General features: G+C 45.2%; 31 protein-coding genes across 46 annotated transcripts; 15 read left to right on the top strand and 16 right to left on the bottom strand.

Annotated features, from left to right (window-relative positions):
* Nucleotides 1-431: 431 nt before the first annotated feature.
* On the bottom strand, nt 432-9,783 carry ppef2a (protein phosphatase with EF-hand domain 2a). 2 transcript variants are annotated; one of them, XM_062451144.1, is made up of 17 exons: nt 9,517-9,783; nt 7,744-8,161; nt 7,362-7,489; nt 7,182-7,236; nt 6,889-7,064; nt 6,531-6,645; nt 6,292-6,338; nt 5,944-6,110; nt 5,789-5,825; nt 4,594-4,743; nt 4,115-4,459; nt 3,201-3,386; nt 2,847-2,989; nt 2,653-2,759; nt 2,168-2,334; nt 1,803-1,890; nt 432-1,339 (listed from the first exon to the last, which is right to left on the bottom strand). In XM_062451144.1, exons 2-17 carry the CDS (start codon nt 7,787-7,789, stop codon nt 1,086-1,088), a joined length of 2,211 nt encoding a protein of 736 aa, XP_062307128.1. In that variant the 5' UTR covers nt 7,790-8,161; nt 9,517-9,783; the 3' UTR covers nt 432-1,085. The 2 variants fall into 2 exon arrangements, with proteins under 2 accessions (XP_062307128.1, XP_062307129.1); XM_062451145.1 differs by lacking the exons at nt 7,744-8,161; nt 9,517-9,783 and having other exon boundaries at nt 7,362-7,719.
* A 545-nt stretch (nt 9,784-10,328) lies between these two features.
* On the top strand, nt 10,329-14,446 carry LOC134011732 (flavin reductase (NADPH)-like). Its single transcript, XM_062451148.1, has 5 exons — nt 10,329-10,477; nt 11,271-11,414; nt 11,638-11,839; nt 11,978-12,142; nt 12,484-14,446. The coding sequence occupies exons 1-5, from the start codon at nt 10,475-10,477 to the stop codon at nt 12,639-12,641; spliced, it is 672 nt and encodes a 223-aa protein (XP_062307132.1). The 5' UTR covers nt 10,329-10,474; the 3' UTR covers nt 12,642-14,446.
* LOC134011731 (long-chain-fatty-acid--CoA ligase ACSBG2-like) lies at nt 14,208-23,195 on the bottom strand. Of its 2 annotated transcripts, XM_062451146.1 has the most exons (15): nt 23,039-23,195; nt 21,049-21,126; nt 20,768-20,883; nt 19,723-19,997; nt 18,943-19,031; nt 18,407-18,527; nt 18,161-18,241; nt 17,869-18,018; nt 17,292-17,459; nt 16,931-17,112; nt 16,447-16,680; nt 15,795-16,012; nt 15,462-15,601; nt 15,080-15,323; nt 14,208-14,640 (listed from the first exon to the last, which is right to left on the bottom strand). In XM_062451146.1, exons 2-15 carry the CDS (start codon nt 21,114-21,116, stop codon nt 14,555-14,557), a joined length of 2,172 nt encoding a protein of 723 aa, XP_062307130.1. In that variant the 5' UTR covers nt 21,117-21,126; nt 23,039-23,195; the 3' UTR covers nt 14,208-14,554. The 2 variants fall into 2 exon arrangements, with proteins under 2 accessions (XP_062307130.1, XP_062307131.1); XM_062451147.1 differs by lacking the exons at nt 20,768-20,883; nt 21,049-21,126; nt 23,039-23,195 and adding an exon at nt 20,549-20,743.
* A 1,203-nt stretch (nt 23,196-24,398) lies between these two features.
* hint2 (histidine triad nucleotide binding protein 2) lies at nt 24,399-25,973 on the bottom strand. The gene is made up of 5 exons (XM_062451622.1): nt 25,629-25,973; nt 25,303-25,443; nt 24,980-25,084; nt 24,729-24,801; nt 24,399-24,646 (listed from the first exon to the last, which is right to left on the bottom strand). Exons 1-5 carry the CDS (start codon nt 25,713-25,715, stop codon nt 24,555-24,557), a joined length of 498 nt encoding a protein of 165 aa, XP_062307606.1. The 5' UTR covers nt 25,716-25,973; the 3' UTR covers nt 24,399-24,554.
* Nucleotides 25,859-29,965, top strand: mrps30 (mitochondrial ribosomal protein S30). Its single transcript, XM_062451620.1, has 5 exons — nt 25,859-26,684; nt 26,806-26,951; nt 27,296-27,401; nt 27,528-27,704; nt 28,080-29,965. The coding sequence occupies exons 1-5, from the start codon at nt 26,069-26,071 to the stop codon at nt 28,337-28,339; spliced, it is 1,305 nt and encodes a 434-aa protein (XP_062307604.1). The 5' UTR covers nt 25,859-26,068; the 3' UTR covers nt 28,340-29,965.
* Nucleotides 28,580-33,254, bottom strand: emb (embigin). Its single transcript, XM_062451621.1, has 8 exons — nt 33,110-33,254; nt 32,397-32,465; nt 31,889-32,066; nt 31,516-31,604; nt 30,950-31,077; nt 30,571-30,856; nt 30,381-30,414; nt 28,580-30,233 (listed from the first exon to the last, which is right to left on the bottom strand). Exons 1-8 carry the CDS (start codon nt 33,174-33,176, stop codon nt 30,176-30,178), a joined length of 909 nt encoding a protein of 302 aa, XP_062307605.1. The 5' UTR covers nt 33,177-33,254; the 3' UTR covers nt 28,580-30,175.
* Nucleotides 33,255-34,622: 1,368 nt separating this feature from the next.
* Nucleotides 34,623-36,883, top strand: cplx4b (complexin 4b). Its single transcript, XM_062451624.1, has 3 exons — nt 34,623-34,862; nt 35,377-35,464; nt 36,070-36,883. Exons 1-3 carry the CDS (start codon nt 34,798-34,800, stop codon nt 36,295-36,297), a joined length of 381 nt encoding a protein of 126 aa, XP_062307608.1. The 5' UTR covers nt 34,623-34,797; the 3' UTR covers nt 36,298-36,883.
* A 145-nt stretch (nt 36,884-37,028) lies between these two features.
* Nucleotides 37,029-43,985, bottom strand: malt1 (MALT paracaspase 1). Of its 2 annotated transcripts, XM_062451614.1 has the most exons (17): nt 43,506-43,985; nt 43,077-43,243; nt 42,727-42,848; nt 42,462-42,609; nt 42,007-42,185; nt 41,659-41,755; nt 41,506-41,553; nt 40,910-40,933; nt 40,711-40,758; nt 40,090-40,293; nt 39,741-39,918; nt 39,520-39,591; nt 39,306-39,433; nt 39,077-39,226; nt 38,611-38,768; nt 38,192-38,317; nt 37,029-37,702 (listed from the first exon to the last, which is right to left on the bottom strand). In XM_062451614.1, exons 1-17 carry the CDS (start codon nt 43,649-43,651, stop codon nt 37,205-37,207), a joined length of 2,493 nt encoding a protein of 830 aa, XP_062307598.1. In that variant the 5' UTR covers nt 43,652-43,985; the 3' UTR covers nt 37,029-37,204. The 2 variants fall into 2 exon arrangements, with proteins under 2 accessions (XP_062307598.1, XP_062307599.1); XM_062451615.1 differs by lacking the exon at nt 41,506-41,553 and having other exon boundaries at nt 43,506-43,984.
* prlrb (prolactin receptor b) lies at nt 43,919-52,158 on the top strand. Of its 2 annotated transcripts, none has more exons than XM_062451618.1 (9): nt 43,919-44,262; nt 47,538-47,636; nt 47,723-47,885; nt 48,457-48,626; nt 49,412-49,584; nt 49,707-49,848; nt 49,957-50,053; nt 50,155-50,224; nt 50,356-52,158. In XM_062451618.1, the coding sequence occupies exons 2-9, from the start codon at nt 47,573-47,575 to the stop codon at nt 51,115-51,117; spliced, it is 1,641 nt and encodes a 546-aa protein (XP_062307602.1). In that variant the 5' UTR covers nt 43,919-44,262; nt 47,538-47,572; the 3' UTR covers nt 51,118-52,158. The 2 variants fall into 2 exon arrangements, with proteins under 2 accessions (XP_062307602.1, XP_062307603.1); XM_062451619.1 differs by having other exon boundaries at nt 43,920-44,262; nt 47,753-47,885.
* LOC134012015 (selenocysteine insertion sequence-binding protein 2-like) lies at nt 51,471-58,490 on the bottom strand. 2 transcript variants are annotated; one of them, XM_062451617.1, is made up of 17 exons: nt 58,314-58,490; nt 57,660-57,796; nt 57,324-57,459; nt 57,145-57,187; nt 56,719-56,936; nt 56,386-56,604; nt 56,056-56,202; nt 55,743-55,832; nt 55,470-55,562; nt 55,043-55,163; nt 54,766-54,932; nt 54,507-54,657; nt 54,216-54,408; nt 53,881-54,101; nt 52,980-53,134; nt 52,562-52,733; nt 51,471-52,411 (listed from the first exon to the last, which is right to left on the bottom strand). In XM_062451617.1, exons 1-17 carry the CDS (start codon nt 58,320-58,322, stop codon nt 52,284-52,286), a joined length of 2,400 nt encoding a protein of 799 aa, XP_062307601.1. In that variant the 5' UTR covers nt 58,323-58,490; the 3' UTR covers nt 51,471-52,283. The 2 variants fall into 2 exon arrangements, with proteins under 2 accessions (XP_062307601.1, XP_062307600.1); XM_062451616.1 differs by having other exon boundaries at nt 57,324-57,483; nt 58,314-58,489.
* A 128-nt stretch (nt 58,491-58,618) lies between these two features.
* On the bottom strand, nt 58,619-62,900 carry mfsd10 (major facilitator superfamily domain containing 10). 2 transcript variants are annotated; one of them, XM_062451999.1, is made up of 13 exons: nt 62,747-62,900; nt 62,068-62,254; nt 61,698-61,794; nt 61,465-61,568; nt 61,129-61,287; nt 60,623-60,811; nt 60,427-60,535; nt 60,191-60,302; nt 59,902-60,010; nt 59,685-59,775; nt 59,518-59,565; nt 59,341-59,430; nt 58,619-59,236 (listed from the first exon to the last, which is right to left on the bottom strand). In XM_062451999.1, exons 2-13 carry the CDS (start codon nt 62,230-62,232, stop codon nt 59,133-59,135), a joined length of 1,377 nt encoding a protein of 458 aa, XP_062307983.1. In that variant the 5' UTR covers nt 62,233-62,254; nt 62,747-62,900; the 3' UTR covers nt 58,619-59,132. The 2 variants fall into 2 exon arrangements, with proteins under 2 accessions (XP_062307983.1, XP_062307984.1); XM_062452000.1 differs by having other exon boundaries at nt 62,068-62,247; nt 62,743-62,889.
* A 208-nt stretch (nt 62,901-63,108) lies between these two features.
* On the bottom strand, nt 63,109-71,870 carry LOC134011874 (zinc finger protein 462-like). 2 transcript variants are annotated; one of them, XM_062451382.1, is made up of 12 exons: nt 71,717-71,870; nt 71,140-71,188; nt 66,719-71,055; nt 66,326-66,603; nt 66,083-66,201; nt 65,783-65,929; nt 65,448-65,694; nt 65,132-65,271; nt 64,785-65,008; nt 63,716-64,679; nt 63,491-63,622; nt 63,109-63,448 (listed from the first exon to the last, which is right to left on the bottom strand). In XM_062451382.1, the coding sequence occupies exons 2-11, from the start codon at nt 71,147-71,149 to the stop codon at nt 63,495-63,497; spliced, it is 6,594 nt and encodes a 2,197-aa protein (XP_062307366.1). In that variant the 5' UTR covers nt 71,150-71,188; nt 71,717-71,870; the 3' UTR covers nt 63,109-63,448; nt 63,491-63,494. The 2 variants fall into 2 exon arrangements, with proteins under 2 accessions (XP_062307366.1, XP_062307365.1); XM_062451381.1 differs by having other exon boundaries at nt 63,109-63,622.
* A 274-nt stretch (nt 71,871-72,144) lies between these two features.
* On the top strand, nt 72,145-75,064 carry coq2 (coenzyme Q2 4-hydroxybenzoate polyprenyltransferase). Its single transcript, XM_062451383.1, has 8 exons — nt 72,145-72,323; nt 72,540-72,890; nt 73,117-73,283; nt 73,481-73,602; nt 73,891-73,976; nt 74,086-74,219; nt 74,450-74,638; nt 74,786-75,064. The coding sequence occupies exons 2-8, from the start codon at nt 72,569-72,571 to the stop codon at nt 74,927-74,929; spliced, it is 1,164 nt and encodes a 387-aa protein (XP_062307367.1). The 5' UTR covers nt 72,145-72,323; nt 72,540-72,568; the 3' UTR covers nt 74,930-75,064.
* Nucleotides 75,065-75,116: 52 nt separating this feature from the next.
* Nucleotides 75,117-76,771, bottom strand: mboat4 (membrane bound O-acyltransferase domain containing 4). The gene is made up of 3 exons (XM_062452140.1): nt 76,650-76,771; nt 76,338-76,562; nt 75,117-76,131 (listed from the first exon to the last, which is right to left on the bottom strand). Exons 1-3 carry the CDS (start codon nt 76,769-76,771, stop codon nt 75,117-75,119), a joined length of 1,362 nt encoding a protein of 453 aa, XP_062308124.1.
* Nucleotides 76,772-77,807: 1,036 nt separating this feature from the next.
* Nucleotides 77,808-211,631, top strand: gldc (glycine dehydrogenase (decarboxylating)). 2 transcript variants are annotated; one of them, XM_062451647.1, is made up of 26 exons: nt 77,808-78,188; nt 78,375-78,453; nt 80,793-80,928; nt 81,545-81,709; nt 82,067-82,144; nt 82,295-82,442; nt 82,628-82,824; nt 83,002-83,098; nt 83,231-83,336; nt 83,554-83,693; nt 84,024-84,104; nt 84,399-84,496; nt 84,901-84,985; nt 85,148-85,189; nt 85,405-85,547; nt 86,134-86,209; nt 86,988-87,113; nt 87,300-87,449; nt 88,268-88,380; nt 88,649-88,790; nt 88,987-89,098; nt 89,220-89,315; nt 89,508-89,680; nt 89,850-89,930; nt 90,166-90,312; nt 211,622-211,631. In XM_062451647.1, the coding sequence occupies exons 1-25, from the start codon at nt 77,901-77,903 to the stop codon at nt 90,304-90,306; spliced, it is 3,093 nt and encodes a 1,030-aa protein (XP_062307631.1). In that variant the 5' UTR covers nt 77,808-77,900; the 3' UTR covers nt 90,307-90,312; nt 211,622-211,631. The 2 variants fall into 2 exon arrangements, with proteins under 2 accessions (XP_062307631.1, XP_062307630.1); XM_062451646.1 differs by lacking the exon at nt 211,622-211,631 and having other exon boundaries at nt 90,166-90,718.
* zgc:114041 (uncharacterized protein LOC574425 homolog) lies at nt 92,447-96,494 on the bottom strand. 2 transcript variants are annotated; one of them, XR_009928547.1, is made up of 6 exons: nt 96,180-96,494; nt 95,658-95,878; nt 95,024-95,167; nt 93,831-94,619; nt 93,330-93,646; nt 92,447-92,906 (listed from the first exon to the last, which is right to left on the bottom strand). XR_009928547.1 is itself a non-coding variant. In XM_062452048.1 (5 exons), exons 2-5 carry the CDS (start codon nt 95,866-95,868, stop codon nt 93,417-93,419), a joined length of 1,374 nt encoding a protein of 457 aa, XP_062308032.1. In that variant the 5' UTR covers nt 95,869-95,878; nt 96,180-96,494; the 3' UTR covers nt 92,447-93,416. The 2 variants fall into 2 exon arrangements, 1 of the variants encoding a protein (XP_062308032.1); XM_062452048.1 differs by having other exon boundaries at nt 92,447-93,646.
* On the bottom strand, nt 96,980-112,408 carry jak2b (Janus kinase 2b). Its single transcript, XM_062451355.1, has 24 exons — nt 112,067-112,408; nt 110,427-110,663; nt 109,392-109,515; nt 109,079-109,196; nt 107,640-107,785; nt 107,100-107,394; nt 106,673-106,789; nt 106,253-106,410; nt 105,976-106,087; nt 105,671-105,857; nt 105,196-105,320; nt 104,734-104,868; nt 104,370-104,457; nt 104,091-104,218; nt 102,796-102,934; nt 102,328-102,479; nt 102,034-102,184; nt 101,482-101,618; nt 101,014-101,203; nt 100,082-100,206; nt 99,566-99,738; nt 99,250-99,367; nt 98,755-98,868; nt 96,980-98,070 (listed from the first exon to the last, which is right to left on the bottom strand). Exons 2-24 carry the CDS (start codon nt 110,647-110,649, stop codon nt 97,963-97,965), a joined length of 3,363 nt encoding a protein of 1,120 aa, XP_062307339.1. The 5' UTR covers nt 110,650-110,663; nt 112,067-112,408; the 3' UTR covers nt 96,980-97,962.
* slc2a8 (solute carrier family 2 member 8) lies at nt 113,782-120,153 on the bottom strand. Its single transcript, XM_062451700.1, has 10 exons — nt 119,744-120,153; nt 119,365-119,527; nt 119,063-119,269; nt 118,737-118,836; nt 117,907-118,118; nt 117,457-117,606; nt 117,223-117,331; nt 115,084-115,266; nt 114,616-114,761; nt 113,782-114,401 (listed from the first exon to the last, which is right to left on the bottom strand). Exons 1-10 carry the CDS (start codon nt 119,839-119,841, stop codon nt 114,258-114,260), a joined length of 1,512 nt encoding a protein of 503 aa, XP_062307684.1. The 5' UTR covers nt 119,842-120,153; the 3' UTR covers nt 113,782-114,257.
* LOC134012010 (tetratricopeptide repeat protein 16) lies at nt 120,487-125,862 on the top strand. Its single transcript, XM_062451608.1, has 13 exons — nt 120,487-120,648; nt 120,951-121,129; nt 121,238-121,328; nt 121,464-121,607; nt 121,702-121,802; nt 122,027-122,156; nt 122,297-122,511; nt 122,671-122,951; nt 123,290-123,431; nt 123,761-123,926; nt 124,547-124,683; nt 124,863-125,016; nt 125,263-125,862. Exons 1-13 carry the CDS (start codon nt 120,604-120,606, stop codon nt 125,413-125,415), a joined length of 1,938 nt encoding a protein of 645 aa, XP_062307592.1. The 5' UTR covers nt 120,487-120,603; the 3' UTR covers nt 125,416-125,862.
* On the bottom strand, nt 128,097-129,752 carry mymk (myomaker, myoblast fusion factor). Its single transcript, XM_062451593.1, has 5 exons — nt 129,603-129,752; nt 129,230-129,344; nt 128,872-129,020; nt 128,524-128,640; nt 128,097-128,316 (listed from the first exon to the last, which is right to left on the bottom strand). Exons 1-5 carry the CDS (start codon nt 129,735-129,737, stop codon nt 128,170-128,172), a joined length of 663 nt encoding a protein of 220 aa, XP_062307577.1. The 5' UTR covers nt 129,738-129,752; the 3' UTR covers nt 128,097-128,169.
* Nucleotides 136,290-145,377, top strand: adamtsl2 (ADAMTS-like 2). The gene is made up of 18 exons (XM_062451481.1): nt 136,290-136,391; nt 136,827-136,969; nt 137,168-137,243; nt 137,510-137,612; nt 137,718-137,863; nt 138,042-138,165; nt 138,360-138,440; nt 138,851-139,026; nt 139,291-139,606; nt 140,730-141,075; nt 142,416-142,519; nt 142,829-142,955; nt 143,307-143,520; nt 143,606-143,761; nt 144,017-144,187; nt 144,471-144,647; nt 144,890-145,034; nt 145,208-145,377. Exons 1-18 carry the CDS (start codon nt 136,290-136,292, stop codon nt 145,327-145,329), a joined length of 2,829 nt encoding a protein of 942 aa, XP_062307465.1. The 3' UTR covers nt 145,330-145,377.
* On the bottom strand, nt 146,653-151,484 carry LOC134011927 (protein FAM163B). 4 transcript variants are annotated; one of them, XM_062451473.1, is made up of 5 exons: nt 151,346-151,484; nt 151,016-151,183; nt 150,732-150,842; nt 148,372-148,487; nt 146,653-148,160 (listed from the first exon to the last, which is right to left on the bottom strand). In XM_062451473.1, the coding sequence occupies exons 4-5, from the start codon at nt 148,462-148,464 to the stop codon at nt 147,744-147,746; spliced, it is 510 nt and encodes a 169-aa protein (XP_062307457.1). In that variant the 5' UTR covers nt 148,465-148,487; nt 150,732-150,842; nt 151,016-151,183; nt 151,346-151,484; the 3' UTR covers nt 146,653-147,743. The 4 variants fall into 4 exon arrangements, with proteins under 4 accessions (XP_062307457.1, XP_062307459.1, XP_062307458.1 ...); XM_062451475.1 differs by having other exon boundaries at nt 151,016-151,179; XM_062451474.1 differs by having other exon boundaries at nt 151,016-151,484.
* LOC134011915 (natterin-3-like) lies at nt 159,424-161,710 on the top strand. Its single transcript, XM_062451459.1, has 3 exons — nt 159,424-159,554; nt 159,991-160,108; nt 160,434-161,710. The coding sequence occupies exons 2-3, from the start codon at nt 159,991-159,993 to the stop codon at nt 161,519-161,521; spliced, it is 1,206 nt and encodes a 401-aa protein (XP_062307443.1). The 5' UTR covers nt 159,424-159,554; the 3' UTR covers nt 161,522-161,710.
* On the top strand, nt 163,206-164,333 carry LOC134012348 (natterin-3-like). Its single transcript, XM_062452139.1, has 2 exons — nt 163,206-163,223; nt 163,622-164,333. The coding sequence occupies exons 1-2, from the start codon at nt 163,206-163,208 to the stop codon at nt 164,300-164,302; spliced, it is 699 nt and encodes a 232-aa protein (XP_062308123.1). The 3' UTR covers nt 164,303-164,333.
* LOC134012280 (natterin-3-like) lies at nt 165,873-168,045 on the top strand. Its single transcript, XM_062452049.1, has 3 exons — nt 165,873-165,888; nt 166,323-166,437; nt 166,764-168,045. Exons 2-3 carry the CDS (start codon nt 166,323-166,325, stop codon nt 167,855-167,857), a joined length of 1,209 nt encoding a protein of 402 aa, XP_062308033.1. The 5' UTR covers nt 165,873-165,888; the 3' UTR covers nt 167,858-168,045.
* Nucleotides 168,294-170,847, top strand: ptrh1 (peptidyl-tRNA hydrolase 1 homolog). The gene is made up of 5 exons (XM_062452026.1): nt 168,294-168,761; nt 169,411-169,630; nt 169,759-169,858; nt 170,061-170,106; nt 170,240-170,847. Exons 1-5 carry the CDS (start codon nt 168,579-168,581, stop codon nt 170,504-170,506), a joined length of 816 nt encoding a protein of 271 aa, XP_062308010.1. The 5' UTR covers nt 168,294-168,578; the 3' UTR covers nt 170,507-170,847.
* tor2a (torsin family 2, member A) lies at nt 182,783-187,965 on the bottom strand. The gene is made up of 5 exons (XM_062451660.1): nt 187,783-187,965; nt 187,017-187,282; nt 186,569-186,744; nt 186,248-186,375; nt 182,783-185,914 (listed from the first exon to the last, which is right to left on the bottom strand). The coding sequence occupies exons 1-5, from the start codon at nt 187,901-187,903 to the stop codon at nt 185,670-185,672; spliced, it is 936 nt and encodes a 311-aa protein (XP_062307644.1). The 5' UTR covers nt 187,904-187,965; the 3' UTR covers nt 182,783-185,669.
* sh2d3cb (SH2 domain containing 3Cb) lies at nt 188,288-202,420 on the bottom strand. Of its 2 annotated transcripts, XM_062451648.1 has the most exons (12): nt 202,122-202,420; nt 200,388-201,132; nt 198,043-198,079; nt 196,254-196,382; nt 195,492-195,910; nt 195,234-195,349; nt 190,790-191,244; nt 190,531-190,646; nt 190,139-190,310; nt 189,802-189,913; nt 189,488-189,694; nt 188,288-189,243 (listed from the first exon to the last, which is right to left on the bottom strand). In XM_062451648.1, the coding sequence occupies exons 1-12, from the start codon at nt 202,138-202,140 to the stop codon at nt 189,074-189,076; spliced, it is 2,697 nt and encodes an 898-aa protein (XP_062307632.1). In that variant the 5' UTR covers nt 202,141-202,420; the 3' UTR covers nt 188,288-189,073. The 2 variants fall into 2 exon arrangements, with proteins under 2 accessions (XP_062307632.1, XP_062307633.1); XM_062451649.1 differs by lacking the exons at nt 200,388-201,132; nt 202,122-202,420 and adding an exon at nt 200,025-200,199.
* Nucleotides 192,330-195,021, top strand: LOC134012041 (UDP-glucuronosyltransferase 2A1-like). The gene is made up of 2 exons (XM_062451654.1): nt 192,330-192,439; nt 193,240-195,021. The coding sequence occupies exon 2, from the start codon at nt 193,259-193,261 to the stop codon at nt 194,837-194,839; it is 1,581 nt and encodes a 526-aa protein (XP_062307638.1). The 5' UTR covers nt 192,330-192,439; nt 193,240-193,258; the 3' UTR covers nt 194,840-195,021.
* Nucleotides 203,074-207,754, top strand: cfap157 (cilia and flagella associated protein 157). The gene is made up of 9 exons (XM_062451653.1): nt 203,074-203,403; nt 203,774-204,045; nt 204,137-204,290; nt 204,501-204,768; nt 205,124-205,254; nt 205,492-205,642; nt 205,825-206,003; nt 206,136-206,288; nt 206,745-207,754. Exons 1-9 carry the CDS (start codon nt 203,243-203,245, stop codon nt 206,911-206,913), a joined length of 1,638 nt encoding a protein of 545 aa, XP_062307637.1. The 5' UTR covers nt 203,074-203,242; the 3' UTR covers nt 206,914-207,754.
* Nucleotides 211,632-212,507: 876 nt separating the features above from the next.
* Nucleotides 212,508-231,894, top strand: LOC134012038 (spermatid perinuclear RNA-binding protein-like). 3 transcript variants are annotated; one of them, XM_062451650.1, is made up of 19 exons: nt 212,508-212,699; nt 217,425-217,539; nt 218,755-219,000; nt 219,279-219,444; nt 220,218-220,362; nt 221,633-221,721; nt 224,095-224,234; nt 224,450-224,545; nt 224,823-224,934; nt 225,057-225,154; nt 226,056-226,149; nt 226,366-226,434; nt 227,766-227,974; nt 228,142-228,291; nt 228,557-228,691; nt 228,881-229,021; nt 229,192-229,315; nt 229,397-229,447; nt 230,219-231,894. In XM_062451650.1, exons 2-19 carry the CDS (start codon nt 217,537-217,539, stop codon nt 230,305-230,307), a joined length of 2,157 nt encoding a protein of 718 aa, XP_062307634.1. In that variant the 5' UTR covers nt 212,508-212,699; nt 217,425-217,536; the 3' UTR covers nt 230,308-231,894. The 3 variants fall into 3 exon arrangements, with proteins under 3 accessions (XP_062307634.1, XP_062307635.1, XP_062307636.1); XM_062451651.1 differs by lacking the exons at nt 212,508-212,699; nt 217,425-217,539; nt 221,633-221,721 and adding an exon at nt 223,329-223,412 and having other exon boundaries at nt 218,819-219,000; XM_062451652.1 differs by lacking the exons at nt 212,508-212,699; nt 217,425-217,539; nt 221,633-221,721 and having other exon boundaries at nt 218,819-219,000.
* Nucleotides 231,895-235,598: the final 3,704 nt, after the last annotated feature.

The following is a 235,598-nucleotide window of genomic DNA, read 5'->3' as shown; positions in this document are numbered from 1 at the left end:
TGCGCCATCTAGTGGCTGATGTGGTATGTGCGTTGTCGCCATCTCATCAGCTTCACACTGTCCAAAGCGGCAGAAATAACTCGGCCATTGGGTATAAATAAACATAAAGCAGACCTCTCCCTTAATGTGTTTTTTTTTTTATCATGGGAAAAACATAAATTTCAAGCAAAATAAAACCCGTTACACGAACTGTAATACAAATTCAGATAAATTCTACATTACATATTGAGTCATTCATTACTCAAAAAACACATGCTTAGCATGTTTAGTTAAAATATAAATACATATATATACTGTATATATATTATTTACATAAATATTCAACAAATGTTCCATTCTGATGTATTGAATAATATTACAGACAAGTTATCGTCAAAATATTTATTGTAAACCAAAGGTTATTCAAAACTCTAATGGTGTTCTTATGGTTGACAAACCCAAAAATTCGGATAAATAATCAAGCAGTTGGTACGGGCCAGAGGAACAGGGTTCAGAGAGGCAGGCAGGAGCAGTCTGACTTGTGGAAGATGACTCATCCCTACGCTCTCGTTTAAAAACAGGCCGATGTTCCCACACAGAGTTCATCTGAGAACAAGATCCTACTGCATCGTCCACTGTCGGGTTGGCAATGACGCAAAGTATTCACTCTCTAAAGAATCCTGAATATCCTATAACTAAGGCACCAATAACATTTAGACCAGATCTACAGTGTGAGTCCCAAAAAAGTCACGGCTGCGCAAATCTTCTCACAAGCGTGTACTCATTAAAGTACTAATGTGTTACGAGTGACATATGTCTCCAACACACCGTCCAAATCCTTCCTGGGATATCCCGCCAAAAACATAATGTTGTCAGTGACATCCTGAACAGCCCAAAGCCGTCTCTTTAAACTTTGACCTCCTTACCACCGTCCCAGTGGAGTTAGAATGAGGCAGCCCTACGCTTAATCGTGGCTAATCGCCACTGCTGGCGCTGTTTACGGGTCCAGCTCCTAATGTACGTCAGCAAAGCAGCTTTCAGTCACTCTCCAGCCTCCAACTACTCTCTCTCTCACACACGCACGCACGCACACACACACACACACGTCATATGTTTGGATCCCCCTCCAGCTTGGTGAGGTCAGTGGCGGTTCCCATGAACATGCTGCGTCCTCTCTCCAGACGGCTCTTCTTGTCCGTCACGCGGAAAGCCTCCATGAACTCGTCGATGTCGATGTTCCCGTCTTGGTTCACGTCGATGGTGATGGCCAGGTCCGTGATGGCGTCGTCGGTGATCTCCATCTTGAGGTAGACGCTCAGCAGCTTCCACGTTTGTCGGAAGTCCTCCATGGTGATGAAGCCTGGGGGAGGATGAGGGGAGGAGGGGTGGATGACGGGTGTGGGGGGGACATCCAGCAGATCAGTTGGTTAATGATCCTCTTAGCTCGGAGGAGTCGTCCACCACCTGCCACTGACGTCGGAACTGACCAGCCACAGGTCGGCTTCTGCAGGGTCATGAGGTGGCCTTCGATATAACACAACGTAAGAAATCTCCAAATCTACACACCATACACAGATCCGATACACTGGCCCCAGGCCTGGGAACACCAACATGAAGACATCAAACAAACGAAAACTATTGTTTTGACGCAAGAAAGTGGATTGTGTTATTGTTGGAAATCCAGAATGTGGACAAAGTATGAAGTGCTTCATGCGCTTGACCATGAAGTTACTCTGGAGCCACTCTACCTCTCTAGCTTCCTTACAGGAGGTTTTATGGGACATCTGTAAACAAAGGGAATCCGTTTAGACATTAGTGCTTACCAGAATTGTCTGTGTCCACAATCCTGAAGATGGTTTCAAGGGTGGAGCGATGTCGGTATAGGGTTTGCAGCAGACCCTGCTCAATGTGCTGTAAGAGGAACATTTTTGTCTTAGTTTGGAAATAGCATAATGGTCGAATCTAGACTTCTGTCAGACAGTTTCAATTCAAGAAGCGCCAACGAAAGCGTCATGTCTGAGTAGACCACTGAGCTGGGGCTTTGTCCGAATGCTATTACATGGCCTCCACTGCTTGAGCATTTTCCCAACAAAGTTTTCCCGTGGTACAAAATATGGGTGGGCACTGTGATACACTGCGACATTGTCACGTTACGTTCGCAAAAGCGTTACACCGGCACAGCCAGTACCTCCATGCTCGGCTCGATAATGGCGAGTTCTTGGAACCATTCGTGGTAGTCCAGCATGTTGTTGGCCGTTTTGCAGGTAACCAGCTGAGAGCGTAGCATTCGCCAGGGCAGGCCCAGACGCATCACACTCTCCACGGCATTGGCCCAGTCGTTAAGAGATACCAGGCCTGGATTAGAGGGCGAGACGGGAGCAGGGAGAGAAAGGGAGAGAGACAAGGAAGAGGAGGGGGGGGGTGAAATAGTGTTGATTATTCAGGATTAGGCGAGTCACAACAACTGAAATGTCAGGTTCCCATGAAACCAGCGAGAACAAGAATTGGAAGTAGTTTGGCTCAATGCGATTACAAGGCACAATGGGCAACACAATGAGGCGAGCTAGAATTACTTCACTTGGAGATACTCGATGTTAAGAACGACACAATGGAGACAATGAAGGGCTTTTGAGTGAATAAAACAAAGACTTATTCACCCGTTTGATAGCTCACCTGTGTTTTCAGTGTCATACTCTTGGAAGGCACAGATTAGGTCAGATTTGTGTGAAAACAACTGCTCCCGTAGAACCTTGAGGGCTGAATGCTCCGTGCGGCCCACACTTTAGAAAGGGGAAAAATAAGTTTTACCCACTCTTTCATCCGCTGTATATATCACCTGATCTTCCAAGAAGGAGAATAGCGCGTACCATTGCCTCACGGACAGTTCCCGTGTCAGGATGCTGGCCTGATACTGGATCAGATAAGGTACCAGGTCTGGTCCCAGTTTCACGTAAGCCCCCCTGTTACTCCCCACCTCATAGTAGTTAGAGGCCGAAAACAAAGTCAGCACCTGGAATGAAGAAACAGCAGGTTGATTCATGTAAATAGAAAAACATGGTGGTTTACGCTTTACATCAAGATCAGTTGCCTAGATTTACACGAGGAATTCTCGAAAATCAGCTAACTAGAATCCCAGTAACAATAGGCCGTAACCGTATAGCCACAGCACAGCCTCATCTCTGCCTTCCCACGCAGGGAGAGAATACCCTGAGACACCTCACCTTGCGGTTGTGGCAGAACTCGTAGCCCTCCTGCTTGCACTCGTGTGAGCGGATGATGAGCTGCAGGTTGTGTTTAGCGAGGAAGTCCTCCGTCACGTCTGGCCCCCAGTAGCAGCCCCCTCCCCTCACCTCGTTGGGCATGCAGCCGTTCTGGGGCATAGGGTCGCTCCACAGCAGGTCTAGGATCTGTGGGGGGGGGGGGGGGGGGAGAAAGAAAGAAAGACAAAAGTTATTGCTGATGTGTGCTGTGTCTGTTTAAAACATCTGGGGACCGAAGTGAGAAAATACACCAGGGTTCCAGGATTTTTCCATGAGATTACAGTAAACAGTGTCAGGAAGAGAAAAGCCTTCCGAAAAGTACCGTATTCAATCAAATGACAAATTGAACTAACACTGAATCAACCGTCTGAGGTAATCCACTTTAGGCCTGATTGTCTGTTACAGGGCATTACATGAAGTACTCCTAACGTTGGTATCTCTATTATGCTGTTAGTCAGAGCCTTGTACTAGAATGGATGTGTTTACAATGTAAATTGAAAACAGGATTGCTTCCAAGGCTGCTGGATTAAGACGCAGAATTAACTTTGATTTCAGACTTACACAAAAAGAGGCACCTAAAATCAATCCCCTGTCCTGACATTTTTGCTGTGCTGACCAAGTAGTTCACCGTCATCATGACTCAGAACTGAAGCCTTGGCAGGAGCTCAAGGGGGGAGTATAGTTACAAAACTCTTCAGAGGCAGGTAACTATAATCTCCCTCCATCCATCCATTCATCCCTCAAACCATCCCTCCATCAACCTCTGCAGCTATCCCACTCTATTCATCGCTCCATCCAACCATTTTCCCATCCCTCCAAACATCCATCCTTTCATTCATCCCTCTATCCATCCCCTCATTAGTGCCTCCAACCACCTGTCTCCACTCCGAATCTCCTTCCTGGTGGTCGGTGGAGTCCGTGGAGGCATCCGACGACACCATGTTCAGCGGCGTCTGACTCAACCCGGAGTTTACCAACTCGGCCCGGCGCCGTAGCAGCTCCGCCTCCTCCGGCGCCGTCCGGTCGATCCGGTCGGAGAAATCCTGGAGCGACCGGCGCTGGAAGCTGTCGCGCTCGGGGAAGGGCTTGGGGTCGGCGAGGGAGACGCGTCGCAGGTTGCTCTTGGGAATCGCCGAGTCCTCGTCGATGTCAGAGTCCACAGACAACTGGGCCGCTGCGCTCGGGAAACTCTTTTTGGGAGGCTTCAGAGCTGACACGTACTAGAAGAGCAAGAACCAGAGTGTTGAGGCACAGATCACCAAAAAAATGCATTATTAACAACCTGAAAAGGCTCCCAAAGAAAAGAAAAAGGGAGTTTGACCCGTTTTCAAGAGGGATAGCGGGTTTTCCTCACCTTGTGCCTGTCCACCCTGGCTAACACGCAGAGATCTGTGGTGTCAGAGATCCCTCCGTGTAAGATCAACACCTTCTGGTCGATCACTGTTGCCAGGGGCAACCAGCTGAAGATCTTCTGGAGAAGCTTCAGAATCCGTTTGCCGTGCATCTGGGCAGATATATCACACAACATTGCTCGATAATAAAGATGAAGCTTATCATTCAATACATTCACCTCAATGCTGACATAACAAAAATGTCTAAAGTTTAACTGTATGAAGACAAGGGATGGAATTCGATGCCTGAGAGATTGTCAAAAAATAAGCAGGGAATCCATTTTCAACATTGCTTGTGTTTATCAGGGGAATGGACCACATATAAATAAAATGTATACTTTTGTGTCACCCACATTTGAAGAAACCCCAAGTTTTATCTAGCGATAATCAGAGAGGATTCTAGCATTCCTTCAGGGGCCAGACCTAGTATCATCATCACCTCATTACCTCCAAGACATAGAGGAACACATGACCTAAAGACAAGCGGAGTCAACACCTTAAAATCCACTTAGTTACATAGACGAGTCACTCAGACGTGCATGAAAATAGTCCCTTCCAGCAACCAGGGATTCCTCCCCCTAGAGCTTACTGCCAACCCCAGCCAGCTGGACGTTTTGGATGTGATTCCTCCTGGGCTATTAAAGAAGCACACAGGATCAAGCCTGGTGGGTTTTTAACTCTTGTGTTATCTTCGGGTCATTCTGACCCATCAGTCATTGTGACCCACCGTCGTATTGCGACAACTTTACCGAATACAAAAACAAAGTGAGGAATTTTCTTTTAACCGTCGGGCTGTCTCAGACCCCCCACATTGCGACGGTTAAAAGAAAATGCTATTTATTTGTTTTTGTATTGGGTAAAATTGGGTAAACACAACGATGGTTCGTTGTGAACCTTTGGGTCATGTGACCCGAAGGCAGCACAAGGGTTAAGAAGGATTAGGAACTAACACCATATGGTAAACAAACTACAGAGAGCCCATTCACTTAGGCATGTTCATGAACGTTCATTGAACTGGGCGGGTATAGCTCAGTGATAGAGCATTCAACTGTATATCAAAAGGTTGTCGGTTTGAAACCCCAACTGTACATCGTCTTGGATAGAAGCGTCTACCCAAATAGGCACAGTGTTATTATTAATGACGGACATCCGTCTTACCTTGTATTTCCCCAGGACCTCCTTAGTGAAGCCATACCTAAACAAGTCACAGAGACATTGGTCAGGTATTTGGCGTAATAGTTATAGGTTTCCACTGTGTGTGCCTTGAAATGAACTCTTTCATCGAAGCGCTCTGATTGGCTCTGGGACTGCACCTCAAGTTGACGATGTGGTCTTCGTGGTTTCCCCTGTTGAGATGGACGTCGCTGGGGTACAGCAGCAGGAAGGAGAAAAGGATGAGGAGAATCTCGATGGAGTCTTTGCCTCGGTCGACAAAGTCTCCATTAAACACGTATGGTCTCTCCAGGGACGGCATTCCGTTCTAGAAGACACAAAACAATAACGTTCCATTCTTAAGGACAAACAACAACAATCGCATTCCATTCTAGAGGACAATAACAACAATAAAAGTCCATTTACATGTTTGGCACACAGAAAATTTATTATTCTCTCTGTGCAATTACACATGGCTGCCAGTGATGAGCTATGGTACGATGGCTTACCTTGTAGAAGATCAACAGCAGATCCTCCAGTTGACCATGTAGATCACCTTAGATTCAATAACCCAGTGTCAAAACACTCATGTGAATGCATTGCTAATCCCTAAACACATCCACACCCTGTGAAGTCGAATTTGCGACTTGATACGATGTCTTCATACAGTGTGAAACGTTTCGCGAGCATGCACCTCAGTTACATTTAGTCATACACTCTAAAACTGTGATAACTGCTGCTTTCTCACCACAGATGGTGATTTCCTTGCTGTTGCAGGTGGAGATGCGGCTGATGTTTGGCAGACTTCGGAGCAGCTTCCAAGTTTCCAGGAGGAGTTGGAGAACATACCGAGAGTGGAGCTGCTACTGGGAGGAATACATGTGGAGTCAGGCAGATACAGGACCACCAGGTCCCATCCCCTCATAGTCGTTTGTAGAGAGAAATGAAACGTCACGATTTCCTTCATCCAGCTTTACGACTATCCATCTGTCCATTCGTCCATCCATGCATCTACCCTCCATCCATCCATCCATCAAGTTATTGCAAGGTGCAGCACTTAACAGTACAGTATCACACCACCTCTGTGTCTCTCCAGAGGCACCTACTCTCTTGTTCCTGAAGGCATCGACAAGGACAGCTGCCTGGTTGACGTCCAAAGGGAAGGTGAGGTGAGGTCCTGAGTAGATATCGGGGATATCGATGTTCTTGTAGCAGAAATGCCGCTCCCACTCCACATCCCGACACACTTCGTTCTCCCGGAAGATGCGGGAGATCAGTTTTCCTGTCAGGATGGGACTACAGTAAGAGTATTTCTAACGGGAAGTCTAAGTCTGTGTTTGTTTAAGAAGGGTTGTTTATATGACTGTATTGTAACCTACAAACAAGGGAATAGTCTTACGCTCAGAACTAGAGGGTGTGAAATTGTCCATGAGGTATCCAAGGAAATTGTAAAGCTGCATAGAAGAAAAAATAGATTTCATTTAAACACACACTGGATACTAAATATCCAGTGAACTGTATTTATCGCTATTTTTCTGCATCTAGTAAAATATTATTGTAAAAAAAAAGTCTCTTTCACCTTAATCTGGGCCTGTTCCCCAGAATATTCAATAGACTGGAAGATGTTCCAGGTGTATCTGCGCCTCATCTCCATACGAGCCACATACTGTCGGTACCAGCGCTGGATCAACACAGCCGCCTTCATCGCTACCGTGCAAAAGAAGAGAGACGTTTGATCCAAACAGATATGAAAGTGTGTGTTTATCTGTATACATGGATATGGGACTTGGTTGATGGGAGTCTGATTATACAGTGGTAAAGAGTGTTTTTTATCTAGCGTTAGACGTGATCAAACTGCCTTTTTTTCTATTCGGTGTGACTAGAACTATCATCTATCTCATGTACAGTATTTAGCTCGTCCACAAGGACTAGTACAACACTGAAAGGAAGCACTGACTTACATATGGCGGCTGCAAGTAGTTTTGCACAGAGGAGAAAAAAAAACATTAAGATCAGCTGAGGTTTTGAGGACAGTATAGTATAACTATACCATGGTTAATCTCAGCACTAGTTAATTGTGTTTGACACTCTTTCGTTAGAATGTAATACACATACATCAGTATCTCAGCTTTACAGAAGGCATTGAATTTATTTCAGAGCTGATTTACCTGGTACAAGGGCTCCTTCAAGTGGCAATTCCAAATAAAGTTAATTAATAATTAGTTCAGATCAACAATAATGTAAATACAAGTTCAAAACGAGGACGATAATGCGTCTCATGAACCAACAACAACCCTTGATATTCCTTGTTACCTTTGTCTGACTTGTTCTGGTGGAGAAACTGGTGGTTTTTTGTGACGCCACATCCCATGGCTGTTCCTGCATCAGATCATTCGGTTACCCATTGTCACATAGTGTAAGATCATTTCACAACTGCATTTTATTCGATTAGTCTGCACTTTTCCCCCAAAGTGTCTTACAGACAGGTATATCGAGAGTGCAGCTGATAATCAAGGACCAGGAGTTCTAACAGTATTTCAGTGATTAGTGACATTGAATTGTCTATATTTACCAGGGCAACAATAACATCTCCACTACAACATTACAGAATTCCTATGATAGGACAGTGCAACAATAACAACATCACATCTCAAATGCACCACAGTGAATACGTTTGAGGGTACAGTCTGTGTTTTCAAGACAGTGCTGCCACAAACTGTCTAAGGACTGTTTCATCATACTGATAGTGGGAGATGAAATCAAACCCAAATTGAAACCCAAACTCCTCACACAAGAGCAAAACTCTCCTCCTTCCCCTTGTGACGCTAACAGAAGCATAATGACGTCTTCCTCAACAGCCTTGTAATCCCTCTTGCCATCTTCTGACCCCCCTGATTGCCCTTAATCCTAGAGGAGCTACCATGTATATGGGGAGTCAGGTGGCTGAGCGGTGAGGGAATTGGGCTAGTAATCCGAAGGTTGCCAGTTCGATTCCCGGTCATGCCAACTGACGTTGTGTCCTTGGGCAAGGCACTTCACCCTACTTGCCTCGGGGGAATGTCCCTGTACTTACTGTAAGTCGCTCTGGATAAGAGCGTCTGCTAAATGACTAAATGTAAATGTAATGTAATGTATATCTGTGTTTCTATCAAAGCTTTAAACCATGGAACCTATAAATATATAGGTATAGCTATAATCTAAAAACATTTCGATATCAGGCAGCCTCTTTGGTGCAAGAAGGGATGCTTGTCTTTGCGTTGAATGCCGTTCCACACATATTTCATTGTGTTTGAGACCAAAATTTTAGGATATTTGCTGTATGTTATGTTTTTTTTATATCAATGTTATTCTCAAAAGGATTTAAGGGCTGAAAGGGCTTGAAACAAAACTGTAGATCACCAAGTGCACAACATTATATTTACTTACCTGGTGTTATTTGACAACAACATCCCTTCTTTCTACCAATGTACCATGATAAATCAATATTAAACACTGATAATTAAACCATCTACCAATAACAAAGATCTTCATGGCAACCCTGGATTTGACAAGCAAAATACAGGACTGCTTATGCACAATGTATTGATACTGTACTCTGTCCATCATTGGTTTAATAGATATCCTTGGTCAGATGGTTTTCATCTGTGTTAGCATATTCTAAACTATCTACTGTAACACTATACAGGAAATATGGAAACAATGGCTGTGATATTCTATAAGAGTTAACAACTTACCTGGTCACCTGATCTATCCTGTCAACACGATTCCAAGTCCTATGGTTAGAAATGACTGCTCTCAGATTGTGTTCCACAGGCATTTGCTCGTTGGCATTTCATACAGAGCAATATTAAACATATATCATGTCAAGGTTTGGAAACGATGGTCCAGATCAGACATTCTAGAATCTAGGTGGTTGCTGGTAGCACAATTACTCCGTGTATCTGCTATTCCATATGGCAGCTTTGCTCTTGGGTGCTTTTTTGAGACTAGTTTAGTCTTCTGACAGACTTGAATTGCACAAGCAAGACAGCAAGCCTCAAGTGGATTAGCTTGGCTAATGACTTGATGCGGCTAGACCCTTCTTTATATAGGAGGAAGCACTCTAATGGACTACATTCCATGGCTTAAACAATGAGTACATTAATAAAAACAACACTTGTTATATTGAAGCGTTTGAAAAAATTGAGAAATTATATATATATATATATAAAATCCCATACAAAAGCCGAAATAGGACAAGTAAAAGGTAGTTCATAAAAGGTGCAACGTGGGAACCCTAAATGTTCTTTATCTCTCATTACTTCTCTGAGTCCTCTACCGTTGTGATAAATCATTCTGTATCATTGTGTTTAGTGTGAGTGTGTTTGTGTATGTGTATTATATCTTAATGAAATACTGTACATTTCAGAATTGGATGGCGGGAGTACAGTATACGAAGTTTATCAAGGTAATCGTCTTTCATACTACAGCATTTCGGATGAATACCAATGAAGACGTAACTGTATAAAACGTTGCGAAACATTGCTAATCTTGAATGCATCGCAAGGGGTACGTACAAGGAAACACTAGTCGAGAGACGCTGCTAAATCAAAGCGTGCTAATGCCCTTTATTCCGTAACAGTAAGGTTTCATAAACTTAATGGGTTGTACCTGTCGCTTGGAACGAAGTGTCGTTCCTTAACTCAACTACACATGGTGAGCAAGACATGGCTTTACGTAGGACTGTTCTCTTGGTTTTAATTTACCAGTTGCCTTGGAAATGTAACTAACGCTAGCTAACTGTCAAGTAAAATTACCTAGCCAGCAGTACCTGTACACAGGTTGCACAACACCTGCAACATATGTATTAGTAAATTGTTTACAATACAACGTATTCAACGTAATTCTAAGAACTTTATCATGCAAGTGACACGTTTCCGTTTTTTATTGGAAGTCTGACTTCCCTGACTGAACTAGTCACAGTTGCGCTGAAAATTATTGGCACACAGGCAGTGATAGAGCCACTAACAGGCTGTGCATCACAATCTCACATCATCATCAATAGGTGTTTGTTGGCGCATCCTGTTTGCCTTTGGGCAGTCATGAGAACCAGCCATGATAAAACCAATTACAGCGCATTTCAGTATGACATGCTGTACTAATTAATAAGAAAAAAAAATTGACAATAGAAAATGATCCTGATTGTGTTGCTCCAACCTGCATTGATGTAATATGTATAATACATCCTCTGTTTAGGTACTAGTTTGTAGATATAACTTCTTCACGTGGTACTGTGGTGTACACTGCCACCTACTGTGTAGAAAGACACACCATAAATGCTCATAAGTCAAATCCTCAGTTGTCCTTTGATAACACTGTATGCATGCTTACATAAAATCAGGAAGAGATTCAATAAATGATGTAACATGGGCGTGTTCTCGAGTCCACCAGCTGTGTCACAGGGCTTGTGAAGTGTCTTTGCTGCTGTAAACGGGAAGTGTTTTCTCAGACTCTGAGGATGAAGATAGCTGTGCTGGGGGCCACTGGCCAGACGGGCCACTACTTGGTGACTGAGGCCCTGCAGCAAGGGCACACCGTCACAGCCATAGTCAGAAACCCAGGGAAACTCACAGTTCGTCATGAGCAGTTAAAGGTATGTCTCCGGAATGCTGTTCTTCTAATGTCAGTTCACTGAGATGCTAATTCTGTTTCCTATCGACCTACATCTGTGTTTTTTCCTTGCACACACGCACAAAATTCAAATCTTGTCTTTGTTTATCAACTGTTTTTAAGCTAATGCACTGTTCTGGAGGCCTTGTACGGTGTTTGAACCTTAACCCTCACATGCCAAGAAAGTTACTAATCCTCTCTGTCAGGTTGTTGAGGGGGACATTTTCTCAGAGGACAGCCTTAAGCAGCACTTTCAAGGACACGATGCTGTTATCTCATGCCTGGGCTTTCCTCCGTCGGTCCTCTACGGTGTCACTGGCTACACCCTCTCCATGAGGGCGATGGTTAACGCCATGCGCGAGGCCAAAGTCAACCGCATCATAACCATGACCTCGTGGTACACTGAGCGTAAGTAATTAGCCAACGTAGGTTTCAATCATAATGGACCGTGTTTTCAGCCTTGGTTAGATTGTTTGTACTGCCTCAACAAGCACATTACTGTATTTGATATTTGATTCATATTTATACCTCCCTCTCCCCCTCCAGCCGAATCAGGCTCGCAGGCATCTTACCTCATCCGCTTCCTCCTGCTGCCAATGATCCGGAGTGTTCTCAGTAACATGTTTGAGATGGAGCACTACCTGAAGAAGACCGAGGAGGTCAACTGGACTGTGGTTCGACCCCCTGGTCTCAAGAATGTACCTGCCACAGGTAAGACACACAAACAGATTCTGAATGAACTAGCCTACATTATTTGTTGAGGTGTGTTTTCAAATGTTTGGAACATGAAGACTGTTCCACGTGTTCAGCTAAGCTCCAGAGCTTGATTTGGCACACAGTGTATGCTCCAGTTTCCTATACATGACTTTATTTACTTTTTTATTGTTAACTGTGATTGTCTTAGATGATTTATGAGAACAATTAACAGTCTTGCTTTAGGGATGATTGTCTGAATTCAGCTCTTTATCACACTAGTCTTGGCATCTTGCAGCACCACCTTTGTTTTTGAAGGCTTGGCAAAATTGACCTTTTGACCCTTGAACTTTCCTCAGCCAAAGAGTTCCTAACCCACGAGGGGTACTTTGTCCCTGACGCCAATGGACTACCCGTAGGATCTTCTGTTGCCAGGGGTGATGTTGCTCGCTTTATGCTCTCACTGCTCAACAGTAATGCCTGGTTCAAGAAGGGCGTCGCCGTAACAACTAAATAAGCCATCTTGTTCTGCCTTAAGAAGTGAATTCACTAAATTGTGTTCAAATATAGATATATCAGATATAACTTAAATGTGCTTTTGGTTTAGCCTTTGCCTTGTTTACTGTGTTCTTAACATTTTGTGCTATCCACATGTAATTATTTGTGTTTATTCCCATTTTAATAAAAATAAACATTTATATTTTGTATTTGCAGAACTAGCTCTACAACCCATGTGTTTGTTTGATTTATTCACATGCAGGTTTATACAGTTACAGGATGTTTGTGTCAGTTCACAAAATTCACTTCAGGTACAACTGCTTGGTAAACACAATTGTCATAGTATATTTTTACCACAAGGGGCAAACATTCATAGGATTTTCTCTTACAAATTTGGAGGGGTAACTGCAGAGTAGGTCATGACTTATCCTGCGAGGCTGTTGCAGAGATTTATGCCCTGACTGCCAACCTTTGCTTTACTCTTCCCCTGCAATACATTGAGAAATTAGTTGTAGCTGTCTGACCTTTTGGTTGGTTTTAGTATAACATTTACTCAATGTTGCTTTCAAGGATTCCCAATGTAACTTTTGAGCTCCTAGCATTTTTTAATGGCATGGCCTTCAGCTCCAGTATGGAATGACAACCGGTTTGAGTTTCCCAACCCAAGTCTGTCTGTCAAAGATAGCATGTTCTTTTAGCTTTCTCCGTAGCTACTGTACAGTGTTCCTGTTTTGTCATTTTCAGTTATTCACACGATACTTTGCATGCTTCACTATGCAACTATACTGTATGCTTGCTTGGTGCTTGGTTTCAGTGTCACCTAATACAAACCTATGTATTAAGAATGTATGTAGTCAAGCTTCTATTACAGACTATTACAAGACCACATACACCAGGGATATATCCATCTCCTTAATTGAGTCTTCCCTAATTCACCATGATGGTGATAAAGATTTAAATAATTCAAATGTTTGTATGTGGAACAGAGGCGGATTTAACAACGTTACTGAGGGTTCACACTGAAGTGTGTTTGCAGTGAAAAATATACGATAGTCTTGAATAGTTTTGAACATGAACATTGGAGTAGCAATTCCATTGGCCAGTGTGGAGGTAACCCTAAACATCCATATAATATCGTCAGTTTGATGACAGCAAAGCTGTCTCTATAAACCCATTAAAGCATTATAAAATACTAGTGCAGAGTTCATTGTCAGTCATGGGAGGGGAGCTGCCACCCAGACATAAAAAGTCATAGTTGACATACCACACAGTATCAGTATCAGAAACCAATCAAATGTCTTTTATTGGTTGTAAAATTCATATGTGTTTATTGATTCAATTCATTACATGTCAGAAAATAAACACTTCAATATTCCTGGTACTGTACATGGAGAGGCACTGAGTAAACTATGAACATCTGATTTCCCCCCATGCTGTTAGTCTTATGTAATTGCTCTACAAACTTACAATTCATCAAGATTTCTCAACCCAGTATCCAAAAAAGTTAATGGTTATTGAACACATTTCTAAACTCTAGAGGCATATCTTTTGACCATTTTGCATGCTGGGTGATGATATTTTGATAACGGTGAAGCTGGAATCCGATGATACTCACTTCCAAAGTTCAGCTTTGCAGACTTTCGGAAAGTGCAAAGTAGTCTCTTAAGAGAGTACAGTAGATTTGGCAATGATTAAACCGTTTATTTACAAAAAGTGCAAATATCATTGCTGCGAAGTCTTATGTACATAACTGCTTAAATAGTTATTTGGAGTAGGAACCAATGGGAGGATCATAGTCATGCTGAGTTGCTAGACGCAGAACAATCTCTACAAAAACATGAAATAAAATGCAATATATTTAAGGCCTTTTCTAGTCATGTGATCTGCCCTAGTTTTAGGTCTTCAATGTTCTTCTGTCTTTGTGTTCCACTGTTATTCCTGTGTCACTGCATAGATCTGGTCTATTGTGTCCTTGTAGATTTTCACCACAACAGGTCTTCTTAGCTTCATGGTAGGGCCTGAAAAGAATACCAAGAAAAAGAAAGACAAATATAAAAAACAGACCAAAAAAATCTGGTATCTCTTTCTTTCCTTGGTAATTACCTGCAATGTGGTGAATATAGTTAACCCGACTGTCTAATCTCACAAGGGAAGCATGAAGGAATGTTTGAACTATGCAAGAGGCTAGAATGTTGCTTGGCACAAGAATGCAGAAGAAGAATTACGATAAAATCATTATCATAAGTCCTCTAATGCTTGACGGCTTTCTTGTTCCTTAACTGTCTAGTCTGACATACAACTGCAAACTTATCACCCTTAGACCTTTATGTAACCAACAACCTAGCAAACAATGAATGGATGAAACAAGGGAATGACGAATCAAAAAGATTCATAGACGTGTAACTATCGATCACAGGCTCGTACTGCAAGAAGAAAAAACGTTTAAAAAAAACGTACCCAGCTCTCCTCCGGAAATGGAGAAGTCTTTTTCAAGAAGGACCCATTTCTGCACCTTCTGAGCGTTGGAGTTGGCCCTGGCATTGACTCGCTCCACTCCCTCCTGGATGGCCTGGTAGATGGCTGGCTCCTTATTGGCTATGATCTCCGAGACCTTGGTTGCCGTGACGCGGTGCCTCTGACAGAACTCCACAGCCTCAGGGCTTAGCTCATCTGTGGGTTCGCCGTTGTCGTCCACAACGCACTGCAGAGACAGAATAAGGACATTGACAAAAATGCATCGACTAATCTGCCCGTGTCTTTCTTCACACATTTTACATGATTTTATTTGAGAGAAAAAAATACATGGGATAACCCTCCCCCAAAAACACGCGAGATTTACTTTGAGAGTGAGCATCATGGAGAGGAACTTAAGCTTGTCTCCCAACAGCATGGCGTTGCTGATGATGGCTGTTTCAGCTTTCACCGCGTCCTCAATGGGCACAGGAGGAATGTTCTCACCACCGGCCGTGATGATCAGCTCTGTCCGGAGGAAGTGACACCACACCTTAGCAAGACACATCATTCATGTTGCTGATGCACATCTGCCTCAGTTGTAAGGACATAAGCCAAATCCATGACTGCTCGTCTGTCCTGTCATCAGCATTTCCCCTGCCCTTGCTCTACCTCTTCGTTGACGCTCCAACGAACCGACAGTTGTTCCCGAGCGGCCTACCTTTGATCCTTCCTGTGATGAACAGGAAGTCCTTCTTGTCGTGTTTGCCCAGGTCTCCTGAGTGCAGCCAGCCCTCGTGGTCCAGTGCTTCCTCCGTCTTGTCCGGCATGTTCAGGTAGCCCATGAAGACATGACGGCCCCAGAAGCAGATCTCTCCATTCCCGTCCTCGTCCGGCTTGTCCAGCTTAGTCTTACAGCCTATCACCACCTTCCCACAGCTGTGGCAAAACAAAGACTTCAGGACCAACATAGAAATATACAGGAATGCCATATGCCGTATATATTTTGTATACTAATACATACTCCATAAATACTTTCTTAGAAGAAAGATGGCTTAAAGTGGAGCGTAAATGTCTGATATTTTACTTATAAGATCCTTTAACAACAATCTCCTGTCCTAACCGCCCCCCCCCCCCCCCGCCTCCTCCCACTGAGTCCATCCATCATTGCCAGTCAGTACAGACAGTGATCCACTTCACACCCCGACAAGCCCTTATCTCCGTGGGCCTCTGACCTCACCCTGTTCCCAGTCCCCATCATGATGGACATACATGTTTGTTTAGCTGTTGACAAATCAACCTCTCGACCTGTCACGTCGGACAGCGATCTACCTCACACCCCGACACGCCCCTTATCTGTGTGGGCTGCTGACCTCATGATGTGGTACGCGTCCATCCAGGAGATGGTGTGTGGTCCAGTGCTCTCGCTCATGCCATACAGCTCAAACAGGGGGAGGTTGAGGCTCATGAAGTACTCCAGCGTCTCCTTGGTGATGGGGGCGGCGCCGGTGAAGCAGGCCCGGCAGCGGTCGAAGCCCAGGGCGGCGCGGACCTTCTTGAAGACCAGGTTGTTGGCCAGCATGAAGCCCCAGGGCACCGCGTTCTCCCTGCGTTCCACAGCAAAACCAACAGGAAGTCACATGACACAGCTGGTTTGTGACTGGTTTGATATGACGAGGGGAGGCGTTTCGTTCAGTGGTGGAGTTTAAAAAAAAATCATTAACCAGCATGGCACACAATTTACATTTTACATTATTACTAATCATTGAATGCTAAACTATATTATTCTTTTAAAATTAAGTATTAACTATATTTATTCTTTGGACAGCAGTTTTTGCCTAACACTCGAAACCTTACCCGTTCATGGCACTGTAGCTGTACTGGAGTCCTACAGACTTGGCCCAGTCTCCTATTCTCTTCCTGAATGGAGATGACTTAGCACCAATGGCTTTCATCTTTTCCTGCATCTTCTCCCAGACACGAGGGACACCCAGGAAGCTGGTGGGGCGCACCTCCTTTAGGGTATTACCCAACGAGCCCTGAGACACAAATAATGTCAAAATCAGAGTTTCATCCCAATTTAAATATACATTATATGAATTCCTGTATTTTGATTAATCATCTGTCCATTTGTTTCATGCATCTGTATCTGACATTGGATCATACAATTTTCCAGTGATTCCTCCAGTAAGAGTTTTGACATGTCATGGATTTGGACCTTGAGGGCGTCAGGGTCAGCAAAGTAAGTCGTTCCGGCGACTCTCATGCAGATCCACATGTCGTTGACCTGGGCGGCCACATGGCTGAGGGGCAGGTAGCTGACCACCACTTCCTCAGCAACCTTCAGTTCTGTCATGGTACCCGCAGCGTTGGCTATCCAGGTGATCTGATGGTGGGTCAGATGGCTGAGCGGTTAGGGAATCGGGCTGTTAATCAGAAGGTTGCCGGTTCGATTCCCGACCGTGCTAAATGACGATGTGTCCTCGGGCAAGGCACTTCACAGTATTTCACAGGAATGTCCCTGTACTTACTGTAAGTCGCTCTGGATAAGAGCGTCTGCTAAATGACTGTATGTACGGTATGTGCTGAATGTAAATGTATGATCTGGGTCACGAGCAGGTCAGAGATGTAGAATGTTAGCGTTAGCTCCTGGGCTCCTTGTTTAGTTTAGAGTGTTTTTCAAACCTGAAGATAAGTCATGGAGCCTTAGTAATACTGTGTGCAAAGATATGATCCTGATTCCCCAGTACAGTACGTTAGGAGTAATACTGAGCAGAACGCAATTACATACTCACGTTGTCGTGACTCAACATGACCCCTTTGGGATTGCCTGTGGTGCCTGAGGTGTAGATGAGCGTGCAACACTCATTGGCTCTCTGGCTGTCAATCACAGCATTCAGCTCCTCATCTGACACCGCCTCCCCCAGCGTCATGAACTCTGCCCACTGTGGAGGAAGGCAGTGAGGTCAGATGGGGCATGTTCTGTGTATGGCGTGTCAAGTATGCTGATGTAATGCTGATATGCTGGTGTTCTTCTGCATGGTTAGAAATGATGTTGTTGGTCGATCAGCATTTTTGTAAATGTACCGTGTAGAGGTTTGGTAGTTTCTGTTGTAGCTCATCCTTGTACTGAACAATGGCTTTCAGATGAGGTAGCTGGTCTTTAACCTAAGAGGGAAAATATTTTAGGACTATTAGGTTTATCATTTGACAGGGATTCACCAAACTAGGAGGCATTGACTAAGAGGGTCTACAGCTTCAATGGTTCTTGGAAGAACTCAGAACCACGGAACAAGGATCCGAAGGCGTCTAGAACTGAGGCTGGTTCCTGACCTGTAAGATCTTCAGCAGCTGTTTATGATTCTCCACCACTAGAACGTTGGCCTCGCAGTTTTCCGCCACGTACTGACACGCCTCGGGTGAATTGGTGGTGTAAATACCTGCAGCCAGGCCCCTGAGGAGACACACACAGCACATCTGAGTAAGATGAGTGGATGGAATGAATGAAATGCTATTGTGTTCGGAATAGGGCTTGTTAAATGGGATGAAAAGGCACTATGGAGCTGTATAAGAAGATGGTTGTCCTGGTGTCATTGACCTTATGATGACATGTTTGCTGAGTCAACATGTCCACTGGGCCAGTCTGACTAGATCAATTCTCCGAAGTGCCACACAGGAATTTCATGCTAAGCAAACACATGATTCTTCCATTTTATTGACCCATGTCGTGCATGTTAATTAAACTACATTTCCTTGAAATTGAATTTTTCCCAATTCTTCAAATTCATATCCGAGAAACATATTATAACAAGTATTTTCTCTTTACGTTGATGGGGGACAATCATAGGCTAATTACAGAGCAACATTACCCAGCCAAGATACAGCCGATGTCTGCGATGAACCACTCCGGAGAGTTAAATCCCAGAATACCAACACCATGGAAACGCTCCAGCCCCAACTACAGGGAAAATGTAGATAGTAAAAGATTAAATGAATAAGGTGTGAGACACTGGCACACATGCAGTCATATTTACTTTTGACCTACTTGATGCTTTGATACTTATTCCCGCGTCCTTTATATGACCGTGAAACAGGAGAAGTAACATGACCTTTGATTCCAACACACCCAAGTGTTAGCTTTCAGCAGCCCATTTTTACACTGAGACCAAAATTACAATGGGAGAACTTGCTAAGTAAACATTAAAAAAATATATATATATTTAGTTAATAAGAACACAAGTGATCAATACCGAAGGAATTTCCAGTCAGATTTGAACCTGCAGTATTTTCAGGAAGTGATTGTGATTCCACCACATGAATAGAAAACTACTATTTTACATGAACATTAATACATTTTTCTTAATTTAGCAGTCACTTTTATCCAAAGAAACATCTAAATAATACACATTGAGTACATCAGAGGATTGTAGGAGGACCAGGGGAGCACAGTTCTAAAAGTATTTTTCCGTGGTAAGTGCCAAGGGACTGTCTGTATTTATACCAGACGCAACAACAATCCAACGACAATGCCACCTACAAACCCTAAAGCGCCACCGGCCTACAAGCATTCTCATAGGTCACACCAACGTGGTGCTATGAGCGGATGAACCTGTTTTCTACCTACGCAATAGTTCCATAAACAAACAGACCTTGAGGAAGCTTTTGGCAGCAGCTCTGCACTGGTTGTAGTACTCCCTCCATGTGAGGGTGACCCACTCCCCCTCGATCTTGGAGCTCAGTGCCGGGTGATCTTCGTGGCTCTGTACCGTCTCCAGGAACATCTGGTGGACCGTCATGGGGGCTTCCGAGCCGGGCCCGGACTCCTCCATCCTCAGCCTGACCGCCTGGTCCCTGACCGTGCTCCATAGTCTGTCAGCCGGGGCCAGAGACACCGAAGCCGCGTTGAGACGAATCGGCTTGGTTTCTGTTACGGAAGGACAACAGGGACACAGTTTGGCTGACATCGGTGGCAGTTTCAGAGAGCAGGATGCAGAGCTTTCCCCACAAAAAGAGCTCAGCTCGGAACGAGTGATCTGGCAGAGAGGTAGGGGAAGGAGGAAGGTAAAGGAGGAGGGAGAGAGCCAGGGAGGGAGGGATGTAATTGGGGGGGTGTGTTTCTGTCTGAGAAAAGTGAATAGACTCTCACGCTTCATTGTCATATCTTCTTTTTTTTGTGGTCGTGTAATGGGACCTCAGTGGAAAAAGAAAGCTTTGGAATGCAGCTCGACATCAGTCAATCAGGTTTGGTCAGATTTTGTGATTAAGATAGATGTGGTGATCTTGATGTGATTTGCATAAATAGAGCACACGCTTCACAGAAAAAAAGAATTGATAAATGTCAAATGTCGAAGGTTAAAGATTCGGTGACGTACGACCAGAGCATTTTCTCCATTTGAATCATTAACTGAACACAAAAATCCAGACTTTTCTCACATGATATCAGCCATGTCCCTATGGGTTGGTGAGGGGCCCTACCTGCAAAAACTCCCTCAGCGGGTCCCTCTCGTCCTGGGGACCGGGGTGGCTTGGCCGGGGCCTCAGCTGGGCTGGGTGGGTCTAATGCTGCCACTTCACCTGTCTCCTGGCTAGTATCACCTTGGTCATCAGACTCTGAGTCCGGCTGCAGGCTAGACTGTATGTCTGGCATGCGTGTTTCTTGTGCAGAGTCACCGCTCCCAGTGTCTGGAGCCTCACCTTCGTCAGACTCGGGGTCCGCTTCCTCCACTACTCCGTTGGCCAGCGGACTGGAGAGGCTGCCGATGTGTTGGAGTTTGGAGTCTAGTGGTGACTGGGCCTTTGGTGTGTGGATGCTGCTCCAAAGGGACAACAGGATTAGAATACACCTCATGACAATGACGATGCATGAATTGTTAAAGCCATGACATTCTCTCATCTGTTGATTGTTGAGTACACACAGTATTTCTGTGATAACTCAAGCGTATTGTCTTTGCGTTGGAGAAATATTAGTCGGTTACCTTTCAGAATCATCCTCCACAACAGGAAGCCCATTGGCTGCAATACAATTGCTCTCTTCAGACATCATGTTGAATCAACTGAAAACAAAAAAACTAAGAACTCAGAAAAATCCCTTTGAACTTCAATTGGACACAATGTTCGCACACGCAGAACACTACTAGTACTACTACTATTCCACAAATGTCCCCAAGAAATGGTCCCACCAGATCTTTATATGAGCCATAAATAGTGAGCATTGCAACACGACAGACAGTTCTAATGATGTGTGTTCAGTGGTCACTTTCTTAAATGAACAGAGAGCAGTGTGTTGAAACCTGTCAGTTTGTGCCAAATAGTTTAGACTGTATCTGTAGCCTAAATTGAACCTTTTCCCTACACGCCAAGAACACTGACTTTTGACCAAGTAAATTACATTGAGAAATAACAAAATAACCTTGGTTAAGACTGCTAACAGTTCTTGTACTCTTATCTTATCTTTGAAGTGAATCCTGTTAAGTGTACCTTTACAGAGGTAGGCTACACAGCAGTTCTAGTTATTTAATGCCTGTAAAAACAGTTGGGGGATCCACTGGATATTAAATAACGTAGAAAATACAGAAACATAATCAAATATCTGCAAAGTTTTTTCTCCGACAATGAAAATGCTGTGATGTTATATTTAGGGATACCTCAACGCACTTTATTACAAGTCAGGTTGTGAAGTGAGGCCATCTAGTGGGGTTAAGCTGTAGTACAGCTCTGGAAGTTGAGCCCTTGCCAGCACAACTCTTCAGTGGAGATAAACAGGGAATTACCCTGGTCTTATTTTAGAACCAGGACACAATAATTCACATGATCACTATCATGATCCTATCTTAAATGACTATGTCTGCATATTATATGTATCCACATAAATCCCATTTCAGACATAAATCAATATTACAAGAAATGTATATGTGTGTGTCTATGTCAATATGCACTCAACAATACTTCATATTATATTAGTGGCTAATAATTCAATCAAATCATCAGTCAAGCCACTCACACACATTAGTATAAAATATAAATCAATGGGACTAACTTCTGGCATATGAAATAACTTCATAATCTCTAAAGGGGCAAAGTTCATAATAATTGCAAAATGATAGCCTTTGAGCAATGGAAAAGTAACCACACAACCTTTTAACTAAATTATGCAAACACGTTTCCACTTCTGTTCGTGGATGGACATATCAGTGAGAATAGTATTTCCTACATGACTGTGTCAGACTCAGTGGCATCTTAAACAGTCATCCCTTTAACAGGAAGCCACATGAGCCATCCAAATGATGAAGTGTCAAAAGTATACAAAGCTAATCTGTTTCAACAGACACGGTTGTTTCTGTCATTAAAACATGCTCACACTCAGCATACTAACAGGAAGCAAAAAAAACTTGGAGATCCAACCAGAAGTGTTAGTTTCGTCTTGAAAAAGTTCCCCTCTCAGAACGAAACCATAAAGAAGCCAGACTGTTGACCAAACAATAAAACATTAAGAACGTGCCCTGCACATGTGCCTTAACATGTAGGTCACTGGTGCTAAGTTCAAACACACAGGCATATATATAGATGTATATTTCAGGCAACATTTGCTGCATGTAACCTGTGATTATATTGGAAATTCAAACAGTATAGTTGGAGTGTAGGTCTATAACGTCTACCGGTTAGCAGTGAATCAAAGCACTGCAATACCAGATACCTGAGCAAATATATCTGACATGATTACATTTCAAAGGAGGACATATACATGACTGTGAGTCTACTATGACATATGAGAACATTCATAGTTTGCAATCTGAAACGTTAGCTTGTCATACTTGTCTTTACACACATAAACAACACTTAAATAGAGTTCCGAGTCCAAAATGACACACCAAAAAAGTTTCAAAGTAATAATATGAGAATCACCAACCCAACCACAAATTGTATTTCAAATGTCACAAAACAAAAGGGTTTCATGTAGCTGCCTACCTTTCTGACTGGCACAGCGACAGTGTCACTTGCAAAATGACATCAAGTAGACAAGAGGAGTCAGGTGTAGGAAAAAAAACGCTCTGGGTGTAGCGCTGCCCGACTGACTATGTGACTGGCCCCTTGGACACTGATAAGACTCTGAAGGTCCTGTTGTATGACTGGTCTGACCCACTCAGGTCCCAACTTGCACAATCAATCTTTCTTACACCTACTAAGGTTCACATTACAAGTTAACTATCCACAGAAACCCTCGAACAAAGGTCAACTATGGCAGCAGACTTGGACTGACATTGGATAGTGTAAAGAACACAATGATCGGATGTTTCTTGCAATCGACATTGGAAGAGATCCCTAGTGATAAGGGTTAGTGGTGGGTGGTGGGCCATGTCATTTATAGATTTTTTAAGTGATGTACTTCAACATATAATACATTCGCCATTTCATGTAGTTGCAAAAGGTCATTTGAAGGTTAAATGCCTCCCACTGGGTCAGTACACTGTTCACTAGATTTGAGTGAAGCACCACATGATCAAACTATCTGATATTGAGATCACAAGGGATATCACTGAATTGATAAGGGGAATCACTTACTCAAATTTATGGGGAAAGATGAGACTTTGACCCACCTGTTTTTATTCTGTGAAGACATTATGTAACTGTTTCAGGTCAGACTGAAACACATTTGAAGTGAAGGTTTCTATCCTTATCCATTCTATCTTTATCTTAGTGGTGTTTCAGTAAATGTATTTGAATGCATTCATTTAATATCTTAATATATTAGACGCTCTGGATAAGAGCGTCTGCTAAATGACTAAACATAAACGTAATATTATTCATATACTCACTTAGCTAAATAAACTAATGCTAAATGTCATTTTGTTTCCTTTCCACATTATTTACTATATCAACCACATCATGTTGTGGTCGTTGGCTGCCTTCTAACATTGTGTTGTCCTCAATCAAGAAACCTGTCATGGGCGACTGGACAAGCGCCGTTGCAAAGTTGCTTTTGTAAATATAGGTGAGAGTTTAAACCAGCTCTCAGGTGATACAGCGTAACCTACAGTTAATTTTGGCCATCAAGGTCATTCAGTGCAACCACCCGTACCACCAGTATACTGACACTCATTCCTGTTTTAGCTGCTAGACTGGACATCTGCCAAAACAGTTTGGGTCATTTGAGCCACAGCATTAAAATGGTAATAGCAAGCATGGGATAGCAGTAAAAAAGGATTTGACAGAATTCAACAAAACTATTCTATTACATACATATTAGGCTACATATTTCAACTTTTTTTTATAAAGGTAGCCTACTTCAGACTTGACATGAGACATGACGAAATTGATAATTTAGACATTTCTTTTCAACTGTACATTTATTTACATTCTTCTGAATACATAATAAATCATTTGTCCACATCGGTTCAAATAATTGTTTTTTTTTTCAAGCAGATCATGAGGTTGTCTCTAAGGCCAAGGTCAACAAGTAATCCTGGACAAAAACAGACATCTTCTAGCCTGGAGGCCATCTCATCTGTCTCCCTCCCAGAACGTGGATGTGAAGGTGGTACACGGACTGGGCCCCATGCTTCCCATCATTGATCACTGTAGACAACAGAAACATGTTGGAAAACAGTAATGCAACTAATAAAAGAAACGTACAGGATTTGTATTTGACCACACTTACCCACTCTGTAACCTTCCTCTAAGGACTCTTTCTTTGCCACATTCTTTGCAACCACCAGGAGGTGCCCTAAAAGCTGATGATTGAGAGAAAATATTACAGGGATAAGAAACAGGTTCTGTGCCATTTGTTTTTATTTCAAAGGTGTACTGACAAAACATCTACAGTATGTGGTACATTAGGGACAAAGGTCTAAAAACAATGGCTCACTGACAATCGGAACATTTTATACATTGAAAAATGTAAATCAGTACCTCAGCTTCATCATCTTTGGCCTCACTTATTCTTGGAATAGGGACTCTGGGAATGACCAGAAAGTGCACAGGGGCTTGAGGGCCGATATCTCTGAAGGCAACACACTGCAAAAACAAAAACAACATCAAATGATCTTTGAAAGTCTTATCTATTGTGTATTGACATACTTCATAACTTCTGTCCAAGCACCATATTACATGCAATAATATGGTCAATAAATGTCTGCGTGCAAAACCATTTGAGATGACAGATTCGGGGAGGCCATAGGTCATCATTCGTGGCAGCTGAAAGAGAGTGCGTGTAACTCAATAAATCTGTGTACCTTTTCATCCTCATAAATTATATCTGCAGGAATACTCTTGTCAATCACTTTGGAAAAAATGGTTGGAGTTGGAGACCCATATTTCCGGCTCGCCTCTTCTGCCAGACGTACCTCGTCGTTTTTTGATGTGCAGAGGTGTCTCTATGACAAATGTAAAGCGTGTAAATTAACGACACTTTGTTTGAAGGACAGCTGTAGTTGTCCTCGAAACATTGCAATCTACATGTGGTTTACAACTGGAAGGAACATTTGTATCATCAAGTCCATGACAAGAACGTGCTGATCTTTAAGATTAAAGCGATTATGTTCCTTCTCAAAATAGGTACCTCTGATGCTCGACACGCAGGACGTAAAGGCTTGACATAGCACAGACTTCTCCGGACGTGGGACCGAATGCCTTTACAAAAATTCATGGTTTGATTTGCAGCTTGCCCCCAAGCTTTGTCGCTACCCGGAAGTTAGGTTCTGCCCCCTTTGGTGCGTTCAACATTCGAAACGTTTCCGAGTGTTCAATTTATTTATTTTCGGTTGAAATAAAATCTATCAAAAAGCGATCTACAATTGAGAACGTCACACGTTGTACGTGTCTTGATTTTGGGTAACTTTGTAGCTACCCCATGTAGCATCTCATGCATAGGCTGTATGATCTCATGTAGTTCCTGAACCGGGCGTTACGTGATAGCATAGTGGCAATGTCGGACGGTTGCGGCGGATGCACCAGGAAACAGAAGAAAGGTTTGCGGAAGTGTCAACGACACGCTAAAACATGGCGACCCGCACGCGATTGCCCTTGCAGTCAGTATTTTATAAAAATGGATTATTGTTCAGAAGCGGACGACTTGTTCATACTAAGACAGACATACAGCAGCCAGCATACCCTCCCATAGTACCTTCTCTTACTGCTAAAAGCAAGTCTGCGAAGAAGCGCCAGTTAGAAGAGCACGTCAACAAAGTTTGTACTGCCAGTGATGTACAGGAGAAATTGACACTACTTACTAAAATACAGCGAAAGAAGTACGTGTTGCATCCGCAGACATTCGCTTTGAATTCCGATAAGTGGTACCAGCATTTCACTAAGACCGCATACCTACCTGGCTTACCGGATACATTCTCAATCGTTACCGAGAGCAAAGATGAATCGGCCCCTGACGCTCTGCCGAGTGTTCCATCACCATCAGCCACCATTGATGAGAATGCATATGCAGACATACGATTGCATTTTATCAATGCTATTTTGCAAGAGAACTGGTACATGAAGAAACCCAGGCATTTCACGTATAGAGAACAAGAGCATAACGTGGCCCCTTTCCTGAGGAACCTGATGTCTGGACTCACCTACGCACTGGCAAAGCACAACCCTGTGCTTCAGTGTTCAAGCCTAGGTAAATGAGTGGGATTGTGTATGGCTTTATCTCAGTATCCCACAAATCGTCTGTATGAGTAGTGAGGTCTTCATAACGCATTGTTTTGTGGTGATGTTTGTGTTGATGTTGTGCCCTGCAGACCTGGACCCTCAGGTCAACTTCTACTGGCTAAGAGGGCAGAGGACCATCCCTAGGGGACACCGGAGAGGCAGAGTGGAGCCCATCAGATTTCAGATTGATGACAAACCACATAGTCAAATTAGGGTACATCAACAGCTTCCAGAGGTATGAGTTTGACTAATTACACATCTCAAATGAATGACAACTCAGGGATCGTTATTAGATGTAGCTCTAACAAGTCATCAAGCTTGATTTACATTTTAGTCATTTAGCTGACGCTCTTCTCCAGAGCAACTTACAGTAAGTACAGGGACATTCTCCCCGAGGCAAGTAGTGTGAAGTGCCTTGCCCAAGGACACAATGTAATTTTGCACAGCCGGGAATCAAACCGACAACCTTCTGATTAATAGCCCGACTCCCTAACCGCTCAGCCATCTGACCCACCATCTGATTTAGACCCGTCGGATGTCAGAGGCAGTATCTATATCGGCTTCATCCCTGTGTTTCAGTTCATCCCACTTGAGGCATCAAACACAGCAGATGTCCCAGAAGTCAAGTTTGCTCCTGACCTGCTGCCCATGTTCAGACGGCAGTACGACAACAACATCTTCACAGGTAAGACACGAACGTTGACACCGAAGACACTGTAAATGACAAGGCTGTAAACAATAACTATCGTTGGTCAGTGACACTGTTGGGTACATGGGAAGTATAAGTATCTTAACATCCTCGTCGATCCAGGTGCCAAGGTCCCTGACCCGGCCTGCTATGGACACACCCAGTTCCACCTGGTCCCGGACCGGTACCGGCGAGACAACATGATCAAACGTAACTTGGAGGACCAAATCGAGGTCTTCCTGAGGGCCAATGCCATTGCCAGTCTCTTTGCATGGACTGGGGCCCAGGCCATGTATCAAGGTAGGGTGTCATTGCTGAAATATCAGATAACCTTCCCATTTACATTTTACATTTAGTCATTTAGCAGACGCTCTTATCCAGAGCGACTTACAGTAAGTACAGGGACATTCCCCCGAGGCAAGTAGGGTGAAGTGCCTTGCCCAAGGACACAACGTCATTTGGCATGACCGGGAATCGAACTGGTAACCTTCGGATTACTAGCCCGACTCCCTCACCACTCAGCCACCTGACTCCCATCCCATGACTTCCCATGTGCAGAGTCACCATACACCGACACAGCATCCAGCATTCCTAAACTTGTATGCCTTTCCATAGTGGTGGAAGCAAATTCATGAAATGTAATTGTGATAACGCCTGCCGTCTCTATATCCGTAGGTTTCTGGAGCTACCAGGATGTGACCAGGCCCTTTGTGTCCCAGGCTGTGATCACAGACGGACAATACTTTTCGTTCTTCTGCTACCAGTTGAACACACTGGCCTTGTCCGCGGAGACTGACTCAGGGAACCCCAGGAAGAACGTTCTCTGGGGGACAACGAGCATGCGTCTGTATGAATCTGTCCAAGATGGGGCTGTGGTCGGCCTGGACGACTCTGTGCTGAAACTGCTGGTTCAGTTTTTGATGAACAAGCCGTGAATAGGACGAATCAGGAATGAGACTGCACCTGGGAGTCTTTGAAGTATGTTGATTACGTTGTAACTTATGGTCATACATGACAAATGTGTATGGTAAATATGTAGTGTATATTCATGTTGGAAAATACTTGGGTGAAATGGTTAATTGGTTGTAAGAATGGATAGTTTCACTTGAACTCAAATACAAATACATTTAATGGGTCAAGTTTAGCCTCAAGTGTTTGTGAATTTGGTTTATTTATTTTTGCCACTAGATGGTGCAAAACAGTTTATTACGTGAGAACCATACACAGATTGAGATAAGTGAACACATCAAAAATGGACACAGGTTATATCTAATGTATATTACCATATGCATACATTATAATGTATTTAGTTCAAGTAAAGTATAGGTAGCTAAACATTTTTGTATGGATTTTGTATAGGCACACTGCTTTTTGGATACAAACAACCAAGACACCAGAAGTTAACAGAATCCCAGAACAGTGTAGAGTGGTACCTTATGTAATATTCATTTAGCAAATGCTTTAAAGTTGCTGAGTTAAGGCACTGCACACATAAATCAGACTTGACTAAAATAATAAGTGCAGTAGTACAAGTAAAACTAGCAGCATACTTCTGTTTGAAGGTTGAAGCTAGGCGGAGGCTGAAGTCCTTTCTGTTTGGAACAGGCACAATATGCTCTTCAATATGCCTTACCAAACGACACAAACCTTTACATCATAGTGATTGTGCAAACTAGGGTGGGCGATACTGCAAAATTTGGTATCGATCCGATACCAAGTAAATACAGGGCCAGTATTGCGGATACCGATACTTTTTACTTTGAAAAGCAGCTGATCTACTTTTGTGTAGGGGAAAGCAATGCCTCATAATTGATGAAGTGAATGCATCATCAATATGCTAATTTGAATGAAAATAAAAAATGATTATGTAATTACTCCCTGTAACTCCCTTTACATTATAGTGGTTGTGCAAACACCGCTCCTCTTACTTCGCTCAAGCTCACTTTGCCCCTCCCCTGCCTCCCCTGCTATGCTGTGAGTTGTTGCCGGCGTGCACATGCAGCACATGACTCAGTCAGCAGCACACTGATGGCTGCATAATGGCAGAGAGAAAGAGAAGCGCCGTCTGGAGTTACTTTACAGCTGAGGACACAAACACTGCAAGCTGTGATGAACATACGGTACTGTGGCAACACCACAAATTTAAATAATTACATGAAAACTCACGCAAAAGAGAAATCCGAGCTGCAAAGTAAACGGATGGAGGAGGAGGGGAACCCCCCCCCCCCCCAAACCAGAACCCTGGCACCGAGACAGAGCTCACTGGCAGAGGCCTTTCAGCATGGTCAGAAATATCCAGGTAGCTGTATCGGTATCGGCAAAACTGGCCCTGTATTTACTTGGTATTGGATCGATACCAAATTTTGCAGTATCGCCCACCCCTCGTGCTAATATGTTTTCAAGCAGGATATGGAAGAACAGGAGCATACAGGAATAATACAAGCGTACAGAAAGATATGGAACTCCTCATTCAGTAAGGCTGACTCACTTTTCTTTGGGTTACAAAATACATTGCAACTATTCATTTGTGACAGACTGTGGCCATAGTTTTGCAACAATAATCATCCAAAATACCTCAACCCCTGAAAACAAATGCACTAGGAACATTTCATGAATATATTAACCAGTGACTGAATCCAGTCTGGTTTAATTCAAGAAGCAGTTTTGAATTTAAACGCTAAAACATTCTTTCCTGAATGTGAATGAATTTTATATTCTGATGAAAATTTGTTGAAACAGACCAAACCTGATATGACTTTGACCTCTGATGTTTACATCTTTCTTTGTCTTATTGTGGAACTTTCTTCCATCCCATTTTCTCCTTGTGCCCTGAAATTATAAAATAGATTAATATATAATTTCTTGGCACTATCCGCTGTGAGACTGTGAGAAATATTATTATACACCATTTTTATGTTGCTTTGGATAAAATCATCTGCTAAATGAACACATTTTGACAGATTGAAAAATACTTACAGCTTACTGGTTTGGGCACTCTGATTTTCATTTCCTGAGAAGAATGACAGTTTACTCTTGTGTTTATCAACACAATGTCACACCCCCGTGATGTCGAGGAGGTTATGTTGATAAGCCACATTTCTAATGATAAGATTTATAACCTGCCCACATGAAATGAAACAAGCTCTGTCTGTTCCTCTGGTTTTACCTGAGTGGTTTTGCTTCCGCGAGTTGCGTTTCTCACACAGTAGAATGAGGAAGACCAAGACGACAACCTCCACCAGGATGGCCAGGAAGGGCTTGAGGGGCTCTATGAAGGTGATCACTCTTAGCTCCACGTGGCCTTCGCTGGCGCCGATGTGGAAGACCGCGCTGCATGAGTAGATCCCGGCATCAGACTCGTTCACCAGCAGCACCGTCAGTTTGGAATGATACCCCTCGGCGTTGACATGCATCCCGTGGCGCGACGCGTTAGCTCCCGTGTCAATAAGCTCCTGAAAGATCCAAACACCAGAAGATACACTTTCAAGTCATATTCCTTTACTGTGCCCAAGAGTACCATCAAGGCTATGTGGTGTGTTACTCACTTTCTCGGTCCCATTGACTTTATACCAGAGCCAATAGACCGGAGGTTTCTTTGATTTACAATCAATCACCACAGAGTCACCAACATAGCTCACAACTGGCTTGTCTCTCATGTCACTCATCTTTGGTGCTGGGAAACAGAAGTAATCATGAAAAAGTAATTTAACCAGTGCTTTTATCCAAAGCAATGTACTTCACAGGGAAATATCGAAACCTGATCTGCAGTCAAATCCTCTAACCACTGAGCTATAACCCTCCAACATTACCTTCTCAATACTTCAACACATACATATATTTTGCCTACTTGAAAAGCCTCTGAACCCACTTTCCTGTATGTTCTAGATGTTTCCCTTTGCTCCAACACACCTGATTCAAATACATGGGTTTGTTGACAAATATTCATTTGAATCAGGTGAGTTGGAGCGGGGAAACATCTAGAAACATACCGGACAGTGGGCCATGAGGACCAGGGTTGAAGACCACTGGTACACATGACCGTGAACGAGACACACTGTGAAACGTGATATTGTGACACGTTTAAAAGTGGCATGAGAGAACATTGGCCTACCTGCCAAATGGAAGTCTATTTTCGCCACATCTTGTGAACCGACAAAGACACAGGAGTAATCCCCCAGGTTATCTTTATTAATGCTGAACCTGTGAAAGAAAAGATTGTCACAACTATAGGATAACAACCACAACTCTGACAAACTAAAACAAATTATGTTTCCTATCGCTGAGTTAACACACTTGTAGAACGTAATGTGCATTTCTGTATAGCCAATATAATGTTAAAGCACTGTCATGTTCTCTCCTTGACAACACCTTTATAATACTGTGACACTTAACTTACACATTTATTTGAATGTATGCAAGTCATAAGATTCCAGACGCAAATGTCAGTTCCCTAAATCTGACTGAACAATCAAACACATACTTACACTTTTTTGAGATTATACTGCTCATTTTCCAATTGGACTTGAGTGTTAGCAATTTCAATCCCATCTTTTTTCCAATACCCAGTAATGTTGGGCAATTTGGTTTTGTTACCCATCCAGGTACAGTCTAATTTTACCTTGGTGGGTTCCAAAAGTTCAACATTTTCAACATGACTGTCACCTGTATGTTCGAAGTTTGGATGAGAATTTAAGCACAGAACAAACAGGCCGGAATGAGACAGCTATTTTTAAACATCTTGTAAAAGTGAAGGAACCTAATCAGTATGTTAGTACTTCATGGCTACTTAATTCAACCCTCTCAATTACCATTGTTATCTTGTCCATGTTTATAACTACCTGAGGCGTTGTATTTGTAAAATAGCAGAGATAGCAATTAAATATCTTACAGTTTATGGATCTAACAACATAGTAATCCTCTAGGAGAACCTTCACCCCACTGTCTATCACATTGTTAAATGACAAAAACGTCTGTTGCTAAATGTATAGTCACCCTTAAGGACCACACTCTTTTCAAGCAGTGCCGGTGGGTCATCTGGGACCAACGGAGGTGGTGTTTCAGCTGTTAGGGAAATGTGTTTCATTGTCAGTGTTTTATCATGAGCATTGTTGGTACTACATAAACCCAGATGAATTTAACTAATTTTCAAATGCTTGTTCCTGTTTATATAGTCGCCTCCCCTTACGCCCGTGCCATTGTTTTGGCTGTGCATAATTCAGTGGAAGATTATTTAAAAAGTACAGAGCACTGTCTACTATAATTGAACATGTTATGTGACATACTCATGATGTCATGGCTAAAATGGAGAACACAACAACCTATGAAGTGCCAGTGGCACATGTGCATTCTGGAGTAAACCTGACTTCACCAGTGCATCCCCTCAACAAGCTCAGTAAAGAAAATAAAAGAAACGTTGCCTTGCAAAGGAAATTACATCAACACAACCATGATACTAGTGTAAACTGCGGCCCATGTACAACCCAAAAGACCTCACATCCATTAAAAAGTGGGAATATAACAGTATAACATAACGGTATGTCTATTCTGCAACATGCAGTACTGCTGTAACACAGACACACTGTCACGTTCAGTTATCGGTCTCCAAGGTCACATGAACAGCGAGCTAGTCAAAGAGAACAGGTTGAAAATGAAAAGAATCCCAGCACATTTACACCCCCAAAGGATAAAAAAAAACGGTTATTTACTTGTGTCGATGCCTCTGGAGAGGAGGATCAGAAGGATCCGGAGGGAGTGGATCCAGGTAGATGACATGTTTGCCTCAGTCAGTTCTTGTTCTCTCTTCTGCTGTCTTCGGCACACCACTCTCTCACTCTCTCACATCCCCTCTCACTCTCTCACAACCCCCTCCCTCTCTCTCTCTACTGATGCTAGCTGCGTTTTGGCTTGGAGTCCCCTTCCCCCCGCTTCCTCCTCAGCATCCGTGACGTACCACAAATATCAGCCTACTGCCTCCTGGTGTTCATCCATTATTCACACAGACTCACAGGGAGAGGGTGAGTCGGATCCCACACCGCAGGACAGCAGAACGGTGTAACTCGATGCATTTTTTTGCTGTCTTTTCCACCGTATCTCTGTGTTTATGCAGACCTGGCCCACACGGTGTGTATGGCGCAGTACGAGTCCTTGCTAATGTGTATGTGAATTACACTTGCGGGGCTTTACTGCTCTGGAATAACTGAGGGGTGTAACATGAACCCACCTAGTGGTAGGTCATATGTTGCTGCCATTTTGGATTTAACACCTTCAAATCAAATCAAATCAAATTTATTTGAATAGCCCTTTTTACACGCAAGCATGTCACAGAGGGCTTCACATATGCCCATAGAACTGCCCCTCAACCAACCTAAACCCTCAAGGAAGACAAGGAAAAACTCCCAAAAAACTCAACAGGAGAAAAAAAAATGGAAGAAACCTTGGGAGGAGCAATTCAGAGAGGGATCCCCTCCTCCAGAGACGGTTGGCATCACCTTACTCCCTAAACCATGGGGTAGGTCACATGCCACTAAATTCATGCCCCCCATAATCCCTACCATGATCCTTAGTATGTCATTATTCCTTGTATCCAAAACATATGTGAACTAGGTATTACTCATGTTAACATGTTTTTTTTTTTCAGAAGAGTCCTCTATTTACCATACTTTTGAATACATTATTTCGCAGAAAGTGGGGTAGTTGAGAGATACCGATGCAAATGGTTTTGCATGCATGGAGGAGATTCTTCAAGCACATTGTTTGAACAGAAGAGGGAGATTACCTGTGATTTTCTCTTTTACTCAGCGATGTATCAATCCGGCTATCTCGGTCTGTCTGTCTGGGACATCTTTTGGCACACAGGCTTTGGTTCTTTATGTAAGGGGATTAATGCCAAACAGGCATGTGCAGTTTGGGACAGAGCATGACCCTGTGCTAGTAAAATCAACTTGTTCACCATGCCAATCCACTGCATTGCCACGTCTGAAAGTCGATAGTGTGAGCTTTCAGTTTCATTAGGAATATTGCATTTTCTTCTAATTGAAATAACATGCTTCCAAGAGGCTTAAACCAGATTATGGCGTCTGCACAATTCTCTCCTTTCTGGCTCATGCAGTCAGTTGTCAGGGTGCCCTTGACTACGCTGTCCCTCAGACCGAGCGTCGGTTCCCATTGGTCCGGCCCACAGGCAGGCCAATCCAGGGGCAGCGTCCGAAACCTGCAGCCTGACTGGAGAAAAAAAAAGGAAAAGTGCAACAAATCTCCTGGGTGGACAGTTGTCTCTCTCTGGAGCTCCCAGCGAGGAGTTCAGAAGTTACTCAGTCCAGTGAGGAGCGTTGAGAGGAGCCAGCTGTAGACGATCCTGAGGGAGGAAAAGGACCCAGACAGACAGAGAGACACCATGTCGACTGAGGGGATGTCACGAGAGGAGGCTGAGGAGTACCAGAAACAGCTGGTGGACGAAAAGTAAGTCTGGACAGACAAAACTTGTAGAACTGCATTATGTAAAGTTCCGAAAGAGTGAAGATGGAAAAAATCTAAGTAATACTAAGCCACTGATACATTTTGTGCAGTGTGAATGGTAAAACATTTTCTTTTCTGAAGAACAGTTTTATTTAATTAAAATTGTAAAAAAAAAAAAAAAAAGGCTTTGCAGGCTTAGATTATTATTTGTGACTTAATCTCTATTTGTTGAGAATAATGCGATTGACTAAATCGTAATTTCTAATACACGACAGAAGCCATGTTTGATTTGAACAATTTATTGTTGACAAACCTCTTATACTACCCTTTGTAATGCTTGCAATATTTAAACATAAATCACAAAAAAATCTGCAATCAGTTTTGTGCTAATCCATTTTTAAATGTTTATGTTATGTCTGTAAATATGTTATGTAAGTATGAAATTGTCATTTAATAAAAAATAAAAAGTGTGACATTACCTGACTGATTGGATGTCATGTTTCTATCCAAAAAAAAGGATGGAGAGAGATGCTGAGTTCCTGGTAAAGAAGGCTGAGAGGGCAACCTTGCGGACCTGCCTCAGAGATAAATACAGACTGCCAAAGGTGAGACTCTCCACCCCTTTTCCACCTGTAAATGCCTGTAAACTGTAAGCTCTTTATAAATCCTGGAACCAGAGCCATCGCAAGAAATGAGACACGAGGTGAGAAACTTACGCTATTTCTCTCGTAATCACAATTACTACCTCAACGGATTTAGGTGATGCAACAGTTTTTGCCTGTGTGCCGGTCTGTCTGTCTCTCCAGTGCGTGACTAAGCACTTAACTAGGAGCCCACAGCCTGCCACAAAGAGCGTGTCTGTATAAAGCGAAGGGATTACAGCATCAGAAAAAGACTTAGTGAACTTGGATGTCCCCTGTGTGTTTCCTGGGCTCTGGAAGGCCCTGTGTGTCAGAGCCATCTGTCTCCCAGGCCTGGTATAGCAGGGCTGCTCACCCAGCACAGATAACCTCTTGGCATTCTGAACTAAGCTTGATGTCTTATTTGTTTGTTGCTGAGCCAATCAGGGTTGTTCTGTTCAGTGCCAGAACAAGGAAGAGATGACGTTAGAAAACTAGAATCACTCTTTAACAAGTGAAAGAGAAATGTTCTTAAACAGCAATCTTTGTCAGTGCTGGTCTGACCTCGACACCCGTGTTCATACCCTCAGAGTGAACAAGACGACAATATGATCCAGTTGGCGGGAGATGACATCGACGTCCCCGATGAGCTCCTCAAGATGGTGGAAGATGATGTGGCGGAGGAAGAGCAAAACGACTCCCTCCTGGGGCAGATGCAGAACCTGCAGAACATGGACATGGACCAGATCAAGGAGAAGGCCTCCGCCATGGCCACGGAGATGAAGACCAAGGCGGAGGAGAAGTGCTCTGTCATGTGAGGACCAGAGACTATCGAAGCACGATTTGCACTTCAAATGGGTCAAATTAGTATTCGGAAAATCCTTTCATTTGAGCTTGGGTGGGGTTTACCAACGTGCTGTGTTTTAAAGGGTTTCAAATACTTTTTGACCCATGTATGACCTGTTCCAGATTAGTTCCCTACTCCAAGTATCACTTTTACTTCCCTGACACATTCCAGCTTTGATTAATTCTTCAGGCTACTTTAGCTTGGTTAATCTGTCAACAGGCAGTCTCCTGGACAAGTGAAGCACAACCAGCCCTCAACTGTGGGGGGTAGTGAGGAAAACTTGACAGGGTAATGAATTAACTTTCCCTGTTAAGGCATGTATGGTTTCCTTGTTATTTGTTGTGCACAGTGAGCCTTGTGCCAAGCAGGTTCAATCAGACAAAAGAGAATGTTGTTAGTTGTTTGACTTTGACAGTAAATGTAATATTGTCCATTTACATTTTTATTTCTTTGAATTTCTCAAATGAAAAACCTTTATTGACAGACTGTATACAACTGGATTTTGTACTTTTGCCTGCCTGTTTGTAATAAATACCTAGATGTTTCATAAGAACCGCTTACAAACTGAAGTCTTTTTCATACATTAGGTTAACATATTGAATATGCCCGCTAGTGGATAAAAAACTGGAAGGTTTATGAAAGAACTATCTGCAAATGGTTTACAAAATCACAATATGAAGACAGTTTGGTCAAACACCTATATGGTCATGCATGTCAGTGTAAAAGTCAAAATATTTGATTCCAAAATAGAGGTAGGGTCCAAAAAAGCTGAGGTATACTATTATGTAGGTCATGATGATCTCTTAGCAACAAAAAAAAACCCCAGAAGCCTCAGAACAGAGCTTCTTATGCTCCTGAGTTTAATACACAAGGCCTTCTTACTCGTGAAGATGCAGACTGTTAATAAAGACTGTCTGCAGCTCGTTTATGTCATCTGTGGTTTCTATGGGAATGCTGACCCTGCCCAGTGAGCTTGGGGACAAGGCTGATGGGACACTGGTGACTCCATACTGGTACTGGCTGACATTGTCATATGGGGTGGAGCTGCAGTAGCTTCCCACGGCGCCTTGCGAGGCTTCACACACATCCAGGTACGGGCTGTGGCAGGGTGGGGTTAGTGACAGGTTAGTGGGGCTGGGGCCCTGGGCGTGGAGCTGAGGGGGGTGGAGGTGCTCTGGCCCAGGGCTGTGGCAGGGGCTGTGGCAGGGGCTGTGGGGCATCAGGCAGGTCTGTAGACAGCTGTTCCTGCGCATGGCCCGGTGCAGGTCCAGCCTAGCGATGAGTGGCTTGCCGATGTTCACGTGGGTTTTCCAGTCCACCACCTGGTCCAGGGCAGTGAAGGTCCCCTGGAGGCAGACAGTGAAGACCAGCTCCTCCTACAGAACCATCAGAAGAGACACACCATAGATGGGAGTTTAGAAGACTTAGGAAAAAAAACATCTGGAGGATAATAATGTGATCAATAAGCAGATGCTTTTTTCCTAAGCGACAATAACAGTGGATAGGGGAGATTGGAACCTGCAATCTCTTAATTCACAGTCAAATGCTTTACCACTGAGCTATTCCCATCACCATTTCAGTCAGAGATACTCATACTTTCTGAACCCTATGACCAACAATAGATTGACAGTGTCAAGTTAACAGTCTACAGTAAAATAACAAAACAATAAAATCAGGCAAGCTACAAGCTGCATAAACAGGAACAGCTCTCCCAGGTCTCTACCGTACTGGGCACAGGTCGTATCTCAAGTCGTAGAGCATTCGGCCATATGTCGCTTAGGATAAAGGCGCCTGCCAAATGAACACATGACATTTCTCGACACACAAACAGAACTGTTCCATAGGAACAGAAGGCATCATCTTACCCTGAGCTTCTGCAGAGAGCTGAGTCTGGTGTAGAGGCAGTGCTGGGGCAGACTGCTGGAGAGGAAGTAGATGCCCGTGTCTTCTGGAGTTTCTCTGTTCATCACCTTAGGGTCCACATCCAGGTCCTGGTGAGACCATAAGGACAGTTAGACTTCTCTGTGGAGCTAGCGTATAATCATAAACAAGTAGAATCCTATTTTACTGGTGCACGTGGAATACAGGTTCAAACAAACCACAATGCCATGCAATGCAGATTTAACCCTTGTGCTGCCTTCGGGTCATTGTGACCCACTTCTTGCTCCACAAGGGTGAGTCACAATGACCCGAAGGCAGCACAAGGGTTTAATTAGTATTACTATTCCCTACTCCTTCGACACAAAAGGAGATTTTTATGATTATAATCTTTTATCTTTCTCACCGGGGAGAAGTTGGTGACATGAGCCTGGCATAGGGACATGTCAGCAGGCTTTTTTACGATGTGGGTGTAGATAACCAGCACGTTGGAGAACTCGGCTGCAAAGCCCATCTTGATCTTTGCCCCACACTCAAAGTCAAGGCACATGCTCTCTGGAAGTTCTAGAAAGATCAACAAAATGGCTTTAGGAAGTACAGTACAGTCGTATTTACTTCTAAAAAAAGGTTTTATGTTGTAGATAAAAAAACATAAAATAAGTAGTCCATATGATGAAAGAGTCAAAAGATAACCTATTTAAACCTACAATCACTATCATTCGTTAACCTACTTTAAGCAACCTACTACTGATAAACTGCGTGAAGTAACCAACTATCCGTAATGAGCTTTAAGTTGCTTGGTGAAAAGTGTTCCTCTCAAACTATAAACAGGAAAACATAGTTTGGTCTAAGAGTTGAGGGCGTGGCCTTACCATGAGCTTTGGCCCACTGACGGTTGTGTGCCAGGGCCATATCAGAGCTGTCACCGGGCAGAATAGGGTCGGTCAGAGCCTTTCTTTCTGATAGGCTACTTCGGATCTCAAGGGCCTGCTTCCCCTTAGTAGCATCAAACTGACCCATGTCTAGACAGAATGATCTCATTAGCTGAGTAGCAGGTTTATGGAGGTGTGTAGCAAATGACTGCAACGTTTACCATCTTACCCTCAGCTACTCTGTCCAGTAAAACTGTGATTTTCTCATCGTTCAGTAGACGTTTCTTCAGAAACTTGACGAAAACACCGTTAGTCAATCCGTTTGAGCTCAACTCAAATGCTTCAGCGTCTTGGCAACTTAATAAAAAAAACATCACATTAGTTGAGGACATACTTTATGAGGATGTATTTGGTCAAAATATTCAGATTGTAGATAAACTCACGTTGCATATCCAAAAACAATGTTAGCCGTGACCCTCAATACAATATTTGGTGTAATATCATCGTGAATATTTCTGAGAAAAGAAATCGGTGATAGACATTATCATTCTGCATAGCCAAACGCAACAACTAAAACTGACGTTTTCCAAACAACCATGTCTGAAAGCAAACTGATGAATATCAGTACAACGAATACACAACTTCGTCTCAAACATCCGCTCACCTCTTCCTGCACATGTCCAGCAGGAAGACATTGAGGCCAGTCTCCTTGTCCTGCATCAGTTTCAGGACGCTCTGCACACACAGACAGTTGGCTGAGCGGTATGGGTTGGGAGCGTCTACCGGGACCATGAAACTTTTGCCGTAGTTTTCATAACCATGCCCTGCGTAGTACAGTAGACCTGAGGAAAAGAAATGGTGTGATGGGGGACGACTCTTTAAAACATGAATTAGACATACTATAGTATAATTATTTTATGTATTCGTTGATTGACGTTATTAGATCTATTTATTCTACATAAAACATTAACATATGACCTTTTAAAATAGTATTGTAGGTAGGTATAGCCTACCGTACACTCCCTTGTGCAGCAGGAGCAGAAACTCGTCTACGGCGTTTCGCATCTCAGACTCTGTGAGGTCCAACAGCGACACCACCTTGAAGTTCAGCTGGCGGAGGAGGTTGGTGAGGTCGTACACGTCCACCATGGGTGCCTTCAACTGAGGGTGGTTGTGGTAGGACAAGTTGCCTATCAGCAACGCCACTTTATCAGTTGCTAGGACGGGGAGACAAGCAAGTCAGGACCATAATGATATGGTATAGCATAGTTACATTAAAAATGACACCTTGCCAATAATTTACAAGCAATTACTTCCCGAAAGTATAGTACTATAAGTACAACATAGTACAATGTTATACTTTTATTGGTTTATAACTACTGTATCCAGTAACCACACCAAGCAGATTTTCCTGTAGAGAGACTTTATTTTATTAAGGAAGTGAGAAGGTTGTTATATAATGTCCTATGACTGTACTGTTGGTCACCAAATCATGTCCTGCAGCAACACAGATATCAAATCTCCCTTTTAAGGAACTAGAACAAGTTAATATTAACCACAGATCATTTAGAAATGTCATACTGCTTACAGCTTCAAGGAAGAGAGGCTTGATTCGTTATTCTAGTCTTACTTACCATAAGGCTGTTCTTGAATGTTATTGAGCATAAATTCACTGGCACCAACTGTCAAGGCAAAAGGTTATTATTAACATAGTGCAGTGTGTAGATATAGTCATTATCTAAGTTACGTAACTCCAGATGATTATTAATCAAATAATGATAAAAGCTAATGGTCAAACATACAGTAAAACATTAGAAGGAGAATATGACCTACTTGGTCCAAGTTCATAGAAATCCTCTGTGGTAAAACAGAAGCAGATAAAATAATGTCAGTTGTCACAACGACAGAGTTGTATGTCATTGCAGTTTACAGAGTTAGATCATGAAATGAGTTTCAACATGCATGCCATTCCAAGTTGAGTTAAACCAATTAGTTCCCAATCATCCTATTTATGAAATGTTCTTGATTGGGATTACATGCAACACTATTAAGCAATGTTGGTCAGGAGTTCTACAGAATGAAACAAGTTTTAGAACAGAAAACACTGGCGAGATTAGTATGATTTTGCTTGGTGAAGATAAATCATCAAATCGGACGATTGAATGAACACCTGTGTCATGCAACACCTGAGATTAAATGGGTAGAAGAAACACCAGAACATGACAAGATTTGTTACTGCAAATGATGTGGATGGGTTAGTTACAGCAATGCATGTTCTGGTTCTAACCACAGTTTCTATCTCGTTAGTATGAGCCTTTACATGCCATGGTAGGGATGAAACGATCCATAATGTCAAATCATACAGGATTTTGGCAATGCCTTTATAACCCCAAGCCCACACTAGTCAGACTCAGGTCCACACACTCTACCTTCAGAGCATTCCATTGCCCCTGACACCTGGACAGAAATCCTTGGTCCTTTTTTGTTATAAAGAACAAGGACACATCAGCACAGCGGTGAAAATAAATTTGGGCCAACAACATACCTGTAATGATACAGGTACAAGAAGTCATGTGACATACCTACAACAACCTCCACTTCATTCGTCCACGTGCTTTCATTGTTACTGCTAATCTCACAGCGATACTTTCCTTGATGCTCCATCGACAAATACTGAATCTGTTGACATACATACAGCGAAGGCACTTTCTCAAATCAACATAAACATCACCATCAACCTCCAACAAACATGAATTTCTCAATGTAGTTATTTTGGCAACTGTACAGGTATTACGTACGGTTTACATACGGTATAATTATTTCAGGATTATGGACTTGTACATTTATTTGTCCACACGTTTGTACCGTTACGTAATAAAACATCTGTTATTCCTTCTATGTGTTGGGAGTTATAGTTTACGTCCTCTCACCGTTAACTTTCTCTTGATGGCGTTTGGTAAGGGAACCCCGTTCCTGTGCCACAGGTATCGAGGAATGGGCCTCCCCGCGGCGCCACACTCCAGCTGCAGACAGTCCCCCAGGAAGAGCTTCTGAGCCTGGGGCTGTATCGCTACCTTCAGCCTACCCTGCAGGGAGTGGGAGACCAACCCTGGGGAGTGGGTGGGGGACAGGAGGCCTCTTCAGAACTCTCCTAAGACTATTGCTGCTAAGTGCTTCTCTGTGACAATACAATAGACAGGCAACACGGTTTGAAATGATGACATTGATTGCATAGAGGGCGACGACGGTTCCACGGCTGCCACTGAGCAAGAGGAACTGAAAGACACGTTGTGTTTTTAAAGTGAAACGGGTACTGCGTCAGCGCGAGTGAGTCAGCGCGAGTGAGTCAGCGCGAGTGAGTCAGCGCGAGAACGGTTTTGCTCACCATACGACAGAGCTACGTCCAGCACGTCCACCTGAGCCCACTGGCTGAACTCGTAGGACTCTCCACAGTTGACCCTACATATATAGAAACCTGCGTCTACGGGTCGCACAGGACTGACCCCGAGATCAGGCGAAGAGCAGTTGGGCACCTGATGAAACAAGAGATAACAGCTGTTAATCTGTATTCCAAAAAAAGAGAAACGTTGATATACAATGTATAATAAGTGTATATTTTCAGGGGATAGGTACTGCAGCCACATGTATACCTCTTCTTTGGTTTTGAACCACTGGTAATGAACATCTGTTTTCCCTACTGCATAGCAGCTTAGGCGCAGGTTATGTCCGGAAAGTATAGACACAGACTGGGGTTGGATGAGGATTTGAATACCTGGGTTCACATAATGAAATACTGTATGTTGAGACCATAGGAAGTAGATACACTACAGTGGTTCTTTCCGATAGGATATTTAATATTGGTTAGCCTACGTCTGTAATCATTAATTTTGTCGTTGTGAGTATGCCATATAACTTAAATGAATTTATTAAATACAATTTAATTAATTCTGATGTGAAAAATGTATGTTGGTTACATGACATGACTGTAAATAATACGTACTCGGTGGTTTAACACACTTTAGGGCCTCTGTCTGGCCCATGGTTTGAAGGATATCGACCAGCTGGCCTAAAGTACATCCTCGTTCTCCAATGAGTCTGAGCAGCATACGACTGGGGCTGCCCTCAAGCTGCAACACTTTCAGAGAGCACATCTCCATCTCCTCTGAACTACACACAGGAGAGGGAAACGGCACTGTTTTCATTTGAACCTGGAGCAATATTAATTTTTCAGATAAAAGGAATGGTTGGTGTTGATGTGACCTCTGCCAAAAAGACAGGTTCTGGGAAATTCCGGAGATAAAAGACAAACGTATTGGCATGATATAGCCTACCTGCTACACTCGAATAAAAACAGGTGTGACATTCACAACCCTCAGCAGAGATCACAGTAAACAGTGCCTTGGTAAGTTAATGGTTAAACAGCCATTACCTAACTTTCAATCGCCTGTCACTGCCGACCATCTCCCCAAGTTTTCTCCATCCTTTAATGTTGTTTTTATCCAACTCATCGCACAACTTCCTGAAAACAGCCTCCTTCAAAAGATTGATGTTCATGGACCGGTCGCAGTCCGACATCTCCAACACTCCAAACTGTTCTCAATATTCTCAACACAGATTTCGGCTACGTTTGCTACTTCCTGAAAGAACTGCAGGTGGTGATGCTAGACTTGTCTACGTGTTTCTTTCGGTTTATTGTAGTGCAGTTTGTAGCACTAAGGTAAAGCTTACAAACAGTGGGCGTTTTCGTTTCTAGCGAGCTTTGAATGCCTCCTTTCCTCTCTTTATAAACAACGAGACATAATCTAAATTAACTGGGCGTTCTTTAGTATTGGAAAACACCCTAGACAGACTGCAGTGCAACCATTGCTCTGTAGAGTTCGGTTGCTTCCGTCCTATCGTAGTCACCCCGGCCGTTTTCAACGTCACATAAGGCCACACCTAGTGAACTGAACAATCTTTATACCTGGAAAGATTTCCACTACAATGTAGAGTACAGGTAGTGAGTACGTGCGAAATGCGCATAGCGATATCTTAACTTTAAATAGCCTACGCTTTGAAGAAATGCTCGATTGGAAATTTGAGTGCCAACAAAAGTTATTTTATTACCTCCACGGAATTAATTATGTTAATTTTAAAGTAAGAATTCCAGTCGGGCTATTGACAAGGAGGGATATAGTGACATCTAGGTAAGTGCAAGTATGAAGGAAAAGCTTTCTGTGCGCACTTTAATTGTAGTCTATGATTTTTATCATAAGGTTGAATGTTGAAAGTATTTGGCTTGATTTGCTGTAGGCTATAACCTTCAAGCAAGATATGAAACCCAAACTTGACTGAACATAAACTAGATAAACTATATGTTTAAGACAGACATTAGTCTATTGTTTGGCAATATGGTTTAGTGTACTTTATAGATAACCTTAAGTTCAGGAACGCTTTATTTGGCATTTCACATGCAGTAACAATACAGACATTTCGTGAACGCCATATCGTGCCTCACAGGCCCACAACAGTGCTATCTAAACGACTTCAGAATAACAAACAAAAAACTGTCTAAACATCGAACATACATACATTCAATTGTGTAAGGTGCTACAGTCCATGACGTATAGGATGGTCGAGCACCACATTATCTGTTTATTGATCATAGCGGACCTCATTAGTCCCTATTACAAGGTTGACCTTGACACTGCAAATAACATCTGTAACAACTTTTGGAACCGCATGTCGTATAGGGTATGAGTGGTGGTGTACCTTCACTTAGATCATCATTTAGATCCCATTTGAACAGCTGACTGTCACCATACCTGACATGGGGCGACGTAGCAGTTACATATTTGAAGCTCTCTGGTAAATGTAGCCTATGCTCGCCAACATCAGGTTCCTAGTCCTACATTTCACCATAACGCAGTATTTCCCATTTCTTCACGTGAAATTTGGGAACAGGTTATTTACATGTCAAGCGGGTTTTATGAGAGGTGGCCGTTACGTGTGTGAGTCGGAGCCTACCGGGAGTTGAACCCCGGTGTGGGCAAGAGAGCGATAGTGTACTGACGAGTGATGACTGACCTGTGACACGACCTCTATTTACAGTTTTTCTCAATTGTTTACACACAAATACTGGTACTTGAGACACAATGACCACAACATGTAACTCATGCACCAACCCCATGAACCAATTGTGCTAAACTAAAAGCACAATTCCTGCTTTACACTCAAATTGCAGTTCTAACACACACTTTTTTCAAAACACTACACACAATTCTCTGCATTTGGCACAATTTTCATGAAGAAAATCTTTTGTTTTCACAAAGAACACACTGCCATTCAAATACGCACACTGACTCATCGCATGGACAAACACCTGTCACACAGTTTTACAATTAGCAATCAGAGCTTTAGAATAAAAGGGCAACAGGTGACCTTTTCTGTTTTTGAGCAATGGATGCCAACATTGGAAACAGAGGCAGAGGAGTGAGAGTAAGAGGAGGAGGACAGGGAGGACGAGGATGAGGAAGGCCAAGGACCATAATCTCTGATGAGATCCGAGCCGCTTTGGTTGACCATGTAGTCAACCATGGTCTAACAATGAGGGAGGCTGGGCAAAGAGTACAGCCAAATTTGAGCAGGTACACTGTAGCATCCATCATCGGGACTTTCCGAAATGAGAATAGGTAAGAAATCTACTCTCACTACAAAATTGCAGTAGGCCTACTGCATATCAATACAGTACTCAATGAGTACAGTAGTAAAGTATTGCCTGTGGAATGTTCTGTAGGACTGTAAAAATAAAGTATGTTTCAAGTATTTGGAAAATGTATTCCTACTTTGTATTCCTACACAGTATTTTACTATATGTTTGGCAGAACTGAAAGATTACCAACACAAGGTGATAGGCAACGTCTTCTGTCTCCTGAACAGGAAACTGAAATCATGAACATGGTCCTAGAAAATAACGACATAACATTACGGCAAATACAAAGAAAAATAATAATAATGTAACTGTATACACTATACAGTAAATTATTCTGTTGTTTTGTATGTAAACCGCTGTATGTGTAACTTTGTGTTGGTTGGGATGTACACTGTGTACATATATGTAAAATATATTTGTTACCGTGTATTTCTGTGTTCTGAGTATAAAAACAATATTCTCAAATATTTTACAACACACTTATGTATGTACTGTCTGTAGTAAATGTAACACTGAACAAAAAAAGGCCTAACTCACTATGATGAATGAAGAAGAAGTGTTTTCCATTCATCATAGTGTTTTACATTGAGCACATCAGTGTTCAAATGGTTCTTATAAATGTCTATTCATATGATGGTTTGTGTTTGTCATTTGAAAACAAAATACCATTTTGAGATTAAATAACATTGTTTTGAATGTTAAGTTTAATTTTGCAGGAGAAGTGAGGGGTTTTGCCCATTGTGTGTGTGTTTTTTTGATTTGTGTGTAGAGTTCTGAGAGTATGAGGTATGCATTCAGAAAATGTGTGTAACCAATCGAGAAAAACTGTAATTGAATTCATGATAGCAAAGCTGTTGTGATTATAAGCCTAATATTTGTTATGCCTACTTTCCAAAGAGTTTTGGCCATTTAAGAGTGAATGAGGGACCTAATCTGCTATCACTAGCATATCAGAATGACCATTATCAATCGGGCTCTAACTGCCCTGTTCTTAACCATCTCCTGAAGCTATTATGTTCAAACATTGCTATGACCTTCAGGAGAAAAACTGTGCCTGTATGTCCTTTAACATTGTCAATGACAGATAATGTATCTGTTTTTACTAGACCTTTACAAAATGTTCTGGTTAATTCTGGACTGAAGGGCAGTAGGCTACATGCAAGGGTAGGTTAAGGTAGAACTGGAATTCTGATATTAAACTTTCCAAAAATAGTTAACATTTGTTTAGGTAATTATAACTTTCTCACTGAATCAACTAAGTGGAAAACTAAATTGAATGATTTCTGCCTGATAGAATATACTGTATGCACAATAATCTTCTTTTTAAACTGATCTATGTTTTAGAGAGGTTGAGTGATTTCCCTGTAGGTTACCCACCCTTCTCCCTCCCAACCATCACGTGTCCCTCTGAGCAACTTATTACTTAATGTGTAAGGGATTTCAAGGGGATGTTTACTGGTGCCGGGGCTCATTAGAGTAACAAACAGTCATAACAACACTAATGTGTGTGTTTGTGTGTGTGTGTTTAGGATAAATCTACTTAATTTCTGGGTCTGAGGGTCTGAATACTTACTGTAAATAGCCACTTAGTGTCCTTGGAGGCAGTGTCTTATCAGATGCCACTCAGACTAGTCTCAAAGTCCATTACCAGATGTCTTGCCTGTGTTCAGTTAGTTGTTTCCCCTCCATGTCTGTTGTTGTAAGTAAAAACAAGTCTGGCTGCCCTGTAAACATGTGTAGCATCTTAATAATTTGTGATGTCATATTCAGGGTTTCCTGTTTCCTGCCAGAGGACTTGGGGAAAGATGTGGGAAAAGTTTCTGGTCACCCTAATGCCCCTGCTTCTTTTACCATTCCCTATATGCACTGGTAAGTCCCTGCAACACAGGCATCAGTACATTTCTAAGAACATATTTACAGTGCTATGTTAGTTTGGGATTATGATGCGTTTATAGTTGGTGGTTGGTTTTCTGCTCTACCACCAGGTGTGTCTCCACCAGGGAAACCTGTTCACCTTAACTGTAGATCTCCTGAGAAAGAGACCTTCACATGCCGATGGGAGCCTGGTTCAGATGGCGGACTGACAACCATGTACCACCTTTTCTACCAGAGAGAAAAGTAAGCACTTACAATATAATGGCTCTTAGTCTCACTAAGAAGTAGTTTACTGTGTGTCAGAAGTCTGTATTTACACCCCAATGAATCCACTACACTGTCAGTTATATTAGAGGAAATTTAAGCCGATTTTGTGTTTCCTTCTCGGCCTTGTGAGTAAGGACGTTGTTAAAGGTTCTGGACAAAGATCGAAAAGTACTAGCCAGTCCTTCTGTGTGTACTGGACACATGAACGCACAGCTAACCACACATAATTATTGATGCACTGCACTGCCCTGAAGTCACGTCTCAGTTCACTGAACATGCTGTGGTTGTATAATACGTGCTGTGTATTCTCCCCGTAGGTAATTACGTTGCATATCGGTGATAAGTAAATATAAGTCCATGGGACATAACATTCAACATTTTATTCATTTAGCAGACATTTTAATCGAAAGGATTGTACAAATAGTGCTTGTAGAAAAGGACATTAGAAGATCTAGGGTCGGAGTTCTGAAAGTATGTCAGCGGTATGGGTCACGGCCTGAATTTCCTAACCTCCTGTCGTCATTGTTCATGTTTTGTTTCTGTGCAGTTCGGATGAAACCTTTGAGTGTCCAGATTACCAGTCTGCAGGGGACCACTCCTGCTTCTTTGACAGGACGCACACATTTATCTGGGTCACCTACAACATTACAATAGTGGCTTCCAACTCCATGGGCAGAACCAGATCTGACCCCTTAGAAGTGGATGTAATGGATATAGGTAAGTACAGTCGTGTCCATAAGTTTTGGCAATGACAAATGTTGTGTTTTGCAAAGTTTGCTGGTTCAGTATTTGAGGAAACTGTTTTCACGTGCCTCACATGTTTCTATAGAATCCAATAAGGCACATTTCATATTTTTCATTGTATTTTCATATATATAAAGCTTTTTTGGGGGCGAACATTTTCTATATATGCAAATAGTTCCCTCTTTTACAGCATTCAGTCTGCTCTTAAAATCCAATCAGAATGATAGAGTGATTTCACCTGGCTAGAACTAGTTCACACTTTTCCCTGTGCTGATGATATGACTTACTGAAATTATATTAGCGATCATTTTATGCCAAGGTCCAGCAAGCTTTGCAAATACAAAATGTATGTCGCTCTCAATACTTTTGGCCACGGCTGTAAGTACATATAATAGTCTCACAGAGATTGTGTACTGTGTGTACAGAAGTGTGGAAATGTCCTGGCTGGTATGAGAGCCGTGTACACGCTAACCTGGGTAGAATGAGGATGAACAGGTTTTTTCAGTTGCAGTAACTAGGGACTTTCAGCTCCTCCTGTAGTTACTACCACAAGTGTTTTTCACCATAACATTAATGCTGCGTTGAGTTTGTCGTATTACCATGAGGCAATTCAAAGTTTTATTCTACCTAAATAAAATGGTTTTAGTAACAGAAAAGTCATAGAATGTTTACAATGTGGAATGCTGATTGTCTGGCAGTTACAGAGTTGTAAGACTCACTCTGGATCCTTTCTTGGTTCGCTTCACATGTGTTCACAGTGTATCCCAATGCCCCGGAAAATTTGACAGCATCAGTTGTATTCTTATCAAGTGAGGAAAGCCCTTACCTGCTAATGACATGGGAACCACCTCATGGACTGGATGTTCACTCAGGATGGATCACACCCACCTATCAACTCCGCATTAAACAAAAGAAAGAGAACGAGTGGGAGGTCAAGACCATTCATTTTTGTCTATTTACTAATTAGGAGTTTATTATTAAGTTTTACTGTCTTCTCTGTGTCACACGGTCAACCTTTCACACCAGTTTGTTTTCTTCTGTTTGCCTTTAAAGGAGTATATCTCAGGCAAACAGACACAGTTTGAAATATACAGTCTCCCCCCTGAGGCTCTGTTCATGGTCCAAGTGCAGTGCAAGATAGACCATGGCCTGTGGAGTGAATGGAGCCCCATGGTCTACGCTGAAGTCCCTAACTGTAAGCTTCAACCTTTTATATATTTCCCTTTGAATGAAAAGTCTGTATTTGCCAAATGTCACTTATTGGTCACGCGCAAGTAATACCTTGTTGTTGTTTGTTTTCTAGATACCAGACCAGATAAATCAGACTGGATCGTGGTTGGCGTCTTTCTGTCTTTTATTGTTCTTGTGGGCACGTTTATCCTGACTGTGAAGAGAAAATTGTGTGTATTCTGTCAACAGACATTCATTGAGCTTAATTTACCACGACACATAGTTGTGTGTACCATAGGGAAAGTTACATTTGAATCCTCTTTTTTTCCAGTATAAAGCATTGTGTTTTGCCACCTGTTCCTGTTCCAAAGATAAGAGGATTTGACGTACAACTCCTCAAGGTAATGAGTTCATCTGTGAAATGAAACTTCCTGAGAGTGCAAAGGGCAAATCCCCCTTAAATGTTTTTGGGAGAGAAAAGAAAAACATGGCTGCTCATGTAGTACTGATGATATGCTCTCTACCTCACCAGAGTGGGCGGCCAGAGGACATTCTCAGTGCTGTGTTCCAGCAGGGATTTCCTCCTACAGTGTCCTGCAAAGACCAATCTGAATATCTAGTTGTGTCTGACAGTAAGGAGTCAATGATGAATTCTCCAACAGAACAAAGAAGGACTGCAAACTTATTGGATTATAAATGGCAGAGTATCCTTCACCTGTCCGAAGAGGCCAACTGGGAGGTTGGCGGAGAACAGAATCTAGAGAGGTGTGAAGACCAAGATTATACCCCAGAAAGCCACAGGCCTACTTCCACAGAGAACACCTCCATGTTTAATCCACCTTCTTTCTATGCGGATTTACAATCCATCCAAAACTTTAGCGACCAACAACAGATAGACGCCTCAGAAAACCCTGTTGCCAAACACATAAACGATATCAAAATTCGGGTCAACAGCCAAAACAACAGGGATGAAGAACTTCATATGGACAGAACCGCTGTGAATATGTTCTGTACCTCCACTGCGGTTGGCTACGTGGATATATCCAACGTCACCGAAGAGGAGTTAGGTGAGAATCAGTTTAACTACAGTAAAGTCAGTGGGGTGGACACAAACAATGTACTCTTACTGCAGAGAGAAATTGTACAACCTAAAAGCCCTCCATTTGGGGAGAAAGAGAATCTAGAAGAGTTCACCAGTCAGAGGTCATGTTATCTTGACAAGACAGGACCCACACCAGGGGAGGTGAACACAGGATTGAAAGACAATGGGTATGTGGACACTATGCCTATGTAACCCATGCTGTAATGTTTTTTATATCCACAATGATGGTTGGATGGTTGCACTGAAATTAGAGTACACACATCAATAAAGATTAATACAAAGGACTTCTCAGGGGGAAACTACAGACTTTTAAAGACTATGACAATCCCAGTGTTTATATCAACATGGCATTCTTCATTCTCTGTTGATACACAATATGTATCAAGTTTATTGTGAATATTCATCATATTCATTTATGATCATCTTTGGGTTCAAATGTAGGGGTGCATGCTGACTTGACTCTTTCCAAGAATCTCAAGTAACCAAGCATTAGCGGTGATATACTACATTGTAGTCATATTACTAAAATAACATCTGCAACCATGTTGAAGTAGACTTTAGTTACACTCAAGCCACCTTGATGCTTGTATTATATATGCAAAGTAATTTATTGTTTGGAGAAGAATTTACCTCAGAACTAACAATGTATACACATTTTTATAATGCTCTTTGTTATAATTATCACAGACTAGTAAACTATAATTTCTTTGTATTTTGCAAATAAATCAACACATAATTACAATCCAAAGAAAATCATTTTACAATAGCTACCACAAAGTAAATCTGAAGATAAATGTACGTTTTATATGCACCCTTGACAGGCAGTCCAAAATAAACAAGGATAAATAGTTATTGGCTCTACTTCGCAATACAATCATAATATAACCATTCCAGTGGATGCAGTTTATTTCGGCTATGTCCAAGACAGAAAAAGCTACAGGGAAGCATGATTTTCAGAATGATACATCAAAACATGAATACAAGTTTACTAGGAACACTGGCAGAAAAGACAGATGTTTTAGTGCTATTGCAATGTTGTCCAAAAGTGTAAGCCTCCGCAACAATCTTAGAAAGCAACAATAAGGCCACATTGTCTTCCTTACATTAGTTATACTTGTCAATGATTGTTATTCATTCCAGGCACATTCGGTATATCACCTCTAAATCTTCCCAGGATAGTCACATAGTATTTTTATTATTATTAAACAGTGTAATAAATTCCTGTTGAGTGGTCTCAGTGTGATTAGTTTGGTCCCTGGACAAGGGTCTAAGACCTCTGGTATCCATAAGCTGTTTCTAATCTTATTAGGTCAAGTGTTTCCTTCATGGCTCAATGTTAGTGCTGGTACAGCCTGTTGTCAGCTCGCCTCCTCTTCCGTCATCTGTGCTTTAGAGTCACTGGCTGCGGAGGAAGACCTGTATTTCTCCTCAAAGTTCAAGAGCTTGTGGTTGCATTCATTCTTCAGCATTTTCTTCCACAATTTGACTGGAGGTAGAGAACACAAAACACAACAGGGTTCTTCATCCACACATGGTCAGGTAAACATCATGACGTAAAAAAGACTATGAAAATACCCTTGGGGACATGAGTGTACAGTAACTGGGTTGCCAGTTTGCCTTGGTGCCTTCCGCTTACTGTATTCGGGTTCCTCAAGTTCCTCAGAGCAGGGAGGGGGCTGGGGCTCTGTACTGGGATGGGCCTCCAAATCTTCCTGCTCTGCCTGTGAGGTCATCTCCAGGTTCTCAATCATCACCTCGTAGGCCCTCCTCGCCTCGGACGACAGCTCGATCATCTTGTGATAATGGTCCTAGAAGCACAAACAAGGCGATGTTATTGTTTAGATGTTATCACTAGTGTTAACCATGTCTGGTAGCTGAGATGTGGTAAATGTGTGCACAATGACTGGTAATTACAGATTGTTATTATACGATAATATAATTGTTCCTATAACAAGTCTTTGTATTCTTATTATATTATTGTTATAATTACACAATTACATACACAAAAGCATCAGTGACAGTTGGCTTGTTGTGCTCCACTGTGCGTGCCATACCTGTGCCCCGTCATAATTAAAGACGCCCACCAGACTGACAGGCACGGCCTTGTTGACGCATCTGCCCAGAGCCTTCCTGGAGAGGGCAAAGACAAAGGGAACGGCCTGCTCTCGACACGTGTCGATGATGTTGTGTAGAGCCTCATCCAGACCACCTGATTGGACACAGAATGGGGAAAAGAAGGTTGATCATTGGTTTTAGTCTCATTGAATTGCTGCCTACTTGAGCTCATTGGACGAGGGACACCAGGAGAGGTGGAGAGGGGGGACACTGAATTATTGTCTCCTTTAACTCACCTGAAGCACACCCTAACTTTTCAATCCTAATGACATGTTGACACCTGCTAAGCCTCAGGCTGATTTAGGGAATATGTGGAAATGATGTATGATGTTTACATTCTCCATCTCAAGAACATACCGATCTCTGGGTTTACATTAACATTTAGTCATTTAGCAGACACTCTTATCCAGAGCGACTTACAGTAAGTACAGGGACATTCTCCCCGAGGCAAGTAGGGTGAAGTGCCTTGCCCAAGGACACAACGTCATTTCACACGGCTGGGAATCAAACCAACAACCTTCTGATTAATAGCCCGACTCCGTCACCGCTCAGCCATCTGACCCCTTATTTTTCTGATGGTTCATAAGATCCTATTTGAAAAGGCTCTCTGAAGTAATGTTGTCTAGGACTGACAAAAACCTGTTCAGTTATTTCTCAATCCCCATTCTATAACTAGATGAAACTTGAGATCCTTGAGATTAAACTGTGGTTGGAAAAAGTGCATGTACGGTTCAAAAGGAGTCCTTGAGTTAGACAGACTATTATATACTTCTCGAAATTCCCTGTGCTGTCGCGTCGGATGAAAGCGAAATAAACCAGCTACACTGCATCATGGGTTACCTTTATACTGACTGCGTTCACAGTTGGGGGAGATGATAACACATTTGATCTTTCGGAGTTTGAGGTGCTTGAGGACCTCTCTCAGGCCCATGACCAGACGCCTCTTCATCCGCGCCTTCATGGGGTCCTTCTGGTACAGGCGGTCCTGGAAGCGAACCAGCTCCTTCAGCAGGTTGGTCACACACTCGTCCACGTCTTTACTCAGCACCTGGCTGCAGTAACTGACACACACAGGGTACGGATAGATAGCACGCGTCAGCCTTTTTTGGGGCGGTTCCCATCCGTGAATATTGAACCGTACATGGCCAGGGTGTCTTATCTAGTGCGATCCTTACTCTCGAAATTTCCGGCTGTGGATTTTTGGCCGACGGGGAGGGCAGGGCAGCGTCGGAGCGGTTTGATCGTCTGATTCCGCCTCTTTCTTTTCAGAGGTTTCCTCCCTCTCCTCCTCGGCCTCTTTGGTCACCTCGTCCTCCTCCTCGGCCTCCTCCTCGGCCTCCGCGAGGCCCGGGGGACTGCTCTCGTCATCTTATCAAACAAGCACAACCTCGAATCAAATGGAAGCTATCCCTCTGACAGCCTTACGGTTTCATACAGCATGCTGACTGGCTGAATGGGACTCTGACCTGCAGAGTCCTCTAGTTGCTCCTGAGTCGTGTCTGCTGTTTCACAAGGCTCCTCTGTAGCCATGACGGGTGAGGACTCACTCGAGGGCACCAACCCTCTCTCCTCCAGCAGGCGGTTCTGCTTCCTCTCCTCCCTTTCCTTCAGAATAATCTTCGCAGAAGCAAAACGCACGCGCAAAATACAGTATATTTAACGTAAGCCTTTGAACCCCTGTAGCATCTCTATGCATGTTTGACCTCTGAACTCGGTGAGACTGACCTTTTTCAGGGGGGTGGGCTTCTTGGCTTTGGGGACTTCCCTCTGCTTGCCCTTCTTAATCAGTGGACTGGTAGAGTCCAGGGGATTGTGGGCCACCTTGTCCTGCTGCCACGGAAGCTTCTTTTGGACAGGTGGGTTCTTGTGGCCAACAGGTAGGGCTCCACCAACTAAAGGATGACAAGAGGTTAGAACGGCGTTGTGGTGAGATGCGAGTTCTCCCGATACTCTCAGGTCTTAGAACAGAGAGTAAGGAGGTAGTTGGCGTCCACCGGCTCACCTGAGAGGATGACTGGCTTGGCGTCCTGCATGGATTTATTGGTTTGCTGTTTCTTCTCCAGGACCGCCAGCATGTTTCCGATGTCGAGCTGAACAGGGACCTTGCTCTTCTTCCCTCCAGTCTTCTCCCGTTTCACAGAGTGAAAAGCGTCAATTCATAATTATTTCCATAACTGTAGTTACATGAAGTATCAAAGATGATATGGTGGATATAAGAATAGCATATTCATTTACGCTCATCCCAAATGATGTACAGTTGGGGGGGGGAGGATTTAAACCTGCAATCACTTGATCTGCAGTCAAATGCTTTAACCACAGAGTTATACCCTCCCCTTAGATTCATTCATATCAGGTGATGTCATTAACACTAGCACTGCATCTTGATCATTTTGATGATGTAAACGCTAATAATGACATAAATGGCCGACCTGTCCCTTTTTACTCTCTGAGGGGAGAGGTTTCCCTGCACTGGCTTTGTTTTGATCACTTGACTGAAGACCAGTCCGTTCCTTCTGAATTTCCTGCAGGTAGAGTGAAATAAAAATAATTACAAAAGAAAGCCGTAATCAAATCAATTAGGAAGTCACATAGCAAATGCATGTCTAGGATTGTTTTAAAGTAATAAAACATAGCTGTATGTAAAACATGAGTGCCTCGTGAAAGCCTGGGTTGAGGGCCTTAATCACCTCAGGATTTCTTACCTCGTTGTTTGTTTTTGCCATGACAGTAGAGTTCTGTACTTTAGGGGTGCTGGCAAACGCAAAAGCCAGATCTGGAAACTCCTCTTCATCCTGAGAAGAGACTTTCTCTTAATATAATTTCAAATAATGTATGAAAAATATCTGATACAATTTTTGTTCCGGTGATTTCCGTGTTGGAACCTTTGGACACACACACATACACACACACACAGTGTGATAACGGCCACTGACACAGTGGTAAAATGACTGCTGTGGGTGGATGAAACATTACAATGTATAATAACTTAAAGAAATGATAGAAGAACTAACTTACCTCCAACTTGGGTGGCTCCTGATGAACCAACACATCCTCAGATTCCTCCACTTCCTGTTCCCCTGCTGCCTTAGACTTCTTCTTCTTCTTCCTTTTCTTCTTCTTCTCAGACGCTTCCTCTTCCTGTTGCACAGGCGTTCCCTCCCTCTAAATTGATAAGCAATCAGTGACTACGTGAATTGACCTTCTCTGGGCACATTCAGATGAAGACTCGATGGCTGAAATGACAGTTGCTGCTGCGATAGTACAGCGGAAGAGAGGGAGACGCCTTGTCAGGTGGGTGACAGCTACGCATTAGCATCTGTATGCATGTAAGCATTCATACTGTACCTGGGAGATAGTGCTGGTACTGGTCCTCTCCTTCAGGACCAGTTTCTTTGGAGGCTGAGAGGCGATGTTAGCCCAGGAGGTCACTGATGGAGCAGAGCTACTGATCTGGGACCCGGCCTCAGACAGGCGACCTGGTGCCACGGTTGACGAAGCGGGTCCAGTTTCAGAGAAAGCGACCCCCCGATTGGAGTCGGGTCTTTGCCCTTTTCTTAATGCCGCCTACAAATGGAAACATTGGTACACGATTTAGCATTGGTGACATCAGCTACATTACTACTACATTGGCTAGTTTCATTAGCATTCATTACTTCACAGTGAATTGATTAGACCTGCCTTTGCCATAGGTGCTGGTGACTGAGGTTGGGGCATGGATGATTGAGGGACAGACCTCCAACCTCCGGGTTTCTCATGGGAGGGAAGTGTCGGACTTCCAGGTGCCACAATTCCCAACTCAGGGAAATCTGCCATTTTCACCTGGAAGGTGATTTTGTCGGGTTGTGCTGTTTTCAATCTCTCGGCTGATATCGGGGCAGATCTAGTCCCTCCAAAACCTGAAGGAGAAACACATAAATGAAGTTATCTAAAATCCTTGTATGCCTGGTCTTCTCAAAAGGCACAGTACTACTAGAAAATTATACATATAGTAATAAATATTGTATTCACATTTATACAAATGGTCACTCACTGTGCAGAACTAATCAAACAAGATATTGGACAGTCTGAATCAACTACTTATGAAGAAAAAGTGCACATTTTCACCTTTTCTCTGAGTCTCCAGCGATCTCCTGTTAGTGTTTTTGTCCTGAAGGGTAAGAATTAAAGTCAGACCTTTTTGAAGCCTTTGAATTATGTATATATATATTTTTTTTTAATGTAAACCCAATATTGCAGGGTTACACATTTGTGGATCAACAGGGCACAGTTAAACTGGAATTGACCTTCATCTGCTGATCACATAAGGATCTTTCTCTGAGTGTGTTGGGTTCCGTAGTCCCTCTGGAATGACGGCTGTTGCCGTAGTCATGCTGGTTTTCTGCGTCACCCCGTAATCCCTCCGTGGTAGACGGCCTCTGCCTGGAGGAAGCACCTGACACGCTTCTGGATAGGGTCACAGACACGGTTCCATAACCAAAGGAATGGTCACATGACAAATGCTCCACGATGCGTTTTCCTGTGTGAGCCAGCCAGATACCTGATATGTATGATTCAATGGATATGTTTATGTGCTTGTACTGGAAGCACTGTGTGTAATGTCTTTGGATTTGACATCCTACCTTCTTGAACTTTGCTCTGACTGATGGGGGTTTTGTTTGTTCAGGGGATTTGAGGAAGGTGTTCCAGGCTGATGGGGTTCGAAGGCCCTCTGGGTTTTCGGTACAAAGGGCTGAACAGCTGGGGACAATTTACTTTCCTGACAGTAAAGGAAAAGTAACACACCTGAGAGCTGACAAGCCGAGTTCTGCTGGTCGCTGACTCACAAGTAGTTAAACGATTCTGGTTATGATTGCTATGTCCTAAAACAATGGCCATGCAAATGTAGGTGCATGCAACATAATTTAATTAAGCAGTTAGCTATCTACCTCAGTCAGCCTTGGACTAATTCAGCCAATGCTTGTACTAGTCTTGCTAGCTAGTGCTAGCTAGCTATTGCAGTTTAATTAAACGTTAGCTAGCATGAGTAGGCGAGTTAGCAAGCTTAAGTTATTCAACATTGCCTGTCAAAACGAACGGCCCAAACTACAACACATTGAATGGCATTCGGTCTTCAAGCGCAAATGCTGAGCTTTGTTTAAATAGTTGCAGAACATAGCCTACAAGTAAACCAGAGCTACCCAAGTTAGACTTAAGCATGACCGCACTATAACGTTATCTAGTTAGCTAGTTCTAAACGCATTTGCACATTAGTGTAAATTCACAAATGTCCTTACCTTGTCCATCTTGTCCTTATGTTTGCTTGTGTGGCTTGTCAAATATTCATGGTTAAGACTCTGATGTACCAGACCAACTAGCAATGCACAACTGACATGTGATCAGCAACTGCTACTTTGACATGATAGCTAACCTTGCTAGCTAGCGATTGGGTCTAGTGGTGCCTGTACATTTTGCCAAATGAGACTTTTTGAAGTCCGGTCCGTAGGAGAGCAACAGTGTCCTCGTGTGGTGAGGTATTGTTCATGGCAGAGATTTGTAACCACATTAATGAAAACTCCTGCAATCCAAAGATGAACCAACATTACTTATATTTGCATGTTTATTTACATGGGTAAAATATAAAATAGATTATAAACAAACAGTGCCATAAATCAGTGCCAACAAACATACTAGGTGATATACAACATATTAAGAAAAGTATCTGATCAGACAAAATACCTTTTATAAATCCACTATTACTCAACCCTTTATGATCTGGGCACGTGATACACAGGTAAGTACCTTGCCCTGTCATTAAATCCCTCCTCCCTATAACAGGGTTTCCCCTATTGCTAATCAATAGGAGATCAATTGCATTCAATATTTGTGTCACATTTTGAGGCTTTGGGGCAAAGAACATCAAAATGCAGCACAATAAAAAGCTACACCTTACACATAATTTGTCTGACAAATGTATCACCGTTCCATAGCTTGCATTCCAAGCAAATGTAAAAACGTACAGTAGCCCAAAATAATCGAAACGTTGTAATAACATTTGTTGTCTATGCTATCAGTGTTTTGAACGGAATATCTCTCTCAAGTAATCTTCATCTCCATCAGTCCTCTTTGAGGTTTCTTAATGCTCTCAGTAAAGCCAGAGGTATGATGAAGGCAGCAGAGCTGATTATGAAGCAGGTCTCTGCTCCAGCTATCCAATACACTGCAAAACAGAGATAAACTTTTGAATACACTGAAATTGTTTACACTTTTGAATACAGTTGTATCAAACCTGCGACCGAGGAAGGAAAGGGTGACATCACAAACCTGAGGATGCTACGATTGGTCCAAAAGCTCGAGCTAGGGCCCCTAAACTCCGTAAGATTCCCATGACTGTGCCTTTCTGATGGACTGAACCTGGAGGAAAACAACGACTATTTTACAATATGATACAATGTGTGCTTGTGTGTGTCTGGAGAGACATTAAATACAGATATAACCTACCATGGTCAGAAACAAGTGTGGAAAGACAAGGGACAACAATGGCTGCAGCTATAGTAAGAGACAAAGGGACAAAGTTTCATGAATTATCTCAGTAACACACGCAATTGACTATGACATCAATGCTTTTCTTTTTGAAATGTATTATTTAAAAGAGGAAAGACACTTACCAAAGGAGTACAAAACCAACCCGGAGTAAAGCATTGTCAAATTCCATGCCAGTCCAACGAGGAGAAATGCAGGAATAAGTAATATAACTGCCTAAAATTAAAACCGTGTTAGGAAGGGAGCAACTTTTTGAAACATGATTTCTAACGTTACATGATATTTTACAAGTACTAGTCTTGTCTGGTAAAGCATTCTCTACAATGAGAAGACAGTGTTTACCAAACGGACACTCTTGATATGATTCCCAGGTTTGATCCTTCTGGCATAGCCTCCTTGAATCATTGCCATGGTGATACCAATGAAAAAGAACATCTTTCCCTGCTGCATGCTTTTGAATAGAAAATCACATGTAGTTCCAAATTACTGTGAATCAATTTGGAGTTGAATCAGTTGAAAGTTTTTGGAGTCATGTGTATTGAGTGTACACATTACAGTATAAGAACCCAAACAACTACAGCTAATCAGCTGTGGGGTTCTGATACACACCTCCTCGCCCCCAAGCCTGTACCTTGTAAACTGGAACCGTTGATGAGTGAGGAAACTTAAGGTGAACTCAAGACCGGAGAAGAGGAACAGGTAGGTGAAATATACCAAACCCAACACTTTAAGGTTCTGCATCTCTGTCATCCGACACAAAAACGGGGAAAAGAGAAACAATTCAGATTGTAAGGTAATCAATGTATCAGTGCAATGTGAGGGGCTCATCTCTTGCAATGTATAACTATGACATCACCCTGTACCCACTGTCTTTGGAGGGTGGGCTCTCCGTCCTGGTGACAGCAGAGAAATGAAACAGGGCCACTGGACTGAGGAGATCCCCAGATTCCTGGGTCCATGAGCTCACTGCCGAACACTAGGATAGACCAGTTGTCCTTGAGCCATCACTCACACAGGGGTTTTGCTGTTATTGACAAAAAAAAGTCCCAATGAGATACCTTACCTTGCTGTCTTTGGTCAGAGTCTCTGGCAGCTTCACACAGATGAAAACCAAGTCAGCAGCACTGAAAGCCAGAGCCAGCAGAGCCGGAGCCTGGTAGAACACTTCCTCCTTACTGGAGCTGAGGGCGAAGTAGGCCCCCATCAATGGGCCCACGGTGAAGCCCAGGGAGAACGCGATCCCAATCATCGCCTAGCAACAGGGAGGTACACAGCAAAGTTCCAAAGGGTTAATTTAAGGGCAGAATAGCTTATACAAGGTCCATCTCATAACAGTGACCAAAATAAACACTCAAGTCAAATGAACACTCCTGATGTAAAATGAACACTTTGAATTTAGCTGTGTACGATTATTATTATTTTTAAATAGATTGACTTTGGGGTGAAATGGTTGGGTTAATTTTCTCAAACAAATTGTAAAGGTGCAATAGTACTGGTAGTTAACAGGACATTCATTTTGTGCATACAGTACATTTTATAGAATGTTCGTGTATGGGCTTTAGAACCTACCATTCCTCTGTTCCGTGCTTTGGGACAGGGCAGATCAGCCACAATAGCAGTACACAGGCTTACATTTCCCTTACAAACACCCCCAATCACCCTGGACAGGAGGAACATTCCAAAACTCTGAGAGACTGCCCAGACCGCATAGGAGGACATCAACCCCAACTACAACACAAGATAAGTGAAATTAGTTGACAACACTCCAAAAAAGACCCCTCAAATAAATCTGAATGTCATAAATCAGTGACGAAAAAGAGGTGTTGCAAGATGCACAAGAATATTTAATTAATTATTGTGAGTGAACATCTGTGAGTTGAGTTCAGTTGATGATATTGCACCCACTGTGGTGAGAATGAGCAGAGGCTTCCTGCCATGATGGTCAGACAGAGCCCCAGTTAAAGGGGATGACAGGAACTGCAGCAAGGAGAACAGGGATCCGATTAGACCTGAAAGTATGTGATCAAAGCAAATGGTTGTAGTTTTAGTAGTTTTGTCAAAAAATATTATACACAATTGTCAAGCAGTTACAAATATATTTGTATAAGTAGAGCAATAAAAATACACTTTTAACTTACCTCCAAATAGGACAGTATTATATTTTGTCTCCATAGGAACTCCAACAGCTTCCCTAAACCAGTCTACGATGCTTTGTAGTGAGAGATAAACAGTATCCTGTCAAATAATGAAAATACAAATTTGTTGAGTGGATCAACACATTTGCTAAACACTCACATGCAGCTGATTTCACATTCCATTATGGAGCATCACAAAATGGACAAACAAAGTATTCCTTGTTCTGTACCAGTGCATTCCTAACCTAACCAAGTATTTTATCAGACGTCTGATTAGACAACAGTTGTCAGTGTGCCTGGCATAAACTTCAACTTCTCCAAATACAAGGAGTTCTGTCACTTGGGTACATTGTAAATAATACAGTAGTCCTACTTCTGTTTGTCCATAGTGGTCGAGTATGGAGGGGAAGAGAGGTAAAATCAGGGTGAAACCCAACAGGTCCAAGAGAAGGGCAAGGAAAACAATGCTGATGACTCTTGAAGAGTAGGAACTTTCATCCTCTTGAGATTTCTCTTGGCTTTTGTTTTCACTGGACATTTCTTCGATGATGACCTTCCAACTAAAACAAAGCAGTATGTTATATCATTAACGATCAAGACGTTGTATTCTGTAGGCTAAAAGAAAAGAAAATTAGTTGCGTCTCTTAGCACACGCGGAGTTCCGCACTAGGGTTGTGATGCAAGGATTACTCTCAAGGAAGTTGCTACATAAAACGAGTAGTTTGCCCCTTGATAAACTTTATAGGCTATATTTCAAAAGTGTGTGCGGGAAGCCATTGCATTCCAAATAAACTGTAGAAGGTGTGACGAGCAGAGGTCAAGGAAGAAGGAAACAGTAATTCCCAGCAGACTTAATGCCGATAGTAGAAACGGTTGAAAAATACTTTTGAGTTTGAGAATGACAAATTGCTTGACATCAACTGGGATACTGAAATTACGGTTCTCACTTCTGTACTTTAGCTTATAAAAGAACAACAATTGAGCAACCGCTATTGCTAAGAGAGCAGTGAAAGGGATGACACCAACAGACATTAAAAAAAATATTTACTTACTCTAAATCCAGAAGCAAGTGAATTCAGTGAGATGATTCCGTGAGTACGAGGATGTTAACCCATCTGCGTTTAAGTCTAACCATTCGGTGATCTGGACCAGGAAGCGGTGTCCCGTTTCATCTGCAGTGACCAAAATGTGACGTTTTACAAATAGAAAAAACACACCCTCCTCTGATACCCTGGAACACGCCAATATTCCGTGGATGAGACTCAAACACAATCGATGCGAATATCTTTAAACATGTCGTTTTTGAACATGCGCAGATACGACACATCATTTTCCATCTTGTAATCAAAACATTTGCATTAGTTCTCCTTAGGGAGTTACTTACAGAAGTTATGTCAAAGAAAGAAAACAGGTGTAGTATAAAATAATTTATTACAAAACACATTAAAAGACAACCAGTTTAAACGTACGTACAAGCTTTAAAAAACTGCTAAATAACTTTAAACAGACATCATTTACACGTGTGCAGTAAAATTAAACACATTAGTCCTTTGCAATATACTTGTGCGTTTACAAACATATTGTAAGCAGTGGATACAGTATTAAACAAATGTAAATGACACCATTCACCCACAATGTCAAAAAATGACAATGTATCACACTATCAAAACAACATCTGTATGTTCAGACATTCCCTTCAGTCGCAGTAACAGGCTGTTACATTCCATGGCGCATCACTGTAGTCGCAGTAACAGGCTGTTACATTCCATGCCGTTTCACTGTAGTAGCAGTAACAGGCTGTTACATTCCATGGCGCATGACGTGGCGCTCAAACTCAGTGCTGTTGGAGAGGGTGCGGCCACAGAGCTTGCAGGAAAACGACTTGACATTGCTGGTCAATTGGCTGCTCTTTAGGAATGTGCAGGAATCTACACAACACAGACAAATGGCGAGAAGATTAGTGACAAAAAGAAACTGCAGTAAAGGAAATTGTTGATTGTTTCCAGAGTTAACAAACTTACCTTGAGGTGCAGATAAAACATCATTTTCCTTTTGGAGTCCCTCCTTTGAATGTTCCAGATTCTCAGCCCTCTCATCTTGTTCTTTCCGAAAGGTCCCCTCTTCGCACCCCTGTTCCTCTGTTTTATTGCACTTAACAGATTTATCCTGTTTCACCACTACGTCCTCCAGGCTCTCATCTTGACTGCTGTATTCTTCTTGTTTGATGTAGACATTCTCCAGGATTGGCATCTCACCATATTGATCGGCTAGTTCTCTCTTGTTCTTCTCTTTATACACCTCTTTACAGTCCATAAATGAATCCTCTAATAAATCTTTGTTCTCTGTGACTTCTATATGTTGTATTTTACCAATCTCTTCAGTCAATCCTTGACACTGATGTATAAGCCCGCCTTCAGACTTTCTGTCCATTGTCAACCCATGGAACTGTCCTGCGTTTTGACAGTTTGCCCTAAACTGGCCTTCCTGCCCTTGCATCTCATAAGATTCAGTGTTTTTTTCCATGTCAGTTCTTTCATGCTTCTCGTGCTGTACTATGTTTGGGCCCGCAGTGTTCTCTGGCTTTTTGTCTGCTTCTGCTACGACACCGTGTTCCATATCTGTGCCTGGTTTCTGATCCAGCCGTTCCTCGTTAGCGTTCGTCGCATCCTCTGCTTTCACCTGCCATGGTGTCCCATGTAATCTAGTAGGTTCCGGGACTTTATCCTCCATTTCACCTCGTTCCTCCATATCCTCGTCCTCCTCCTTTGTGTGTTTCGCTAGATTCTCTACCTCCATGGCAGACGGTTGCTCAAGGTTTGAATCATCACTTTCTTCGCCTTGTTTCTCATGCTTGAGGGTTGTCCCATGGTCTTCTTCCTCTTTATCCCCCGGCTCCATGTTGGATTTTCCTTTCTCTTTCCCATTCAGCTTGGTCTCTAGTTGCTCCAGACTGACCTGTCCCACCAACTCATGGTTCCTTACGACCTATGAGAGCGAACAAAAGAATGTGATGAGTCATTACACTCGGGGGACAATCACTTCATTTGAAATCTGGCCATCCAAAATGGACAGAAACGGCCTGATCCTGACCTGATGCTTGTCACAAAGGTGGGCCTCCAGCCCACTCAGCTGGGAACAGTCGAAGAAGCACAAACGGCACTTGTAAGGTTTGATGTCGTCATGCTTGAGCATGTGCTCACGCAGATTCTCGTCGCTGGCGCTCGAGAATGTGCACTTGTGACAGCGAAAAACAACGTCCTTAAGGTACTGGGACAACTGTGGCCTACGCACCTCTATGGGAACCATACGCTCCTCTGTGATTGGACAAAGAAAATAAGAGAACGCTCTTCGGTTAGGGTGTGACAGAAAGACCACAAGTCAGTAGGTCCTTAACTGCCATGATTATTTACCACAGAACATTATACAAAAGAACCCACCTCGATGCAATATAATGTGGTCAATCATGTTGTTTTTGTTTTTGGTGTGGTAGAGGCAGAAAGGGCAACGCAGGTCCGTCAACCCAGCTTCTGCCAAGCAGTTAGCACCGCCTGCATCTATGTGCATGTCAAACCTCTTCCTAAAGACAGCAAACAAAAACGAAGCATTACATTACAGCCATTCAAACATACCCTCATGAGTACCCATTTCACTTTAGGCTCTATTCAATTCAAATGATACACTTTAGACAGACAATGTCATTTCACATATTCACGTTGATCTTGGAGGGTGGGGAATGGAAAAACGAACCCTTACCGGAAACCTGTGAAAAAGGAGCAGTCCTTGCATTTGAGGAGCCGTTTGCCATTGTGTCGATTTAGGTAGTGTCGACGTACACTTGATATGTGCTCCGAGGTGAAGTTGCAGAACTCGCAGTGATATAAGCCATCGTAAAAGGCCCTCGAAGCTTGTGGGATGTCAGCAGCAGGGTGTTTTCTCTTGGCTATATGCTTGTAGTGATTCAACTGGCGCTGTACATGTGGGGGCTCCGAGTATCCACGTTCTATGGAAGAAAAGTATTACACGGTTCAGAGGGGAGAGCATTTTTTTGTTGTTGGCAAGTATCAAACTCATGAAATAGGATCACTTACTCTGTGTGGAGGAATGTTCCTGTATGATGTCACCCTTCTGAGGTCCTGTGGGGTCTAAGGCTTCTTCCCTCAGGTTGTTCTCTGCATCCTTTTCGCAAGTTGTTGGGATGTCAGGGTCCTTAACTGGGTACTCAATCATATCAGCAGCTGGAAAACAAGAAAATATTTAACTTGACATAAGGCAATAGTTTCGTACTTTTCAACTGTCAAATGTATATCAACACCGAATTCGAAACAAGTTGAGTTTCAAGGCAGATGACAAAGCATGTTCATGTTATTGTGTTGCTACGAGGTTCTCACCTTCATGTTTCTTAGACAGGTGGTTCCTCAAGAGGATGACCAAGTTGGTTTTATACCCACACAGCCCACAGTGAAACTGCTTGATGGTCCCGGGTCGATAAATTATATTCTCTTCAATTCTGGACAAGATGGTCAAACATGTCACCAGTGAGTTATGTGAACAATGTTTTAAGTGCTGAAAAGCTACATTTATGTGATACACAGAATATGATACAGTACAGTTAATATTGTCTGTCCTCTTACATGTGCTTAGGCATCGTGCCCGTTCGCTTGAGCGAAGCTATGGCAGCATGGCTTCGCTCATGTGATCGCAAACCTTTCAGAGACATGAAAGATCGACCACACTGGATGCAGGGGAAACCCTCTGCTCCGTCAGTTCCCTTGTTAAGGTCCACCGAATCCGGAGTTCCAGAAAGGGAGGTCTCAGGACTCATCTTTAACGTGATCGTTCCCACCTGCGTCACGTTCCAGCGAGACAACTCCTGTATGGTCAAGAGCTCAGGCAGTTCTGGGCTTTCAGGCTGAGGGATTTAAAAAAAAGAAACATACAATGGTTATAATAGGACAGACGGTTGTAATTCTAAGGTACTGACAAGCAAACAGTCATATACACAAAATCTTAGCAACATCCCTTACCTCTGCAGGCTTCAGCTTTGGTTGTTGCGCTTCAACCACTGGTTTCAACTTTGTCCGTGCCAAAACCACAGCATGACGGTCAAGATGTAGAGAGAGCTTTCGATTGCCCTGGATTTTCACGTTACAGTGTCCACAACGGTATAACTGTAGATCCGTTTCTGCAGTGTTTGACAGAATGGTGAAGTCCTGCTTGAAGGCGGTGGAGTGAAAATTGGTGTAATGGATGCTGAGCAACAACGCTGAGTGAAAGTACTTGGTGCACTTCTTGCATTTGATTGGACCTTTCCCGGATGATTTCGTAAATAATTTGCTGATGCTTTTCTTTGTTCGATTCTTCGTCATGGTCTTCGTGGAGCGCTCCTGTGCACTGTTAGCCGCAGGTCGTCTCGACGTACAATGGAGATCCAGGTCATCGTCACTATACGATTTTGCGAGAGGGTTTGCGGATGCTTTCCCCAAAGACGCCTGGCCTTCTGGTGTAGGTGATGGGCAAACGTCTGAACTCTGCTTTTGCATCAAGCTTGTGTGTGTTGCCGCAAAGTAGGTCCTGTACGCGTCTGGACCGTGCATCCTTCTGTAGTGGTTTGCGAGGTATACAGGCACCACAGATGAATACGAGCACACACAGCATGTGTATGTATGCTCTGCCGTGCAACTGTGGCTACTGTTAATGTGGCTGGCGAGGTGCTTCATTGTAGTGCAGGTAAACGCGCAGCGGTGACACCTCCTTTTCGAGCCCCTGGAAGTGCCAATCGAGCCCTGGGTGCTTCTGTATTTGGAGAGCAATTGTTTTTTGATGACATGGGCCGTTTTGAGCTTTGTCGAGGCAGTACTGTGGCGATGGGTTTCATTGTGAACTTTCAACTTCTTCAAAGATGCATGGGTGACCGGACACAACTTGCACGAGTAGCCCTGTAATGTTACCCTTCCTGATCTTTTCCTTACACATTGTTGCACGTTGGGAAACTGAACTATTTTAGTTTGAAGTCTCTCCGCCCTGGCTTTGAAGGAAGGGTGCTTCATCTGACAGTGAGTGAGAACACCGTGACAACGTGTATTCACATACGAACACACCTCACACCTGTACACAGAGGTTCGCACGCTTACTCCAAGTTCTTTTTCCGTTTCCTTTTCAGGTTTGTAGTCGGGATGTTTTTTCCCACAATGAGTCATCAGACCGTGATGCGTGTTGAAATACGTGGAACAGACGGCACACTTGAACATTCTTATAGACGCCGACGTATCATGAGATGAGTCCCCAGAAATATCTTCTGCCAGTTCTTCACAGTCTTCAACTGGCTTCTGGTAACTCTCAAAGGAACCAGGCATCTCGTTGTGCACATCTCCGAGGTGGTGCTTCAGTTCACCCGGCTGCCGACTAGTGATGACATCGAGGACGGAGCCGTCTTCTTTTACAGACCATGGGTGGACGGCACGGTAATGCCGCTTGACACTTGCAATAGAAGAACCTTTAAAGGGGCAAGCACGACAGGGATAGACTTTTGCCGTTTTTCCGCCAGGTTTCGGAGAGGGCGCCGTCTTGGTTCCTCCCCGGGTGGCCTTCTGAGGTGTGTGCTGGTCTTCCATGATGTTTTCTGAGTCAGGTGACACATTTGTAGATGGAGAAGCCTGAGGACCAGCATATAAATCTAAAGTTATGTGGTCAAGACTAAAGCCACCACAAAGAGGGTGACACTTCTGGTAATGCTGTTGCACTTTTTTGGCATCAGGGTTTGAATAAACACACCACTGACAGTGATAACCTGGCTCCAACAGGCCATCTAGATAAGCTGAACGTACAACCTCTGCTATTGTGGTTTTTATCCGGTGTTTGTTCATCATGTGCCTCTTCAAAAGATACAGGTGTGGTGTAGTGTAAAGGCATGTGCCGCACTTTAAGGACCTAAGATCTGACAGTTTTTTGACAGAGGGTTTAGACAAGTCTGTATTTTCCAGCTGTGTCTTCTCCAGTTTTTCATAAACCATAGCAGTATATCTGTTTATTTCCTGAGCTGATGGCTTAGGTATAGAGTGTTTCCTAAATTGATGGTTAGCAATGATTTTCACTTTTAAGTGAGAAAAGTTGCAAAACTGGCAGAACATCATTTTATCTGTCCCTTTCTGCACAATGGGAAGAGGCAAAGCGAAAGACTTTGATGAACTTTCTCCATCAGATGTTTGTGGTTTTTCACGAAGCATTATAGTATGCCTGAGAACCTTTTCAGTATTTACTACGATATCTTTGTGCCTCATCCTTTGATGGTTAAGAACCCCCCTGACAGCACAATGTCCATAGTTGCACAGCTGGCAGAAATACATGTCTTCCAACCCGCTGTGAATTTTAGAGTCAGGGGATGTGGAGCCTTTTTGTGGGGAGAATTTTGCTAAAAGCTGTGACTTCTTTGAATGACTTTGGACCTCGGCAGAATAAATGTGGATTTGTAAAGCAGTTGCCCTAAGTTCATGATGTTTTTTCTTTTGATGAACAAAAACCCCCTTCACCGTTGGGTGGTTGTAGTTGCACACCTGACAGAAATACATCTTCTGGAGGTCCTTTGGTACATCATCAGATGTGTTCAGAGATGGGTTTGGAGATTTAAGAGGCGATACGTGAGGTGATTTTTCAGGTGTTGAAGGAGTAGACGCAGCTGCTTGCTGTTTGATTTGTTCGATTGTTGCTCCTGAATTTGGATGTTTTTTCTGGTAGTGGACAACCATAGCAACAACAGACGTATTACTGTAAGAACAATACTTGCAGTGGTGTATTTCCTTGTCCGCTCCCTTTGAGGCGGGACTTTTGAGGGGTGAGGTTCTGCTTGTTTCAATGTGCTGTGCCTGCACTCTCTCACGGGATATTGCACTGTTTGGGCTATATGTTCCTGTGGATATTGGGGATTGAGAAGGCTTCGTTTGTGGATTATTGGCAGTGTAACTATAGAACATCAAGGGATTGTTTGTTTCCTCCATTACATGCTCTCTTCTGTAATGGATTTTCAAGAACGAACTTTTGGGAGAGGTATAGGTGCAAAGGAAGCACTTGAACACCAGATCGAGCTGATCTGATCTCTGCATGAATACATCAGGAGCTTCTGGGTGTTGAGCACCGTAGTGTTCCTTGAGGTCATCCACAGTTGTGAAATCAATAGGACACTCCAAGCACCTATAGGTAGCACTACTGTCATTTGGATCAAGTATATACTTAAAGGTAAACCTGATGAATGGGTGCATTCTCTGATAATGGCAGCTAATACCACGGGAGAACTTGTGACTGTAATCGCAGTGTTTGCAACAGTAAAGTCTCTTTGATTTGTCAGAACTCTCACCATTTGCAGAGTCAGGATGGTCGACCATTTTTGATCCTACATTTGCCTCTTCATCCTCACCGACTTCACCGTTAAAATCAGAGCCCCTTGACACCTTCGTCTTGATAACTGTACTTTCATGGTTTCTCGTATCAAGCTTGCACTTCTTCTTGGCCGGAAATAAAGAACTGCCATCATGAGGTCTCTTAGCAGTGGTCTTAGTGGCTGACCCTACCGAACCATCACCCATTTCAGGTTTACAATTCTGTAGATTAGTCGGCGAGGAGCCGAGACTGGGCCACAGTGTGGTTGTTTTACCGTGTTTCTGTTGTTGATGATTACGAAGGTCTGTAAATGAAGATGAAGTGAAGCTGCAGGACAGGCAGCAGTGCCTGGCCTTAGAGTCACTCTCCATTAGGGCTTGTACATCACTATCCCGGTTAGGCAACTTCAATTTACTTTGTGATGACTTCGGTGTGGATTGACTTGGACTGATTGAAAAGGTAGTTCCTGAGGAACCTTTGTGTTGTTCCGGATCCTTCAACGATGAATGGGAGCGGTTGTTTTTTGAGGTAAACATTGAATATGACGAATTCAGCCTTCCCTTTTCTCCAAGTTTGGGCGGGGATACTCCAAGTGTGTTAAATGCATTCTTCCTGACAGTGACCTTTGCTTGGGTTTTGACAAGGCTTTTTTGACCTGATTTGTGATAGTTTTTTTCATGGTTGACTAGTTCAGTCCACCTGTAAGATGTGAACACACAGTATCTGCAAGAAAAATGGTCCTCTGAATAGTCTGATGGGGAGGGGCTGGAGGATGATTTGGTGCCAGTCTTGAGGGGGGTGGAGTCACCATCACCCCGGGGTACATCCACGTTAAAGCCATGCACCTTACTTACATGTTCGTGAAGGAACTGCTTAGATTTGAAGATGAGGATGCAGTAATTGCACTGGAATGACTGAATTTGAGATTTGAGTTGCTGAGAGTCACGTTGATTGGCAGTCATTTGGTCAAACTTGTGAGCATGTCTGGATTCTGAGGGACAAAACAGTGAATCAGTCAATTAATCGAAATTACTGTATGACAAGTAATGTAAAGGCAACATACAATTTGTTATACCTTTTTCCATTGCAAAAAGCCCAAAGGTATGCAATCACACAGGAAACACCTAGAACATATACAGTAATTAATACATTGTAGAATACAACCATGGTGTAACTGTAACAAGCCTGAAAGTAATACAGCTGCATATAAATATATGCACAATATACCCAAGATAAACCTCAACATGTCTTACGCTCTTAAATTGTTAAATGCAGGATGACTGACCGTTAGTGTCTTTGACTTGGAATGTTTGCTGTTAATACTAGATCCAGATCTAAACATAATCACTCTCTGCAAGATGTCGATGATTTAGTTAGCTCCATACAGGACTCATTCCAAGATACAAAAGGAGTGCTTATGGGTTTAGAAATTTGTGCTTTACAATTGTCCGTCATGTTAGCGAGCTACTCCTTCTGAGAAAATCTAGGGGACACTGGAAAGGCATCCGAACCTCGTTTTCTAGTGACCCACCTCGAAACCTATTCTACAGAAGTAGGCTAACATGTAGCTAGTTTGCTCATGAGCTCGTTTGCCCGAGACATATAATGTGATATGCAATATGCATGTAACCTTACTAAAAGTGTATACTCACACAATTTCGACCATCAATAAGCCTCAGACAATGTTATGAGAAGCCTTTTTGCAGAGGACAGCTTTGTAAATGTTCGCCATCTTTCCCGCGACTACCATGCAAGCTCGTGTGTCTTCCGCTTGCATTCAGTTCAAGCAAAGCCGGGGACAAGGTAGGGGGATGCACAAAGAAATTCCTCAAACAAGCGCCGAGTGACTACATGAATGTGTTTATTACGTTTGACCGTATCACAAAGATCTGCTTGCATTTTTGTTGTTGTTTTATTGCAAATCCTTTTTCAAGTGTCAAATAGATTTCCCATGTATAAAATCCAAATCATGACGACTGTTATGATAAACTACACGTGGGACGGCAGTGGCAGAACACCAAATTGTATTAAGGTTCCCGACGGAACATTTTACCTCACGTACCCACTGTCATTGTAACAGGAAATGATCGCGTCTAAGGTATGCCTTTCTGAACGTTTTTGCTTCTGTCACTAATGACAATCCAATTATTCACACTGACCGTAGCCTCCACAAACTCCCTGTGTCTAGGCAGTCTTTATTTCACAAGCTTAAGTTTGTGTTTTTTGATACTGGCTCAGACAAGCTGCTATTCCTACAATGTAAGTGACACAGGCTAGCCTTGTAATACTCTTCTTGTGTCGGCACGATGTGCCAGTGAGTGCCACACGTTCGTTCATTTCATTGTTCACGTGAAGCACCAAAAGAAATGTCCTGAGCATGCAACCCTTTCCTTTTGTTTGTGAGTCCTTCATGACAAAGCACATTATTTGTTAACCAATAAGCGAACACCATGTTTCAAATGCCTTGTGTTTCAGGGCATGACTGACCGTGGAGCGAGAGAGAGATGAACCCTTTTCGGTTTGCCACTCGGCTCACATTAAACACCTTGAGAAGGATACACCATGAAAGCTGCCAGTCCTATCTACCTGCCCTGTCTTCCAGTTTCCTTAAGAAAGATAACAAGACTGACTTGTCTTCACACTTGGATACAAGCGTTTTGAAACGTGTCTTTCACAGCCAACGGCCGTGGTTACATCCCTTGACCAGATGGGACACTGCACCATGTGGGAAAAGACAGTTCAGCTTTTCAGCTGCTGGGATTGTAAACTCGGCTCCAGCAGCCGTGCAGCCATACCTCAGATTAATGCGCCTTGATAAGCCAATTGGTCAGTAAACCAAGTAGTAAGTCTGAACAGTGTATACATAATGTGGCATTGACTTCTGTGAAGTACTAGGCTTAAAGAAAACGATTGGGTGGAATATCTTGGAAGTCTATTCATATCTTGGAAGTCTATTCATATCATGACTTATTCTTGTATAAATATATGCTTAAGCTGTGCTTGAACTAACATTCAGTGTCTGTGAAATGGCTGTCTATGTTGTGTACTGTAGGAACATGGCTGTTGTACCTGCCTTGTACATGGAGCATTGGTCTGGCCGCGGACCCAGGGTGCCTCCCTCACCTGGGCCTGCTCACCTTGTTCGGCACAGGCGCTCTGCTAATGAGAGGAGCTGGCTGCACCATTAACGACATGTGGGACAAGGATTTTGACAAAAAGGTTACATATACACAGCAAATCACACACTGTATTTGTTACACTAACAGTATACAAAAACAGTACCTACTATATCTCACCCCTCTGGTTGTTATACTGTTGTTATCAGACTTGCAACTTCACACAATACACAATTCATATGGAAAAATGATTGTATTTATAAACCCATTTTATGTGGTCCATGTTTTTGGTCCATACAGGTGTCCAGGACAGCTACTCGACCCATCGCCTCTGGTCAGGTCTCTCAGTTTCAGGCTCTGGTCTTCCTGGGAGGGCAGCTCTCTTTGGCACTAGGAGTCCTGCTCTGCCTCAATTACTACAGGTACTCCAGTCCCACTAACAAGTGCACTTGGCCTTGTTGCGAGTTGTTTTGCAAGGGTATAGCACTTGACTGCAGTTCAAGAGGTTGAAGGTTTAAATCCCCCCTGTACCAGAGGATGCTTTGGATCAAAGCATCGGATAAATGAATACAATAGTTTTTCCTTCACATTTACAGTACAGTGCAATGTGAAACAGACAGTTTTGCAGCCTAAGTGGTTTCAGCAGATACATTGGAACCTCCTTGTTCATGGATTGCCACCTATTACTGTCCTTATTCTGTCATTTGCAGCATAGCCCTTGGGGTAGCTTCCCTTTCTCTGGTCCTAACCTATCCACTGATGAAGAGGATCACCTACTGGCCACAGCTGGTACTGGGTATGTCTCTGCCTGCATTGTTTGCTATTGTTATTAAGTAACGGTGCTCCCCTTTACATAGGGACTTTGGTGCTTTGTCCCTATTGTGTTCTGTTTTCTTTTGTACCAGGACTGACGTTCAACTGGGGAGCACTCCTTGGTTGGTCAGCTGTGACCGGCGCCTGTGATTGGTCAGTGTGTTTGCCCCTGTACTTCTCAGGAGTGATGTGGACGCTGATTTACGACACCATCTATGCCCATCAGGTGACTGCAGCAGTCAGCCTGTTAGCATGCTGTTAGCCTGTTAGCATGCTGTTAGCCTGTTAGCATGATGTTAGCCTGTTAGCATGTAGCTACTTTGGAACGTTAACATTCCAAGCTGTGCTATGCAGGAAAGGTTTCATTCTTGACACTAATAGGACACTAATTGCTAACAATACACAGTTACCATGAGGCTACCCGTTTTGAGTCGTTCTATTTTCTCTTGTAACCAGGACAAAGATGATGACATCAAAATAGGGGTGAAGTCCACTGCGTTGAGGTTTCAGGAACAAACCAAGCCATGGTTGAGTGGCTTCATGGTGGCCATGATGTCAGGGCTGGTAATGGCTGGACTCAATGCTGACCAGACTCTACCTTACTACGCTGTGCTCTCCACAGTGGCCATTCACCTCACGCACCAGGTAGGAGACATGATGTTATATGCAGTACGTCAAAGTAATTGAGTTTCCTTTAAAATATGTTAAGGACTTCACTGTATGTACAAGGAAGGCTAAATGTATAAAAACTTTCAAATTATGGTTTTGTGCATTTTTCTCTTTTTCATACAGATTTACACACTGGACATCAACAAACCGGAGGACTGCTGGAAGAAATTTGTGTCAAACAGAAACCTGGGACTGCTGCTGTTTCTGGGAATAGTTGCTGGCAATTTGTGGAAAGAAAGAAGAGAGACATTATTGCAAAATGAGTAACTACAATGAAAACAGCCAATTGTGCAGAAGGCTCTACAGTTATTTATTTCTGGTGCATTACCTATTTATGTTATACATGACAACAAGGTGTATAGCCACTGAATAAAGCTCAATCAGAGCAAGAGTTTTTAATTTACAAATTCAAAGTTTTTTTTCCTCAATATTTACTGTCGATAGTCGTCCTAAATTACGTCATGTTAGGCGTACATCTAAGTGGTCGTGAATCAAGTAGCTGCCCATGAAATCCTAAAAGTGATTCAACGGCATTTCCCCCGATGCAGAGCAATGTGAAAAGAAAGGGGAAAACACCAATGTATGTCACATAGAGGAATCTCAAAGACGAAAAGCTTCGAAGCTCAACAGCAATAACGACACATGTAATCACAATCTGAGTGTGCATCCAACCCAGCCCGGCGTACCACAATTTTCTCCAAGTGGATGTAAGTCTAGTCTTTAAGTGCGGGTGTATCAGGTGATCTGCTTTCACTGCAGAAGCCCAGATCAGAAATCCAACAAACTGGCCTGGGTGCAGACCATGCCACAGTATTGAAAAGCCAAAAGTCATCATTATAGGGGAAGTCCTGCATCGGTCGAAAACTTGCCGACGTAGCCAGGCAGCGGTGGTGGCATTCCACCGCCGTGCAAACACGGACACCCTACAAGACATCTCTGTGGTCAAGAGGTCTCCGTCTGACAGCCCGCTCCACGAAGTTAGGGAGTTTTCAGTGCCGGTTCCCCTGAAGCCAAATCCGGCTGCGTTATTAAGGCACTCGCTGACCTTCCAGTGTGAATAGTACCTGGTCCTCAGTGCTAATGCCAGTCCCCAGGCCCACACAACGCCACCCAGAACACTGCAGCGTGGTAGCTCTCCAGCACTGGCTCTGAGGAGACGAGTTAGAAAGCTTCTGAGGCATTCCAGTGAGAAGACCTGGCCCCCCTTCAGGGAGACCACTCGCAGAGGATGTGGAGGTGGGCTGCGGTCAATCTGTTCCACACAACACACAAACTGATGGTAGGATTGTAAGGGTCCACCAAGCAGGGTTGTGAAGCTAAACATGTAGCTGAGGAGGGAGAGGAGAGCCCAGGCTCTGCCCAGGGGTGCTGGCCTAGATGGCATCCTGACTCTGCCTTCCTGAATGTCCATAGACACTGAGCTCATTCTCTGAGTTATTAACATCAAAGAGGACACCGATAAGAGAAACCTGAGAGGGCAAACAATTGTGCAGATTCATAACAGATTTAGTTGCACGATCCAGTCATTTGTAACTTCAATAATGCTTTTGTATTGCCCAATTGGACGAATACAAGTGGTATTACAATGTACGATGGGAAACTTATCAAGTACAATCCAAAATATATATATTTCCAAGTGAACATAGCATTGTCGATATGACATGAAAAATAGTACCTGATATTAGTGGTCTCGTTGAGATAGTATTCTCGGTACTGCATGTAAAGGTGCCAGACGGTTTGCCAGGACATCTGCACTCCAAACACCCATGGATGGACGTGTGCAGGGCTGAGTGAGCACACCTGAAGCAGGAATACCCCGGTGGAAGCAAACAGGAGCAGGCTGTACACTCCCATGCTGACGACAGCCAGGGCACATCCACCCAGCGCCAGAAACACATGCCTGCCAATGTCATCCACATTCAGCTTCATTGTGTCCGTTTGATAGCATGTTACATTAGATCAAGGATAGATAGGGAAGCATACAGACCTGTTTGCCAAGGACAGATATCCCTCTCGGGACAAACCGTAGAATAGAAATGCAAAGGGAACTGAAAAGACTTGATACATCAGAAATGGATGCTGCTCAAACAGCCAGTGGATGGGTTCCATATTAGAGATGTGTGTGAAGAATGCGTGGACTTGAGGGAGCACATAGGTTTATATAGATTCAGACCAGTATTTATTTTTCCTATACTCGGACAGTAACTATTATCAGACATTCCACGTGTGACTAGCATGAAAATAATTCCTGTTGGTTGCTGATAAAATAGCAAAGCATTGCAGGCATTTACAGATTGAATCAATATGTACTTGTATAGCAACAATACAATCTACCTATTAGTATACCCCAATGTGTGTATCATGATCATGTTAAGTGACTTTAAGGCGTTTGTACACTTGTGAGCATGCAAGATAGGACTTCACCTAGGTATGTATGTTTAGTTCAGTAGGAGCCTTCAACACCCACTCTTAAACATTTCAAAGGAGCACATTTCCGAAGTACTATCTAAATTCCTAGTATATGTGTGAATTCTAGTCCGGGATTATTATGCAATATTGTTTGATGACCAATCAAAAAGTTTGTATCCTATTCATTTATTTCAGTGAATGGATGACTGCCTCGGTAAAACAAAGTGTTTAGAGGGCTACTGTAGGTGGAGCCATATAACCCTGTAACTTGCTACAAGAGACATTACTTTGATAAGTCGATGTGAAAGGGATGAACATGAATCAAAGCTCTTGTTAAAAGACTTTCACTCCTTTTGGTTTCAACTTCTCTAGTTATCTTGATAATCGAGGATCTTAGTCTTTTTGATACCCAGTCTTCTTTGCTTTTTCGTCCAATTACTAGTGGCTTATCATATCATTTGGCAGAGCTATCAATCATATTGCTTCTATAATGATACATTTACATATATGCATTTAGCAGATACGTTTAATTGTCCTTTCACATTAGTTTAATACACTCGATCCTTATATTCTCTAACAGTGTTGTTCCTTGGTTTTACACATAGAGGCCACGTGAGAAAGTTATGCAGCTGTTTGAGTGGGGCTCGTCAGAGCGTCAGCGACATCTCACTTATCGATTGGTCAATTCTTATGCAACTGGGCGGTGAATAAACTCAGCGGTTTAAGTAGTTGTCAGAGTCTTGTGGAGAATTCACATCAGTCTCGGGGTGATTCATTTGAGAGCAGAGGGAAAGATTCCTTTCTAAACAGATCATTTAGGGGTCTCAAGATGCAAAGCTGTGCAAAGTCTTGGGGAATCATCTTCGCCAAGTCGGTTAATCCCCATGCACATTGCAGACATTTAAGTGGTAAAAGCCACGCATTTGGAAAACTTCTGCTGTGTAGAAGCCAAAATCATGCTGCCTCCGCAACAGTTCGGGGTCTACGGACATCTGCAGCGTTCACTTCTTCCCGACAGATTGAAAGACTTCTGCCAAGACATGATGATTTTGCGGAGAGACATATTGGTCCAGGTGACAAAGAGAAAAGAGAGATGCTGGATACCCTCGGACTTGAGGTAATGTGCCCAAACATTTTCATAATGTATAGTAAATAGCTGTTCTTTGTTTATAACCCATGTGTCATCAGAATCAGAATTGTTTTTTTATTGTTAATATAAGATGTGCAAAGTATGGTATGACAGAAAGGGGGAAACTTTAAATATTTTCGTCATTTTAATAACTACCCTATTCTCTCTTTCCAGTCCATCGCTCAGTTGATAGAAAATACAGTTCCGGCGTCCATCCGTATTCAGAAAAGTATGAAAATGGATGATCCACTTTGTAAGTTTCTTTATCACAAGGTCCTTATTAAAAAAATCTGTCCTCGGGACAAATGTGTTTGAAAGGTTTAAATACCCATTTATCTATGTAGCCTAGTCCATAACATTGATTTCTTAAATGTATCAGCATCTATTTTGTGTAAAATAATGTATCTTATTCTGTGCATTGGTCGGTTTTTGCCATGATACGGTCGTAAATCAAGCCACACCGTGGTTGCAATGTAGGTTGCTCTTCCATTGTGTGCCATACTGAAGCGCTCCTCGTTAAGTCTTCCTTTGAACATATTTGGAGTTGTTTTTGCGAAACTCAACGAGCAGCACCAATCTCCTGTTGGGAAGCCGATGCTAATAGGATGGCAATTGGAGTGTAAAGTTCAGCCTTGAGCTCCTGTCTCAAGTCCAGTTCAATCTGGTTATAGCGTTAACATTACATCACAGTCGAATGAAGTGTTCAAACGTGCCACACGATATTCGTAAAATGTGCAATTTTGCTGATATATGGGCTTTCATATTAAAAATGTTGATATGGTTACGTTTTACATTGAATAGTAGCCAAATGTGTTTTTAAGCACTTTAAGCAAAGTGAAGGACCGTTTGAAACGTTTTACAATCACTGATGGTTTTATTGTCCACAAAACACTTACGAAGCGTAGTTCTGACATAACGCTGAACAATCTAGACCAGACATGCACGAGAAGAGCAAGACATAGGCTAATGTGTAATAAAACATGTTCTGTTAGAGGGAGGGGAAAAACTATAGAAATAACAACAACAAAATTATTAAACAACATGGGAGTTTTTGGGCTGTAAAGCAATAGGAAATCATGTACTTAAGGAAGATAAATACGTTTTTAGTGTAGGTTACTCAAATTGAATTAGCCTACCTATTGAAGTTCGTTTTTGTATAGCGTACAGACATGACATGGTTTGAGAATTAGTTAATCAATTACAACATAATAATTAGTTTGCTAACAACAATGCACCATATTTGTAATGTACACACATACTCCCACTCATACATTCTCCTATTCACATTTACCCATGTTCTGTAAACGGTTGTACAGATTTGATCATGTATCTTGCAGCAAGTTTAATCATGCCCAACTCATCATATTCATCATGTAAACAATATTTGTATACCTTTATGATTAGCACACTGGCCCTCACTGCCCTGACTGAACAGGAATTAAGTGAATCACCTTAGTGGTTACACCGCTTACTTACTCTACTGTCCTATTGGGCAGGTGTAATATAAAATAAAATACCTCAGGAACCACAGCACACACAAGTATATTTTTGAGATGTTGTTTTTCAAAACAGTTTCTTGATCCAAGAAGCTTAAAAGGCGATTCAGTTACTTTGAAAGTTGAATGGATCCCAGAGGCCTGGTTTTCTTTCAATACCAACTTCAGTTCATCTGCCTCTGTGACAAAAGTTATTTTATTTGACCAAGCAGGCCAATTAAGTAAATTTTCTTGTTTATAACTGTGGCCTGGCAGGAGACAGAGCGCCTCCTGTGGACACTGAGATCAGAGATCAAGCTCCATCATGTATAACAAGCTCTGGACTGGACTGGAGAGGTCACACTGGTTTTTGCTTGTTCAGCTCTGGAGGGTTTGGTTAGCTAAGCCAGTGAGGGATTCTCCATTCAACAATAGATGTGCTGGATGGCTCTGAATCAGGCTTTTCTTTTGCTCCGAGGAACTCTGGGACCCTGGGAAAACTGTCTCCACCAGTGAAGCATGTTCCAGCTCTGTTTCTGTGTGGACTCAGATTAGCATCAGTTCACCTGTTTATGATTGAAAGTTACATTTTTCAGATATGCCTAGTGTTACTCCCTGGGTCTAAATCGGCAAGTTTGTTTTGAAACATAAAGGAACATTTTCCACAAGATGTGCCGTCAGTCATTTTAAGCACTGCAAAAGGGGTTCATTGTCTACTATCTACCATAACTGACGTGAAGACCTCCCGTGTTGAACATAGACCCTTGTTTCCAACTAGTTGTATTGTCCATTCCTTGCCGAGTGAGTTGCTAAGCAGCGAAGGAACGCCTGAGGAATCTCAGTGCCTCAGTTTGCATTGGCAGAACTCTCTTCCAGCAGAGGGAAATTGAGCTAAATAACCATTTATCAGAAACAAGTCCATAAAAATGAGTTAATATTTATAATTTCACAAACTGCATTTGAGAAATGGATAGACAATGTACATTCTTCCTCGCCACAATAATACACAGCAGACAGAATTTGCCTCGACTAGACACTGAAAGCCTTGCAGAATTTAGAAGAACTAAGTTTTGCACACATGCTTTTTATGTTTTGTGTAAATGTATTGTTTTTGTAGGTGAAAATGAAGTTCTGGAGTCGCTTCAGAAGATTGCGTCTAAGAACGCAGTGTGGAGGTCCTACATTGGGATGGGCTACTACAACTGCTCTGTACCGCCCCCTATACAAAGAAACCTGCTGGAGAACTCAGGATGGTGAGTATACTTGCTAGAACAGGGGATACAATAGGTATAGCTCAGTGGTTAAAGCATTTAACTGCAGGTCAATGGATTTCAGGTTCACATCCCCCTTGAACTATATTAGATCAAAGCATATGCTTTAAGTACATTATTATTTGTACAGAATAGATCATCTCGCACACTCACAGCAAGGAGAACTTCACCATTGCCGAGACGGATACAAAGTCTCCCAGAAGACGTTCACGTGAATAGTCAGCAGTTTTTAGTCACTTCTGCAGTTGCATTGTCGGCCAATTGAAAGGGTTCTGCTGGTCATTTAAGCAATTTCTGTACTGCAGAATAGCTTGCTGTTAATTGTCAAACTTGTGACTGAATCTCAAGTGCCTGGTTTAGATTTGTCCTGAATTGATTAACCTCCTCACATGCAGGATCTTGTGATTTCATTTTTATCCAGTTCCAGCCAAGCGGAGAATTAAGACGTATCTCAAGTAAAATAATGAACTTCTTTGAGCGTATTAGGGCTTGTATTATCCCCAAAACTCGCCATACCTCAAGTCTCATGATTCGTCAATGACCTGCACGGTTCATTTCTTATGTTTAAGTGTGTCTGTCTGTGTCCTTGTCTGACCAGGGTGACCCAGTACACTCCCTATCAGCCTGAGGTCGCTCAGGGTCGCCTGGAGTCTCTGCTCAACTACCAGACCATGATCTGCGACATAACCGGAATGGCAGTGGCCAACGCCTCCCTCTTGGATGAGGGCACAGCTGCAGCAGAGGCCATGCAGCTCTGTCACAGGTAGCTAACCCGCTGGTTGCAGGCAGCGAACTAGCTATTGATGGGTAGCTAGCTCGCTAGCCTCAAGTGACTTACTAGCTTGCCACAGGTGGCTAACTACATATAACTAATGAGGTAACCGCTGACTTGCATAGTTCTCTGGGCTAGAGCTATAGTTACCTGAACATACTTTTTACCATATTAATTACTGCTAGACAACAACAGACCTTGACCCTACTATTTATGACAGATATTCACTGGTAACCAAAGAAACAGAATGGTCTTTGTTCTCAAGTACTACTGCTGACCATAACATGTTTGTCACCTCTTAACCATGAGGATGAATGCAACTAATTTCTTCCTGCACGTTCCCCACAGACAGAACAAGAGAAGGACGTTTTACATCGACCCTCGTTGCCACCCTCAGACCATTGCAGTGGTGCAGACCAGAGCCAAGTATGCAAAAAAACCAAAACCACAATGATTACCATCGTTCATAAAAGGAAATAAATATTGCTCCATTCTCCATAAGGGCTTCACTCATTCACAAATGTCAGAATTCCATACCAAGGTGCCATCCTCCCTCTGATTCTTCTTCACTGTCAGTTACATCGGGGTGAAGACTGAACTGAAGCTGCCTCACGAGATGGACTTCAGTGGGAAGGATGTGAGCGGAGTGTTGTTCCAGTACCCAGACACCGACGGGAGGGTGGAGGACTTCACCACTTTAGTGGACCGTGCTCACAAGGGAGGGGTAAGAAGGACGACTGTTTAAAACGCAACATTACCGTATGAATGTAGTGAACTAAGCTGAGGTAAAATAGACATACAAAATGCCTCATGTAATTTTTTGGGGGAGTATGTTTTCGGTCATCGGTTTTGGTATCCCAGTTCTCAAGAGGGAGGGCTAAACGTTTGCCCCCCCCCCCCTCTGTCTAGGCCCTAGCCTGCTGCGCCACGGACCTGCTGGCCCTCTGCGTACTGCGTCCGCCGGGGGAGTTCGGCGTGGACATCACCCTGGGCAGCTCCCAGAGGTTCGGCGTCCCGCTCTGCTATGGTGGCCCCCACGCTGCCTTCTTCTCCGTCAGGGACAGCCTGGTCAGGATGATGCCCGGCAGAATGGTCGGAGTCACCAGGTGAGAACGCCGGCGACGGTTGTTGGCTCGGGATTGACGTTATCGACTGACAAACGTTCTAGGTGACGCTCTTCCCATTGGGAACGCCTGTGGCTTCTTATGGGAAAAACGTGTTGGAAACGTGACTCGGGCATGGATGTGATTGATGTATTGGGGTGTGTTGTTGTCGTCCTGCAGGGATGCAGCTGGTAAGGAGGTGTATCGCCTGGCCCTGCAGACCAGGGAGCAGCACATCCGCAGAGACAAGGCGACCAGCAACATCTGTACTGCACAGGTACCACCACACTTGACACCCGAGATACAGGGCAAAGATGCCGTTAAGGGGTATTTTGTATTCAACTCAATGACAATAAGTGAACTGACTGATTTGATCAGTTTACCAGATTCTCTCTTGTTGCTCTTTCAGGCACTGCTGGCCAATATGGCCGCCATGTACGGGGTGTACCATGGGCCCAAGGGTCTGAAGCACATCGCAGAGAGGACTCACAATGCTGCCCTCATACTGGCCGAAGGTAGATGGATATAAAACCCTGTAACCTGACATCAAGCATGGATCACCTCTCATCAGCTTATTAATTTTCCAAAGCGATTTTATAAACGGTGTCTATAGAAAGTAGAAGAATCGGAAGATCAAGGAACAGAAGTGCGGCAAATAATACGATGAATATTTTCAGAGCAGTGTTTTTTGTTTCTCTTCATTTCTTCTTCTTCGTCTCCCATATGACTCAGGTCTGAGGCGGGCGGGACACAGACTGCACAGCGACATGTTCTTCGACACGCTGAAAATCAACTGCAGCGTGGCGGCCAAGGACATCCTGGAGAGGGCGGTCCAGCGGGAGATCAACCTGCGGGTGTTCAGCGAGGGAGTGGTGAGGCGCCGCGAACATAGACACGCACGGGTGTCGCCATAGGGACACGTGTCCCCTCCACTTCCTGATGCTTGATCTGCTTTGTTGTCAATACTCCGGACCACTTAAAAGTATATAAAAGTGTCTGATAAATAAATGCAATGTAACTGTAAAATGTCACCTGGTGACTATGATCAGGGAATGATTGTGCTCATTGTCAGGTTATAATATACATACAGACTCAGAAGCTAGAATGTGTCTGTAGACTGTCAGGTGTTGCCCTCAGAGCAGTGGAGGGGGGGAGGGGGCTGGTGGATCCGGGGAGGTGACGTGTGTTTTGTTTCCTGACAGCTGGGTGTGTCTCTGGATGAGACGGTGACTGAAAGGGATCTGGACGACCTGCTCTGGGTCTTTGGATGCGAATCTTCAGCTGTAGGTTTTGACACGACACACAATTACGAGATCTCCCCAAGACTGTGAACATTCCCAATACAATATTATAGAATAGGATTCAGATTGCATAAAAACATTTTCATTTCAAATAGTTGTTTGTATAAGGATATGGATAGCTCCGTGTTATAGCATTTGAATGCAGATCAAAAAGTTTCAGGTTCAAATGTCCAGTCGCTTGTACGTTGCATTGGATGAAAAGTGTATTCTAAATGAAGATATCACATTATCTTACATTTAAATGTATGTAATCTATTTACGTGTCCCACTTTTCAGGAGCTGATTGCTGAGAAGATGGGAGAGAGGGTTAAGGGCATCATGGGAAGTCCTTTCAAGAGGACCAGCAAGTACCTTTCGCACACCGTGTTCAACAGGTTCGTCCATGCCATGCTACTAGCTAGGGGGAAAACTGTTTGCAAAGAGCAGGCTGTGATTTTAGATGATAACGTCCATTACGATGTCATGGCCTGTTGGCCAGACACCAGTCTCAGCGTGGCAATTCATCTGATCTCACGATATTACACTTCTGATCCTTGATTATCTGCTGGTCTTCCTAATATGCACTTGTGTGTAAGTTGCTTTGGGTGAAAGTATCTGCTAAATGTATAATAATTCAAGGACTGTTAAAGCCTTTTCGACGTTGTGCTGCACCCTAATCGTGACACAACCATGCGATTAAGCACGTCAAGTAGACACTGACACTTAATCATTTTGGTGATTTATAGAACCGATATTTGTAGTCCAAAGGTGACGTCTATTTCTGTCTGTCCCATAACAGCTATCACTCTGAGACCAACATTGTGCGCTATATGAAGCGTCTGGAGAACAAGGACATCTCCCTGGTTCACAGCATGATCCCACTGGTGAGTCTGTCACACTGCAGATAAGGCCAGATAACGGGGCCAAAGAGTTCCTGCTCTGTGGGCATCGATGGAGCCCTCTGTTTACATTGCATGTAGAGAAGCCTATACAAATGAAAATGGATTTGATTTGAAAAACATGACTTTGTTTCTATTCTATTCAAGGGCTCATGTACCATGAAGCTAAACAGTTCTTCAGAGCTGATGGTGAGTTCATTATGTCTATGAACTGGACTTTATTTATTCACATTTGATATAATATAATATATCGGTAGCCATATCTTTGTAGGTAAAAGGGTCTTGGGCCATGTGTTTTCATAATTTTCCCCTCCCTCTCCTAACCCATCCTTTCCCCTCTCCTTTCCTTCTCCTCCTTTTTTCTCTCTCCCCTCTCTATTTTCTCTCTCTCTCTCTCTTCTCAGCCCATCACCTGGAAGGAGTTTGCCAACGTGCACCCGTTTGTGCCTCTGGATCAGGCCGAGGGGTATCAACAGCTCTTCAGACAGCTGGAGAGGGACCTGTGTGAGATCACAGGCTACGACAACATCTCCTTTCAACCCAACAGGCAAGACCCCCTCCACCTATCCCCCCCTGCCCCCCCCCCCCCTCCCACCATGAGCACTGGGCCCCAATCCCTTGGAGAATATTGATTTAATAATATGCAACAGACAATGGATTCCTCTTTGGTTTGATGGCATTCAATCAAGTTGTATTTGAATAGCCTTTTTTTGGCAGTTTTACAAAGGGCTTTACAGATGCCCAATATATGTCAACACCCAAAATAAACGGATGTAAACAGCTCACGGTAAAGAAAAAGAGTAGGGAACCTTGCTAGGAGCTCCCCAGGGGGTTCTCCTGCCTCTGGGGGGTGGGGGGGGGGGTTAATAGGCCCCTAGGTGTTGTCCTTTGGTAGGAGATAAATGTTCCAGATCGCTGTCTTGGAACATGTAGCATGGAACCCAAAGTGCCCTGTTACTTATTGGCAGTGATAGGCTAATGAACAGTGAGTTACAAGAGTGCCACATTTATCTGGAAAGATAGTATTACCATGTATATATCTATTTGTAAAGCCTGCAGGCTGACCTTTAATCCTTGTAGGCTTGATTGCTGAGGCAGGACCTTTACTTAATACTCTCAACTTTGTTTTCCAGTGGTGCTCAGGGGGAGTATGCCGGACTGGCAGCCATAAAAGCCTATCTGAACTCAAAAGGAGAAACCCACCGAACAGTAAGTTCCATCCTGTAGAATAACAAGAATAAATGGTTCTTAAAATTCTCCAGTCAGCAATTATTCATATCAGCTACTATTCATATCTGCTAAAATGAGTTGTAAAGCTGGCAATGATTGACATGCAAGATGTCAGACGGCAAAGAAAAGAAAGTCATTCTATGGGACCAGGGATACAGGTTCTGTGTATTGCTCTGGCAAAGTTTAACAGCACCACCTGAGTGTCATTGTGCTGCATGTCGGTGGTTCGAGCACATGTGGAGAATGGAATGTGATAGACAACACCAGAGATTAGATTGCTTGTTCAAGTAGCTTTCCTGTCCTATAATTTTTCCGTTTTCTTTTCACAACTCCCTTCCATGATGCATGGAAACAGCCAGGGTCCAAACTGTGAGAGGTTGTGCAAATAAGAGCGAAGCTGCCGTAGGCTTTCTGAAGGTCATTTCATTTCAAGATTCCATATTTGGTGATTTTTAAGACTTTGGGAACAAGTCACTGTGGAAAGTGCTAGCTATGTAAACGTGACCTAACGTGGACACACAGGTCTTTTCTCTGTGGCCTTGTGTGGCAATGCTACCAGGAACACATCTCCCTAATAAGGTGTAAAATCTGTCAATGACTTGCAAATATGCCAGTTCAACACCATTTCTTTGCTCGTGGTGTCATGCAACTCATGTCATGGTGGCATGACATGCTGGCTCCAAGACAGTCCACATGAGTGAGAAAAAACGATGATTGTTAAAAGCGAATATTCTTCTTCATGTTCCGCTTTCGTTAGGTTTGTCTGATCCCCAAGTCTGCCCATGGCACCAACCCAGCCAGCGCCCAGATGGCGGGCATGAAGGTCCAGGTTGTAGAGGTGGACAAGGACGGCAACATTGACATAGCACACCTAAAGGCTTTGGTAAGACGCATTTCAATACAATCTACATCAAAAAGCAATTCACCTATTGTATATTTAAGCATTACCATTGTCATGGACAATCTCTTTATTGTGATTACGCATGATAACCTTCATTGAGGTGGGTTCTGGACATTCTACCCAGGGGTCTTGGTGTCTCGTAATCTGTTCCGTGTTCCCTACTCTCAGGTGGACAAACACAAGGCCAACCTAGCGGCCATGATGGTGACGTACCCCTCCACCTTTGGCGTGTTTGAGGAGAGCATCAGTGACGTCTGTGACCTCATCCACCAGAACGGTGGACAGGTCTACCTGGACGGTGCCAACATGAACGCCCAGGTGAGAACTGAATGATTTCTCGTTTTGTTTCTTGTCGATCACCTGATTTGTTAGAATTCGGTTTGCTGGATCCCGGTTGGATTGAACACCTCGAGATCGGCGGATCTCCCGGACCGGGAATGGACAGGCTTGTAAAAACACAACAACATGCAAAATTGTGGCCACCCTCTTTACAAATTGCACTCAACATTCCCCTCCATCCCGCAAGTACAGCCTTTCAATATCAATGACGAGTGCTCAGCGAAAAACTATTGGCAGCCGTCCATAGAAGTTATAAAGTTGTCTTGTAGCTCTACTGTCTCACGCGGGCCTCCTGTACCTTGGGAGTGCAGACGGACAGTGACCTTTGAATCGCTGAACTTTGAAATATGTAGATAAAAGTCATGACCTCAGGCCTCCTTCCACCAATGGCAGACAATCTACGGCCCCCCACCTCCATGTCCTCCTTCTGTGCTCTGTCTCTCCTCCTGGCTGATAGTGTGTGTGTGCGTGTGTGTGTGTGTAGGCGTGTCTCGCCTGATACAAGGAGTGTGAACCTTGGAAGGGAACTTTGTGTCATATTATTCACACTGGTATTATTCACATGGGAAAATTGTGCCTTATTTGTCCATAGTGGAGGGTTGTTAGACATCAAGGAAACCTACCAAGACCTGATTTGGCCCTGGGGCAGTTTGATTTTGCCATCTCTTTTTGGCTTGGAATACACAAGAATACAGACAAATCCTCACAAAGATGTTGAGGGGCAAGAAGCTAACAGTTGGCTGTTTTCTTACTGGATGTCACCAGGTGTTCACCTCACTCTGCTCTGCCCTCTACAGGTGGGTCTGTGTCGTCCTGGAGACTACGGTTCCGATGTGTCTCACCTGAACCTCCACAAGACCTTCTGCATTCCTCATGGTGGTGGAGGACCAGGGATGGGACCTATCGGGGTGTAAGTGTCCTCATCCTAACCCTCATGAGGCAGGGGATATCGTTGTTGTGATTCAAATGTTTGTTTTGTCTGCACTGGCACGGTGGGACGTTTATTGTAGATTGTTTCCAGGAATGTGTTCAGTTCGACAGCGTTCAACACATCCCAGAACATAAACCTCGTCTTTGAGTCCATAAGACTCCCATCATACAGAATAGAAACATTCTTAATGTGATTTGTTAGCATTTGTTTATAATACTAGAATGCTAATGTGTATGTGTGTTACCAGGAAGGAGCATTTGGCCCCATTCCTTCCCAGCCACCCTGTGGTCAACATGCAGTCTGGGAACACCAGCAGATCCCTGGGCACAATCAGTGCTGCCCCCTGGGGCTCCAGTGCCATACTGCCCATCTCCTGGGCATACATCAAGGTGAGCAAGACCAGGAGACGCCTCATCTTGTCTTCAGACAGGTGGCCAGTTCAGGAAAACGTTGTTCCTTCCTGTTGGAAGACTAGGAAGTAACTGTAGGGGGAAAAGTCGAAACGCTAAACCCGATTACAGTCAAGGTCGTCTGTGTTGGGGTCTTTTGGATGTGTTTAAAACGGGTGTTGGTGCTCCTGTTTAGATGATGGGATCCAAGGGCCTGGTCCATGCCACAGAAGTGGCCATCCTCAACGCCAACTACATGGCGAAGAGGCTGGAGAACCACTACAAGATCCTGTTCAAGGGCAGGAAAGGTCAGACATGTTTACCCGGAAGCATTATTGCACTCAGTTTACCTTTTTGTTTTTTGACACTAACTTGAAAAGAGGTGAAGGTTCTCCGCTAATCAACTGATTTCATTGTTTGGGTCCACAGGGTTTGTGGCTCATGAGTTCATTTTGGACGTGAGACCGTTTAAGAAGACCGCCAACATAGAAGCAGTGGATGTGGCCAAAAGGCTGCAGGATTATGGTGAGGTCACCTAATAGTTATAATGAACACAGTATACATTAGATATATAGTATCAATGAATGTACAAAGAGTAGGATTTTCTGAATGTCCACGGTCCAGTAGTCGACACAAAATATTCCAACATTCAAATGAGAGATGCAGCTGTGAATACTAACCTATCATAAAAAAATACCCTCCCTCCCTCCCTCCCAGGCTTCCATGCCCCCACCATGTCGTGGCCGGTGACTGGTACCCTGATGATTGAGCCCACAGAGTCTGAGGACAAGGCTGAGATGGACCGCTTCTGCGACGCTCTCAAGGGCATCAGACAGGAAATAGCCGAAATCGAAGAAGGGAGGATGGACTCGCGTATTAACCCCCTCAAGGTACCAGACAGGCCTGGTTGGTGTGTGTGTGTTTTGGTTGCAGTGTCTTTGTGTCCAGTCCATCACTTAGTAGGCTTCAATCCCGTGTGAAATCCTGCATTAGGAATGTGGCAATGGAAGCTGCCATCTAAGTGTGTGTGTGTGTGTGTGTGTGTGTACACATCCACAGATGGCCCCTCACTCCCTGGCCTGCATCTCCTCCTCCACCTGGGACAGACCGTACTCCAGGGAATTTGCCGCCTTCCCCTTGGTAAGTGTCCCTGAATCCCTGGCACAAACATCCAACACGTGCACACACACCCAACACGTGCGCACACCCACGTCAGTGTCACCAACTTCAAACCGGCACGAATCTTCCACTTAACACGATTTTAGACTTTTAGTCTTTCCGTCAATTCAATGTCACATTTCATTTCATCTCACAATATATGTATTTACATATTGTTTAATGATCAATAACCTCTTCCCTCCCTTCCACCTCTAAGCCCTTTGTGAGGCCTGAGACCAAGTTTTGGCCCAGCATCTCCAGGATTGATGACATCTACGGCGACCAGCACCTGGTGTGCACCTGCCCCCCCATGGACGTGTATGAGTCTCCCTATGAGGAGAATAGGGCGTCTTCCTGACCTTGAGCCCCCCCGCCCCCCCCCCCCCCCCCGCCAGTTCAAACACCCACATCCTCACATGCTTCCAAAAGCGCAGAAACCCCATGACTGTATCGTACATGAAGATAAAAGAACAACTTTTTATTTCCTTCCACTGTGTTTCCCATGTTCTTGGTGCCTCCATTTTCTGTGTTGTACAAATAGTTGCTTTGACTCTCCCTCAGCTCTGCTTATGCTCCAAGACATCTGATTTAATAGCTGCCACTCGTGGATTAGATGTTTGTTTTTTTATATATTAATTTTGTGTATTTCTTTTTTACACTTGCCTGTGTAATAGCTCTAGCCTTTAATGTTAAGACATTTTATGAAGAATGTTGTTTTCTAATCTTAGTGATTTGTTTTCATTTTCTTGTAGAAAAATACATGTATTAAACGTTGTCTGGATCTAGACCTGTGTTGTGTGTCTCATTCTAGTTGGTGCAGATCACTTTACCATGCAAGCATGTAGCTTATATTGCCATGAAACAAGAAATGTTTTAAAGATTGGAGGGACTGAATATTACTACATCCAACTTCATCGCCTATTTACAGAATATGTCCACATGTCATCATTTTCACTAGGAAAGCATGACCTGTAAGTTTTTGTTCATGTAAATACCAATATCAATGTGCCTTTACAGAATCTTACCACCAAGACTCTGGATAAGTCAAGCTATGTACTGGACATTTGCCACCAAGATGTAGGGAAGACCTGGGGCCAGGATTTATTTTTCCCCCTGAATTGTTTATCTGTGTCTCAGAACGGTTAGGCCTGACACTGAATTAATGTCCTCCTCAGGAATCATGAAATAACACAAATCACTCACCACCTAGAGTTCATGTGCTAATTCCATAATTGCAGAGTTTGGCACACAGTCTAAACTTCAAGCGCTGTCTGAGGAATGTACTTTTGGTGTTTCTTTTTACAATGCTGCCACCTAGTGGAATATAACGGAAGGCTCTCACAAACCAGACCATTGCTTGATAAAATAATTTACATTTAGTAATTTAGCAGACGCTCACCTGTATTATAGGTTTCATTTTAGGTAAGTGTTTTTGACATTAAGTTATCCTATCATAAGATGTCAAGGCATTTCAAGACTAGGCTGTAAGATTAAAGAACACAAAATGAGTGCCTATTTTAAGTCTTGTGACTTTTGTTCGCTAGTAGCTTACTTTCTTCTTCAACTAATTGGCCTTTAAATAAGGCTTACCACTACTCAAGGTGTTTTTCAGTAAGCCTACTTCAAATAAATGATGAAAGCCAATGGGAAATTAATCCATTTAATATCATGGCTAATACCACTAACCAGTCTTCAGAAATCAGTATTAAATGCCTTCTCTGACTTCAAAAACATGTATATGACTGTCACTTAACCTTAAGACTTATGTGAGAGCCTAAAGCATGGTAGAATTGCATAAGACAGGCTATAATTATCCTTGGGTATGCTTTCCCCTCTGGTATGGTAATGAACTATTCCGGGTTGACAGGCTACCAGGCTGTGAGCAGTCTAACCCAACTTCTCAGGAGAAAACAGTTGAACCTTGAATGTTGAACCCAGTTGACGATTACCAAATCAAGATAGCAGAAGGCAACTACAATAGTATTTCAATTATATTTGTAGCTCACATGAGAAATGGGATGACTGATTATTGAACAATAGACCTAAGCAACTCATTTGAAGGCCTCACTGAAGTTGTTTTCCTCGAGTAAACTTTAGCGTATGCCCTAAAATATAGGCCCAGTTTCCCAGACATGGATTAAGCCTAGTCATAGCCAAAAAACGTTTTCAATGGAAATCTTCATTGACGTTTTCACTTACTTTAGGAATAGGCTTAACCCATGTCAGGGAAAAAGGGGCCATAGTGTATATTTTATAATATACAGTGAACTCTAATGTACACAAATTAAACTTAGCACATATTTTTGGACAAGAATGCAAATTTAGAATGTTGCCCTCCTGTGAACAAGGGACTGTTAACGTTCCCTGGTGGCTGCCACAATAGACAGTTTAAAAAGAAGTATACCATTATATATATGATGCCATGGTCCATTTATTATTATATCATATATATGCAGTAGACAGTATATAATATATTTAAATATGTTGAGATAAAATAATAAATTACACATAAAAAAACAGCTGTACTATTATTCTCCTCCTTAGAACATCCTTCTGTTAAATTGTTTAACTATTTTAACATTTACTGTTACACAATAAATGGAATTATTATAATAAAAAATAAAAATAAAAATCAGAATAAGAATAGTGTTTAATCGCCAAGTAAGTGGTTACAAACAAGGAATTTACTTGGGCAGGTGCATACAGTAAACATAATAAACAAGATAAGGCAACAGAAAACATCAACAACATTTCATTTAGTAACAGGCAATAAAATAGGCACTGATTGCAAGTGTACGACAGTACAAATTGTATTAGGAACCACATCTTCATACAGAGCCTCAAGACTCACTCAGCTGCTTAAGACAATAATACTGGATTGTCTCTGTGCAATATTCTTTTGCATACATGCTGCAATATTTTGAGGCAGTAGTTTTAACACTTCATCCACTACCCCACCTGTCAGACAAACAGATTCATACAACATGAGTTAGGATTACTTCCTGTTATTGCTGACTGATTCTAGATTATTTTTCTTTAATGTGTGAGATGTTAACTGAAGGCAAGGTATTGAAATAACCAGTTAGTCAAGATGTGTCATGATTGATGTTGATAAATAAGTAATAATTGAGTGCATGTCCCCTGAGATCATGTGATGTTTCGATGATAATACAGTACAAGAAGGTTCACCAACTCTCTAATTGTAGGCAAAGCACACAAACAAATAATCACAACCAATTTAAAAAGTGAGAAAACTGCTCAATATATCAATTTCTGTCAAGACTGTTGTTCAATTCAAAGTAAAATAGTACCTCCTAAAGAATTTTGTCAGCTACTCAGCATAGGGATTTATACAAATGAATCGTGAACATGCATCAATACCTGCTGGAATGTTCCTTGACACAGTCATCCGCCGTGTGATCTTAAAGCCTCCAAAACCCACAAAGTCACTTGTTTAAAACAAAGGGGTCATGCGATTTCTTCAGATGAAAGGTTGCTGTTTAGAATCTCCTCAGGCTTCTCCCCTGTCTTGCCTGCACTCGCCTCGGGGTCTGAGCTGGGCTCTTGGTCGTCGCTGGACGCATCTCTTTTCCTCACGAGATGATCGACAAGCGCTACGAAAACACCCGACACGATGAGGCTGATTCCAGACAGGTAGAAACTGACATCAAAACCCTCCGTCCAATCGACCAGCCAACCTGTGTCAAGAGGAGAAACATCAGACCACAGACACAAAAGCGGCTTGAGGAGGGAAAACAAGCCTTCACCACTGCTCAATGATACAGGGTAAGGGGTTTGTGAGGAACAACAACATCAGCTAAACCACCCTCCATAGAGACAAAGACAGACACACGGACACGACACTGACAGAATACTCCTTACCTGCAGCAGGTGGTCCCAAAAACCCTCCTATGCTCCTGAAGAGCATGAAAAGCCCCAGGCCGCTGTCAAACCTCGACAGACCCACGATGTCCACAATTGCCGTCACGTGCACGGCCGCGAGACTGCCATAAAAGAAGCCGTACAGCGAGGAGAACACCAGCAAGCTCCAGTAGTTCTGACTGATGGGCAACAGCAGCAGCACGACCCCCAGCAGGGTCGCCACCATGGTGACCAGCTGCAGATTCCTGATCAGCCTCATGTTAGCCAGCCAGCCGCAGGCCAGACGGCCGCCCAGGTCAACCAGGGCCATGACGGAGAGGATGGATGCGGCCCAGTACTGCCCCAACCCCAGACTGCTAGCGTAAGGCACCAGGAACAGGGGCGGGATGAAGAAGCCTGCAGCCGCAAATATGGCAAACAGGATGTACAGGACGAGTTCAGGTTTCCTGAGCAGAGACCACTGGAAGCTCGGCTTCTCCTTTGGCGGGATGACAACCACAGGTGTGTCGGCAGTGGTTTCTGTGTTTAGTTCGGGGATCTGGGGTTTGAGGGTGTCCAGGGGCCTCATAACGGCACCACAGACGCAGAGGTTGAGCTGAAGGCCTCCGATGAGGAGCAGAGCGCCCTGCCAGGTGTAGGTGTCGATCAGCCACTGGAAGAAGGGGCTGAACATCATGGCAAAGACGCACTCCCCCGCGCTAGCGATGGCGTAGGCTATGGGACGCCAGCGCAGGAAGTAGTGACTCACCATGCTGTTGGCTGGTGTCCAGCAGAAAGACAGACCCAAACCTGGGAGGGAAGAAGGAGACTAATTGAAGTCCAGGTTCTCCATGTGTGTGTGGGAACTGTACAACTGAACTGTACTATGTCATGTTTGTACTATGTCACAGATTTGAGTCGGTTAAAATTCAAGTGAGTCACGTGACTCACAGAACAATGTTTTGGTCATGCATGCAAAATATTATGATCTTGTGACCTCTCGATCTGGATTGAAATGTTCTACCACTGAGCTATACCTAGCCCCCATATACCCACCCTAGCCATGAAGTGTGGACTGTTTCGGGTGTTTGTGTTTTTTTTTTAACGTTTCAGGTTAATTTCTCTTCCAAGAGAGGCTTTGTTATCATATTAAATGTTGTCTTGTTTGATTAACTAACAGCAATCCCACATATATCATCCAGGTTCCTTCCTACCTTGCAAAACGCCAATGCCGAGGAACAACTCTGTCAGACTGGTACTAAGAGAAGCCAGCAACATCCCTGAGAAGATAAGGAGCCCGCCCAGCATGATCATCCACCTGTGGCCAAACCGGAGGCTCAGAGCACTGGCCAGTGGAGCTGGGGAGGGAATGAGAAACTTTGAGATGCACATGATTTAAATGTGTTTATTTAATGATGTCTGTATAACGAAATACACTGTAAATTGTTGGGCTTGCCAAGATTTAAAGTCTTAGTTCTGGAAATAGAATATTTATTATCTTGTTTAAAAATTATTAACTATAGTTTCTATCTTTTAATTTGGGGTATATTCTTAAGCCTACTTATTTCTAAACTGGAACCAACTTATTTTAAGATATCTTGTCGTGTAAAATTATCTGTCCATGCAGCAAGATAATTTCACTAGTATTAAGTCATTTTCTCTTCAAATTTAGTGTTAATTTTCTTGTATTTTAGCAGACCTTTTTTAGCAGTGAGAGATGGGTGACTGGAGTGGGAACATAGTGTGTATAACTCATTGTAATCCATGTATCCATTTCCATACAAGATCACCTACTGTATGTGACTGGACTGTGTCAGTTGCTGTACAATGTTATGCATTCCCCCTTACCTCCAAGGTGGAACATGGCTATGGCGGTGGAGTTGACCCATGACAAAGTGCTGGTGAGGATCCCAAAATGGGTTTGGATTTCCATGAAAAAGAGGCCAAAGTTCTTGGAGACAGCAGCTGTGAGGCCCATGATGAAGAAGGCAGAGGTGACCACGACCCAGCCATAGCCCCCATCCGGGGGAAGAGGCCCGCTGGACTTTCTATTCTTCATCAGGACCAGACTGCAAGAAAATAGGATACATTGAGTGTGTGTGTGTGTGTGTGTGTGTGTGTGGGGGGGGGGGGGCATAGATAACAATTTCAAATGTGTTCAAGCACACAAATAGGATTTATATTCTGCAACCGGTTATGATGGGGATGACAATGGAGTGGATGCAAAATGTAAAGTGATTTCCAAAAGCGACATTACATTTCTGAAATAAACCGCTTTGTGAACTTTTTTCCACCTCGCTACGGTCATATCGTTACGTGCAAGTTGAATGAAGTTCAGAATCTTTTAAGGACAAAACGCTGATCACTCACGATTATGCTTCAGCCTCTTCACTCCGTTGCTGTCCTTACAGTTGCGATTTCAAGGTAGACCTTTCCGCTGTCCTGGTGCAGGCCAACAACTTGAACTGCCTTTGTCGATGTCCCGTCAAAGGTTTATAAATCACGGATAGGCTCCGCTCCCACGCGGCTGTAGGTAGGCTACATTATAGGTCACGCTTGTAAGAAGAGATCCGCTACATGATGTTCCATGACCAAGCACTGAAGTTGTCAACAAATGTTTCAGCGCATGTACCCGCCATTACTGTCACGATACGCTTTGTTGCCCGAAAACATTGTTATCTGATTGTTCTTACATGTGTGCAAGTGGAATGATAGGTCCTTATAAACTGAATCAATTGATTAATAGATTAAATTTGGAAAGTGAACCAACCTTAATTGGTGGCATTGTGAAACGTGATTTTTTGTTCAGATTATACTAATATTCAAGAAAATATACATTTTGAATTCGCATTGATTGTGAAGAACTGAGAAAGGATATCCTTTAATAAGCATATGCTTATTAGTGACTAGTGCAAATTTGGGGAAATGGAACCTAATAAAATAACTTTTGTATCTTAAATACGTATTTGGAGCCTGGCTACCCACTAGCAAGACATACAACCCAGTGTGATATTTTGTTTCCTTCTTCCCCAAGGAAACTATTATCTGTGCCGCGTTGACCTGTTACACAGCGACTGTATAAAGTAGCCTACACTCAGACAGATGTACTGTAGTACAGTAGCCTACCGTAAATAGTTAAAATATGTGTAAAGACAGGCCCTCACACAGCATTCATAGACATTTGTTTATAATTGTCCCGCCATTTCTTTCACAATGCAAAAAAACAAACAAAACAATAAGGTATTCTTAATCATCTGTGTATGTACTTCATTTACACTGAGTGCAATTCAAATATAGACTTAAATGTTTATTTAAAAAAAAAAAAACGTATAAAATCTTAAAATATGTACACAAATATGTATTTACATACCAAAAAAAACACGTAAAAACCAAAATCCATCTTTCAGCTTAATCAGTCCATCCTTCTTTCATTCTTCTGATAGGGGGAGAAAAAGTTGGTGAAAGCTAGCCCCGCTAGCTCAGTCAACAAGGGGGACAACACAAACTAAACACCCACACACACACACTCAGATACTCACGCACACGCGCACGCGCACACACACACACACACACACACACACACACACACACACACACACACACACACACACACACACACACACACACACACACACACACACACACACACACACACACACACACACACACACACACACACACACACACACACACACACACACACACACACACAGGGCCAGAATTTTCTAGAGCAGAATTTGTCATGCCAGAGCAAAAAGTGCCATAATGCTTTAAAATAGAGTAAAACATTTCAAACTTTGATTTGAAATATAAGAGATAGCATTTTCTCGCATTACTAGGAAATCACTAACATTATGTTCAAAAGGGTTCAATATTATTCCACAGCATCCTAAATATTACGGTAAACTTTGCTCTGATTAGTCAAATTTCAGCTCCAGCTGTTTTGGGACCACAACTGTAAAGCAATGAGACCTTGCTTGATACAGGTCTGTAGATAGAAGATTCGATTTCTCAGTTGAATCTCTTGCCACGCAATGGCACAAACGGTAGTGTTATCCCTTTGTCTCCACCAGCACACCCGCTTGGCAGCCGAGTGAACACAGAAGCCTCTTCGTGAGGTGGGGGGGGGGGGGGGGGCACTTGGGGTGTTTCTCTAAATATCCTTGCTGTCCCAGTACAGGTCGACGCGCAGGGCCAGCTCCTTGAAAGACGGCCGTGAACATGGGTCGTTGTCCCAGCATTCCTGCATCATCTCATGGATCTGAGAGAGAGCAGGAGAGATAGAGGGGGGGTTGGGGGTGAGGAGAGAGGTGGTAAGAGACAGAGTTTGACCTGTTTTTCAGGTACCGTATTTTCACACTTTTTTTTCATAGTTTGGCTGGTCCTGCGACTTAGTCAGGTGCAACTTATATATCAAAATATATATAACAACATGTTTTTAAATGTTTGATAAACAAGTTCAATGGATTCAGTGATGTGGAATGAGATCGGGAGCTTGGTTAACTAGTTTACCGATAACTTGCTTGTTGGACTAGCTAGCTTGTTATGTTAATTTAGCCTATTCAGCCTCCCAGGTATGCTTTTTAAGCTATTGTGTAGCTGAATAACTGTTAATGTGTTACGTTAACATACCGGACACCTATTCAGCCTGTTGTTCTGTGTGCTATTGTGTAGTTGAATAACTTGCCTTTCCAGATTAAATGTCTGTTTTTGGTCTTGGATTTAGTTAAATACATTTCGAAATAAATGCGATTTATAGTCCAGTGCGAGTTATATGTTTATTTCCTCTTCACAACGCATTTTTTGACTGATGCGACTTATACTCGGGAGCGACTTATAGTCCGGAAAATAAGGTAACTGCTTTGGCCATTAAGGCACAAACAGAGTATGATAAAAACGCAGTTTGTTTTTGAGTCATTTATCATGACAGGGCCCCACCCCTCACCTCTGGTGGACACTGAAGAGGTTGAGGCAGCCGGCTGCCTGACTTGAGGAGCTCTATGAGATGGTAGACTATCAGCTGTCCCTGCTTGTCATTCCCCATCATGCCCATGAACATCTGCGTAGACGGGAGAGGGGAGGATCAGGACAGGGGAGGGATGTCAGGTAGAGAGAGGTTTCATTGTGTCAGGAGCGTTGATAAAAGTGATGTACATGACTTTATATGTCGGACACTCTGGCCTTACCCAGGGGGTAGAGGTAAGATAAAAAGTCACATAATAAAAACTATACAAAAAACCTGAATAAGTATTCATTTCTGGAATGTTGACTCTGCTGATACCATCTGTTTGATCTGTTTCACGGTATGTTATTTAACAGAAAAAGTAAGCATAAAAGGCAAAAATACGTTTGATCTTGAACATACTGTCCTGTTGTACTGAGCCTGTTTTGTACAATGGAGAGAGGAGAGAGATAGAAAGGGGGATAGATAAATACTCACCGCAGGTGGGCTGAGGTTCTTGTCGCTGTGGGTGAACAGTTCATACAGGACGACTCCGAAGCTCCAGACATCTGACGCCACGGAGAACTTGCTCTCCGTCAGGGACTCTGGGGCGTACCTGCACACACACAGGCCCACAAACATTCCTCAGTGAAACGAACCCCAGGAAAGCTCATCTCTCACACCGCCTCCCCCCAGCCTCCCCACATACTGCCTCTGACAGCTTACTACAGCAGAACACCCCTGAAAACAATCCCGTCAGTGCTTTAGACTGTGGCCACAAAAAAAAAGCGATAATTATTCAAACGAGTCAAACCAGAATATGGGGCTCTCTCCAGGTTCCTTGACCATGTAATACTCCTTGTCCTGTGGCAAGACTTTGGTGAGGCCAAAGTCTCCAATCTTCACCCTCAGTTCACTCTCCACCAAGATGTTCCGTGTTGCCAGATCTCTGTGGATGTATCTCTTGTTGGCAAGATACTCCATGCCCTACACCCACACACACACACACAAAATGACAAGGAAACATGTTCGCTCATCAAGAGCATAACTTGACTTTCAGGAAACACCAAATGTATTACGGAAATGAACGCGACTGTTCTGTTGCTTTCAAAAAACGTGTCTGATTGATCTTGCCCTGCTACTGGCCCTGAAGACCAGTGATGTACAAGAGATAACACTCCCAAATGAAGTGGTTTAAATGACAAGAAAACCAAGCCTTTCATCAAATGCAGACCAAAGACAATAACAGACTTAATGGACAAAAACTCCCTATGAAATGAACTGGAAAACTTGAGAAGTGCTATTTGAGATAAAGATTTGGAAGGGGTACCTTGCATATCTGGGAGGTGTAGTGCACTAGTTTCTTTTGGTCGATCCTCTCCTTGTTCTTGATGAGGTAATCGCGGAGGCTTCCGAAGGGCAGGTACTCCATGATGAGTCGCAGGTTCCTCCTGCCTGCAGGACACATCCGACAACAAGAAGCATTACATTTCCCATTTTCTTCATTCCTCAAGACTCTTGTAACCAAAGCGGTGTACAAGTAGTGCAGCAGAAGGTCAAGGGTCAGATGTGCATAGCTCTGCGGTATTTCAGAGGTCGGAGTTGAGAAACGGTCTAGAGTGTCAGGGAACCGAGTCAAGGAGAATCGCGGTTCCACAGTCACGGAACCCTTGAACGGTCACCCGTCTCCTCCGCTCACGTGATCATGTGACCTCACACGGGAATCCAGACAGGGATGGGTGATGCAATTACACGCCGCTACCCCTCCCACCTAGTGTTCCTCTAAACCAGGGGTCCCCAAACCACGGCCGAATACGGCCCGTCCACGCATTTGGACCGGCCCTCTGAACAATGCCAGAGACACATCTATATCAGTTCACACTGATTAATATGCATAAGTATGTAAATGTTTTGATTTCAATAGCAATGAATATAAAAAAAGGTCATTACGATGGTAATAATGCTTTTTAATAGGCTATATATCCCTTGATATGTACGGATGTACGGTGCATAACAAAATAATAAACTAATCTAGCATAATAAATACATTTAAAATTATAATATAAGCTCCACAATACTACTAATAGTCACTCCGGCCCATGCAATTTTCTGTTACAGACCAACCCGGCCCCACATTAAAAAAAGGAAACATTTTATGGCCCTCGCAGAATTTTTTTGGGGGACCCCTGCTCGAAACCAATCGGCGGCCTGACGTACCTGCGGACCCCTGCTCTAAACCAATCAGTGTCCGGCCTGACGTACCTGCGCTGTAGCACACGCCCTTGTACTTGACAATGTTCTCGTGCTGGAGGGACTTGAGGATCTCGATCTCCCGCTCAAAGTCCCTCATGTGCTCGGCGGAGCTGTGCTGGAGCTTCTTCACGGCCACCACGTCCCCCGTGTTGTCCTGCAGCGGGTCATACCGGCACATCTCCACACTGCCGAAGTTGCCCTTGAAGAAGAAGCCAAACACCGTTATAGAGCAAGGAGGGGGGATGAGTTAACTCAAGATCTATCTAAATAACAAGAAGTCACATCAGTATGTGACTGGGATAATGTGTAATAATAATAATAATAATAAGAGATAATATACAAATTTTATGATGCCAACGTGGCGTTGTGAAAAGACCCACTAAGACAGGAGCTACGGAGACTGAGTCAAGTTAAAGACCTCGTAAGGGCTATGTATGGTTAATGACGGTGATGAAAGGGGGGGGGGGACGCCCTCACCTTGCCCAGCAGCTGGAGGAAGATGAGATGTCTCTCCTCAAACTGGGCCGGCTCTCCGTTCTCAAAGGCCCCGGACAGCAAGGTGGACCCTCCGGTTCTGTTGGGCAGGATGTCACTCTCCACGATCAGCTCATAGTCTGGGGATGGAGGGAGAGAGCGACCGGTCAAATATCATGTTTTGAAGGAATAGTAAACATGATACCAATAGTTTTTTTTTTATACATATACTTGCATACCATATACGCACGCACACACCTGTTTGAAGACCCCCCCCCCCCTTTTCAAATATGTCACATTGTTTATAAAGTCTATTATTAGAGTCACCAGATTCTTCTCTGCAGTTCTTATCTACATAACTGTGTTGACGTACATATCACATTTCAAAACACAGATCTGCCAAATTTCTTTCTGTTAGCTCCCTTTCCGACCGCGAGGGTCCTGGTCCGGCTCCAGAAAAAGCACAGACACCAAACCGTACACAAGCGCTACAGATCCGGTGTCAGCATCAGGCAGCCCCCCGGTAACACAACTCCCCGCTAGCAAGGTACTGACCCGGGGTGAACAGGCTGTTGAGGTCGCGGATGATGGCTCTGAAGGTGGGCCTGAAGGACGGCTCGTAGTCCATGCAGCTGGTGATCAGGTTGGCAAGCTCCGTCCACTTCGGCGCGGGTAGCTGGTGGCGGTCCCCGTAAAACAGCTTCTTCTGCACCCGGGGGAGAATAAAAGAGTTACCGAGGGTGAACGGACAGACGGTACGGGGCGCGGGATTTGAACCTGCAACCTCCTGTCCTGCGGTCAAATGCTCTAACCACCGAGCTGCTCCCCCCGCAGTGTTCTCCTCCTCACCTTGGGGTTGTCCAGGGTGCCCAGGGGCTTCTCTCCCCCGCTGCAGATCTCCCACAGCGTCGTCCCGTAGCTCCACTTGTCTGCCGCCAGGCTCAGGCAGCCGGGGTCCTCGATGCACTCTGGCGCCACCCAGGGGATCCTCTCCGTCAGGACTGGAAGACAGGAAGACATGTCACCGCCGCAAGAATCTGTGGTCTGTCCCGCGGACAGCAACAAGGGAGACGCGACGATCGGGGGTGTTGTGGTCGTGCCGCGAACGGGATGTGTTGGAGCTTCCCCGCTGGGAGTTTGAATAACTGTCACCCCCTTGTGGCACACTGGAAGTAACACACCATGGACGGACTGATAGGAGAACTGATGAATGAATAGAGGGTTGGATAGCATAGATAGAACTTCATTTATCCCCGAGGGATATAGGTACGAGTGAGAAGTTGAGGGGGAGGGGGGGGGGGGGGAACGACGACTCACTCTCTTTAGGCAGGACGGTGATGCTGATGCCCGGGTCACTGAGTTTGATGAAAGGAGGATTCCCCGTTTTGTGGTCCTCCTCCCGGACAAGGAGGACGTTCTTAAGGCAGACGTTCCCATGGGCGATGTTCTTCTCCTCCTGCAGGGCGAGAGGAACCAGACAGTGAACGAGGGGACGCCTTGACGTCCTGATAAGCCCCGGGACAGCCAAGTCTACCAGACTCTGAACGGTGCTTTGATCCATCGCCACCAACATATCCGCAGTCTAGTTAACATGGAGCATGGATTGGCACCACTGTACCTCTCCGGTCTCCTTGCACCCTATTGCCCCGCAAGGACACTTAGATCTCAAGATGCCGGCTATCTGGTGGTTCCCAAAATTAAGAAAAAAACAGCTGGAGGTAGGGCGTTCTCATATAGAGCGCCTCTTCTCTGGAATAAACTACCCGTCTCAATTAGGGAGTCTGATACTGTTTCGACGTTTAAAATTAGGTTAAAAACTTTATTGTTTAGTCAATTCTACGACTGTTAAAGGTAAGTATGTTACTAGTTGGAGGCAACGGGGGACGGGTTGTTTCCATCCTTATTCTTTAAGTATAACTTATTTTAGAGTTCTCTTCCCCTGGAACAGATTTCATGTTCCAAATGAGGGGGGCTGTCGCTGTCTTGGTGTGTGGGGTTGCATCAAATTCCCCTTTTTTGCTCTGTTAAATTGCTGCACCAGTCCACACTTGACCGGTGGGGATCTCATTCTATTATGACTGTAACTGTTAGCTGCTCCTGGCATTCTCTAATCCCTGCTCTCCTCTCTCTGTCCCCCCCCACACACATCCCTTGTGGTGTGGGGGGTTTGAGTTGTCAGCACCTGCCTGGTCGTCGGTCAGCCAACGCTGGACCTGGTCGCGAGTCTCCCGGTCCTGTCCTACATCTATAAAGTTGAATAATGTATTTTGGTGTTTTAAAAACCCATCGACACTGTATGACTATGTTTAGCCTGTGTTCTGCTCCTCTCTCCCACCAACCGTCTCTGGAGGAGGGGATCCCTCTCTGAATTGCTCCTCCCAAGGTTTCTTCCATTTTTTTTTTCTCCTGTTGAGAGTTTTTTGGGAGTTTTTCCTTGTCTTCCTTGAGGGTTTAGGTTGGTTGAGGGGCAGTTCTATGGGCATATGTGAAGCCCTCTGTGACATGCTTGCGTGTAAAAAGGGCTATACAAATAAATTTGATTTGATTTAACATGTTTTTTTTTCAAGCCCATCTGGTGCTTTGAAACACGGTTTGTTATGTCTGCTTCTTACCAGGAAGTTCATGGCCCAGGCCAGCTGTTTGGCCACTTCAAGTTTCCACCGGATATTGACAGAGTTCTTGTTCTTCTTCAGGTACGTGTCCAAAGAGCCAAACTTCACAAACTCCTGCACCATGAGATCTGAAAGGATTTACCCACATTTATAAAAAGGGTAAGATCAGGAGCAGCTGTTTGTTTTCCCCCACCTAGAGATAAGGGCACCTCCGTGTGAATCAAAATAAATCACACCACAATAACAGTGTGTGTGTGTGTGTGCGCGCAGAGCACTCACTCTCCTCCCCGCACACACACATTCCGTAGTTTAGAACCAGGTGTTTGTGTGACAGCTGGCTCATCATGCTGGCAGCTTCGAAGAAAGACTGCAGGAGGAGACAGAGAGAGAGACAGAGAGAGAGAGAGAGAGAGAGAGAGAGAGAGAGAGAGAGAGAGAGAGAGAGAGAGAGAGAGAGAGAGAGAGAGAGAGAGAGAGAGAGAGAGAGAGAGAGAGAGAGAGAGAGAGAGAGAGAGAGAGAGAGAGGACATAGTCCGTCATTACGACATGGGCGTCGTTATCTGCCAAGCAAACCGTCCGGGTTCCCGAGGGCCAGATGAACAGAAGAAGAACCACCCCAGTTTGAAACCCTGTCCTTACTGACCTCTGAGTAGCTCCTCTGCGCTTGTTCTAGAACTTTCATGATGACCTCCGTTTGGTGCATCTCCCCGTAGTCCCCAAGCTCCTTACGGACTCCTTTGATGATCTTTGTAAACGTACCTTGACCTAAACTGTCATTCTGGAACACAGGACAGTCCATGTTCAATATTTTTGGTTACAGACACACACACACACAACAAAAAAAAATTGCTATCTACTTTTTGGTTGCTAGAGTTGTATTGGCAAAAACACACACGTTTTTTAAAGTTCTAAGTATTTCAAAAATATTGCACTTTGAAGCATGTGCCAAAAAACTTCCTTCCTCATCCAAATGTTGCTAGGTCAAATTCTGATATATTGTTGTGTCCTCGTACTCTGCAGGCTTTCCATTCAGAATGTTGGAACATGCACATGCGCTGAGCAAAAGGAAGATATTCCGTGGCATTAAATAAATCATGCTGCTTACAAACTCGAGGTCCTCTTTCTTGATCTTGTGGAACACCATTTGGCTAATGTGGTGTCGCGACAGCAAGGGAGAGAGAGACACTTCAGAGGCCTTGTTGCTCCTGCATACAAGTAAACTGGACAATTCTGTGTGAGGAAGATGACATAGAACAGGATGACTTAACCATTACGACCAGGCCAGAGTCTCTTCCTTAGGAGTCTAGATCGAACAGTTCGTCCTACAAGTATCTGGGGGGGCATCTGGGGGTCAAATGGCTGAGTGGTTAGGGAATCGGGCTATTAATCAGAAGGTTGCCGGTTCGATTCCCGGCCGTGATAAATGACGTTGTGTCCTTGGGCAAGGCACTTCACCCTACTTGCCTCGGGGAGGGGGGGGATGTCCCTGTACTTACTGTAAGTCGCTCTGGATAAGAGCGTCTGCTAAAATGACTAAATGTAAGTATCTATTACACTACCAACAGCTGAAGGCCGTTCACCTTTGGATTTGGGCGGGCAGCGCTTGCTGAACTGGAAGGCGATCCCGTCCGAGCGCACGGTCTCCTTCTGGTAGCAGCTCAGCAGCTCCTGCAGGCTGCCGAAGTTCCTCTTGGTGCCGCTCAGGTTCACCTCCCCGCAAGGCGACCTGGTGATCTGACAGTGCTTGTAATCCACGACGTCGTACATCTGACACAAACACACACAGAGAGAGGACGCTTTCATTTGATTGGACGTTATTTCACCAAGCGGACGACGGTTGTTTTCGAAAACGGCATCCGCTGAGGCGGCGTGGTTTTCTACGTACCCTCACGGCGAAGGTCAGAAAGTACTTGTTGAAGTCCTTGGGGCTGCACCTGAGCAGGTACAGGCCACGCTTATTTCCAGACTTCTGCAGCCTATTGATGGCGAACTCGATTCTACGACAGGAGAAACATCAACGTGAGCAGCGGGAAGGGGAAACACCAAGATAACCAGTCAAGCAGCGAGGTGCAAGAAAGAAAGGGGGGGGGGGGGGTCGCCATGTTGGCTGGCAGACCCCCCCCCCAAAAATGGAATGCCCGCGCACCGCAGGAGTCACTTACGAGATGGGTCCGTGACAGTGACAGCTGATGGCTTCGACGAGCTTGGGCGAGGCCACTTCTTTACAGAGGTAGTGGTGTGCGTCCGTCGTGAGGCGGTAGTAGCCGTCGATGAGCGACACGAAGGACAGAGCCTGGGCCAGACTGGGAAACTCGAGCTCCTGACAGGCACAAGAACGAGAAGGGAGTCAACGTCGAATACACATGAACGACAGCTGGCTTACCAGCCACGGATACATGTACAGTACCAGTCAAAAGTTTGGACACATTTGGGGACAATGTGTCCAAAGCTTTGACTAGTACTGTATGCCTGTTATGCCAGCCGAACCAAACTACACATTCCACATGCGATGCAAAAAATAAGTGAATCTATTTGAGGCATTATCTGTGTGGCCATTGCAGGTTTGAGGATGTTAGCTGTACCAGAGTCTTCCCGTCCTGCTTGTTGATGGAGACTACTCGAGTCTCCATGGAGCCCTCCTTGTTAGCCTGTTTGATGCTGATGTCGGTAACGTCCTGGAAGTCACAGTAGGTCTGCAAGTCCTGCGCACAACCCATCATGGAGTTAGACTGATAGTGTGTTTACACAAGTGTTTATTTTTACAAACTGGGCCCACCCTCTACAAACGGATCGGTAAAACGACACTATTGTAAATCAGGCGATGCTTGATTTACGGGGCAGCTGAACATGTATGGGTTGGATGTAAATGTAAAAAAGATTGTCTTGGGAACCTTTGGTCCAAATATCTAACAAAAATATGTTGCCCAGGTACGAACCACTTTCCGCAACATGAGCTACGGAACGCGGCACATAAAACACAACACGACAAAACCAAACAGATAGAAACAGTGCCTGTTCCGCGTTCTTGTGCTTGTCCCGGCTCCACTGGATCCCGTGGTCCGCCGCCACGGTGATGGTGACCTGTCCCGCCGAAGGCTCCCTGACCTGGAAGCGCTCCGTGTAGAAGGCCGTCTCCAGGGACTCCATGCTGATGAGGTACTTGAGCTTCAGGTCGCGCGCCGTGGCCCGGCACTGGCTGAACTGCTGGATGAACTTCTTGAATCGGTAGCGAATCCGCTTGCGCGTCAGGAAGTTGCAGTCCTGGATGTGGGCCCGCATGTCCTTGGGCAGGAAGGACTTGTAGCTGACACGGGAGAGAGAGGCACAGGGTCGCGTCAACGTGTTGATTGCTGTCTGATATTCAGCCTTACCTCAGCTATATATAAACGCAACTGTGGTCTTAGTCTAGATTCCAATCACAAAAGCATTTTGCCACACCCAAACGGGTCATATCGGAGTAAAACAAGTCTCTCTATCGGTAAGATGACAGAAAGTGTTTAGATGTGGTGAAACTCTTTGATGGAGCGTGGTGACGGGTCGTCCGTTTACCTCATGGCGTTGTAGATGTCCAGCGGAGACGTGTGCTTCTCCTTGGCCAGCTGCATCATGTCCAGCACGGCCATGCCCAGGCTCTCCTCCTGGCTCTCGTGGGAGTTGGAGATCTTCACCCAGCCGTTCACAAAGTCACTCCTCCACTGCGACCCAGACGGACGGGCGCAAACACAGACGGCCGGGTTAGTGATTAGGTATGAACGAGCTGGGACTGCGCCCTAACCGAGTGCACGGCTGAGTGTGTTCTGACGGTCAAGGTCACAAACGGTTCCAGATCTTTTGTTCAAGATCATAACGAACCTCTGCAACAAAGTCCACTGTTTTAAACATTCTAAAGCCGATCAGGAGGTCCCACATTGTCTAGGGAATAATTCCATATAATCCCGTACTGTGTTTCAATTAGAGTTCAGACATTATAAGACAGCTTTAAAAGGTACTGTAAAGCACATTTCACGATTTGCTTCTCAGTACGTTGTATACGGGTGAAATGAGTTGATGAAAGCATGTGCAAAGCTCTAAAACTTTGTCGCACTGAAATGTGGAGTTAGACCGTTGAACAGTTATTCACCCGTTTTCAGCTCAGGTTTTGTATCAGGCGGGGCAAAACCCAACCTATCTACGTCAGATCACAGACGGTTTATATAACCTGCATTCTGTTAGTCAGCTGGTACGATGCAAAGACAAATTAATTGACACATAAAACACTCAGACTGCAGGTAGGTCTGTTCTGATATCTGCAATTGATTTAGCTAGTTGTTGCTGTTGTTGCTAAATTCAATAAACTTGAGGGGGTGGAGCTACGGCTCCTTCAGGCTCACCAGAATATGTTATTAAATGTTATCATAAATTATGATTCAATTATGAAAAATGACATCAAATATGAAAACATTATACCAATACCAAGCAGGACTGATTTTTAGTGTTATAACATAACAAAAAAACGATTAAACGTGGACAAAGGGTTGAGGATAGAGGAATGGAAAAATAATCTCAATATAATAAAACATCTCATCAGAAGAGTCCCCTATTTTGACTACCAAGATAATTCTGCTAATACGGGCGAGCAGACAAGCCTACGTCATAAACTGTCAAAATTCCAAACAAAAATATTGATGGTCAAACAAGCTTCCAATGCCCCTGCCTGATCCCTCTCGCTCCCTACAGTGAATGGTCACGGTGCCTAATAAATGGGGCCTCATCAACAGCAGGAGAAATATACTATATCAAATAGTCCTTGTGTGTGACTCCAGCGGAAATCTCATGCTGACAACTCGGACTCCTTCAAAAGACAGACAGTCATATGCTTTGTTGTCAGACAAAAGTGGCTGCCAACTGCTGCTTCTCCACAGGCTACAGACCCAGCTGTGATATGTTCCCTAGACTGGCCGTATGGGACGCGACACGGCTTCTTGACACGGACACAAGTGTCGACTCACCTGAGCAAAGAGGTACGCCATGATGAAGTCATCAAGGACCGGACTCTCAGAGCCTTTGGTGACTCCATACCGATAGGCTCTCGAAGCCCCACTGCTATACCACCCGGGGAAATAGTACCTATCACAGAACAGCGTTGAGTTGTGGGGAAAGAGAACAAAGATATGGAAGTGTTATCATTTAATAAATTCAGGAACATCTATATACTAACACAGTATTTATAAAGTGTACAGTAAATATACCAACAGTATATTTACATACATACATAGACAAGACATATACACAGGTAAACAACGTTTGTAACACCACTCGTACCTAATTCTAAACACCACATCCTCGCTGGATGATTCATCGAGCTGGAAGACATGATTGGGTGGGAACCAGATGCTGTCTCTCTCCCTGAAGAGGCCAAACAGACTGCAGTACAGGGGGGACACATCTAAGGAAGGAGGAGGGCCCAACAATATTAGCAGTAGCTTAAAGTTAGCAACAAGAGGCTAATTAATTGGATTAGAAATTGCAGGAGGTGCGTGGTTGCAATATCACTTTAACGGTCCAACGTTGTAATAACACATCTTTGAATTTTGTATTTTTAACATGTATGTATGATTTGAATGTGATATGGTTGCCATGTATTATTTTAACAGGCGTTATATGGTCAAGTAAAAGGTATAGGGGGTCCAACAATACAAAATAAGTACAACAATCTATATTCTATCCCCAACCACCAACAGTTAAATATTTGTGAGAAACAACCAAAGCTGGGCGTATGCATAACAGCCAATAGAAGAGTTTACACCATGACCACGAAAACACGGAAACATGACTGCAGAGCCAGGAGAGTTAACATTCTCCAGCAGCTTTCACATATGCGCATTGGTGGAGTATCTCCTCGCAAACACTAAAATGTCATGTTTTGTTTATCAACAGAAATAAAAACGTGCAGGTTGGTATCTCCTCTCATGGTCGGCTCGAACAATTGTGACGATTCAGAGTGTCTATGGCAGAACTCACTAGACTCCCAGTGAACATACTTCTGCTTATCCTTGACAACAGTAAATACAGGTAGAAAGACTGGAATAAAGTTGTTGAGCTCAACACAGTCGGCTATTGCAATCGACCCCAACAAACTTTCTTCCAGAAAATCCCATAACCTTTCAGCGAGCTGGGCTTGAACAGAACATCCAATCTCAAGGCGCCGTTCAAACTGAACGACGCCCTCTCTTTCGTTTGTGAACATTCATAGGAAATCAACAGCTGAGACTACGTCTTTTAGTTCATGGCCCAAAGTGGAAACGGAGATCCTTCATGCCCCTCTACCCAGCTGTGCCATGGAAGTCTGGTACTCACGGCACTCCTTGGCAGCCTCGATGCAGATCTGCTCGGCTACGTAGTTCCCAGGTGGGAAGCAGAGGGGGGGGGAGTCGGCCCCTCCCTGACTGCTGTGGTAGAGTTGGACCCTCAGCACGGCGTCAGCCAGCCTGGAGCCCAGCCGCTCTCGGAGGGCGTTCCCGTTCTGGTGCACGGGGGGGTGCGTGGGGGGCTCCAAGTCCATTGCAGGGACACAGGCCATGTATAAATGAGCCCCTTTAGTTGATGAGAACAGAGATCAAATGTTGACATTTTAAATTACACAATTATCTTCAGATGAAAGTCTTGTTGCCTAATGGGCTAGACAAATCAGGCAACATGTTATGATGAAGAGGTTAAGGAAATCCTGTGGAATATAAGTAGTCAGTGTGCTGCAATCATTCGTTTTCTATGGTATCAATAAAGCAAATGATAGCCCTACAAGTGGCGATGGTGTATGTAACACCACACACACACACACACACACACACACACACACACACACACACACACACACACACACACACACACACACACACACACACACACACACACACACACACCTCCTGACACAGCCTGTGGGCCTAAGATGTGCAGCTCATGATAGGACAGTCCTACAAGACAAACACTGACAAATGAGGGTGGCCGGAGGGAGATTTGTGACTATAGCTACACTGAAATGTCCAACTTTCTGATGCTCAAATGGCTGAATCCTAACAGGACGCACAGGGTGTGACAACATCGTAGGCCAGGCAAAGCATGCAATATCAACAATTGCTATCTCTACATGGCAGGCCTCCCACAACTATTCATCCGTATTTAGTTTCCCCTACCATGCCGTCCATCTAACTTTATATTACATCTTTTAATAAGGGTCTGTCTGCGGCAGTTCGGTGCCAAACTCAGAATACCGTCTACGTTTATCAATTTTTCTAGATTAACGTTACTAGCACTAACATTGCCTGCTATTCAATTAGCTCACTAAAACCCATAGCCCTGAGTTAGTGCAACTTCGAACTTGTTGACATATCGAAATTGAGCAATGTTCTTTAAGCACTGACTTAGTGCAAGCTAGTTGACACTAGTTGCATAGCTGCTGACGCATTGTTATATACCCTGACCCAGGCAGCTGTTTAACTAATATTGCATTGCTGAATGTTGGCTAGCTAGCTAGTCCCCATAACTGCAGATCGGTGCTAACGTTACTGATAGCTATAGTATCTGGCCCCTGCCCCAGGCTGCACAATCTATCTAGCAGCACTAGCTGGTTAGACAAGTTAGCTACTATGGTGTTACCCTAGCAAATGTTGGTGCCAAATCACAAAATCTATATGGAAAACATTGTTGCATAATGACAAACAATTTGGTCCACATAACAGAAGCAAACAACGTTAGCTAAATTGGTTACCTAAGTCATACAGTCATCCATCAATAACTACTTATCTACTAGAACTCACGTTAAATGTCAGAACCCTGTACTTGCTAGCCAACACACAGAACACTTAGCAAACAAATTGCTAGCAAACAACGTGATAGTTTTGCTAAAGCGAGTAATTCTGTTAACTTCTGCTCGTTAGCTGCCATAACAAAACTATGTATTATCATAGCCTAACTTGTTGAAGTTAGCTAGCGTCACTTACTTGGCCGATTTATCTAGACAGCTAGCTAGCTCAGCTAGCTAGTAAGCTTTCCAGTACGAGGTTAGTGAGGGGCTTGTCAAGTAGTGGCAAGTCGGGTAGGCTACTTGACAGGTCCAGCCAGGTTCGATTCAATGATCGGATCTCCAGGGTCGTCGAGATGTTTGTCCAAGTGAAGACTCATTATAAATGTATCAGAAATCGTGAACACTTCATTTTGCTAACGTTACACCCACGCAAGGTCATCATGTATACATAGCTACGCATATCTAGCTAGCCATACATTATTAGTTAGCTAGCCAAGCTAACGTTCCGACCTACACCAAATAACTGTCGAGACGTTAGCACTAGGGATGGGACTGACGCATCGATGCTTGTGTCGCAAAACCAATACGCACAGTTTCGAAAAAGTGTTTTGGAGCTTGTATCAAATTACGAAACCACGTGACAGATGACGTTCAATGCTTCAAACGTCACAAACTGGTTCGAAGTTTTGCCGATCTTCTGAACCAGAGCCATAGAAGGAACGAAGCCACCGCTTCTTGTTAAAGACAAATCTCACATTGCCAGAGAAGCAGCACCAGGCATCGCTCGAGTTTCTTCCATCAGTCATTATTATTTAGCCAAATCCGTATTGTAATAATTATAAATCCGTGCGCTTGAGTGTTGTGTTATTTTATTGAAATGAAACGTAACATGATAGGACTAGGTAGGTCTATACAGTGCCCAGAAAACAAATGTTGATGATTCGTCAACATTGTCAACAGTAATAATAATTAGTAAAAATAAAGTCCCTCCAGTTCACAATAGGCCTACATATCACAAATGTTAAGAATAAGAAAAAATCTGTGTAATCTAGTTTAATTGCTATAAAAACCGTATCGTATAAAGTCCGCCCACCCGCATCAACAAGTAACTGCTTTTTCGGTGGTGTAGCTGGTTAAAGCGTTGTACGACAACGTATTGATAATGCGAGGCTGGTTACCCGAGTTCGCGCCCCAGTGCAGGGAGCCTCGGAAGATATTCTTTAACTTTTACTGTGAGAAAATGATATAATTCTAACGGCCTTCAGATGTATCACAACATTTTAATGTGTGAGCACTAATATCAGATAAAAATGAACACATGTAGCCTTAATTAAAATATTAAATAACGTAGGGTAGTCTACCGTCGGAGACAACCACTACGCCTCATTCAGCCAGTTTAAACGGCTGCTATATGACGCTGTTCATTTTCAATGCGCCGATAGTTCGGCTCTTTGGGCCGGCACAATCCGGAAGAAACCACCAAAGCTTCACAAGGCATCGTTCGCCCATCCCTAGTTAGCACTAGCACTATCGTGTAGCTAATAATAGCTCGTTAGCTAGGATGGACGTCAATCTTTCCTCACTCGGCTGGCGTCAAACCCAGCAAGACATGGATTCGTCGCTTCTGACACGAGTCACTGCCAGCAGTGAGAATGCTCTGTCAATAATATCTTGATAACTGGGTGTTAGTTGCACTGTTTGTTTGTTTGTTTGTTTACACCCCATCTAGTGCTACTTAGTTCTGAATCGACTCTAGTACGGTATCCTTAATCTGTTGCCGAATAACACAGGTAGTAGACTGGCTATTATGTCGCACCAAATCGTCTGTGTACAGAAGTGTAATGGAAACTGTAGACATTGACCTGTTACAGGTCATAATATGTGTGGATGAATTCAAGAAACACAACTGTATAGCTTAAACAACTTTATTGGGAATTTGTACATGACATAACAAGTAGGCTCTTTGTCATTTTCCCTCAGGCAATTCAAAACAGCGCAATTGTGAACATGTCAAAGACATAACCAAACCCAGAATAATACATGTCCAATTATAAACAAATCAACTAATCTCTGTGCTAATCTTTGTTGTGATGAATGATATTTTTTTTTTTTACCCAATACAGGTTTTTTGTTGTTAAATATAAACAAAATGTATTCATTTAAATATACAGTTACATTTTTTGGTGCAAAAAGAAACAAAACAATTGCAAACATTAATAAAAAATACCACAGACTGAACCTTCACAGCAAATTACACTGCACCATGCCCTTGAATGTGACACAAATATTATAAGTATGAGTTTACAGTAAAGCAGAATGATCACCTCCATATAGAATTCCATTTTCTTATGTTTAGTGTTGGCAACAGGTCTGACTTATGTAGCCTATTATACTGGTGTTCCTTTGAAATATGCCTGAATCTGTTCCAGGGTTTTGCCTTTGGTCTCCGGGACAAAGATGGTGGTGAAGATGACATTTAGAGCACACATTCCAGAAAACAGCCAGAAGGTGCCTGCACTGGTTAGAAGACCCTGAAAAACATTTGACAGAATAGTATACAGTACCAGTCAAAAATTTGGACACATTTAATGGGAAAATGTGTCCAAACTTTTGACTGGTACTGTATATATAGTGTATTCGCTGTCCCCATTTTAATGGGAAAACTGCCAACCCGATTCACAACAATGGCTGTGCCACACACAACACAACACTTCCTTCTCTTCTAGCCCTTCCTTTTCCACTCACCATGAGGTCCTGGAAGGTCTTGGTGATGACAAAAGCAGAGCCCCAGTTACTCAGGACACACAGAGAACTGGCGAAGCCCCTGACTTTTGTTGGGAAGATCTCTGACATCACCAGCCAGGGGATAGGACCCCAACCCAGTGCAAAACCTACAAGATGTACAAAAGCGAGGGTTTTAGAACAACAGTGCTATAAGACAAAAACGAATCGTTCTACACAAAATACCATAGGCTACCTCACTGACCCACAGGCTGTATTTAGATATTATTATTGTTCACAGTGGCTGGTAGCAGTTTTACCAGGCACACTTTGTACTGTGCCTGGTAACTACAGACTGTTCCTTGACTTTGACCATTGAAGTAGTACTGGAACTATGTGTGGCTTTACTTTCAATATACACTGTTGATATGTTGCTTTGAATAAAAGCGGTTGTTAAATACATTAAAATGTAAATGTACGTGTTCAGCTCACCTGTGATGAAAAGGCCCATGCTGGTGAGTGCAAGCCAGGCCAGATCAGCCTGAGGCTCCTGATAGAGCTGACCTTGGCCAGACAACAACAGACTAAGCTCTGGGGCTGAACTATTACTGTGCTGCTGGCTAGACAGCTTGAAGTAGACCCCAAACACAGCTGTGCTGATGGACATGGCAACTCCTTAAAGGGAAGGAGTAGGATTGCAAGATTAATATAAAAGACAGAATCAATAACAACTAGAGAGGGTACAATTTCTGGGGAAATTGTAGGGTGTGCTTGCTTGCGTCGGTTGCACAGGGGTCCGTTTTTGAATTACATTTTTACAACTGATATTTCTGTATATTTTATATAAAAATGCATACTTATTATTTATAAAGATTACATAGATTTAAAAGCATTTTTTTTGCTGCTCATTTACAACTGAAAATACGAGTGAAGTGTAGAATGAAATAGATGTCTTCTCATTTCCCCTGCAAGAGGCAGCCTCATCGTTGAATCAAAACGAATAAATTTGGCAGACCTGTGTAAAAATTGACCTAATCTCTTAAACGTCATTTTAAGTTTTTCCCTTCTCATGATATTTTCAGCCATTTAGCCTACTCATTGCATTCATTCATTAATAAAGAACCCCCTTTGAAGATTATTCTACGACGTTACCCGGCAGTAGAAGACGGAATCGCGATTCAAACAGTACCATCTGCTAACTGAAAATATGCCCCCCAAAACATAAATAAGCTTGACATTTATTTAGTGGAAAATCGCTCATTCATAAAAAGCTCACTGGTAGCGATCATTGTCAGTAACAACGCAAAATGCGATATAGCCCTGTGTGGAGAAGCTGCCCCGGTAAATTGTACTACTACAGTACGGTACTGTACAGTACTAGACTACTGCTGTGTTCGTCTTGGTAGCGATTGCGTTGGTTGAATTTGATTTAACGTTCCGTTGTACGGTTTAGGCTGAAATTAATTATTTTCATGAACAGATTGACAACGTTTAGGCTGTGGCAATGAAGTTCAGGTTAGTAGTTAGATAGACTTTTTATTTAAGTAAGGGGAGTGCTGAACATTTTTTGTCGCCGTTTGACTTCCTAAACAGCTGTGTACTGTAGCTAGATGTTTTTGTAGTGTCTCGCGTAAGCTACAGCGTTGCAGTGGCACTGGTTTGAAACCACAGGTAATGGTAATTTCACCAACAAATCGTTTACTAATGTCAGAATAAATCCTACAACGAAAATGTATATGTGAGGAATGTTTATTTTAACGATTGAAAACAGATACATCATAGACCACTGTAGTATGTGTTGCCCGGGCAACACAGGCTAATGTCATGATGCTAATATTTCAGTGAAATAGTAGACTACTGTTTCCAAAAGTAGATGTACTTCCTTAATAATATCAGCTTATATTGTACATTACACATCACAATTGTGAGTCATATCACAAAGTAAAATGAGTAAATAGTTATCACCCTGGCCTCTTTGCTTGTGGCGTTTCTGCAGCTGCCTTGCAGTAAAGCTATAGTTAGCCTAGCTATCCCCCAAGTTAACAGATGCGAAACGAATGTTCTGCCAAAGGTAGTCACGCGTGTTTTCGTGACGTTAGTGACGTTAGTAACGTCAGTGACTGTGGCTAGCAAATTAACCACCGTTAGCTTCACTTTTCGCCACAAAAACTTAACTTAAGCCCAAACCATGCAACGGAACGTAAATTCCAATAGAAGCAACTCAATCGCTACCAAGACGAAACTTTTGACACCTACGTTGTCTATGTAGGCCAAATATTGACTGAGTTTTAGGGGGGCAAAAAGAATAATAATAATAATATATATGAGAGAACAAAGGTTGTGCTCTCGCCGAAGGCTTGAGCACACCCAATGAAACCACTTCCCTAACACCAGTCAGATCTATTCAGATCAAGTTAAGCTGTCATGGTTTTTCACATCCGACGCCAAGTTTGCTGTTACTTCTCCTCCTTTCATCCTTACAGCACTAGCTCCACTAAGAACCATTTCCCTTCATATGTCATGGATAATCGGTCGAGGGGAAAACTTTAAACCACAACGACCATTTCCCCACTGGAGTGTGCCTCAAGGCTAACGCAGGCTTGTGTGTTTGGTCTTGTGAGTCATTAGCACCTGATATGACGAGGAGGATCTTTCTTCCAGCCTTGTCCATGATCAAGGCTGCTACTGCCGTGAACATCACTTGGGTTGCTGCCACCACTACTGTGGCAATGTCACTCCTCTGAAATACAACCCCCCCCCCCCCATCTTAACATACCATGGTAATACAGTAGAATGTTATGCATCGTTCTTCTTGTTAAATACGCACATTGGGTAAACCTTCAACCAACCAATGTCTACTCTTACCTTAAAATGGGCCTCTACAAATATGGTCTCTGCATAGAACATAATGGCGTTGATGCCCGTGAGCTGCTGAAAGAGCATTAGCATGACGCCCACTCCAAGGGGCTTGTATACTTCAGGGTTCTTTAGGTCAGCTAAACACAACATTCCCCCCTGGAACAACACAAAGCATACAGTTAGCCATTAGCAGGGCTCAGAAGTGACATTCTCACTGCCATGATTCGCCACAATATGATTATTCACAGATTATAGGATTCCTGGTCAACCAGTCTCTTTGAATCCCTGTTCTGACTTCACAACTGTGCCTGGTGTTTTTTTTTTATCAAAGCGGTTGTGCATCATACAGAGGTATGATGCTTCGATTACCCTCAGAATGGCATGACAGGACATGCCTTTCTCATAGCTCCGAGGGGTTTTCTGTGTCTCTGGTGGACCGAGCCCTGCATCTCTCACCGGCTCGTCTGCAGACTCCTCGATGCGGGCGCACTCCCACTCGACGGGAGCGTCGGGTCCCCTCAGGAAGCGCAGGGCCTTCTCGGCCTCGTGGCGCTTGCCCTGCGACAGCAGGAACCTGGGCGTTTCCGGCATGAAGCACATGAAGACCACCATCAGGGCAGGGGGGATAGAGCCGCAGATAGCCAGCCAGCGCCAGTTCAACCACAGCCCTGGGTGTGTGTGTGTTTGTGTGAGACAGAGAGAAAGTAGAGAAAGGGAAAATGGGGTTGGGGGTCAGGTAAGGTCATGGTTAAGGGCATATAGGAGGATTTACAGCCTTCTCTGACCTAGAAAGACAGACAAACCTACTCTTGACAGTCCTTCAATGGTAGCCTTTATTGAGCAAAGTTAATAAAGAAACATGCGTAGCATTTTGGTAACAAGATTAGGCATGGCAAGGTTTACAAAGTGCCCAACACCAGTAACATTCACAGTTAGAATGTAGCCTCAAGAATTTTTACTGGGCCTTATGATGAGTCTGTCATCAGATGACCAAAGTTTGGTTGCCAGAATAAAGTTGGTAAAAGTTCATGCAGACCTTGAGTTGCATGGCATGTATATGGGAAAAACGACTCAAACTTAACCTCCATCACATGACTCCTTTCTTAATGGTTGTTGTAACATCATAAAGGATTCCCCTCTTGCCCTCATCCATCTATAGGTTATTCTCTTTCCAGAAGCCTGTTTTCCCCTTCCGATGACCTGAGATGTTATAAAACTCAAGAGATCGAGAACCACAAAAGATATAAACTCCTGGAGGTTGTAAAACTGGACAGCTACAGGCATACCTGCGAGGTACGCTCCCATGATTCCCGTCACCACCATCAGCTGAACGCAGGAGCCCATGGTTCCACGCACTCGTTCGTGTGCCATCTCAGAGATGTATAACTGTCATAAAATAAGAAATAAAAGTCAAAGTTACTCCACAGAGACAGAAAGAACAAAGAGAGAGAACAAGCGGAGAACTCAAAGCCAGACATGCTTGAGGCACAACATGAAAATGATCGGATGCACATTGAACAGAAAGCATATGGGACACACGCCAGGCTACACCCTTGGCATTGCGGTTTGTGAGTGTCAAAGTGTCCAGAATCTCATTTTAACATGCGCTTACTGGGACCACAAGCGATGTAACCCCACTGGCCAATCCAGTGAGTACCCGTCCAAGGTACAGCATCCACACATTCTGAGCAGCTATGATGACGACAAATCCAAAGACAAAAGGTACGGAGCAGAACATGAGACTCAGCTTCCTCCCAATCTTGTCTACTATCCAGCCACCCAACAGACCTCCTAAAGCGGCACCTATCGTCACGATTGACTGCAAACAGAAGACAAAAGGGTTTAGTTCTCAGGCAGGCCTAAATTCAGTTTAATTTCATGCATTAAAACCTGGGACAAGAATGGCATCCTTACCCCAAACCAAGAGGCCTCGTTGTCATCCAGTCGTATCCGAGGGTCAATTTCTTTGCTTAGTTCTGGAATGGCGGGGGAACTGTAGCCTAACACAAAGCCAAAGCTTAGAGGACCCAGGACTGCCGCGAATGTGGCCAGGTACAACTTGCCATTCTTCACTTTACTGTTTACAAACAACAAGAGACAGTGAGCAAGTAGGATTTAGAGAAGCTCAAAAAAGCAGCCAGAAAATCCATTATAGCGTAGTCAGCAATGCAAATTTAATTTGAGTTAAGTGAGTCACATGAGGAAAATATGGTATGATTTGTGTTGATAGATCTTCATACTGTGAGGAAAACATGAAAACATTCTCAGTAATATTAGAGCTAAGCCCACTTACTCAAGATATGCATCCTGCTCCGACCTCAGTCCTGTTTCATGGTTCTCTTCTCCGTCTTCTGCATCAAGCAGTCGTGTAGTCTCACTCTGTATATCCATGTTTAGTCCTCTATTGTTTACCGTCACTACAAACTGACCATGAATGAACCGAAGGGCAGCAAGCAAGCAAATCGGCCAGAAAGACCATACCGAAAACAAACACTTTCCCTTCTCGTAATGTTAGCACTACAACAGTAGGCTAGCTATAACCGTGTTCGACATAAATGCAAAGAATGTAAAATAATATAAAATACCATCCTAAGTAATGGTTTCAAGCCACAGATTTCCAGTTTACTGTACTGTAATGAGACTAGTAGTAAATTAGACCAGCTGTAAACAACCAGGTCACGTTATCGTCGTAGTCCAGTCAGCTGATTTGCGTTCTTCAAAAACGTTCCTGGTTTTCTTTTTCAAAATAAAAGCATCTCTGTCTCTGATTAAGATAAAAGAAAAAGCCTTTTATGTCGAATTCAAATGGCTTAATAATGATGACCTATTTATACAGAAATAAATGAAATAAGTAACCTCTAATAAGTAGAGGCTCTACTTATTAGTCTCTACTAGTAGTAGAGCTAACGACTAGGCTACATAAAAAGGAAAATGTTGACAGCGGGCGTGGTTTCAGTGTAGTTCGGACTGTTACCTAGGTTACGCAGGCTTCTTCTAACTTTTCACAAAGTCCTAGTACCATCTTTTTAACCAGTTACCTGGCTAGATGTTACTAACATTGTACATACCAAGACGGCTGTTTACGTAACAATTTAAGAGTGCCTGAACATGATTTAGGATTTAAAAAATTGGACAACTGGACAAGCAGCAAGTATGGACGGTCGAGCTCTTGAAAAAGTGACCATAAATCAACAAAAGGTCAGCAAACCATTTCGATACCTTCCCATTAATATCAATGACTAGTTAAATACTCAACATCATTTTTAAAATATATTCTTTAGCTTTTCTAATACTACCATTTACAAGTTACAAGTTAGTGCCCTATTTATGTCAGCCCAAATTAATGCACTGCCAATCCAAAATTATGTTTTGAGGTGAACTTTTTTTTTTTAAACAAACAGTATGGTTGACATTGAAATTGAGGGAAGGGAACGTCAGTGTTTTAGGTGCTGCTTATAGTGTTAAACTTATTTAATCTTGTATTGGAGTTGCAACAGCAGCCAGAGGACCAAGGGGTGTTCCCTACTTCTCTGTCAGAGCAGGAGCTTGTGGAGGCCAGACGTAAAAGCGCCCTCAGTCGCATCCTCGGTTCCAGCTGCATCTTCAGGACACCTGAAAACAGAGTGGAACGGCCTGACCTCCAAGCTCATCTCATCATCAGAAACAAAGCCAATGAACAGTGAGCTAATGATTTTATGAATGCATCTGTAATACATCTTTGTGTTGTCTTGCTTATGCCTCCAGAGAAGTGTTTCTTAAACGACTCCACAATCGACTTACTTTGCAGCTATGAAAATGGAGAAGAGGCTATTACCAAATCCCAGTTTTCCAAAGCTGTGAACTGCTTTTACAAAGCTATCAATCTTCAGCCAAAACAGGTACACGCCAGTTGCTGAGCATAAACATTCTGTTCGTTCGGAACCTTCACAAAGCCATTCTGTTTTGCAACGGTGGGATTAATCATGGTATTTGATGTGCGGTTGAGATTGACATGAAAATACCTTGGATTCTAGACGGAACTGTACGTAAGCCAAGCAGAGGCCTTCCTTCAGATGTGCGACTTTCAGTCTGCAGTCATTAGCTACAAACAGGCTTGCCTCCTGGCGTCTGACGCAAAGCCCTTCCAAACTCGCATGGCATTTATCTACTACCTCCAGGTAAGAGAGACTGTCTGCAAAGAAGCTGTCACTAAATGTAATGCACTGCAAATGGAGCCCTCGAGATTCTCCTGACTGACTGCCTGGTCCTCAGGGCCAGTGTTTGTACGACCAGGGGATGTTCCTGGGTGCCCTGGAGTCCTTTACAAAGGCTGCAGAGCTCAAGCCCGGCTTCAGGTCTTATCATGTGAGAAGGTCAGTGAGCGAGGCTCCCGAGAAGTGTTTGGAAAGTCTGATTCATTATACAACCAGCAGAGGGAGCTATATACACACATACATTTTTTGCTGGGGTTTGTTAAAGTCATTTCTCAGTTGCCCAGTGTCCCCATGACAAGGGCTGTGTTTGTCACACAGCTTTACACGTTGACTTTTAAGAATCCTCTCTCAAAGTTCTTCTTTCCCATTCTTTGCGGCATTAGACTGGCTTGTCTGACAGCTCTTGGGCACTATGGTGACTGTCTTAAACTGGTCACTAGCTGGCTGGATTCAGGCTGTCAGACCTCGGACCTCTTCACTCTAAGAGCCCGGCTCTACAAACAACTCAACCAGGTCAATACTCTATGTGTTAGAAAATAACATTTTAACTACATTTCTTATTGCCATGCAAAAAAACAACAACGTTTTCCCCTCTTGAAACAGTCTCCTTAATTTGTAAACTAAAGGTTGTTAACTAAGACATCCCAATGTAGGTGGCACCGTGTTACCATGATCTGAAGTCAGCTCTGGCGCTGAACCCAGGCTGCTCGGAGGCCGGAGAGTGTCTCAGGGGCCTGGAGGAGGTCAGCGACAGGGCCAAGCAGATGGCAGTCAGGAGGGCCTTGGCAGGGGAGCTACCAGGAGCCCTGGCCAGTATCAACTCTGCTCTGGAGCACTGTCCAGAGAACGGGCATCACTACCTTTTCAGGTGATCATATTAATATGACATATCTATCTAGCTGCCATCCAACCCTTCCAGTCTGCAAATTCCACAGATCTCCAGTGAGCAATTGAGGGGGGTTGATGGACCTGCCGGGTTTCTGTTCATTGTCACAAAACTTGTTGATTTTTACATGCACTTCCTCAGGGGGATTTTATACCGGCGGCTGAAGGACTTCACGGCTGCCATCGAAGACCTGGTCCTGGCCGTGGAGCTGAGCGAGGCAGGGGAGAGGGACCCGGGAGGGGACGACACCCAGGAGGATCTGAAGGCGGTGCAGGAGGACGCCAAAGCTCAACTGGTGCTCACCTACAACGACTTTGCGGTGCACTGCTACTCCCACGGTCACTACGCCGAAGCGGCCATGTTGCTGACCAAAGCCATTGCAGAACAGAAGGAAGAACGCGGCCTTTACATCAACAGAGGAGGTGAGGCGGGGAGGGAGGAAGGTATGTTTGAGGCAGGGAGGGAGGCAGGGAGGGAGGAAGGTATGTTTGAGGCAGGGAGGGAGGAAGGTATGTTTGAGGAAGGAAGGGAGGTATGTTTGAGGCAGGGAAGGAGGGAGGTATGTTTGAGGCAGGGAGGGAGGAAGGTATGTTTGAGGAAGGGAGGGAGGTATGTTTGAGGCAGGGAAGGAGGGAGGTATGTTTGAGGCAGGGAGGGAGGAAGGTACGTTTGAGGCAGGATGAGGGAAGAAGGTATGTTTGAGGCAGGATGAGGGAGGATATGACATGGTAGACATGGTGTGGATGTGGTGGTTTTGCAGACTGCTTCTTCAAGCAGGCTGAGTGGGAGTTTGCCCTGGCTGACTACCAGCAGGCTCAGGAGATGGCTTCAGATGACCACTCCATATGGGTCCGCCTCGCTGTCATCCACAACACCCGGGGAATACTACTCTACCAGGAGCGGTCAGCCTCACACACACACACACTCACCCTCACCCACACACCACTAGCGACCAGGAGCGGTCAGCCTCACATTCACACACCCTCACACTCACCCTCACCCACACACCACTAGCGACCAGGAGAGGTCAGCCTCACACACAGACATTTCGTTCAGTAAACGCTTTTTCCGTACAGATTTAGCACATTGTCGGTATATTCAGCTATTGTGAAGTTGGGATTAGTGTGATTCCTCGGAGGAACATCACTTCATGGCCACTGCATGGTGGCGTTCGGTCATCACGAGGTCACTGGCTACAGTTACCCTGGTGCTACTCTGGTCATCCCTGCAGGAAGGACATGGAGGCTGCAGACCAGTTCTCAGAGGCCATCAAGTACAACCCAGGGGTCAGTCAGTACTATGAGAACAGGGCCAAAGCCCAGCAGAAGGTGCCTAACATGGAGGGTGCCAAGCATGATGCCATCTGTACCCTGATCCTGGATCCCACTAATGATCAGGCGAGTCCCTCCAAACAGGAGATCCTCTGGTCTCAAATCTGGTCCTGCAGCATGACTGGGACAGATAGGTGTGCAAAGCACACCACTCCTTTGAAATGCTCTCAATGGATTTAAATGTACGTTTTTATGAGAATATGTCCTTTTTAACCTGCTTGAACTTTTGTAGCTTGTCTTTCTACCTCATACCACATAGCGAGGAGCAGAAATGAAATGGTTGTAAATCTGTGTGTGTGTGTTTATGCGTGTATCTGTCTGTCTGTGTGCATGTGTGTGCATGTGTCTGTGTGTGTGTCTGTGTGTGTGCGTGTGTCTGTGTGTGTGTCTGTCTGTGTGTGTGTCTGTGTGTGTGTTTATGCGTGTGTCTGTCTGTGTGTCTGTCTGTCTGTGTGTCTATCTGTGTGCATGTGTGTGCATGTGTCTGTGTGTCTGTCTGTGTGTGTGCGTGTGTCTGTGTGTGTGTCTGTCTGTGTGTGTGTCTGTGTGTGTGTTTATGCGTGTGTCTGTCTGTGTGTCTGTCTGTCTGTGTGTGTGTCTATCTGTGTGCATGTGTGTGCATGTGTCTGTGTGTGTGTCTGTGTGTGTGTCTGTGTGTGTGTCTGTGTGTGTGTGTGTGTGTGTAGGTGGTCCCGCTGCTTCTGAGCCTGTTCCCAGGCTGCTCAGTGTCAGATGTGCTCTCCAGTGAGACGTCCAGGACCGTCAGAGCCCAGCTGATGGACACCATCCAGGCCTGCAAACAAACTCTCCCCACTGAGCCAAGGTTAGCAACGCAACCTCCCCAAAAACAGGAATAAACAGCCAAAAGGGTGGTCGCAAAAACACCACAATTGAGTTATTTCCCCCAAAAGTAGAAATTGTATTAATTATAGTTAAATGTTAGGATACACAGCAGCGGTGGGTTGAAGTTGACGCTTTAATGGTTTTAAAACGTGTCCTCAGTTTTTTCAGGGGCTTTGACAGGATGGCCCTATCACAGGGCTCCGACAGCCAATCAGACAACCAATCGGAGGATTGGTCTGATGCGGGGGAGGAGCTTAAGCATTGTGTGGGCCAACCGGAGATGTTCCACGAGGTCATCAGGAACAACAAGCAGGTATGAGACTAGGATGACACCCAGACACTCGGCCTGCCAGAACCGTCCTGTAGTGTGCCTGCTCAATAAAACATGAACTGTCGACCCAACTCCTTTTATATTTCCCTGAAATAAATAACCTCAAGTACTCCCACTAACCACCGTCCCACTAACCATCGTTATTCATTTTGTCTGCTGCTACATTCATCAAGGGCAAGTAGTCTTCCATATTGACCCGAGGTTCACTTCCTGTGTTGGCTATGCCAGGTGAAGCAAGCAGTCCGATTGGCCTTGGAGCGTCGTCCACCTCTTCACTATGCTGGGCCCCGCTTGGCCCCTGTCTTGAAGGTGGAACTGGAGCAGTCTGCCCTGAGCTCTGAGAAAAGGCCCTATAACTGGAGGAAGTTTACGGGCTTTTGAGTCAATTCCACCAGAGCAATCACCACAGTATGGGCTGGATGTTTGAGCTGGTGGTAATGCTTAGAAGTATGTTTTAATACTGGCTTGCTGGTTGTCTAGAGAGCATGTCTGATAGTGGAATGGGCAGTAGCAGGTGGAGGTTTTAGTCTTCTTCACCTTTCCTACAGGTGTCAGTGGAGGTACAGTTTTCCTTAGATGTGTAGCCTGTCATTAGAATTCACCAAAGTACATACTGTCCAGCTATATTGTGAATCAGCCTTGTTAAACCCTTATATAAGCCAGCAGCCCTAGTCATATAAAGATTGTGTTATTCATTTGTCTAGTGTTTTTGCCGATGAATATGAAAACATCAATTCTGAGAGTCAATGATTCAGGTGGAGGATTTCTATGGCATTTACCAAACAAACCGTGCGTAAAACCCTCAGTACCAAATCAAACAGCTTTAAAGTTGTTTATTTAGCCAGAATAAATATATACCTTTTCCTTAAATCACTCAAATATATTTATGTCAGTGCGTTTATTGGCATTGGATTCAAGCTTCATGAGGCCATAGAGTGCTTCAGGCTGGAGCAGGGTGCTGTCTCGAGTCAGTCAGCTGCCAACCAGCCTTGCCAGCAACTGTGTTGTGGAGAGAGATTGCTCCATCAGCTGCTGCAGCCACTGATTGAGTTACTACACAGAAGAACCAACCTTTAATTAGGAATTCCTCATTGGCCGAAGAACTGTGCTGGTTAATGCAAGTCATTGACTACACTGGCGCGAGGAAGCATGCAGGGACTGAAACATGGAGACTGAGAGCTCCAAAACTGGGAGAGAGGAGATTTTTTCATGGCTTTTTTAAAATTTTTATTTAGACACCCCCAAAAATGTCTGAAATGGTGTGTGGTATGAGGGTGCAGACAATGGCGGAGACAACTCCAGGCTGAGCGTTGTCAATCATCTGTTATGGTGTTGACATGGTCGCCCCAGGACTGGAGGGTTCCCCGCCAGGCCGCCACAGCAGCAGCCCTGTGGGGACTGGGCTGGGTTCAGCTCGGTGTGTGTGTGTGTGTGTGTGTGTGGGCCGCTAGCCCCCCGAACAAAGTGGTCTGGGACAGACAGTGGTCGTAAAGGGACTGAGAAGTGTTTCACACCCTGCGTAATAAAAGGCTCGGGTTACCTTCCTCCTGTCAGGAATGGGATGTGTAGTCGAGAGAGCCAGCGGCCGGCAGATTTCGAGCCCAGACAAAAACACCTTTCTCTGGGCACAGGAGCTCGCGGCCTGGCCCGAGTTCAAAACATTCCTGCTGGACGGGAGTTTCATTCACATTTGGCTGGAGACTGTTTTGTCTAAGTTGTGTAGAACACGTTTGTAATCTTTGGGTCGTGTTCAGAGCAGTTGAGGAGCAGTGAACGCACGTGGTGTACATATCTACCTGTATTGAAAAGGGCCTTTTTTTTTTACTTGCATGTGCCAGTCATTTCTCTGTCTGCTGACTTGTTAGTATGATGTTTCTCAAACTGATGATTCCTATCGAATCCTGTCCAAAACGATCCATACAAAACAAAAAAAGATTCAAATTCACACATTTTTATTTTCAAACGGTTAATTAGAAAAGAATGACATCAAAAAACATCTTAAATTAAAAATAACATTTCCCAATGCAATAAATTAACATTATGTACATTACACAATACTTGCGGATTAGTGAGAGAAACTATAGGATAGGGAATATAGACAAAGTTGCTTGGTCAGTGAATTGGAATGGACACACACAAGTCTACACCTGCTACTCCAGAACCATTTAAAAGACCTGCAGTCGGTTTACTGCACAGTGTCTGGACTGCATTTGGCTGCACTCTGAAGTCTGATACACCAGACAACCTGCTTGGCACATTGGGGATATAGCGAAATGTGCTTTTACAATCTTGTAATTTTCATAACCAAATTTATTTGCCTAGTTCCTCTCAGAGAGAAGGAAGGAGAGGATTAGATGAACTGGTCCCTACTGGAAAATGTTTGAAAACAATTTATTCATCTTGGAGAGATAAAATGTCTGCCGGGTTTGTGTTACAAACAGATTTTCCAGTCAGTTTTACTGGCTTGTTTCTCAAGCCCTCAGCTGTCCTGGTTCTGATTTTTACACAGGCAGATGAAGGGCAGCCCTGTCCCGCGGGGTCCTTCACACCACAGGAGGGCACGACTTGGCGTATAGGACCATAGCCCCTTCATTGTATGCTACTCCCTGTTTTTATCTCACGTAAAGCTGCCTGGCATCACTTCCATCCGTTCAGCTCTTTCAGCCGGCTGATGTCCAGCCCTTTGTGGACGGGTGTGGACGGAGGGTTGTACAGGGGGAGGGTGGGGGTGCTACAGGCCCGTATCCACGGACGCTCCCTGGGCACCGTCCAAACACTCCGAGAAGGGGACTTCTTCTTCTTGTCCTTTGGAGACTTGGCAGAAGAAGGCATGGGCGTCTGGTGGACAACAGACCAGAGCCAAGTAAGAGCAGGGATGTGGTTTCCACAGAAACAATACAATATAAAGTCAAGTTATTTTCCTGCCAATCTCACAACACTAGGACGGATGTTCCATCCTTTCCGTCTAACCAATAGCGTTACGTTACCAAACCAATTCAAGGTAGCATTCTTCCTACACCCAATCCGTATGATACAATAAGATGCCACGTTATATTGGGATTCCCGTAGGCTACTATTAAACCCTGTTGGGATGATCACCTCTCCTGTCTTTGTGAGATAAAAAAAAAAAGGACTTCATACACAGCAGCACAGGGTGTAGCAGTTCAGCTTGGCCGGGTTTTGACCCGTTCCTGCGTAGCGGTTCTTCTTGGGTAGCAGCAGCACAAAGGACACAGCCAGGGATAGGTGGTAGAAGCTGTGGACGTAGGCGTAGTCCCACTCCTACAAGAGCCCAAACGGGACACAACCACAGTTTTAATGAACGTACACTTCCATTTCTTTGGCGTCATTTGCCGAATTTCTTTCTGTCTAGATTCGAAGGAGGCGTTTAAGGATCACATGGAACAATGGAACAACAGCAAATGCGCGCCTAAGGCGTCTTCGAATCCTTTTTTTTCCCTTTGCGAATATATGTGTGATGAGTGATACCTCAAAGTAGAAACGGAGCATCAGGGCAAGGGCACCGAAGCAGCAGCCTGGTCCAACCTGCTGCGTGTAAACACTCTTCTCTGGGTACAGGCCTCTGTTCTCCTTCATTTTCTGCAACTAAAGTTGAACGCGAAAGTTCTGTTAGTTCAGTTAAACGCAAACTCTATCATCAAGGTCAGGAAATAGTTCAGCTCCGCGTTGTACGGTTATTGTAGCTACCTCTTTATCCTAACCCCAGGAGTTTACACACTGATTGAAAAATCCAGTGTTATTTTGTCAAACATGGGTCATATAACGAGAAATATGTAATATTCGTTGGTTCAGTATGTTATCCTCCGAAAGACTCACCCATTTGACAGTGATCATGAACACAGCTGTTCCAATTGGTCCAGCGTAGATTCCGTAACCTAGGCGATCCTGATAGATTCTCACACCGCTGGTCAGCGCCCCAAACATGGTCAAAGTGGATCTCTTTGGCTCGTCAAAGTCTCCCAAAGCTTAAAAGAAAAAAAGGGAGGCAGCTTTAGCTTTCTGTGTGTGTGCGTGCATGCCCATATGTGTGTTCAAAACAGAGAGGCAGCGTATGTTTGAGCATGTGTGAGAGACAGGCACAGCGTGCCCTTCAACAACTGTTCAGCAAGAGATTTGCCTCCCTGCCTTCAAACACAGTCAACACATCACGGTTCAGCTGTTTGATGTTACTTACCGATCAGAGTGACCCACATAGAGACAGCTGTGCCATACACACTGAAGTACTCCAGGATATCGTACTTCATGAAACACAGAATGGACAGTCCTGGTCCGTCACACGCGTGGTATATCTACGAGGTACAACACATTCAGTCATTCTCCAAACTCCAAAACTCCATTCTGAAGCTCTCAATTCTCAAGACATCTTAAGTGACTGGACTTCATATGGTGAATACAACAATTCCCTGAAGTTATTTCCCTCAAACCCATTTCTAGTCTGACACATTTGCAAATACATGTAAGGCAGTGTCCCAAGAGGTGTCACGGACCCCCACAGACACACATAAGAATGTCAACATCCCAGTCTTAAGAACGCCATAGTCCCTTACCGCAGTGAAGAACATGGTGAAGAAGTAGACCATGGCCTCCATGTAGAATCCTCTCTTGGTGGCCACGCTGGCCGCAGGAAGGAACACCAGGCTGCTGACGGTCGGCAGAAGCATCTTCGCTATGAAGGCACCCATGACGGCTACACGTACCTGCACGCCCACTCCCAATAAACAGGCTGACGGGTTCACGAAAGCAAGCGAAGCTTCAAGTCAGTCTTCAGCTTGGAAAAAGTGGTCAAACTGGCGAGTGGACTGGGAAAGCAATGTACAGCTCACACGCACATGGCACACACTGGCAGCTGGTTGCCCACTGAGCCCTTTAAAGTTTAAAAGTCCCCAGGCCCAGCCACAGTGAGGGCTGAATGAGCAGAGTCATCGCTGGACAGCTGTCTGCATACCAGCACAACAAGAGGACCCAGGGAGAGTGCTCACATACCATGGCGTTGGGGGCATATTTGTTAAGGCTCCCATTTCAAGACAGTGGTTCAAAACACATAGGGTAGTGGATTCTTGTTTGGTTGTTGTTTGGTTGCATTTGTTTGTGACGTAGACCTGTCAGTTTGAGACTGAAGTGATCTTGAGAGTAGGTTGTGTCCTGAAGTATTATGGTCACACTTGCTTATTTGTATTCTGTAGGGTTATGCTTTTACAATAGTAGAATAACATTTATAATACATTCCTTTTGTGAAAATAAATAAATAAACAGTAATAATAATAAATATATATAAATCATTTTGATCTTATTTATATAAACAGCATGTACAGTCTTTCAAGAAAAGGTTGCAGGTGAAGTAATGGAGTTATACTGTATGCAATGAAAGAGAAAGGGAGAAATAATCAGGGAGGTGGCTGTGGAGACAGCAGCAGTTGCCCTCTTCTCCCCTACCTCTCCTCCCTCCCTCTCTACCGATCCCTACTCCCTCTCTCCCACTCCTCCTCCCTCTCTCCCACTCCTCCTCCCTCTCCCTCTCCTCCTCTCCGCCATCTCTCCTCTCTGTCCCCATCCTGCTCTCCAATTTCTCTCCTCTGTTATCTCTCCTTGTCCTCCTCACCTCCCTTTCTCCCTCGCCCTCCCTCCCTTATGCTCCTCCACTCTCAGCTGTTACACCTGCCTGTGTGTCTGGGATGGGGGGGGGGGACAACAAAGGGTGCAGTGTAGTTATGAACACGCCCCGTGCCTCAGATTCCTGGAGGGACTGTAACAGGAAACCTTCGGGAGAGGGCAAGGCCGCCACTCTCAGACTGAGCTTGGGGACCCCAGGACTGTCAGCGTTGCCCCCGCCCATGTCCCTGTGCCGGGCTGGAATGAGGAGAATGGGGTGCTGTGGGGTGGGGGGAAATGGGTTGACCCTCCCCTAGGACTCCTCCACAATCCTCCAGGGCCTTGGGGTCAGAGGTTAGGGGTGGAGTTTGTGGGGAGTGCCACGCAAGTCTGTGGTGAGGGAGGGTGGGGGGGGGAGGGCTGGAGGGGTGGGGGTAAATGAAGGACTGGGTGGGGGCGAAGTGCTGGGGGGGGGGGGGGGTAAGGGGGGGGTAGGAAAGTGCTTCATGGTTACTTTCACCTCAGGCCCCCTCTGTCTAAACATGGCCATTCTAGTGTGGGAATGCAAGACTGACTTCCTGCATGCATCTGAGAAAACAGCAGGCTTCCTTTTGATTTGGTAATAAATAGTTCTGCCCTCTGCCCTTCTCTTCTTTTACAAATAATTGAGCGCAATGCTTAGGTTTCAGCCTAGGTACAATGCAAGTGGATGAGGAAAAGGCCTTTTTAAACAAGCGGTTGTGGTAATTTGGGAGTTGCATTATGTTTAAAATAACAATATCCCAAAGAAGAAATGCTTCTGTTGAGAAATTTGTACAGATTCAGAACTCAGTTTGTGTTTTTAGGCTGTTTGTTGTTTTAATGATGTCATCATCTGTTTATAGATGTGCTTGTTTGCCAATCTTTCTGTCGGTTGGTCTTTCTGTCTGTCTGCCTGCATGCCTGCCTGTCTATCTGTTTAAAATGCACTACCTGTCTGGATAGAGCTAGGCTTTGAGCCAAGAGGACATCAGTTTTATGGTGTCTCTTTTTTACTGGAGGAGAAACACTCACTGTGCTTCTGAGCTCGGAAAATACTCTCACTATCCACAGTGATAATCCCAGCAACGGAACGTAAAATAAGATGAAGCGTCTTGAAGTTTGCAAGTTTGCACTTTGGATGTTTTCGTGTCCTTTTTATATACAGTCTCGACGGCAATGACAGTGGGCTCTTATGCTTAATTAAAGTATTGTTGCTTTTATGATTGAATTTTGTGGTCTTGTTTGTGCCTTGAGGGTTTAGAAAGTCCACTTCTCCTTTCAAGACCTCTCTCTCTCTCTGTGAAACCGCCTCTTTGACTTATTTATAATTCCACCAACATCTGTGGTGGAAAAAAAAAGTGTCCTAACCATCGTGTCTCCAGACCGTTTCTCTCTCACACACACACACACGCACACACACACGCACACACACACACACACGCACGCACACCGCACCACTTCTCGGGAGTGTTGTTAGTTACCCTCTTTGCCGTCCTCATGCTTTTGGCTTCTAAAGAGTGGGGAGAGAGAGGCCATACCTCTTGCCTTGCAGACTGTGCAGTTCTCCCTCAACGAGGTCTATCACCGTATAAATCTCTGATTGTGCGTAGCTCGTGATTGAAGCCTAGCAGTGTAGCAGAGCACCGGGGCTCCTAATGCAGCCAGCAGACGCGGAGGCAGCAGAGCGGAGAACATCCTGGGCAGGCATGGTGGTCCTCAAACGCCTGCTGCTGCTGCTGCTGTTCGAGTCATTCAGTGTCTGCGCTGCCCCTCTCCAAGCAGGCACCTTTTTAGGGGTCCTCCAGTGGGAGGAAACCTATTGTTTTTGATGGTATTCTTCTTAGAATTTTTTTTCTCCATGAAATGGCTCAATAGCTCAAAAAGTCCTTGGCCACATTTGTTCAAATTTGGCCGAATGATACAAAAGGTCCCTCACTACTCCCGGGCCGCTAATAGCCCACGTACGCCCATAGGTGGCGCTATAAGCCACGCCCAAAGTCTACGGGATTTCCCATGAACTTCATTACTCCAAAATGCCTGAACATTGGTATACATGCCTTATTTCTCATGGGGAACAAAAAAGTTTCAATGACCCATAACATCAGACTTTTCTTGTACAGTAAAAACTTTTGGAAAACCTACAAAAATCTTCTTCTAAATCTTCCGTAGATCCAATTGACTTCAAACTTGGTATACATGTGTAGAATACCACCACCATCACCACCACTACCACCCCCATCCCCACTAGCTATCACCACCACCAATCACCACCAATCACCACCATTCACCACTACTAGCACCACCCCCATCACCACCATCACCAACACCAACAATCACCAGCACCACCATCATCACCACCATCAGGAATACCATCCCCCGGTCACCACCAGCACCACCACGTAGCCGCCACAGTAGAAGCAGACCCAGCTCTGCTTGGCAGTGGGCAGAGAGACTCTTTTTCTGGGTGTTTCTTCCCCCTGCTGCCACTCTCTTCCTGCTGCTGTGGGGGAGGGGAGGGAGGAGAGGAGGAGAGAAGAGGGAGGGGAAGGGATTGGGTTAGGTGAGGTTAGGAAGGGAGGGGAGGAGAGGGAGGAAAGGAGAGGAGTGGAGGGGAGGGGAGTGGAGGGGTTGGAGGGAGGGAGGAGAGAGGCGAAAGAGGGATGCTGGGGCAGCACACCTTACCTAGCTCTCTCTCTTTCTCCCTGCGCTGCACTGCACACATCTTCACGGCAGTAGCAGCACCTCACCGCACAACACCACCCGCCCACACTGACCCGACAGCATCACAGCACTCTGACAGCCCTGGACTGAGGTGAGTGGGTAAATATTTAAACTATCCCGCCTACGCGTGTGTGCGTGTGTTTGTGTGTTTATGTCTGCATGTGCTTCTGTATGCCAGTGTGTATGTGTGTGTGTGTGTGTGCCAGTGAGCCATGTTTTGTGAGAAACAGAGAGGAGCCAATGTGCCTGACCAATACAATTGCTCCCAAAGCTGTTTATGTAGTGTGAGTCGGCGTGCCAACTGAGTCACAGTCTGGCCGCACAGCTTCATATCTCTGTGCCGCTGGGGAACGCTCTAATGAGGTGAAGTTCCTGCTTCCCCTAACACCGATGTCATAGTTGAGGCTACTAAAAAGTGTTTGGGAGCTCAACACAGGGCACGTTGTTAAATTGAAAGGAAAAAAAGGTTGACATCATGTCATGTTGACGAAAAACAAACACCAAACTGAAGAGGACAGAAAGGCATGCTAAGCGCTTCTATGCATGCAGACAGATGAACAGATGTCTGAAATGAATGTGTCTGCTGTGAAAAAAATGTACATGTTTTGTAAATGGATGTCTTGAAAAAAGTATTAACTATACTACTTGGCAGGTTGAATTCAGCACGCCGAGCCACCTGTTGCATATGGAACAAGGGTCTAGAGTTTCTCCTGACTGGCTGGGGTACATGGTCAGAAAAAAAACCCTGGCCCTTACATCTCATAAATAGTTGAAAAACTCCCAGAACTTTTCCCGAAAGGGTTGGCCATTGTACTTGAATTGAGGGTAGTTGTAGATAGGCAGTTTGTTCCCAGCTGGTTCAGGTGGTTGACTGCACGGGATCAGTTTTGAAAATGAAGTTATGATATTGTGGGAGAATCCCGAATGATGCGTGGATGCGTGGAGTCCCTTGTGGTGCCTTCACCTTTTGCACCACAACGGTGGGTCACAATGACCCGAAGGCAGCGCAAGGGTTAATGACTGTCTGAAGTGATACACGTGGGATTCCTCAGAGAAGTGAACCAGAGCGGAGGTAAACGAGAGTACAAAACACATGTGCTCCACCGGTCTGTGAAGCTTCACGTCTTTTTCGCTTCGACCAGGCTCTCTCTCTCTCCCCCTCCATCTCTCTCCCCCTCCATCTCTCTCTCTCTCTCTCTCTCTCTCTCTCTCTCTCTCTCTCTCTCTCTCTCTCTCTTTCCATCTCTGTCTTTTCCTTCCTCTCTCACTCTCTCTGCCTCTCTCTCTCTCTCTCTCTCTCTCTCTCTCTCTCTCTCTCTCTCTGTCTGCGCTCCTCTTTGTATACACTATCCAGAGGACCCAGGAGTGCCGGGGAGCAAGAGAGCCCCCATCCATTTTCCACTTCACACGAAGAGAACGTGAGAGGGCTGCTGAGAGGAGAGGAAGGAGGGAAGAGGGAGGGAGCTCCAGTCTGGTTAAACAGCTCTCCAGAAAGGATGATTCTACCCTCCCTGGCTTCCAGACAGAGACCCCCTCCCCTCCCCCCTCCCCCCTCCCCCTAGCCTCCCCAGTGCCCCGGCTTCTCTCTCTCCCCCTCTGCTCCAGAAAACGGGCTCCCAAGGGGACAGCCTGCTGTCTGTCTGCTGTGCCGCCAGCAAAAGAAAAACACTCCCTCTTCCCCAAGTGGAGGTGATGGTGGTGGTGGTGGGGGGGGGGCACCCGGGGGGCAGCAGGTGGGCACGGGGTGGGGCCTGAGCGGAGGGTGGGTTGGGAGTGTGTTTACTCTCCTGCACGGTCATGGGAAGCAGGGCTAGGAAAACGAGGGAGAGGAAGGCCTGTCTCGCCAGCACGGGCGACAGACTGCGCGGTTCTGTTGGAGGGAGAGAGGCTGCGTGAGAGAGATCGAGTGTGTGTGTGCGTGTGTGGGTGTGTGAGAGAGAAAGAGAGACATTGTGTGCGTGCGACAGAGAGAGAGAGAGAGAGAGGACTAAATGTCTGAGTGTGTGTATTTGTGTGTGTGTGTGTGTGTCTTTGGCAACTGGACGTGCTCCAGCTGTGTCTGGGAGGATAATGAAGCCCAGGTGTTCGTGCGGGTAGTTTTAAGACACCTGTCACCAATGTTTAGTGCCAGAGTTAGCCAGACTGCTCTAAACAAGACTACACTATCTGTTTGCTTGCTTTGAGTAGCCTACCTGACTGGAGTTAGTGGACTGATGAGAGGAGAAGGATGGGGGATACAATGGGTTTAGGGGTGTCTGTCCTAGTGTGTCTGTCCGAGTTCTGTCCAAGCATGTACACAAGTACAGACACACACCTGTGCGTCCAAATGTGTCAAAGTGCCATCAAGTTTCTCTGTCACGGTGTGTGTTTGCGTTTCGACACGGGTGTGCGTGCGTAAGGTCACTCGCTGCGCCGCAAGATTCCGCGGGAAACCGGTGCATTCGCACCGACTGCGAGCCGCACAAAGACACACCTGTGTGGAAGCCCATAGGAAATGTACCTTAGTCACTCCCACACAGAGGCTTGTTTAACTTTTACATGGGCCGTTCACGGTCCAAATCCTTCCTCCAACACCTGTGCTCACTCAACAGTCTGTCTGTGACACTTCTCAGTCTGAGGACGGCAGCCAAGACCACAGTGACTGCCAGAGCTCTGAAATGTCCAGAGGCGTTGAATCTGAAACCAATGCAAGAAGCAGGTTAACCGCAGACAATGCTAGCATTAGCTCGTTTTTTTTTTTTCGCTCGCTATTTCAGTCCGATTTCTGAGGCATAAGCACATAATGGTACGCAGGTATGTGGAGTATGATATACACGACAAACTGTATGCGTTGTATGACACAGATGGGGTAGGGGAGAGTACATGCACAGGGGATGAAGTTAGCGTGTTTCTTCCGGAACAGGATGAGGTTCTGGACGTGGGAGCAGTGCGGTGAGGTCAGTCTGGTGCTGCTGGGATTCCTGACTCTGGTTCTGTCCGTAGGAAACCTGTCCGCCAGGGGGCAGGTACGACATGGAGCTGGTGGTGGTCTCTGTGACCGGTATCTCTCCTTCTTTTTTTCCCCTCGCGGTTCTTTCTCTCTATCTTCCCGGCTTTCTCTCTTTCCCTGCCTTTTCCCACTTTCGTTTCTCTCTCTCTCTCTCTCTCTCTCTCTCTCTCTCTCTCTCTCTCGCTCTCTCTCTCTCTCTCTCTCTCTCGCTCTCTCTCTCTCTCTCTCTCTCTCTCTTTCCCTCTCTATTTCTTTTTCTCTCTACTGTTCTCCATGGCACTGTTCTGTCTTATCCTCTCCCTCCCTCCTTTCTCTCTTTCTATCTCTTCCTTTTTCCGTCTCCGTATTTATCTTTTTAACTGTTTCATCTCCATTGCTTCTGTTTGAATCTTGACTCACTCAATGACTCGCACACGAATGTGTGCCTGTATGTGTGTGTGTGTGTGTCCAGGAGGAAGGTGTGGCCTCGAACAGCCTGGAGGATGACCAGGAGGGGAACACCTATTGGTGGGGGGAGTGGGCCAAATGGACCGCCTGCACCCGCACCTGCGGAGGGGGGGTCATGTCTCAGGAGAGGCACTGTCTCAAACAGAGGTAAGACCCCTGACCAAAAGGGCATCTGCTGACCAGGTTGGTTGGACCAATCACAACAGTGTATCGGTCTCAACCAATCAAGAAACATGTATTGGTGTCTGCTGATGTAGTTTTGATAGTGTGTTGTTGACACTGTGATTTAGACGTAATCGTATTTTGAGCTGTGGTTTTTGCTAATTGAATGTATTTTATCCAAAGAAAGAAAGCAGCCACTGGTAGGGACAATGTGACCTGCACAGGTATTGCACGGAAATACATCCTCTGTAACACCAAGGTAAGGTCTCTCTCTTTCTATTTTTCTTTGTCACTTTCTATCTCATATCTCCCTCTGTCTCCCTTCTCTCCCCTCTTCCTTTCTCTCTCTCTCCCTTTCTCACTCTTGCTTCCCATCTTACAAAAACAGGCCCAGACGCGCACATCCAGAGATGAGTGTCAAATGGGAAACGTTTCACAACTATTTTACACGGTTACAAAATCCTCCTAGAGACCTATGTAACCGGGGTCTCTAACTCCCAATGTGAACCCTTCCTCCCTCCTCAGGACTGCCCTTCATCTGGGAGGAGCTTCAGAGAGGAGCAGTGCTGGTCCTTCAACTCACAGCTTTACAATGGCAGGAACTACCACTGGAAACCACTGTATCCGGGTAAAACTCATAAAAGAAAACGCCCTGTCGTTCCCCTACCGAGCCCCCCCTGTTGGACGACAACTGCCGTGGCCTTTGACCCCTGACCTCTGTGTGCGTCCGCAGACGACTACGTTCACATCTCCAGTAACCCCTGCGACCTCCACTGCACCACGGCCGACGGGCAGCGCCAGCTCATGGTGCCGGCGCGCGACGGCACTTCCTGCAAGTACAGCGACTACCGAGGGGTGTGTGTGGACGGGAGGTGTGAGGTGAGCGGGTTTGACAAGGCGAGGGGTGTGCCTCCCTCGATCTCACATGAAGAACAAAAAAACCCCACCTCTGATTCAGATTCACGCCTCGCTTCAATGTCTGGCTGTAGCCTTTTTGGTCAGAGAAAGGATGAGGAACTTTGGGTTTACCGGCTGAGCACTTTGTGTTGTTCGACAGCCAATTGGATGCGATGGAGTACTGTTCTCCCCCAACACCCTGGATAAGTGTGGAGTTTGTCAGGGCAACGGGAGCAGCTGTAGCAGGGTCACCGGAAGCTTCCGTCGTGGGGCCACTACTTTGGGTACGAGTGTGAAACCGTTGCAAAATTGCCATGAGAAGAGAATAGATCATTGCAAACACTAGACCCCACTGCCACAGACATCCCACTCATCCATTAAACACATAAAAGGAATGGAAAAGAGATTCTGGTGTTTTGATGTCAGCGGTGACCCGGAACGTTGTAACATTTCCTGTTTCCTGTCTCCCGTCTCCAAGGTTACTCCTTCATCACCCAGATCCCTGAGGGCTCCTGGGACATCCAGATCATCGAGAGGAAAAAGTCAGCTGATGTTTTGGGTGGGTACTTCCTGTTTCCCTGTCCATTGAGCTAATGCTACATGTGTTGTGTTTCCTCATGTCAGTTCATCAGAGCACCAGTTTTATAAACATAAAACCAAAAGGGTTAAAAGGATTTGCAATAATGTAGAGTAAAGTCAAATACTTCTTCTGTAGGTCATGTAAATGTACCCTCAGATTTGTTTCTTTTGGTTCTTCTATTCAACTCTTACACAGATTTTAAATTACATATTTCATCACATGAGTACGAGCCCTGGAGCATCTACGTGGTATCACAAATGTAATGTACCATAGTTGCGAAAAAAGGCCCAAACGACGTCTTTGTGGAGTTGCTGGTCCTCCTCTCCTCCTCCTATCTCTTTAACGTAAATAGAGTGACCTTTGACCTTTGACCTGCCCTCTATCCTCAGCTGTGACTGACCAGGCTGGGAACTTCTTCTTTAACGGGGCCTACAAGGTGGACACCCCCCAGAACTTCCATGCAGCGGGGACCATCTTCAAGTACCGCAGGCCCATGGACGTATATGAGACTGGGATTGAATACATTGTGGCCAAGGGCCCCATTGACCAGCCTGTCAATATTCTGGTACTGCAGCCTGGGGGTGGGGTGTGGGTCTGATTAGGATTTTGGGCCTGTGCCTCTGCCTGTGCCTCTGCCTGGGCCTGGGCCTGTGCCTCTGCCTGGGCCTGGGCCTCTGCCTGGGCCTCTGCCTGGGCCTCTGCCTGGGCCTCTGCCCGGGCCTGGGCCTGGGCCTCTGCCCGGGCCTGGGCCTGGGCCTGGGTCTTCCTTCTGGCACAGTCCCCCATTCCTTCTTCTGACCATTTCCGTCATGTATGCCCCCCCTCTAAGGTATGGAACCAAAACGGGCGTATCCCCTACGTCACCTTCGAGTACACCACCCTCCGGGAGTCGCTGTCGCCCGTCCCCCCGCCCCCCCTCTACACGGGCCAGGACGGCGCCGCAGCAGCAGGGGCCTCGCTGGAGGTGGGGGCCGTGGTGCTGGCCTCCAACGGGAGCGTGGACGACAAGGCCCAGGTGCTGAGGCAGGGGGGCGCCAGCGCTGGCGAGGATGAGGGGCCGAAGGGACAGGAAACCAATGAGGTGTACGTGGAGGGCGCCGCCGTCGACTGTCATCAGGATGGAGCGACCCCGCCTCAATACACAGGTAGAGGGGGTCAGATGGGGGTCGGATGGCTGAGCGGTTAGGGAATTGGGTTATTAATCAGAAGGTTGTTGGTTCGATTCCCGGCCGTGCTAAATGACGTTATGTCCTTGGCCAAGGCACTTCCTGTACTTGCTGTAAGTCACTCTGGATAAGAGCATCTGCTAAATGTAAATGTAGGTAGAGGTGACCCCATAACCCTGTGCACTGGCCCTGACCCCGGTCAACCTAACCTTCAGTGTGATAGTTGGTGGTCTGGATTTCTTTGCGTTCTCGCTTCAACAATGATGTATCTTGATGATTTGGCTGTGAAATGCTCGAACCGCTGAGCTCTGCCCGCCCCCACTCCTCACTGTGCACGTGAAACATTCATCAGATCTGATGCCATATTTGTAAGTAAGGCGAGTTTGAGTTTTGTGGAAGGCAGAGGGAGATCATGGTTCACTGGTCAAATATCAGATGAGATAAAAATGTTGGAGGGGGAAGAGGGATGATGGTGGTGTGGGGGGGGGGGGGGGTTTAAAGAACGACCTCCATTCTGGTCCTTGCGGGTCCTGTATTATTCATGGTCGAATACACAAAGACGAGCGGCAAGAAGAGGAGATGAAAAATGCAGGGATCAGGGGCGGGTTTTCACCTCTTTAAAAAACGTCTGCATCCGTAACACGAGGGTTAATGGGCCCTAACCTGAGCGCTCAGCCTGCCTGGTGGTGCAGGCTGGGGAAGGGTGAAGGAGGTATGAGGCCAGCACAGGAGGCCTGGGTGAGGGCTGAGATGGAGGAATATCTGCTTGTGAATCCAGTGTCTACTTTGTTTTCTAGTTCTTACTTGTACAAACTTCCTGGCCTTTTTATAATTAGTAGGAGGCCCTCCCCCCCCCCCCCTTCCCCCAACCACCACACACACACACAGCACACACAATTAGCGTTGAGAATTTTGAACTATGGCCTCCTCTGTGACCAACGACACTACAATCCTGTAAATATGAGAATTAGTCTGGGGCCACTTGATATCAGAACAACAAATCCAGATGAAGATATACATCATACTGTCATACTCTACTTCTGAACCCAAAGCTAGATGTGTTTATCAAAAAGAGCTTTTCCTCTCTGTCTTAACACCCCAGAAGCCAACAGCAGCCAAACAGGATCTTCCACCCTCCAGGAGGAGGTGCCAGACTCTCAGAATCTCATCTGGAGGGTCCTGCTGGGCGAGCGCATCGGTCCGGACGAGCTGCTCATTAACATTTCCACCAATCAGCTCCTGACGGACGGCGAGGGGGTGTTTTTGTCCGAGGTGGGTCCTCTGGACATGGAGTACGTCAACCTGGAGAGCGGGCGACGCTTCCCCTTCAACGGGACCGTGGGGGAGTTCAGTCTGGGCCGCCGGCGCAACGACACCGGGGACTTCTTCTTCCAGAACAGGACAGTTCTCACGGTCCTGAGGAGTGGGAATCGCACCAACCGAACCAGGTAAGGAAACCTCTGAGCTGCTGAAGAGAGAAACCGTGTGGCTTTGAAGAGCACGACCCAGGGGGGGGCTCCCTGGTTCCTCAAAGGTTGAGCGTGTGTAGCACGTACATAGGCTGAGGCCTGCAAAGGTTTAAATCCAGCCTCGGCTATCCCCTGCATGTCCTCCCCCCTGGTTCTCTCCCATCCATTTCGTGTCAGTCTTCACTGTCCATCCCAAGAAATGACGCCCCTAAAAATGACACAGGAAGCGCGAATTGAGCCTAACACACATACTCTACAAGTGAGTCAACGTCAAATGAAGACCGATGTCTTGGCCCAACGTCTGATCCTGGCACCTTCCCCCTCCATCGCACGCACAACCAATCCAAACGGCCGAGCCTCGCATCTGGTCGGAGCACCGGGGGACAGGGTCTCCCCGCACCACAGGGCCAAGTACAAGAGAGGGGTTTCGAAGCCGCGTCCAGGTGGCATGTCGGGAGAGCTGGATCGTCTGGGACGGAGAGACAGATGGGGGGGGGGGGGGTGCCCCTGGCCCAGCTCCCTCTGCTCCTGTTGGGGGGATGGAATGTGCTCCGGGCCCGCCGCCGGCCGGCCGGCCTGTCCCCCTCCTCCTCCTCCTGTTTCTCCCTGAGACATCCTAAGAGCTAACCGGCTCAGGAGCAGACAGCCAAAGACCAGACCTGGCCGGGATTGCGTTCCATCATATTTATAATTCATGTTGGCTTCCCTGCGCTGTGTCCAAACAGCACTTGGCTAGTTTTTCAGCCAGAGCTCCCATAAAACACATCACATGACACGCCCAGCCTTGTGCCTGTGCAGCCTGAGAAAGGAAAACAGAGAGTGGAGAAGAGAGAGAGAGAGAGAGAGAGAGAGAGAGAGAGAGAGAGAGAGAGAGAGAGAGAGAGAGAGAGAGAGAGAGAGAGAGAGAGAGAGAGAGAGAGAGAGAGAGAGAGAGAGAGAGAGAGAGAGAGAGAAAAAACTTCACTTAGAAACAAATAATTCAGAGTATTTGTGGCGAAAGTGAAAAAATATGACAGGGAAAATCCTGTCAGACTGTACATTCACCTCTGGGGAGAAATGTGCAGGAATTAGTCACAGTTCTGCAGAGAAATGCCGGTAAAGTATAACTCAAAGTGAGTTTCAAATAAACGTTCCAGGCAGTAAGGAAGGCCAGTGTTATGACAAGAATGCACAAGTGACTTTTATGTGAATTCATGAAAAAACACAACAGTGTCTGTTCTGATTCAGACGTTGATTCAGCCGGAGATGTGACGCAGGACTTTCCAGCGTTTGGGGTCACTGGGGTCAGACTGAATGTCGCGTCATGTTCTGTTTGACAGGGGGAATCAGAAGTTCCTGCAGAAGAACTTCAAGCTGAGTGCGGCAGACATGTACCGCTGGAAACTGTCTGCACAAGAGCCTTGCAGCATGACCTGTTCTATAGGTGACACACACACACACGCAAACACACACACATACAGGCACACACAGACACACAAACTCAGACGCACGCACGCACAGACACACACACGCATGCAGACACACACAGACCCACACACACACTCAGATGTACACACGCACACACGCACACACAGACACACACAGATGAAGCAAAAACATAGACACACACAGACGCAAACACACACACACAAACATGTTGTATTGTATCTCTGTGTTAGGGACCATGCCTGCCACTACTGCTCTGTCTGTGTGAGTCTCTCCCCAACAGTGCCACCCACTTTCTCTCATGCAGGGGTTTCTAAGTCCCTGGCTATGTGTGTACGCTACGATGGTGTGGAGGTAGACGACATGTACTGTGATGCCCTGACCAGACCTGAACCTGTCCATGACTTCTGCATCGGGAGGGAATGCCAGCCCAGGTATGTTGTGCTCCGCCCATGGCCAGCTGAGCCCTGCCGCTGGAACACATCAAATCAAACGACCCCGTCAGAGGACCAAAGAATGAGAAGAGCTACTGCGTAGCTCGTTTACATTGGCTATTGACTACTGTGAGAGCATTTTTAATAGTGTTTCACCTCACATTGCAATCAACCAATGACAAATGGTATTTCAACTCTAAATGAGCATTCCCATTACTGACAGTATTATTGTATGTCCATGTTACCATGTGTAGCAGTATTTCGACAACCACCAGTATATGTCCATGTATATTTCCATGCATAGTGGTATTCCCATGACACTGTATCTGACAGTGGTCCACCCTGGCCCAGGTGGGAGGCGAGCAGCTGGAGTGAGTGCTCCCAGACCTGTGGGGAGGGGTTCCAGTTTAGGCTGGTGCGCTGCTGGAAGATGCTCTCTCCTGGCCTGGACAGCTCTGTGTACAGTGACCTCTGCACCCTGGCTGAACTGGAGCGCCCCCCGGAGCGCAGGCCCTGCAAGAGCCCCACCTGTGGACCTCAGTGGGAGGTGGCTGAGTGGACGGAGGTGGGTGGAACCTTTTTTTCTATGTGTGTATGTGTGAGAGTGTGTTTTGGAGGCAGTAACTGTGTTCCCCCTTTGTCCTGCTCAGTGTCCGGCCAAGTGTGGCCTCAGGGGTGTGGTCGCGCGGGAGGTAAGGTGTTCGGATGACACGAAGCCATGTGACCCCATGACCCGCCCCTCCAACGCCAAAAACTGCACAGGGCCGCCATGTGAACGCCAGTGGACCGTGTCTGAATGGGGACCTGTAAGAAACCAAAACATAAATATACATATATAATGAATAATGGTACTTTAAATAATGTGACTACCAACTTATGTAATAGCTCCACTGCCTCCCATGCCAGACAAATATTATGAATGAAGGAGTTCATGAGCATCATCATTATCATATATAAATGTATATTTTAGGAAACCATCGCAAAAATTCATGAAACTTTCTTTTGTGAGGGTTTTCAGATTGGACGTTCAATTCTTCTGACCTTTTACCTCTGTGTTGCAGTGCTCGGGGTCGTGCGGCCAGGGGAAGATGGTTCGCCACGTGTACTGTAAGACCCCAGAGGGCCGGGTGGTCCCTGAGTCCCAGTGCTCCCCGGAAAACAAGCCCCTCGCCATCCACCCCTGTGGGGACAAGGACTGTGCCCCCCACTGGCTCAACCAGGACTGGGAGAGGGTGAGGGACAGGACGGCTCCCTGGGAAGGAGGAGGGGTGGGGGGGGATGTCTGGATGGTGTCATTTTTGCTTCTGTAACACTGCAGTTTTCCCTCAAGGATCAATTACATTTTATTAGATTATATTCTCTGATCTCCTCTCCTCTACTCCACTGTACTCTAGTCTCAACTATATTTTCAATCCTATCCATGAACTGGAACTAAATTCCAGTTGTTGACAGCGATAGCAGTGTTTCTCAGAAGGTCAGAGGGGTTCATTCAGACGGCTGTGGTGTCTCCCACAGTGCAACACCACCTGCGGCCGCGGGGTGAAGCAGAGGATCGTGCTGTGCGCCGGCATCTCCGGCGGAAAGTTCAAGACCTTTGACGAGGAGGAGTGCGGTGCCGGTGAAAGACCCGAGGAGGAGAACACCTGTTTCGAGAGGCCGTGTTTCAAGTGGTACACCACACCCTGGTCTGAGGTAAGGCCTGCAACTCCGGCAGACACACTCCCTTCCTCACCCCGCTACACGCCTCGTCTGAATCCCACAGACAATTGTTGTGATACTCCATGGCATCTGGAGAATGTGGCTTGGACATGACAACCAAATAAAGTCACGTTTCACGTATATATTTGGACCATGGTTATGTGCTGAGTCTGAATACCTCCGACGGCGTACGACCGCAACCCTGAGTGCTGCAGCTGCATTCTGATGTTCCGCAGTGCACCAAAACCTGCGGGGTGGGCGTCAGGATGAGGGACGTGAAGTGCTACGAGGGCCGGGAGATCGTCCGCGGGTGCGATCCCCTCACCAAGCCGGTGGCCAAACAAACCTGCGCCCTCCAGCCCTGTCCCACTGAGCCCCCAGGTGAGCTGGACCAGGCCCTGCCTCAGGCCCTGAACCTTTGGGAACTTCACACATCCTGTTTCCTATCCTAAATGCGTCTCAATCCAAATTGTGTTTTGATGGGTTGTCAAATTGTGATTGGTTATCAAACTGTGATTGGTTGTCAAACTGTGATTGGTTGGCTTCCTGTCCAGATGAGAGCTGTCAGGACCGTCCCACCACGAACTGCTCCCTGGCCCTGAAGGTGAACCTGTGCAGCCACTGGTACTACAGCAAGGCCTGCTGTTACTCCTGCAGGGCCCAGCGCTCCTCCTAGTCCTGCCTGGGGAGCCCTTTCTCCAGAAGCCGCAGCCCCACAGCCTCAGCCCCACAGCCCCAGCCTCAGTCCCACAGCCCCACAGCCCCAGCCTCAGCCCCACAGCCCCAGCCTCAGCCCCACAGCCCCACAGCCCCAGCCTCAACCCCACAGCCCCAGCCTCAGCCCCACAGCCCCACAGCCTCAGTCCCAGTGCCCACACATATGCTCCAGTACCTCCCAGTTCATCCTCCTCTCTCTCCCTCTCCCTCTCCACCCTCCAACCCTAGCCACATCCAACCCAGAAACCCCCCCGGAACATTCTCCCAGTCCTGCCAGCCCCATCCCAGATGGAGTCACATGTCCACACCTGACCTGGGACTGACCAGGGGCTGGATGAAATGAGATGAGCACCACCAGTCTGTTTTTATGAAGAGATGAATCTCTTTAGCCAAAGCAACTGAAAGCCTTCTGTACTGTATTGTTTTATACCAAAGTGGGTCGAGAGCCAAGCTGTGGAGAAGTGGTGACAGCATGATATCTCAGAGATCTTCCCTCACAGCAAACATGAACAACATTTTCCACACTGTTGTAAAAAGATCAATTAAATTATTTTTCAAAATGATTATACTGCATGTCTAAACTGTATTTAAGATGATAGTTGATTATAAATATTATTTAATTTCGTTTATAAATGCAAATTTTTTTCGCAACAGGAAAGATATAGTCATAATCACAAACTCACTGCCATAATATTCTGCATAGGCTATTGTCATAAAGACCATTGGAGTTTTTTTTTTATTGCTGGGCATTTCCTTTCCAGATATAAGTTATTTATTAATCAAAACACATTTTTCAAAATGCATTTTGCATATGATATGAATTCAGTTATTAATGTATGGTTTGTGTATAAGAACGAGACTGGGTTCAAAGACTGGGCAAAGTGATTCCATTTGTGATATAAGATTCCTGACACTTGAATTAGTGGAGATGTATTCATAACATATGTCTCATTTTATATATATATATATATATATAGCTTGTGTATTGTATTTGTATAACCGTGTACCTCTTTGTACAAAACAAATATTGATATTTTGTACTGTTGATAAGTGAAAACATCAACGTATTAATGAACTAGTTACTTAATTAAAGTTTGAATAAAATGTTAAACTCTCAGTTTGTTGAATTGTTCCTTAGTATTTCAAACGTTGTGGATTTTTCATCCAGAAAATCAACCTTTTGGAGAAAAAAAAGCTACATGTGCCTTATTTCTGAAAATCTTAGCCTAAAACTCATTTTCCTGGCAGACATGAGAAACAACATAGGCATAATTGCATAGACTTTTAAATCAGTTTATTGTTGGGTAACACTGCAATTAAACAATTCGAAAGGCTTGTTTCCACATTTGGACCAGCCATTTGAATGGCTTTCATGACAGCTGATGACTGGAACAGGATGTGATGATGCCATCTGCTGGCTTCTGAAGCATTGTTTCCTCTCATTATCACCATTAAAATACCAGACAAATGGACACCATTAAAACAAACGTGATGAAACGTAAAAAATTGTATTTTGAATAAATGTGTCTGACCTAGTTAGCCTATGTATGTGGGAATTTAAATTCAGATAAATAAATTCTACTTAATTCATTACATGACACTATAACGACACAGAAATTGGAGTCTTGAAGTTAGGTAATTAGCTTTTACATGTTCCTCTCACACAAACTGAAACAGTAACAGGAAATAATATTTAATTTCCCACATATTTCTGTTAATAACGACTAAAATAATATTTGACGCATTTAGCAGCTTATGAATGAAATACAGAATAATTGTGTAATTCTTTGAATTACAATTCTTATCGAGACCACATAACATATCATTGGGTGCAGACATGTATTTCTCTGAGCAGATGTTTCCTCGAAATTCTACCGTAACATTCACTTCGATCCCCTTCATGTTTTATGCCAAAAATAAGCCCTTTTCAAATTATTTTCCTAAAAGGATTCATTAAAACACAGGCCACAGCTTGTGTGCTCAAACAAACAGACAACATGTCCTTGCCTTCATCTGAAATAACATGAAGTGAATGCCCATATAGTATTCATGGCAGAAAGAAGCATTGGTCCTGACAGACAAATGAGCAAAATCCACATTAACATGTAAAGTGCTACAAACACATAGTGAGAGATAAAAAGGTGTATGCGGGAGCAGTGAATGATACAACAGCACAACATTTCCTCACGTGAGACCAAAACTCTCCACACTGTGTGAGCAAGTGAGCGAATCCATCCGAATGGTGGAGTGGAAAAAATATATAACCCCCCCCCCCCCCCCCCCGTAATATACCTAGACAAGGCAATTCCTGTACGTGTTTGAAAACCCTCACGTCGGTTTGGTCCACCGGGCCAGCGGGGGGCGCCGGCTGCGCTACACGTCGGTGCTGACGCTGTGGGTGACCACCTCCCGCATGGTGTAAGAGCGGATGAGGTTGAGCTTGTGGTGGAGGCTGGCCAGGTCCATAGGGAGGTCCAGCTCCTGCTGCTGCACAGTCCTGTAGCTGATCCGGCCGCCTCCGTTGCGGAGCCTCTCCGGGTGCTGGAGGTAGAAGGGCAGGGAGTAGCGTGTGCAGGAGGGGCAGAAGGAGTGGGACCGGGGGGGCTTACGGGTCAGGGGCGGGGTGTAGACGGCCGGCCCGTTGACGTCGACCTCCGTGGGGAATATGGACGTCATGTCGGGCTCCGCCAGGCGCTCGGGAGTCGGACAGCGCCCGTAGGAGGACACGGTGGTGTTCTCCGGTTCCTCCTCCTCCTCCTTCGCTTCCTCCTCCCTCTTACAGCAATAATACTGACAGAGGAAGCACAAGCATAAGAGGGTGCACCGCCCCTGTAAACACTACTAGTAAAAAAAATCTTGCGTTCCACTTGATGTACACCAAAGGGAGAAGATTTAAAAACCTGTGACTTTTCGACGGGCAGTCACACAGCAGTCATCTCTCCCCCTAGATGTATATGTCTTATTACTGTGACGGTGGGAAACGTGTCGATGGCTGGCCTACCTGTAACCGACAGTAACACAGTACTGCTACAATCGTCAGTAAGATCACTGCCGCTAGAAGTCCACCTGCGGTAACCACTGTCCCGGCTGACATTCGAAGGCCTCTCCATCAACACTCTGCACAGACAAGAGAGGTGATATTCATTAGTAGGCTGACATTCGAAGGCCTCTCCATCAACACTCTGCACAGACAAGAGATGTGACGGCCATTAGTAGGAAGTCAAGCCACCACAAAACCATCATATCAACATATACATGTACGTTAGCCATGCACATTGTATACCTGCCCACAGCCTTTAACACAGGTATATCAATGGCTACATCTTCTGTGTAAGAATGTCAGATGGGAGTCAGATGGCTGAGCGGTGAGGGAGTCAGGCTAGTAATCAGAAGGTTGCCAGTTCGATTCCCAGCCGTGCAAAATGACGTTGTGTCCTTGGGCAAGGCACTTCACCCTACTTGCCTCAGGGGAATGTCCCTGTACTTACTGTAAGTCACTCTGGATAAGAGCGTCTGCTAAATGACTAAATGTATATGTGACTTGAGATTTTACATTGAGTGTAAAAAATACGTATGCACCAACTATTCATGGGGCTTCATCTTGTTTCCTCCTGTGATGATGTGGGAGTGTGTCCAAGAGACTGCCATGCCGTGTGGCCGTCAGGTAGTAATGCATGCGGATCAAACCCAAAATAGCCCCAACACTTTGTCAGAGAGCTTCTCTGTGAATTTCAATAAAGCACTCAGTGGCTGCTTAGGAGCAGAAGCTATTTTTTATGGATTCTAGACCTCTGCAACCATCTTTTATCTTCAGAGGTCTTTTTTTCACTGAGATGGGCAAGAGGAGAGCAGTAGACAATATAACTTGAGTTTAAGACATGATTTAGACAGGTGCCATTATTTTCTTCAGAGGAATCTCCTCAATCTAAACCTCTTTGATATGGATAGTACATCTGTCCATGCATACCCCAATTATTGTTTTTATTTTTTTTATTAAGATATATGTTCATTGTATGCACCTTCCTGCCACAGTAAATTCTGTGTTTGTGTTAACTTACATGGCAATAAAAACCCATTCTGATTCTGATAACAAAATGGCCAACCAAAAGGTTTCGTGACCAAATGTAAAATGGTAGCCATCTCCCACACCGTCCTCCACCCTCATCCCATACTCTAGGTGTCGCCTGCCGTCTCTCAAACCCTCCTTACTCATAACCACCCCAAGGGTCCTGCTCATCACAACAAATTGCATTCTGTTCCCATGACGACTCTGCCAGGACGTCGGTTTCCTCAGGGAGGCTGGTCATTTACACCCACACAAGGCTTGTCTGCATCAACTCACCATCTAGCTCAGACCACAGACAAGATACCCCCCCCCCCCCCACCCAAAACAACAACACAACTACTATGCAAGGGCTATCGTCTTCAAATCAAATCACTAGATTTTTGGTTTTGTTAAGATCGCCATCTTAGGAATGGAAACCATCTCAAACTGAACTATTGTATTGTGTTTGAATAGTAGTTGAGATTTAAATTGGTTTGATAGAATTAAAACTGCAAATGCGGTTATTGGATAATCTATAATTAGTTTTTATGATTAAGTTACAGATTGTTAGGTAATTGGTAAGGCACTGGTTTATTTTTGATGCCTAGGCTATTTCCAAGCAAATCTGAGGTTAATGTCACAAACGGTAAAGATGTATTATAGCCCCCCGCCCCCTCCTCTTCTCCACACACACACACACACACACACACACACACACACACACACACACACACACACACACACACACACACACACACACACACACACACACACACACACACACACACACACACACACACACACACTTATACACATTCAGGCACACAAACACAAAATAAACAATATGTGCCCATTCATTTACCTTGTTTTCATTGATCACAGCCATTTCAAATTAAGTTTGCTCAGCTGTTTATGGCAGAGTTTAAAACACTTGCAGCAAACTGCAAAAGACTGTAGCCTTTTTCTAATTCTGATTCTGCAGCAAACGACCCCCAGCTTTTAGAAAGGCAATTTCAGTTTATTCCAGCACCATGGACAGCTACGCGACACAGAGAACTTGACAATGTATTGTCAATAAAGGGTTTCACATATGAATACATGCAAACTTTCATATGCAATTGACTTTATACAACGGATCTGGCCTTCGCTCATTGATTTAAAATACTGACCAAGATGAAGACCCATGACAATCAACTGAGTCCCTTTTATGCTGAGATAATAATAATAAAAAATATTTAAGCAGATTGATTGCAAACGAAAGAAAAAGACATACATAGGCTCAACGTTTTTTAAACTGTTCGCATATAACATTTTACCTCTATCAGTATTTGAATCGTCCCATGTCGCGTCTCCGGCACCTCCGGCTCGCGCAGCCCCGGTTCTGGGCATCCGAGAAACAGACACGTGATGCTCAAAGCCAGCCGCGCCTGAGGGTGTTGATGAAGACAGTTTAACTGGGAGAAAGGTAACCAAACTCAACTGGTGGGAAGCCTAGTGATAAACACTGTATTCATCTTTTAACAAAACCAATCGATTTTTTAAATGTTGACAAAATAATTCATTCGAGAAATGAACACGTGAATGTGAGTCAAAATTCCACCTAGATTCTCCACGATGATCTTAGATCCCGCAGCATTTCGAAAAAAGTCAAAACAACAGCTGTGTAATCAAATGACCAAGGACGACCACCGCGATGAGTTGGTAGACGGCCAAGGTGTTCATTCACACTACATCTCCCAGGATTGGTCCTTCCCGTGCAATTCCCTTGCTTGCAACAGTTGTTAAATTAATTAATAGATTCAAACAATCAAATCCAAAACGTCGGACAACATTTCCCTTTCCCCTTCCTTATCTCAAGCTTGGCCGCCGTGTTTAAAAAAAATCCAAATACAAAATTAACCGTTCTCCCAAAATGTTATAGAACTTTTACCGTATATCGTTTTTATTGTTTCCCCCAACGAACTACTTGCCACTGTAATTCAACTAAAAGGGACAGTGGACCTCCACACGCGCAACAATTCCCAGAGCTGAACTGAAGAAATTTAGTCATGCGTCAAAACTGCCGCGTGTTGCTTCAACCTTGACGCACTTGAGGACACAGCTGACTTTAATGATCGAATGAGTATGGAGATATTGTCATGGTTAGCTGTTAGGCCTATACCTGTGAAATTCTATATCAGTCCAATTTAATACTATGTACTGTTTTTGATAACAAAGGAGAAAAGTGAACAAAATTGACATTTGTCATTTACATACTTTTATGGTATGGTAAAATAAAATGAGGACTAATGTATGATAGGCCTTTCAACTCATTATATCAGCGTTACATATATATCTATACTATATTATAGCAGTCTCAACACTAATCTGTAAATCTCCATTTCTTTCATTCTTTTACATCATTTACGCACACCATCATGCTCTCAAAATGTTACCTCTTTCACCTTTCCTCGGCTCCCTACCAACCATCACCCTTCCACCACCCAACACACACTGTCTCTTTCTCACACACACACACACACACACACACACACACAAACACTCTCTCTCTCTCTCTCTCTCTCTCTCTCTCTCTCTCTCTCTCTCTCTCTCTCTCTCTCTCTCACACACACACACACACACACACACACACACACACACACACACACACACACACTCTGTCTCTCTCTCTCTCTTTATCTCTCTCTCTCTCTCTCACACACACACACACACACACACACTCTCTCTCTCTCTCTGCACCCCTTCACACTCCTCCCTCCCTTCCAGCACTCCACCCTGTCGCTTTGCACTGAAGCCTCCCTCCACACTGCGGCCACTTTAAGCGCCGCCAAGAAAAGACAGTTCGAAGGAAGCAAGAAAGAAAGAGATTTTATTGCATGAATCATTCATGCACGGAAGGAGGCTGAGATTCCACTGTGTGGTGGAGACATTGTCTTGTAATATTTATAAGTGGAGATGGAGAGAAAGGTTGGGTTCTCTCTCCCTCTTTTCCCCCTGTCCTGGTGTACGCTCCATCCTGCTTTCACTATCCCTCGTTCAATTCCCCCCGGTGACCCAGCTGGACGATCGACGGGTTGGGGAAGTGAAAGATGGGAGCCTCCTCGCGGGGCAACAACACGGGTGTTTCAGCACAGTTCATCTACGGTCGTGTCGTGTTCACAGCTCCTGTTGCACCTGACAGAGCGATAGAGAGAAAGAAAAGAAAGAAAGGGAGATGAAAAGGGTCTGTTTAAGAATGGGTTCCATACACCGTGTGGTTTGTGGTTAGGGAGCAGCATCCCAATGTGGTCAGGATCATGTCAGGATTCATGAGTTTGGGAAGCGCGGCTGTTTGCAACTGTCATATCCAACTTTTAATACGATGTCTTCGGTGAACAGGAAAGAAAATTCAAACCAACTGAAGTCTCGACTCCCTTTTTACGTCCACCTCCTTTCAGAATAATACTGTAATAATGCAAGGGAGGGGGGGGTGAACCCCTCCCTTTGTCTGCAGTCAAGTGCTGCAACCACTGAGCTTCAGCACTGTGCTACACCCACTGCACTTCACTTTCATCTCCGCCACTCATCTCTCTTGCCTTCTCCTTTCCAAGTCAGCGTCCCTCCTTTTCCCGTTAATTCTTTCTCCAAGTCTCTTTCTGGGATGATGGTTTTCATGGCCTCGACAGTTCATCATGGCAAATGGTGCATCTCAATACCCATATTCCCATACTATATAGTAAGTGTGTACGTAGTATCTACCATAGTAAATGGTATGGTAGTATGGGGGTTGGGATGCACTGAAAAACATAGTCCTAGTGTCAGCCACGTACCATTACGAATTTCGAATGAAAAACGATAGCTTATTGTGAATGTTTGCCTCCTGTTGGGGTCTTCTGCTGTCTATGAAAATGGCCGCCCCTGTACTTGTGAGACCATGCCAACTCAGAACTCAGCCTTCTGCATCACAGGCTTAACAGAGCACAGCGGAGAGGAGAGACACAAAGACGTGAACCAGCATCTGAATGCCTAATGGGACAGGTGCACAATGATATCCATCGGCTGCTGTTGTGCTCACTGTATCTTTAATTAGGACAAATCCCCCTTGCCCAAAGCGGAGGAGTGTCTCCACAAACCCAAACATACAGACATGTTCAGACAGACCTGGTTTCGAGGGTTTCCAAACGATTCTCGCTGTTGTCATTGTTACTTTATCGTACGTGTGCATGTTTATACATGTTGTACAGTCGGTTCACATCCGACGAAAAACTGTAGGGAAAAAAACAAACATATTTATTGTACATACAGGAATTTTGGATGACAACCAAATGACCAAAATGCACGTTTTGAATGTATGTTTTTAGCCCTATCTGACTTTCCAGAGACTTGAACAGCCTTGTGTACACAGTAATTCAGAAGTTGTTGTCCAGTGCAAATGCATCAGCAAGCACAATGCCACAGCCTGGAGAGCTGTATGCCTCCAACCTGGAACTGGGAGCTCAGTCCCATAATTATAGTAATAACCATTTATGCATAATCCATCATAAGAGATAGCTGTAGAAAAACAGGAGCTCGATATTGCTTGATTGAACACGGCACCAGCCTCTGGAAGTGGGTATTGATTTGCGGTGGTGCAGTGTCTGTGTGTGTTTGTCAAAGCGCGTTTGTGTGTGTGTGTGTGTGAGTAGGAGATGGGCACCAGGGGGGCTATAAAACGTCCGTCAGAGGACTGGCCATCGGCTCACTCAGAAGAGCCGAGAGGAGATCCCATCTCCTTGGTCCTGCTTCAGTCTGGGAGACTGGCAGGCTCGGCTGGGCCTTAGATGGAGAGAGAATCTACCAGAACGTACACATTTAGAAAGGGTCCCTGGTCGTGCGGGGGCAACAAACATGTTACAAACGCAACGCTTGTTGGGAAATGTCAATCCAATGTTGGAATTGAATTCCGATATCGGGAATACACTTAAAAAGGACACGGTGTTGGGATGTTTGTCATCTGACAGAGTGAGGAGTTGTTTTTTCGCTCATCACAGTCACATGTCTGGTCATGTCAGAAAGACCAGATGACTCCTCTCACGTGGGGTCCTTCAGCTTCTGCTTTAATGTCCTCCAGTTGACAAACTCGCCGTGGGACAGCTGCCTCTCAGTGAACTGACACCGTATTACAGCCAAGCTGGAACACGAGGGGACAGTTGGGGATTTGCCCAGAGCCTGTCACACGTCTAGCCAGACAAAAGCCCAGATAATCATCATTCAGAAGGGCCTCCAGGTTTGGAGAGCACTGGCTTGTCTAACTCGACCTGTTTTTGGTCTGGCCAATCCAGATTTGATTTGATACCTTTTCTCAGTATTGAATGTTGTGACTACGCTTCGGTGCTGCAGATGGGTACCACGTATGTTTAACCGGCGGCGAATTCACCGCCGTTAAACCCTCTTTAGCCGCTACTTAGTGCTCAAGACGTTTCTCTAACCTGTTGGACACTCTCAAAGACTGTTGTTATCTTTTCATTAAGCTCAGGAAGACACAGGTAGCGCATTTAAAGGTCAGACTTCTGGCCAGACAGCGACTTCAGTGTGAAGGCCTTGGTATTATATGGTTTAGTTTAATTCCACAGAAAGTGTTTCGGCTGAGGAAATGTTTTGTTAGAGGGATCCAGTGCATTAGCTGTACTGTCTGCCCCCTAACATGCCTCTCAGCTACCCCCAAACCCCAAACCCCAATGTTTATAAAATATATAGAGTTAGCTTCATGTTACTGTCTGTGATGTCAGCATGCATGGGAGGCTACCACATACCCCCCCGCCTCCATGCGTCATCGTTGGGTCTGGGTATGAGGGGTCAGAGTCTGGATTCAGTCAAAAGTCCCTTGGATCTGGAACGCTGCAAAAACAGCCTGCACCCTAGACAAAACAAAGGAAGAATCTGTCGTCTGCCTGTCTTGAGGGGTGGGTGGGGGGGGGGAGGGTGGGTGGGGGAGGGTGGGTGGGGGGGGAGGGTGGGTGGGGGGGGGGGGTTGGGGTTTGGGGGGAGGGTGGGTGGGTGGGTGAAGAGGGGAAGAAGAGGGGGGAGAGAGGTAGTGAGGGGGGGGCGGCGGAGGAGAGGGGTGGAGGGGGGGTGGAGGTGAGGGGGGGAGGTGAGGAGGAGTGTGGGGGGGGAGAAGGTGAAGAGGAGAGGGGGTGAGGTTGGGAGGAGGTGAGGGGGGGGAGGTGAGGAGGAGTGTGAGGGGGGGAGAAGTTGGAGGAGAGGGCGTGAGGTTGGGAGGAGGTGAGGGGGGGGGAGGTGAGGAGGAGTGTGAGGGGGGGAGAAGGTGAAGAGGAGAGGGGGTGAGGTTGGGAGGAGGTGAGGAAGAGAGAGCTTAAAGTATTGAGGATTGAAGGAAGAGTTCTCAAGGGCTCTTTGTTTTGCTGCCCGTAACGGGGCTTCTGCCGTGATGTGATATTTCCAAACTGTATCTTCACGAGCACTCACCATGGTTTACAATACACTAGAGTAAACACACCTGAGCATGCTGTATCTGAACGCAACTCCAGAACCCCTGGAAGGCTACATACATTACAAGATGCTACCATCCCACAGGTGTGCTAGTTCATATATTATGCTCAGCGGTGTTGAACTGAAGTAGCTAAATGTAACGTATATGTGTTCAAGCAAAAAAAACAAATGTATGTTTTATAGGAATAATGCACCACGGCTAGGCGCTTATCCAGCATGTCCCTTAATGCACAGTCCATGAGACCGTCTGTCGCAGAGCTACTGCTGGAGTGAAGTCAATCTTCCCCTCTCCCAGCTGATTACAAAAACCTCAACTCCACTCCCAGACACACAACTAGGAACCAGCAGGAGATGAATAATGGATGAACGTGGCTCTATCTTGTGGTTTGCTCCTCAACTCTGCTGCCGTGACCCCTCTCTTGCGGAAGGCTTTTTCAAAGAATCCCCGACCCGGAGCCACCAGAGCGCGTGGGAAAGGATCTCAGGAGAGGAGAAGCTGCAGGGCTATAAAAGGATCCGGAGGCTTAAGAGCACCTGGACCTTCTGAGCCCTCGCCACGCTCCAGCTTCCACGCTCCAGCCCCGTCGACGTGAGAAGACCTTCTTTCCGCGACGGGCTGCACCGTGACCTGGGTCTTTGTCCCCTTCGCGTCGACGTTTGAGAGACTTCGACGTGGCCGATGAGGAGTTTTTTTGGTTGTTTTTTTTCTTGATGTTTGACATCATCGCCCCACGATGACCGCGTTTCCCTGATCTTAGTCACCAGGTTACATCACGGCAATTGCACGTTCACATTTGAGTCATTAAGCAGACACTGTTATCCAAAAGGGATGCACACATAGGCCTGTCATCCACACAAGGCCTTTCAGCTATTCCACATTTTACTGACCCTCTGACGTCACCTACTACCCTTACTGTCCTGATGCCAAAAACACTATGAACATGCAGCCATGGCATTAGCGTGCTCTCTGAACGACTCGAATGTGTTGTGAACAGACAAATAAGTCAAGACGAATCGGCGAGTTAGAGAGGAGAGAGGGCTAAGCTGGCCTTGGGGTGGGGGCAGGTCAGCCCTCGTCACATGGCTGAACTGGGAGGACTGGGCCGACAGGGGGGGCGAGAGGAGGGTGAGGAGAGCGGGGATGGCTGGTAGCTGTCAGAAAGACAGTGGACCGCAAACAATTCCGGAGGTGTGTTGCTTTCCTGACACAATGAGACTACAAAAGTAGCGTCTGGACTCTGGAAATGGGCCCAGAAACGGGGAAACGTAGACACCCGCGCACGCCAATCTGGAGGCTGTCAGGTACAGTTAAATTCTTGAAATGCAAATGTTGTGAAAGACAAAGCCCATGCATATTTCATGAGGAACAGGGAGAGAGCCAGGCTTCCCGGTGACAGTGAGCGCAGCTTCCTGTGCGCCCTGTCAGGACCGGGGCACCGCCACCGGCGGTGAAATCCACAGCCGTATCGCAGCTTTTAGATTGTGTACAATGCAAGGATTCTATGAGCATCCAATTGAACACATTGTCGCCTCATAGGTTTCTCTGGGGAAGTGCAGCATTGTGGGTAGTTGTGTGTGTTGGGATGCATGGATGTCAATGTGTGTGTGTGTTTGTGTGAGGGTACTGAAGGTGCATTTTGCTTGCAGCGTCAACTTCTCCAGTTCCCCAAAACTCCAGAGTCAGATTTCACCACGTTAAAAAGCACACACACGCATAGAAAACACACGCACGTGTGAGTTAGAGAGTTCTTGGTTTGGAGATGCTCATCGTCCCTAAAGCATCAACGTTTGCGTTTCAACAGACTACAACAGCCACAGCTCAAATGTACCCATAGAGAAGGTTTGAATCTAACTTCCTCCGAGGCAAAGATCGGAGCAGAATGGATAACGTTGTGTGTTTGCTGTTCCCAGGATGCCCTGCATTGCTCCGCCAGCGGCCCCTATAGCTACACCGTAGCCACTGATGCAATCGATGAGGGGACAGGCCTCAGAGTGATACAGAGCTCACCTCGGCCATTATTCCACATGAAGGAGAGTTATTGGAGCAAGGAGGGAGAGGGTGAGATAGAGAAACAGAGAGAGACAGAGAGATGGAGAGAGGGGGAGAGAGGGAGAGAGAGATGGGAAACAGTAAGCAGGGGCCATCTTTTATTCATCCACTGGTAAGTGCAGTCATGGTGCAGGCTGACGGGCCACAATGCTAAGCTAACCAATGGCTCATTGCTCATCCCAAAAATCTGTCAAACCGGCGGACTTATGGAATTGTGTTGTCTTTCTTGAAGATGTATTTCCTGCAGCTCTGAAATCTAAAGATAGAAAAGATATTAGGAATGCAAAACAGTCGATCTTAGAATGATCTCAGAAGTTCAACTCTGTTACATTGTGTGATGTCACACACAGTGTGACAATTGGAACGATTGTTAAACATACAGTTTTCTCTGAGACCCTCAACCCTTAACCCTAACCCTGTTAAAGTGAACTAGAATCAAAGTCTCTTAAAAGGTTGACCAAATCCTCAAAGTCTCACTTTTCAAACTTTTCCACGGTTGAGCAAATGCTGCCCCCTGCTGCTTGTATGAATCAATGACACCAGAGCCAAACATTTCAGGGGTAATTTTGTTATTATGTTTTTGTAAGCAGCAAATAATCTTTCCATAAAAGACCTGTGTCATGAAAAAAGTGCGATAGTAATAGTCAGAAGGGCCGTCAGTAACCCTGACTTCTCAACACCACTCTCTGTTGTTCCTGTCAATCCTTTATCTCGTTAGTTACCCCATACCTTATCTTTTCCACCATCGTTATCTTGGCTTTACCTTCGTTTATCTGGCCTTCCGTTATCATCAGCAGGTTGATGATGAGGGTGATGTCTGAGGATCGTATAGTCCCAGTTTCTCTCGCAACACCAAAGATCCAAGAAAGGGAATCTGCTTCACGTACTGTTCACTGTGTTGGTAGAGACATCAATGCTGCTGTTTGCTGGCAGACTTGGCCACATTTACATTTTGTCATTTAGCGGACGCTCTTATCCAGAGTGACTTACAGTACAGGGACATTCCCCCCGAGGCAAGTAGGGTGAAGTGCCTTGCCCAAGGACATAAAGCCAATCGGCATGGCCAGGAATCAAACCGGAAACCTTCTGATTAATAGCCCGATAACCTAACCGCTCAGCCATCTGACCTCCCTGCAATAAACCTCAAACTTGTCTTGAACCTGACCTTGACCTTGAGTTCTACTGTGTTGTTCTGATCCATGATGCTTCAAGAGCTTCCATTCCTCAAGCCTCACCTGCAGTTTGTTTGACTGACATGCAATAGAGATGTCATGTATGTGGCATTACATAGAGCCTGAATGAGTTGACAGTTAACACGTTAGCAATCAGACAAAAAATGTGACACAAATGCAGACATAAAAGCACACACACACACACACACACATACACATGCACACACACGTATACACTCACACACATAACCAACAGTCACTCAAGGCACTCACATACACACGCACATACACAAACACATAGCCGACAGTCACACAAACGATGCCTTCTCCCCTTGTCTCAGAGCCCAGAGCGCGAGAGTGCGCAGAATGCTTTACGACCTCTCCTAACTCAGCTATATAAACCTGGAGAGAGACTGACGCATGAAACACTAGAGGAGAAGACTGGAAAGGTGAGTGCATTAGCTCCTTGATTTGTTTACACCTGCTAGCTCGAAGCAAATCTCCTCACTGTCCTCATATTTCACAATGTAATGCTTGGGGATTGAAAAGGGACTACTTGCAAGATTAAGATTAGAAATAAAAGAAAGTAATTGTGTCCATAACCTTGTGATAATTATATTAATATACATATACTATTAAAGTGTGTGCATTATTATCTATACCACATATGAAAGCAGTACAGTTACGTAGTGTACTGTTCCAACCAAACTGCTGTTAGAGCTGTGCATCTCTGATGCTTGATCTTCCGCTGTACTGTCTCCATGAAAATTACCTCGCTACCCCTACCTCGCTTTGGATAAAAACATCTGTTAAATGAATGCAAACTTAATGGCAACGTTATTTCCTGCATTACTCTGTCTCTCTCGTGGTCCGTCGTCCCTGCAGATGAGGTCTGTCTGGGTGGTCCTCTCGGTGGCCCTGCTGGGTCTGCTTGCTGTCCAGGCTGCAGCCCCTCCAGCCAGCCTGAGAGACATCATCAGGAGGAACTCACTGAAGAGGAGAGGTAACACTCCTTAGCCGTGGTTACAGTTGTCATTGTAAATGTTGGATGAAGATGAATGATTTGTTGTCAGACAAGGATGAATTACAAAGAGCTATTACATTTAGGTGTGAGTGAGAGCAGGGCGGTTTTCATTAGCCTTTCAGCTGAGTCTTTAAGTGTAATTGTGTTGCAGTCAGTGAAAGGAATCAACTTGCAACCCGAAAGTGCAAGTATTTCACTGTATTTGAAAACAGTAATCGACCCATCTCTGTATTGTGAATTGCTTTTCTACTGGTGACCACAGTAGTGTCTCACAAGTACTCTGCCATTCCACCCCTGTCTGCAGTGCCGATGTTGAACCCACAGCTGGAAGGCAGGGTCCCCCCTCCTCCCAGCCAGGATCCGGTCCAAGGCCCTCTGACACCTGTCGACTTTGAAAACCAAAAGCTCGAGACGTCCTCCTTCTCGTTCGGGGACAACGTCAACCTGCAGTGGCTGAAATGGAACGGCTCGCTCCCCAACGGAGCTGTGGCCGTGTACAACGGCTACGTCGGACGCACCGACTACGTTTGCAAATTCAACTGCGAGTCCGGGTTCTACACCCCCAGCAAAGGCCCCTACTGTCTCTACCCCTATGGCAATAGTGAGTACAATGCCCCTGAGTTTGAACTGCTGGTCAACAAAGACAACTTTGAGTTCCTGGAGTGGAAGGAGGACTCTTACGGCTCCGTGCCCAAATATGCTGTCAGGACCTGCCCCGGGGTGAGCATCTACGTGGGCAAGAACAAGTACGGCTTGGGTAAGGTGGTTCCTCAGTTCGAGGCCTTCTTCCTGCCCTGGGAGGGAGACGAGTACTGGTACAAGAACTACCAGGTCCTGGCCCTCAACAAAGACGCCTACACCCAGCACATCTCCCACGTGGTGTACGCCATCGACGAGGTGGAGATGTTCCACTACCCGCCTGAGACCATGCGCATGTCCGGGGTGACCAACAACGAGTGCCAGACCGTGGTCAAGACGGTGACCATCTCCAAGACCACGGAGGTGGAGACCACCTGGAATATCGGCCGCTCCACCATGCTGGGCATCTCGGCGAGCATCACGGCCAAGATCCCCTTCATCGGCACCGGCGGTGTGGAGCTCAGCGGGGAGAAGACCCTCCAGTTCTCCAAGGGCACCACCATCGTGGAGGCCCTGAGCCACTCCGTGTCCGTGGAGCTGAAGGTCCCCCCCAACCACTCCTGCACGGTCCGCATGGAGGGCCGCAAGATGACCGCCGACATCCCCTACACGGCCCGCCTCAGCCGCACCTACAGGGACGGGGAGACCCAGTGGACGTCCATCTCCGGCAAGTACGACGGTGTGCAGATCGGAGAGGTCCGAGCGGTCATCGACCGCTGCCAGCCGGTGGCAGATGCCAAGCCCTGCCCCTGAGAGACTCGGATGTTTTAACCACCTGTAAAATCGGGATCTGTCAGATCCCTTTTCATGTCCTGCATCCCTAGGCTGAATCCTATAATTCCTCATGTGTAATAAAGACAGCAAAGTTTGCACAGTTTGACCAATGGAAGTCAACTAAAAGATATTGGTATGTAATTGAAATAAATGTATTCAGAGTACAAATGTATTCGCTAGTCTTCTTTTCCAAAGCTCCTAAACAATAAACCACATACTCTGAACACATGAATGCTGTACAGCACTGGAAATGTACACTACAGTTTACATCCAAGAAAAGAAGTAATTCAGAAAAATTATATTGCTTCTTAGAAGTGCATGCATAGAATTTACTGAAATTTAAACCAAAATCCCCAATAACTACAGTAATCAGCTCACTACACATAATATTGAAATAATCCCTTTATATTGTTTTTCAGCTGGACTTTAAGAGTGCTATGCAGTACTATATAGGCCGAATCATCTCACACGACCTATTGGAACCCAGTCAAGTCTAAATACATTATAACACACTGACACAATAGGCTTAAAATGCAGGCAGAGTATGGATTTTAAATCTTTATTAATACTAGCCAACGCCTATTCACTAGACTAGTGATTGTGATAACGATAAGGACACACCTGATAACAAGAGCAGGATATGGTGTTACAGTGTTCTTCTTTACACTTTCTGATCGTAGAAGAAAGATAACTGAGAGCAGCATCAGCATTAATACATTAACATTAGAAAGCAAACACTTATGTAATGGCTTACCTATTTAGGGAAATGTCATTCTAACGTTTATGAAATCATACAATTCCTTGTACGTTTGTTGAATTGTTAAGGACACGCAAACATGCACAAAAAAAGGGTTGATAGTCGATAGACGTAGTATAGGCCGCCTATTGATTTATCTAATGCAACTCTCGTTTTACATGCGCTCGTGCCCTTGCGTAACCCGCCATCTACACTTGAAACTGGATCCGAGTCCCATTAATGTTAGTCAGGGATGGGCAGTATTTATGATACATGTATTTAAAATACGTACTTAAAATACGACATGGCATTTTGTAATTTGTATTTGATAGGGTTGATAAAAATAACTTCATATTTTGTAAAAAAAAAAAATACTTCAGTGTCTTGTATTTTGTAGTTTAACAATACTGTAAAATACTTTGTGAGAAGTCTATATGATGACATCACAAAAATGCTTCCTGTAAATTGGTGATACTCTGATTTGCCCAGACTTGTTGAAATCAGGACAGAAAGTGTATCCATAGCCTAAGAAACGTGAAACGTGTAAGTTGCTTTCCATCGAATTTTTGCATAATTTGCGAAAAAAGAAAAAGTACAGTTCATGGTAAGTTCTGGACCAGAACTTCTGGTGTTAGTTTTAGTAGTCTCTTTTTTACAAACTTACAACCATTTTGACTTGTGTAGCAGCCCTCACAGACCACGTATTGCTCCAGCCCATGTTATGTTTTCGTCAGCGGTGCAGCGTTTTTTTCTTTTTTTTTTACTCTTACTTTAAAACTAAACTTCATCTGGGTGATCACAGGGATATTTGATTTGTCAACTGATTGTCGCGGCTCAGGTTAAGACCCAAATTCAGACAGCAGATCGAGGCAGGTATAATAGGTAACAGTATTTTATGAATCCAAAATCGTCAGGCTGACTCAGGTGATGGACAGGCAAGGTTCGGTACACAGTGGCTTCTTGGCACAGACAGACTCAGGCTGAATCAGATACTTGGTAGGCAGGGTTCGGTACACGGGTAATCTAGATACAGATACTGGGAACGCTGAGAAGAACCGGCTGGGACGATTCGGGAAACACACAAGACGAACTGGCAATCAGAACAGGGAGAGAGGTTAAATACACAAGGAAACAATCAGAACATAGGGAGCACCTGGAGTGTGTGTGTGTGTGTGTGGGGGGGGGGGGGGACAAGTAGCACAGGTGAATAGAATTAGGGTGTGACACTGATTGCATATGTCAGATTCACTGCATGACTTGTAAGCAGAGAAAAGCTGTCGCTATCAAACATTGTCAACTTAATCAACTGAATTAGTGCACTGGTGAAGCAATAGATCAAATAGGCCTATGTGGGCAAGAACCAGTACGGCCTGGGTAAGGTGGTGCCAATTCACAAGGCCTTCTTCCTGCCCTGGGAGGGATATGAGTACTGGTACAAGAGCCACAAGGTCTTGACCATTAACAAAGATACCTACACCCAGGAAATCTCCCACGTGGTGTACGCCATCAACAAACTGAAGCTGATGAATAACCCCCCTGAGACCATGCAAACGCATCGGATGACCAACAACGATTGCCAGACTGTGCACAAGACGGTGACCACGACCATAACCAGGAAGAAGGAGAACACCTGGATCGTCGGCCACTCATGCATGGTGGGCACCAAGACGACCACCATCAGCATCCCCATTATCGTCGAAGGAGAGGTGGAGCTCAGCACTGAGCAGACCATCCACTATTCCTGGAGCACCACCAACATATTGGAGAATAGCAACAAGATTTCTGCGAATCTGAATGTCCTTCCCAACCACTCCTGCACGGTCCGTATGGAGGGCCGCAAGATGACCGCTGACATCCCCTACACGGCCCGCCTCAGCCGCACCTACAGGAACGGGGAGACCCACTGGACGTCCATCTCCGGCAAGTACAATGGCGTGCAGATCGGAGAGATCGATTCAGTCATCGACCGCTGCCAGCCGGTGGCAGATGCCAAGCCCTGCCCCCGAGAGACTCGGATGTTTTAACCACCTGTAAAATCTGGATCTGTCAGATCCCTTTTCACCCATCCTGGTCCAGGGATACTGTTGAATTTACTGAAAATTAAACCAAAATGCCCTATAACTACAGTAATCAGCTCACTATACTATTCATAATATAAATAATCCTTTTATAGTTTTTTTCAGCTGAACTTTAAGAGTGCCATGCAGTACTACATAGGCCTAATCATCTCACACGATCTATTGGAACCCAGAACCCAGTGTAATTACATTATAACACACTGTTACGCTGTAACTGTTACTCCCTCTCTCCTGAATATTAGGGATGCGTAACGACGCGCACCTGTTTACCCATTTGTCCTCGGCTGTAGCCAATTATGTTTATGTATTTAAGTAGTGAGTTTGTGTTGGTCATTTGTCGGTTATTGTCACGTTTTATGTTCAGAGTGCGTGTTAGACTTCTCTTGAGAGCTCTGCTGGATGCGAGCGTTATTTTTTGTTGTTCTGTACGACGAATAGGCTACCTAAGTTGGGTGCTGTTTTGTTTGCCGATGGACATTCCATTAAACTACAACCTCCTGCATCATACATACATTTTCGTTCGACTCAACTACACTGTGACACACACTGACACAATGGGCCTAAAATGTTGGAAGAGTAGAGATTTTACAGCATTATTAAACTCCCACACAGCATAATTGTCATTATTTAATTAACAAGCACTAGTCACATCATAAATAAATGATTCCCATGATGGGCGGCAGTCTGCAAAACGCAAATGAATATGATCAGCAGTTTTCAAAGTAACGTCCAAAATCATCCCATTGAATACAGGACAGCATACAGCAAAAATGTCTCAGGATTAAACTAATCGGATAATAGCTATCTCACCTGTCTCAAGGACACTCCAAGTCGGCCTTGGAACCTCATGGCCTTATAATAAATTGCTGTGTCTGTTCCGGAACATCTTTGATCTATCATGTTATCTCACTGTTGTTGAACCTTTAATACTAGTCAACGTCTATTCACTAGTGATTGTGGGTCAACAATAAGGACACACTCCTGATAACAAGGGCAGGGTATGGTGTCATAGTGTTCTTCTTTACTGTTTTCTATCACAGAAGAAAGATAACTGAGAGAGCAGCATCAGCATTAACACATTAACATTAGAAAGCAAACAATTATGTAATGGTCTCCCCATTCAGGACAATGTCATTCAAACGTGTGTGAAATCATACAATTCCTTGTACGTTTGTTGAGTTAAGGACATGCTACACACACAATGAATACACACAACGATTTATTTCAAGTTGGTGTGGTAAAAGCCATTGTATGGATGTCTTTATTGTATTTGCACAAACCCATAACTACTGCAAGCTAAATATTGCATGATAAATGTATCAACCCCTTTTTTGTCATAGCTTATTTTATATATATATAAAAGAGGATGAATAGGGAAGAAATGGATATAGACATATTTCTCGGCTGTTTATGGGGGGCAATTAGTCTTCAGGGGGAGGTTTAAAGGGGAGGTTTAAAGGGGAGGTTTAAAGGGGAGGTTTAAAAGGGAATGTGCACGTCATTCCCAACCAGTGAAGGAGGAACCTGTCAAGGTAAAACAACTCCTTTACATCTACAACATTACCTATACTGGAACTATAGTCTGTTGTGAGGGTTACCAGCAACATAATTCCTTATCTTTTATATCATGTTAAATAATGTATTTAGTAAGTTGTAAGTTAACTGTCTCCTTTATGCCACGCGTAACCTGTTGAGCTTTACTGGGATATACAGGTCTTTATCCAAAGCAACTGACAAATAATGCATATGGAAGGGGCAGGATTTTGTAATCTATCATATGTAATATATATATATATACTGTAAATGTGTACTATATACGTGTCACACTATTAAAAATATACAGTTTGAAACTTATGAAGTCTTGTTTTGTCACCCTTGATCTCTGATTATTGTGTCCTAAACTCAGCACTACCAGCTAGCCCAGCATTGTGTGCTAAAGTGTGTGCGTTCCTTCCCATGTGTTCAGATGAGGTTCTCTCTCCACATCGTGCTGGCCCTGCTGCAGCTGTGCAGCCCAGCCCTCCTCACAGACCCTCTGCTGTACATCACCCAGATCAAGGAAGGGAGGGAGGCACCCAGCAGTGAGTGGCACCGGAACATCATGAACCAACCAAATGCAGTCATGTTCAACTAAATGTGGTTCATTAAAGTCAAGTGAAATGTGAAATAAATCCAAAACACATTTGTAGGTGTATTTCCTACAAATCTTTTTATTCTACTTAGACATTAAATTTCGGTCTGTATGTATAAAAAAAATAAAAAAAATTGTATATGTGATATGTATATATCAGTAATACATTTTACCAAAAAGTTCCCCTTATTGAGAAACGCTTGCCATACATACTACATACGTATGTATATTTCCAGGAATTAGAAAAATCGAGACTTTCCATCCCTCTTTCTGCAGAGGCCTGGCTAAACCCACTGCTGGAGGATGTCGTCCCCTCCTTTGAGTCAAGCAGTCCAGCCAGAGAGGCAGGCCTCCTGGGGAAGGAGACAGACCCCGCGCCCCTGATCACGTATGGGGACAACGCCAACCTGAAGTGGGCGCAGTGGGAGGGCTCCCTCCCCAACGGAGCGGTGGGCATCTACAACGGCTACACGGAACGCACCGAGTACATCTGCAAAGTCAACTGTGAGTCTGGCTTCTACACCCCCAGCAAAGGGAACGTCTGCCTCTACCCGTACGCAGACAAGGAGTACTCTTCCTCCAAGTTTGAAGTCCTGGTCAACGTAGACAACTTTGAGTTCCTGGAGTGGATCGAGGATAAGTACGGGTCCGTCCCGAAAGACTCAGTCAAGACCTGCACTGGGGTGGAAATCTACGTGGGGAAGAACAAGTACGGCCTGGGTAAGGTGGTGCCAATGCACGAGGCCTTCTTCCTGCCCTGGGAGGGAGATGAGTACTGGTACAAGAGCTACCAGGTCCTGGCCATCAACACCGACGCCTACAACCAGCACATCTCCCACGTGGAGTACGGCATCGACCAGATGGAGCTGTTCCACCACGCTCCCGAGACCATGCAGATGGCCAGGGTCACCAACCTGGAGTGCAACAGCGTGGGGAAGACCGTGAAGCTGGAGAAGACCAGCACAGTGGAGAAGACCTGGGACATCGGCAGGACCACCCGCAACGGCTCCGTGTCGACCATGAAGGCCAAGATACCCATCATCAGCCCGGGCAACGTGGACATGTCCAAGGAGCAGACGGTCAGCTTCTCCGAGGGCACCACCATGGTGGAGTCCATCAGCCACTCCATCTCCGTGGAGCTCCTGGTTCCCCCGAACCACTCCTGCGCTGTGAGGATGGACGGGAGGAAGATGACCGCGGACATCCCCTTCACGGGAAGGCTGAGCAGAACGTACCAGAACGGCGACACCCACTGGACCACCATCACTGGCACCTACGATGGTGTGAGGGTGGGAGAGATCAACGCGGTGGTGGAAAGATGCCAGCCTGTATCTGATGCTGTGCCCTGCAGCACTTACGACATGGACTGAGATAGATTTGTACCCCCGAGGTCGATTCTGAATTGTATTTTGCCAGGAAACATCCCCTCAGAGGGAATGACCCCTTTCAGTTCTGTTCATTTCACAGAAACAATATGACAATGTTGTAACTCAGTGTTGACATTATGTAACCAGTGTCTACTTTCCAAATAATAAATGTGTTCTTGGTGCAACATTTATTTTGCTTCTTTCTGGACATGTTTACTTGACACATACTCTTTAATTTTCCCTTTTATTATATCCTCATCCTTCCAATCATAAGTATTGTCATTCTAATGATCATCATCATCACCATTATGTGCTCAATACCAACTGTAATTATTTTCTTCTTTTTTTTTGTTCATGTGAAGATCAGATACACGTATCTTTGTACCATAAATGAAGTACTAAACCTCCAAGCTAGGTGGCAGCACTTCTGAACAAAGTCTGTGAGCCCCCTCTGTAGGATTTCTCTTTGACTTTGCTCTGAAAAGGCATGGCAGCTTGGTTGTTTTTTTTAACCTGGATTTGACACTGTCCACTGTTGTTGTCCACAAGTTTTTTACTTTCTAGAGCTTATTTAAATGTCTTTGTTTATCGAGTTTATAGAGTGTCCATTTGAGCAATTTACAATTACTCAAAAGTTGATATATGAGGCTATATGTCAGCCAACGTTAGCCATATTTCACAAATCGATGTCACCGGTTAGCTAACTGTTCCGTTTTACGTATTCATGAGAAACGTCACAATCTTTAGTACACTTTGGAATTGTGTGTCACATTTTTTGAAGCTTCTGAACTTTGTCACAATGCGTCGACTTTTATCAAAACTGATTAATCGAGCAATGCTGACAGGGGCATTTACTCCAGCGATGGGCAGCGAGGCAGAAATGCACACTAATGTTCGACGAAGATTGGTAAGTAAGCGAATTAGTGTAATTGTTTTCTTTACATTGACACGATGTCTTAAAATTATTGTCACTCGACATAAAACCACACGTTCAATGTGAACATCGAGGTGTGATGTAACTACTGTATTGTTGCTAGAAAGTTACATCTGAACAGTCGAGGCGTCACAGGAGAACGTTCTGTTTTGTTCAATCACAGCATTAAAGTCCATTTGTCTTATTGAGCTACAGTTAGGTTTTTGTCAACATTCCATCGAAATATTTTTGTCTGACAATGTTTATTTTGACATCACAATGCTTGCTTCCTCAATGCCATTTACAGGACGAACGTACTCATGGGAAAGGAATAACATCTTGACTAAAATTAATGTAATGATCAGCAGTGATTTATTTGGCTGATCTGAGCGGACTTTTTAAACACCTAAGCTAAATTAAATATTTAAGTTTCACATTTATAGAAACAAAACATTTGAAAAGGAAAAATAAGACAAATGTTTGCTTGTTATCAGTCAGGTGTGTTGGAGCAGGCAAACATTCTAAATCATACAGGACAGTAGACCCTGAGGACCAGGGTTGAAAACCACAGTACTAAACGATACTCCCTGAAAAAATGGTTGATGAAACTGATGAAAATGGCGTCGTCCATCTGTTCTGCCAGGTTGTGGGTCTGGGCAACCCGGGCATGGACGGCACGCGGCACAGCGTGGGAATGGCTGTGCTCGCCGCCCTCGCCGCCCGTCTCGGGGTCGCTGATCGGTGGCGGGCCGAGAAGCACGTGTCTGGTGAGGTCATTGTGTTGGAGCGTCAGGACACGCAGATTGTGCTGCTGCGGCCTCGCCTGCTCATGAACATCAACGGCGTGTCTGTGGCCAAGGCAGGTAGGAACCGACACATAGCTGAACCTGCTGTGGGTGGGGAGTCAGGGAACCCATGTCTACATCGCTTCCTGTTTACTGACTTGATGTGTTTTACATGATTTTATTTTCCTCTCCCCTTGATCCTCCAGCGGGGAAATACAGCATCCATGCAGAGCACATCCTCCTGGTCCACGACGAGCTGGACAAGCCCTTGGGGAAGCTGGCCATGAAACTGGGGGGCAGTGCCAGGTGAGCACCTCTGGAACTCTCTGGAACTCTTACTGTAGAGCGGACGAGCTGGCGTTGATGTTAGATCTTCCTCTAAGTAGTCTGGTAGACAACTGATCTGTGTTGTCGCTGACATTTTAGCCTCTGCATGCTCCCAGTCTGGTCACTTATAAAGGGATCTGACCCGAGTCAAACTGTTAACTCTGCATTGTTGGATTCACAGGGGTCACAATGGTGTCCGCTCCTGTGTTGACTGTCTACAGACAGACGTAAGTATTTTTTAATTCTCACCCAGACTGACATTCTCTAGGACTTAAATCATCACTTTTGTTCTCTTTCACGATACGTCATAACTTGAAAATGTACATCTTGTATTTTGACCCACACCGCCTCCCTAAACAGGTGATGCCCAGACTAAGGGTGGGCATTGGGAGACCGTCGGGTAAAACGTCGGTGGATCGCCATGTTCTCGGACGCTTCTCCCAGGAGGAACAGAAGGTTCTGAGGGTGGTTCTTGACCAAAGCGTGGACCTTCTCCTTAGCCAGCTCACCGAGCACAAGGTGCAGTCCCCTGCGTCGCCACCAGGGGGCAGACGGACATCACAGTCCAGCAAAGCGCGGGAACTGTCCACCTCTCCAGCCCAGGACTCTACCGGTGCACAGACCTGAGGCTTCAGTACTGCTGCTAGGAGAACTTTTAACTGACTGAAACAAAACGTCCCCGAAACAAAAAAACATGAACGTGTGCAGATGACTTTTTATTTATTAGGATTGTATTTATTCCCTGGACCAGGGTGCTTGCAAAGTGAATCCCTGAAGTTTGCGTTCAGAAACAATGTTGAGGAAGTGAAGATGGAGGTGGATGAGCAATTGATATCTTGGTTGTTTGACCTTTGTTGGTCAGTAATCCACCCTGCATAATATCATTCTCAAAGACTTGAACAGGTGACCACAATCCAGAGAAAATGACTTGACAGTTGAACCAAATAAAACATATAAACTAAGAGATATTGAACAAATTGTCCTCTATCGCTAATGGATTGTTTTTTAATGTAAAACGAGCCTTATTTCTGGACTAATTGTCAATAATGTACTCATTGGTTCTCCATATATTGATCACATGCTTTGATTGCTACGCTAAACACCCATTCTCCATCTATGAAGTGTCTTTAATGAGTTGCATCCAGTCAAGATCTCACACAATAGTGAATACCAGAGGCTGTAATAAAACCCCAGAAAAGAGCATATAAAACTATAGAAAGAGGCAGTGTTAGAGAAAGGAAAATCAATACAATGGGCCAAATAGATTGCGATGGAGGCTGGAGGGGGAGAAAAAAAAGGGGGGGTCCAAGAGAAACAAAAGGGACCAAAGATTTTAATATGGGGGGGGGGGGGTGTTTGAAGCCTTCTGTTTGGACATAGCTCAGAGTCACAATAGTGTAAGGGACACACTTGTGGATGTGGGGGAACGGTGGATGTGTGTGTGGCAGGGGGGGGGGGGGGGGGGCTCCAAGGACATTTCTCCACTCATGACAGACCTCCCAAACCCCTAGGACCCTTCTGCTTTCTTTAGGGTGACCCCCTTGAGCCAGCCCTCCCCCCCATCAGGGCACTTTCCCAAGCATCTCCCGAGTGGTCATCCTGGGATGGTCAGCTTCAATAACTTTTCTCTGGAGAGGTCAGAGGTCAGTGGCGGGGCTGGACACCAGGCTAATAGAGGAGAAGCTCATTTATTCAGGAATGGTGACCCCCCCCCCCCCCCAACAGCTTCACTAGCTCTGCCCCAGTGGGGGGTCTTTCCCTAAGCTCACAGATGTGCTAAGACCCGGGCTATACAATAAGACACGGGAGTGGGATTGGAAACACTGCACACGCAGCATCCCTTAAAAACTACTGATTAACTCAAACGTTTGGGGTGATTGAGGAGGAACCTTGAAAGGGTCCAATTGTAAAAGGCGAAGGAATCCCGTCTTACCTGGCAAAGAAGAAGGATGGGGGATGATGTGCATGAGGAATGAGGGAATCTTGGACGGAGGTTTCATGGCTCAGTGTGAGCCTAAAGACATGCGTGCTGTAGTTCCTGTTTCTGCTCCCAGATCTATTGAGCCCAGTGGTTCCAGAGGCTCCATACGTCACACTCTCACCCATAGAGCCTATTACCGTCCCCGTCCCCCGCCTCCGTTACCTAGCAACCATCCAGTATTGGCATGTGGTTTTAATGCTGGACCAGCAGATGACCAGAAAACTGGAAACCAGGCAATCCTTCAGATCTCTACTGACTCATGTGGCTTGAGTTGAGACACACCAGCCAGTCCGTGCTGACCTGAACACCAGTCTGAACACTACACACCAGTCTGAACACTGAACACCAGTCTGAACACTACACACCAGTCTGAACACTGAACACCAGTCTGAACACTACACACCAGTCTGAACACTGAACACCAGTCTGAACACTGAACACCAGTCTGAACACTACACACCAGTCTGAACACTGAACACCAGTCTGAACACTGAACACCAGTCTGAACACTACACACCAGTCTGAACACTGAGCACCAGTCTGAACACTGAACACCAGTCTGAACACTGAACACCAGTCTGAACACTACACACCAGTCTGAACACTGAGCACCAGTCTGAACACTGAACACCAGTCTGAACACTGAGCACCAGTCTGAACACTACACACCAGTCTGAACACTGAGCACCAGTCTGAACACTGAACACCAGTCAGAACACTGAACACCAGTCTGAACACTGAACACCAGTCTGAACACTACACACCAGTCTGAACACTGAGCACCAGTCTGAACACTGAACACCAGTCTGAACACTGAACACCAGTCTGAACACTACACACCAGTCAGAGTAATACAGACCAGACCGAACACTGCACCAGTCTGAAAACTGAACACCAATTTGAACACTGCACACCAGTCTGTCCAGCCGACCTCAACACTTGGGCTTTTTATTTTGTCATAACATTTGTATTTTTATCATAACATTTTATGTGTTTTTTATTAGGGTTCATAGTTATGCAGCATTTTCTGACAAGGGTATGTCCTAAAGTTCAATGACGAGATAAAATTGGATAGTTGTACCCTCGATAAAACGCAAAAAACTGTATAACGGGTATCTGGCTGATATTGAGGTCCTAGCAAGAGCTATTGAAGTGTCATTTAAATTAACACTTGAATGTAGGAATGCTAGGTATTTACATGCAGGATAGAGATTCAAATCGTGTAGGCTAGATTATTGGGGATTGACAAATCAGATTTTCTATTTATTGCTTGCTTTTCATATACTTAATTAAGGATTAACTATTTAATTTCATCTGTAAACTTTACATGTTGGTGTAGCATTATAATAAATCAACCACTGGGCATTTAGGAGGTCATAATGTTCAATAAACAGAAACATATGTATTTGTACTTTTTTTTATACGTACTTTTTTTGCTGTACGAATAATTCAATTCCTGATATGTGAACGTCTTAGTGGGCTATAGTTGTTCATCTGCAGGGAATTAAACCGATCTTGGAGTGAAGTCCTTTCTCTCTCACTTTTCCGATGAGTAAGCATTAATAACGCGTCCTGTCCCTTTCATTGGCATAATCTTCAGTGATCTCGGGCCTCCTGCACTAAATTATTCTGACACGGCCGTGAAAAGGCAGCAGCGGGTAGGCCCTTAGAGAGGCAAATGAGCAACGAAATTGAGAAGATGTTCCCAGCAAAGGAAATGTTAACTCACTCCCAACGAAGGAGTTCTGTGGATAGGAGTCCAACTGAGATGTCTGGGGACCTAGAATCCCAGTCTGAAGGCGGTTCCCTTAAAATTCACCTGAGACTGCAGCCCGCGATGATCTGAGGTGTAGGCCTATACATTCTATCCTAATAAAGGCTTATAGAGGCCTATTGGTCCAAAAAGTATTGTTTCGGTCACTTTTGTTTATTAGTCTCTTATTTAAACAAATAACAAAAAGAAAGATGTATTGTAGACATTCAGAAATAGGATTGGGACACGTAGGCTAAAGGCGCGGAAATTAAAAAATCTCTACCATGGTAGGATGCATCTCCTGATTTGTGTGGTTCTATTGTCACATTTTCCTAAAACCAATACTCGTAACAGTAGCCTTTAATTCGATGCGTTCAATTCAGTTATTCAACCCAGCAATTTCGTGTACAAGAGAAAAACATTGTATTGAGACAACGAGGCAGTTGTAATAGCTTGTGTAGCCTACAGTCTAATTTAAGATGAGATACACTTTATTGATCCACACGCGGGGAAATGTAATATCTGCCTGATGCAAAGGATTCCCTAAACCAATTCACTGACTAATATTACAGATGTAACTAATTACATACGTTAATAGAACGTGTTGCTGGCATTTGACCAGACCATTGAGGAATAATTGGAAAATTATTTTTTTAAGTAGCTGAAGCTTATTAGTTGATGTTTATACAGCCTATTAGTCCAGCTTCATAAATATTCCTGCATGAGCTGTTTCGTTAGAACAACAGAAGTGAACGTCATTTAGAATTGTCAATACGTTTTGCAAGGTTAACAGTGTTTTGATTGTAATTGAAAATTGGACTGTTGTATCTTTAAGAGGTAGCTGGTCCTTCATTCGCAGCTGCTGGCTTGTGTGCTATCAGAGACAGTGCAGATTCATTAGTTCTTTAGCACAATGGACGTTTATCACCCCGTGGTGTTATTCAAATTCAGTACCAAGAGAGGACCATCCCCACTCCCTCTCGCCGACTATCTCGATAACACCGTTATTGTTAGTGGAGCCTCAGAAAAGCCTTTGGATAGGCGAATAGCAAGCCACTGCCATTCCAATGCAGTCATCCTATCAACTAATACTGGTTCGGAGAGCTCTACGACTTGACACACATGCCTTTATACGTGTCCGATCATTTATCCATAAACTGGAGTACAGAAATACTGAAGAGCATGGAAGAGCAGGTGCATCCGCTGTTCAGCCATCTCTCTCTGGGCTTCCCTGGCGTCATCGGCGTGCAAGATGTGCTTTGTAGCCTTAACGTGTTCAAATCTAAGACTGTAACTGCCATGAGGTAACGGTTTGTATCATTTGAAGAATTTGAAGTCGAGTTTAAGTGGCTCTCTTGGTCTACATAATCAGGTTGAAACTCAGTGTGTGCAAGAAGATGAGTCTTACAGGTGCAGATATGGCGAAAAGGAGGCAGAATGGAGTTTGAAGAGCCTCGTTTGAAAGTGTGCGTTTCCAACGATTGGTATTGATGCTGGAGAATACAACTCGAATTATTTACTTAAGTAGCCTAAACAACAACATTTATGTGTGGTTTAGTGCTCGATTGAATTAAGAAAACTTCAACAGAGTATGTTGCTTATTTTTAATGGAGGCAATAGGCTATAGCCTACCAAGGCCTTGTTACTTTTGGTAAGCAAATTTGTTTCAGAAAATCTCGAATTTAATGTTTTCTCTTCGTGGTGCTTGAAATAATATTATAATAGGCTAATTGTTAATAATTGTAAAAAACGAAATGTGCATTGTATAACTAACTAGTTATAAATACATACAGGCCTAGACGTTTAGTTATACAGTTATTATATGTTCAAAAGACTCCTTTCACATATTTTCTGAATGATATATCCTAATTCTACAGTCTATAGTCAGGATATTTCCACAAAGAAACGCTGCCGACTATAATTTATTGAGTCAGTACGACTCAGTACACTGACAGTAAGTTTGACAGTTTGCATAACCATTTCACGTGCGTGTTGAAGATACTACGTAGTCAACGAAGTCGATTAAGATCAAGCTAACAAATATAAATCGCTGGAGAAAATCTGAGCCCTCGCGGCTGATTGTCCAAACGCAATTCTTGTGAAATTTCAAACACAACCCGAGAATTGTGCATGGACATCTGTTGCTGAAGGTTCTTTGGCATCTGGATCTCTAATGAAAATGTATGTCATATTCAATTCTTCGGTCATGAATTCTTGATTGTGGATTTTTCCAGGTATTCTTGTTATTCTTCAATCATCTAAAATCAGTGTCTGTTGATGAACAATTTGAGAGAATCCAGATAAAGGCTTAGCATAGGCCTCTTTGGCAAAATATTCGAATTTTTCTATAACAGATAATCTTAATTAGGCAACCTGTCTAAAGTGGTTTAATGTGTTTTTAATAAGTTTCCAAAATGTTATGCAGACCATGCCAATTGTCCAACGATAGGTCTGTAACCTAATCGTACATTAGGAAAGCACTAATGATTTGCTCTACAATTCCCTTTCTTCCTAAAAGCAGCAATCAAAGTCTTCTATTATCTTGCTACTTTCGATAGCTCCTTGCAAGGATATGTTTGTTGTCGCTCTACAACGTCTTTGTAGGCCCCTTTTGTGGTGCCCAGGATTACAATTTGCATAATTCTTTAGGAATGTATCATTTTAATTTTGTTTAACAAACCAAGATCATTTCAAATGTTTAATCCTTTGACAACAAGCCTCGTTATATTCCAATAAAGAGGGATTTTGTTTCTAACCCGATTTCAATAAGTAAATAAAGTATTACGTCAGTTTTACTCTTTCGTTTTTGCTCTTATTTTTATGTATGTTGTGTCTTAGGCCTAAAGGCTTGACTTACAGGATGCATTTCTTATATCAAAACTAATAAATCTACATTCACTTTATAAAACGAAGATCTAATGTTTAAGACAAGTATACCTTATTGTTTAAAGATGTTGATGAGGATCAGAGAACCGGTGGCTATAAAGTATTTTTTATCAAAGCTTTAATTTTGTGATTTGTTACCAGACAAAATAATTTCTTCTCAGGCCATCATTTCTACCTCTAACAACATTGTCAAAAAGCGTAAAGGTGCTGGCCTAATCACACAATTTCAAACTTTCATGTGTAAACTCAGCATCCTCACATAAAAGTGTTAAAAACATACTGAAGAATGCACTAGAAAATATTTCACTTTGAGATGCATGATCACATAAAGTAACTTACATGTATATCAACAAAAAATGAAAGAAGTTAATGATTGGGTATTCACATTAATTCACATTATTGTACCAGTGTTGGAACAACATGGAAGTGAATCCAAAAAGGAGTGTGGGATGTCCAAATATAGACTCAGTGTCCTGCAGTGGGATGGTGTATTTGATTTTCACACACACAGTATCGTCTCAGTCCAGATTTCTGGGGGTCTCTCAAAGGCCTCCCCAGTCTCTCCCAGCATGCCAACAAGAGGAAGTGTGAGGGAGACTTGTAGGAACAGTTTATCTGGTAAAGTGATGTGGTCCAGCATATTATTTCCCTTTTCAGTTGACAAATGACGTGATCTAATAGTGGATTGCTTCCAGGGAGAGTTGTGTGTGGTCTGTTTCTCTTCAAAGTAAAGTCCTTTTTATAAAATCCATATTCAACACATTCCATAGATCCATTTTCAACAAAACATCCCTGCTACTTACTCAAATCTGGATTAGTATATTTCTGCTACGTGTTGTCTAATCCTACAAGTTTTTCAGAAAAAGTTCTTTAAATCAAGTATAACTTGATTTAATATAATTTGAATAAAAAACAAAGGGAGGATTTACTGATTTCTCTATCAGTGCCAGAGCATTAAAAAAGAATTGGACCAGATGTACAAAGATGCATTTAGAAAAGATTTCATACATATTCGAAAATGCAATTGTGTGACAACCTGAGAGCTAATGACTTTGCCTGCAGGTCAGGATCTGGTATTGGCAAATTGAAAGGTATTGATATTCATATCGACGAGACAGGCTATACTTAAGATCCTTGAATTAGTGATAATTAGAAGCATTTACCCTTGTCTGAGTCCCCTCACCACAAGACTGTGTACATACAAAGACATTCACTCTTCAATACTGTTAGTATCCAACCTTAAAACATGAAATCACACAAACACTGTGTAACCTGAACACAACGCAACCAGATAAACACCATTGGAAAGAATCTGTCAATGAGGCAAAAATATGACTTCATCTTTCAGAAAACAGGAGTGGGAATATGAGCACGGGAAGGATTCAGAATCACGCCGCGGCTGCAAAAGGCGACGTTTTGCCTCTCTCTCTCTCTCCACGGTGACCTCCATGGCCTGATCGTCAGGCTTCTTCCATCACAGCTGGTCCCCCCCCCACACACACACCAGCCCTGCGTGCTTTCTCATCCGGGTCCCTCACGTCCTCCTCCATGTCTCCTGGAAGCCCCGGTCACGTGACCAGAGCTGAGTGTCATCGCTCTGGGTGACACCGCCCTTGCCTGTGAGAACAGGGGATGGACGGCGGAGGGAGAGGGGGGCGTAGGAGCATCAGAGGAATGACGTCACAGCATCCACTCCTGGTCGTGTGTGCTGGTGCTTCCAGGGATGGCTGAGAAACCTAGAAGGCTGATTTAGATCCTCAGCCAGCCTGCTCACACGATACTGCGACAACAGACCCGAGGAAGGGACCGCCCAGTTGGCCACCATGATGGTCTTTATAGAGACGCGTGTCTCCACCATGTCTTTACGTCTGCACGCGTCAGTCTGTGTTGAATGTGCAGGGATGCTAAAGTGCATTTAGCGCACACTTCTCGCTAGGCTAGCATCTGGTGGTGGGGAAGTTGAGGAAGACAGGGACTGAGGAATTTCTTATGATTCCCCCCCCCCCACACTCCAAAACACACACACATATCAACTCACCCCCACATGCACTCACACACCAACTCACCCCCACACACACACATGCACACACTCACGTACACACATACCCCCCCCTCCCTTACCCCCCGGAAATGTCATCACCAGAACCTAAGCTGGATCCATCCATTTTGTTTTACACCGTGTGGTATTGCCCAAGCAGTATTCGTTCTGTTGAAAGGAGGAACAAACAATATTTAACTTTGCCTTTCAAAGAAATCACATCAAATTTTCCACCAATTTTAGTAGAATTCTTTTCTTAGATGAGCCTTCTTCACAGGGGTGTGTCTGTAACCCTACGCGTGTGTATTTGTTGGTGAGTGTATGTGTGTAGCTGCGTATGTATGTCAGTGTGTGTGTGTGTGTGTGTGTATTTGTTGGTGAATGCATGTGTGTGGCTGCGTATCTATGTCTATGTATGTCAGTATGTGTGTGTGTGTGTGCCCAATGCAGGTGGCTGAAAGGCACACGCCTCCAGACACGAGCGAGAGACGCCTGAACGCATCTCTGACCGAACGCTCATGCCATCCCTCCATCCCTCCATCCCTCCATCCCTCAATCTCTCCCAGCGCCCCTCTGCCACCAGTGAAACCCTGCCCCTGTTGTTCCAGGCACACAGGGCTATGTGCTATCTTCTATCTCACCACACAGCCCCATTGTTCCAGCCCCGCCATGGAGTTCCAGAGACGACCACACTCTGCCTCCACAGCTGGGCTTCTATGGACGCCATGACATCACCAACAAGAAACCAATAACAACAGCCGCATGCTCTACTGTGTGTTCCATTTGTTTTCCGGGAACAATTTCAAAAGAGAGTGATCGTACATCATGTACATTAGAACCACGCTACAATCAATGTAGGCAACGGACAGCCTTTTTAACAGTGACACAACTGTACATTTGAACATTTCGAGAGAAGACAAAGTAAATATATACAGCATATTATATTTATATTCTGTAGTGTGATATTGGTGGATCTATATTTGGCAGTATTTGTTGAAGCATAAACTGCAGCTGTCCCTAGAAAGTTCCACATTCCTGGGCATGGTGAGCATTACCATAAGTTATAGGTGGGAAAGGAACCATTCATCAGTCGGGGTGTTGGGAAAGTGACCGCGTCAAAGGACCGGGCCGACTGTGTGAGCAGCAGGCGCACAGAGGTCAGATGGGGTGTGTGTGGAGGAGGAGGTGGGGGGGTTTGTGTGTACTGAGGGGATGGGGGGGGGGGGGTGGCCCCTGGTACTGTGTGTGTTTTAATTAATCATCCGGAGCTTGAAAGAAGATGAGCGGCATCGTTCCATTATACCCCCCACCCCCTTTTTGCATGGTAAGGCTTGTGGCCCTTACGGCTCATCTGACCAAACAGAGGCCAAGGTCACCAACCCCCCCTCCCCCCTCCTCTCCTTCATCCCACCCCGGGTCCTACCTCCCTCTCTCCTCACCCCTCTCCCCCGCCCCCCCCCCCAGGCCCCACATTCCCCCCGCTGCGCACCCTTTGTTCACCTGTTGTCGTGGAGACTCTATTGCCACAGAGACCACCCCTTTATTGTGGACGAGGCGGTTTGTTGGGGTCAGAGCAGAAGGTAAAATAACATATACCCCCCCCCCCCACAAACACACACACCCACTGACCCTATGTGACACAATGACACCATGGTGGCTGATGGTCATTCCACCATCCTCCCAGTCGTACCCTGTTTAGCTAACAGGCCCCAGACAAACACTCACACACACTACATCCAATAGGGAAGACTTCTGTCTCCTGTTCTCCCTCTATAGACTTTTCTCATCCAATGTGTTAACAAAGGTGTAAATCTGCAGTTGGTTTTTGAGGAAACACTACAAGTGCTAAAGGCTCCTTTCAGATGTTGGTCGACTTGCCACCATGGGGCAGTAACCCTTCTGGCTGAGTTGCAGAACGAGTTGCCCACTGACAGAGATGAGATGCGTAGAGAGGAGGATGGTCCCAGGTCAGCCCTTGTTTCCTCCTCTGATCTCCTCAGAGTGCTGTTCCAGCAGCCAGAGGAGGTTGCAGGAATGCAGGCAAGAGTTGGGTTTGCCCAACCGTCCCAAATGACTGCGCTCACAAAAAAGGGTTTAACTCTTTGTCCACAATTGTCCCCACTACTCTGGCCCACATAACCCCCCCCCCCTCCCGCTCCTCCTCACCCCCCACACCCCCACCCCCCCCTCTGTAGCCACACTACCCAGTCCCCTCTCCCCTACCTTTCCCCTGACCCCGGCCGCATGGATAAAAGACCCATCAGAAGTATCGCTGGCCACATTTACAAGTGAATAAGAGCCAAGAAAGGAGCGGTTAGGGAGAAGAATGAGAAAACAGAGGGGCACTCACAGATGTGGCTGAGGAAAGGGGGGGGGGGGGGCGGGAGAGGCCCATTGTTGCCCAATGGGGGTGGGGGGAGTGGCTTTTTACACCCCCCGATTTGTGATGCTGGAGCAGGGAGAGTGAGGGGTGGCCTTACAGACAGGGGAGAGAGAGAGGGAGAGAGAGGTGTAAAATGTGATGGAGAGAGAGGGAGGGAGAGAAAGAGGGTTAGAGAGACAGAGAGAGAGAGAGAGAGAGAGAGAGAGGGAGGTAGAGAGAGGAAAAAAGAGATGGAGAGAGAGTGAAGGAGAGAGAGAGTGAAGGAGAGAGAGACAGAGAGAGAGCGAGAGCGAGAGAGAGAAAGGGAGAGGGAGAGGCCGGTCCAGCTGTCCTGGGGAGCGTGTGAACGCGGGCCCTGGGGTCAGGCCTGGGAGAGGTGGAGGAGGGACCAGGGGGGTCATCATGGCGCTATATGGGCGTCTCATTGTCCGGAGGATGGCGATACAGAAAAGCTTTTCCTTTAACAGCGGCAGCTAGGGTGAAGAGGCCTCTCAGAGCCCTGACCCTCTGACTGCTGGTCACCCTCACTGAGGGGGTGGGTGGGTGGGTGGGGGGGGGGGGGGTAATGAAGTCATCACTGTGATGTGAGGATGAGTTCGAGGCATCTCTGAACATTGTAAGCTGATGGACTGTGATCCTGGAGAAAGTGACATCTCTCTGGCAACACTTTTGCTGTGACAAAAAGAAATCACGTGTGCGTGTGTCGCGCATCCTCACAAACATCGACACACATATCATACCTACCACGCCACACACACACACACTCCAGAGGACCTCTGACACCTGTTCATTTCCTGTGGAGAAAGTATTCATTTCCTGTTGTGTGTTTGCCAATATGATCCCACCCATCTGGGTCAGGGCGAGATGAGATCTGCTTCTCTTCATATTCATAACATCAAGCCCAGCTGAGGTGGCCAGAGGTAGGGTGCATACATCCACTTCAAGGACTGACCCCTCCAAGAATCCATTCAAGAAGAAGCTTACGTACGTAATTTGCTAAAAACGTGCAAAGTTACAACTTGACCAACTGGCAAAGAGCAAAACTAAGGAGCCAAAAGAAACATCAGCTTTTATACACAGGCATCCTAATCTGATGCAGGATCCGAGGAAAGACACGTTCCTGAAGTGTAGAAGAGAAGAAAAGTAAGCTGGTTGTAGCCCCGACTCTAACAGAGAACCACAAGAACCCATCTGGGAAGCTTACACTCATGATGCAAGAGAGAATGAGGTTGCCGTTTATGGTACAAAGTGAATGGTAAATGAGTGTATGTGTTTGTGTGTCTAATTGTGTCCCATGTCCAACAACACTGTAACTTTATTTGGGTGACACAAATAAACGCAGCTAGTTCAGGCAGGGCAATCGGGCAGCGTGCGTCATCCGCTCATTACCACACCTGTGTTAGCCAGCACAAGCCCATTGGGCCACGTCCGATAAGACGGCATTAAAAGGCCGCGCGGATACGCACACACTCAGCCCATTTGTTGTATGATCATGTTGCTGCCGCCCTCCACCATCCCCTTCTCCCCCATGCTGTCTGTATGTTGCATCGAGGAGGCAGGGAGTGCTTCCCTTAGATCATCCACTCCGCCAAAGTCAAACCTACATGTCCATGTCATGTAACAATAAATGCTGAAATCTAATACGTGATTGTCTTGACTGAACTTGTCATCAAGTTACTTCACACCAGTGTTATATAGGCTCGGTCTGAAACCCTATGAAAACATTTAGACACTGTGTGCACAATGTGTGCTCCTGTTAGAACGACTTTGTGTAGCTTGTAAATCTATTTATCGAATCAATCAAAATGGACAGATAGGGTACTTAAATGACACGAAACTCATGACAATGCTTGAACACTGAATTGGATGTTTATTTTCAGTGACAAGGACGGAACTTGTGTGTTGGTTCCAGAACGAGTTTGGCACCAAGTGGCCCCTGTGTTCAACCTAGCACAGGCCCATTATCAACATGGTTATGAGGCACTTTATGTGTAACAGGGAGAAAAACTAATAGTACAATTATTACAGAACATCGAACACATGGAATCAAGCTCAGGAATGTTGATTTTGTAGACTGACAGTCAAAACAAAGTTCATGTATAAGCTCAATCTCATATTTTACAGGAAAGTGGGACATTGGATATTTACCTCAATAAACAGTTCAAGCTTTTAATGGTGCAAAACACAATGTACACTACCGTTCAAAAGTGTGGGGTCACTAAGAAATTGTTGTTTTTCAAAGAAAAGGTCATTAAAATAACATCAAATTGACAGTGTGGACTTTGTTATTGTTGTCAAGGACTATTTTATACGGACGGGAAACGGCTGATTCTTAATGGAGAATCTACATAACAGTACCGAAACCCATTATCACCAACCATCGGTCCTGTGTTCCAGTGGCACATTGCGTTTGCTAATCCAAGTTTATCATTTGAAATGGCTAATTGATCATTAGAAAAACCCTTTTGCAATTATGTTAGCACAGCTGAAAACTGTTGTGCTGATTAAAGAAGCAATAAAACCGGCCTTCTTTAGACTACTTGAGTGTCTGGCGTGTCAGCAGTTGTGGGTTCGATTAAAGACTCGGAACGGCAAGAAACAAACGTTCTTCCGGAACTCATCAGGCTCTTCTTGTTTTGAAAAACAAAGGACATTCCCTGTGAGGAATTTCCAAGAAACTGAAGCTCTCATACGACACTGTGTTCAACTCCCTTTGCGGAACGGCACAAACGGGCTCAAACCAGAGCAGAGAGAGGAGAGGTAGGCCTGGATCATGAAGCCAAACTGAGCAAGAGGACAAATGCATTAGCGTGTCTGGTTTGAGAAACAGGCAGGACTGCTGTAACGTTGCAATTTCCCTTCGGAATTAACGGAAGCACCCACCGACGTAGCATCCTAGACATCTCACAGGTCCTCAACTGGCCGCTTGTGATGACCAAGGGATGGTCTGGCAGTGTTTGGGTACAGGGAGAGATTTGTAAAAGGGATCTTGAAGAAGGAAGGTGCTTGATTGGAGCCACGTTTCTCCTATAACAGGTCATGACCCAAAGCATAGCTCCAAACTGCAAGAACTATTTAGAGAAGAAGCAGTCAGCTGATATTCTGTCTAATGGATTGGCCAGCTGATGTCAGCCCTACTGAGCTGTTGTGGGAGCAGCCTGATGCTATGGTACATAAGTGCCCATCAAGCCAATCCAACTTGAGAAAGGTGGTTCAGGAAGCATGGGAGGAGAAAATCTCTTCAGATGACCTTAACTTATTATTTGACAAAAGCAAAGTTTTGAAGGACACAATTATTTCAATAATAAAAAAAGATGATTTCAAACCATGTCAATTACTATTTCCTTTTCATTTAGCTCTCTACCTATTCAAACTGAATGTGATTTCATGGAAAACAAGGACATTTCTAAGTGACCCCAAACTTTTGAACAGTATGTTACCTGGTAATTTATTCCATCTGTAACTCTGGCAGTGGAACAACCATGTTTGTTTACATATGTATGCCATATTTTCACACTAACGCCATTACAATATTATATTGTTTACAGTGTACTGTGGTATTCTACAGTATGAAAACCCTGTAGAGAAGTTAGTTTAATGTAGCTATTTCAGGATGACAATTGACTATCAAGTTTTTCAGGCTGAGCATACATGTACCTTTTGGTAGAGTACATTATTTAGATTTATGCATGCATCACTCATCTTTAAACTCTCAATTTACACAAATGTTTGATAACCAATCAGTAATGTTTTGTCAAACAACTGTGTAGTTATTGCACGTTGGACCCGTAGAATTGATTTGGTCTTCTTCCACAGCAATTTCTAAAAACATCTGAGCTAAAACCTGGAAATCCTTACATTAAAATACCTTAGTAAACATAGTACATACAGTTTTATGAAATAAATACTGGCATTCAAACAATTGATTTAGCAAGTCAAACAAAATTTGTCCCCAAATGTTAAAATGGTAAATACAACTAAATAAATAATGAAAAGAATTAGAAAGCACCAACTTGTTTCACTTCATCTCTACTATCCAAAGTAGTCTTTACTGCCACCTGCTGGTTTAAAGATGTTTTGTCATCACAAAGCAACAACATGATCTATCAAAAACTGCTCTTTTGAATCTTTTGTACTTAAAAAGAACAATTACTTTTTTTTCAACCCTAACCCTTTAAAGGTCGCCTGATCTCCAGTCTGACATGGTACTTCCTCCTCTTGCAAGTCTCCATTCCAGACTTCTCCGATGAGAGAACAGCAACAGCATGATGCAATATATTACTTCTATGTTACTGATTCCTTCCACCCAAAATATGTTTAAGAGGTTAAGGCACCATTCTCTTTTCAACCAGGGCCAACAAGGTTAAAGTCTTGATTTCAATACCTCCTTATAATCTATACTGTCAGTCCAGTCACACCATGACTTAAAGGGTAACTTGGCTCTGAGGTAGAGGAGCAAGAGGTATTATGAAGAGATCTCGCCTTATGAAGTCTTTGGACCAGAGTACCTCTCCTATACCGTGTGATCTGGGTCCAGCCCAGAATATTGACAGTCAATTCCAACGCTGCTATGGGCCAATTAAGTGCCCGGGCAACGGCAGCCCAGCTCTTCCCTTTACATGTCTCACTAGGCTGAAGGAGAAAACCTATAACTCTCAACTCATCGGAGAGACTTAGAATTCAGTCCAAGTCTTTTAAAAAGTTCCTCCAAATAGGATCTCTTCGGCAGGTCCTCTTTCTGCTGTGGGCTCAAAGGAAGAGGCTGATTTTGGCAGGGACAGACTTGCAGCCTGTGGTGGAGAAGTACTGGCCCTGTTGAGGAGAGTAGAGCATGGCTCCCCCTACCGCCTCGACCACGTCACTGCGATGGCCCAGGCCCCGCCGGCACAGCTCCTGACGGGCACAGCGCTCCACGTGGCGTCTGCTGAGCGGAAGGAAGGGCACGTACCTGGTGATGAGCTTCTCCTTGATGATGCTGGAGTGGTAGAAACCACCTGGAGGGAGGGAAGACGGAAGAGACAGAATCCTCTTTAGAAAAGGATACCTCCTGAAGTAGCAAATGAGGAAAGCTTGGAGAATAAAGGCCCTTGCACACTGAGTGCGAAGTTTTCGTATCGCAATCGTCAGCCTCAAAATTCGGTGGCTATGGATGCGAAAAACGCAGAGGCAGTGTGTAAGCGCGATTGACATAACGTGAGGTCGTATTTTTTTTTTTTTACGTTTCGGACACGAATTTCGGACTCAGTGTGCAAGGGCCTTAACACCACAACATTTTGTGTAAAGTTCTCCGATTTTTCTTTCCCCCCCCACCGAACGGCGGTTCTTACTTCCAGTGCTGTTGAACACGGCCTGGGAGATGCTGTCCTCCAGGTCCCTCGATCTGATCTCCTCTAGTTCCCTACCAGCCTGACGGACCTCCACAGCCAGACGGTTAATCACTTTCTCCCCAGTGGTACTAGAACCAGAGAGGCAGACAGAGAGAGAGAGAGAGGCAGAGAGGGACAGAGACAAATAGAGAAACGAAGAGCAAGACAGAGCGAGAGAAAGAGAGATAAGTCCAGAGGCCCATATACAATCCACACACAGTGAAGTCAAGGACATTCGCGACAACTTTCACAGGTCAGTGAGCGCTGGCTAGGATGTGCTACCTGATGAAGACGTAGATGGCTTTGCGGTAGTTGGTTTGGAACACCACGTGGGACGGACCCAGGAAGGGCTCCAAGATGTCAACCAGGCCTGGCGGCATCTTCTCCATCTCGTCAAAGATGAAGACAGAGCGAGCGCAGGTGGTCAGGTTTCCCTCCACCCACCTCTTAAGATCCTCCTTCGAGGCGAAGACAAAGTGGTGGAGACAGAGCAGAGGCAAAAATGTCAAAACAAATGTTCAACAAGTAAAATGCTGTTGGCCAATTGATATTTACAAGGTGATACCAAGTCTTCTACTCAAATGCTGGTGAACAATGCTACGTTGTCAACAAGAGGCCAAAGTACAGAAGTAATCACGACTCTGTGTATGTACTGCATCGTAGTTGTGTTGATTAATTGGGAAAACAAATAGGGTATGTGACGTTGGGAAATATAAGAAACGTATCCTACCCTGTACTGTTTGACACGGCCTGTTAAGGGGAAGTGTAGGGTGGGCACAAACTGGTGGACATAAGGGCTGCCCATGGCTTTGCCATAGAGGTGTTCTCCCAACATGGAGCTGACTAGAGTCTTGCCCGTCCCAGAAGAGCCATGAAAGGACAAGACAAGGGGTCGGTCAGGGCTCTCCTTCTGGAGAAACCTCGACATCTCCTCTGAAACTATGTCCTGGACCAGATGCTGTCCATAGATGTTCTTGTAGAGGTCCCATTCCAGATCTGTAATGGGCGGAAGATAAACGTCAGATTTAACTTTAACTTCGGTTGTGTTATAAGCGTCTCCAAATAAAATGTAAATGTAACTCAGATTGCCTTGCTAAGTAAGTGACAACAGATCAAGCGTCAGTCGTGGTACTGTTGGCACAACTGTTTTTTTTGACAGCTGACAAGTTAAAATAGCCATCTGACATACGCAGCTACTACGTTAACATCTAGCTACTAGCTCTAACATGATAGCACTAGCTACTGTACAGTAGCTAGCTTATGCTGCTTTGCTTCCAACTAGCAAATTACCCAGCTAGCTAGCAAGCACTGGCTATGTAAGAGCGAGACAGCCGCGCTAGACAACATAACCCATGGTTTACATTTGACGTTTTTGTTAGCTAGCACTAGCTAGCAAGTTCACTGACGGTGGGTAAGAAACTAGCAAACTACCGTAGTTAAGACAGGTTCCCGTAGCTTGATCTCACCCCACCCAAGTTAAAAGCGCTGATACCTACCTTTAAGGTTTGGGTTGAAATCGCAATTACAGCTGCTAGATATGTGACAGTAAATTCCCAAAAAATCACCCTCGACTGGGATGAAGTAAAGCAAAGACAATGCAGCTAAGTTAACAAACATTCTGGTTTTGTCTTTACTTGTTAGCCTATGTCAATATGCTAACCCAGCTAGCTCTACGTGTGTGGGACACCAAAATGGACTTGCACGACCAAAAAAAATCACGGACAACTAGGGGGCATTAATTTGTAGTTTTATTTTTCTATTTTCTGTTGAACAGAAAAGGCATATGCTTCTAGAAAACGCCAATTCCCATAATGCATTTTTGCTATCCACACAACACTGCACAGGGCAGAGGTTACTGGAAATGATATAATTAAAACTTGGCATGAGTCAGAACCATAGACAGGATATAATTATCGGAGCATTGATAACTAATCAATGTGAAGCTATCAGTGGACCTTATCATTGGTCAGTTAATGTAGACAGTCAATGTAGACACTGTAATTTTGCATACCGTATTTATTACAGACACTTCATTAATCAAGCGCTAAGTACCATACATAAATAAAATGTAATTTTCTTTACATTCCTTTTGGAAATGTCTCTGTATTATTTGGTGGTCAGGGTTAAACAACACTGTTCTCACACTGTTCTTGACACTTCTTGGAGAGTGCAATCATGGATTGATTGATTAGCCTATATGAAAACCTATTATACAGAGCCGCACACACGTACGCTATACATGTACCATGATTAACTTCTTAGCTAGAAAGTCAGTGATAATGTACAATAAACAAGTCACAAGTAAGGCACTGTCCAAACAGCATACATTGTTGTACAACCTGAAATATCCAACATCTGTCAACATCTGTCATTACCACTGAAGCTCCCTGTGTTTTTAGTCCTCATGGCACAGCCCCATTTTAAGTAGGAACTTGATTAAAACTTATAATTTAGCAAACAACTGGATAGTAACAGGAAACAGGGATACAACACAAAACTAGCCTCAGTAATATGTCACAAAGGTCTATGCAAGGCACACCTGTAAAGCAGCATCAGTAGAAGTATAATAATTGCAGTAGTGCAGATCTCCTGGCCCTGACATCAGTACCATTTTTATTTTCCCTTGTGATCCCATGGATCCCTTGTCCCATGTCCAGACATAAACAAAATGCAGCTATCAAAACATTACATTTTCCCATATTTAAGTGACAGGACTTGCTTGCCATGTCACTTAAGGGCAAAATCAACAAACATGAAATGTCCTTTCACAGGGTCCTCTGAGGGGGCTCACTGAGGTCGAGGAGGGGGCTCCAGTTTATTGGACAGGGCTGTCAACACTTGGTCAAACTTGGCATAGCGTTCTGTCTGCTTCTCCTCGGCTCCTCGACTACCCCATAGCAACCTCATCTGGAACTCTGTGAGGAAGAGCTCCTGGATGTCTGGCTGCTCCTGGAAGCCTGCATCATGAACAACAAACACACACTTAGAAATGTATACATGCACAGCGAACTGCCTTCACAAACACACACAACACACACAAACCTTCACTCACTCACACCACTCACTCTCTCAATCACTCACTCATTCACCATCCATATGCATACAGAAACCATTTGTTTATTTTTGGGCAGTTCAATGCAACTCAAAGCATGTACTTCACACCCCTGAAAGAGGAAAAGGATTCATCTCACCCTCCCTTACCCTGTAATTGAGTCTCTGCGTTGGTGTGGTAGACCCCCCCCAGCTGTGCAATGGTACGTGCCGCCCCCAGATGACTCATGACCCCCTCCACTCCGGTCTCCACTGTCTCCCATGGCTCCACCCCCTCTCCGACCGCCACACTCTTCTCCAGAAGGTAAAGCAGGGGGACCACATGTGGGAAACATGTGTTTGACAACGGACAACTCTCTACGAGGGCAGAAACACAGGTCTGTCAGGTCCAAACAGAGGCCAAAAATAACATAACGTTTTAATATTATTATTATTATTATTTATAAGATTATTATTATTATTACCTTTCCCATCATTCAGACTCTTCATGAAAGGCTTCAGGGTTTTCTCATAGAGGATGGCGCCCTCAGTATGTCGCTGGCGTAACAACATCCAAGTCTGCTCCAGGCGGGAAATCTGAGAGGAGAAACAACAGCTTATCAACCAGTGATTTTCCCAACATATAATAAGTATGAAATAACTATCCTTAGATAGGAACGATTTCACACAAACAACCCTTATTTCCCAGCATAAAGGAGACGTGAAATTGAATATCGATACCGTTCCACAGGGGTTTGCATTCTCAGAACAATACAGAGAATAGATTTGTCCAAGGCTATCATTTATCCTGGGCTATTGTACCTGTGGCAGCTCCAAGGCTCTCATGATGGCGGCAAAACCAAACAGGTTTCCTAAGCTGCTCTTGAGCTCCGCAGCTATCTGGATAGCCTTGTGTAGCAAGGCAGCTCTCTCTTCAGCTGTGCCCGTGCATCCCAGCACATCCACCGCTAGCATGATGGACATGGTCACAAACCTAGGAATGAGAGAGGGATGGGAGGCAGAGTTGGGTGGAGAGAGAAAGAGGCAGGGGGGGAGGCAGAGGGAGGGGGAGACAGAGAGAGGGAGGGATGGAGGGTGGGATGGGTGGAGTGGGGTGAAAGAGAGAAAGACACGTGAGGGGTACGTTTATGACCAGTGTCTTGGGGGATTTGCCTCTCGTTTACAAACATGGCCGCGGTCACGAGTCGCTCTACCTTTCTAGCAGGTCCAGACGAAGCTGGTGGCCATGAGGCAGGGTCAGGAGCTCTATCCCGTAGCTCACTCCCATCCTCCTCTGCATCTCTGGACTAACCCCCAGTATCCTGGCAACCTGATGACACAGTAATCACATAGTAGAAGGTCAACAACCAAAAAAAGACTAATGGTAGTTATGCTGGATGTGTTTACGCATGTGTTCTTCGTTTATGCGTGTAGGTGTCGTATGCTTGTTTCTCTCTGTTCGTGGTGAAGTACCATGCAGTCGGCCTTGGTGATGTGCTTGGCTGCGGTCTTGGCGTCCACTTCAGCCAGCAGCTCCTTCCTCCTCCTCAGCACGCCCATCTCCAGGGGCTTGTTGTCCCTGGGCAGCAGCTTGGACCTATATCTGCTGGGCCTGAAGACAGACACTTTCTCCACCTCAGGAAAAAAGAACACATTCCCATTCTTGCCATTTCCTGGGCTTAGGCCAGAGTCAAGTCCTTCCTCGGCACAGAGACGCTCCACGTAGCTGTTGGCCTGGAGGCTGGGCTGTTCGTAGTGGCTGCCCCCTGTGTCCGCCTCTGCCCTGGGGCAGCTGTGGGGGTGCGGGGGCTGGGGGGTGCGGGGGAGGCGGATGTTGTTGTTGGGGGAGGGTTGCGGCTGGGCTGAGATGGGGGCTGTGATCCCCATTCGGTTGCCATGGGGATGGTGCTGACCCCTGTGTTGGGGGACTGGAAAAACAAGCAGAATTTAGAATATTATTATTATGTAGTAAACTATTATTTTACCATTGCAGTTTCTAACATGAGAATTGACATTGGGCGTTTGAAATACAAGAATGTTGAAATATTGACCTTGGCACAGCACTAGCTCTTTAAGTTAGTAAAAAATCCGGTAAGCATTTACTAACAGAGATAAGAAACAAGTACAGCAGGTGGCTTAATGGCTTTATCACCTGTGGCTAATTATATAGCTACTAATAAGTAGATAGAGTCCTGATACAATCAGTTTTAGGTTGACTTCTGTCCTACAACAGTTTGCTCCAACATTTTCACAACACGTGAGGCAGAAAAAAGGTTTTCTAATGACTGCCTGTGTGTCAGCAGCTCAACAGAAAGCAGTGCACTGCCTCCTCAGAACATAAACCTTGTTTTCACCTGTGCTTAGTTTGGTTAATTCCTCACACCTGTGCTCATCATGTGTATTCGTACCCCTCAGTTCTTTGTACTCTTTTTGCTAAGGAATGGTACTACTTTAGTTCAGGCTAAGTTTTTCTCCTTCTTAACTATAGTTGTGTTTAGACCTCTCGACTGTTTATCTTATGCACTGGCCTTTGGATTGTCCCTATTACCCTGTCCAGCGAACCTTGGTCTGTAACTTATGGTTTCATAAACTCTGCACTTGGATCCCAACCCTCAGTGTGTAGTCTTGTAACACTGAGGTGATTGGAGTGTAGAATTGTGACCCCCTTCAATTGCAGCCAAAGTATGTGCCATAATGACTTAAGAAGCACATAATAATCCCAGTAGGTATTCTAGCAATTTGACTTTAAGAACATAAAAAAGCCTATCCCCCTACACATTTTCAAACACCTACTCCAAAGTAAGTCTGCTTTCCACGCGCAAACTCGTGGTACCCCAAAATCAGGCATGTGATGTTTGCCTCCCAGTCCCTGCCCAATCGTTGTTTCACTGCGTACGAGAAAGAAGTGAACCTTGGACACAGCAGCTCCTGGTTTACGTTAGGCTACATAAAAGAGTGTAACCCAACACCATGCCACACTGCTCCTTCGGATATACGGGAGTGTACGTTCATGTTCCAGAGCAGTGTTTTGGCAGACATTCTCCAGAGTGACCGTTCCAATTGTCATCCATTGGCTGAACATCTGACAAAGATTGAGGTTATTTATCGATTGGGATTTTCTGGGTAAGACTTTGTAATGAATCTTGTATCAAAAGTGCTAAAAAGAACTCCAACATTATCCTCCTAATCAGATGAAGTCTCTCAATGCAGTATTCTTCTACATGTGGTGATAAATCATATGGTATCGCAGAGAGTGAATTTCATTAAATTGTATATTCAAAACTAAGTTTTGTTATACAATGGCAAATTAAACTTCAGTGATATAGCAACTGGATCCGATGTAAACACATTTTGGAGAGCTTTTCTACATTTTGGGTTTTGTACAAATGGATTAAGGGGAAAGGGAACTTGCACAAAAAATATTGCTGTTGCGCAATAATCTCTTCCAGCTGTGGAGCAAGAAGCAAGATCTGATCTTGTGCAAGAAATACAATTATTTTAAGCAAACACGACCATAAAATTGAGAATGCATCTATTCCAGTATCGAAGTGATAAAATGCTAGCCCACAATCTTTCTTATCAGATATACAGTAGAAATATATTACTGACATACATACTGACATTAAGGGGTTATATTTCCCAGAGCAGGTTTGGAAACAACTGTGCTGTTGTCCACAATGATTTACAGTTTATTTCGTTTTCTGTGTCTGAAGACAACATTTTCTAAAGACAAAACATTCATCTGCTACCTCTACACAGCAAATATGGAATGTAGACTGTTAGATAGTCTGCAGTCGGTTTTGTTTAATGTAGGATATTCAGAGTCTTGGACAAGACATACAGCATGTGTATCTATCTCAGAGGCAAAGCTACTGTAGTTATTCTGACAACAAACTCACAACTCTGTATGTGTTGTCTATTAGGTGACAGCTCCACCTAAACATGCATCCTCCAGCCCTGGCAACATGGATCCTACTGCTGGCTGGTCTGCTTCCAGCCCAGGGAGGGAAGGTGTTGGTGTTCCCACTGGACGGGAGCCATTGGGTGAACATGATGGTTCTCATCGAAGAGCTCTACGCCAGAGGCCACAACATCACAGTCATTCGACCCTCGGTCAACTGGTACATCAAGGCGGAATCCCCTTTCTATACATCGGTCACCCTCCCGACCAACTTTGGAATCGACCAAGAGGTCTTCGGTTCGTTTGTGAAGAGAACGCTGGATTTACGGCGTCAAGGAGGATCCGTTTGGTCTCGTGTAGCCTTGGAGATCGATCTCGTGAAACAGTTCTATAACATTAACAAAGATCTGGTCGAGGTGATTGGGCAAACGTTTGAGAACGAGGAGCTCATGAAGGCGTTCAGAGAAGCGGAGTACGACGTGGTTCTGTCCGACCCGGCCGGTGGCGGAGGGGCACTGATTGCACGTAAACTCGGCCTTCCTCAAGTCTTCAATGTCAGGTGGACCATCCAGGGCGAGGGACATCAGTGCATCGCCCCATCGCCGTTGTCCTACGTCCCAATCGCCGGGTCAGAGCTGACTGATAAAATGACGTTTTATGAGAGATTAATAAACGTCTTTATGTATTTGTTTACAAGACTCCAAGTGGCGTACGTCACAGACTCGACCTATATGTCGTTTGTCCATCGCTACTTTGGCCCGGACGTTCATTACATGGAGTTGTTCCAGGACGCGGACATCTGGCTCATGAGGAACGACTTCACCTTTGAGTTTCCTCGTCCCACCATGCCCAACATTGTGTACATGGGCGGATTCCAGTGCAAGCCCTCCAAGCCGCTCGCCCAGGATCTCGCCGACTTCGTCCAGAGCTCTGGGGAACACGGGGTCGTCGTCATGTCCTTGGGCACCTTGGTGGGACATCTCCCCGACGACGCAGCGGAGGACATCGCTGCCGCGTTCGCGCAGGTACCGCAGAAGGTCATCTGGAGGCATACGGGGAAGAGGCCCGCCGCTCTCGGCAACAACACCCTACTGGTGGACTGGCTGCCCCAGAACGACCTCTTAGGACACCCCAAGACCAAAGTGTTCGTGGCCCACGGGGGAACCAACGGAGTTCAGGAGGCCATCTACCATGGCGTTCCTATCCTCGGCCTGCCTCTGATGTTCGACCAGAGCGACAACCTCTCCCGAATGAAAGCCAAAGGCGTCGCCAAGGTGGTGGACATAGCCTACCTGAACCGAGACAACTTCCTGGAGGCGCTGAGGGCGGTGCTGGAGGAGCCGTCCTACAGGGAGAACATGCAGAGGCTCTCTAGGCTGCACAAGGACCAGCCCATGAAGCCGCTGGACCAGGCCATGTTCTGGATCGAGTACGTCATGAGACACAAGGGAGCTCCTCATTTGAGGACACAGTCGTTCAGGATGTCCTGGATTCAGTACCACTCTGTTGATGTTATAGCTACATTACTGGCAGCACTTCTGATCATTTTACTGCTCTGTTTATCCTCTGGAATGTTTTTGTGGCGAAAAGTGTTTTGTAGGAGGAAAGCGAAAAGAGATTGATAATGACGACGAATAGGTATGAATTCTGTAAAGGTACTGTGTCATTTACGTAAACCAACAAATGATTTATTTTATTGAGGATAATTGCTATGTTCACTAGTATCTTAATAACAGATATGCAGTGACGTGTTGTAAAAATTTGTGGTCAGCTTTGGTATCATGGAATAAAGTAAAAAATAGGATGATAGTGTTTTGCTTCATTTATGGCAGAACTTAAATTAGCACTAATTTGTTTTATACTGAAATGAATTGATTTAGCAGATGCTAAACAGACAGATGCTCGTGAAATTTTGCACAGGGGAGCATTTGAACCTGTAACCTCTTCATCTGCAGTCAAAAGCACTAACCACTGAGCTACACCCTTTTTGCTATCTGCAGAGAAGCTTCAACTCACTGGTGTTGAATTTAGGAGACAGAGGGTTTTCCCCAGTAGTACACGAGGGCTGGAGACGATCCAAGCTGCCAAGCTCACAACTCCAGACTGCCCCCTTGTGGTGAACATGCGAAGGGCTGAACACAAACGAACAGACACATACACACACGCACAAACCAAATTTGGGGTGAACAATTACAACAAACACGATTAGCCTCATGTCAAACATAACAAGGGCCTGAACACCCACCGAATCCCTGTTATGAAATGCAACCTCACCTCAAGGGGCAGGTGTTGCCTGTTCTGTTTCCATCGCCAGTCTTGTTCTGCGCCACCCTCTGGCAAGAAGGAGAGCTCACCGCATAGCTCCTTGGTCCGCCCGTATCAAACAAAGCCTCCAGGTACCTCAGGGGCAACGTCCGATTGACAGGACGATGGATCTCAGCTCCGCTGTGTAGGGTCAGCGCTGTCCTGTTCCCCGCGTAGAAGTGAATCAGCGCCGGAACGGAGTCGAAACGCTCCCCCTCCAAGGCGTACTGGACACGGCTGGAGATGTCACCGGACCGGACCGCAACTTTGCTGACAAGGAAGTGCAGAGTCTTGTGAGTCCAGCGGCTGGTCAGAACATGGTCTCCCTGGCTGGAGAGTGAGTCCCTGATCAGGAAGTCTCCATGGTTCTCCACCAGAGACTCAGCAACCTGTTTCAAATCAAATCCAAATGTATTTATTTTGCTTTTTCAAACAACCAATGTCACAGAGGGCTTTGTTTGCAAATGCTTTTTCAGTGTATCCCGATGGATTCAGATGCGATTGATCGTGCTCATGTATTTGCTTATGTGTGTGAGTGTGTGTGTGTGTGTGTGTGCGTATGTGTGTATGTGGGTGCAGGCCTGCGTGTGTTTGCGCATGTGTGTAAGTGAGTGTGTGTACGTGAGTGCGTGCGTGCGTGCGTGCGTGCGTACGTGCGCCCGTGCAGGCGTGTGCGTGTGTATGCGCGAGCGTGTGTGTGTGTGCGTGTGACAGACGGCAGGTGTGTCCGACCTGCCAGGGGATGTGTCCATGGTACCAGGCGTGGCTCTGCAGGATGCCGACACTCAGCTTCAGCTCCTCCTCCAGCTCCTTGCGTTGCTTCTCCGTCGGAGCGTCCAACCAGAACCTGTCCTTGGAGAACTTCCGAGAAGGAAGGACAAACATGGCCGACGATGTCAAAGAGATGCTAACAAAACCAAAAAAAGAATAGGAATCGACAGACTTTCAACTGTGTTTGCCCCTAATGTTAGTGACCAGTCTGTTACTAATGCTGGTCTCTGTGTCTGTATCATGCAGAGCTCTACATTGTTTTGTTGAAAGAGAGTGCGAGGGTAGGAAGGGTAGAGAGGGAGATTAAAAAGGATAGAGAGAGAGGGCAGGAAGGGTAGAGCGAGAGAGAGAGAGAGAGAGAGAGAGAGAGAGAGAGAGAGAGAGAGAGAGAGAGAGAGAGAGAGAGAGAGAGAGAGAGAGAGAGAGAGAGAGAGAGAGACTGAGCGAGGTTCGAAAGAGTTGAGAGAGAGGAGATGTCTGGCATTCCCACACCGGCATCACAGCACAGTCTTGGGTGAGTTGTCTAGGAAACGTTCTTGTGAAACAGCCCCATCAGTCAGCAAAGCTTTGTCATGTCTTTAGACAAACGGGGACAGACACTGTACATCAAGCAGCTCCCCGGTCACCAACTCAATAAATGTTTGTGGAATTCTCCACTCTGGAGGAACACCGGCTGCAAACAATTGTTCCCAGCCATTAATCCTGGCTGATGTATTGTTTTTCTCAGCAGTCCCTATCCAACCCATTCAACAGTCTGTCCCATGGGACACTGAATCAGGTTTGGCGTCGGTCCAATACACTTCAAAACAAAGAGAGACAACCTAAAGACCTAGAAACCTAATTAATAGCGTCAATTCCATCACCATTATCATTCATGACAGGTTCATCCCTTTGAGACAACTGGGATGTTTGTGAAAGTTAGAGGGAAGGCGAATGTAAGACTGTGGATTGAAAGCACTTCTCGCTCTCTCTCTCCCTCTTCACCTTTGTCAGGCACAACTAGTCATATCCAGATTGGGCTTTGTTGCCCATGGTAACCCTGCTGGCGTGAAGGATCTCTAGGAATGGGCAGGAGTCCCAAACTCTTTTTTTTGTCACCAATCCTAATTCAATTAGAGCTTGACCACTGAGCACACAGGAACCTCAACAGGGTTCTCCTGGTTTCATATGAAAACAGCGAGGCATGGAGATTTAAAAAAAAACACCCCCTCTAATAATAAGAAGGTGACTAGCTTCAATATCCAGCTAAAGAACGCCCTCCAACTGCTCAGTTGCAAATATCAGAAGTTTTCTTCAAACCATACTTTTTTTCAGGATCGTCCTGGTTACTAAAAGTTTCAAGTTTATTCACATTTTGCAACAAGTACAAGTTCAGAAGCATTCTTGGTCCCCCTGACAGTTTCCTATCGTCTAAAGTGAGGCCTTTATCATGGTTTTAAATCCTAGCAGTGGCGAAAATCTGCTATCAACTTTGGGGGGGACAATTATATGACATTTTCTCAAGAGCAATTCCTGAGGGGGACACCAAAATGACTGCTGTAACACATAGCACATTAAAAAAGCGCCATTGTGTCCATAATCCATAATCAGCAAAGCGCTTTCATTGCGTATTATTAATATTATTGAAATTACATAGTACAGGGATTTATTGGGGGGGACAAATCATATTTTTCCCAGGATGGGGGGGTCGTGTCCCCCCGGGATTTCCGCCTATGAATCCTAGATCCACGAGAGAGAAAGAAATTCTTACCTTTACATATTCACCACTGTTCATGGCATCCAGTGGGCTAAAAGGATAAAGAAACAACAGAATGTGGATTTGTTTCATGATCATATTGCTCAATACATTTAATACATATATATATGCAATTGTTTGTGTGTGTTTGTTTTGTGTTTACATCTGTACATCTCACTTCATGCAATGTTATGTTATTGTTATGATGTCATAACAAACAGTCATGACCAAACAAGGCATCCAATTCACAGAGAAACATTAGAAAGAGGACAACATGTGAAGAGCAAAAAAAATAAATGCTTTCGGACTCAAAATGAGTTTGTATGAGGTGTTCTTTGGATAGAGATACGTGGCCCAAAAAAACTTTTAAGGACGTAGGGAAAAATGTGCTTTTAATTTCCTGGATTACTTGTATCCTCTTTGTTCATAAGGTACATTACGTATTGGTAGGACTGACATAGAGCAATCCTTCTTATCATAGTCTAAATCTGCCACAGCACCAGCTTGCTACAGTCTACAAAACCTCTTTCAGGGAGGACGTGCGGTCATACTGTGAGTGAGGCTGTGAGTGTCCTTCTGAGAATCTCTGAACATTTTCGCAACTCTGCTGTTCCTCAGAAAGTTGCATTTTTTCCCTGAGAGCTTGTCAAGAGCCAAGGCCTCTTGACAAGCTCACACAACACACACGGCTCCCCAGTAGATCCCTAAACACTAAGAGGACAATGGAAAAGCTGGAAACAACAATCTGGCCATGATAATACAGTATCCAATCAATTTTTGGATCGATTTTCATATACATAATATGGCACTTACAGCAAACTGTGTCTATTGAATGTTTGACAGAATGTCCTTGTATTTGGTTGGGAGGGTCCCTCCAGATGAGAAATACATTTCTACCACATTAAAACACTGTTGGCCAACAACACTCAGCCAGCTGTAGAGACCCCACACTCCCTCACACACACACGCACGCACACACACACATAAGCACACACACAGACAAGCAGATAATCCCGGCATCATATTTAAATGTACTTCTCTTGACACTGCCAACGTGCATTCAGAAAACAGACACTCTACGTCACATGTTGTAGAGGTTTATGAAAGAGGGTCAACCTTTCCCATCTAACAGTGGAAAAACACAACCAAATGCCTTTGTGTCAACATCTGTGTCAACACTTCTTTGAACCTCGCTGGACTCAAAAGTATTGAGCATAGGGTCCCCAACTCTCCACGGAAATGTGACTCAGACCTATTACTGTAATGACATAAAATGTAATATCTAAAAAAGATAACAAGCTATTCTGTCTCATGTCTTTTTGTGTTTAGAACTTTCCTTTTATTAAAATCTGGATTTAAAAAAAACGGTTATCATCACTACTATAGGAGGTCAACTTGAACAGACTCGTCTGACCAATTTATCAGTCACACAGTGACAGCTGAAAGAACAGGCGTTGTTCTCTGATTCCAGTACAAAGAGCACTGCCCAGCTTCACAGTCATGTCATGCTTTGGGCTGAGAAGAGGAGAAACAGACACATTCCTTGAGCAATAGTGCATTACATAATATTTAGAGTCCGTATAGGCTACAAATGACAAAACGATGTAGCCGCTTACTGTAGGCTACGGTGCAATAAGGCTGATCACTCAAGTGAGCATTTCATTTCATGGAGCTATTCGATTATTAAAGTTGAATGCATTGTTAATGGTTGAAGCATATTAAAGTATAATTGATCAAATGTAACATGGGATTTAATGTTCTTATATCTCTGTCTCTAAATAACATTCTTAAATCGCTGTTACTTTTACATGCTATTCCAATGAGCAATGTCGCAAAGACCACTGGCTATCGCAATTAATTTTGCATTAGGTCAGTCAACATAACAAATAAACAGTCTAATAAACAGTGACCTGTATGAACATGGGATTTTGATGCGATGCTGACTGCTAAAGTTCTAGAATGCAAAGTTAGCAATATTATAAAGAAGGTAATCTCACCATAACCCGATTATTATCGCAGGACATAGATTTGACCGGATGCCCGTGCACTGTATTTCAATCTCAATGTCAAGTACTAAATTGAAGCAAGATTCAGAATTCGACTAAGCCGCGGAGAAACAAGTTATTAGGAGACAGGGAGGGACCCTCAGCGCGCATGTCTGTATTGCTTGATACCGTATTCTACGTTTCCAAACTCTTTAAATAAATTGAACGGTTCTTTAACACACATTGAGTCAGATTTATGGTCAGAAAACGCGCTTTTCATATTTTCAAGATTGGATTACTCACATTTCACTTTCAGTATTTTCAGAGTTACCAAGAGCCTCATGGATGAGACCAAACTGATAAAGGGCATCTCACCTGTCTAGTGTCTCCAGTAATTGCTCTGACCCCGTCCTTTCCAATGCGTCCTCGCCTGTGTGGTTGGCTGGCTCAGCGACAGGTTCCATCACAACATACAAGTCCTGGGTGAGAGCTCTTGTTGCCTCGGGGTAATGTTGAGGGGTGTGGGGCGACGGCACAGGCTCAGCCTTCGTGGCAGTGGGCTCGACCATGGCTGTACTGATCACTGAATGATCCTCACATCCTAACGTTAAGTCTGAACCACGGAAGGGTTTATGGAGCGGTGAGGTCTTAGGTTCTTTTGCAGCTATGATTTTGGATGGGCCTTTGGTGGCACTGGCCGAGGGGGAGGGCACTGGCACCATGGGCAGTGGCCTTCCTTTATTACGATCAGATAGGGGCAGATCCAGACTGGAAAGACTGGAAGCGGACAGAGCACTCAGTAGGGGGGAATGTCGTACATAATCCGCTTCTTTTCTCTGTCCCGGTTCTTTATCAACCCCTGTTTTGTTATCGCTCTTCTTGGAGCCCTTTCGGCTGCTCGGTCTATCTCTACGTGGCTCGGTACCGACGTGGGTGTACATGTCACTGGAGCGGGCGTAGCCTGGGCTGTGCATGCTGGTTGTGATGTCATCAACTGTTTTGTCAAACGCTGTTGTGTCACTTGAGCTCTCTTCACATCCCGAGGACTTCCTGTGGTCCGGCTTGGTTTGGGAACGCTTGGAAAGGGAAAGATTCGAAAGACTCCCGAACCACTTCAAACCTATAAGAGACATTTAATGAGTTTGACCTCTCATCATCATACGGACGCTTTTCTGTGTTTCACTCTTAGGATTTTGGTTTAATGTAAAATTGACTTCATATAGAGTCATGCATGGAATGTTATTATATCCCGAGCTGGTGAAATTCTCACCGGATTCAGTTTTGAACTGTGAGCTGACCCCTCTGGTTGTTTGATTATGTTTCTGCCCCTGGGGCCTATTAGACGATACCCGAAAAAAACATATTAATTGTGAATGTCCGCAGTTAAATATAGCCTAATGATTTCCTAGAGGATTTTTGAGAAGGTAAGATGAGATAGGGAGGAACAATAGTGAAATAAGATCATGTCGCTGTTCCTCTTCAATTAATTACTTTATAATGTTCTAGTCTAAAAGAGGAATCAACCGTTGCATCTGGTCCTGAGTTCAGTTTTAAGTAACTCAGGAACTATGTGGTTGGTATGTTATTATGTAATATTATTATTTTATACTTGTAATAACATACCAACCACGTAGTTCCTGAGTTCCTTAAAACTGAACTCTAGGCCCAGAGGGAAACGTTGATTCCTCTTTTGGCTCCATGTGATCAAGTTAATGTAATTAACTGTACATGAAGATTGTTTTCACATTCATCACACTTGTAGCAGATAAATTGTCTTTGTAAAAGTTGATCTTAAATGGTCAAGTCAGTGTCTGTCTTCATTTTGTGGTCAGTTGCCATTTTTGAAACCAAACAAGGACACATCTATGTGTTGTGTACAATAGACTATAAATCTGTATTGTGTAACTGATAGACACACAGAGACAAAGAGAGAACTGACACACAAACAACTGTAAATGGAGCCCATTCTTCCAGAGTTACACTCGGAGGATCCTCCTTTGTTACTTCATACTAGCCAGGGCTCCTGAACTACTGAAGTTTCACATTTCTCTAAATGTAACAGTATTGATGATCAATTCTAAAACGAATTCACAGGAAAACAAAACGTACCTAGTTTGCGTTTCTTCATGATTCAGGTTAAGAGCTGCTTGGATAACCTCCAACGGCTGATGTTATTCTCTACTTTAGTGAGGACAAGCGTATAGTCGACTCTTCTAACAGAACTGCAGTGCTGTGAGGAACAGCATGCTTTCACCCCAAAGAGCAACGTGCTTCCTGTGTTCTGAGTAGTGCGGAAGACCCTATTTCACATCAGCACATCCACCTAGCAATCTGATGAGCCAATGAATAAGACAGCATGATCTTCCCTCAAATAGTTCAAGAAAGTGGTTTGCGTCATTGTTGGTCCCATGTAGGCACATGTGATTATTTGGGGAGTATTTGCCACGTCATACAGCTGCCATGTGAATGAAATCGAAGATGGTTATCAGGGAAAGATGTGAAGACTTCATAAGAGTAGCAGGTCTTGCCTCACTTTCTTTTTGTCCGATTTCCTGTCAGCACTTTCTGCTATAGTCATAATAAATGTCTTTAGGCATGAGTGAAACTGTTATGTGTCTGTCGTAGTAATGTATAGTGCTGAGAATTGTTCATAATAACCTTTTTTGTAGGCTTATTAGTTCACTACGTTTGAGATAAGTGTCACTGTGTAGGATAAGAATAACAATGGTGGCAGTGTTGACATCTGACTTGTCCATGAATGGCTCATCATGACTTGGCAAAGTTGATTGAAAAGACTATGGCTACAGGCAAGACTGATGCAAGTCAGCTGTGTTATGAATTGCAAAAACAAGAGGGGTCCCTGTATGGTTGAATTTATAACAAATAAGTCATTTATTGCCTTGTCTTTCTTTGGTAGCCTACAGCGAGATCCTCCCATTACAATTATTAGGCATGGGCCGTTGATTATAGCCTACGTTGTTAATAAAATAAACTGATGTGGTAACACGTTTTCAATATAGAACCCAGTCAAACAGTAGCCTCTCAGTGGGGGTTTCGATACACAAAAAGATATAGCTGTTGTAATAGTGCGCCCGAGCAATACTCCCAGCTGTTAGGATAATGGCATTCCATTTGAAGGGCGCGCTACGTAGTTCCCTGGTAACAACGTGTGTTTTGATTGCTTCGCCACTGCAAAGCGCAGCGGGTCAAACGGAGAAAGTTTTTTGAAAATGCCGAAAACGGCTAAGAATGGAAAGAAAACTGGAGATAACACAACTAAGAAAGAATCCACGGGACTCGCAGACAAAACACGTTCTGACGACGCGTTGTCTGAATGCGGAAAAGAGTTTTACAGGGCACAGATACGAGACTTGGAGGAGCAATTAGAGAAGTGAGGTCTTGCCGTAGGCTATACTGTAGCCTATCTCTATCATAACAGACCATTATAATTCTAAAATAAATATGATTTACTGTTAACTACAACTAATGTACATTCAATGTTTGTTATTAGCCATGAATGCTTTGTGATAAAGCCTAGTTTTAATGTATTTGGCTGTATGAATAGCAAATAATTGCTTCCTGATTATGGCGTTTATATGCAAATTGCTTAAAATAACGTTCACACTTCGAAAGCCAATCCATAGCCTAGGCCCAGACTACATAAACGACTAATTTCCTGTTGGTGTAGCCTATTTATTTGGGTTCCACCTTTGGGTTCCACCAAATGTAACAATTTGTGACATCTTTCATCTGTCCTGCAGATATCAGCATAAATGTGATAAGCTGGAGGTGGAACAGAAGGACTTCTCCTCTCTCTACGATACTCTCGAGGAGGAGAAGAAACAAATTGTCCATTACTTGAAACGGTCTCTGACACAGGAGGAGGAGAAGGTGAAGGAGGTGACCGAGCGACTGGTCAGCCTGCAGCAAGCCAAGGACGCCGAGAGAGATGCCTTTGAGATGCAGCTGGCCCAGATCCGCCTGGAGTCCCAGGAAAACAAGGACAAGCTCACCTCAAAGAACATGGTGCTTGGTATGAACTCCCATAATCCCACGTAAACAAAATCATGTTTCCACAGTAAAAAACAAACAAAACCATTTTCCTTCTACCTTCCGCTTTCTAGCCAGTAAGCTGGCGGCCCTGGAGGACTTCAGGGTGCAGAAGGAGGAGCTGACGGCTCATATGCAGTCCCTGGAGATGCAGCTGGAGAAGAGGGAAGAAGAGCACCGTATTGTCATATACAACCTGGAGAGGAAGGCGGTGCTGGACATAGACAGGTCTCCACTGTTGACACTGTGATAGGTCACGCTCCCCCGGGACAGACCCCAACATGGGACATCTCCAAAGAAACTAAACCTTGCTGCAATCACATGGCATAGCGTTACCTATAATACACCAAAAATATCTGAAACGTTGTCAGATACTCCCCCCCCCCCTCTCTCCTTCTCTCCGCCCACACACACCCTGACCACAATCTTACTTTCTAGGCTGAAGAAGGAGATGCAACAGCGCGTGGCGGCCGTGGCGGCCGAGTTCCGCCGCGAGTCGGACAGGAAGATGCCGGAGATCACCAAGAGGGCCATCCACGAGAACGTGTCGGTGAACACCCAGATCAGCCAGCTGTCGGACCGGAGCCGGATGCTCCTGGAGGAGAACGAGACCCTGAGGCAGACCGAGAGAGATCTCCGCCGGGAGATGGGGATACTGGAGTCCGTGGTCAATGACATCACCCACAAGAACGTCAGCAACCAGAAGGTTCCCACGGAGAGGGAGGAAGGGAGGGAGGAATGGAGGAAGGGAAGGGGGATAAAGGAATGGAAGGTAAAAGGGTCGGAGAAAGGGGTGGGGGGCGGGATGGGAGGAAAGAAGAGAGGGGTGGAGGGATGAAGAAAGAGGAATGGAGAGGAGAAGAGGAAAGAAACGGAACAATCGTGGTTGTCACAGTATTTATGAGAGGATTGTGGACATGCGCGTCATATAGCACTAGAGAGCACCCAGGAACTGGTACACCGTACCTACAGATGTAAAACATGAGTACTACAACGGCCTTCATCACGATGAGTCAGCTTTAGTGTGTCCAGGCTGATGTCTCCCTCCTCCCCTTCTAAAGGTGGTCCAGCTGCTGACAGCAAAGTGTGGCCAGATGAACTCAGAGCTGATGGAGTACGCCAAGGTGCAGCAGGAACACCAGCAACTGCAGGAAGACCACACCGCCCTCCTGGCAGAGATGAAGGTCCTCAGGTCAGATAACACACTGTTCACATGCTGGTACCTGGAACAGCCTGTTCAGTTTTTCACGTATATCTAAGACTATTTCTATTTCACTATTTCCAGAACAATTCAAGTACAGTAGTATCATATTAACCCTGCGTGTATGAGGAAAGCTCTTTCTTGCTATTATTTACATTGTACTGTTTATGTTATGTAAAAAATTATATAATTGAACAGGGTTTGCTAATCCCTGATGTATCTGTCTAGACAAGAGCAGAGGTCAGTGCTGGAGGTGTCCAGTAGGAGAGGTGCAGAGGCCGAGAGCCTGGCTGGGAGGCTGGAACAGGAGAGGGCCATGAGAGAACAGCTGGAGACCATCCTACACGAGGCTGCCTTCGCCCTCAAAGACGCCCTGATGGTACAGAATGACAGGTTTTAAAATGGAGCAATTCTCAACACAGTCACATTTGAAATCACACAGGGGGGGGGGGGGGGGGGGACCGCAAACGGAGGGGGGGGGGGTTTCGGTTTCGTTTGTTTCCAGAACTCTCAAAACGTTGTGGGGAAACGGCGTTTCCCTCCGGCCTGTGTTCAACCCAGGAGGTTCCCAAGGAGGAGGACTCCGAGGTGAAGACTCTGGTCAGGAGGAACCAGATGATGCAGAAGCTTCTGGCGGTGCTGGATGGGGCCGCTCGGCTGGGCAGAGGCCCGGCCATGAAGGACTTCATCCCAGAGGGAGAGGCCCTCCACAAGCTCAAGACTGGACCCAACCTGGAGAGGTTTTTTCAACTCTCTAGATGAAAGCATTGTGTCAATGTATAAAACGAATGACTAGAATGAATGTATATACTGTATATACTAGTATATGTGCATATACCAACATGATTCATTGCCCTCGTCCTCCTCTGTAGAACTGAACATCTTGGTCCACTCTTCAAGACCCCTGTCATGCTGTCTCACTTCAAGACAGGATATCTGGGTCTCGTACCATGCAGAACGCACTACAAGACCATCCTGTCCAAGATGGGCCCTGCCTCTAAGAACACCTGCCCTCAGTTACACAGGTGGACTAGCCAACGCTACTGTTTCTGTGCTGGTTGAAAACCCTATTTGAGTAAATAACATTGTTTGGGTTGTGGCCGTCTATGGTGGAGAGTAGATGGACATTACAAATCAATTGAAATGCATGTAGCCTATATACGGACGAATGTTACATGAAAGAAAGTGTGTATGTCAGGGGAGTCAGGTGGCTGAGTGGTTAGGGAGTCGGGCTAGTAATCTGAAGGTTACCGGTTCGATTCCCGGCTGTGCAAAATGACGTTGTGTCCTTGGGCAAGGCATTTCACCCTACTTGCCTCGGGGGGAATGTCCCTGTACTTACTGTAAGTCGCTCTGGATAAGAGCGTCTGCTAAATGACTAAATGTAAATGTAAGTAGTTTACGTTCGTAAAGCGATAACTGGTAACTTTATGCAGTGAGGTCATATAATAACCAAAGTTCCAATATGGGTTTCTCTTCAGGACACCACAGAAGAAGACCAGCCCGTCCAAACCATCTGGCCCAGAGATCCTCAGCCCCCAGCCGGCTGACCCTGCCAGGGGCGTCCTTCCTTCCTCTCACAGCCAATCCAGAGTAGGCCTCTCTCCGAATATAGGCAACGCTACAGCACAGGGTTCCACATCACGTTAAGCCTAAATTAAGCTCACAAGGACGTTGTTTACAGGCAATAAATGTTCAATTTCTTTTAGTATGCTTGGGGAATTTTCGGTGGGTGTATGAATGGGGTTTGTTATGCAGCCACTAGGGGGCAGCATCAGCTATCTGAATGCTAGGATTGTGCTCAAATACTGACACCTGAGTTCACTCGAGGCAGACTGCAAATTATACAATGACAATCTGGGAGGTCAACTTTTTTCCGTAAAATAGAGGGAACCAAGTACAGCTCAGGCTGTATGATATCTTGTTTGTTTAATGTGATGTCTGCAGTCTTTAGATTCATTATTAAAATCCATTACACCTGCTCAAGGGGCACGTACCAACAACATTTGTAGTTAGGGGTCACAGACAAAGTTTTCTAGAGCAAAACTGCCAGACACACACACACGCAACAACAGCAGACCATCATTTCCGCTCAAACACAGACCCACCCAGCCAGTCTTAATTAGGAGGTCAGACCGCCCCCTGAGGTTCGATTTTTTCGAACCATGACTCTCAGTTTGTACCCAGAACTGACATCAAACGGCAGCTAAATTCTTTAGCGTGTGTTGTGTTGACGACATTAATTTGAAATGAGACTTGGCATCAACCAGTGCATGAAACAAATACTGACTTCATTTATTTGTCAAACATGTTGATCAAGAAGGACCTTCATTAATGTTGTGCACTTAATTGCACATTTTGATAGCTTAGCATTGGAGACTTGATTAACAGCACTGTACTCTGGATGTGTATTAAACCGAACGTCTGTGCCATCTGCTAGCATCCGGTGATATCTGATATTTGACATTGTCACGTTTTCTTTTCATACATATAAACAGCAAGTCTATGAAGACATCTGGTTTATCATATTATGTGTCCCTCAGCACAGCACCACCTGCCCAGTGAGCTGTAAACTCGCTAATTAAATTCTTTATCCTTTTTGCACCAGATCACTCCTACAACAGCTGTATCACTAAACATTAATTAACACTCAATCAACTGGAGTCCCAATGCTCACACAGTTGACAATACTCTCCTCCCTCTCTCGATTTGAACCTCATCCCCCTTTTTTTCTTATGATCGAATAAAATCCTTTTGATTTTAGATCACGATTAAAAGATAGCATCATCTCAAAGTTCTTATAATATTCAGAGTAAGAGGTGTTACCAGTGGGATACAAAGCCTAAGCAATACAAGCAGTGTACAACTAAGGCACGTGATTGAAGTGTACATTATATATCACTGTAAGCTGCAGCCTCCTTCACGGTAGCACAGTATTCACAAAACTAATCCCCAAATGGTCAACATGATCAAACGTAGCCTGAGTAATCACAGGGATTACTCAGTCAGCAGCAAAGAGCATCATTTAGCCGTGGCTTCCATTTCTAAAACTCGACCAGAATGCTACCTTAACCCAAATCTCTATCAAGTCTATATCAGTGGTAGGCCTATGTAGATTTCTCATGTCTATCGACAGGGACACGGACTGCTTTACACTCTGCATGTGGAATAACTGAGGCAGCAGGAGAGCTGGCTCTGATGAATGGCACACAAATGTCATGATTGAGCTGGCGTCTTGATTCCTGTTTCACATTGAAATATTGATGAGAGCATCGTGTCCTGACTCCCTCGAGCGGATGAATGCAGCGACATTTTGTGACAAGTGACACCACGAGACCCTGGATGATGTGAGACGATGCTGCTCGCTTTCGAGCAAAATCCACATCTTTGCCTCTTTGCAAAGTCGGGTTATGGAGTAAAACTACGTGTCATCCCTCAAAATTCTCATTTTTCTGAAATCACATGACAGATTGTTCATCGGCTTGGCTGAATCTGTTACCTTTTCTCCGAGCACCGAACACTCACGACACACATCCACGATTATGGGTTTGTACCCATTAAATCCAGTTAAGAGATGAATCCTCTCATGTCTACTGTCAGGGCCCCATTTTGTGGAACACGTCTTTTGACGGTCCGCGAAGAGGCAGAGACGGTAGCAGCAGCTTTTATTGCAATGATTGATCACCTGCTGCTCTGCAGTAATTCCCTGGTGATGTTTCCTTTCTCTGCAGTCCCCCAAAATAAGATGTATCTCTCTAAGTGGGCCAGGGTGGGTTTGACAATGCTCCCAGAACGCCCCCCGCCCCCCGTCCCCGTCCCCCCGTCCCCAACACCCACAGAGTTTCAGATTCTGGATCTCACACAATCGGGCCACGACAGAGGGGACCAGGCCGGCGAAAAGTTTGAACGCACAGTAGAACAGTGGCCAGCATGCAGTGTTGCTCAGAGCAGTCCAGGTACCGCTGGAGCTAGAAGCTAAAACAGATGGCCGTGCCAGTGCCCGTGTCCTCGTTCGTCTTGTCTCAGCAGACGGACCTGCCGTCGCTCCAAAAGGCCGTCTGAGCCATCGGAACCCGTTATCTAACATTTCAGGGTTTTGAAGTGCTGTTTTATTTTGGGAACAGATGGGATGGAGAGACATCTATGAATGGACGAGGGCCAACTGCCGCCCGGAACATGAGACGCTGCCACGGGGGGATTGATGTGGAGTTTTTATTAAAACCATTTTTTACATAGCTTCAATTTGTACAAAAATATTTCTCCAGATTCTATGACACTCATAATTCAATAAGCCTGAAAATAGATGATTCTTTAATAATAGATTTATTTTAGTTTGGAGGAAGTAGCCTATGGGTTTCTGTTTGAAGTGTGATATCTAGAGTATCTAGAGAAGTGTAGATAGCAAGTGGCTCAAAGTCTGAACGTAATGTATTCATTTAGCAGATGCTTTTATCCAAAGCGACATATAGTTCATGGGGAGGGGGAGGGGGGATCCTGCAACCTTTTCATGTGCTGTCAAGTGCTCTAACCACTGAACTGCACCCATCCCTCCGTCTTAACCTCCTCAGCGTGCAGCCCTGGCTTCGGCTCGCCTTGACCTTGGATGCCCATGAAGCATGCAGCAGCTCATCAAATATTTACGCCCAGATCTAATTCAGGACTTCATGTGTTTAGCCCCCCCCCCTCCCCCCTCCCCCCTCCCCCCTCCCCCCTCCCCCCTCAGCACACCCTCCCTTGGCTTCAGGCTTAGTCTCTGAGGTTCAGTGACATAAGAGAAACACATCTGCACCGGGGCCTCCGGTGTAGAGTAAACACCGATGGAACGCCTGGAGGAGACCATGTCTTTCTCTCAGTATTTCGTTCACACTGGATCTTCTCACGAGGCGGTAGGTTGCGGACGTGAAACGTGGAACCTGACCCCCCGCAGTCAAGTAATAGCACTGCAGGATCCGTCTTCACTTCCTTGGGAAGAGCGGGGTTTGACCCCTCGATACTGGGAGGCCCACAAGGCACACTGCAGGCACGTGTCATCCCAGCCACCCATGAACCGTCAAGGAGTCTCCCAGTACCCACCCACCAGCCCCTGTCATACATAACGTGTTTGCTGTACTGATCCTATTTGACAGGCTCACTATGACATCACGTCTCCCACCTTTACGCCCCCAACCCCCAACCCCCCTCCCTCTCTCCCCCTGCCCCCACGACATGCTTCCAACAATACAACACACACAGTGTATCACAGCTGCTAATGCAATCAGCGTGAGAGCAGGCCTGTAACGTGAGCCCGAACGGTGAGCTGGCAGTAGCCCACCCGGAGTCGATACAGCCAAGGTCACAGGACCGGCACCCCGCCCGCCGTTTAAAAAAAATCCCGATCCTCTGATTGGAATTCAGTAACGAGGTGAAGGGCGGCATCGGCGCAGACCCCACCGGGGATGAGCGAGGGGGGAGCGAGAGATCCTTCGCCGTGAAAAGAATTGATGAACGAAAAAAGGGGAAGGTTAAATGAACAAACAGAAACAAGAGTCTCTGTGTCAGAGAGTGTGGGAGCGTGGAGAGAGAGAGTTCTGAGAGAGAGAGAGAGAGAGAGAGAGAGAGAGAGAGAGAGAACAGAGGGGGGGGGGTGGAGGTGTTATAGGACTGGTGTCACAAACACACTCGCATGCACGCACACACGCACGCACTTAATCTGTGACATCTGGATGAGCTGTTCAGCATTGTGGTTGTCACTTCATTCGAAGGGAGTGTGAGGACATCACGCGCTGAGTAGTTGCTGGCACTGATCCCACAGTTTGGGTTTAACTAAGCGTCCAAAGTTCCTTTCTTGGTGGATGGGGAAACATGGCATGCCTGAAAATGTCCTGTACATGACAGATGTATCTGATGCTACAACTCAAACCAGAAATCATGACTCTTGACAATGTAATATAATGTCGTTTGTTGACATTTGCAGTTTGAGTTTGATGCCACATTGCACAATGAAGAAGAATACTTTCTGTCCATGTCAGCGCTTACCCGCCGGTGGTAATGTTTCAATAGCTGCTGTATTTGCTATAATAACATGGTCACTGATAGATCAATCAATAGCTAGGCAGGCAGACAGTTAGGCAGTTCGGCAGCAGTCTGAGAGGAACAAGAGGCACATGCCTAAAGGTGCCATCCTGTACAAACAGACACACCCACATTCCAGCCGTTCTGCGCCTGACGTGAGGGGGTGGTGTGCTGGGGGGGAGGGGGGGGGGGGGGGTCACCAGCCTTGTGTAGACCTTGAGCCTGTTGGGGCTCCTGCTGCAGCAGAGTGGCTCCCTCACCTTCAGATACACCTGCTGCTGGCTGACGCAGGCAGATTGCATCAACCTGCCCCTCCCCAAACACTCTCCCCGCCTTCACCCATCCCTAACCAGGCATTATGACGACACAGCCCGACTGCAAGCACTGTCTCTCTGTGAGTTCAGCACGGACGGGTTTCAGCTGTGCAAAACGACTCAGTGGACGAGACGAAGACAAGTAGAAAGGAGTTAGTAAAACGATGCAAATATGCACGTTCGTTTAGCAAAAGCTGACATTTACACTATGTGGCTGCTGGTCGTATACAATATACAGAAGGATATGTGTTTGCAGACTTGAACTGGAGATAACAGATGGAGGATGTCACTTTGTGATGACACACTGTGTGTGTGTGTGTGTGTGTGTGTGAGAAAGTGTGTGTGTGTGTGTGAGAGAGAGAGAGACAGAGACAGAAAGAGTGAAAGAGAGAGAGAAATAGGGCGTGGGGTGTTATGTGTGGGTGAATGTGTGAGAGTGATGAGTGAGTGATAGAGAGATGATGTGTGTGTGTTTTGAGGCCATGCACTGATCTGGGCTAACACCAAAGGGCTTAAATCGTCAGCTGTCAAAGTAAAAGAGCCCAATGACTCATTTTTGCCACCAATGCCTCTTAAAAACTATGAATAATTCTAATCTAAACTATTCCCATTAGGCACATTTTTTCTTTTTGGCTATAGTCAATCTTTATACGCAATAGTGGCTGTGTGCAATGAAAATGTACCAATGCACTTTCCATTGTAGTCCATGAAAGGAGCCCTGTTATTCAATCTGTTGCCAGTCGTTGTGCCAGTAAAATTCATTAAATCAGGAAGGTGCACAAACCACATTCACACAAACATACAAGGCTATAGCCTTGTATGACAGGAGGCATGCGTTTCACATCGCACCCTGCAATTTCAGTGCGCTTGCGCAAATGTTACCGTCCAGCGCTACACAACGCTCGTTGACAACAGTGACCGATTCCTGCTGCTGGATCCGGACTCCACGTTGTGTGCTGGACTAAAGGAGAGTTACACGTACTCCTTCTGGATTCACGTTCCTACGGAACCTTCCCTGCTTCAATACATTTGGATGTTTTTTTTCTGTTGTTTCCGCTGTTCAATAACTACGTGAGTATTCGCTTTGTGGTAGTTGCAAGCTGCAGTTAAAGGAGGATGAATGAGGCTGTCCCGCGGGCTGGACTGTCTGGTTCACCTATGCAACTCAGTTTAGCGGCATGGTCAGTCCTCACTCGAAGGTTAGCAAGCTGCTGCACTCAATTATATTGAATAAAGTAAGTTAAAGGTTTTGTGATAGGTTGTATTCCTTTTCTAAGGAGTGCAACGTTCATTAACAACATTAAGCCTTTTTAAGGGGTGTCAAAATTCTTAACTTGAAATTTCTGTTTTCAACACCACAGCGAAGTAAGCATGTCTCACTCGGTGCTTTTGCAATTTATAATCCCGCGATTTAACAGGTGCTCTGCATATCTGCAAAAAAACAAACCTCTTTGGTGTTGCAGTTTTTGATTAGAGATGAGCTGGTTTGCAAGACTGCAGAGTAAGCAGAGTTCGGTGCACAGTCTAGCAGGTGCGAACTCGTGCCTTTGGAATGTAAATAGAAACGGTAACTCGATCTTAATTTCCCAAGGCTCCCAGGGACTAACTAAAGTGATGACGGGGATGGAGCTCCCGGCTTGTAAATGAGGATCAAGTGTGTATGTGACATTTTGTTTTCAATTAGAGTAATAGGTTTTGGTGTTTATATAATACACAAACGTTTTCTGTACTGTGTTTTTAAAACGAGGGGGTACAGTCGGCTGTGCCAAGCAGTTCGAAAGACGCCAGCTATATGGACGCAGATATATTTATTTGACCTCAAAGTTCCCCTTATTTGCAGAAAGCTTCATCAAGCTTCGGTGTTATGCTCCAGTGTTCCTTGCCTAAGGCCTTGCAGCTCAGAGGGGGATGTTTTGGAAAACAGTCGATTGACAATAGTTTTAACTGAAACCAAATCTGTCCTGGCTCACTCTTGGCAGTAATGGGCAAATACTATACGGCCCAAGAAAAGCACACAGGTAGATGATGTCTTTGTGATGTGGTGGAGTGTATAATTCAGTAGGTTGTTGGTAATGGTGTGTTAGTAAAGTGAAAAGCTGCTAGTGACTGTCCATGTGGTGTTGTAACTGAGACCAGCTGTTGAGGTGATGTGTAACACAACCAGGGCATTACTCTGACCATTCCCGTCAGCAAACGCATCCTTCGTCCCTCATTCCAACCCTCTCTCATCCCACTCTCCCCCACACACACACACATTCCAGGACTGCCTGAATCAAGTGCATATTGCGCCACAGAACTGAGAAAATCTCATTAAGAAACACACTGGCAATGAAAGCCTAGAATAAAGACAGGACAAGCTTTAGTCGGAAACAAAGGCACTTGGCATCCAGAGACAGCAGTCTAGAATGCCCACAGGGTATATCCTAGCGTTTGATGTGCCCTGGAAACCGCCCGGCGTGGGTAGAGGAATCTCACCACCTGTGCTAAGGTTAGCATTATCATGCGCCGGATCCAGCTTTCAGAACGTGCTCGGCCAATTCCCACACGGAGTCTCATCGGAAGGATGCTGGCTGTTTAAGCGTTTTCCTGTCGGCTCCGCTGAGATGAACTGGCCTACCTGTTAGATGTTGTCAATCCGGAGATGGATAGACACTGTGTTGTCACTCTCCTCTAGAGATCTCTCTTTGCATATCAAGAACAGCGTAGCTCTTTGACAGCATTCTCACACAGTTCAGACAGAAATAGACTAATGGTGAGGAAGCTTTTTTTTGTGTTTTTTTTTTACTCACTGTTTAACTGGCTCTGAAATATTCATGCCAGCATTTTAGAACTGGCGCTGGACGTGGATGCCCGTGTGTGTGTGTGTCTCTCACAGGACCAGCCTTGGTGAGGACCCCTGGTGGTTTTAAGTGCCGTGGCCCAGTCAGAGGTGTGGTGTTGCTGGTGACAGAGTGGTTAGGAAGGCCTTTACCTCCGCAGCACCAGAGCTACGTGAGCTGGGGCCCTAATGAGCTTTCCTCCCGCACACAGGAGCCCGTCTACCAGAGAGACTCGAGTGAAATCAGCCCTTGACCTGGCTGTGCTTAAAAAAGACCTGAGGGAAATTCCGATTCAGAGATGAAGGCTTTGTGCCTTGGCTGGTTATAGGAGGAGGGGTTGGCTATGGAAAACAGTCCGAAGCTGTGTGGCTGCATTAACGCCAACTCGTGCAGCACACACCTTTTGTTTACTTGCAGCTCTATTGCTCAGATTCAATACCACGCTATTTGAAGCTTGTTTTTTGGGGGGGGGAGCTCAAATGCACTTTCGGCCAAAGTGCTGTGCCTTACAGAAAGGTAAACACACACACACACAGCACTGCATGCTCCTTCTTGCACACGACTCACCTGAGGCTGGTGTGTGTGTCCGTGTGTGTGTGTGTGTGTGTGTGCGCGCGTGTGCGCATGCATGTGGAGGATGGACTGTGATTGCCGTGGCTCACTCATGCATCTGGGTGCATGTGGTCTCCATTACCCGAGACAATGATGGCTCCTGCTGCAGCCACGGGTCCAATTTGACCAAACCTCCTTGTTATGTCAGGCTTGGCCTTGTTCTGTAGAGCCGTGACACACAATTTGAGACCAGGGGACGCATACACACTCGCACGCCGAGTTGAGAAAGGAGCAGTGTGATTGCCATCTGTGCCAAGCCCCACAGCGTCACAGCACTTTCTCTTATTATTTGCGCAGACCCACAAATGCATTAATGAAGATATAATCCTTGATATACAAAAGCTTTTAATTTAAGCTGACATTTTGTAACAAGGCCGCCGTGATACTAGTCCCTTTTGGGGGGGGGGCGCCTGTGCTGGGTTCTACTCGGGGAGAAACGCACAGATACTTTAGGTAAGGAATAAAACATTGAATCAAACCACCACATCCTTCTGGGGGGAGGGGGAGCTTTAAGAAACCAACACACAGTCCTGCAGGCACGGTGAACAATCATTTCTCAGCTACGGTGCCACGGTAATATCTCAGCCACAAAATTGCAATATGACTTTATTACTGAATGTTGCTGCTGGAATGGATTGTGTCTGTGGACCTGAACTGGGTTGAGTGGAGGATTCTTGGTCGTCTTGTTTGCACGGTGAGAGTCCTGATCTCCAGGTATCTGCTTGGCAGACTGCTCTCTATAATCTCTCATTAGATACATGACACGTGCTGAAGATGCTCTAAATGTTGTAAGAAGTAGCATTGTTAGCAATACTAAGGGGATGTAGAATTTCCTATTTTATTGTATATTTTATTTTAATTCTAAATCCCCTTAGTACTGCTTGACTGTGTACCTTTAGTATAGTTAGTCCACATATTTCAGTTTTTAAGATTCCTATATGTTTAATGTATGCACCTTTTTGCCAAAGTAAATTCCTTGTCTGTGCAAACTTTCATGGCGATTAAAACCCTTTCTGATTCTGATTCTGGTTATGTGTGACATGTTTGTTTTTCTTCTAACTGTCACTGACATACAGAATGCAGTACTAGAATGATTCTTTGTTCGACATTTTGGCTTGAGTTCCCGTTGTTTGACATCAATGCCCTCTGTTTTTGTTGTTGTTTGTAGTTTTTATTTATTTTATTGTAGTCCACACTGCCAGCTGATCCACTGTTGCGTAACATTTAGGCAAAGCTACAGTTTGACAGAAAAATGCTGGCCCATGATTGTTGTTTTCTGCCTGGGATCGTTGCAGCCTATTTTAATACACACCAGGTCCTCAACCTGGATTCACTGGCGTAACTGTCACATATATTTGGACAGATTTTGTTTGTGTCTGTCTCTCATTCTTTGTCTTCAAATATCCTCATCCAATCGTTGTCAACAACCCAAAAGATTGGAGGAGTAGGGCTGACCCTTACCATCTTGGCTCGCCTAGCCAAGGGGCTCCTCTGCCAGCAAAAACCCCCCACTGCTCATAATGTTCCCTGCAGTGAAAATGACCTAAATAAACATAGCCCGAAATATACCTCCGGGGTTCATATAACCATCCCTCAAATAGAAGAAAGTGATGGGAACGTCTAAACTGCTGGAAAGACGTTGGTGGTCGATGAGACCTGAGTCATCTCTTCTCGGGCTTTAGATTTCTCCTGTCCGTTTTCCCTTCAAGGGTAGAGATGTAATCCCACTGTGAGGCTGTCAAATTGATTCTATGTTATAGAGCCACGTCAAAGGGATATACTCGGGTTTGTCCGTCAATCAAATTATTTCTGAAAATCCCCTGTAAGTCCTTGACGAACCCCAATCGAGGACTTGTGACCCGTCGTGACGAAAACGCCATCTCCTGTGAGCCACCTCGGAGCTGTGGCCTGCAGAACTGAGCTGTGTGGGTGTGATGTGTACATGTTTTCACGCGCGCTGTGGTCGGCTAATAGAAAACCTCACTTTTCTTAAGAGATGCTGCCCTGGGAGTCTGCATTGTCTCCGGAACACGCTGGGCTTGCCATCTGCTACCTACCGCAGTACTTTGAAAGTCCTTAAAAAGTCATTACTGTGTCTTTTAAATATTGTCGTCGAATTGCCCTAGAATAGCATCTTTATTCGTGAGCAAGGGCAGGTCATGACAGGGCAGTGTGGGGTTTCCTGTAGAACGCAGAATGGTGGGCTGTCATTGGGTGGGGGGGGGGGTCGTAATGTCCATCGGTGGTTTGCTGTACCATCGAACAGGAAACAGATAGAAGCATAAACTGTGAAATTTTCTCATTTGATTTGATGTAGTTTTTCCACTTCTTATCGTCCCCCCCCTCTCCTCCTCTCCTCCACCAGTGACAGGCCGGTGCTGTGGCTGTGAGACCCAGAAGACGATAAGGCTGGCCGAGGAGCGGGGTCAGGGGACCTGGGTCCTGACATAGACCTCACCCACCTCCACTGCCCGGACATGGTGAGTCAGCCGCGCACGGCTTCGTCGCTGTCGCCGCTTGCCCTCCCGTTATGCTTTCGTCGCGAAAACGTGCGGGTGTGTTGTTGAGGCCGAGGCTGGATCTGTCGTCGGAGCCGTCGGTCTGTGTGGTTGTAGTCGTCCACGTGTCGCCCGCATTTGTCGAGGTCGCGGGGCGTGCGTTGTCCGCCCTGCCGTGGGGGTATGAGGAAGAGACGAGAGATTAGCCAGGTCATGATGAATGACCCTGTCTCCCCCGGAGACTTACCTGTGAATTATTAAAGCTGCTCATAAATAACCCAGTGTGATGAGTGCTACATACAGGCAGAGAGAGGGATAGAGAGGGATAGAGAGGGAGAGAGAGGGATAGAGAGGGAGAGAGAGGGATAGAGGGAGAGAGAGGGATAGAGGGAGAGAGAGGGAGAGAGAGGGATAGAGAGGGAGAGAGAGGGAGAGAGAGGGAGAGAGAGGGAGAGAGAGGCAGAGAGAGGCAGAGAGAGGGAGAGAGAGGGAGAGAGGGAGAGAGAGGGATAGAGATGGAAGGGGGGGGGCAGAGAGAAAGGAAAAGTGGTGGGGGTGGAGGGGGGGGGGGGTCTTGAGGGAAGGAGATGTTCAGATAGTAACTCCCACGTAAAGCCCCCTAGTGGTCGTGTGTCTGTTGGCAGCCAGACGTGCCGAGCCAGCTTCACTCGCTTAATGCACATCCGCGGATTTGTGGTCGCTCCGTGCCCCTGCATGTCCTAGTTGTTGATGTGAGTGCCGTCGCTGTCTCTCTTGAGTGACTAGGGGACGAGGACACGGGCCGAGGTACGTAGCATGTCTGACACCCAGAGGAACAACGCCATACAAGGCGTAAGTCGTTTTACCGCAAGCCCTCGAGGTGGAGGACAAGGCTGTTAGTCTGTTGGAGACACAGCCCGTTATTTGAGGAAGTCAGCGGTTGTGGTGAGGGGTGAGAATAATATCCTGTGAACACAGAGATTGTGGAGGTTCTGTATTTCTGTTGAGAATGATCAACCCTCTTGATGGCCAGGAGGATGTTGACCCCCCCCCCCCCCCTCTCTCTCTCTCTCTCTCTCTCTCTCTCTCTCTCTCTCTCTCTCTCTCTCTCTCTCTCTCTCTCTCTCTCTCTCTCTCTCTCTCTCTCTCTCTCTCTCACCCTCTCTCTCTCTCACCCTCTCTCTCTCTCACCCCTCTCTCTCTCTCTCTCCCTCCCAGAAGTCCATTCGATCATTCGCTAACGACGACCTCCACGTCATGGCCAAGCACGCCAGCGTGTATCCCTCTCCTGAGCAGCTGGAGGCCGTGCAGACTCTGGTCTCCACCGTTGAGTGTGCCCTCAAGAAGGTGTCTGACTGGATGGACACCCTCGACACCCCCCCAGAGACGCCCCCCCCCTCCCCCCACCGGCAGCGACGCCATGCCTCCCGAAGAGCCCACCAGCACTGCTGCCAAGCCCGCAAAGTGAGTCCCTGTCCCTGTAGAAGGACGGAGAAAAAAGAAACATTTTCCACACGCGCTACATTCACATTTTTCTTCAGTCAGCAGGCGCGTTTATCCGAAGCGACATACAAATAGCGCGTACAGGAAGTGCAACAGAATATCAAGAATCCAAAGTGTGTAGCTCTAGCGTTGGCGGTGGTATTCCACGTGTGTGCATTTCCCAGGCACCGTGCAAAGTCACCCCGTCCCTGAGTCCAGTGTCATGGACCTTGTCCCCCCACCCTCTCCCCCTTCTCCAGGGCCTGCAGGGGCTCGGTGCTGTGCGGGGTGATGCGCGTGGGCCTGGTGGCCAAGGGCCTCCTGATCAGGGGAGACCTGGACCTGGAGCTGGTGCTGATGTGCCGCCAGAAGCCCACCAAGGTGCTGCTGTACACCATCAGCGCCAACCTGCCCCTCCAGATCCAGGTGAGACACATCGACCCCAACAAGACAGACATCCAAGTCAATGACGGAGACCATATAACAGAGGATCACTGTGAATGAATAAATAATGTGTGAGTGGTGGAGATTGGAAAATGGATCCGATGATGGTGTGATTAGTTCTTAAAGACGAATTGTACTGTGTATAACGAGGATAATAATGGGGTGGGTTGCGATGGTGAAACATGCAATATGTAAACACCAATGCCTGCGGTAACATAAGCAGTGGAACACGCTGAGTCCACGGATTATAATATTGACTTCCAATCGCAGGCGTGCATCTCGCCTAAAGAAACCACACGATCCACTCTCCCGAGTGTGCTTCCTGCACCTAACACGCACGCACGCATACTTAATTACCTGCCATGCCTGCTGTGTGCACTTTGTCACCAGGAGAGGGTCCATTTGAAGCCCTCATTTCCTGAGCTAAACTGGGCGAGGGTGTCAGTAACGGCGTGATGGATGTGGATGGATTCATCCTTTAAAACGAAAGAACGGGAGAGAGAGAGGGAACTCGAGAGGGAGAGAGAGAGAGAGAGCGCACCTTGAATCATTTCTTTTGATAAAAAAAAATCTCCGCCAAAGTTTTGAAACAAAACGCCGGCCACCGGAATACTAAACCCTGGCCTGGGTTTTATCCATTCTCAACCCCAGTATGATTCGTATGGTTTAAGAGGTCAAACGCGGACGTTTCCGTGTGGGACTTCCGTGTGGGGTGTGCGTGGTGTGGACGTCATGTGACCCCTTGCCCTCCGCAGACGCTGACGGAGGACAAGTACGAGGTGCGCCCGTGCGTGTCGGAGGCCGCCATCCGAGTGTTCAACACCAAAGACCCCACCCTCACCCTGAAGATCTGCCTGTCCTCCCTGGCCATGAGGGCGGAGCGCGACACCCCAGCCCAAGGTACGCTCCCCTCTCTCCACCCCTCCCCCCCCCCCCCCGCCACTAGCCTTGAAGAGAAATAGCGCGCCCTCCGTTTTACTTAACCTTTATTTTGAAAACGCAGGAGAGATGCGGTGGGGGTGGGGGGGTTGAGAGAGGTGGAGAAGAGGGGAGACAGGAAAGGGCACGGGCAGATGAAACGAGTCGGAAAGAAAGAGAGGGGGAGGGGGGGGCGGAGGAGAGATATATGAATCGCAGGAAGAAAGGGAGAGGTGAAATCGGAGAGGAAAGATTGCGGGGCGGACGAAAGGCAGCCTCTGGAGAGAGAGAGAGAGAGAGAGAGAGAGGAGGGCTGACACCCGAGAGCGGAGGGGCCGAGGGAGGGAAGTGATCCACATGGAGGCCGGGCACTGAGGAGGGGCTGAAAGCTGAGAGGTCCCGCCGCGAGGTGAGGGAGGGCTGGAGATATAGATCTTTTGTGTCTGGCCGGCCCTGGAAAGAACAGACGCCTCCGTTGATGACAGCACGAAAGCCTGGATCGAGTGTACAAAAAGAGCCCTTCCCTCTCTTTCCACCACCATGTCCTCATCCACTTATCACCAGGGTGCTTGGTTACAATCCTCCCCAGCCTGCGTCTCAGTCAGAAGTTACCGCCTGACATCGTCTTAGACGCACCGGCGTTCAATGCCTCAGACTCTCTCCATTGTTTTTCCCTTCAAAACAGTGAAACGAAAGATATGAATGGCAGGTGATTCGGCAGGCGATGAAGCCGTTGTGCAGCGTTGCGTCACCCCCATTGTGACACGGCTTTCTCTAGAGATGATTGGGTCGGGCCTCCACAATAGGGGAAGAAAACGGTCTGTAGCCGCGGTACATAGAATCTGCATATCACAATAGCGCGAGTTGGGTGTGAAGCTGTTTCACCACGGGAGGGATCAGCGCGGCTCTCTCTTCAGACAAAGCAGCGTTTTTACAGACGTTTGAGTTCTCTCTCTGTGTTGTCGTGCGCCAGCCGAGCCCTGCAAGGTTTGGTTCTAGAAACGGCATGAGAGCAGCACTGACGGACTGAGCTCTACTCAATATCTGACTGACTGACTGGTCTTGACTGACTGACTGACTGGTCTTGAATCACTGACTGTTGACGGATCCTCACTTTCCGACCAACTGTCTGACCGACCGTCGGACTAATTGACTGTCTGACTCATTGACCGACTGGTCTCTCGACCCTCTGACTGACTGTTCTAACATGTTCCTGGCCTGTGCTCATTCACTCCTGGTTATGTTGCCACAGCTCCCAAGCCCCAGCGTGTTGGTGTGTGGAGTGTGACACCTGCCAGGCCAGGGCCCTGCAGCCGACGAGGCCCAGCGCAGGAAGCCCGGGTACACGGGGCTTCCCCGAACTACAGAACCCCACAGAAAAGAACTACAATTCCCTCTCTGCCTCAGACATGCTCCTCCTCTCCCTCCCTCCCCCTATCTCCTTTTACTAGGCTTCTCTTCTCTGGGTCACTGTGCACCATGAAATTCTGGATCATGTCCATTTCAGAGCAGGCGAAACCTTTCTGAGGGACCTTTGACCTTTTTGAAGGATTGGCCCTAAGCTTCCAACGCAGTATGCCAACTCTTACCAGTCAAAAGGCTCAGAATGACATGCTGTAATTTCATGGTGAAAAGCCAGTAGTATTAATGTCATTTATGTTCTGGTCACTAATCAAAAGTCGAAGCTGATGATGTCAAGGAGCGTTGTACTGGGGTTGTCTGTATGTACGTGGTCCTGACATTCCACTGATGACTCCTTCATGGCCTGCCTTTGGGGAAGAGGGGATTTAGACACTCACAACAAAGATCAGATGTTTGGGGTTCACGGCACAGTGGAAATTGACATTTTAAACTGTGACAGTTAAATTAGACGACAAAAGTTTTCATTTGGTTGATTTGAGCTTGGGTTCACCCAAGGGTCATTGTGAACAAATCATTAACGGTATATGCAATGCTTACTGTACCAGACCCAATTCAAAATCTATATGACCTTCAGGTGGGACTGCCTCGTCCAATGCCTACAGTACAATACTGCATTTTCCAGAAGACCCTGGGGCAGAACATGAAGGTGGTCAGTCTTTGGTCTTAGGTGGTGTGACGCGGGATGATGACCCCTATGTCTCTCATTGATTCTTCTGTTTGTCCTCCACCTCTTTCATCCAGCTTTCACTACAGTCTCTACTGCAAGGGCCTGAGACCACACAATGACCTCTAACCCCCCCCCCCCCCCCCCCCCCCGCCCCCTGCTGTCCTCTGGGGATAGAGTAAACAGAAAATGCTGTATGGGGATTCACACTGTATATCATAAAATATATTAAACAATTTCCTTCCAATTTTATAAACTGTATTTATGCTCTCTATATATTTGATATACATTATACAGCTATTTTCTTCTCATTGAACCAGGCCTGGATTATTTATCACCTCAAGTCAGATTAAGATCTGCTTCTAAAATTACACTTATCAGCGATATTTATCAATGTTTTGGTAATTTTATGGGTTCCCCATCCATTGGAATGAATTATGACTGTAATCCAAAATTGATGTTTTGTTTCAAAACAAGATATACTTTCTTAAAGTGGTTGTATCATCTTTTTCCCTTTTATAACTGTAGTACATATGTGAATGCCGCACCTGGAATATCTTCAGTTCCATAAAAAATCTCTTTATATAGCGCCAAATTATATGGAGAAAGTTAATTTGCCATGGATTAATGACTGGTAACAGTCTTCCGTGGGCAAGGTCCTCTGTAATTATCCCTCCGCTCTGATCTGCGTGGTCTGGTCTGCAGTCCATTTGTCTGCTTGTCCCACGGAGGTCATCCCTCCCCCCCCCCCCCCCCCCCCCAAAGAAAAATAGCGTTCACTTTCTTTTCAGGGTGGCAGTTCTCCCTCTCAGATGTTTATGTTGTGGCTCTGCTTCCTCCTCCTGTCTCCTCCATGGCTCAGACGCCGTCATGGCAGGGACGCACCCACAGGACGCCAGTAGTACACATAAACATCTGATCCCCAGATGCAAGACCCTCAATATCAGTATGGCACCCCCAATTCACAATCACCATCAATCTGGACCTCTCCCCCAATAGCCGTCATCTCAAATAGCGGGGACACGCGCGCTAATTGTACGTCGGTTTGGATGAAAGCGCCCGCTAGATGAAGAAAATGTCAAACGACTTGCATTAGTGGTGCCCCCCCCCCCCCCGATGAAACGATAACGACGAAATATTTCATCTCAATCAGTCATCCCAAGTGGCCGTGTTGTAGAGCCACTGCCATGCTCTCATTAAGGGCCTGCACCGCAGCGATAACACACTAATCCGGCGTGACCGTCTCCCCCGGTGGCCTCTGATCTGCATCTAGACTGAGAGTCCGAGCCGGGGGGGGGCGGGGAGGGGGGGCGGCGCATGCACTCACGTATCCTCCTGTGACGGTTGTGTGTGTGTGTGTGTGTGCGTGTGTCAACGCTCGGACCCCTCCCCTCCGCCCACCTCCCCTTTTCCTGTGCATGAGACAAAACATGTCATTGATTTTATCAGCACCCCCCCTACCCCCCACGCACACACACTCCCTGCTTCCCCCCCCCCCTTATCAGCTCATTCTATCAGATCAGTGGGATGCTAATTGATAGCTGTTCACCCTGCTGCCTGCAGGGTCAGTAGGCCCCCATGGTCCCTGTGTTGAGTCTCCTGTGTTCTCACCCTGTTCCCCTCTCCAGGGGATGCCTCGGAGCAAGGCCAGGATCGCCAGGGGACGGAGGGGGAGGAGGAGGAGGAGGAGGAGGAGGAGGAGGGCGTCCTAGACCGGCACAGGTGCCGGGCAGCTCTGGCATCCCTCAGGCATGCCAAGTGGTTCCAGGTATGCCATCTGTGCCGGCCGCTTCCGATTTAGATTTTGCCCCATTGTTTTCTTGCTTTCTTTCTTGCTTTCAATAAACTGTGTGTCAAAGGACGTTCGCTCAGCGAAGGCGGTGGTTTCCTTTGTCTAGCATGGCTGCTGGATTCAACCTTGTATCTCTCTCTCTCTTTGTCACACTCTCCCTCACTCTCTCTCCCTCCCTCTCTCTCTCTCAGGCCAGAGTTACAGACCTGAAGTCCGGTGTCATTGTCTTGCGTGTGCTCAGGGACATGTGCAACAGAGTGCCTGTGTGGCAGCCAATCAAAGGATGGGTAAGACGAGGAGGAACAGAATAAGAAAATGAAGCAACGAGAGGGAGTTCTATATCATTTCTGAATATCAGCAGGGCTGTGGTTTCCTTGCAGGTATGAGGCCACAGGGGCCAAGTAATAAGGACAGACTCCCTCTCGTCCAATCAAATTACTTGGCTGGAACTCAGTGTTGGATAAAAGAATGTTGCTGGTTCAAAGATCGGAGCGACTACAGTGCGTACGGTTGGCTCCTTGTTACATTGTCATCCAGTCTCACTAAGCTGTCCTCCCCTCCCAGCCCCTGGAGCTGCTGTGTGAGAAGTCCATAGCCACGTGTACCCGCCCCCTGGGGCCGGGAGAGGCGCTGCGCAGGGTCCTGGAGTGCATCGCTTCAGGGATCCTCCTCCCAGGTCAGCACCCCCCGACCTCTAACCCCTGACCCCGGATCGGCAGCCAAACTCGAACCCTGTGCTCGCTGTATTTGTTGTTTTCTCGAAATGGTTTGTTTGAATGGTTTGGCTTGTTGTCCAAGGTGGGCCGGGAGTCCACGACCCGTGTGAGAGGGAACCGACCGACAGCCTGTCTACCCTCACAGCCCGACACGCTGAGGGAATCACGCACAGCGCACAGGTCAGACGCCCCGCCCAGACACTCTGTGTCAGTCATCTATCAGTCGTGCGTAAACATCGTCCATTTCAAGACTGATCAAGGCCATTTCAAGACTGACGCCTCTCATGTACTGTACAATAGACTGCAGCAAATTTGACCTATACCAGGAAAGGAAGGACAATTCTCTCCCTCCCTCCCTCTCTCTGTCTCCCCCATTGATTGGAAGTGGAGGAGCATTTGTATAAAGCTCCAGAGGCCTCAGATCAGACCAGGGTCTATATTTAGACAGCGAGGCTGGTACTGCAGCAGCACCTCAGCCACGACCTCTGCTCTGCAGCCCCTGGGAGCTGAAGGAAACCGGAGGAGGAAAGGCATAATTAGATCACTAATGAGCGTGGGAAGCCCGACCCCCCCCCCTCCCTCCTTCTCTCCCCCCTCCCTCGCAGCCCCCTGCACCCAGCAGACCCCGCTGTTGCTGCTTCCATGAAAGCCAGAGCGAGCCCAAGGCTACACTGCAGCATACACACACAGACACACACACACACACCTAGATGAAATAGCAGTAAAATGTGTCAGGGAATTCACTGCTGCTCAGGCTGGTTTTATTTCCCTGTTTGCTTATGCAAAAGCTCTCTCCTCTCTCTCTCTCTCTCTCTCTCTCTCCTCTCTCTCTCTCTCTCTCTCTCTCTCTCTCTCTCTCTCTCTCTCTCTCTCTCTCTGAAGCGGTCTGATTACTGTATGCTCTCTGAAGAGGAGCTGGAGAAGGGGCTTGTCGTCCTCCTGGTTGGTTCTATCGATTGCCTTCCGGGGGGCTATCTTGTAACTGGGTTGGGGAATATGGGGTTGGGTTGTGGACTGCAGATGAAGCGATCTGGCCTTATTCTGTCGTCTGTGCTTGTCTCGGTGGGTTGGTGTGTTTCAGCATGCGCTACGTCTCCTGGCCTTTGGACAGATGTACAAGGTTCTGAATATGGATCCTCTACCTGCAAGTAAACCCACACAGAGACTCTCCGAAGGTGTGTGTGTGTGTCTCTCTGTGTGAGCGTGTGTATGCGCTTGTGTGTGTAGTTGTGTGAGAGAGACGGATATACACACGCACATTCTCTCTCATTCTGGGAGGGAAAAAGAGTGGAAGAGAGAGAGGAGTGTGTGTGTGTTTGTGTGTGTATGCACCAGGGAGTCTCAGGTCCATGCTTGGGTGGCTTCAGACACTGTATTTGTCTTCTCTCCAGGGAGGAACCTGAAGAGACAGAGAGAGGATGTTCTCCCCGACGACAGAGAAGCTCAGAAGAGAATGAGAGGTGACGTCCGCGATTCTCCCCTATTGTCACCAGACCTCTCAGTGTCTCATTAAGGGAGCATGTAGCACCATCAGCTTATCACCATCCCTTAATTACTCTCAGTCTTGAATACTGTGGAATGTACAACAGGTGCAATAAATACTTGAAGTATAAGTATTTTCCTCATTCTTATTATTATTACTTATTATTACCAGTGCAATGCCCTTTGGCAGCAAATGCCAGGGCAGTGCGGCTTTCGAGATTCATGGCTCCATCGCTTAGTGCAGCCCAAAGCGGTTCTATTTATTTCTCGCAAGATCCATGGCGCCGAACGCGTGGATATATATTGATATTTATTTATCTACACGTGGCACTGCATGTCTTGGGGTCCTGAGCAAGACACCGGCCCATTTCCTCCATGTCATCATTCGCTTCTTGAGATAACTTAGCCACAGACACACACACACACACATACAGACAGAGAGGACCTCCTTTACAGTTGGATTGCTTCCTGCCCTGTCTAATGAGGGAGGCGAATGACAGAAGTGAGGTACATGACAAGTTTTTTTCCCCCCAAGAGCATTCTAATGAAGCTGCTTGATTCTGAAGCACAGAACCATGACCTCTCTCGCCCCCCTCTCACCCTCGCCCGCCCCCTCTCACCCTCGCTCGCCCCCTCTCACCCTCGCTCGCCCCCTCACACCCTCGCTCGCCCCCTCTCGTCAGGGGAGACAGCGAATGGGTCACAGTAATTAAACCTCCTCCTGCTGAAACCAATCCTATGAGACTTTCATCTCCTCACAGTTCAAAGCAGGTGGGGGGGGGGGGGGTTGGGGTGGGGTTGAGAGATGGAGTTGAATTAATACTCCCATCTGGGCAGACAGACTCACACGCACACACACAGACTATTATCTCTCCCCTCCACAGGAGATGAACACCCCCCTACTTACATTACTACTGTATATATATATATATATATATATATAATTATACATATATATAATTACTGTCTTCTGTATTTTACACCCTCCACACCATGGCAGAGTTGTTCTATTCAAAGGGGGAAAATGTGCTGCCCTTGGAGCAGCTAGCATAGCTCAAGTATGTACAATAAAAAGGCTGTGAGAAATCGAATCAAACTAAGTGAACATGTATCGTCCTTTTAGCAAGCATTGTTACAAGTCTTCACAGAGATGCACAACATCGATAACCAACCTAAACCCTCAGAGAACCCAAGGGAAAAAACTCCTAATCGTCAGTTATCAGATGCTTTCATCCAAAGCGAATTACAGAACAGGGGGAGGTGAACCTGCGCCCTATCGCTCTACAACGACCTCTGTCCCCCTCTCTAGTGCTGGACAGCAAGATGACGGACCCCACCCACCCCATGAACGCCCTCATGCGCCTGAACCAGGTCCACCCCGGGCTGCAGTACAAGCTGCTGGGCCAGTCCGGCCCGGTCCACGCTCCGGTCTTCAGCATGTCCGTGGAGCTCCAGGGGACCGTCTACGAAGCCTCCGGCGCCTCCAAGAAGATGGCCAAGCTCCAGGTGGCTCTGAAGGTAGCGGCCCGTCCCTGGGAGGGGAACATGTGGGGGGATGGGGGGGGGCGCTGCTGGGGGTTTGCAGTTGCTAACCGGCTTGTACACTGCGGCTCTCGGCGGTCCGAATTATTTCTGTCCTTCACCCCCCCCTCCTCCTCACCCTCACGCTTCTCTCCCTCCCCCAGGTGCTGCAGGCGCTGGGCTACCCGGGGGGCCTCGACGGCGACCTGGACTCCCTGAGCGCCGACGAGAAGTCTGACGGGGAGAGCAAGAACGACAGGATGTCGACCACCTCCAGCACCAACTCGGTCTCCTCCTCCACGGACACGCCCGAGGTAAACGACAACAGTAACGGCAACAACATCATGTCTGCCTGGAGTTGGCTGGTCGCACGAATACAATATTAATGTAGACATTACCATCAATAATACAGCACATTCAGATTTGAGTAGAAGCTGCGGGCTTATGCGTGTGACCACTACTGTGGATGCGGGTTCCTAGCGCCGCATTTTCGGTTGGTGCGGTAGTAATTCACGATGCAGGAGCACGCGGACTTGCTCCAGCCCCATGTGGGGATCCGACCTGTGTTTGTGCCCGCAGCCGCGAGCGCCCGGCCCCATCCTGACAGCGGGAGGGAAGAACCCAGTGATGGAGCTCAACGAGAAGCGCAGGGGCCTCAAGTACGAGCTCGTCTCTGAGAGCGGCAGCAGCTACGACAAACGCTTCATTATCGAGGTGATGCCTTGTGGGACACACACACGCACACACATACATACACACACACACAGACGGACACACACACATACACTCGTCTGTCACGTGTATGGTGTCCCCTCCAAATCAACCTAGTCTTTCGAGGGATTACAGGTCTGAATTAATGATCTTCCTCTCCCTCCTCGTCCTCTTCCTGTTTCTGCGTGACAGGTGGAGGTTGACAAGCAGAAGTTCCGAGGGACGGGGCCCAACAAGAAGGTGGCGAAGGCCAGCGCCGCGCTGGCGGCCCTGAAGAACCTCTTCTCCGGTTCCAAAGGTCCCAGCGGCAAGAAGAAGAAGCCCAACCCCCCGGTGAGTGGAGAGATGTCAGCTGCCGCCGCCGCCCTTCTCAGTGAACTCTCTCTCTCTCTCTCTCTCTCTCTCTCTCTCTCTCTCTCTCTCTCTCTCACGCCTAGATAGATGCCTGATGAAACGGCCGTTTTGATGATGCGGTTCGTCTTCTTCTTCGTGTGTGTGTGTAGATGAAGAGGCCGGCGCCGGCGGTGGTAACGGTCCCGGCTCACGTCAGTAGACCGAGAGGGCTGCCTGTGATGCCCAGAGCGCCGTTTATCAACGCACACCCCACCCATGGATACCTAACACCAGGTTAGTGTGTGTGTGTGTGCGTGCGTGCGTTCAAATGTTATGTTCCGTTGATGATAACACTTTGCCTGTGTCTCCTTGAAGGCTTTGGAGCACCCTATGGTTATGGTCCTGCAACCCCCCTTCCTGGCTACGGTAAGCCCAGAGGGACACATTGTGCCTGCAACAGCATCTGCTCTCATAAATATACCCCAATTACACACTCACATGGTGTTTTCACTTTATTTTGCATCGTGTTCACTATTCGTTACACCTCACATTATTGCTCAAGCAGAAACTCAACACAATCCCATCTGTTTTTATTGTTTTCCTTTGTAGGTTTCACCCCCAGAATGCCCCAAGTCATACTTCCAGTCATGAGATTCCCCCAACCTTTCCCCATCTCTCACCTGTACCCCTACTAAGACTGCCCTGTACTCATCCACCCTCCATGTCTTCTGCTCAGAGAAGATTCTAGATGTTTTCACCTCCTAAAAGGAGTATTGAGATGTGTTTGATATGTTCCTTTGTTTGTCATGTCTTGTATGACGTTATGATTTTTAAGACAAAACTGTTTTTCTTGAAAAGTTCAATTGAATGTTCTGTGAATTTTGATTCTGGATATTGATTGTCCATGACTTTGTTGAAAGTAGAACCTTTTTATGGGTTATAGCTCTATTTTGTGAGATACATTTTATTTTGAACTCTGTTAAGAGTTAAGATATTGCATTTGATAAAAAATAAATAAAAAATGGGCCAAAAGTTGAGTAGTTTGGAACCCTGTCAGATATCTGCATCACTTCCTGTCTCTGCTTCACCCAATCAAAACACATTGATCATCAAAACAAATGTTCACGTTGTTTAATTGTTCTCTAACATTGACTGTCATGGGCTTTAACCAGTCTGTCTCTGGTTGTCTCTCCCCAGGGGGTCTGTACATTGACAGTGCCTTCTACCAGGCCCAGGCCCTGGCCACTCCTCTCATCCTTCACCTGGGTCCCCAGGATCTCTTCTGACCCCTGCAGACAGGGGGAGGGGCCGGACTGTGACCCTGCTCATGCCTCTTTGGGCTCGCTCACCCCCCTCTCTCTCTCTGTCACTCCCTCTTTTTCTTCCTCTTTTGTGACTATTTCGGGTTTCTTCCTCATTCTCTCTCACTCTCCACCTCCATTTCTCACTTTGGCCTCGATTTTTGTTTTCTTCCGTATTCTCTCTTCTTCTTTCTGTCTCTTTTTTTCCTTGCCATTTTCTCCCTCTCCATCGAACTTTTGCCTGTATTTCAGTCTGTTTCCGTCTCCAACTCATTATTTCTCTCTCTCACTGTTTCTCTTTCACAAAACTGTCATGGACTGCGTGGGCATCAACTGGAGAATAAGCAATACATAATCTGACATGGAGGGACTTTCTTTCTCTGGGCTACAATACTGGTCTGACTGGACAGGAAACTGCAGGCCTGCATATGAAAATGAAAATGAGATGGACTTTTAGAGGAATATGAATGTGATTTGTGTACAGAGTTAGTACGGATGTGAGACTCATGAGTTTGTTCAACTCAGTACTATTTCTGAATAACCTATGAGAAGTATACTGTACTGTCTGTGTATTATTTGAATTTATACTGTACCTCCTGAATGTGAAAACCGTTGTGGACAAAATACCCTCGTTTACAAAATATACAAGCAGATATATCTATTCCAATGTGAGGTGAAAAGATTGTTGACATATTTCCAAGTGAAAGTGCGAAAGATTTACGCCCATTATTGTATTTTGACATGAGCAACTGGTCATATCGGCATCATTTGATCCTGCTTCACAAATGACCTGTGATGATTCCCACCAGAAGCTTGCACTCCCACACTGTAGATAAGGTTGTGTTATGTATGTATTATGTATTGCACAGCAGTCTGAAGAAAGCACATTCCTTCTGCATTCTGACTGGAAAGCACAAGTCTCATGAGCAATACTAAACTCAGGGAAGGACGTACTGTCTATCTCCACCAAGGAAACTGCTTCTTCATCACAACGTTCATCCTACTGTGTACACACACACAAACATTTATATACAGGTCACAGAAAAAGGCACAACCTTTTATTGTTTTCCATGATGTATTTATATAGCTCACAGGTCATCACCCTGCTGACAAGGATATCATGATATTATTACCTACTGTAGATTGAGCAGTTTTTTGGTGCTGAATGTGCTTAGTAGAATGTATAACCAAAGCTTCACATGGAAACATCCTCCCATAGTGTATAAACGTGTTAACCGGCAAAATGTACAGTATAGAATCCTTTTTTGTGTTCTAGGAAATTGATGGGGGGGGGGGGGGGGATATATGTTTCTTGTTTATGAATCTTCTGTTTAGCTGGTGTGTATAAGAGTTGAACTTCCTGTACCTGATCCCTTGTGGAGCCCAGAAGGTAACGCTAACCACACACTGGTGCTAACGTGTATAAAATAAAATGATAAACATCTGAGCTGAGCGGTTCCTTCCTAATCTACCAGAATTTAGACCAGAATGTCAGCGCAGCTTCCCCATTCTTGTCAATAGAGGTCTGTTGTCTTATGAGCATCATCTTTTCCACGGAATAAAGGAACTGGACACCCAATTCGAGTTAACAATTTCTGTGTGCTTCAGGCTTTGGACCATGCACAACATGCAGGACATCGTTCAAGCCTGTCGGTTTGGGATTATGGAGGGACTGGGTGTTCTAGGGAGTAACTAACCTAGCCTTTCCGTCACCTGCTGAGGAGTGTGTGTGTGTGGGTGTGTGTGTGGGGGGGGGGGGGCAGGGTATCAACCTTGTGATCTGGAGAAAAGTAACATTTATGAGCAGCTCTAACCCTCCTCCCTCACTTGACTCCCTTACACCACATCTCTTTTGTTGACCTGGAATGGAGCTTGGTTGAATCTAAACTGAATGTTTTTTGTGAGCGACTGACTGACTGACACAGGATTGGTGAACTCATGTGAACCTAGGCACAAACACACACACACACACTGAGATCACATCGGACCCTACTGATATTTTTAGAGGTGAGAGCCAAGTGGGTGAGTATTAGATTACGCAACTCATGTCAGTCTCGCTATTGGACCGCTGCTCCGCTCTGGCGTAGAGATCTAGCATGTTCGCTACGAGTCTGGCCCAATGAAACAGAGCCACATTACACACCTCATTTAGTTAGAAATGCCACGACAGAACAGGGTGGGCGGTCGTTCTCTGGAAACTTCTGATCACCGGAGAAGAGGTTTTATTGGACGACAACCACCCTCTGTTTTACAGTCAGTACTTAAAAACATATTAACCAGAGAAGAGTAAGATGTTCTTCTAAGACATGAAGGCATCTCATGTTCGGTATCTACACGTACCTGCTGCCAAGTGGCACAAGGTCTATAGGGTCAATGTGTCAGTGAGGATGACACGGACCTGTCATTATTAATGTGCTCTGTCTGACTTGCTATCAGACTTGCACATCCTTAGGACGATGGAAGCCTTACTCTGGGGAAATAGACATTGCTCTCCAAAACACTTAGAATGGAATAGGCTTCACCAATGACAGATGAAGTTATCGGTGTAGACACACTTTAAAGAACAAATGTATTCAAATGTAAATGTGTGTTGTATACTATAACTGTAGTTTCTTATATGAGTTTCTTATATAAGTTTTTTATATGAACAAATATTTGGTAGGCTACATAAAATAACATAATATAACATGTAGAATGTACTTAGGAGTTGACATTATAAATGTGTAGGGCAAGAAGATAAACAGTGTTTAAAAACAAAATGCATTTACAGTGAAAAATAACAGGCTAACCCTAAAAATAGAAGTGCAACACATTGAACTTTGGAAGATCTTACGTAACCTTTTCAGAATGATTACCTTTCCAGGGAAAATCTGCAAGTAATGTTTTCTCCCAAAGCCTGCTCCTCTGTTTTAGGTATTACACTAACCTTTTCAGCAGCAAATTTATGTTGGTTTCTCCACACTGCGCTTGGTTAAGAGCGCCCTCCGGTGGGTGCACGCGTTCGAGCAGACCGTCTAACGTGGAGTGATCATAGGGAGTGATTGAAGAAGCCTTTTAGTGATACGTGACTACAAGGTGCGGTTTCCAATAACGACCTCTTACAATTAAACGCAGAACTCAACACAACTGTAGAATGTTGTTTTGTTTTTCTTCGTTTTGTCATCTATGGTGGGTGACCGAGAACAAGGCTTGCTGAGGGATCAGGTGATGTAGGCTAGACTAGCGAAGGTAAAGTCAAACCGGCCTTTTTTTTTGACAGATGTGGATCTTTCGATCTGTAGGCTGTTCCAACAAAGTCAACAAGAAGGTTCTCAGTGTTAGATGACAGCAAATCAAAGCTTCATGTGCTTACGGGTCTAAATAATGAATTAGAGCCGTTGTAGAGGCTGATAGTTGTGTGTGTTTTGTGTGTGTCTGTTTTGGGATAGAATGCCATACCTTAAAGCAGAGAACACAACAGGGTCTGGTACGCGAAATAAAAGTGGAACCCCGTGTAATAGATACGCAGAAGTATGAGATGGGTTATATTATAGCCTACTATATAACACTAAAACACATTTATCTCAAAAGAACAAGATACTTTCCATTTGAGATGTAGCCTATACGACCGGCAAAGTGTAGCGTGTGGATACTTCAGCCACGTCTTGTGTCAAATTGGAGCCATCATGTAATATTAATATTGGACTGGAAACAGTCTAACGCATTAGATCTTGCCTCTGCCGCAGTCCCCCTCTTCACCGCGAACCTCACGCCAGCTCTCATTTATTCAGGCATTCGAACACATGCTGTGCCATCAACTCTGCCGCACAGCCTCTCAGCATGGGGGCGAAATGTACAGGATATGTGTGCACGTGTTCGTGCCCGCACCCCCCGAAACAGACACTCACATGCACCCCCCTCTCCCACTTAATCATTTTTATGACGGGTGCTGCACTGCAGAAGTTGATCACGGGATATGGTTTGTGGGTTGCTCCGGTCACTAATGTGATTGTGTTGTCATTTCGCACACTTTGCTTGCCCTTCTTCTCCCACGGTCTACCATCCGCTTTATTTCTCATGAGTCCATAAGCTCCAAAAACAATGCATGAGCAGCCATAGCTTGACTGGTTTACATAGCTGTGCCAGCCAGGGACGGTTTAATGCGGTAATCCCGGTGTCTTAGACATAAATCATGGTAAACATAGTCTAGAACTAAGAAGGCCTTTTTAAAAACGAGCCCGAGCATGTGATAGAGTTAATGTAGGAACTTCATCCAGTAACAATCTTCTCCCTCCCTCATCTTCCTCCGTATTTGACACGGCAGCAGCTGCTATCGCTAGCCACACTTCATCGTGATGAAGCTGGAGGTGACGATGAACGACGAACATTCCAGAACGAGTTATTGGCCCATAGCGTTCCCCTGGCGCCTTTCCATCAGAAGATGAGAGAGCGGATAAGTGATGTAAGGCTTACAGGATGTTTCAGGTCTCGCCCGCCCACGCACCCGGCTTCTCCCATACATGCAGGCCCATACACAGATTACAATCCATAAATCCTCTATTCAATGATTAATTACCTGAGTCTCCATTATAGATGCGCTGTTTATGGGGAAGAGAGAATAATGAATAATAGATTGAGGCTGGCTAGGTCTAGTTGAACAGGGTTTTTTCGTCAGACAGAGGGGAACCCAGGCATGGGAGGAGAGATAGACAGAAAGACAGACAGAGGGTCAAGGTGTTTGGTCAATGTATCACCCCATATTTTATCTTCTTCGACTAGTCGTCATATTAACAGCTCTGAGATATTTCCCCCATGGTTTTGGTCCTGAACTGTTTGGGTTCCGGAGTCTGTCTTGGTTGGCTCGGTGTCCATGAAAAAGATTTACAGTTGATACTAGCTGTTGAGAACCTCGACCCAGCTGTTGTTGACAGAGGGTACAGGGAAGTATTTGATTACAGTAATATTCTTACACTCATATATCTAAGTCATTAAAGATGCATACACCCACATAGACCCTGTATTCAACATGTGATCTGAGCAGTGCTATCCAGACTGTGAAGAAGAGGTGAAACTGTATGGTGTTGGCATAATAACCCAATGTACAGTACACACACACACACTCATTTACTCTACTGTACAACATGTCTCATGCAGCCAAACCCTTTGTGGTTAAGATTGAAGATATCTCCACATTAGGTAACTGGGCATACCATACAATAACCAAATGAATTATATTTACCTCCCAATGTTCTCTCTCATTGTCTCTCTCTTTCCCTCCCTCTTTCCCTCCCTGTTTC

The sequence above is a fragment of the Osmerus eperlanus genome, chromosome 25 (genome assembly GCF_963692335.1).
Source record: "Osmerus eperlanus chromosome 25, fOsmEpe2.1, whole genome shotgun sequence".
NCBI classification, from domain to species: domain Eukaryota; kingdom Metazoa; phylum Chordata; class Actinopteri; order Osmeriformes; family Osmeridae; genus Osmerus; species Osmerus eperlanus.
The sequence above is the reverse complement of the archived record's forward strand: the minus strand, read 5'-3'. Positions and strand labels throughout refer to the sequence as shown.

What these genes read in the sequence shown, in the direction of transcription:
- ppef2a (XM_062451144.1), bottom strand. Translation starts at nt 7,789, where the DNA reads ATGTTTTTTTTTCTCCTCTGTGCAAAACTACTTGCAGCCGCCATAT. An exon ending in CAAGGAAATCACCATCTGTG is followed by an intron (nt 6,339 to 6,530) that starts GTGAGAAAGCAG and finishes ATTGAATCTAAG; the next exon opens with GTGATCTACATGGTCAACTG. An exon ending in TTATCGAGCCGAGCATGGAG is followed by an intron (nt 1,891 to 2,167) that starts GTACTGGCTGTG and finishes TTCCTCTTACAG; the next exon opens with CACATTGAGCAGGGTCTGCT.
- LOC134011732 (XM_062451148.1), top strand. An exon ending in TTCGTCATGAGCAGTTAAAG is followed by an intron (nt 11,415 to 11,637) that starts GTATGTCTCCGG and finishes CCTCTCTGTCAG; the next exon opens with GTTGTTGAGGGGGACATTTT. An exon ending in GACCTCGTGGTACACTGAGC is followed by an intron (nt 11,840 to 11,977) that starts GTAAGTAATTAG and finishes CTCCCCCTCCAG; the next exon opens with CCGAATCAGGCTCGCAGGCA.
- LOC134011731 (XM_062451146.1), bottom strand. Translation starts at nt 21,116, where the DNA reads ATGATGTCTGAAGAGAGCAATTGTATTGCAGCCAATGGGCTTCCTGTT. An exon ending in CTGCCAAAAGCTTCCTCAAG is followed by an intron (nt 19,032 to 19,722) that starts GTCTGTTTGTTT and finishes TTTTCCCTGTAG; the next exon opens with TTGGGGCTGGAGCGTTTCCA. An exon ending in ATCGGCTGTATCTTGGCTGG is followed by an intron (nt 18,528 to 18,942) that starts GTAATGTTGCTC and finishes GTGTCTCCTCAG; the next exon opens with GGGCCTGGCTGCAGGTATTT.
- hint2 (XM_062451622.1), bottom strand. Translation starts at nt 25,715, where the DNA reads ATGAATTTTTGTAAAGGCATTCGGTCCCACGTCCGGAGAAGTCTGTGC. An exon ending in TAATTTATGAGGATGAAAAG is followed by an intron (nt 25,085 to 25,302) that starts GTACACAGATTT and finishes TTGTTTTTGCAG; the next exon opens with TGTGTTGCCTTCAGAGATAT. An exon ending in AGAGGAAGGTTACAGAGTGG is followed by an intron (nt 24,647 to 24,728) that starts GTAAGTGTGGTC and finishes TGTTGTCTACAG; the next exon opens with TGATCAATGATGGGAAGCAT.
- mrps30 (XM_062451620.1), top strand. Translation starts at nt 26,069, where the DNA reads ATGGCGACCCGCACGCGATTGCCCTTGCAGTCAGTATTTTATAAAAAT. An exon ending in GCTTCAGTGTTCAAGCCTAG is followed by an intron (nt 26,685 to 26,805) that starts GTAAATGAGTGG and finishes TGTGCCCTGCAG; the next exon opens with ACCTGGACCCTCAGGTCAAC. An exon ending in TACATCAACAGCTTCCAGAG is followed by an intron (nt 26,952 to 27,295) that starts GTATGAGTTTGA and finishes CCTGTGTTTCAG; the next exon opens with TTCATCCCACTTGAGGCATC.
- emb (XM_062451621.1), bottom strand. Translation starts at nt 33,176, where the DNA reads ATGTCATCTACCTGGATCCACTCCCTCCGGATCCTTCTGATCCTCCTC. An exon ending in AAAGAGTGTGGTCCTTAAGG is followed by an intron (nt 32,067 to 32,396) that starts GTGACTATACAT and finishes TCGAACATACAG; the next exon opens with GTGACAGTCATGTTGAAAAT. An exon ending in GCGGAAGCAAAACCACTCAG is followed by an intron (nt 30,415 to 30,570) that starts GTAAAACCAGAG and finishes CATTCTTCTCAG; the next exon opens with GAAATGAAAATCAGAGTGCC.
- cplx4b (XM_062451624.1), top strand. Translation starts at nt 34,798, where the DNA reads ATGTCGACTGAGGGGATGTCACGAGAGGAGGCTGAGGAGTACCAGAAA. An exon ending in AAACAGCTGGTGGACGAAAA is followed by an intron (nt 34,863 to 35,376) that starts GTAAGTCTGGAC and finishes TCCAAAAAAAAG; the next exon opens with GATGGAGAGAGATGCTGAGT. An exon ending in ATAAATACAGACTGCCAAAG is followed by an intron (nt 35,465 to 36,069) that starts GTGAGACTCTCC and finishes TCATACCCTCAG; the next exon opens with AGTGAACAAGACGACAATAT.
- malt1 (XM_062451614.1), bottom strand. Translation starts at nt 43,651, where the DNA reads ATGTCGGACTGCGACCGGTCCATGAACATCAATCTTTTGAAGGAGGCT. An exon ending in GGACGTAGCTCTGTCGTATG is followed by an intron (nt 42,186 to 42,461) that starts GTGAGCAAAACC and finishes CCCACTCCCCAG; the next exon opens with GGTTGGTCTCCCACTCCCTG. An exon ending in CTGGACATGTGCAGGAAGAG is followed by an intron (nt 39,592 to 39,740) that starts GTGAGCGGATGT and finishes TTCTTTTCTCAG; the next exon opens with AAATATTCACGATGATATTA.
- prlrb (XM_062451618.1), top strand. Translation starts at nt 47,573, where the DNA reads ATGTGGGAAAAGTTTCTGGTCACCCTAATGCCCCTGCTTCTTTTACCA. An exon ending in AGTGGATGTAATGGATATAG is followed by an intron (nt 48,627 to 49,411) that starts GTAAGTACAGTC and finishes ATGTGTTCACAG; the next exon opens with TGTATCCCAATGCCCCGGAA. An exon ending in TTGACGTACAACTCCTCAAG is followed by an intron (nt 50,225 to 50,355) that starts GTAATGAGTTCA and finishes CTACCTCACCAG; the next exon opens with AGTGGGCGGCCAGAGGACAT.
- LOC134012015 (XM_062451616.1), bottom strand. An exon ending in CAAGCCAGTCATCCTCTCAG is followed by an intron (nt 54,933 to 55,042) that starts GTGAGCCGGTGG and finishes GTCATCCTTTAG; the next exon opens with TTGGTGGAGCCCTACCTGTT. An exon ending in ACTTGAGGAACCCGAATACA is followed by an intron (nt 52,412 to 52,561) that starts GTAAGCGGAAGG and finishes CTCTACCTCCAG; the next exon opens with TCAAATTGTGGAAGAAAATG.
- mfsd10 (XM_062451999.1), bottom strand. Translation starts at nt 62,232, where the DNA reads ATGTCCAGTGAAAACAAAAGCCAAGAGAAATCTCAAGAGGATGAAAGT. An exon ending in CTCTGACCAAAGACAGCAAG is followed by an intron (nt 60,536 to 60,622) that starts GTAAGGTATCTC and finishes GGTCTATCCTAG; the next exon opens with TGTTCGGCAGTGAGCTCATG. An exon ending in GTTGGTTTTGTACTCCTTTG is followed by an intron (nt 59,566 to 59,684) that starts GTAAGTGTCTTT and finishes CTCTTACTATAG; the next exon opens with CTGCAGCCATTGTTGTCCCT.
- LOC134011874 (XM_062451381.1), bottom strand. An exon ending in CAAAGCTGAAGCCTGCAGAG is followed by an intron (nt 66,604 to 66,718) that starts GTAAGGGATGTT and finishes TAAATCCCTCAG; the next exon opens with CCTGAAAGCCCAGAACTGCC. An exon ending in GGCACGATGCCTAAGCACAT is followed by an intron (nt 66,202 to 66,325) that starts GTAAGAGGACAG and finishes CATCTTGTCCAG; the next exon opens with AATTGAAGAGAATATAATTT.
- coq2 (XM_062451383.1), top strand. Translation starts at nt 72,569, where the DNA reads ATGAACCCTTTTCGGTTTGCCACTCGGCTCACATTAAACACCTTGAGA. An exon ending in CTGGCCACAGCTGGTACTGG is followed by an intron (nt 73,977 to 74,085) that starts GTATGTCTCTGC and finishes CTTTTGTACCAG; the next exon opens with GACTGACGTTCAACTGGGGA. An exon ending in ACACCATCTATGCCCATCAG is followed by an intron (nt 74,220 to 74,449) that starts GTGACTGCAGCA and finishes TCTTGTAACCAG; the next exon opens with GACAAAGATGATGACATCAA.
- mboat4 (XM_062452140.1), bottom strand. Translation starts at nt 76,771, where the DNA reads ATGGAACCCATCCACTGGCTGTTTGAGCAGCATCCATTTCTGATGTAT. An exon ending in TATCTGTCCTTGGCAAACAG is followed by an intron (nt 76,563 to 76,649) that starts GTCTGTATGCTT and finishes TGACATTGGCAG; the next exon opens with GCATGTGTTTCTGGCGCTGG. An exon ending in AACGAGACCACTAATATCAG is followed by an intron (nt 76,132 to 76,337) that starts GTACTATTTTTC and finishes TTGCCCTCTCAG; the next exon opens with GTTTCTCTTATCGGTGTCCT.
- gldc (XM_062451647.1), top strand. Translation starts at nt 77,901, where the DNA reads ATGCAAAGCTGTGCAAAGTCTTGGGGAATCATCTTCGCCAAGTCGGTT. An exon ending in GGGTGTTCAGCGAGGGAGTG is followed by an intron (nt 83,694 to 84,023) that starts GTGAGGCGCCGC and finishes GTTTCCTGACAG; the next exon opens with CTGGGTGTGTCTCTGGATGA. An exon ending in GTGCCAACATGAACGCCCAG is followed by an intron (nt 87,450 to 88,267) that starts GTGAGAACTGAA and finishes TGCCCTCTACAG; the next exon opens with GTGGGTCTGTGTCGTCCTGG.
- zgc:114041 (XM_062452048.1), bottom strand. Translation starts at nt 95,868, where the DNA reads ATGAAGAATAGAAAGTCCAGCGGGCCTCTTCCCCCGGATGGGGGCTAT. An exon ending in AGCCATGTTCCACCTTGGAG is followed by an intron (nt 95,168 to 95,657) that starts GTAAGGGGGAAT and finishes TTCCCTCCCCAG; the next exon opens with CTCCACTGGCCAGTGCTCTG. An exon ending in CGGCATTGGCGTTTTGCAAG is followed by an intron (nt 94,620 to 95,023) that starts GTAGGAAGGAAC and finishes CTTCCCTCCCAG; the next exon opens with GTTTGGGTCTGTCTTTCTGC.
- jak2b (XM_062451355.1), bottom strand. Translation starts at nt 110,649, where the DNA reads ATGGCCTGTGTCCCTGCAATGGACTTGGAGCCCCCCACGCACCCCCCC. An exon ending in GATGTGGTGTTTAGAATTAG is followed by an intron (nt 109,197 to 109,391) that starts GTACGAGTGGTG and finishes GTTCTGTGATAG; the next exon opens with GTACTATTTCCCCGGGTGGT. An exon ending in CCTGGGCCATGAACTTCCTG is followed by an intron (nt 102,935 to 104,090) that starts GTAAGAAGCAGA and finishes CTCGCCCTGCAG; the next exon opens with GAGGAGAAGAACATCGCCCA.
- slc2a8 (XM_062451700.1), bottom strand. Translation starts at nt 119,841, where the DNA reads ATGGATATACAGAGTGAGACTACACGACTGCTTGATGCAGAAGACGGA. An exon ending in TTACATCGCTTGTGGTCCCA is followed by an intron (nt 118,837 to 119,062) that starts GTAAGCGCATGT and finishes ATTTTATGACAG; the next exon opens with TTATACATCTCTGAGATGGC. An exon ending in AGGAGTCTGCAGACGAGCCG is followed by an intron (nt 117,607 to 117,906) that starts GTGAGAGATGCA and finishes GTGTTGTTCCAG; the next exon opens with GGGGGAATGTTGTGTTTAGC.
- LOC134012010 (XM_062451608.1), top strand. Translation starts at nt 120,604, where the DNA reads ATGGACGGTCGAGCTCTTGAAAAAGTGACCATAAATCAACAAAAG. An exon ending in TGACCATAAATCAACAAAAG is followed by an intron (nt 120,649 to 120,950) that starts GTCAGCAAACCA and finishes TTGCAACAGCAG; the next exon opens with CCAGAGGACCAAGGGGTGTT. An exon ending in GGGCATCACTACCTTTTCAG is followed by an intron (nt 122,512 to 122,670) that starts GTGATCATATTA and finishes GCACTTCCTCAG; the next exon opens with GGGGATTTTATACCGGCGGC.
- mymk (XM_062451593.1), bottom strand. Translation starts at nt 129,737, where the DNA reads ATGGGTGCCTTCATAGCGAAGATGCTTCTGCCGACCGTCAGCAGCCTG. An exon ending in TCACCATGTTCTTCACTGCG is followed by an intron (nt 129,345 to 129,602) that starts GTAAGGGACTAT and finishes TGTACCTCGTAG; the next exon opens with ATATACCACGCGTGTGACGG. An exon ending in TATGTGGGTCACTCTGATCG is followed by an intron (nt 129,021 to 129,229) that starts GTAAGTAACATC and finishes TTTTCTTTTAAG; the next exon opens with CTTTGGGAGACTTTGACGAG.
- adamtsl2 (XM_062451481.1), top strand. Translation starts at nt 136,290, where the DNA reads ATGAGGTTCTGGACGTGGGAGCAGTGCGGTGAGGTCAGTCTGGTGCTG. An exon ending in ACCTGTCCGCCAGGGGGCAG is followed by an intron (nt 136,392 to 136,826) that starts GTACGACATGGA and finishes GTGTGTGTCCAG; the next exon opens with GAGGAAGGTGTGGCCTCGAA. An exon ending in CCGTGTCTGAATGGGGACCT is followed by an intron (nt 143,762 to 144,016) that starts GTAAGAAACCAA and finishes TCTGTGTTGCAG; the next exon opens with TGCTCGGGGTCGTGCGGCCA.
- LOC134011927 (XM_062451474.1), bottom strand. Translation starts at nt 148,464, where the DNA reads ATGTCAGCCGGGACAGTGGTTACCGCAGGTGGACTTCTAGCGGCAGTG. An exon ending in TGTGTTACTGTCGGTTACAG is followed by an intron (nt 148,161 to 148,371) that starts GTAGGCCAGCCA and finishes TTCCTCTGTCAG; the next exon opens with TATTATTGCTGTAAGAGGGA.
- LOC134011915 (XM_062451459.1), top strand. Translation starts at nt 159,991, where the DNA reads ATGAGGTCTGTCTGGGTGGTCCTCTCGGTGGCCCTGCTGGGTCTGCTT. An exon ending in GAACTCACTGAAGAGGAGAG is followed by an intron (nt 160,109 to 160,433) that starts GTAACACTCCTT and finishes CCCTGTCTGCAG; the next exon opens with TGCCGATGTTGAACCCACAG.
- LOC134012280 (XM_062452049.1), top strand. Translation starts at nt 166,323, where the DNA reads ATGAGGTTCTCTCTCCACATCGTGCTGGCCCTGCTGCAGCTGTGCAGC. An exon ending in AGGGAGGGAGGCACCCAGCA is followed by an intron (nt 166,438 to 166,763) that starts GTGAGTGGCACC and finishes CTCTTTCTGCAG; the next exon opens with AGGCCTGGCTAAACCCACTG.
- ptrh1 (XM_062452026.1), top strand. Translation starts at nt 168,579, where the DNA reads ATGAGAAACGTCACAATCTTTAGTACACTTTGGAATTGTGTGTCACAT. An exon ending in CGTGTCTGTGGCCAAGGCAG is followed by an intron (nt 169,631 to 169,758) that starts GTAGGAACCGAC and finishes TTGATCCTCCAG; the next exon opens with CGGGGAAATACAGCATCCAT. An exon ending in TTGACTGTCTACAGACAGAC is followed by an intron (nt 170,107 to 170,239) that starts GTAAGTATTTTT and finishes CTCCCTAAACAG; the next exon opens with GTGATGCCCAGACTAAGGGT.
- tor2a (XM_062451660.1), bottom strand. Translation starts at nt 187,903, where the DNA reads ATGTTTGTTAACTTAGCTGCATTGTCTTTGCTTTACTTCATCCCAGTC. An exon ending in GCCGTGTCAAACAGTACAGG is followed by an intron (nt 186,745 to 187,016) that starts GTAGGATACGTT and finishes TTCGCCTCGAAG; the next exon opens with GAGGATCTTAAGAGGTGGGT. An exon ending in CGTGTTCAACAGCACTGGAA is followed by an intron (nt 185,915 to 186,247) that starts GTAAGAACCGCC and finishes CCCTCCCTCCAG; the next exon opens with GTGGTTTCTACCACTCCAGC.
- LOC134012041 (XM_062451654.1), top strand. Translation starts at nt 193,259, where the DNA reads ATGCATCCTCCAGCCCTGGCAACATGGATCCTACTGCTGGCTGGTCTG.
- sh2d3cb (XM_062451648.1), bottom strand. An exon ending in CGTCTGGACCTGCTAGAAAG is followed by an intron (nt 190,311 to 190,530) that starts GTAGAGCGACTC and finishes TCTCATTCCTAG; the next exon opens with GTTTGTGACCATGTCCATCA. An exon ending in CGCAGAGACTCAATTACAGG is followed by an intron (nt 189,244 to 189,487) that starts GTAAGGGAGGGT and finishes TTCATGATGCAG; the next exon opens with GCTTCCAGGAGCAGCCAGAC.
- cfap157 (XM_062451653.1), top strand. Translation starts at nt 203,243, where the DNA reads ATGCCGAAAACGGCTAAGAATGGAAAGAAAACTGGAGATAACACAACT. An exon ending in GCGGTGCTGGACATAGACAG is followed by an intron (nt 204,291 to 204,500) that starts GTCTCCACTGTT and finishes CTTACTTTCTAG; the next exon opens with GCTGAAGAAGGAGATGCAAC. An exon ending in ACCTGCCCTCAGTTACACAG is followed by an intron (nt 206,289 to 206,744) that starts GTGGACTAGCCA and finishes GTTTCTCTTCAG; the next exon opens with GACACCACAGAAGAAGACCA.
- LOC134012038 (XM_062451650.1), top strand. An exon ending in ACTGCTGCCAAGCCCGCAAA is followed by an intron (nt 219,001 to 219,278) that starts GTGAGTCCCTGT and finishes CCCCTTCTCCAG; the next exon opens with GGCCTGCAGGGGCTCGGTGC. An exon ending in GCGCGACACCCCAGCCCAAG is followed by an intron (nt 220,363 to 221,632) that starts GTACGCTCCCCT and finishes ATGTTGCCACAG; the next exon opens with CTCCCAAGCCCCAGCGTGTT.